The sequence below is a fragment of the Serinus canaria genome, chromosome 4 (genome assembly GCF_022539315.1).
Source record: "Serinus canaria isolate serCan28SL12 chromosome 4, serCan2020, whole genome shotgun sequence".
In the NCBI taxonomy this organism is placed as follows: Eukaryota; Metazoa; Chordata; class Aves; order Passeriformes; family Fringillidae; genus Serinus; species Serinus canaria.
The window spans coordinates 14,988,271-15,260,585 of record NC_066317.1 but is presented as its reverse complement, the minus strand read 5'-3'; the positions used below and the strand labels follow the sequence as shown (position 1 = coordinate 15,260,585).

The window sequence follows — 272,315 nt, the reverse complement described above, 5'->3', positions numbered from 1 at the left end:
CATGTCTAGGGAGGAGGGAATCAACCATCAGTCATCAGCTGAAAAGCCACAGAACAAGATGTTTACTCCCATTTTCGTTTCTTTGGTTACTGGTTTATTTTTTTTTTTTAGTATGAAAGTGACTACTTTTGTAACAACAATGTTTGCTTAATAAACCAATTTGCTTTTTTGCTGCACATTTTTCTCTAATAAAGACATTTATATTCTTGAATTTTTATTTCCTCTTCTAAACACTGATATTCCCCTTTAAACTTGTGGTTATATACCAAGATATTTACCTTCAGCTGTTCTGCAGACATTTGATATTTAGCAGAACAGCTTGTTTCAGCTAGAACAAATAAGGGTTATCCATTTCACCTGGGTTTGTGTTGTTACAATCTATCATTCTTCACCTGTATCAAAGTGCTCCTCCAAATCATTTGCACCTGGCAGCTATTTTTTCCATATATCAGTTGTGTGAAATACAGGTTGAAGCCCATGACTGAAGCTACAAGACAGTGGCTTATGCCACATTTCACAATAATATTTCAGATATTGCCCTGGATAAAGACAATACTCACACTGAAGTTACTCCTAAAAGGGAAAAAAAAGTATTTTTTCATATGTTGTCTAATCTTGTGAGGCAGATGCCTGTATCTTTAACTTTCCAAAACACAGGAGCCCCTAATGGGACCCCCAGCCTTTCCAAAACCCAGGCTGCACAAACCCTTCTGGGTTAACAGGAATTGACAGTAATTCTGGCAGCCAACACTGCCCTCCAGTGTGGGTTGTGTTAACTTCCTTCTGCAACGCCTTCCTTCTTCAGGGTTAACAAATGGATTCAGTGATTACTGAATGTGCCATCCCATGACTTCATTTAACTTTATCTTAAGATAAATATTGATTTTATTTTACTAAAATTATTTTAAAAGCTATTATTTATCAGCTGCTGCTCTCCTTTCTATATACTACTGCAAAAATTAAAAGGAATGTGTAAATACATTATTATTGGATCTACAGTTTGTTTTGTTGTATTTAGTATTTTTTCAAAAGTCCTACACACCCATTGGATCACCTTCACAGATGATGTGTAACACGTTGTAGATTGCTTTCTGCAGTTATAACACACATAATGGAAGTCAATATTATTTCACTATTCTCCCTGCAGATTTCTGATAGTTTTATATATATACATATATAAAAATAGGATCTACATTTCAAATCAAAAATTCCCTCCAACACCCTCAAAGCAAAAGGAACTGTTAATCTCTACAACTCATCTCATAGGCAACACACTGCTTTTATTACGCAAACACCTCAATCTCATTTAGAAACAACTGGTGTTAGAGGCATGGCTGATTTTAATTTATCACTGAATTATCTTTTTTGTATCATTCATCTGAATTTCAATCCCAAATTGCATTAAAAGAGAACTTCAGTGCGGACACAGGGGATGCTCAATACTCCCAAACACCAAGTTGCAGAAAGGTTTATTTAACCCCATATTCTCTGTATGTTTATTAAAATATTGAACAGCCACTGGAGTTTGCACTTCAGAGGAAAAAGAAGGGGTGGGGGGGCTGGGGGACGTATCTGTGTGTCGGTCTGTGTTTTGCACTGTAGTGAATAATTTCTGGTCCAAAATGTGTGTGTGTACAATTCCTACTCAAAACTGTCCACCTCATGGACTGATTTTTGCAGAATTTGGGCAAACACTTCACTACACTGTTCTGTGAACATGGGATGTTTTTTAATGTAAAGAAGCATCTATTATCCTAAATTAAGATACATCCCAGAATTATTCAAAGAAATGATTAGGTCAAGGTCAAGGTGCTGTAATTCTTTACCAAACATAGTAGAGAAGGTGGCTGGACCTTCATTCACCAACATTCCCATCTAGAGGACAGGCACGTAGGCTGAGATTGCACTTTTGATTGTCCTGAGAACAATGAATGATCCCCTTGCTTCCAAGCACTACAGCAGGCTGGTTTGTGATGCTGTACTTGCCCCTACAAGCAACCATGGTCTCAAACAGCCTCCTGTGCTGCATGAAGTGGTGCAAACCCCTCAGTGCTAGTGCCCACTGCCACGCTGAGCTTCCCGGTCTGTATCTCATCTGATCTGTGAGTAAATAAATTCTGATGGAAATGCGGCTCGGCTTGGCTTCTCCCCAAACCCCTGCTGGCACCAGCAGTTGTTCCCAGTCTTTCTCTTGCAGCAATAGGGGAGGTTTTGTGCCAGGCAACTGCGACTGCCAGTGTCAAGGGTCGGCTCCACAGCCTCTTGTCTTTGTCACCAGCTCCCACAGCTGGCTGGCATCCATTTATTCTATTCCCTGGGTTTACAATCAGCTTGAGACTTTTTGCTGCACAAATGCTGCTTCCCCCTGTGACCCCAGCAACCTTGACTCAAAATGATCTGTGCTGTTAAAACCTGAGGTAGCTTGGCTGTGCCCTGGGCATTGATTCGGTTTCTGTCCCCTTGCACCACCCTTGTGTAGAGACACAGAGCTGTCAGATGCCATCAAGGGGCAGGACACATGTCACATTTTCAATTCTGCACCGACACAGCCCCAGAACTGATCCCTCGGCTACCCCCGGCTTCCAGCTGGACCTGGAGCTGCTGATCCCAACCTCCTGAGACTGTGCCTCAGCTGGTTCTCAACCCCCTTTCTCAGTCTGTATTTCATCAGCTCATCCATGAGGATGGTTTGGGAGACAGAGGCAAGAACCCTGCTCAGGTTAAGGTAAACAACGTCCACTGCTCTGCTCTCCTCCACCAAGCCAGACATGACAGTGGAAAAGGCTGGTGGGTTGGTGAAGGTTGGCTTATCATAAATCATTGCTGGCTGCCAGTCCTCAGGAATCTACCCCATCACCATGACCACTCAAAGATCACTGAGCAATGGCCCCTAGCCACCCTTCACACAATATTAGGAGCCTTCCTCTTCTGGATTTATTAGCTGTGGGCTCCTCATTCCTCATTTTTAAGGAAGCTATAATGGCAGTGTAGAAAGCAATCCCCATTTTTAATTTTTCACCAATAAACCTTTTCACTAGAGCACCAACAGAATAAATTCTAAATTACAGATTACTAGTCCCAAGGTGGCAATGACAAGCCAGGAAAGAGGCAATCACATTTCTATCACTCCATCTGGGAGAGGCAAAAGCTGAGTGTCTGCTTCAACAAAAACCATGACACACAAACATGTTGCCATTGTTTTCCATTCACCCTAAGAAAAAGACCTGAAGGAAAAAATGCTGGTTTTGTTCTTCACCATTCTCCAGAGACATTTTCTGACTTGAAATCTGAGACCAGTTCTCTGATCAGTGTCTTCCAACGTCATCTCACTGCTCCAAGTCATTCCAGTGGACAGCTAGAAACTTCTGGAAAAATGAACATTCAGCGATGTTCAGGAGTGAGGGTAAAAGTACAGGACAACCTTGTAAGAATTTAGTAAAATGGGAGTTATACTATTATATAGTTTTGTATCTCTTGCACAAATGAGCCAAAAAAAAAAAAAAATTCATAAGACTTCTGACCCTCTGTTTTTCCTTAGGAAATTCTAAATCTCCAAGCTGATAAATCACTTTTCCCTTCAGTTCTTTTTAAATAAAAATGCTGAAGTCCTATTACACTTTTCAGGCTACATTAAAAAAAAGCCTGGGAGAGCAACAACCCTTCAGTGAGCCTCTGGGGAGGCAGTTTATGGCAAAAGTAGGAGAAACATTGTACTACAGATCCAGTTGGAGAGCCCTGAAGTGGGCTGTTCTCTTTGAAATATTTTTTTCTTTCCTCCCACTCCCACTTTAGTCCATTTTTGCATAATCTCTTTTATTTTGTTCCAAATCTCTTTTATTTTGTTCAAGTGAAGCAGCAGCAAGAAATTCCCCCCTCTCTCTTTTTTTTTTTTTTTAATTGAGAAGAACTGCTGGTACTCAGCCTCTGGTGGGAAAAAGCATGGGCCGAGGCAGAATCCTGGCTCCCTTCTCCCACATTATTCACTCTGCTGCAGTTAGAAGCCAATGCACACTAATTGCTGTGATCCCCCTATTTGGCTTTTAACTTAAATAGCCATCTGTAGGAGAATCTCAGCTGCTTTCAGCAGCCAGAAGCACTTGAAAACAGCAGCCCCTAACATTGTTTAATTTTTACTTTGAGGTCATGAAAAAGACCACTAACTGTTTCAATGAAACTCCATAGGATGGGCTTTGGCTGGATGATTTGTTTCTGCTTTAGGATTTAATTTGAACAATATGGACTTCTCCCCATTAGCATAAAATAAATCAGCACTTTGCACTAGTTTCCCACGCATCACTTTCCACAGGCTGCCAGCATTAGGGATCATGTGGACAGATGACAAGCACTCAAACTGCTTACATCTATTACAGTCCACTGGTCACATCAGCTCCTGGTTTTGATCATTCTTTACCTTGTACATCACTGTTACTTGCTTCCCACAGTCACCAGGTTTAATATACATATGCCTTGTAATTCAACCACACAGCATATTTAGACAGTCATAAATTCAAATCAGGTAGCAAGGTTTTGAATAATAGAAGACATTTTTTTCTCAGTAAGGCAGTTATTTGAAATACACCACAGCTAGAGTTGTAGAATTTCAAGGAGATCAAGTATCAGAACTCATATTTTCCTTCCCCAGCTTTCCATATTCGTGTTAGCACATAAAATGCTGCTTTATATAGAAATGATTTTGTTCCACGAGTCTAACTGAGATAACTTTGAGATTTACTGAGCTCGAGTCCAGGTATGGCACTTCATCTTCAAAATCACATGGGATGAAACAAATGATCCAAGTTAATGAGGGGAAGCCATTGAGCTTCATTAGCTGGAAAGAACAGGGTATTTTTCCATGAAAGATTTGCAGGCTTCTCCTTCCCCATTCCACCACTCCTGCCTTGCTGCTCTGTGCCGTAGGGGACATCACCACACTGCTGCCCCATCCGAAGCTGATGGGCAGCCAGAGCTGCCCCATCCCTTTTCCTGGCAGCCCTCCAGGCTCTGTGGTGCCCTCACTCCTTCCCCACAGCCATGCCCTGCTGTGAGCTTTCCGTGTTTGCCCACACAGCAGCCCCTCGCCCTCAGCAGGACCAGCAGCCTCCAGTTCTACACCAAAAAAGACAGCAGAGAAAAGGGATTCCTGCTGAAGCAGCAGGGATGGACCCAATACCATCCCTGCAGCCAGGGCCACACTGGCCTGGTGCATTTCCTCCTGCCCTAAGCAAAGCTAAGTGGGCACACTTGGGTGTTAGTTGTTGCAACCATGAGTTCTGAGGACCAAGAATCTACTTAAAATTAACCCAATTTGCTGGATTTTTTTGTGAGGCAGGTATGTCCTAAACTATGGACGAGTTAGGACATTGGATACAAAGCTTTGGGGAGATTTACAAGGAAAATACAAAGGAAGTTAAAACTAATCAGAAACTAGGGCACAGGCAGGAAAAGCATAGGATTCCTGGCTCTGGGTCCAGCAGACAGGGCTGGTGATCTGGGTGTGTCTGTTGTGGAGAGTTTCTACAAACAGTTTTGCAAAATACAGCAGAAGTCCCAAATATTTATAAAACATTTAGAAACATTCAGCTTTTTGCACCAAATGAAAATATGTATCCTATCCAGGGTCAGGGGTTTTACCTACACATTTCTATGATCATCTCTTCAGATCCAGCTATCTCCAGTCCAAATTAACCTGTAGTGCTTCTTGTCCAGACCAGTCTGTATATTGTTAACTCAGATGCCAGTTTTAACTGTGAAAGAAAAATTGGACTTGCTGAGGAAAGAAGTCAAATATGTATCTAAATACCATGACAAAACAAACTGCAGACACTTCTCTGAAAACCATGTCAGACCAGAGATGCACATTTTTTGCTAAACACTTCATGTTTCAATTGGCAACTCTAAGCTAAATTGCTCTGCCTCACCCCAAAACAACACATATACAGAAGCATCAAAATTTTGTGCAGAAACCCTTTTTGAAAATGAGGGGATTTTTTTCTTAAGACTCTACACCAACAGACTAAACATTTCTAGATTTTTTTTATATATACGAAAGTCAGATGTTGTCCACCTGTTAATCACTGAGGTCAGATAGAAAAAAACCCAAATTGCTCCAAGCTCCCATCTGAATTTTTGGTGTATGTATAAAAACTTCATTTTGTACAACTGTTAGAGCAGTTCAGATTGACCCAAACATTAAAAGGAGTGGCTTCATATTTTGTATTAACAAAAGATCATTTTCTCTGTTTTGCTGGACAACCCCAGCACAGCTGCAAGCAGCCTCCTTGGATGCAAAGTCTTCCCTTCTTGCATTCACCTCAGATTCCAGTGCTACAACAGCTCAAAGATGGGCTTTTAACTTTGGTAGGAGTTCAATAAGCATGTGCATTTGTTTGTATTTGCTGAGTAGATTACAGCTGGGGAAAAAAAATAAAAAGGGTAATTTTTTTGTTTTATGGGAGGAAATGAAAAAGACCAGTGCCATAGACAAGGATTTCATTAAGATGAAGAAATTCCAGTTCTCCAAAGGGATAAAAGCTTTGCTTGAAGATCTTTCATGAAACAATTTGTGTGGTCTTTATCATTTCAAAGTCTTAAAGTGTGATAGCTGCAGAATTGCATAATTTTCTGAACTTGTCTTGGAATTTAAGCTTTTCTTTAGCCTGTTTAAGCCCTGAATTCCATTCCAACCAAGTAAAGACAATTTTTGATCTAAAAGCTGTTGCACCAGTCTGTAATCTTCCAATGAAATCTATCAAAACTCCAACAATAGGCCTAAAAGGAGACACTAAAACTTGACAACCAAAAAAATGAGCTGCAATTATGTATTATTGTCTCATCCTCACTGCATCTTCTAAAGCAGACATCCTCCAGAGCACATATAGAGCATGGTTTTGCATGTTAGCAAGTACTTCCATTGCCCTAATGTATGACCAAAAAGTCTCACAGTGATGGTAAAATGCTGGAAGCAGCAGAAGAAAGCAAGACATTTTTCACATCAGAAAGTGAAATAACCTCAATTAATAAAATGTAATTAAGAATCGGTTAAGATGGAGCAAACACAACTTATTCAGATATTATTTTCCATGATTTTAAAACTTCTATTTATGTAGTTGGTTTACTCTTCTTATCCACTAACCTCTTCCAGACCAGAAGTGGGAATGATCAGTTAATAATGAAAGCTGGTCTAACATTGTCAAAGGCTATGGACTGGTATAGAAGAACAGGAGATGCTGTCTCAGAGCACACAAAGGGGGTTATTTTTGAGGGAAAGGGTCTTATAAATAAACCCAGTATTATCTACTTTTTATTAAAGTTTTTCACTTGTATGTGCAAGCACCCCTAAAGGGAGTCAGGGTCCTTAGCAGGAGGCCTTCAGTTCTTTTGGGAATAAGAGAAACTTCATCTGCAGGCATTAGTGGGCAAACACTCAAATGGAGGACAATTATGAAAAAACTGCTTTACTCACCACACCTTCTAAAACCAAGAGGGGAAACAATTCCAGTAGCTGACTGGAACAACAGTGGAAACACTGAGAGAACTTATTTCGTTTTACTGTAGCAGAAACTGGCATCTGACTACAAGCCCAGGAAGAAGCCCCCCTACAATAGAGTCCCATTTTTTGTTCCCACCCCATTAATTAGATATCACAGATGAGGTAGAGTAGACACAAGAGCTTCTTATTCTAGAGTTACAGGAGGGTTGGGGCAAGAGGAAGACTGTTTTTTCCCCTGAAAAAACAAGGGATAATTTTGATGTTTATTTCTTTTTATAAAGAGATAGTTTATGTATCCCACTCCAAGAAAAAAGATATACTCCTTAATCTCTGAAAACCTCTGAAAATTTTCACAGAAGTTCACACCAGGCTGATGGGAAGAATTATTAAAAACAAAGAAAGATTGTTTTGCCCAAACATCTTGTCATTCTCACCACTGCCATCACACACCCTATAAATAACTGTATTTCATACATGGGAGTATAAAATTAGATTTCCCTGAAATTTCTAGCTGTCCATTGGTTCCGCTGTGGTTTTCTGAAGGGAGATGCTCATTTTCCTGACTGTCATCTAAAAAGACCATGGTGCTTTAATTGCTGCTGGAAATGCACTGTCATAGTATTCAAGCCCATTTTTCTTTGGGTGCTTCTGGTAAGGAATTCTCAGCAGGTGAAATGCAAATCTCTATTAAAAGGTAATTTTCCAATTTTTAGAGAATTTATCAGTCCTTTGAAGCCCCCATGCATATTGGAATTGTTGTGGACACTGTTTCCCAAAATTTGAGCACGTTCCAGAGTTCAACTTTTTTCATTGGTAGTGATTTTTGTTAGGTTACCATAGAAATGAGTGATGAAACAGAAGCTGTCTCCTGGTGAATAAAACCCACAAAAAACCAACAGCAACCAAAACCTCCCCCATTAACCCCCCAAATACAAAGTTTCAGCAAGAATTCTCCTGTAGAGGAGAAACAAAGGATTATTACCAACCTTTCCCTTAGGGCTATAGTGTGTATAATTAACTGGAATTGCACTTGGTTATTGAAAGCCATATTTGTGTTCACACAACCAGACAGCAGGGCTGGTGTGTAGGAATTAACATAGGAAGAGCTTTTATCACTAGGAAAAAAATAACTCATATTTAGAACCATCTAGTCCTTCAGACAAAACTCTTTCCTTGTTTACCCATGACATAACATCCAGAGACTGCGAGATGTCCTCTCCTATCTTGTGAAGAAACACAGTTTTACTGAGCTGATTTCAGTCTGAACTGGAAATACCAGTTCATTTGGACTTCTCTGTTAACTAAAAGGTCTTCAAGTAAAAAAAATAATTGGTAGGTATCTTCTAACCAAGCTGGTATCAAAACACTAAAATATAATTAAAGCCTGTGCTCAACAGCTGTGTTTGCAAAGCTGCTGAAGGTACAAAATACTGGGTTTTTTTAGAGAAGAATGTTTACATCATCAATGTTTAGGTCAAAACACTCTGAGTTCCTTGAGGATTACCTCAAGGGGTTTTTTTTCCCATTATAAGGACAGTCCTTGGTTACAGCACTCAGCTCACACATAAGCTCTTACTCTGAAACATGCTAGTCCTCACATTTTGATGCCTCAATCAATACTTGTGACTTTGGTTTGTAGCCACCTTTGGTTTCACAAGGCTAAACACTGAGTTTCTTGATTTCACTCTCTAAATCTCAGCATTTACTTTCCACTTCCTTTTATCCAATGCCTTCAGTCTTCCAAGCCACCACCTCCAATTGTCTTCCCTCACTTCAGAGACTTCATCATTGTTGGTTGCTTATTATCTTGGCTGCTTTCAGCCCTCAAACCTCAATTCCCCATCTGTTCTTCAAAGTCATTGGTCTTTCAATACTTTTTTTGCTATTTTAGCTTTTATAATCTTCTGGACTTCTCAGACATATTACTTCAATTTATGTAAACTATTTCTATCCCTGGTCTCTGTCCTTGCTTCATTCTTGTCCCCTGGGTATCTGACATTGTCACTAAAGCCTAACTCTTGCTTAATCTCTCCATTTCATTTATTCTTCACATGCTCCCAGCTCTCATTCCAAATTGAAAATACAGCTTTTTGCTTCAGTATTTCAGAACTGCACTTCTTTATTTCTTACATCTTTGCAAAGGGGGCATCTGTATCTGTATTATTTATATGCAGAAGACATTTTGGTCATGCACGTTGTGTGACTACATAAAAACTGCATTGTTCTGTGCCTCTGCACCACCTCTGAGGGTTCCAGGATTCTGTGTGGTGAAAAAGCTCAAGGGAATTTTTTAGAAGATCGTATTTTCCACTGACAGCTTGTTCTGAGCTGAAGTGAGTGCACACAACAGTGACATTTTTAGCTGTGAATCCAAATGAATTTTTTTTGTAGTAAAAGCCAACCTAACCCTAGTATTCAAAGGGCTGCTGCTATATCCACTTTCTTTGGTTAATAATCAGCCCAGCCACATCTACCTCTAACCTGCCATTCAGCTCCAGACTTGTGGTTTCTTTGAATTTGGCATAACCTACATGGCTGCAAAACGCTGAGCAGCAGCCTCCACTAGTCTGGAGTTGTGATTAAAACCTACCTAATATATCCTACAGACAGGAAGCTGAGGATTCTGTGAAAAGCAGATACGTTCTCAGAGAGACAGATCCTGCCACCAGACAGTGCCTTGGAGGAGCCTGGACTGCTTCTTAATGTTCTCCTCCCATTTGCTCCAGTAGTAGAGAATGAAGTGCCTTAGTAGGGGAAGATACAAAGTGTATTCCTTGATGAATAAGGATGAACTCCCTCATGTGAGTTTCATTTTTCTTTGTTGACTGGTTTTGCCCAGAATGGAGTAATAAACAGAACTCATTAACTGTAATGCTAATGAAGTCCATGGAGGTTGGGATCAGACATTATCTGTTCAGTTATCAGAATCCCTGAGTCCAATGCAAATATTTTGCAGAAGAACAGAGACAGGGATTACAATATTGACATTGAGCTCATGACTTCCTTCCAAGACCTTCTTGCTAGGCTCCACTCATGTTTCCATCTCACCTCCTGCACTCTCAGTGTATGGCCTACTCTGGCCATGAAAAGAGAGCTGCAACACAAGACAGGATTTTTGTGCATGTCACAACCCTGCTCACAAGGGAAGAGCAGACAGCTCAGCATGGCTCACAAGCTGCAGGTTTGCCATGAATTCATCATCAGAGAGAAACTGGTGGCTTTAGCTGGCATTGGTATGGAAACAACCTGAGGAGCAGAACCAGTAAGCCATAAAAAGGTGCCAAACCCTCTATCGGTGCTCTCAATAACTTTCACCTGAAGTTAAATTTTCAGTTATTTTCCCCACTAACAGACAACCCAATTTTGGTCACAGTCATATTTGTAATGACCACATGCACACCTACTTCATTTTCTCAGTTGGCTTCCTAGCAAATACCTGCACAGTGGGAGAAAAAAAACATGGCCTTTATTGCCACTAACCAAAATGCTCGTTAGTAAAATATGTGAAATAACATCCAGTTTTCCAAAGACACTGTCATTCCTGTGAACATTTCTAGAATCAGTCTGATTTTCCTGATAAATAAGTAGCCTGTGACCAAGGAGTCAGATTTCTCTTTTGCTTGTTTAGTATAAAATGTGTAGAACAAAGTCTCTTCATCTCAGTTCCCCAGCACAAGCTGATCAGGAGCTTTCTGCAAAGAAAGAATCCATTTAGGATTTCTAGGGGAAACTAGCTGTGATGGCTCATATCAAATACAGCAGACACAAATACTCTACAGAGTCCTGTTTTACTGCAGCTGGTGGCCATCTTCTCTTTTATGTCATGGCAACACCTCCCTCAGTCTTTGTCTTTTTCCTATTTGTTGCTTTTTGCCCATACTGAGTGTTCCTGAAAACACATGTCTGAAAGCAAACCCTTAACATTTTCAGTCGCTACAAATCCCAGAAATGGACTCAGCTTCTTAAACAAAAATATTACAAATATGTTTGAAACAGGAATTTGAGGGGTTTAATAAAATATAAAAGTAGCAGGTATTTTACCTTACCTTGTGAAAGGTAGCTTCCCCTGTCCTCCCCCCAGCTCCAGACCCTTCCTGATGGTATAAAAAAATGCAAATCCCGAATGGACTATATCTTTAATCTTCTTCAAAAACCTTAAACGTGCTATGTCCTAATTTTAGTTGTGTATGTTCCCTGTTTTCCTTTCAGTCCTCTTCCTAAATTAAAGCTGGGCATTAAGATATCAGATCAGATAGACATTAGGAAAAGGTTTTCCACTCACAGGGTGGCTGGACACTGGAACAGGCTCACCAGGGAAGCACCAAGGCTGACAGAGCTCAAGAAGCATTTGGACAGTGCTCTCAGGCAGAGGGTGTGACTCCTGGGGATGGTGCTGTGCAGGGCCAGGATTTGGACTCAATAATCCTGATGAATCCCTTCTAACTCAGCACATTCCATGATTCTGTAACATCTTCCCTCTAATGCCGAATCTATGCACTTTCAAGAAGTTGATACTTCCTTTTTTTGATCTATTTTTTTTTGCAATGTCATTACTTTAATGGGAATCTTTCTGATGATTACAGAGTATTTTTCTATCATCAGTGCCTATCACTAGTCTTGGAATTCAATATATACTTAGGAAAGAAATTCCATCCTCCTGAGTCACTAGAATGTCTCAAGATGCTAAGATTCAAAATGCAGAGGTGATAAATAAATTCTTCTAATTGCAGTAAAATCAGAATTTAGGATTTGTTAATCATCCTCACCTTAATCCCATTAAAAAATGCACTTATTTAATGCTAAGATTATAGAACTGGATCAAAGCTTGTTCTGGGGTGACAATGGGGCACAGACAGAGTGCCTAGGTGTAATGAGGCTGAGGGAGGAACAACGATGTCCCTATTCATATACCCAGACCCTGCAGCATCCGAGCCATCTGCTGCTGAAACTGCAGATCTGGACTGAAGAATGCCAGATTATTTCCCTCTCCTGTTATTCAGACAGCACTTCTCTTCTGACCCAACTTGCAGGCACTAGGTCTGTGCTCATTTGTTCTGTTAGAATCCAAGAGCAACTTTTTACTCTCCAAAGGCACTTTGCAAACTCAGAATAGCATGCACTGGTGGAATTATAGCCTGTAAAAGAATATGCCAAACTGGATGAAACTGTAAAAGGAATTCCTCTGTTAACACAAAAGGGATCTGAATCTAGAGTTTTAGTTATAAAGAAGTGGCATGGTAGAAGAGAAGAACAGCACAATATCTGTAGCACAGAGCAAGTGAAGTGAAGCCCAGTAAATTGCTCCTGTGCGTGGTTTTGACGACTCCTGTCAATTACTGGTGTGAGAAAATTGTGCACAGTTTGGCTCACAATTACAACAAAAAATAATTTGGTTTAGAGGTGAACAGCAATACTTTTGAAACCTCCTGAATGGTCTGGGCTTGAGCCCCAAGAAGCACAAAGCATCATGGCTAACTTCTCAAAATGTCACAAAGTTGCTTTACAACAAGTCCCGGACATCAGCATTGCAGAACATTACAAAAACCTGTGCTGGATGAAGAAGGGCTCCTTGTGCAAAGATCAGATTTTTACCAACTATTAAAGCTGATGGAATAAACAATGTAAAAATGGTTTTATTTCCCCCTAGAAAACAACAGCCTCCTTAGTAGTTACTGAAAGCCTGTTACAATCCTCACAGGCTAAACAGGTTGGATTCCTCTGAATATTTTTACTCTCTAATAACAGCAGTGATTCTTCTGCCTTCTGTGGAGAAGAGAGGGAGCTGGCCTTTGCTTTGTTTCAGAGTTGATTTTGCTGTCTTTAATAATGAAGAAACAAAATGTTTGCACAAGGTGGGACTGGACTGTGAACAACCCAGCCTAGTGAAAGTTGTCCTTACCCATGGCAAGGGGTTTGAAATAGATGATCTTCAAGGTTCCTTCCATCTAAAATTTAACCTCTTGATTCTACATACTCAAGAACTATGTTAACCAGAGTATGTGAAACACTATTTTTTCTACATGGCTTATACATCTTTATGTTTACCTGTCCGGTCTGACTATTAAATTTTCAGAATTTTTGCTGGAGGTTGCTACGAAGTATAAGAGTTGGCCTGATAAATTTTAAGTAAACAGTCCTCCAGAAATTTATCCTTCATTTTTGTTTAAAAGGAGGCATGTATACCTGAAATATGCACAAAATTGTTCCATTAAAAACAGCCCAGGCATTCCACTTATTAAGGCTACACTACAGCTACACAAAATGATCTCTCACTAACTGCAGGAAAAAGTTCTCCTTGTCTGGTATAGTTTAGATGGCACAAACATGGCAAAAGAAATTCTGCTGCTTCTTGTTCAAAACATCCTTTTTGTGCAAAATGAACAAACCCCAAAGAAACAAAGTTAGGGCCAGCGTGAAGTGAAAAAGAGGGTGTTGCCAGGGAGGGGCACAGGAGAACCTATCTCTGCAGGGGCATTTCACACAGGCTTTATCACTGGCACACATTAGAATACACCCCATTCCCGCTCTTTAGGTGGGCTGGAGTCCCCAAATCAGACAGCACAGATGTCCTACTCTGTCACACGTCCATACTGGGCTTGGGCACACACAGGAGGAAACAGAAAGCCATGGTCAATTATTTGAATACTATTAAAACATGACCCTAAAGTGGTGTCTGACAGCAAGACTTGGTGCTTTGAAATCAGCTGGTTGGAAACTCCCTGCCAATGGACTGATGTCTTTCTATCAAAAGTGCTGTCAACAAAAAGCATCCAGTTTGTGTCCAGCACCATTGCTTCCAACCATTCAGCCTGGCTCAAGGCTCACTAGCAGGAAGGCTTGTGAGACAGAAAGGCATTGCATGTGTTGGTCTCTGCGCCTATTGGGTGCTCTGCTTCTTGGCAAGGACTGCTGAAGAGCAGAGCACTCCTACAGAGTTTTGGCAATATCCTGCAAGGTGCTTGCACATTCTTGTTTGAGGTGGTGTGAAATGACCTGGCAGGAATGGCTGCACCTACTCTCTGTCCAAATAAAGACACATATTGTTAATAACACCCTCTCACATATTTCCCCCTTACAATATTCTATCTGGTTTATTTTTTAAGTTAAACCTCTCTAGGCAGGAAAACATGCCAACTGCTGCTGGGTTTGTTTCTAGCATATACAGATGAGGAATGGAAAACAATTGAATACAAATAAAATTTTAAAGGCCTGAAGGATGGCTTTGCATAAGAAAGGTTTTAAGGGTTAAAGATGTCTAAGTTTTTACAGCCTGGCTTTAATAATATTGAAATCTTTTCTCGTGTTTCTTCTTCTGTTTATGAGACAGAGGTTAATGCAGCTTGTGGTGAACCTTTCAATTTATGTTCATCCTTATGGAAAGCAAGAGTAAATCTTTTGCTGTGACCAAGATGGCTAATGTGTATAAATCCAGGGATGTACATAACTAATACCAGTGACTATGTAAAATACTGACCATGTTTTTTAGCCAGACACATCCTTTTTCCTTCAAAATCGTGTTTCACACCACAAGTGCAGACACCAACTTCTAAAACTTTTGTAGAAACTGTAAAAATTGCCATTATTACCCCAGAAGTACACTAAGCTTTCCATTTTTAACCTCCAGTTATTAAAAGCAGATGTGCTTTCACATTTTTAAAGTGCTAAACATGAAATCAATGGAGAATAAGTTACACTGTTAATTTGGAAGACAAAACAGGTGTGCTAGAGGTTCTGTAATATGAATGACAGGGAAAAGGGAAAGAACTGTCCACTGGTCTCATAGTAAAAAGATGAAAAGGGCAATGAACAATTCTAGAAGATTTTTTAAAGGGAGAGAGAAGAGATCTTGACCTGTGGAACTAATGTTTTCAGCACATTGTACTGGTCAAGCCTGCTTAGAAAGTAAATTTGAAAAGGTTTGAATGCAAAGTGAGGAAGATCACCCACATCTGCCCTACGCTTATTTTTTTGCCAAGCCACCTGTTCCTCGTGCTGCTGGCTGCAGTGCACAGGGCTTCACAGCTTTTTGCAAGTTATCCACAAATGAAGCAAGCTGCTGTACAAGCTAGCTGTGGTAGTTGTTGGGAACTGGAAATTCAGAGCTTGAAGGGACCTGCAGAGACTATTCAATGCAACCTTCTTCCCACTGGGCTGGTAATAAGGGTAATTTGGGTAATCTGTTTTTAAAAGTAATCCCCAGTTGGCAAGGCTCCAACACCACTTTGAGCAGATTGCTTTTCTCTTCTTGAACTCAAAAAGACACATCTCTAAATTATATAAAACTCATTTCCTTCAAATCCAGGAAATGCCTACCCATCTTTCCTATATTAGAAAAGAAGTGTGAATAAACTAAAAATGTGCTTACCTTTCAATTGAGTGCAAGGACAGTCAAATCACAGGTGCTGCTGCTCTGACTTCCACATCCACAGCTTCTGATCATGAGGGCTTTCCTGATTTCCACAGAGCTCTCCCTTTTCATTTATTTCCTGTCTCATTTCCATTTTGCAATGCCATCTCTCTCAATGGGAAATGGCATTGCAAAACTTGAGAGAACATGTGTCTCTCAAGTTTTGCAATGCCATCTGCAATTTCCCAGAAAGCTGGGACTGCCCTCTCCTCCACGGCTCCATCATTCCCAGGAGCTGCTCCCCTGCTTGGCAGGCAGGGAACTGCAGGGAACTGGAGAGCTGTGGGCCAAAAACTCCCCATTTGTGAGCACCTGTGTCAGCCCAGGTGCTGCTCAGGCTTTGTTGACACAACTCATTTCAAACCCACAGGTAGTTTATCTCCTAAGTACTCAGCATCCACTCCTCTGGCACTGGCCACCCAAGGTAGAGGAAAATTTTTTCAGCAATCATAAACCTCTTCAACAGTGCAATAACCAACATGAACACCAAATAACAAATATTAAATATTATTTCTAGCACACTAGTTCTGTAAAAGCTCAGAAAAAAATTACAACCACTCTAAAAGGGTTTTCAAAAGCAAAGTTATTCACAAAGAGGCTTGGAAACATCAATTAAAAAGCACTGTAAACATTGTTTATATGAATTATTCCTCAAAATATTTGTTATTCTTATTTCCTCTGTATTTAACTAATGCTGTTTGTTGCCCAGGGCACTCTTGATCTAATATCTAAAAAAGCATCTAAGCACTTACAAAATTTCTATTAAATGAAATAAAACCAGAAGATGCATATTAAAAAAATACACCATACAAGCAGATTTAGCCAAACTCTCCCACCCTAAATAATATTGCAACATATAAAATTAATACAATTAACACATTCTTAAACTCAGATAAATGAAGAGAAATGAAAAAGATATTGTCATCTATGGAGCTGATGGAAAAACGGATGAGCTTCCAAATACTCTTGATTATTATTAAATGGATTTTGAATTTAGGAATCAGTTAAGCCCAAAAACCTGAATTTTATTGGATGTTACTGTCACACTTCCACTACTTCTTCCACTGAGTAGCATAATGAGCAAGCAAAGGTTTGCAGTGGTCATCTTTGAATAATCCCTGACCAGGAGTGGGTGGGTGTATCAACTGTGTAATTTAAAATGAACTGTAAATGATAACAATATCTAGACTAGCAAATGAAACAATACCTAGGAAACTCCCAGCCACTGGAACAGCACTGTTTATGCTGGTAAATTAGTTGTGGCCCAGGCCAGATTTTGGAAGCTAAAACTTTCCAGGAGCCATTTCCAATAGGAAATTCACAGGTATACAAGCACAAACAGTGGCCATTCCAGCTAATCTCAACAGTGATCATGTTCCTGTGCAGGTTTAATTTATTAGAAAATAGTTTAAGTGTGGCATTTTCCCTAACAAGGACATTTACAACTTCAAGAATGTAACTTTTTTGCAGATACAGTTCCTTGAGAGTGCTGTTCAACTATCTACAATGGAGAGGGCTTTTCTTTCCTCCCAGAGGGTGATGCAGCAGCTCCCCTGCTGTCACTGCACTGCTCTCTGAAAAGGCCACTCCTGCTGGTTCTCAGGCCCCGAAAGGCTCCGGAGGGACACTCCAGCCTCACCGTAGGGGATGGGATTGAGCTCAATTGAACCTTCCTGGGAGAGAAACACAAATGCATCATCATCACTGAGCTGCACAGATGGAAAACCAGTAATGTCAATATAACACTAGTCCTCCTCAGGTTTTTCCTTATTATTAAATTGTTTGAGTAACAGACTATTTTTGCATATCTGTTTCTATAGTGTAAGTGCATTTATTCTTAAGTTACCTAGTATTTTAATTTTTATCAATACTAACTCATCACAGATAAGACTGGCTGTGATAAGTTATTATAGCATAAATGATAATAAGTAATTATAGGATCTAAAATAACTCAGATAAACCTCACTTGAATACTTCAATTATCATTGCTGATGCAGGACTTTAGATGAAAAAAACCTGCAGACCAGAAACCATTCCTACAAAAATGGGAGCAGGTCCTACCCAGGAAGGGAGGTCAGCTGAGGTAAATTAAATTTTGATTATAAGCTGCCTAATTTTAAGAATGCCATCCAGTGGTAACAAAAACCCCCTCCCAGTGGAAAAACAACTGCAATGCAAATGAACATCAGAAACCTGAATGACAAGTGGAAAGCTGAAATTTCATGTTCCATAATATATACATATTATACACACAGTGACAAATACCCAAAGAAAAAAATTGGACTTACCTGTGATTTTTTCCATGCATACCAAAAAATAGCAACTATAAGAATACAAAGCAACACAAGGGCAATGCTGACTCCTGCCACTAGAAGAGAGAAAAGAAAGGTAACCATGACTCTAGGCCACTAAGACAAGGAAAAAATAAATACCTACATTTGTAGTGGGTAATTATGCAGCATAAAATAGTTATATGTGGCACTAAAATATAGGTCTTCGTTTTTCCTACAAACAAAAATCTCATTCAGGTCTGGGTTTGTACAGAAATAAGTCAATCATGTCAGAGGTCATTACAGTATTTTTTTTTTTTTTGGCAGTGCAAATATGTGCTATAATTAATCTCCAATTTTTTTTGTTGTGAGCAACAGTTACTGCTGATCAAAAATTAATAATTGTGTTAAGGATTTTATTAAAAGAAAAAGGCCCAAAGTAATAGTAATAGGAAATCAAATTACTCTGGTTTAGTCTGGTTGAATGATACTGTCATTACTCAAATCAGCAGAGAAATACCATGACTTGCCATCAAGGGTGTCTTAAATATTATTATATGAAAACAGAGTTTTTCAGGCTAATGACAAGTTCATACATAGCTTTTGTATTCTATAATCAACTGCAGTAAAAGAAGTTAAAAATACAAAACTTAAGTAAAGAAAAAAAGATTTAAGCAAAAGTACAATATGTTGAAATTGTGAACTTACCTACTAGAGTTGGCAGACTTCTTCCTGCTAAAAGGAAAATAATAAAAAATTAGAAATTTGAGAAAACTGCACAGCCATGCGTAATGAAGGCAAAGCTGGCTTTCCTACCTCAATATAAGAAGCAGAGAGACTACAGGAGGAGGAAATAGGGAGGGCAGGTGAAATCCCTGGCACTTCAGCTACTAACACTACCCCAGCAGCTGCTGTGGAAACCACCACCAGCAGCAGCCAAAGCCCCACAAAGGCAGGATTTGAGAAAGCATTATTGTTCTGAGCCTGCAGCTAGGAAGTGTCATGCAGCCTGTAGCTGTGGTGTCAAGAGCACAAGTGGGCTTGAGAAAGCAGTGACTCCAGAAAGCCCAGAGGGAGCAGCATGGCATCTGAGACACACCCAGAAGCTGGTGCTGCACAGAGAGGTGTCACAGAAAAAAATCGAGACACTTCACAGGTCTGGGGGACCTTTTCTGCTGTTTTAGTCCTCATTAGTGCTCTTTTCTTGGCACAGAATAGCTAGACACTGATCATGGAAAATGTGTGACATTTTATATTAAATGATATATTTCCTGCCCCTTGACAGACAATTATTTAGGCTGTGTAATCTGAAATGTCTGAAATATTCTTTGTGCTTCAGCTTCCACCTCTGTAGAAACAGGTGGAAACCTGTTTAAATCAATCACAGGGTTGTATTGCTGCTAAATTGGTTTGTGCTCACAATTCTTCTAAGGACAGTCATTGGCTGGAAAACAACAGCACAAAAATGGAACAGTGTATTCCCAAGACTCAGATTCTTCCTGAGGGAAGAACTGACTCAGGATTTGAAGGAAGCAACAACTTAAAAAACAGACCTGGAACAGGATCACTCCCCTGTGAGTGTGCTGTAGGTCTTGGTGGAGCAAGTTCCTTAGGAGGTAAAGTATCCACTGTTGTGTCTTCCTCCTGAGCGTTACAAAGATATCCTAAAATGAAAACATTTCAATAAATTATTGATGAAGTATGCCATACCCTTTATTAATAAGGTTGTTTGATGATTTCAGTTATAAGATTCAAATGCTCTTGACATTTGAGAGACTAACTTGTCTAACTTGGACAACCTTGCTTGCTGTTTTACATTTGGGATGTTTCCCTCCACCCCTTCATTTTGTGTGAACATTTCAGTTGAAATTGTTAAGATATTTCTCAAAAAAAGTTTGGAAAAACTCCCCTCACTGCCATTTACTCAGCCTAAAAAAAAAACAAACCAAAAAACAACAAAACACAGATATTCTTTTCAGCTATTATTTCCTTGCTCTGGAGTAAGAAAATGAAAGCCACAAGGGAACAGTAGCAGAGCCTTTATTAGTTTTGGGAACTCTGTGAAAATTACAAAACCCATTTTCATTTGCTTTGATGGGGGTTGATAGGATACAGCAGCTCAGCTCACCTGGGATGTTTATTGATATATTCATCCTTGTTCTCACTTTTCCTCTTTCCCTACATGGTTCTCAAATGGGAAGCAAGCACATTGTTGGAGATGACGACATTCATTTGCTTGCATTAATTAACATATAAAATTAACATCCCTTTTTTTCATGTTACTCTCCCCTTCAGTTGCAAATTAATGAAAAAGAATTGGGGAGGGATGAAAGACACTTTTCCTGAATTTTTTGTTAGTGACAGGAAGAGGAAAACTATACCTTTTTATAAGTTATTGGAGCATTAAGGAGATGCTTTCCACAGGCACAGTTGTGATATAAAAAACAAACCAAAACAAACCTCTCCTATTGAAGCCCAAATTCCAGGAGATTCCACATGGACTCTGAAACATCACAGGGGGGCAAATCTCTGCCCTGTGAGATTGTTGGGCATACAAGTTTAAAAAAACCAGCACCATCAAACATCTTATTTAATTCTGGTCTCTCCTGAGATTTGCTATCTACAAAGCCCTTCCTAGAATGATAGCATCCCCTCCAGGCATAACATCCATCCACAGCTTCTCTGGAAGAGAGCAAACCTGTGCACCCAACAGTACCAATTGGCAGATTCTGCCTCTCTGAGAAGGAGCAGCACCTGATAGCAATGCACTGAAATTACTCCAGGGTTAGGAGAGAAACTTGCTTTGAACTTTGAAGCTTTCCCAGGACTCTGTCAAGCAGGGCACAGCTCAGCAGAGAGGGGTGATGTATGTATTTCCATGGACTGCTTAGAAGAGGGAGGGCAGAAATTCTCAGCCAGACTTGTTTCAGAACACGTGTCCCCTCATGATAAGAAGGTTCATTAGCCAACCCCCTCCACCACTTTCTACATTCTTAATTTCTCCCTCTATTGCTGCCTTTAGAGGTGTAAAGAAGAAAATGCTTTATGTCTTCACACCAGACTGAGTCTCTTCTTTTTCTTTTTCACAAGGAAACAGTGTTCTGGTGGAAATTTATAAAACTGATACAATTAGTCACAAATTCTTACAAACAAACATAAACCCCTTTCATTACTGTCCAGTATTATACTCAAATGATGTAAGGTCTCTCTAATACAACATTCAGTCACAAATTCTGAGTATCAAACATAAATATTTTCATTAGCCAGAACTGATACAAGGGGTCCTGAGTAGTGCAAATGGTGCAGATGGGAAGTTCATGAAACTTGCAGAGGGAGATCCCAGCCATTACTTCTACTCAGTAAATTCACAAAGTCTTTGTGGGGCAGGTGGGAAAGCCTGGTGCTTATTGTTAAAAGGCCTGAAATAAATAATTTTTTTTTGTTTCCTTGCATCATCTGAGTTCCTTGAGATACTGCCACTGTACCTGTAACCTGTAGTGCAGAAAGTTAAAAGGGATGAGCTGTAGGTGTTGTCATTTCTCTAGTTTTATTGTTGATTGTTAGAATATTGATCATAACTGATATTAACATTTATTTTTGTCATTCATTAATGAGTCTAAGATGACTAATGTTGCAACAAGTCTTACCTTTTATGCTGGCACATGTCTTTTTCTGTACCTGTAGAGGATTTCTTTAAAATACAACCTAAATTATTCTCAAGGTTTTATTATTAGGAGTGCCACAGATATTTGCATGGTAAAATAATTTTGTGCTTTTTAAGCATTAGCTTACTGATTAAGCTTAATTTACTGATAGAGATATAACTAAAGGAATCATTCATGTGGTGGAATATAATAATACAAAGACAAAACACTTTCAATGATTGTACTTATAGATCTAGCCACATGAATTAATATTTAGAATGTACTCAGGAATATTTTCAAAAAGTAATTGCAAGTATTGAAGAGGAAGTATTTGCTGAGGAAAAAAGCATAAAGAAATGTTCACTCACCTGCAAACAACAGAATGAACACAGGTATTGTCTTAAACATCTTCATTTTTTCTTTTTGTGTCTGCAAGAGGGCAAAAGCACCAGGGAAAAATCCCTGGGTCACTGTCCCCACAGCAAAGAAGTGCCACCAAAAGCCACAGACCTCAAAAGCCTGCCCCTGCTGTGCTTATCATTCTGCTGTGTTGCTTATTGGCTGAATCAGACTGGCTCCTGAAACAGCTGTTGCAAGGGCTGGGATGCCAAATGGGCTCTGTGACTCCAGCAGTTTTGGATCTGCTGAAAAGAATTTTCAGACTTCACCAAGTGTGCAGCGAGCACAGAAATTACAAGACCAACAGGTGGGCAAGTCCTATTCGTATGTACGACAAATTCTGAACTGCTCATTTCCTAAAACACTCCAGTTTTGATGAGGATATTCTTGTATGTCACACCTGCAAAGAGACTGTGTAAATCTCAAAGCTCTTGGTAAGTATGGAAAATGCATCCAGATGGAAAAGCCTGGACACATGGAAGTGAAATGCCCGTTGACCGCAAAAGCCACACATTTTCTTTGGCACTGATCACAGATCATGATATATTCACAAATATTTAGTGCACCATAAAATTAAGTGTTCAAAGCAAAAGCAGTGCCAGCCTGTGAAGTGTAATGACTATTCACATACCTAGATATTTAGGATAGTTTAAAGAAACTGTATTATGCCTTCTATAGCTGCTTCCCAAGTCCATCTTAAAACTGATGGTCAGTGCTCCAGATGGGTTGACAGAAGTATGAACTTCATCAGAAGGTATACCATAGAATATACTGAGTTATCTACAGATAATTTGAATTTAAAAGATATGAAGTTGTCAAGAAAAAGAATATGCTCGGCAAACTATCACCCTGCTGTCAAAATTTCACCCTCTTTCTCTGCTGAGATGATTTCTTTTGAGATATTCAGCAGTACAACAGGGAGTACTTGTGTCCTCCTGGACCCACAAACAAGATACCAGCTGGACTTTCAGGAGTGACAAGCAAGTGGGAATAACAAGCATTTGGACAAATATCTCCACTCCACAGGACAGCATAGTGCTTGCAGCCATGTGTCTGCAAGCTTTTTTAACAGCTTTTTTTCAGTGCACACCCTTATCTTTTATTCAGAACATTTATCAGGCTACAGCAGACTTTTTTTCACTGCAGAAATGCTGGTACAATGTTTTCTGCCTTCCAAGTCCATTGCTAACCAGCATAAGAAACCACTTGAATTATGCATCCTTTTTCTTTCAAAGGCTTTCTACCAAAGACTGCTTGTGTAACAGACATTTTCATCTCAGACTTTATTTGAAGACTATCTCCAGTAACAATTATGTTTTTTCTCTGCCTTCTCACAAACATTTTCACTGGAGTAAGAAATTAATATCATGAATCTCCTGTGTACACAGAAAAATTATTCATGCAAGAGACAAGTATGAAGAACCCATATTCTCAATGGAATACTCTGGAATTCCCTGCCCTGGTTGCCATATTCTGCATTTCTGAAATCTGCTGTCATTGTCATTGCTAGCAAGAATGCCAGAGTGAATTCAGTCTTCTAATTTTACAAAGTGCCACAGCAGCAATAGGTGCACAGTACAACAAACAACAGTGGTTTATAAAAAAAAAAAGTGGAAGTTGAAGAGAAAATTTAGAAAGACACCTTAAAGAGGTTTGCTGAAACTGCAAAATTCAGAAGAATTTTGTCAGCCTGATTCTCCCCAGGGAAATTGCCCAAATATCTGGAATGCCTTGAGAATCTCTCTCAACTCTGTATTCTCTATTCTTGTCCTCACACATCCAAACAGAGGCACCTCAGGTTTCCTGCAGTGACAGCAAATATACTAAAAACACTTGATAAGTTTTTTCACACCCTCTGAAATTTGTTGCTCCTTTTCCACTGCTGGCATCTGGGAATGTTGGGTGTTCCCTTCCTTTTAGGAGTGGGATGTGATGGTCACACACACTAATTTTCATGTCTACACTGTTGTATGTGGTCGGGAGCTGTGGTATGAACCGAGAACTATGACTGATTGATTAATGATTAATAATGATCATTACATTAAAACTCTATTATGTTTCATTATCTCCTTGCAAGACAGATTCTATTTACTTATGAAATAGTAAGTGACATATCTCCTAAGCCAAAGGTTTCTGTAACAAGATATTTACTCTAAGGGCACTCAGAATCATTGCTCCTGCAGATTCACTGCAGTCTACCATTTGTTTTTTGGTCCTCACACATATATAAATGCACACCCACACTTACAGCTCTTTTTCTAGGCAAGGAAGTGCTGCAGGAATATCCCTGCTGAATTTTCCTTGGAAAAGCAGGGCTTATCCCCCTGAGGAACTGCCAGGATCCCTCTCTGGCAGGTTTTCCCAGCCCTAGTTGCCTTTTGTGCACGGCTCTTGTTACACAAAGCCATCACCCACAACTGAGATAACTGAACAGGGCAGATTTCATGAATCTCTTTGGTTAATGAGCAACATGGTTCTAACATGTGGAAGAAATTTTGTCTAGTCTGATCTGCAGCCACTCACTGGTAGGTTCTCTCTCCGAAATTTTTGCAGTGCCTAGCAGATATAGGAAATGGAGGTAAGTAGTTCATTCCTGCTTGCCTTGGCAGAACTACTGACACCACACAAGAAGTTTCAGAATTGTGGACAGCAAGAAATCACTGCTGTCTTCCACCTCATATCTGGAGAATTTCAAAATTAATCTTATTATTTTTGCCTTTTGAATGAAAAGTAACACGTTGGCCTTTTATGTTAACTCATTGTCACAGCAGTGTGTATGGGATGTTGTTTAATTTGAAGAAACTGTCCTCTTTGTACTGGGAACTGAAGATATGCATAACACAAAACTCCTGTCTCAAGCAGCTTTAGCTTCATTTAGGTCTCCCCTGCTTTTCCTACTTGCCAAAACTATGGATTACCCCTAATGCCTACAGGAGCAAGGGAGATTGAGCTGCACATTGACTTGAATTATCTCAAAGTTACTGCACAAAATGATCCCATGTATTGAGGAAGGACCTTTCACAGGCCTTGTGAAAATCTTACCCCCAAACCAGGTGAAAATTTGACCCCTGTAGCAACAGCTCTCATTTTTGTGCTTCCATGTTTGTGCTACAGTGGCAAAGTCCTTCCTTCACAGACTGCAGGTAATAGTTTGCCTTCAGCACCACATACAAGTTGCTGAAGTGAGAGACTGTCAGCAATTTATTTTTTCCCATATGAGCATTTCACTCAAGAACTATAAAATGCTTCATCCTCTCTACATTTTGTAACAGAGAATAACATTGTGCCCCCTGTGTTTTAGTTCCCTTGATCTATTGACCACACATTTTAAGGACAGGCTGACAGCTAGCATGTCAGTTATTTTCAGATATCTGTCTCTGTCAAATTCAGAAATCCCAAGAAAATAAACGAAGCGCAGGATTATAAATACATGTGAAATCAGAGCTGTCATCACTCTCAAGGATTTTCCATTGTGCCTGCTCCACTGTTTTTAAGCTAAGATTTCCCAGATGTTTAGTAGAAATGTTTAGAGAGTAAAGCATTTCATTTTTCTGATCGGTGCAACATTCTTAAATTTAACCTATTCACAATTGGAGGGTTGTGCCCTTTTTTTTCCCCTCCAATTGTATCAGTGGAATAGAATAATAAAACCAAAGTTTAGCAAGTCTACACAGTTCCTGATGGCCTGAAAGTTGTTGTTTCAAATTATTGGGTACCCTTATTATTCAGATGAATAAAACAGAACAGAGACCCTCTGAAAGGACACTGCTCATGTGTGCTCACCCCAGTCAGAAGCCACCACTGGGTCTGTATTGGTCTGAGCCATAGAGGAGGAGAGCAGGAACTATACTCTGATTTAAACTACAAATTTTAGTTATGATTGAAAATTTAAAGCAGGATATTTTATCTGAAATGTTTATCTTACCTTGCTAATTGATATAACTGAATACCTCCAGCTTTCTGGTAAAGTAGGAGGATAGTTATACATTTTAATGGAAGTAAATATAGTTTGAACATACTTAGAAACAGTTTTTATGCTAGTTGAAAATATTGACTGACCCATTTTCTATGCCACCTGAGGCTGTTCTTCTTTACTTGCTTTCTTCTTTTGTCAAACTGCACTTGAAAGAAAATTAGATTCCAGCTGAAAACATATAAAGGTTCTAGAACTAGTAGATCTGACACTCATAATGAGTCATCTTATGATTTTTACACTTTCTGGTTTAGACTATGGATGATTCAGCCACGAAAACAATTTTAAAGGCAGGAAATACCTCCTCTGAATCTTCTGAGCAGGCTGCTGTTGTCAGACAGGTACTCAGAGCCTCTAGGTGCTTGAACAGTGATGCCTCCAGCAGAGCAGTGCTTTGGCTTTCTTTTGAACACCAGCAGTACACTTTTACTACCTGAGTACTAATGCTGCTTGCATTCCTCAGGCAGTGCTTGCAGCACTTTGGATCACTAACACCTCACAGATCCTGGCCAGAGGACTGCTGCTGGACAGCCAATGTGATAACAGGGGAAAATTGTTTACCTTTAAAGTATTCTGCTCATGTTTGAATTAAGAAGTCAACTGTTTCCCACGCCTTTATTAAAATACAATAAAGATACAATTAGATACAATTAAAATACAATAAAAGTCTCCCCATTCTGAAGCCTTGCTGTACTTTGTATGCAGTCAGCTACTGCAATTTACTGTCCTGTTAAGTTCTCACAGAAGCTGCAGAAATCTTACAAGGTTGTAGCTAGGTGGCTTGTGCTCACTGCCCACAGCCATCAAATGACATCAGGAATGAAGTCATGTAATCAGCTTTGCCACCCAACACACAGATTTTGATTGCACTCACATCTCTCCATGTGTAAGAGGATTTGTCATGGTTTATATTACAGGGAAGACCAGCTTCTGTACACACCTCCTCTCCTTCCCATTCCCACACTCCCTTCTGTCTCTTACACATCCATACACATGCTTTTACTCAAGAGATGTTCAGTAACTACAAGGCTGAATTCTTCCACCCTAGGCCATTAGCCCTCTCAGGACAGACCCAACAAACAACTGAAACAGCAAAGGGATTTAGGCATTTGATCTCTGGAGGAAACATCAGAACTCTGCAGAAGATATCCATGCAGTGATGAGTGAGGGGAAGGCAGGTCAGAGTGGCAACCTGCAGAGCCTGCAGGCTGAGCTGGGTGCTACCACATCACAGTAAAGGTTTGTTCTGCAACAGCAACAGCACTACAATGCTGAGCTCCCTGTGACACAGACTCCTGGCACAGAGATGCAGGATACTGCCTTCATTCATCCAGGACTTTCGATTTAGAAACCATTGCAGCATCCTTCTGTTTTACAACATAGTCAGAGAAGAAGGCAACTGCCCATCTCTCCCATCTCTCCTGGAAGAGATTACATTTCAGAGCACTCAGAGATACAATTCCTTCATCAATATGATGAATATTGAGGAATATAAAAGCCCAGGGATTCCTTTGTGTGGGATCCCTCCTCGGAGGTGCCAGCTTAAGCTGTTATTTTGTTGTTGCACCATGATTAAATTGTTTTAAGGATCCAGATGTCTGAGACTCTGCTATGGGAAACCTGGGGGGTGGTGAGGGAGCCTGTCTGTGAGTCTGGGGAATGTAGCTACGAATAGGCCTTGGTCCAAGCTAAGACTGGGCAAGTGTGACTGCCAGAGTGGCTCAAGTTCACATTCCCAATGTCCTTTACCATGAACTGGGAGACTACTGGGAGTCTTTAAAAACTCAATTACAGCACAGCAAAATACTTAGGAGTGGTGGGTAGTATGTGAGAGCAAAACTCCTCAGGGGAAGTTGAAGTTGGACATTGGAAAAGGTTTTTCCCACCGAGGGTGGTTGGGCACTGGAACAGGCTCCCCAGGCAGGTGGTCACAGCCCCAAGCCTGGCAGAGTTCAAGAAGCATTTGGACAATGCTCTCAGGCACATGGTGTGACTCTTGGGTGTTCTGTGCAGGGCCAGGAGTTGGCCTTGATGGTCCCTTCCAACTCAGCATGTTCTGTGGTTCTGTGATTCCTACTATTGGTATGGGGACAGTCTTGGAAGGAGAGATCTGAAATTCCAGCCTTGCTGTAAGCACGACTGCTGTGTTTTATCTTGTTTCTATTAAAATATATATCTTCAAAGTGTTAATGCATGCATTCAGTAATTAGCTTCTTCATCCACAATTTTCTAGCACTTCTCTCTAGCATGCTTCTCTCAGAGCACAGTTTAATCTACTCCTGTTAACACTGTTAGACATGAGCTATCTGCTATTTGCACATCACTGAGTTAACATTAGCCAAAGTTTCTCATTACCTAAAGTCTGAGTCACAGGCAGAGATGGACTTCATGGAAGTCAAATCTACCAAAGCACTCTGCCCAAGAAACATGGAATGCCTGGACCTTTGTAACTGCCCATCACTTCCACAGCTGACAAGAGAGCAGTGAAATTCAGAGCTGCTTTTCTTTTCAATCTCCATTCAACATTACTGTCGTGAAGGAAATACCCAAGATACATTTTCCTAAATGTATGCCTTCCCATAGAAAACAGCCTGGTCTCATGTCAGAGTGTGCTACATTAAAAGAAATACCATAAAAACTAAAAAATCAAGATCTGAACCATTGTGGTCTTTGAATGGGTACCTAGGCATCCCATTTTCTCAGCTAAATTCCAGTTAGTTAATAATGTTACCTATTTAGGCCTTCTGCTTGAAGGCCCTCTGCTCAGTAGTATATGCTGGCTGAGGCACAACATTTCCGATGTAGGTTCGGTTTCTTTTCACAGACTGAAGAAAAGAAAAATGCCTGAAACAAATGGTCCAAATGTAAATAATCTTGCACAACATCCATTTTTACAAATACAAAGCTTTCTAGTCTTATAATTAGCATAAATATTTTGCTTCCCCTAATACGCCAAGTTTATATATTATTATTTCGCACTTAAAATACTGTGAACTGAAAGCCCAGATCAGAATTTTTAACACTGAAAAAAAGGTCACTGCTTTATTGCCCACTCTCCTAAGGCAGTGCTCTGGAGAAACTTTAAATACCTGTTCTTGTCCTTGGGCACTAGAGGTCACCAGTGGAACAGACACGAGGAAAGGGATTGGTTTTAATAGTCCCCAGTAGTACTGAGGCCTCAATCCCTCTCCTGAGACTTTCATTTAAGTTGTTACTGGAAATCCTTTGGCAAGTAGAATTTTGGAAGAGTAAGATAAAACTATTTCTTTCAAGCAAGTTATGTCTCAGATGTATAGCTGTGTATCTATTTGAAAGGGATGGGTGTTTCTTGAAAATATGATTTATTCATCCCTCTGATACTTGAGAGTTCCTTGGCTGATACCTGCTGTATTTGAGCTCTGAGTAATGTTGTTGAGACAGAACCACAGAACACCCAGCAGAAACACATGTTGTTTCAAACGAAACAGCATGGCCCATTTCAAGGAAGAAACAGTGCTCCTTTACTGGTTCCATGTGTGGTGTGTGAGGGGTGCACTGAAGCAGAACGTTCAAGAACATCAGTTGCATTTTTTGACCAAGACACCACACCATCTTTTAATACATTCAGGGCTTTTCATTTCTATGAGTGACACTTATGGCCAAAAAACCCCCAAAGTCCTCTTTGCATATGAAGAGGGTTGGAAATGCTTAGAAATCCATGCTTGAGCACAGCCATTCCTTTAGAGAAAATGCATCCAGATTTTAACCTCTAAAAGACAAAAATTTGCTTAAAATGTTTCTATCAGATCAGTAGCTAAATTTAACAACCAAGTTTATAAACTTATCAGTTATTTATATAATGCACAATACTAATATAATCCTAAATAAGAAGCAGGTTTTTTTAGCAATGATTCATTTAATAAAAGTGTTGGATTGGTACAGTGCAATAAACATATAAAGTGTAATAAACATACTGCTGCAGTTATGGAAACTGATTATAATCAAACAATTCTGCCAACAGAAAGACTTCTTGGTTCGTTGAAAGTTATTACCGTGTCAAATATCAACTCAAGGATTGTTTTGTCAAAAGATTTCATAAGATTTTGGATATTAAACCTATCACAGATTGAAATTTTGGTGAAAAGTCTATCAGAACTCTATAAATCCTAAAACCTAAAGTAAGTAGCAGTAACACACAGGCTTTTTGCACACTTGCTTTCTTCACCCAAGTTTCATTTGACTTTGAATTCCATTGACTTTGAGGTGCAGCACATAAAGAAGTCTTGAACCATGCAAAGTTAAAAATTATGCAGGCAGGAGGAATCTTAGCCTTGAAAGAAATAAAAACAACTAGACACTACATGCTACACATTTGCACTACTTTGTTTAAAACAGCATATTGATGTACTTAAAACACTTCAGATCTGTGTGTTATTTATGATGCTGTAAACATACAGAAAAACATGAAAGTAACATTTTCCACTGCATCCAAGGAGAGAAATTTAAAATTACAGCTATTGGTTTACGATCTGTTTGAAAGGTGCAGTTAAATGCAGTGTTATAAACTTTGGCCTACAATACCCCACGTGTAGCAACTCCTAGATAGTGCTAAAGAGAAGAAAAATCAAACTAGATGGAGACTTCTGGCTACATTCTGATTTTTCTACATTCCTCTGGAAGGAATGTGAGAGCATATGTGAATCTAGCCCACATCTTATAGATTCTTGTATGAGCAAGACACAAACCCAGAAAACTGCAATATATAAGTTAATGCACTACTTATGATCAAAGGTAAGCAGGGAAGACAGCTCAGCTCAGCAGGGAGGAGTATCAAGGGGTTTTGTGAAGCTTTGTGAGTCAGGCATCAGATCTGGGACACAGAACTTGGTGGAGGGTCTTTTCTTGTGAGCCCCTGCAGCTTCTGCTCATGAGCTTTTCCCCCTTCTCTCCTTCCCCCCCTTCTCTCAGGAGCCCACAGCAAATGTGAGCTGAGTGTCAGCAGAGCATAACATGGCACACCTACAGTACTGCCATGGCTGTGCCCAGCCAAGGGTATCCCTTACAACAACACACACTGGAAGAACAAAGCACCAGCAATAGCTGGGAACTGGGGTTGCATGGGGAATTCACCCACGGGCAATTTATTTTGGCTTCTTTTGGGCACCCCATTCGTGTAGCACAGCATCAATACATGTCAGATATGGTCTTTACTGCCCACGGGATTTACCCAGTAACTCTGAACTGGACTTACCTAAATGACAGTTATTTTTTTTACTTAGTGCACTCATGAAAAGGCTGGTACCAGTGAAGAACTTTAGATGCTGGATTTTGAGATACAGCTCTGCAGAGATGTAGCTTTCACCTGGCTCAGTTCTCTGTTGCCTGTACCCTGTATTTGGGGAAGTGTGTGTTCTACAGAACAAATGCTAAAATGCTATAGACAATGGAATGAGACAGCAAACCCAGGAAGGGACAGGTGGGACCAAGCCTTCTGGCAAAAATCTGAACTAGCTTGACTGAAAAGTCAATCACTGAACTGCAGCATGTATTTTATGAATATGCACATAAAAGACAGAAGTTGGCATGCAAGTGGACCTTCAATTTCCCCTTTAATGTAAAACATCCAGAGGTGTTGATATTCAGGTATGCTGCTAAGCTCATCTCATGCCTTTGTGGATGTGGGTAAGGGTAGTAGCATGTGAGACTGGCTGTGTAGCTGGGTTTGAAGAATCAAGGAATTTTTCTTGCTGATCTCAGGGAAGCTTCTGACATTTTTACTGTAATAATTTATTACAGTTTTCATATTTGGTGGATATATGTAGGTCCTGGAAAAGCTCTCCTGTATTTACATAAATCTACTATAAACAAGTCTCATCTACCTTCATCCACCCATCATAGAGTTCTGTAACTAGAGGAAAAAATATTTCAACTGGCAAATATAATATTTTATCCCTCTGGTCCCTTCCCATTTTCTTTCATCATCTTCCAAAATTATGTTTCTATTTCAATTATTCAGTTGTTTTGTTGTTTTGCACTTTATTTTCCCCCCCCCTAAAAATGTCTTCTTGGTGAGAAAGCTCTGCTCAGCTGGAAAACAGCATTCCCATCAATAGAATACACATTCAGGTTGGTGAACCCAACAGATAGGCTAAGCACATCAGTTTTCTGATTCTTTTCTCTAAGCAGCTGAAACTCTCATTGGTTTGACAGGATCCATGTGTTTCTCAAGTCCTTACAGCCTTGCTCTACCTGCCTTGGGGTGACCTTGCAGGACAAGGTAGTTGACTTGGGCATTTGGGGCTCTCTCTATAGCTGCGAGCGGCTTCCCTCACCCAGGCCCAGGTCTGTGCCCAAAGAGAAGAGGCTGCACCCATTGCCACACTGGCTCAGAAGAACCTGGCTGCTCGTGTTTCTCAAGAGCTCTGGCTTGCTGCATAACTCAGGCTCAATCCTGGCACAAATAAATTGCTTAATCTTGAGATCTGAGCACGCAGCGGTGTCAGCGAGGTGGCACAGGCGGTTTAGAATTCCCTGCGTGCTTTGTTCTTGAACCTCAGCGTGCAATTCCAAAGCTGTCAGGGTTTTCCACCAGGCCTGTGCCATACCAGGAATGAAGTTAACCATCACGGTTACCTTTGCTGTCAGAGCCCCTGCAGTCCAGGCAGGAATGCAAGCACAGGCTGGTAGCCAGCTACCCTGGGACTGTGGAGCTGCTGGACTTCAACAGAAATCAACTTGTAACACACAGACTATGTTGGTGGGGGAAGGGACAGCACTCTATCCATGGCCACCCACTGCCTAGGAAAAGTCTGGCAACAGGGGTGTTATTCTTGTTCCATTGGCAATCGTGGGACTTTTGCTAGACTTGATTCTAAATGAATGCATTTTTCTGACCCAGAGTCCTTTTATGTGGTTCGGTATGGAAAAGTGCCATGGTATTTGTCACAAAAAGTCCTCGCTGGCTAATCTGTTTTTAGGATTGTTGATGGTTTATAAATTAGAATTATTAGTCAAACATTGCTCTGTGTGTGCAGACTCCTACAGACTGGACTATAGGGCCAGCATGGAACCACCTTTCTAACTATGGCAAGTTGTTTTGACAGAAGGGAGAAGCAGTCAGAGCAAAACCAGAAGGGTATGTAAGCAATTTACCCCTGACATGCACTCTAACATATCTTAGTCATTGTGTTGCCCACAGAACATTTACAAATCTGCAATAAAAGTGAATTTCTTACATCTCAAGGCTTTGGCAAGTTCCATTTAAATGTATCGTATCCCTGTGGCAAATGTCTCGTGTTTTCTCTCTGTGTTAAATACAATAGGGACACATTAGCAAATTAAAGATTAAAGAGGAAAAATAAGGTGAATGTGCTGGTTCTCTTTAATTAAAGCACAAGCCCTTCAGTAGTGCTGCAGCCTGCCCTTCCCAGGCATTCAGGATGCCCACCCTAGGGGTGAGTTGAAAGCAGCATTTAGAGGTGGAGAGCCGTTCACGTGTGCATGGTCATAAATCCCAAGTCAGGAAAGTTCTGTTATTGACAATAGGCTGAAATGATCAGAAAATAAAAGCTGGCAGGCACTTATGAACATCCATGTGTGGCTGTGCTAACCTGACTCAGATGTCGCAGATTCCCTCACTCCCTTTGTATTTCAAATTCCTTGTACATCAAATTAGCATGAGTAAAATGACATAAAAATATATATAGTGCTAAATTCTATGACAGGTGTAGATCTGGGTCTTGAACTGCAGAACATTCAAAACAGCAAAAATGGCTCAAATATTTTCAATATTGATAATTTTTTTGTCATTCCACACCTGGTAAGTTTCAGAGCCCCTATGCCCACTCTCTGAATGCACTTTCTTACATAAGAATGTTTCTGGGGATATGCAGAATGGATGAATAATGTAAACCCGATATGGATTAAGTTTTTAAAAAACTGGGAATTTTTAGCCAGTGTTCCTCTCTACCTCCAAAATTCAAAGTTTGAAACACAGAATGGGCAATGCCATCTAATGTGAAAGAAAAAGACCTTGTTAGCTGCTCTTGATGCCCTGAAATTAGGCTACTTTCAGTTGAATGATGTTTCAACTGGAACACATATCTTTTGTACTAGTGCCATGTGAAAATCTGTCCCTGTAGTTTTGGTAACTATATTTTGAATCAGACTGCTTCTGATAATTTTTTTTTCTTGTCTTTTTTCTTTTTTTGTCTTATCCACATAAACAGAAATTCACAGCTTTGGGAGAATGATTTCCTTGACCCATATTTTTTATTGTGACAGAATCCAAATTCTGTACGTTCTGCTCTTTTCCTAGGAATGCTAATTACAAAATTAATACAATGTGCAAAACAATGGACAAATCTAAAAATCAAATGGGGGGGAGAAACTAAAACCAAACTCCTGTTTACACTAGCCCTGAGTGTAACACCACAGAGAACTACACTTGCCATCCCCCAAACTAAATTTCATTTAAGAACCAACTAAATATATTTGCTTTGATATGTCTTTCAGCCAAAGGACTTCACTTCTCTTTTACATGGCAACCTGAAATATGCTGTTTGTTTTGTGTTTGGCAAAAGATATTAGAAAGATTAGAAATGTTTATGCTATTCACAGTCACATTAGAATGAGAGTGTGTGACAGCGGCTAAATGCCTGGGATTTATGCAAAAGTTCTCCATTTAGCTTTCTATATACATATGTAGGTGTGTGTGTATTTAAATTAAAAAAAAAAGTGTACAAGGTCAGCTTACAACCCTTCTGGAGCATTTGCTACAGCAGCTGATAGAAACAAGGCTACAAGGCAACTTGAACAAGTGGTAAATCTTTAGCGGCAACTTTTCCTTGCCAAAATTTGTTGGGCAAGTTCTCCCGTAGAGTAGGGTGCTAAAGCAATGACTTGAACCTTCTCCTTGTTGTATAACCAGAACCCAACACCACTTTTAATTCTTTGCACCTCTCAGGAGAGAAAGGATGGTCAGAACTGTGTTACCTCTCTAAAAGATGCACATATGTCTGAGTGGAGATCTGCCTTCCTTGGATTTCTGGGCAATGGCATTGTGAAAAGGAAGCACAGTCTCTTCCTACTTATACTTGATGTTTTTTCATCTAGCACTATCAAAAGGCAAGTTTTAACACAAAGGCAAGTTTTAACTAAGAGAATTAATTTCATGTGATGGCAGACAGTGGAGATGCATTCAGCTTCTCAAACACAACCCCCGCCCCCAGAAGTATGATCTGCAACAGAGCCACTTCATATCTTCTAATTAACATTCTTGTTTCTTTGCTTTCAAACATTGTTAAGGACACATCTGTTCAGACTAGAATAAAACCTATCAACAGGGAACAAACGTGTGCAGTTGAGCCTGTGCTCTACATGTGCAGAGTAAGACAATATGCATAGAGTACAAACTTGCCACACATTCTACTATGCAAGTGAACATGTTTTAGCCTTGTCTGCAGCTACAACTTAACTGAGGCTAAGCAGCCACTCATTTGCATCTTTCAGAGGTACACATTCTAAATAACGTGCGATTTCCAAAGTGTTAACAATGTGCAAATGAAAGACATTTGCAGTCACAAAGCATTATTTTGTATTTTTCTAAAAAAAGTGATCAAAAAAAGAGAAAAACCTAAATTGCTGAAAAATGCAAACTCATGGACTTCAGAGTTTGGACCATATGACACACTTAGAGCCTATAAAAACTTAGAGCCTATAAAGTGATCAGGGCTGAACTTCAGCTGTTCATTTGGTTGAAATATTTCCCTGCTTTGTTTGGTCTTTGTTGGTTTTTTTTTTTGTTATTTTCACAGTTTTGTTCAGCTCAGTCAGTCAGCCCAAGTTAAGATTGTTTCTCTGCAGTATGGATTCAGCTGAAGTGTCAAAGGTAGTGGTGATTAATGCATCCACATTTTTCCAAGTCTGGCAAAGCCTGTGTGATCCTTATTTTCTTTCTTTCTGTCAACCTCTCTCCTCTCTTCATTTAGAACATGCTCTAACTCACAAGTTAGATCCTTAAAAAGGAAATTCCATGACTGGACAGAGGCATGCAGGGTCTAAAATACAAAAATTCCTAAATTTGACATTCGCTGCAGTTGTTTACAAGCCACTGCCTCACTCTTGGTTTAATACTGTTTACAAGAAAAGGAAAGGAATGGTCAGCATATGTTATGGAAAGAATGAGTGACCCTGGTGGAATGGGTACCAGAGATCCTGTACATTGCTCACTGGTAAGACATCTGTTTTCAACTATGGGGCTTTTATTCGAGAACTGATGAATAAAGGCTCCTGATGTCTAAGTACCACTGCTAACTCTGGTGACAGAATTTCTCTGCATGTCACCTCTTAACACCCTGCACTCATGATGCTGCCCAAGGCAGCCTGTTTGCAAACCTCACCGCGCATTCAGGATATGCAAATGCTTGGTTGACTTCTAACTTGGAGTTGCCACTACCATATTTCAATCATCCATGGCTAAGGCATCATTTAAACGCTGAAGTTAGAGTGAGACATACAAATAGCATTATACCTCTGAAAGAAATTAGCCTGTAGAAGTATCTTCTCCATATTACTAAAGCTTTCCTTCAGAAATACTTAAAAGTCTGAAATTAACCAGCATATTGCTGCTGAACTGAAAATATCGTCATCACAACACAGAAAAATCCGTTAAATACCAGTGGAAAGGACATTCAGATAGATGAAATGCAGACAAATGCAAATAAGTTCCAAGAGCCAGATTTTTAAGACGGTAATTCACTGTAATTGGGAGGGAGGAGATGTTTATGGTCATCTTATCCTAAACGCCACCACATATACAATATTCCCACTGACTTTAATAGTTATAGGAGGTGCAGATTTATGGTTGGGTATAAGGATGCTTCAGTCTTCACCTCTTCACCTCTTATTAGCACTTGTCTTCTGCTTCCTTGCCACAGTTTAAGCAGTCCCAGATGCTGTGCAGTTCCAAAGCTCCCCTCTAGCTCCCATAAAACCAGAAAAATAGGATCTTGTGGAGCACACTGTGAGTGGTAGACATGGGGCAGGAGGGCAAAGGGGACGGATTCTCTGTAGAATATTGATGAGCAAAGGGTGGTTTCAACTCACTGCTAGTTAGAGTTAAACTCAATGTTGCCCTGAATATTACACACATTTTCCAGCTTAATGCTTTTACTAGTATAAGTACGTTCAGCAAATCTCAATCCATTTTACTTAATTTCTTTGTAGGAAAACTTAGCAGTGAGGGGTTAATGCATGGTAATCAGAAATGTTAAAAAACCAAATCTATACAAATTTAAAGCAAGTATACATTTTCACTGCCTTCGTGAATGAATCTGCTTAGGCATTTCAAAATTACAGTAATTTTGCCAGTGATAATTTCAGTGATAGGATGAATGAAACTATGAAATCTTTATTTAGAATAAAAGAATTGAGGCTAATGCTGTTTTATTTGAATAAGAATGTATGGAACTGACTTTATCCTAACACTGCTATTTAAAAATATCACTTACATTGCCTTAAATCTGGAAGAGGTTCCTACAAAACGTCTTAGGCTGTAGGATAATGTGGAGAAATGGATATAATTATCTCTAGAGAGGAATATGTTCTTTTCAGCTTATGAATGAATTTTCACTTACCATTTTCTAGCTGTAATTAAGAAAGATGGTTTAGTCACTTTGGCTCTTCCTACCTCTGCCAGAAGGTCAAGATTCATATATTGATACACAACTGCCTCTCCAGTATTCTTTCTCTTAGTAGCCAAATGCCTCTCCCTTTTCTGGCAACTGCACTCAGACCTCGTTATTGTGTACTCAGAGATTGCGCCTGTAATATTGCCATTAAAGTGGCATGCAGGGGGCAATTTAGCAATGATACACACATGCACCAAATGCCACCAGCATTCAGTTTTGAAACTCCCTCAGTTTTTTTCTAAGTCGTTCCCTACATCAATAAATAAAACCCACAACAAGAAGAAGAAATACCTTCTTGCTATTAGACTGCCAGAGATCCCAAAATCTAGTTGATATCTGGTTCCAATTTGTCTTTGTGGAAGGGAAGCCAAAGCCTTGCTTTTCCTCCTCCCTTTAGAATGAAGCCAAAATGTAGCCTAACCTGGGTGCACCCACCCACACTCATCCGTGTGTGCATTCTGGTCATGGCTTGAGTTAATAAATTTGATTAGCTCGTACAGTTCTCCAAGCCAGCAGCCCACAAGGCAGGTTCAACCAATACCTTTGCTCCACTCACTGCTCTCAGCAGACCACCAAGGCTCTAGTTTGTATTTTTAAACCTGGGTTAAATTGTGGCATAACCACAAACCATTGTATGCGATTAACAGTGGGGTTCCAATGACTGACTGACAAACAAAATCTTAGCACACTGAGCCTGCTTCTCCCAGTAGTAAACACATGTTATTAATGAAATGATTCTAACAGGCTACACAATTGGAAGCTTTTTTCTTGATTGACAGAATATGCTTTTCTCAACAGGCAAAATAAAGAGGGCACGAAGAGTACACTTGTATTTTTTATTTTGTGAAGTAAAGACATAAAACTATTGCAATAGTCTCTCCTTTCAGTCATAGCCCAATGGGACGTTTCTCTGGCCAGCCACTGAGTGATGCATTACCTTGATACCAAGCTCTGTTTCTATGAACAGAAGGGACTGAAATTTTTAAAAGTGCTGTCCTCCAACTCTTATGGCTCCCTTTGCACTATGGACCCACACCTCTGTCATCACTGACAGCTGAACAGGAGAACAGACGATCAGGGGACAAAAGGAACATGTCAACATGCATGTGGCATGAGATCATGACACCACCCCTCAAAGCCTCAGACTGGTACAGTTTAATCACCAGCTGCTAAAAATAAGGCTCGCTAAGCTAGACTGGGTATTAAGCAGCAGGGTGGAACAGATGGGCTTGCTCATTCCTAGGCACTAGAAGCTCATCCTCTCCAGAAGAAACAGCAAAGGCCAAAAAACAGGATGGGAAGCATTACACAATTTCACTGCGCCTTTTTTGTTTCCACAAGGAGCGGATGAAACACACATCCAACCCATCTTTAATGAAACAATTCATACCAAGATTGTCATCACAACTGTCAAGGCCCCTAAATTGGACCTACAATATTCAGGCATGGGATTTAGTTACACATTCAGTAGCTGTGTTCTTCAGGCAATGAAGCAGCCCTCCCTACTTCTGTCTCTCCCTGGACAGTTCATATATGCTGCTATGGTGTCATTTGCCAGGCTCAAAGGTAGAAAGAGGAAGCAGGGGGCTCTGTCAGTGATGCTGCCAAAATAGAAAAATGCAAGTGTTTAGCCTCACTCTGATGAAATGGCCCCCAGTTATGGGTAGTTCACCCACCTGGATTGTCATTACAGCAAACAATGCCATTATAGCCTGTAAACAGTAACACACTCAAGTTACTCTCATGGTAAACTTGCTCTTGTACACAAAAAAGTTTGGAATATTTGTCTTACACTGCCCATCATGGCAGTCTGCACACCAAAACTGCTATCATTACACCACATGCTTGGACTTGAGTGCTGCAGAGAGAGGATGAGATGAAATATTTGACTTTCAGGGAAGGTTCTTACTAGGGAGCAGAAAAGCAGTATTTTATACAGAGCACACGACTACCATTACTTTCTCATGACTTTTTTTCATATCAAACACACTAAAAGGAAAGATTAATATTAATATTGCTATTTTGAGGTTATTCCAAGAAATTGTTGCATCACCTACATGTGCATAGCAATTTTGTTGGAGTAAACAGTCAATGTCTATGGAATTCACTGTTTCATTTCAAAGAAACAAGCTGCGAATGCTGAAAGGAGATTTCTTCCATGCAAAAGGTCAGAGTTCATGTTACGGCAATCTGTCACAGTTGAGTCAGTGATATTTCCATGCTGCCCTGTCCCCCCTGTATGTGGAATACAGCATGCTGAAATGGGTTTGCTTGGTCACTTTTTAAAATTTATTATTGACCTCCCTCTGGGAGACAGATCTCACATCTCAGAAGTTTGCAGCTTTCTTGGGCAGAAGAGTAAATTTATGGGTGGGAGAGAACAGAAAGCTAGAAAAGGAAGGACTGGAGGGAATGAAACAGTGCTGGTGCAGTCAGGCAGGATTATGTGTCAGGCTGTAATGCTGCCTTCTAAAGGCCCATGAGGGATGGTGTGGGTTTCCTCCAAACAACTAATGCAGATTTTCCTGGATGTCTCTTGCAGTCTGATATCCTACTGCATGTGTGTGCACCCACTCTTGCCCTTTTCTATTCATGGGGGAATAAAATGCTGCTTCCTCTGCAGAAGTGACCCAAACTAGAAAGCCAGTTGTTACTGCTCCTTTTTGTGGCTAGGTAATAGCCATAGGCTTAAACTAGACATTCTTTTTAGATGCTGCTCCTGAGGATCATTCTTCCCAGGAAGATAATTTCTTTTTTTCTTCAAATAGAACTTCAAGGAAAGAGCTCAACTTCTTTTGCCTGCTTAGTTAGTGCTGCATTATCTTCTGGTTCCCTTATTAACAAAAGAGTGGCAAGCAAGACTCCCCCCACCTTCCACAGAGAAGAGGAGAAATGGCAAAAACAATAGAAAATAATTCACCTATAAATTGCTTTAAACGCTAGACTTAAGCAAGGATTTCATTCAAGGCACTTTTGAATCACTCACAGCATGCAATATTTCAAAATAAGGTGACGCCCTCTCATTAAGCCTTAAAAATTATTAGGTAACCCTAAACTTGTTGAAAATAGTTTCATTGGGATCAGTGACTTAAACGAACAGGTATAAGTGCTGATATTAATTTGCATTATTATACAAAAAGAATCATGCTAAAGGTAATCTGACATACTGCTAACCAGGGATTTCTGCTTCTCAAGAACCAAGGAGTGGGAGAATATGAAGTCTGGCTTTTATTGCTCCAGCTTGGCTGGCTGTGATGAGGGCTTGGTTCTCCTGCCATAAAGCACAGGCACATCCTGTTGTCAATTAGACTCACCGGTATTCCAGGGCAGCAGCATTGGGCCCCTGGGATGTTGTAGAGTTTGCTTTGCTATGTAAACACCATGAAGTAATCCAGGCAGTGAAGGACACAGATGAGCAGGCAATTTGCAGCATGCTAAGCAAAAGAATAAAAGGTCTGTGAGTGAAAGTCAGAGAATAAATAGTAACAACATCCCTGGGATATAATATCCACCTGTCTGGAGTCATTAAAAATATATACAAAAGAAAGTTAAGGGACTTATTAAAATAAAATACATCTGTGCTTTGCTTCTGTGGGTAAACCGAGAGAAGGACATACTGTAGGGGAAAAATTTCATTTTAGTTATTCACTTTGATTTTAGCACATAACAAATACAGCTTCCAGGTGGAATTTTTCTCATATAGCACCTATGCTGGGACCTTTCAAGTGAGCTTTGAATCAAGTTTTCAAACCAAATATTCATTCTGTACCTGTTTATTTATCTCCTTTGGGAAAGTAAAATGTGAAAAAGTGTCCTTAGACACATTTTAATTGGAGCAACTTAGGGCCCCTTTGTTTGAAAAGGCAGTTCCACATTGTCCTTGAAAAATCTGTTTATTTAATACCAGCATAAACTTGCACAAAAATGGGACTGCACCAGATTTAAGCATGTGCTCCCAAGTCTTTTTTCCTCTCCTTTTGGACACAAAGAAATGAGATATTCAGGATGTTTAAAATATATCAGACTTCATTGATCAAAGAAAATACATAAATCCATGTTTATTAACAATGTTTGTGTTTAAATAAAGCTAACCACAGCACACCAACATAAAAATATTCGCCTGAGTCCCTTGGTGCTCTTTGTTTATGGCATTCAGCATAGAGAGCTCCTTCCCACCCTCCCATTTATAAATAGAGCTTCACTGATGGTAGTCTTCTATTATCAGTTTTACAACAGCATGTCATTCTGTCTTTGAAATTTCTAGATAACACTGTGGAAAAATTGCATGGTTTACTGTTTTGAACATGGGCTTGAGAACCAGCATTCCTGGTTTCTATTCCTCTCTCTGTCAGCACTTGGCTGTGTGACTGTGGCCAAGTTACTCATCTTTTCTCCTCTTTGTTCTGCTACATCTGTCATTTTCCAGATCCTTCATCCATCCTAATTTTGAATAGGTGCAAGCAGTTTTCTGGAGTTTTGTCTTGCAACTTACAACAGAATAGAAACTACTGAAGGGCAAGGGAATAGAAACTACTGAAGGCCAGGGTTAGAAAAGACAATCTCTGTCCCAAAGGATTTTGCTTGTAGTGAAAAGGCCAGAGATTTCACAGGAAATAAAACCCAGGCAGCAATGTGATCAGCCTGTGCACTGTTCAGAATACCCAGGAAGGAGCAGCTGAGCACTCATGGGAAAAAACTGTGGGAAGAGAGGATGTGGAGATGCATGGCAAAGAAATAATTTCAGAAGAAAAAAAAGAGAGGAAAATGTCAAAACCAAAAAAGGTAAAGTAAAATTATCTGTTCAAAAGCTCAAGCACATCTTCCATACCAGACCGTGTTGACTGACCAGCCACAACTGGATAATCCTGGGCAGCTGGTTATTGACTTCCCTGGCTATGGCAGGAAGCATCACAGCAGGAGCCAGCAGGGCCAGCCTGGACATCCCTCTCACAGACAGCATTAAAATTGCTTGTTAGGAATTATCATCAGTGTTTAAGTTTTCTCTCTCCCTCCTCATTCCCTCCTACCAGAATGAAAATGTCAGCTCCTCATTTGAGAGGGCCAAGGCACAGAGCAGGCACCTTTCAAGGGCTTTTTGTTGTCTTTTAGTAGGCAAACTTCTGAGGCCTCAATAAGCAATAACATTGGAAAAGAACTAAAATCTCCTCTTTTGCTATAAACATCCCACATTTCTTATAGAAATAAGAGTATAGGCTGCTAGAAAAGACTGAAAGGCAGATCACTGTTCTAGAGACAGTGAGTTAATGGGGAGGTAGAGCACACACAGATTCAAACTTAACATTTTATTTTAGTTCACACAATGACAAAATAAAAATAGATTGGTTTATGACAGTGTGAGCAATGGATCTGCCAAGCTGAATTTAAACTTAGCTCCAAAGCAGAATTATATCCCATCAAGTGCATGACATGCAATATTTCATTTGCTGGCTCACTACTACACTGTCTGTGAGAAAACATAGAAAACATAAAACCAGTATCATTGCAGCCTCTATTATTCATATTTTCTGAAACTGTGTGGTATTAATCAGAAAGGAAGGCAGAATTTTTATATGAAATATTTTTTCTATTTTGAGTCTAATTAAAACAAGCTGAGCACAAAAATTGTAAGAACTGATCATGATCACTAATTGTTAACTACGAAATGGGAAATATACTTACCCAGAAGATTTCCATTGATTCACTTATAACATTACTTCTTTTTTTTTTCCTCTGAATGAATTATGGAAAGCAGATTTTTTTTTTCCCAAATAATTAATCTTCTATTCATAAAATCAAAAAAAATCAGATTTTTTTTTTTATAATCTCCATTTACTATTTGCACTGGAAAATAAGTTTCAGAACATGACAGTTATTTTATAGTTAGATAAATTACTGCATTGCTTCAAAGCTAGCCAGAACCCCACCTTCCTGTGCTGGCACTAGACAGCCCTTGGGATTTTCAAAAGAGAAGTCATGGCAGCAAAGATGTCGTGAATTCCGTATTTTTCCCAAATGTATGCATAAATTTATATGCCTCAGCTGGCAAATTCTGATAAGGTAATTTTTCATATTGTTCAACTCTTTAAATGGGTGATTTAAATCATACAATCACAGAATCATAGAAAGGCTTGGGTTTAAAGAAAATTTAAAGATCCTACAGTTTCAGCCTCCCTGCCGTGGGAAGGGATACCTTTCACTAGACCAGGATGCTCAGAGCCCCATCCAACCTGGCTTTGAGCACTTCCAGTGATGGGACACCCACAGCTTCTCTGAAAGAACCATCCTGATCCATAAGGTATATTGGAACAGAAAATAAGCATAACATTCCCAGTTCTGAAGATGGCCAGTGTCAGGTCTGCAGTGATTATGTAGTTTACTGTATTACAGCAACGTGCAAAATTGAAAGTTTTCATCAAGCAACATATTTCTGAGGTATAAAATGGCAAACCCCATTTGCTGAGCAAGACCCATGTTTGTGAAACTTGAGCCAAGTAAAAGCAAAGAAGCAGAGCAACACAGCACCTGAGAAATTTTTTCAATAATTCTTTTTTTCTATGAGCACAGGAAATCTAAGCTGATGGCAAGTCTATTGGCCAGTTCATTTTAGATCTCCAGTAAACAACAGTAGTCATAAGCAGGGGATGATGGATTTCTTTGGAAACACATTATAACTATTTAATTTCTTTAAAATTGGCTTTGGGTGCAAAATTCTTGACAAACCAGAGATTTTCTTGGTGGTAGAGACAGAGAAGTGGTGTTTACCCAGTCTTTTGCTGCTGCTCTCCTATACCCCTTCACATCTCTAACTCTTCCTAAATAAGCACCCCAGCTCCCTGCTGAGGACATTTCACATGACAGGCTCCCCACTGAATAACATCCCAGCCCTTCTTTCAGCTCTTTCTCAGATGACCCAGTGATTAGGACAGAGAGGACAGCAAAGAAGAAACAATCCAGGAATATCTGGGGGAGGACATGAGAATGAGAGAAAAAACGTCAGCCACTGCATTCCCTGTGCCATCTGGCAAAACTCCTCTGGGGAGTCCCTAACTGGGACTTGGTGAAGACCTATTTGCAGATGAGTTCTGGGAAATAACAGCTTTTCCTTAATTTCCTTTCAGTGTTGAGTTTCTTCATTCCCTCCTAGGCTGGATTTTAGCCCACCAGACAAAACAGTTCCGCCAGAACTCTCTGTGTCTGTGTCTCTGTGTTCCTCTCAGGCTCAGGGGATGCAGCTACAGGCTGTCTGTCTGTCATTTCCAACCTACTCCAGAGGAATCCAACTGTACAGAGATGCTTGGGTAGCTTTGCCTTCTCCAGAGCATTTCTCCAAGAATTAAAGCCTTAGGGGACTTCTGTTCATTTTCACAGGAAACAAATATTTCTAGATTTTCATTGTTGCCTTCCTCCTTCATTTATATGATATTATCATACTTGGACATTAATGTATACTTGATTTGCTGTGCATATGGATCAAGGACTCCTCAAAATATGATACACTAGATGAGGCATTTGTTTCAGACAAAATCTGCAGCAATTAAGACTTAAAGACTGACAGCAAAGCCATTGAATTTAGAACAATGACCACAGAGGAAGATAAAACCAAAGGTGTTGAAAGACTATTATTTTCCTCCTGAATCTATCAAACTAGTAAGCATTTTTCTTCTCAAAAGAGAACACAGAAAACTGAAGGATGCTGATACTAAGTTGTTTGAAGCCTTAAAGACAAAAAAAAATATCACTTGTCCAAATTTTTTATCTCTGAAAAACCTTGCAGAAACCATTTCTCATCATTTGCCACTTCAAGACGATTCTAAAAAGGTTACAAGCTGTCACAGATACTGTAATGCTTTTGACCAAAATAAAGACAGAAAACCAGATATGTCTCCTGTAGCAATGTGCCCAAAACCTGAAAATAATTGTGGATCCTCAGTGGCCCACCCACAGACTCGAAAGTGGAGCAAGTAAAAATATTTTTTCCTAGACTACAGCAACTTTTGCACATCTTTGATGAAATAAAGATCAGTGTTGCATCCTGCTAATGTAATAAAGTCTGTTCACTATAACAAAATTCCCTGAAGAGTTCACTGAGTACCAGACTGGACCTAGGGTGATTCTGTTGCTGGATGCCCAATGGTCAACTATGATCTTAGAAAACTACCCCAATTTGTGCCTCATAGGAGGAGTTTACAAAAGTACCATCCTGCCTTTTCAGAGTATTTAGTGACCTACACATGAAAATGTATTCTTCTTTCCATGTATTTCACAGTACATACATTTTATACCACAAATTCTAGAATTTGGTAATTTTTGTACACTAATAAAAATCTGCATTTTTTTTTTCTCTGCCAATATTCAAACCTGACAATTACTACACAAACATTTTTGTTGTTCCACTGCCTTTCTCTCTACGAATAGAATCACAAGAAGTACATGTGAATAAGACCACTGAATAAAATGCCAGTATTTCCCACTAAATTAATGTGTTCCTAGTATCTCTTGGGGATAAAAGTTTTTTTCCTAAAATTTATTTTGGACACCAATGTTTTAAAAATACTCACTGGAAGCACATTAAACTAAAGCTTAGTTATTCCAACAAGTAAAAAATTTAAGGAATGTCTTTTTACCCTACCAGTTTTTAAAACAGAAAGTCTTTTCCTATGCAAAACATCAAGAACCAGAGTTGTGACCAATTTTTTGAAGAGCTATTTATGAAGAGACATTTTGTTGTTTGGAATCCTGTGTTCAATAACAAGGATTATATACTTGTAGAACTGAGGATCAAGACAATGAACTGACAGTAGTAAAACTTCATCTCTTCATGCAGTTAAAATTGCATCAAGTATCTCTTCCCTTTGTTGCTCACTTTTAAATACCAAGGAGTGGTTTTTGGCACTTCTTCTGAAGGGAAGAGGTTGCTCTAGTCTCCAAATTTTTTCTTCACTGGGGCATTGCCAGTTGTGCTCATTGTGCTACATGGTGTAATAGAGAAAACAGTCAGTCCAGCCTGCTAAACTCATTTTCACTTTTCAGTGAAATAAGTTTTAACCAAATTTTTAAAAGGTGAAAAGCCAGTGCATTAACACAGTAATAGAAACTGAGAGGTTTGAAGTCTAGAAGTTAAAGTCTTCCATTGTAAACCCAAGTAATATATTACATGCCATACAGATTAATATCCTCCATAAGACACATTTGTTCCAGAGACGGTTACCCTCCATGGAATGTAATTCTCAAATCTCTGTGGGGAAAGGTTCTTTTTGCAGAAGAAGAAAATATTTCCTCATGAGAGAATTTACTGGAAATACTGTAAATTCATGCCACATAAAGATGACTGGTAACTCCTTCAGCATCTTCAGGAAGAACAAAACTCAAAGCCAAAGAGGTGTCAAATTACTTCAAGGCTTTCCTTTGCCTAACCTGCATGAGAACCTGAAGTTTTATCATAAAGGGAGAAAACTGGAAACTGACTGACTGGTCTGCAGTTGCTGAGAAAAGGCATCAACATCTGTTTCTGGTCTTTTGCTGAAGAATACCTCCAGCTGATCATTTGGATTGGTTTGTTTCCATAGGCCCATTTCTTCCAAGTTCGGATTAAAACAAACCTCTCCTGTGGGCCTGATGGTTTGTGTTCTGAATTCCTGGTTCATGTGGCAGAGATTCTCTGTATTATATTGCTAACATATTATCCCTCTTGAAGAGTACGAAGCCAGCTATGCCTTGGCATGTTTCTGTAGGCTTCCTTGTCTAGTTTTAAAAGATCAAGTGAAAGCATGGAAATGGGATCCTGATAAATTCCCCACAGTCAAGGAAAGTTATGTGCGTGGGCATGTATTTCTGTATCTGTAAAATGACATTTGTCACAAATGACAGTTATAGCATTCTAGAAGGAAATCTTCAGTAGTTCTTTACTAGCAAATTCTGCTCCTAGATATAACAGATAACACAGAGTTCACTTTACTGCTCTGCCTTAAGCATGATTTCAAGGTTTGGCTTTGATTCTTATGTGCCTGCATGTAACAAGAATTATGTTCAAGTCCCATTTCAATGAATAGGAATGAAAAACCACTTGTATTTTTCAGCCTTATCCGCTTTCACACAGGTTTTCTGAAACTTTCCTGAAAGCCTGAATAGAGGAATAGAAGAGTTCTGGGCCCCTTACTTCAAGAAAAACGTTGAGGTGCTGGAGCGAGTCCACAGAAGGGCAATGGAGCTGGTGAGAGGTCTAGAGACAAGGTCATATTAGGAGCGGCTGAGGTAGCTGGGGCTGTTTAGTCTAGAGAAAAGGAGGCTCAGGAGAGCCATTATCATTCCCTAAAACTACCTGAAAGCAGGTAGTGGCTAAGTGGAGAACAGGCTTTTTTAAGGCAACCAGCATCAGGACAAGTGGAGATGGCCTGAAGCTGAGCCAAGATAGGTTCAGGTTGGACATCAGAAAGAATTTTTTTCACTGAAAGGATGGTTAAGCATTGGCTGCCCAGGGAGGTGGTGGAGTCACCACCTGGATATGTTCAACAAATGACTGGACATGGCACTTATTGTTGTGGTTTAGTTGCTGTGGTAGTCTTTAGGGGAAGGTTGGACTTGAATTTGGAGGTCTTTTCCAACTTAAATCATTCCATGATTCTGTGAAAATGACAGTTTAAAAAGTCCTCAAGGAAGATTTCAATCTCTTGCCCAAAAGTAAAATGAAACCATAAAACATGAATCTCAGTCTGAGATTTACATTCTGCAGATTCTTCCCATGGGACAAAGTACTTTCTTAAGAGCAGAAAAATGTAAAGTCACAAGACGTTTATTTGGGGAGACAAAATTACAAATATAGTGACATTCTAAAGTTGTGATTTGTTGTGAAACGTTTTACTTGAGCACTGTTAATATATGAAAAGTAAGTTCTCAATTTCTTTACATCTCAGAGAAAATAATAACACAAGAACAAACAAGAAATTACCAAGTCTAGCTTAAGAGAAATATATTATGGTTACCATCATCCATAAACAGGAGCAATTCTATCAAAGGTGCTCTCCCTGACCACCCATATAATTTTTCAGGACATGAATTATACACTCAAGAAGCCAGTCAGGGAAAAAGCAGTATTTTAACATAGTTAAACTTGTTAATATAGGATGAATGAAACTACTACTTCTTCCTCATTTTTATCTCCAGAGTGAGGATATTTACATATTTACAGTGGGATTTTTACAGTTTCATCGTCTTATTTCCCATGAAAGAAGAGCAAGCATTTTCTTTATTTTCATTACAGCATCAAACCCCCAGAGCACCAATGGAGGGCACAAACATTGCACACAGTGCCTTCTGCTCAGACTGGCCGGGCTCTGTGCCTGCTGTGGAAGGGCACAGTGACAGCTGAGGGAGTGCCACTGCAGCCTGCAAGAGTTAGAAAAGGCTGCTATGGACCACCATGTTCCCACCTGGTCTTGCATGTTTTGGAGAACTGTTTTTAAGCAGATTTCAAAAGCCCTGGTTTTCAGTATCTATAGCATTAGGGAATGCAACCAAATTCTGAGTGCTGTGAGCAATAGAGGTACAATAAACCACAAAAATATATTAAAAATACTTTCAATTTCTTACTTAATTTCAGCTATACACAATCTTTCCAGTACTAGTTGAAGAAGACTCAAAGCTTTAGTCTGATTTCCAGTCAAGTTACAAATACAGACTTCTCTGTATATAATGACCACAGTTTTATTTCTGTTGAGTAAAACAGTTTTGTCTGGAATCTAATCTTAATTTCATTGCACCAAATATAAAAAACAGTTACAACTTACTGAGGGGTGGTCCCTTCCTTTGCCAGGGAGCAGAACAAGTACAAGGACTTCATTTGATTAGTTTAAAAAATGCTTACAGACATTCCCAAAGACTCAGTGAAATCTGCTCTGAGAACATTTTCTGATATGCAGAAAAACCTCCAAGAGTGGCATGTTCTTGTAACTAAAGTTATTTACAGTGGGAAACAAAATCTGGGCAATCTGAGGGGTGACACAGTTACCCAAGGTTCTGCATTTGGAAGTCAAAACGGAAGAGAGTGTGTCAACAGACATTTACAAACAGGCAAAATAACTATCCAGATAAAAACCAGCACTGTTTTAGGGCAGGGGGAAAAGTCTTACAAAAGATTTGAGATTATCTGAGTGAGCTGTTCTCCTGAAATTATTGGTGAAATGTTAAAAACTGAAACATAACCTTCAAAAAGCTCTTTGTAAGGCTCTTCATATTTCACTGAAAACCCCATTTTTACTTTAGAAAATAGTAATTCTCAAAAAATTAACTTATTCTTAAATATTATAAGAATTCTGAGGCCTTTGCTCTCACTTAAAGAAACATTAGCACCTAGCTAAACTACCTACCTTACAGATGCTACATATGGAAATCTAAATGAAATTAGTGTATTGTGCAGTTTTTAACAAAACCTGTTTTAAAATGCTTTGATAAAAGATAATTTCTTTCTTTTAATGATTGTAAATTACTTTGTCATCCAAATTTTTATACATAGTCCAACATCTTCCTTCAAGAAAATTTTATTTTGCTGGCAATTTTCATTTTATGAGTATACTTTTTAAAATAAGACACAAGCTACCTTTCAGTGTGAGCACTTGAAACACAAAAATGATTTGAAACTGAGTAAAATGAAAATATGCTACAAATATGTTAGATCACTCAAGAGCTACAATTAGAAATCTTCAAGAGCTACAATTAGAAATCTTCATTTTTGACTCCATATAGCTCTCTGACAAATTATGATCCTTCAGCTGCTAGAAACTGAGGAACCAAAGTTTCCACTGAGTTTTCTATTATACCTATGATTGGTGTTTTCTTTAGGGTTGCCAGAATTTCTCATGAAAGTAGCTGAAATTTCCAGATGTTTGTTCAATAAAGAGTGCTTGTTCTGCTCCCCCATATCAAATCTTCCCTAAATATCACCACTTTCTTTTCACAAATATTATCAAACATCACACCTGTCAATATTCTATCTTCACATTTCACTTTCACATTGTTGAGTTAATTTAGCAAAACCCATGAAGTAATTCAGACACGGCAAGTTCTGCTCAGATTGTGTGATTTGGGTAATTTTGCCATTCCTGAACTAATGACAGCTTCTTTCAGCACTGCTCATGAAACAACCAAATACATCTATTTGGTCTTGTCATCTGACTTTTAACATTATTGGGGAATTGAGTCTTGCTTCAAAGTTTTGATCATTAAGAATCCCCCAACTTGCATCACCATTCCAGTAAATTTTTGAGTCTCTGCTGGCTTGCTTTTGAGCAAATTACCTCCAAAAAGAAACAGTGCAAATCCTACTATTTGGACAAAAAATACCTTCTAGTTGATCAGGCAAAAATCTTCATCTATTGAACAAGTAAAGTATATCAATATCTGATATAATAAATATCTGAATATACAAAACAATATATTTATTTATATATCTGTCAAACCCCACAATATCACAATGCTAGGCAATTTATTTTTTACACTGAATGACATAGCGCGTGGAGTACTTGGGTGGAAAATAATAAAAATTCAAAATGTCATTAAATATTTATTAGAACATTAGGAAAAAAATTCATTCCAGCAGTAATGGTAAAATTCAAATTGCTTCACTGTTGCTGATCATCACCAACATAGCAGTAATAATTTCAAGGCAAAACTGAGAGAAAGTCTGGGCTGCTGAATCTGAGAGTATTGAAAGACAGACAGCAGATGAGTGGGACTTAGACTGTCACATGTGAGACAGTTCAAGAATCCCTCCTAAGCCTGGGGAGAAAAATCAGTACTATTAAGGCATGAGACATCGCATTCCAAGGCTACACAGGCTTGATGAATCAGGGTTACAAAATGCCCTATTTTTTTTTTTTTAACTGATTTTAGGAAGTTTAATGACTAGTTCTTATAGTGGTCTTATACTGCTGATGTCCTGTTAACCAAGGTGAATCCTACACAGGATACCTGAGCTGGAGCTACAGGGGGACAGAAAGGACCATGATGATTTAAGCCTCTAGCACTTGGCAAAGAAGTAGGAACAGAGCCTCGATCTGAGAAGTTTTGTGAACATGCTTGAATTTCTTAGTGCTTAAATGAACCAAACCACAGAAATCTGAGGCTTGCCCTTCATGAGCTGGCAGATTACTATTTTTGGCACTCGGTTTTTGTGATGATGTCAGAATGATTATTTTATTGTAATCAAAATTTGAATGTATATGACATTTTGTTTATGCCAGTCCTCTTTTTGTTCTCCATGTGTATAAACAGATATACCAGCACTAAACAACTACAATTTTGTGTCCCAGACACAGATGTGGAGCAATATGGAGGCTTTCAAAAAGTTGAGGGTTGCCAAAAATAATGTTCCACCTATCATCTCGCACACCAGTGTTTCAGACTGTGTGCCGTATACACAGCAACTTTCTACTTGTGTAGTAGAAGAAAAATCAGGATTTTGCAGAATTTGACTGCTCAAGAAAGATGGCACACCTACAGGTTCTACAGTGAATATGTACCTAATTGTATTTTAAGGGTTTCAGACCAATTCCAAACATCTGCATTTTATCAGAATTTCAGGGCCATTATTTGAACAAAGCTGCCCATACTGTAGGACCAAACTGCATCTGAATGTGTTTAGCGCTGCTACAGTACCTGCTCTTTGCAACAAAGCACTTATTGCCGGTGGTTTCCCACAAGCACACAGGCTATTTAAAGCTACTTATTTCATAAACAGCTTTTAAAAAACCCAAACAAACAACCTAGAGCTCGCAGACTAAGAAGAAAGCACTCAGTGAAATTCCCTCCATCAACCAGCACGGCAGCTTCCCTCGCCATCGGTTCTTTGGGGTGTCTCTAAGGACAGCTGAGCCCGTGCTGCAGCCAGAGGTGTGCCAGCTGTGCCTTAGGCACTGCTGAGCTGGAGCCCCACCTTGTGAGCAGCCAGGATTGCAGCACAGGACTCCTCTGTAACCCCGTGGGGCTCTGGGTCTGACTCTTTCTGCCGCCGGCACACTTCTGGTTGCTCTGCAGACATAAGTCACCCTGCTCGATTTTGTGTATCTGCGGCTGAGTCAAACTTTCCTCGTGCTACCAAGCCCCACACTGGCAAACTTTCCTTCTGTGTACAGTGAGTCAATATACTCTGACTCTGTTTTCAAGATTCTAGAAAGACAAGGCTGGAAAAGCAGTATAAATCATTCCATGTTGGAAATAATTACTTACATTTGAATTCTGTAATCCTTATTTGAACAAAACTCACATAGACCTTAGTGGGAGTTCAGCTCAGTTAATGACTGAAGTACTTGGCCCTTAATTCCTTTTTCTGCCCTGCTATCAGATGTATTATTATTATGAGAAACATCTGTAATAATACTTTACACTTCCATAGCCTCTGACATCTGGAGGCTTCAACAAACTCTCTCTGAAATTACTATTAGCTATTCTTATGTTACTAAAGATGTCAAGTAATTTGCCCAAGCCAGAGATATTATGTTTATGCTTTATGCAGCTCTTTAAAAATTAAATGAGGTTGCACTGATAAATACCATCCATTATACAGCCGATGTATTTATTAACTAAGTGGAGAGAAAGATAACTGAAAAAATGACTGATGCTAAAGATTAAAAGAACCATAGATGCCTAATATCAAATAATGTCAAATTCAGCTCTCTGTACTTGAAAATTTTTGGTTTGCTTTTCAGGCTCTAGAGATCATTTAACACACATGAGGCCAGAAGTCTAAGTGGGACAATAATGTGGTTTCTGTTGATGCTTCCTAGCTTGTCTGTCTGTGTTTATCTGAGGGCTGCAGCTAACTGATCACATACTGTATCTGTTCCACTGTGGCAAACCAGCACCATTTGCTTTGTTTTTCTACCTCAAGGTACTTTAAAATGTTATTCCAAATATCAAGCAGGCAGTTATTTTAAGGGATCTCAGACCTGATCATGTTCTATTACACAAAATGTGGCAGAAGGTAAGCACTCAAAAATGCACCTGAAATGAGGTGTGATGTGCATGTTGTCCTTTGAAAAGAAAACACAACAAATCTTTATATACTGTAAAGAAAGAAATTACAGTCTCATCTCATATGAGAGCAAAAAAACCCCATAAAACAGAAGAGATGTAATGTCACGAAGAAAGTGTCTGCCAAACTGATCATAAACAGCAACATGCTCATGACAATGAAAGGGAAGGGTCTATTTTCAGTTCACAGCTAGTTACAATTCATCCCTCATTGTAAGGCACTCAGTTATCAAGATCCAAGGATAATAGTTCATTGTTCTGTTAGCTCTTTCAGACACTCAGAACCACACAATTGTACTTCTCCTCTAAGTATCCCTGTCACCATAAAAATATAGAATGCTTTACAGCTATGTATGTCAGCTGTTATATCCCCTTGTACCTTCTTTATGTGGGCTCTCAGGATGATAAGGCAGTACAGTATCTTACTTTCTGGACACTTCAAGCTGTAAGTTTTCCTTTATCAGATGAAGAAATACTGAATAGACACTGAGATAGTTCCTATGCTGAAGCATAAATAGGCACAGAGCCAAAATTATTACTTCTGCTTTAAAATATCACATATGATTTATCTTTATTAACTTCATCACATAACAATCTACAGAGACAGAAAGAGATTCTCTTTCAGTCCTAAAAATCTGCTAGGATGTAGTGCCCTGCTGAAACATTTGCATGGCTTAGAAATATAAAATGCACAGTTCACAATGCTAAGTTTTCACATGCATGTTCTTTTAAGGGTAGAGGGCTGACTGAAAGCATTGCCTTAGAGGAGGGGGAGTGAAAGAAAGTGAGACCAAGTGTTCTGCCTAGCTGCCTACAACTTTTGGCAGCGGATCAGACAAACAAGTTCAGCAGAAAGTCGATGTAATTTTATTGGACCACACTGTCTCAAGCAATTAGAAAAATATTTGTAAAACATCAGATGAGAAGGGGAAATGTGGAGCCCAATAATGCAAAACAATGTTTATAGGACAGAAATTGTGAAACTGGAAGAATAAACATAATTACTCTATCAGCACCTCCAGTTCTGAAGATTACTTAGCTTAAAAGCAAAATGTTTTCTCGTTTCATTTAGAAGAATTCATAGTTTAAAAAGCTTTACAAATGCATATGTATATTTAAAAAATTGTATATATGGATTTTTACTGTGGAGTCGTCACTGCTCATCAACAGAAAATTACATGCTACATAAATGCACTTTAGGTTCTGACATTCACATGCATATTTGGGCAAGGAATTCAAATCCATGGTTGAGCAAGAAGGATCATTTTTAGAATCACAGATTCTTTTTAGAAGAACAACAGATCATCCAATGCATGTGTAAGCTGCTCAGATAAATTAATACTGTGTGAGGCAAAATCTTTCTTGGTAATTATTATTTCCCTCCCTTTAAAAACTCTGCTGAGAAAAACAGTTTTGACAACTTGCACAGCGCAAGCTTAGACACACACAACAGTATAGATGACCATATGCATTTCTTTTTAAGTTGCTGGCAAGTTCAGAAATCTGTCTGCATCTTAAATTGGGATATTTGGTCTTTTCTACCAAGTAGAAATATTTCATTTTCTGCCCCAATTAACATCATAAGACTTGTCACATTAACTGTTCTGTTAAAACTCTAACTACTTAGGCATTAGCGCATGGAGAAGATTTATCTGTTAATTCTAGGATAACACAGTACTGTCTGACTACAGGCAGCTATCTGAGTAATAGGATTGGACAAAATTCAAGTATTGCTATGTCCATTAGAGGTTCTATCAAGATTAATGATGATTGTTAATCAATCAGAAGGTTCTGAGCTCCCTGGAATACAGGTGTATTTGGCATATCAATCCAAAACTATCTTCAGCCTGCTGTCTGTGTTAACCCTTTCTACAAAAAGTCAAACAATTCAAGCTGTTGAAAGGATTGTTTTTACCTGAGTCTCAATGAAAACCACAGCATGACAAACTAGAGAGAAATTTAGGTCAGAGAAGGGCATTCTGAACAAAGACTGGTGATGCTGAGTGACAGAGGCAGGACTTCCACAAACCCAGGTGGCTTCAAGCTAACAACATGGCAGCCCAGGCTCAGGAAGAATGCTGCTCTTCCCATACTGGGGAGAACTTTTAGGGTAGCAAACCCAAGGATCCAGGAGTTGGAACTGCTAAAAGTTTCAATAGTTTATAGACTACTACAGTTACTCAGCTGCAACCTCAGCAAAAGCAGGAACAGGCCTTTATAACACCAACCATCAAGTTTACCTTCCAGGCTCCATTCCAGTGCCAACATATTCAAATAAAATCCAGAGAGAACAGCTTGTGTTGCCCAAACAGCCTTCTTGTACAGAGCTGTACAGCAGTGATTTCTGGGCAGCCGTGCAAATTATCTACAGTATAACAGACTTTTCCCACAAGCACACTCACAATGAAAACAAGCTGCGAATTTCAGGATAAACCTAAGTCTAGAGAAAGCAGCTCTGTTTGAAGTTGTGTTTACAGTGAAACTTTGGCAGTCCAAAAAAACAGCTAAGCTCCGATTTCTGTACATCTATATACTCTGCAATATATCTTGTGTGGACTAGAAATGAATCCTTTGCATTCCGGACCCATCAAAGGACGACTGCTGAAGAAGACTAAAACTTCTGTGAGTGATTGCTGGCCATGTGTGAGTGTGTCTGTGTGTGTGACAGAGCCGTAGCCAGACAGGCCATTAAATGTCCCAGCAGAGCTGTTGCTTACACACATACTGTCAACATTGGAAAAGAATCTGCGCAGGAAAATATGGGGAAAATACGTTTTTCGATGCATGTTACGTAGTCAGCTGAGCTAAGGCACAGCAACTGCACATGAGTTAGCTGATATCCTGTGTTCAACTAGCAGCACAGAAAAAAACATGAAGGCAAAAATGGGCAGAGAAAAGGAACTAGGCAGATAAATAAGAGCATGCAAAATAGCAGAGAAGTTGAATGAATAGATTACATATGAGGTTTACATGATTTTAAGAAAGAAGAGTTTAAAGAAGCATGTCATATAAGCAAATTTCATTCTGAGAGAAGTACTTCAGCAGATCAATTTTCTACTGAATGTCTTCATTGACCACACAAGATTTTTTTTTTCAAGGATTAATGTTGAGCAAATACAGGGTAAAGAAACCCTTTGCAAGAAGTATTTACAAACAGACATTTGAATAAAACCACAAAGTGCTTTAGGTGGTATTTGGTTTACCTCACCATTCACACTCTAAATAATGAAAATTACTTGCATTTGCAGAGAGAAGAAAATTTCTCCATTAATATTTTTGAGACTATTACATAGAATTAAACACACAATAATACTTTTAAAGTTTGTGACTGGAAGTTACAGTTATATAATGGGTAAGATGCAATAACTATGTTTATAAAGCATGTCAGAAAAGACTGCAAGTTTGTGAATATTGATGACTTTTTCACCTTCCACACTTGCAGGCTTACTACCTGTCGGGAGAGCACTGTAGCCTCATTGCAGCATTCAAAGAACAATAATGGGTATCCAGTGCTTTATTGGCTTGGCAAGGTCTTCCTCATTCCCAAAATCAAGGTCAAAGGCATTAACAGAGCTATTGAAACACATCTGACAAGGCATCCTATGGCTATGGGATGCTGAACCTTGAACTGTGTGGTCCTTATATATACCTTTTCTATGCAGACATATTTTAAAATTAAGGATTCACAGATCTGGCATTTTTAACATTTCCTACACTGATTCTCCCATCCCAAGTTTAAAGAAAAAGAGGTTGCTGGAGTTTTTCAAGATGTCCTCCTCCTTAAAAAGCAACATTGGTTTATTAGAAATAACTACATTCTCAGGGAATTCAAGAAAGGGAAGGATTAGGCAAGTCCTTGGATAATTAATATATCAAAAGTTATATTCAATCTTACCTTTTTTAAAGAACAGTATAAACTCATGTACTTCATGAAATATGCTAACACATAAATATTTGAGGGTAGAAAGTTGCTTCTCAAACACATTAGATCTACTCATGTGCAATTCTTTGCTGTGTCCTGAATCAAATACTTGCCACATATACTTCACCAATGCTTGGTATTTGCAAGGAAAACTCCAGTAGAGGTGCAAAGCTGGGAGCCCTGTGAATCAGATGACTGAGCAGTAAGTATTAGAACCTCATACCAAAATGAATTCAAGGAGATCACCTCTCTGAAAAATGTAGGTTAAGCTCAGAAAATGTGTTCTTCAACATGGCAATGAACTGCAAGACAATATGGAAATAGTCCAAATTTTGAGTAACCTTTTCCCACTGTCACATTACTGTTTTCTACTCATGGTAAAAAAAGTGAGAACTAACAGAAATAATACTTTGATTGGGATGCTCTCCAAATTATTAAAAAATTAGGGCATTACACATGGAGTTCTAACAGAGTCTTTGATTCAATTGTTTCGGTTGTCTTTAAACACAAATCAGAACTTTTCAACAGTTTTCCCTGTATCTCAAAAGATACCCTGCACACCTACCCCAAGGCAGAGCACAAAAAGGGATGATATAAGGTGATCTTCCTCCTGATATGGTCCCTTAATGTGACAGAATATGCACCATGGCATGACTGCAAACATCCTGAACTACAAGCTACGCAAGCACGAGATGAAAATACCATTTCTGAAAACATTTCAAACAAATCCAGGGCACATTTGTGAGAAATGTATTATAGCCTGTACTTTTTTCCCCCTTTCCCATTTAATTGCCTTTGCAAAAGCATAAACTACAATTGGCAATAGATGAAAAGTAGGAATCTACAATACAGTAAAAAAACTGAACTAGGAAAATGCCATTTCAAAGGAAACAAGTCAAAATTACTGTAAAGTCTTGTAGGTTAACTTCACCTAGAATAAGTTACTAACCCTGAATGCCAGTTCATTCTAGTTGTTTAGGTATGAGGCAGTGAAACAACCCATGAACAAGAAAAATACACACAGTGGTTCTGCAGTGTGCACTACATAATCTGAAGCAGTAGGCAGCAATAGCAGCTTTATCTTCCAAGTTCCCACAGTCATTCCTTTAAGACGGTAGGATAGGAAAGAAAACGTACAGATCATACTTTCACATTGAGAAAAGTAAATGGAGGAGGTTGTTAGTTGGCCACATACAGACACATTAGCTTAAACTTCTCACAGAAAAAAAGAAAACTGGACAAAGCTATCTTTGTCTTGCTTCCTTGGATCAGTTGACAATCATGGTCCATCACAGTCAGCTTACACTCAGGTATAATAAACAGCACTGAGGAGGTATTATTCTAATGTGAGAGATGCAATTTGCTGCTGGTGACAGGTTCAAACCATGCCTGTAAACCCATCATATAACACATCCTCTTTTAGTCCTACTTAGATTTAAAATAATAATACTGAAGGATAGGTTTTGGCTTTGTACTCCCTGCAGGCACTTCAAAAGGACATACAGGGAAATAGGATGAATTTGATTGACTCATCCAGGGCTTTCTGGGTGTACCCTAAAAACCAACTTAAAGAAAAGCATGCCCTTGCTCCCATCATATAATGGTCCTTCATTACATTAGTGCATGTGTGGACATGCATGGCTGTGTAGGAGACAGGGAAAAAGACACAGGAGGAGGAAACTTCTCACCCCATTAGGCACTGAGTGCTTCCAGAAGCTCTGCAAACCGTAACAGCAATTTCCCTCCCTGCCCTGCCCTCAGGGTTCATCTAGTCCTTGCACCATTGTAAAAGCAGGAAAGCTGTAGAATCACACAACCCTTAGCATCTTCTTGTTGACATCTTGGGTTAAATAGACCTCTGGAGTGCTCCCATACAAGCATTTCTACATTTTGATTTTATGTCCTTCTCTTTCCCTTTCTGGAGGAAAAAACCCTGCTGCATCAAGTGAAGAAATTCCCACTTTGATGTATTCTCTTACAGTAAAGAACATAGCATTAGGAATTAACTGTCCCAAAACAATAAACTTAAAAGATTTAATGACTCTGAATAGTAATTTATCTCATGTAAGTATGAGGAAACTAGTTTAATTCCAAATATTTGCCCCAAAACCAAAACAAGCAAAGTCTTTGTAAAAATTTAGTTGGTTTATTCCATAATTATTTTTCATTTTCTTAACCCTTGCAAAGACCGGACCAGATCTGAAAGGCCAGAACTTTTGCAAGATTGCCTTCTCAGATGCTCTAGTCCACCACCTTAGATTCTGAATGTCAGGGCAGTTTAGATAAATGTTCCTGATTTTAGGCACCTATCCAAGACCGTTGTTTGTGTTGTTGGGATGTAAGAAGTTAATTGGAGGGACACACTTTTCCTTAGTGGTAGAAGCAATTGATTGATTACATTATGTGCAATCTCTTATTCATGGAAACAGCAGAACACAGCATACTACAGGCTTGAGATAAAGCGTGTTTGTGTGTGTGTGGCTGAGGGGAAGGGGCACAGCAGGGGAGTAAAATACTAAGAATATCGGTGCACCAGATGAGATGTCAGTGGAATAGAAAGTCATCACAGGATAATGGTCTCCTGCTGCTAAATGAAGGCCAAGGCAAAACAGATGTTGACTCAGAGCAAAGAAGTTTATTTTTAAAGCACAAGACACTGATCCCGTCCTAGCAGTTACTCATCTAAACTGCCGGTAAAGTATCACTCATTTCACTTGACAGAGGTATTGAAGAAAAGCATTACTTATTCCATGATATTAGTAACTTCTTATATTTTTTACTTTAAAAAAACCCCCAACAAACTCCCCCCCCCATGCCCTAGATTTACTGATGTGTTTCACCAAGCAGAAAATAAACTACTAGTGAAAGTATAACCTTACTGGAAAGTTGCACTGATCCTTCATGATTCTGCAACTTTCTGATTAAGGCTGGTTTATCAAGAGGCTTCACGCCATTAAAAACTGAGTTACCCATCAGTGCAACTGGCCAGCTGCAGTTACCCCTTCTGTAAAAATCAATCAGTTGTCCTAATGTGCAGGAAGGAAAGAAGAATGTTTGAGTAAGGAACCCAATTTTTTGTTAAAGCAGACACTTCTATTTTTAAAGCTGGGACAAGACTAACAGTTCTAGATAGAAATCTTGGTTCCACTTAAATCAGTGGCAGTATACCCACTGATCCACAGGGAGTAATGATTTCATCATGTGTTAGTCTGAAAAATGGATGTAGATGAAAAATGTCCAGTGTTAGAAATTCCTCTGTTGGTTGCCCAGTGATACACTTAAACTTTGCTGTTGGAAAATCATCTCTGTGAAGGATAGAATATCTTCTCTCACTTGTTTATGGTCTTTGGAAAATCCTTTGATCCCCAATTCCTCCTCTGTACATTATATGATCTCCTTTTTTTGTTACAGGATCTTCAGGGTAAGGACTGTTCCGAAGAGAAAATGCATGGGGAGATGGAAAAAATCTCAGGCACTGATCTCAGCTACTGTCACTGAAACTGCTGTGCTGGAAGATAATAAAACCAGATCTGAAACCTCATCAAGTATGCTTCTCTGTTCACCAGCATTATGTTGATCACAGACAAATTAAAGGCCTTGAGAGTCGCATCCAAAATACTTCACAGATCTGGGTAGGACTATTTGAAGAGTTATTTCAAGTTAAGACTTTTCATCAAAACTACATTTGGAAGAAGACAACTCCTTAACCCAGAGGACAAGAAACTTTCCCAGCAAGTCGTGAATAGCTATGTGTCAGAGAATTTTAAACTGGAAAAAACCATCACAACTGCAACTTAGTGTCTTCTTCTTCTGGAAGCCATTAGTAAATCCTTCTTTGGAGTCTCTGTTTTAAAGAAACATGGGCATTTATGGCCAGAGGACTCCTTAAAAACCAACAGAAAGCAGGCTCTCAAGTCTTTCTGTTGCACTAAAGAACCAAGGTTACACACATTTGGTTTTTTTTAAGTCACTCAGGTGCTTCAGAATTTTTTAACTGTTCATCTCTCAATGACCTCTTGAGTATACTAGACAGCATTCCTAAATAATTAGTGCATCTGTTAAACTCCTCTAATCACTGCAATAAAAGTATCAGGAAAATCCATTTAATTTGGATTTCCAAAATCATTTAATGGTTTTCTTGATGCATATTGATCATGTCTTTACTAAATTAAACACACTGTACTGAAGTGAGAAGCTCAGCTATAATTATCACAGATTTTCTAGCATATTCCCATTGGTCAAAGGATTGTAGTTCAAATATAGACATAGAATATATGCTCTTACAAAAATCTCAGCTGCAAAAATCAGTATTACATATAATTAATAATACAGACAAATATGTCAGTACTAGCTGAAGACACCCATAAGGTGCAATGTAAATTGCAGCTCTAAGAAAAACAGAAGTCACCATTTCTCACAAAATAGTAACGATATCAGAGACCACAGCCTGTTTTTAAATACTAATCTGTACATTCTGGTAATCAAAAGATGACTAAAACTAGATTTTATTAAAATGTCCTAGCTAATGAATGTCTCATTCTAGACAGCGCTTTCACATGTTTGAATTCAGATTTGCCCAGATGCAAATTGGGGATAATGATACTTTCCCTGCTCTTTGTAGCTTGTCTATATAAATTGATAACTCTTTTGAGCAGGAACAATCTCACTGGGCAGTTTATACCACACAGCAGGAATGAAAAAGTACTTTAAAATGCAATTGACTTTTTCAAAGACATTAAATTAAGTAATGGTTAACACGAATGAAGAATTTTAAATTAATTTTGTAACTGGTAATAGACTTCAGATGATATTTAAAACATATTACTTAAATGCTACTTAATTTAGTTTCTAATTAAACACCATTTTCTAATGTAGTCAACTTTCAGAACATAGGTAAAAGGTGGAACATCCTTTTTAGAAGTGGTTCCAAATCCCCTTTGCTCTCTCTACTTCTGTCATACTTCCCTGCCCTTATGGATTTTTGGCACTGTGCCAAAGAAGAACAAATCCATAATCCACTATTCCTGTCCTCCCCAGTTATTCTATATGTCATTGTGCAGGTAACCACTGCAGATGTTTAAGAATTAATGACTGGAAAAAGCAGGAGTGACAAAGTGATTTTGGGGTTAGAAGTGACTCCTAGAATTAGATGTCACTATCTGAGCTACACAACAGAGCTAACTGGTTAGGCCATAACTCATCCTGTGCATAATATTACAAGTAAAACATGAGACAAGATGACAGTCAGTGAGTTCACATGTTGAGTATGGCGGATTGCAGGCAAGACCTTCTTTGACCAGACACAGAAGGGATGGGGGGATGTGTGCAGGAGCAGGAAAGCCACAAGAGTGAGCACACACAGAGCCTCATTCAGGTGAATCTGAGAGCTTGGTGGAAAGCCTGGTGCACATGGATTTCACCATCTGGAAATGAAGCTGCTATGTGTTTACTAGAGCTCTCACAAAGAAGATTGATCATTTCCAGATTTCCCATTTTGTTGGGATGGACTAACATCTGGAGAAAAGAAATGCTGTGTTTGCTGTTGCAGAAATTTCTACTATTTGTAGGCATTTATTGAAGCCTGCAAAGTCCTGGGATAGTGATTCCAACTGCTGACCAAATCCTTACACTTCCTAGACAGTGGAATTAAGCTCAGAAGATTTTGCCTGTTCTTGGTAAAATATTTACTGCTGCTATTTAGAAAGACAGGATGTAGCTCACTCAGAGTAGTTTCTGTTCGACTTGACTGTCTCCCTTATAAAATTTCCCACCTTTGCTTTCACCAAAACAGGTTTCTGACAATAGCAATGATCTTACAAGATTTTTTATTGAGCAAGAATACTACTGCCATCAGTCTGCCAGGTATTGCTGTTATCTCTTCTGAGTAATTGTCCAGAGTTCTGTATAACAACTATCCCTGAAATACAAATATTTAAAGAATTGAGTACATGCTGAATATCACTGATACCATGGATTAATGATTCATGTTTCAAAGTCTTCCTGGACAGAAGAGCAGGAGCTAATAAAAATTACAGAGTTGCATTTTTATTTAATCATTGACCAGTTTATTTATTTTGTAGAATATCTTACTTATATACCAATCTCTCTGAGTATGAATCACAAAAAGGCACTTTTATGACAGTCTCCCTTTGATAAATTTTTCTAGTATGTCCTGAAATACTTCCTAGCACACAAATGAGAATCTGTGATGGTTTTGGACAAATGTTATGACTCACTTTATTGCCTTTCAAATAGTTATGATTTTTTTTTAATAGATGGAAGAAATTTCCTATGAGAAAACATGGGCCTTAAAGTTAGTATATTGATCAAAATAATCTACAGCTACTTTGAAAAGAAAATGGAACATTACTTCTGAAAAAGAGAGAGCTTTTTATTTTCAGTCTGATTAGAAATTGCTCTGTAGAACTCAGGGGAAAAGAAATAGCTTTTATAAGCTCTAAATTACAGTTTGTTTGTACTCAGAAAAGTGATTTAGTACAGGTTTAACTTTAGGCACATGGTTGAATTCCATTGATTCCTATGGAAGTAAAGCAGATGTGCTTGGAGCTGGTCATATGCTTAAATAGTGCTATATTATGGCCTTTCAATATACCAAATGGTAATTAATCCTCATTGCACTTCTCAAAAAATATCTCACTATTAAATGCAACCGGAGGGACTGGAGATTGCCTAATAACTTCTGTATTTAATTTGTGCTACAAAATGTAGATGCAGACTTCCTAAGCTGTCTCATTTTTCTAGCACGGCGGAATTTCAGATAGGAAAGAGGTGCTAAAGGTTAAAAAAAAAAAAAAAAAGTTTCTTGACAGTAGGAGAACTTCAGCGAATGCTTCTATGTTTTTGTGTGCAGCCCATATTTCAATTATTGTTGGTGATACACTGAGAAAGAAAATAAATACATGCAATACATAGGCAGAGTGTATTCTTAGTGGTTGAAACATGAGTGAGGAAGAATGACAGTGAAGAGAAGAAAATTTGATAACACACTATAAAAACTAAAGCCTCACCACTGTGGAAATGTCTAAAGCAACCAGACTCTGGAAAGGAAAACCTTTCAAACCTTTTAAACCAAGTAATTATGAATAACAGCTTGTGAAGGATTTAAATGAATCTTGCCATTACTCCACAATATAGGAGAGTAGGAGGGCACTTCCATCATGTCACCCTGCCAAACAGTCCATATTTTTTAACATCAGAAAAGGCCTGAGTAAAAAGGAGGCTCTTTATATTTTAGGTAGCTTGTGGTAAGCATGGTTAAAAGGTCCAAACCAAAGACAACTAGGCTTTCACCAATCCCACAACAAGTTTTCAGGGTTGACTTCAATAACAAATATACATATGCCTGCAACTAGATATTTCAGTTAGTTGACTTAATCAAGAACAGATTAAGCTTTATAATTCTAGTACAAGACATATCCAGACTTAAACCAATTCCATAAGAACATTTTCTACAACGCTTTTATAACATACCATTTCATTACTAGCCCTACATAACTTACCTCCATCTAATCCTTCCTTTACATCAGAGTTTTGTCAGTCATCGATATTGCATCAGTACATCATCAATAGATAACAGCCTTTCATCATTCATCAATACCAGAGGGGACATATATTCATACAGGGAAGATTCTGCCTGAAATTGCTGGGACATCTGACTTTCCTCTCTCTCCCCACTTATTTTAAGAATAGATTTGAAAAAAAAATTAATGTAGAACATTTTAAAATTAATAATACGGTTCCATTAAAAGTTTTGTTTCCATTCCCTCCCCCCTAAAGAGCATTAACAAACATGAGGTTTCTGAAGAAAATTCCAGCATCCAGACTTGTTTACTTTGAAAAGCAAGAATCTGATGTGGAACAAAGCATTCATTAGAAACAGGACATCATGGGGAGCTGGACTGTTTTCACCTCACACTCTAGAAGTTTCTTTAAAGATGTGCTGCCTAAAATTATTTTTTTGCACACTGATGCTGTCCTACACCCTTTTGACAAAACACCCTCCATGGTATTTGCCTTTAACAGGTAGCACATGGGGGGAAAATAAAGTTTTAAAAAATAGCCTTTCCTATGAGTCTCCAGTGCCAATATTGGAAAATGTGACTATAGACAAGAAATGTGTTGTCTTCTTTTTATGTCGTGGTGTAAACTGGGGTAAAAGATTTCCCAGTGCCAGCGGGCTGGCTCATTGGAATAAACACAGTGGTCAGTGGCTTGAACCTCCTGTGGCCAAGTGTGTCATTAAAACCTGGTGGTCCCTGTGTAAGGTGAAACCACGGCCATATAAACACACACGCCATTTCCCACACATCCCAAGGAATGCTAGAACATCCTACTTCCCTACGGAGTGATGCTGTTTTGTGGGCAGTGGAACCTGGGAAGCAAACGTAAAGGCTGCCTTTTGCTCCCCTTTAAAATTCAATCACTCCCCAGGAATACTTCTGTGGTAGTGCAAATAACCAAATAAAGCATCAAAGATTACCTCCCCAACAAAAATGACTGATCAAACTGAACCATACTGAATATGAAATTTCTCTCCAAAGTGTCTTTCTGGATAAACACTTTTCCATCAAAGAAACAGAACGTTCAATATAAGACTGGTACCATTAACCCACAGAAACTCTTTATGCTCCTAATGTTAGTTGTTACTTGGGATCAAGGCCAGAATACTCACATCGTCAGAGGATCAAGGTTTAATCTAAGAATATTGCACATTTTCATAAAACACTTTCTTAAACACAGAAATAGAAATGTACTGTGCAACAAAAGAGAAAGCTGATGCAGCACTAAGTAACCATTTCCAAAGGAATCCTCAGCTGAAATTTTAAACTGGCTAGCTGCATGGCTTTCACTGTCTTCAACTCTAAGATGTCACTCAACAGGCATTATCAAATCAAGTATCATAATCAAGAACCTTTATGTGGGTAGGGGCACAGCTGAAGTCTAGAAAAAGGAGTTCAGTCTTTGCCAGAAATGGACAGAATGATAAAGAAGGCAAGAAATAATCAAGAAAAGGAAACTAAGCGGCAAGAAACTACAAAGAGAAAGAGTATCATGGAAATAAAGACAGACCTACATTGCCAGAGCTGTAGAAAGAGAGTTCAGCACACACTTTATCAGTTCTTGGTACACACAGACCTGATCCCAACTGATCCAGGGAAATCTATTTTCAGATTTAGCGTGAAAAAAGGTTGGGCAACATCCCCAATGGTGGCAACTTTCAGGTGACTTCCCTAGTGCTTTTGAGGGCTGCCCTGGCTGGCAACCAGTTTTGCTCAGAAGAGCCTTAAACTCCATTATGAATTTTGCCACACAGTACCTCAGACTTGATCTGATATGCTGCCTGCAGGATTATCCAGGCAGCAGCTATGCAGCTTATTAAGGATAATCATTCTGTACATGGACACTTTAGAGACATTAATTGCAGCAAAATTGTGCCTTCCTTTGACTCTCCAGCAAGCCCAAAAGTGGCAGAGTTATCCAAAATGTATTTATGTGCTGATATATTTTAAGAATACTAATTATTTATTTTAGAATAGCTCTTTGTTCTAATTTTCCTAATTTGGAATGGTCTTTTTTCAGTGCTTTAAAGCCAAATGCTGTCGTAAGGCCCAAAATAATGTCGATTATGTATTTTAATATTTTAGAAGCTGCAGTGAATGCAAAGGCCACACTTAGGTTTTGATTAGCTCCATTCCATGCTATATGTCAGAACAAAAACTCTTGCAAACATTGGCCTTATTGTATTGTAGGACCTATGCATAATTATTTCAAAACACACAGAAAGTGGCATACAGCAAAGCAACGAATAAAATATGAAAGAAAAAAAAATCAAGAAAAGTTTTAGATACAAGAAACAAAGCACTTTCTGTAAGACTAGCTTCCTTTAAATCCAACATATTTATAAGGGTACCCTGCTTTAAAAAAAAAAAAAAGAAAAAAGAAAAAAAAAGAAGCTGTATATAAACTAGATAGCATACATAGCTGCTCTGTTTAGAAAACAGCAAAGTACCATGTAAAAAAGTCTCTGTTTAGTCAGCCCACCCACTATGAAAGAGAAAAAAAAGAAAAAAAAAGCTGACATTTAGAAAACAGGATATACTGAACAGTTTTCACAATTGTGCCCAGCAAATCTCATAGAGCTTTTTGTGTAAATTCTACAGCACAGACCCAATCCTGCAAGTTACCACGTATTAGGAAATGAAAGCTATCAAGGATAAAAGTTAAAACAGAGTTAGAAGCCCAACCTTCCTTTACAGCATGGCATTTAAAGAAAACACTAGTTAGCAGGGAAATTGGAAATCAAACAGTAAGTGTGAGGAAAATATCTAAACAGCCCCACCTTTTGGAAAATTGATCTTTTCAGTCCTACTATAGATATGACAAAATATTGTTCCTGAAAGAACAAATGAGAGCTGAAAAGCCTCCTGCAAGTCCCCCAAAAAGTGCATATAAACATGAGAAGAAAACACAAATAAATACTGTTAGATAAAATTTTCAGAGCATGGATTTGCCTATGTGTTTGGAAAAAATGCTAAACACAATGAGATCCAGATGCTAATTGGAGCCACCAAGCTTCATGCAAAGCAAATAATGCACAGAATAATCATGCAGGTCATTCTGGAAAGCCTTCTCACTGCCTGGTGCAGGGGAAACCCCTGTGTGACACTGCTTGGGGCAGTCTGGGTGTGCTCTGGCTGTGATGACAGCTGTCAAACGCAGCAGTGAATTATGTGTGTTTTGGTGTGGCAGTGTGAAATCTCATGAGTGCAGGTACAGGTGGGTGACATTCAACCTCTGAAACCACATCAATACAGCTTCAGTCCTTCAGGTTTCAGACTTTCAGCAGTCATGAAGCCTTTATTTACCCACACACAAACACACATGCAGAGGTGTGTGTGCATATATATATATGCATGCATTTATGGTTGAAAATATTGCAGTAGGGGGCACATTTATTGTGGGAAAACAGTATGATAAGGAAAAGTCATTCTTTACTGTGTCCTTTGTTCCTGAGGACCAAGCCTACCTTTGTCTCTGCTTCTGGCTTGCCTGCCTCCCTCCCTGAAACCCAGCAGGTCTTTTCCATCTCCCTCAGACCTATGGATGATAAAAAGCATAGGCAACAGATAAGGAACAACTTTAAACACTGCAGAAACATAAACAGAACTTTAACTGCAAGCTGAGTGATTTTTTTTTGAAGAGCACACAGCCCAACAGAGCTATCCTATACTAAAAATTCCAACACAGAATTCCTGCAAAAAGCAAAATCCATTGCCAAGGAGTCTTCCCTTGAGTATTCACTGAACCTTACTAACTAGGCAGCGGTTGAAGGGGATTCCATTGGGGCACTCACAAAATCAGCCCTTGTACAGATTTGTGTCAGCACGGCATCTCAGGAACAGAGTAGTCTCAGAAACAGCAGCACACTGTCAGCCCCATGGCAGGCCAGGCAATTCAGTTCCTGACAGGTTAAAAAAGTGCTCATTGTCTGAGCAGCAAGTCAATGCAAGCCAGGAAAAACTTTCAGAGATTAGACCAGTGGCTAAACTTCAAGGAACAGAGGAAGTTATGCTGAGGAATCCACTGCTTTTTTTCTACTTTTCTCCTTCCTGCCAGGGAAAAGAAGGTTGGAGCTGCAGTGCAGGCTGGCAAGAGAAGCAAGAAAATGAGGGAAGCTTTCCTTTAGCTCCTTCTCATTCAACATTACAGTACATTCTCTCACCCAGTTTCCCTGAATACTGCTGAAAGATAAGGAATTACTCTAAACCCAAATGTTTTCTCAGAGGTAAAGTGTTTAACTCTTTCAAAACCAGTAACTGCAGGATTATCCCTAAGGATAAGTCATGAGGGATACTTTCAATAAGAATGTGTTTGCTAAACTTTAAATCACCCTATTTTGGGGTATCCTAATTTCAAAATATAGTCTTGATAAAGATTAAAGGACTACATCCACAATTTTTATTAGTGTTTCTCCAAACTTAAAAACATTTCATGTTTCTCTTGTTCAGTGGATGAACACTTAGTTCCTGTATGTGCCACCCAGACAGTGAGATGTATTACAAGTGACTGAGTTCTATTAAAGGCCTTAAGCTGTAAAATGCTGCTTAATTATATAAACATTACAGATGCATAGGCTATTGACTACACAACAAAATATCACAGAACTTTTTAAAACAGTTAAAAACTGGAATTCATTAAATGTAGGGTTCAAACGAGTCTGACCATCACTTTTTGCATCCACTTGTGTTGGGGGTTAGGCTTCTTTCCTTGTGTTCCTTTTTACTTATAGATTTTTTTTTCCATAAGTTGCTAGGAGACATTAACAACTAGACACTTAAGAAAAAAAAAAAAGAAGTAATCAAGCTCAGGGAGGAGGGCATTTGGTCGCACTTCTCTTTTCTGAGGGTTTTTCTCTGAGGGGCAGGGATATTGCAAGAGCTGACTCTCGCTCTCTCTCGTCTTAGGAAGATGGCTGGAGCTGCTGCCTGGGAAAAGGAATTCGCTGCTTCTCCTGCCTTGGGCTGAGCCTCTGCTTGCGAGAGCAGCCACTGAACTGGGACCTTTATTAACACACACCTCACCAAAAGAGGGGCCTGTCTCCATCTGCTCGGGTGCCTGGGATCCTGAGCTGGCCTCTCCCTGCCCTTCTGGGAGCCGGGCTCCTCTGGCCCACCCTCGCTGCTTCTCCGGCACTGCTCCGAGTTCTCGCTGTGCTGTACTCGTGCCCTCCCACCCTGCCGAGACATCCTGCCGGCCCAGCTTGCTGCTTTCCAAGAGGCATGCTAAGGGCACCAGAGCCAGCTGCACCAGGGTTTGTGGAGCAAAGCCTCCCTGCCCTCCCTGCCCTCCCTCCCCGTATGGGCCCAGCCGCCATCACTGTGCGCTCCCTGAGCTCCCAGCACAGCGCCCCTGCAGGTCTGGGGGAGTCACTGCACCTGCCCTGCCCCGCCGGGAGCCAGCAGCGCCCCTGCTGGCCGTGCCCAGAACTGCACCTGAGGGAAAGCGACGCAGCGCAGAGAGGGGCTGGGGCTGGGTGATGTTTGGTGTTAGTGCTCTGTTGTTGTTTGTTTGCTTTATCACTAGTAAAGAACTGTTATTCCTATCCTCATATCTTTGCCTGAGAGCCCCTTAATTCAAAATTATAACAATTCGGAGAGAGGGGAGTTCACATTTTCCATTCCTCCTGCCTTCCTTAGTGGACACCTGTCTTTCAAACCAAGCCGGCTTGACCTACAAGAAGCAATGATTCTTCCATTAAAAATTGTTATTGAAAATCTTCAGAACTTTCACTACTGAATTTAAGTTTCTTCAGCTGAATTTTTATCATACTTGAGGACATGCACATTTGGATTTGGTCAAAATGTGGCAGAACTGATTGCAAACAAAACTAATCCAAGTGCCATTGAATACAGGAAGAGAAGATAAGCAGATAAATATATCCTTGGTTTTTTTCCAGGAGTCCCAAAGACTGCACACTTGAGGAAAACTTTGGTTGCTTTGCAGCTATTGGACAACCCCAGGTATGGAAAAGTGTTAAATTCATGTCTGCATCATTCACATGTTTTTTAGGCTCATGAAGAGTTCCTTGGCAATACCAGAAGGGAAAGATAAGTTCTGTTCTTTGCCTATAACATATTTAGGAACACTATAGAAATGGTTAAAGAATTACATGTTTCTCTCATGTACTCTTCCAAATTTATGGCAGTTCCCTGCCTCTCTCTAAGCTCCACTGGGGTACTGCTATCTGCTGCCATATGTGTGCCAAATGGAAAGGAATATGCAACTGAATTAAATGGCCCAGTAATTGGAGTCTGGCAATTGGACTGATCAGAGTGGGGGACAGCAAGGGATATATGTCAGAAACCCTACATTAACCTAAAACAGTGGCTCCAAAATGCCTTGCATACAACCAGGTAAAGGTGCAATACCATTATCAAAGAAAAGTGAAGGAGAATCTGTGCACTCTGAAACCTGAGTCTCAGTAAATGTAAGGACTATCATTCTGTCTCTTTGTTAAATGTAGTCTTAAAAATATTTACTAAATGGCTAACCACAAGACTAAACAAAAGCATTACCACCATTGTAAATCAAGATCAAGGCAGTTTCATGCCAGGCAGGGAGGCAGCTGATAATTTAAGAAGAGTGCTACAGATATTATGAGAGGTGAGAGATGATGACGATCCCAGAGCTGCTTTTTCTTGAGATGCTGAAAATGTATTTAATAGGGTAGGATCAAATGCTGATATCTACAATACACCTCTTGCAAGTTTTGTTTTGGATTAAAACTCAGAAACCTAATTAAAACAATTTACTTTCACCCATTAGCCTTAATCCTTATGAATGGCTTACTGTCTTCTCTGGTTATTTTACCAAGAGGCACTTGAAAATGATGTCCTCCCTCTTCTGTCCTACTTTGCACTTGACCTTGAACCTTTGGCCATCTCCTGCATTCTTTTTCTGAAAAGTATTTGGCATCCAGAAACTACTGGTATGTGTAGGTGACATCCAGACAGTTGCTAAACAGCATTTTCAAAGATTAACAAAGATTTTCAATGCACTGGTGTACCAGAAGCATAAGATCTAAAATTTTGTCTGTTGCATAATTTCCATCGAGATCAACTAATGTTATGAACTTTGCTTGTTTAGGGATTTTTTTTTTTTAAAGCAATAGATTACCATTTTAAAAACATGGATTACTTCTCTAAGAAAGTATCAGGCCTATTGTAATTTAATAGTTCAAAGAAACAAAGCTCTGCCAACTGCAGAATGAAGTTCCTAATTCTAAGCATTTACCTGTTAATCTTTAATAATTTTTCCAAAGTGTAAAATATTACAAGCAAATTTGGAGCTCAAACAAAAGAGAAGAATATAGTGAATGATAAAAGTATAGAATAAAATGTTTCAAAACTGAGATAATCTGAACTGTAGCCTTTCAAAAAGACTGTTAGCATTAGGAAGCTTATAAAGAGACTAAGTTCCTCTCCACTGACAAGCAATACAGAGTCTACCCAGTTGCTCTAAAGAAACAAAATATACTGAGAGAAGAAATTTGTACCCCTGGCAGCTATATGAACTGTTCTTTAACTGACTTACCAAACTTCCTACTCTACCGTAGAAGAAAACACCCATCTTTAAAGAGGCTTCCAACTAAATCTGTGGTAGCACAGACATGAAAAAGAGAAAGAGGAGTCAGGTTGTCTGATTTAACTCAATCCAGCATGACCCACGGATTCCTTAAGGGAGGATTATAAGTCTTCCTCCACTGCAAATTCCACTCATTGTAAAGAGTAAAAAAATTCTAAAGAATGAAAAAATTAAAGGCTTTATCATGCCAATGCAATGCTATTTCAAAAGACAATCTTCTATTCGTCACAAATCTCACCATATATTAGTGGAAGGGATTTCCTGGCAATGTAATTTCACCTGCTTACAGCAGAAAATACAGTTTGCATTATGAAAAAGAAACTTTCCAGTGTTGCTTTTTTGGAGTTTTTTTTAGCAGCAACATTCATGTTGTTTTTTGTCAAAGCTCCTGGCCAGATTTCAAAGTCTACAAAGCGAGTACCCACTAAATCTCAGCTAGGAACAAGCAAAAGATACAGCTGACTGGGCTTTATGACTCACTTGACAGATCTTTGTGTGTCAGCTGTGAGCAGCTTTGGAAAGATCAGTAATCCATGTACAGTAAGCAGCATTTCCAGCTTTTCAGAAAAACAAGACTCACTCTTTGGTAAAACTGAGAAAACCAGATGTTGTTGAAAGAAATGTCCTTGAAAAATCTAAAAACACAGAGAAAGCTAAATAAAAAACTAACCAAAAATATGGCTGCTTCATACCTTCTTCATTATGAAGAGCTTTTATACCTTTTCACCATCCTGGAAAGACCAGATTTGCCAGATGTGCTTTTGCCCTTCCAAGCTCTTACTGCTCCTCAGCCCATCAACCATCAGCTTGGTAGGACACACATTGTTCACTTGCATTTCTTTCTGCCATTTCTCAGTTTTTAAACCTCTTTATAAAACCCTACCCTGTTTAACTTATTTTTCTCTCTGTGCTAGAAAAAACACCCAGCTAAAAAAAAATACAAGTAAGTCTCCAGTTAAAAGCCACAGAATTCCTGAGGTTGGAAGGGATCTCCGGAGGACTTCCTGCTCAAGCAGGATCACCTAGAGCAGGTTGCCCAGGACCATGTCTAGTTGGGTTTTTAAGTATATTCCAGGGCAGAGACTCCATAACCTCACTGGGCAATCTGCATCAGTGCTTGAGCATCCCACAGTAAAAACAAAAACCAAAAACACAAACACAAAAACATCCAACTGTCCCAACCCTGAACAATTAAATCCCTCAAACTGAAAAAAAAACCAAAAAAGCCCCACATCACTATTTCAAAAGCAGAAGATATATTATAATATTTCTTCCACTCAAAAAGGAAAAGAAAAAAAATTAAAAACTCTGAGTGACTAAGCCTATGTAAATATGAGTACGTAGGTGCCTGCAAATATGTTAGTTTCTCTATGTTTATTTAAGTATTTTAATAGGAAATGGTCCATTCAGATAGAGTAATTTATCCCCAGTGCTGTCCTAGGGCAGAACAAAAACAAGACAAGAATATGTATCAGTACACATTTCAACATAGAAAGCAGACTAAAGAACAGCTGCACACCGTATTTTCTTAAAAACAGAAACTAAATTCTGCCCAGCTGAAATATAATATATTTAGTCTAATAATTTACTCTATCCGATATATGAATTTATATTACCATACACAATAATTTTCAAGTATTTTTGTTAGGATTGGGAACAGAGATTATTTGATAACACTTCAGATGCAATGCATACAGTATCGTATGTAGAAACTGAATTGATACATTGCATTTTGAACAAAAGGATGAGCAGAACCACAATTTATGCTTGACACATTTTACTGAAGCATAGGAAAAGAAAAAAGAAAAATCAGTGAAATCCTGCTCTTAAAAAACATGCCATTGTTTTCTTCAGTTTTTAGACAGAGTGAGAAAAAATTGATGGAGAACTGTCTGGGCTGACAGTTCTCCATCAATGCTGTAAACCCAAGGTTCATATTTCCTGAGCAGAACATCAAATTCTCCCTTAAAATCTTTACTGCTTTGGTAGTTGTCTTCCTCCACCTTGCTGAAGGCCTTGAAATACGTGACTTTCCTGTCCTTTGAACAGGTTTTCATTTAGAAGATCTGAGAAAGATCACATTTTCTCAGTAGTGTCAATTCAGGGAGCTTGGCTGGAGGCTTTTCAGAAGTGAAAAGAAGGCACCCAATTCCCACTGATTTTCTGTGACTCATATTCTTAGGAAAACCTCACTTCTTCCCTGTACTTTCTTGCAATGACAATCTTATATACTCTGATTCTCTTTACCTATTGCTGCAGATAGTCCTCATTGTTTGAACACCCACACTGATCTTCTGTGACTATTTGTGTCCAAAGGTTATAATAAATTTCACCTGTTCAAATCCAATTCTGTAGCATTTGTTGTTGCCAAAAAGTTCAAATCTCTTTTCAGCCAGTAATAATATTGGTGTCAGCTGCCAGGTCCTTTCCTTTGTGGACTTTTGCCCATTTAAACTAATGGTGTCTTATTTGTTTTATGATTGTTTTTTTTTCTAGTAGCTGCCCTTCTGTGAAGCCTTCTCTTGGCTATGTAAGTCACACACCAATCTGGAGGACACCTGCTTTTTAGTACTTACTGCCAGACCTATTTGAAAAGTCAAATCTCCACTAAGCACATCAAACACTCCGGTCTCACTAGATCAGAAACACTGTGAGTTGTTTAAGAATGTGGCTTGACATTATACATAATCTGGTCTAGCTGCAGGTGGCTGCCAAAAGGGGAAATCCTGCTCCCCCTACCCCCAACCCGTGAGCTGAATGCTCTCTGCCTCTCTCCAGTTCCACGTGGAAGCAAAGATCCCGAGGTGCCTGGCTGAATCAGTTCAGTGAGCTGCTCTGATGGAAAAATCCTCTCTTCCCCCACCAAGAAATGAGTGATGCTGGATGAGCTGACACCCTGGCAGCAGCACAATCTGCTAGACCTGATGGAAGGGAGAATAAACTCCTAGGCAGGAGTGAAAGATACAGGAGCACCTTCTGGCAAAGAAAGAGGGCATTGATTAGGAAGATTCATGCAAGAGACAAGGTTCTGAGCTTCAAAACCCCATCCCAACTGAGGTATTCTTAGGCAGAGTAAGGGCTAAGTAGCTTCAAGATGAATTCTCAGAACACTTTTTCACAAGACTATTTGTAACTTCTTTTCACAGAGTTTTATGTGTTGCAGAATAGTCTTAAAAGGACAGATAGGAGAAATGAAGTGATCATCCTGTTCTGAGACTGGAATACATTTGGCAAATTGCCATGGGGGGATAAATGTCTATGTACAAAACCTAAGATGAAGGCAGGTAACAGAAAATATACTAAAAAGGCAAATCAAAAAAGAAGAAGTGAGTTATGTGAGGAAATTATAGTGTCAGGGTCTGCATCTAGCATTTCCCAATGAAAACAACTGATTCTAGATTTGGAAGAACTAATTCTAAATTACATGAAAAATCCAGACTGGCTTTCATAGTGACTTTCATCTAAAGATCTGAATTTGTCTGGGAAGTGGGAAGTACTTAGGCTGCACAGATCACTTGTCTGTTTAGGGAATATTCATACACACATTCCAATGAGAAGAAATTAAACACCAACCAGAACATGACACTATCAGGAATATTCTATGAGAGAATCAAAAATCAAACCCAAATCACTTGTCTCCTGAAGATCTACATAAATTCAAGCAATTATAGGATAGAAAATAATGTCCACATGAGTAAATTTGTCAGCATATTGATTGGTGAAGGGAAAAACTCCCAATTGTTTAGAGGGTATTCTCCAAAACAATGACATGACTGACTTCTATGTTACATGTTATTAGTTCTAGCTTGGCCCAAGAAGATGCATATAATAATCTATGCTACAGCAAACTTGTTCACCAAAATACTGTATGATATTAGTAAAGCAGCTCCATGGAGAAGGAAAGCAAGCCTCAAGGATGAAGAAACAGGCTGAGCCTGGCTATTATTGTGATAACCATAATAGCCACTCTAAAACTGTATCAGAAATTCCAGCAAGCAAATGCATCTTAGCTTAGCTTTCAGTGACATGGAAGTCAATGTTCCCATAAACTAAATTATCACAATCATTCAGATCTTACAACCAGCTACCAGAGAATCATGAGAAAACTCTGCCCTTTGACTCAAGAGCAAAACCAAGCTCAATGGGAAATGATGCTGATAGAGTGGGAACCAAAGAGGAACAAACTGAGGAAGCACATTATGCTTTTCTCTACTCTAAGTGATGGTTCCAACACAGCCTTGACAAAACTGAAAAATGGCTGACAAGATTTGAAGTATAATGCACATCCCAAATGAGGAGAGATGCAACCCCCAAGCGGCATCTGGTAGTAATACTGTATTGCAGCAAATAGAATAACAGTAATAATAATTTACATTGCTATATACTCCCCTTCAAGGCATCTGAAGCTAGCTACTGTCAGAGAACAGATGTAGGACTAAATGGCACATGGCCAACACAGATGATTCCTGACTGCTACATTTACATGAGGGGAAAGAAAAAAAAGCCCAACAAACCAACAACAACAAAAACCAAAACAAAACAAAAAGAGGAAGAAATAATGAGAAATGCCTTTTAACTGTAATATTTATGTGAGTACAGACAGACCCCAGTAATCTATACTAGGACCTCTTTCGCAAAAGCCTGAATTGCACAGAACAGTGAAGTTGAGCTTGCAGATCACCTACAACTTCTCTGAGTTGGTCTTTAGCTTGACTTAGGTGAGAATATCCCAAGAGCTACTCTAGCTTTTACCAGCTGTCAATCACTTCAGAAATCACTGGCAAGAATTTCAGAATTCAAATAACTTCTCCATGCCCTTCATGCTTCAGTCACAGAAGGCAGGTGCAGTCATGATAATCTGGAAAATACTTTCCTCAGAAAAAAATGCTCCCAAGGAAGGGTCTAAAGCTACTGAATGTGCAACCACTTTATGTCACTGAAGCAGTTCTTAGTGACACAAGACATTATGTGACTTTCCAGGGAAAAAGAAACCTACTGAAGAGAAAACTGTTGCTTTCAGTCAAAAAAGCTCAGTCAAGTTTACAACTTGCAATGTAGAACTCCTGGAGTACTAACACAATCCTCATAAGTCAAAAAAAAAGAAGAGGCTGTCTTCACAGGAGAGAGAAAAACATCCCAAGTCTGTACCATTTGATTTATACTTGCAAAGGAAAGTTGAGCCAGTTATATGTGTAAACAGGGGTTGAGCTGATGTGTTGCTTTTCTCCTCTTCCATTCTGGGAAATGACTGTGGGTGATCTCTCTTCTTTCTTTACCTCCCACTGTCTCTTCCTCCTCCACCAGAAAAAGAAATTAAAGGGGGAAAAAAAAAAAAGAGAAAAAAAATCTGTTTGCCAGTAGCCAGTGTGAATACCAGCTGAAACACCTGCACGCCAGACACATCCAGCTGTCCCTCTCTCCTGCCTCTTGCTGACAAGGCATCTGTGCTGCACACCACACACACCAGTTTGCTTGCTGTAGGTAAGGAGACTTTTAGGATTATTATTCCCACTGCTCTTGTCCAGTTCTCCTTACCATCCCGCACAGCCTGCAGAGAGGAACTTCTCCACAATGTACGGCCCCGCAAGAATGCTCGGTACAACCCAAATCAATGGCTTTTCACCTTCTCTTATGGCACAACCACCACATCATTCCAGTCTTGGGTTACAGGGCAGCAGGAAGGCAGAGCCCTCCTCTAGGCAGGAAATCCAAACGTTTATAAGGTTAAAACCAGGCCTAATCCTCTCCTGCAGAACCCCCTCACTCCTTTTTCTGTGGAGCACTGCTGTGCTTAGATAACAGCATCACTGCTCATTTCTTCACATTTTTTTCCTCCTGATTGTGCAAGAATCAGGACTAAACTAAGCACAGCAGGAAGTCTTCCACCTTGAGAATTCAACCCTTATTTCAGACATCCCAGAAAACTCGGCAGGAAGGATAAACTTCCAACCAGAATCAAGCAAAAATTTCAAACCTCTGTGCCTGAAGATTATGAAACAGAACTTTATGAGTAACTTCTTTCAGTTCTTGTCTAAAGGGGAAAAAAGATTTTTAAAAGCTGTTTCAGTTTAACAAATTATTTTCAGGGTTTTTATCTGACAAGATTCAATTTTGGAATTCATTAAAACAAAAGAACTGCTATACACAGGAAAGATTGTTTCAAAATGCAGAACCAAAATATATTCTTTTAAAAATGCAAAATTAACATATCTAGCCTTTTTCATTTAAGTATTTTTCACCAAGTCACCACATTTTCCTATGTATATAATCTTTCAAGTGATGCCCATGCTTTACTTTCTCCAAACAGAAATGTTGCATGACATTTTTTCCCCAATAATATTTATAAGTAAAAATGGCCTGAATTTTAAAACTGCAAAACACTTGCAGTACTCCTTCACTTAAGTGACTTCTGTTTTGTGTATTCTCAGCATTTATGCAAACTGATGCCTGTGTGCTGAAATACAATTTAGGATCTTAATATTTGTCATCTAAATTTTAAAATTTTTGTTACAAGTCAAAAATCTACAAGACTGCAAGACAATATGCAAAGGCATGCATATAAAGGTTTTTTATTTACATAAAATCTGTTAAATTTTAATTTTTCCCATTTTCCAAAACTTAGTGACATAAAATGTTAACTTTTACCCTGTCAGATATTTGATACTAAAAAATATAATACATTTTATACTTGACTTTTAAATTTTCTTTCTCTACATTTTTCAATAACTTCACTGAATGCTAGCAACAAATCTTGCTTTTCCTTCTGCTGAAGTTATTGTAGCTGGAGCTGACCAGAATCAAACTGTGGAAGGACAGAATGAATCTGGAACATCAGGTCCTAGCCCTCTATTTTTTTCCCTCATTCTCTTGAATACTTAGCTGTTAAGAGGTGTGTTCACCATTTTCAGATAACAAAGAATGTTCACATTTTTCAGAAAACAAACAGACAAAACCACTAGCAAAGTGTTTGTGATTAATTTTTAATGCTCCACTGGGTTTCATACATGGCATGAAGAAGGATGCTAGTGCTGGGAAAGCAGAATTTCTAGATGCTTTTTAAAGATGACAAAGCACTTTACAATTTTTTCTCTCAACACAGGTAGTGGTGGTGGGTTTGTTTTTTAATACATCCACGTGAAGACAGTTAGCAGTCAGTAGGAAAACGGATACAGAGCATTTTAACCTGCCCTTAAAAGTCAACAAAATCAAGTAAACCTAGTGGCAGTGTTGCCATAATAAAACAGAAGATTTCAGTTTCTTCCCAGTGGAATTTGTGGTTCTGCAGTTCTCTTGAGCAAAGACAAGGGCAGACTCCTAATTTAGCCCACAGTTTCATACTTTTAATCGGAGATAGTACTGTAACTGGTCTCAAGTAATGATGCTCAAATGTTGTCCAAACCTGTTTTCCTCTACAATTCTAAGCAATACATGAAGAAAAATATTGTTAGAAAGTCACGTTAACATGAAGAAAAGTAGGAGATGGGAAAATGTAAACAATAAGCCCCGTAATACTCCCGCACAAACCAGTACATTTTGAATTGCTCTTTGGTAACTGATGAAAAAAAGTGCTACGAGGCAAATCCTTCACTGGGTCACTCACTGGGGAGACTGGTAAAAATAAATTGCACAGCTCTAATTTTCCTAGCAGCTTCCATGCTATTCTTTGAAACTGAGTAAGAAACCCTTGGCCTAATCCCAAGAGCCAATCTATAGTAAATAGTGCACACTTAATGCCTAAGTTCCTTTTTAGCACCATTCAGACAGTGACTTCAGCCACACAGCTTAGTCATAGCAGACATTTTTGTGGTGAAAGCATTAAACCCACATGCAGCTCTCTTTCTGTGGCCACTGGGGGTCATGCTCCTTTCCCATTAGCTGAATAAATCATAAAGTCTGCACAGACCACACAAGAAGCAAGGCTAGCAAGCCACAGGCAGTGCCTACAGCCTGCTATTTCTTTTCAGAATTAAAAAAAAGGGGGGAAGAAAAGAAAAACAGGAGAGAAACACAGCAAAACAGCCTAGCTTTAAGAAATTATTTGCTTTTTTTTTTTTAAATTTGATCTCTTTGAAGTCCGCAGAGATTTGTTTGTTTGTTCGTCTTTTAACCCAAGCAGCTACAGCAAAGAAGAAAAGCAGAGAAAAATAAAAAGACTGGCATGCAATTCCTTTATCCTATGCTGCAACAGCAGAAGGTAAAAAATCCTGCTGGTCTGTTAAATAATAGAGGCTGTCATACAATATAGAACCTCATCAGATACCCAGAGAAATGAAAATAGATGTTGATAAATAATATAGGTATATAGGCCTGAACAAGGAATCAGAATAGTGCACAATACTTTTCACATCAAATGATTTATTCTGCCAATGAAAACAACAGTAACTGAGCAAGGTCTGGAAGTCTAGAGGTTGGTTCAAGTTCCCATCAATCAGAAAACAAGATAAGAAGGAATTTTAAACATAGCCATTAGCATGCAACTAATGAACATGGAGAAGATATGCACAGCTCATTATGCGAAGGAGTGTTTCTTTAAAATGTACCAAACCCCGAAATACTTTAAAAAGTGCACTGAACTTTAGCAGGACTTTACATAAGAGCTTGATTGGCAACTTGAACATGCCCTGCTTCTCAAAGCCCCCCGGTGGGGCGGGCAGGGGGAGCGGCTGGGAGAGCAGCTTTTCAAACCAGGTCCTGTTCCATGATCCCGTCTAGATCACTTGGACATGCAGTGTTTAGAAAATAACATTTACATGCTTCACTGTCTACATGCTGAAGAACTCTGCTGAGCAGGGAGGACAGCTGAATCAGGGATTGCTGGGTCTATTTACACACTGTCAGCTGAACCTTTGTTCCCTATCCTATTTTGGGTTGGCATTTTTGGTGCAATCTAGGGTATTTTTAAGCACAGTAAAAAACCAAAAAAACACCAATGAAGAAAAATGAAAAAACAAACCTAAAAAGCTGAAGGACAACAGAACAAAAAAAAAAAAAAAAAAAAAAAAAAAAAAAGAAAAAGAAACAAAAGCAAGTAAGCTCGGGTCAGATAGGCTTAGAGCAGAGTTTAACAAGCTCTTTCAATCAGCTCTACCAGTAATCCTATATCCTTACCTGCAATATAACTTACTCTTTAGCTATTATAGTCCTCCTGAGCAAAGACAGATAATCATGTTGAATTGTGACAAATTATACGGTGGTTTTAAGATGTGAGCAAGCACTCACAGGGGAGTAGGGCAAGACCACTTAAATCCATTTCATTTGTGACTTAATATTGTGGGTTAAAACTTATGTGACCTTTGCCAAAGACATCTCATATATGTGCAGGAGAAAAATCAAATCCCAAGTCTCAAAAGATTCCTAGCAATAAGATATACAGTTTCTGACAGGTCACCCAAGGCACAGCCTCAATTTTATCATGGAATTTTTACTGATGGATTAAGTACCACTTTAACCAGAATAACAATAAATAAAAAAATCCCTCAGTGGAAAAATGTAGAACTGTGTAAAATTCAGGATTTCACTCATTCCAGTGGAACAGCCGGTGTTTAACATCTTTATACATGTGTTTTCCCCACCAGCAAAAGACATTCTTAGAGCTCATACAGAGTATTCTCTCTGAAACTGGAGTGCTCAAAAGATCTCTAATACTTGAAACTTCAAACTGATGAAGTTACCAAGAGAAGCTGCATGAAGCACAGCTCCTTTTTTGGCTTTTATAAGCCAATTTTTTACCTTTTCCTTAGGCAGAATTTGTGTTGATCTCACTGGGAGATTTGCTCAAGTGAGGAGAGCAATCTTAGACTCCACTAGCAGCAAGAACCAAGGATACCACTTCAATGATTTCAAAATTAAAACCATGTAAACCATATACTTGCTTTGTCCAAATGTGTATGAACATTAGCAACACAGAACATTTCAGAGGCCTGCTTCATACAAGGACAGCTACAGATTCAAACGTGGCTGCTTTCAAAGCACCCTCACTCACAATGAACAAACACAATGCAAACATTGTGAGGCCAAATTCTCTCTCCAGAATCTGGCATGGGTATATGCTCTCCAGAATCTGGCATGAGCCCAGGGTAGGGTAATGCAATATGTGTAAGGGAAGGGAAGAAAGGCTTTCTCAAGGCAAGGAGAAGAGAGACTTAAAGGTTCAGGTGAGGGACAAAAGGCCAATCTTCCCCTCTCATGTCCCACTCTGCCTGCTGTCCAAATCAAAGCTCAAAGCTTTCAATTGAGTTTAACTCCGCCACTCCCAGAACACAGAAATGTTCATGTATTTTTGCCCTTCTGAAGAAAAAAAGGAGATAGGGAAATAGTTTAATCCTTAAATAATATGTGCTATCAGCAACATAGCACCAGGCCTCTGCCTCAGGTGTATGGATGAGAAAATGATACAGGGTTACAATACTCAACAACCAGAAAAAGCACATTGATTTCCATTGCATATCATTATTTCTACCTTTGCAAATGAACCTAACATTGAGGATGTTTAAATGAAAGACTAGTATGTGGCAACTTATTCTGCACTGGTGTCTTCTACCAATTAGTACCAGCAACAGTAAAACCCAAATCACAGAAATCTTAAGAGTCAGAAGCTTTCCTGAGCAAATACAGGCATCTTCCACCTTCACTAGGCAAATTCCAGGAACAGCATAAGAGCATAAGTCACATCTTTATCAATACAATTGATAAAAAAATGCAAGCACCTCCCATGCCAGTAAAGGCTTAGAGAGAGCTGGGGCTGCACTGCTTGGAGAAGGGAAGGCTCTGAGGGTGTGGGGATGTGATTTATCAAGGTATATATAAATACCTACTGGGAGGGTGCACAGAAGATGAATCTAGGTTCTTGATATTGGTGTCCAGTGAAAGGGCAATGCAAGAAGTTCCCTCTGAACCTCAGATTTAACTGTGAGGGTGATTGAGCACAGGCACAGGCTGTGGAGTCTCTTCCTTGGAGATGTTCAGATGTCTGGAAAGGGTCCTGCTTACCTGGCTCCAGTTGCCCCTGCTTGAGCCCTGGCTTGGAACAGGTGCCCACCAGAGGCCCCTTCCAGCCTCAGCCATTCTGTGATTATATTGACTTAGAAACCTCTGAATCTTTCAAATTTCAAGGTTGAATCTGTGGCCCTTTCAGGCCACAGATTAAAAACAAAACCATAGTATTACTGATTGTACTGAAGAGTATGAAAGAGTGCACTTGTTGCATCACTTGGCTAAGTCAGTCATTAAAGGTTCATGTTTTCTGTGTTTCTAAAGAAGAGATTGTATTTATTACAACAGACTGTGAAAAACAGTTTACACTGCAATAACACTTCAATATAAGAAAAATGTTGCTCACTCTATAACTCTGTACTTAGTGTGACTAGATGTACACTAAATTTCAAGTACTCTGGACTACTACATCATCACTATTTCCAACATGCACAACCACATATGTAAAATATAGCTCCTCTTTCCAGAAAAGCTCTTCCAAAAACCCAAGGGTAAAGCTAGGTGATCATGATGTGATAGTACCAGCCACTCCTGTTTTAAAGAGACCTTGTGATATCCAAGGAATATCTCTTGCTAACCAGCTTCTCTGCTGTGCCTAACTGAGTAGTAGTTTTGGCACCTTCTTCTGCAGCTTCACTGCTCCTTAGAATTCCAACAACAAGATTTTCTTTCATCTTACTTTTGCTGATTTCAGGATTTTGCTAACTGGTGAATTGATAAATTTAGGAAAACTGTTAGAAGTAGTCTACTCACAATACTATAGGTTTGCTCACAAGTTAAGGTGTACTCCTTCATTATTGCTATATTATAACTATTTAGAACTCGTGGGCAATATCCACAGAGCACATACACAGTGCTCCTACTGATTTAACAAGAAATTACTGAGGACATAATGAGCACTTAAAACTGTGAGGTGACATTTGCCTACATCCCATCAGTTTAGATTAAACCTTAAAATTTATTATCACAATGAGTAATTACTTTTTAGTCTTGAATCCAAACACTACTGTGGCTATTCAAAGAGACTCATACTTTGGTATGCAACAGTTTGTTAAAAGAAAACTAAATTTGGCTATGTTAGATAGTTTTCAAAAGGTTTGTTTCAAAAGAAAGTTTTAAGTTCCTTAAAAATGTTCTTTCAAAAATGCACTACAATTGGATTCATTCTGTTTTTAAGAACACTGCTGTAGACCAGATTCAGACACTGTTGTTCCAAAGTAAAAAGTATTTATACAAATATTCCTAACTTGGAAAATGCTTATACTAGAACTGCTTATTGAAAGGACAATAGACTGTTCTTTTTAAATGCCAAAATTAAAATACTGTATCAGTTAATCAAATATTTTGCCAGGGGAAAAAATACATGAAATAAGCCATAACCCTGAAATGATAAGAATTTCTATTGGTGTAAAACACACTTACCTAACTTTTTATTTAACTGTGGGGGTAGTTCCACAAACTTAAGAGAAAGTTTCTGCTCTTACTATGAATTGTTGCTGCTGCAACCCCTCTCCCATTTAAAATCACTTTACTTAGAATGATGCACATTTTGAGCATTGGAATATATTTGTAAAACTGGTAGTTGCGGTAACAAGATGAGGTTTACATGTCTGTCCACATCAGCACCATGTACTCAAGATGGATTTCAGCTGCCAAAAAGGTCAATCCAAACTGCTTGCACAAACCTGTCTTTATGCTCCTGTTTATTATGCTCCCATGTAGTCGATGTCTCGTGCACTAAAACAGTGCAGCCATATGTCAACATCTCTCTGGTGGTTCCCAATGTTCTAAACAAGAGCAAGGGTGCACTGAACCTCCCATGTAAACTTTATACAACAGATTCAGCAGAACTGTAATTATTTACAAAATGATGGCATGAGAAATCTCTGGATTTATATCTCACTTTAAAGTAACAGGGATTGTGTCCACAGAATTCTTGAGTTCATGGTAGGTTTCTAATTTACTTTCTCATTTTTGGTATGATAAGATAGAAGTCAGCAATCTTTAAAAATCAATGTCCCTAATTTTTAAAGTCATTAATATCTTTTTAACAAAGCACTTCTCTCTCTCTGGTTTTCCTCTATTTTTTTTTCTTTTCATAAAGACACTATGTTTCATTACAGATGAACCTGTATGTTGAGTTATTGGCAGTACACAACACTTGTGTCTTGGATTCCAGTTATTCCCTGGATACAAAGGAGCAAGTAGACAAGGAAAGCACAGAATTTCCTCAGCTGCAGAGGATAACTGCAAAACATCATTTTCATTCCACTGAACTCCACTTTTGAGCTTCTCTCAAAGCCTGACATATTTGTCACCATGTCAGGTCCTCAGCTGACAGACAAATGACTGTGTTTTTTCCATTGTTCTTTGCAGACAAATGGAACAGGACAGCAGAGTCAGGCCTACCTGAAACTAAGTGCACTCAGGGATTCTGACTCCAACTGATACCAGCTCTACAGAACTATCCCTCACCAGTCCTCCCTTAAATTTGTGTCCCTCTCTCAGTTTTCTTCCTGCTTACTTTTACAGTCTCCTTTTAAACACTTTTTCTCTCCCCTCAAATGGTACAAGTACAATGAATCAAGCTGCTTTTGTAAGATCAGACTAAGTGACTAAGTAAATATGACACCTTGGATTTTAACTTAGCAGCCACAATGTTTATGAACATTTGCATTGACTGCTTTTCAGTTGCTTTGACATTTTCATATGCAATTAATATATACTAAGGTATTCCTACATAGTGCCTATTGAATTACCTTTGTTCCACGTAAAAAAGCATTCCATTGTTTTTGTTGCAAAGCTAATATATAATGAAATAATAATGATTATTTGTAATACAGTGTTGCTTGTCTTAGGATCTCCAATGATTGAATATAATGCAGTATTTATTATTTCTAGTTCAGGACAAGCAAACAGTGTTAAATGGCTTCTCCAGAATCCATGGCTTTTGGTCCTCTGCTCCAGCCACTCTTACTACAGTTTGTTATTTCTCTATGCTGGTGGGCCTCTTGCCTAAGTTTAAGGCAGTCAAATAATGTAATTAAACAATTAAGATGATTGTCCTTAAATGATCAATTAAGACAGTGTTCTAAACATGCTTCCTCATTTGGAATTTAGCCTACTTTCCATCTCCCTCTGTGTATCAGAGACAAGGCAGCCAGGCTAAATTCAGAAATCACTGCACTTCTTATGTTATGTGGTTTGTCCTAATCTTACAAGAGTGCTATGTGGTGAGTGCTCCTCTTTAAGGGAAAACTTACATCTACACAGCCAGTCAATGCAGCCAGCAGCTGCATGGATTTAACATGAAGAAAAGACAACTTTACTTCTTGCTGTACCACATATATATGTTGCATTCTTCAATATCTGGCAGATACAATAAGTGAGTTCTAGAGTTGCAATGAATGCCCATGCTAAACATCTGAAGTTTGCTGAAGTAGCCTTCACACACTTGCTTAGAACATTTTTTGTTAATTATACTGGAACTGGAGCAGTAAAAACCAAAGCCAATGATAGCATGCTTACCACACCTCTATTTAAATAATTAGCAGCAGAACTGAGCTGATAGAAAGAGAGAAGCTGCAGGGATTTTGTCATATATAAATAAAACTGGCATGCCTAAAACATGCTTCATCTCTAAATGTAGATATTGTAATTTCATTTAAAAGGAATAATATTTAAATAAAAGATTACCCACTTGAACAAGTTTTCTCTCAAAGCCTCTCTCTCTTTTAACGGAGTTTTATGTCACTCTGTTTAGATCCTTTGCAGAACTGGTGTCTTTCTTTACTACTTTCAATCTGTATCATAAACATTCAGTGTTATTACAGACATCATGGTATCAAACTCCAGATAGTCTGATGTTTTAGGGGAAAAAATTAGACTATTTAAAGTGATTATAATTTTCCACTTGATAGTTTAACATTCTACAATCATTACTGAGTCTGCAGGCACTGTTAACCTGTTCTGCTGAGACAAACATGTCTTTTCTAATGTTTACTGAGATATTGTAAATTACTTAACGTACAGCAGAGTACGTTTTTCTCAGTTAATCTAGATCTGATCCCTGAGGGGCTATTTATTACATATGTATACAACCTGTCTGTAGAAGTGAAGTTAATGTAATATGACACAAGTAGCACACACTGTTTAAATGTGTTCCAGAAAGTTAGCAAATTTAGTTAAAAGAATACTTACATGCTCTTCTGCCTGGAAAACAATGAGGAAAAGGGTTCTAAATATTAAACACTGCTGTTCACTGTAGGTGGCCAATTAATACACTGTATCCAAGCTGGAACAAATCCTTCAAATATATACATAAAGCATATAATCTCTTATCTGCTTAGGCATGATCAAATTTTTAACAAATCCTAGTAACTTCAAACACAGCTTTAATGGGATGTAGTACTAAAACATGCAAAGTAAAGAACAGAGTTTTTAAGAACATAATCTGTTTTAGAATGTTTCAAGAGAACTGCTTTGAAATGCAATTATAAACTTAACCCATGAGTAAATGTGTGCCATCTTGCAGAATTAAGTTACATGAATTAATATATATAGAAAGAGATACCCTCTTGTTCCTAACATCTATCACAAATTGAAAATGAGGGTTTACATCTCAAGACACAGAAGTATCTTGAGATGGTTCTAAAGAGTAGCTATGTTTAACACAGGAGCAAATTTATGGTTACAAGCTTGGTCCCTGTAAAATTTTTATTTGATGATGAGAGAGAAAGTTTACTTGAGAGAGAATCCTAGGAGAATTGTACAACTATTCTATGCCCTGATAAATAGTTTGAATATATTTTAAGAGCATCTATCTGACTTTTGCATCTTTATCTCATTAACCTAAAATTAACACAATGTATCTTTTTCTCAGGGTGACAAAAGCTCAGAGTGGGAGTTGCTGGTCCCCTGACTGTCTCAGCTTTCCCTTACATGTACAGCGAAAACACTTCTTTATTCCAAAGGCTGTGCTTCTAGTTTCCTTCTTGTATGCAGAAAATGAGTTTTTCACATTGGTTTGGTCACTTTTTGTTCTGGTTTACAGTTCACTTGTCTGCATAACTGAAAAATGAGACATATTTTGAAAACAGCAATATGGGTTTAGAATTGGTTCAATTACCTTGAAGACAAAGTGCAAACTGATCAGGTCATAGAATCTAGAATCATTTAAGTTAGAAAAGACCTTTAAGATGGTCAGTATGTTCTGTACAGAGAGGAACAACTCAGCCTAACTGCTTCTCATTCTGAGACAAAAATTTGCACCTGATATTTTAAATTTCCCTTCTTTTCCCAAAATATGCGGGGATTCCTGATCAAGAAAAGAAATACACTGTATGCTTGTGAGGCAGGTCATGTACTCTAATGCAGTAAGAAAACCTTTAGACTATTTACAGACCACCCTGTGAAAGATCATCAGTGAACTCTGTGAAGATGCCCTTTACAGTGCTTTGATGTTAAAATGAAAACCAAAAGCAGTGGATTTTTGCCATATATGGTAACTGCACAAGGTGTGATTTTGATCTTTATTCAGTGAACAGTCACAGCCGGACTTGAAAAAAGGTGCAGAAATACAACTGAAAATTCAGTAGAATTCAGACAATCATGAAAAGGCTATTCAGCTCACAAATTCATATATATTCAGCTCTCCCAAGTATCATCAAACTCTAAAAGCACCTCAATTTTCATTTTTAAGAGTCCTGAGTGCCTTCATTACTGCTTTCATGCCTGCCTCTAAAACACATCAGTTACCACAGAGCAGAGCAGCTCATCAGACCTTAATTTCTGCCTAACCATGAGATCCTGACGATCTCTGACCAGTTTGTAGACATTTGAGATCAGCTTCAAAAACCAATATAATAGTAATGACAGCTTCTGTTTTTTTAAGATATGGTGAAGGGTTAGATTACCACTACTTTTTATTTCTGTCTAGCACTTGCAGAATCCACTAACCTCTGCCTAAAAAGATTCAAATCCTTGGCAAAGCAAGTCATCACTGCAGGATGGAAAAGAAATGGATGTGTATGTATGAAGAGCAGCTAGAATCATTGTGCTGAAGCTGTTTTGGGAAAATCAAGGTTCGAAAGTTTCTGTTCTATGTCTAGAACAAAACAAGAAAAGGTGTGGGACTGGAATTTTGTCTCATGCTTCAAGAACGGTATTAATAATTTGTAGAGGAAAGTCAGTTTACAGTTGATTCTAGCCCTGGTAAACTTGTGGGTCTCTTGCTGCTAGAAGGAAGGCTTCATCGCCAAGTCTGACAACACTGTCCATACTTGCTCCAAGGAATTCATCTGTAGTGATCAAGACTCAAGGGAAGAATTAGTGTCCCTTTATCCCTTTGAGACAATTATGTCTTCTACTAATCACAGCAGAGGAAAAGTTTGACTCCCCTATAATGGAAGAAGGACTATGTACTTTCCAAGCTCAGTATGTGAGCACTACTAATAGACAGCTTAATTATTTTGGAGGTTGCCATGGCCACTGGAAGATTTTTTTAAAAAAACAAAAACAAAAGAACCCCCAACAAAACCAAGAAAACCACAACAAAACAAACATCAAAGAAACCTACTGAAACTTCTGTTATTCTTGAAGTTATGCTATGAGAGGGACTTCTGCTGCTCCAACAGAAACAAGTGCTCACCTCTCAAACATCTCATGGCAGGAATTCAGCATGCACCTCTGTCTTCACTCCCCTCCACTGAGTAACTTGATGCTCAGTGACTCTGATGCCTTCCAAGGCCTTTCTCTTTCTATAAAAATTAGTGTTTCAAGCCTACTGTGCCACAAGCACAACATGAGAATGGCAGGATGGAGTAGTGAGCTCCAGCCCTTGGTGTGGATTGACATTGCTTGTACCTTTGTATCTGTGTGTTTTCAGAAACATAGAATAACCTGTTTAGATTTGCAAGGGCCAAGCTAGCATTTACTACACATTCCCCAGTTTTAGCAAGACTTGAAGGTCTTTCCCAATAAATAGCATCCTGAGTAGGAGAGGAACAAGAACTTAATTTGAAGCTAGTTTCCTCTTCAAATTAATAAATAAGTGTTTTCATTTTTTAATTAAGTTTGCTAGAAAGATGATACTATTTTCCCACTTTCACTATACAACATGCTGATTTGAACTATATTTATTACAAATGTGATTTATGTGGCTTTCTACATCTTCAACCACTCTTGTTCTGAAGGAAATAATGGGGATGTCAAGTATCCAAACAGAAGTAATTCCTTTTGTAGTCAGTATAAAGCAGGGAAAACAAAGAACTCAGCCGTAATCTGTACTAGTTTGGAAAATTTGAGACTAAAGATTCCAAAACAGGATCTTGATTCAAATCCCAATGAGTTTAACTGAAAGACCCTCCACACCAAACAGGGCAAATTCCATCAGTTTTCAACCAAGCCCTAGTACCTTTATAGTGATTTGAATGTTCTCTTCCATGTTAACAGGAGATGACAAATATATTCAGGTACAACATTCTATTTATTTGAACATTTATTCCTGGTCCCAGTAAAGTCACTGTAAATTCTACTAACCTGAAGAATGTATTTATGTGAAAACCTTTCTCCATAGCTTCAGCACTATAATCATTGGAGTTTATGAGTTAACATTTTCTTAGCACTGTTTGACTAAGGACTAAATCTTTGTATCAATGAAATATACAACAGAGGTCATTTTATCAAAATATTCCTAAATTATAGGCCTGGTTTTCTTTGAAGAATTCAAAATAAAATATAAGTATTTATATGGGGTTTTTTTAGACATGGAGACACTAAAGAATAGGGAAAAAGAAATTTTCTCAGTATTGCACAACAACCTAGGAGCAGGTTAATAGGGCACAACAAACCATTGCAATCATCCTGTCGGATCTCATGAATAGCATCGGTCAAGGACTCTCCAGAGTTTAAATAAATAAATCTGGTTTAAAATAGAGCATATCTTCTAGAAATAAATGGATGGAAGTAAGAAATAAAGTGCAATTCAAAGATGTTCAGTGACTGCCCTGTTCTTGCACTGCTCCAAAGGTTACTTACCTTCTCTCCTCAAAATAGCACTTTCGTTGAAGTCAAAATTCTTGTAGCTAAGCTATCAATTGTGCTGACTCCTAACTTTGCCTGCTAGAATGAAGAGCTCTTTATTGTAAGTTTTTTGTTCCACATATACATACTTATATGGATGAAAATGCAAGAATAGGATATCACTTTTCTGCTTGATTGGCAGTAAGCCAGTCACTATAGTCCCCCAGGACACTCTCCCACAACTACTGCTAAGTATAATTTTACATTCACTTTTGAAAATAAGGCATAATTCCTATTACTCTGACACAAAATGAGTGACATACAGAAAGCACAACATATCTTTACAACAAATTACTTTAAATTGTATTGTAGTTACAAGGGAATTTAGAAAAAAAGGCATCTTGCCTCAAATTCTTTGTGGAGCTTTATCTTCATCAATTTGTTTTCCTCATATTTAGTCAAACTCTTATGATTCATCTACATAGAGATTTTTATTTGTAAATTACCTCTTTGTTTTTTGAAGTATATGGACAACATACATTTGTCTTTTAAGAAAACAAGAAAAAAATCTTTCAGTATTCAGTTGTATATAGCATATCCCCACAAAATCTCAAGGGGTATACAAAACTCTGGCCTGTACAGGTTACTGTATGGCATGAAACTAAGTTGCATCACTGAAACTTCTATTCCAGCCTCTTTCCTCCTATTAGACTTGGCTAGAGGTAGACTGTTAAGATAAATTTCTCTTTGAAGGACAGACAACTCTTTTTTTTTTTTTTTATTTTTAATTTTCTGAAGTGCTCTCCAGCTCAGGAAAAAAAACCAGAAGAAACAACAAACATCCAAGAATTTAGCTTACAATTTACTTCAAGCAATCTAATACAAACATTTTCTGAATAATAATTTTTTGTATAATGTCACATTTACAACTACTTTTGCTTATAAAGGTATAGAAGGTCCATTGCATCCAAAACTAGGAAAAGAAAGGTTTAAATATAACAAGATCAGTGCCTAAGTCTGGTTGGTGCTCTGCCAGCACTTACTCTAGATTCTTAACACAACGCAGACTATTTAAAGATACTTATTTAAAGTACACACTCATCTTACTTAAATCACATTACAATTAGACATAAGTTGCCTTCTATACTGAGAAAAAGATTAATAAAGATGACAAAAAGATAATGCTTCTCTAGTTTGCCTCTGTAGGCCTAGATGATACCAAGATGCTTTATAAAGAACCAAGCACTACAGCTAAATAATAACTGGTGAGGTATTCATTTGATCAAAATCTGCATGCACTAAATGAAACTTCACCCTTCAGAACAAATACCTAGGTCCTTACTGGTTTGTTTTTCTTCATTTTCAATTTCTAAGAGTAATAAAGATCTTGGGGTAGGGCACTTCCTTTGGATTAATGACTGGCTGGGGTTAATGGCCAGGATGTTCCTTGGGCCATCAACTTCCTTCAGACGGTCATTAATCCCCAGGAAATGCTCTGTGCCTCAATCATTATTGCTTAATTTCAGTGCAAACAAACTACTGTGGCAGACAGCGAGCTGTATGCTATCCCTTAAACACAAGCAACACAGATTCACTTCATTTTATCAATTGTTTACTGTATGGGCTATTCTCTGTAGCAGGAGGAAATCACAGATCTTTTAACTGTTCTATGAAATCTGTTGGTTGCCCTCATGATCATTTGATAGACTGGACTATTTCTGCATGAGTTATTCTGTTTGTCACTTAGATTGTCGTTGCTATTAACTATCAGCTGGAAGGCCATTGTTCACTTTATTTCCTGGCAAAATTCATATAAATGCCCTAAATATTACTTGCAAAACATATTTTCCACTGACAGTGTTACCTACCCACGTATGCACATCATCTTAAGTATGAGGTTATTAAATTTCACAGGATACCTCATTTGACACATCTTGACATTTAGTGTACAATTTTAGGCGTGCCACAGAGTTATTAAATTATCAACAGTAAAATATAACATGGACTTTCTCCAGGCTTGTGCTATACAAATATTTACTAGAGCACAGAACTTTGTTATATTTCTCTAGTCTACTTGATAATCCCCTGATTAGACATCCACATGCTTGGTGGAGCCAAAGAAAAACTGTAAATGGTCAAAGGAGATGCAGCATATTTGTTTTTAAAGGCTAGCTTTACTATAGTTTGACTTTAGAAAACTATTTAATCAAACTGGCCAACTTCATTGATTTCTCAGCTTTGGGACTAAAACAAAAGGATTCAAAGAAGCTATTAGTGGTAACTGAAAGCCACCTTTACTAAGGCTTTAAGAGCTGAAAACTTTCGGAATTTGGGTATTGCTAACTAATTGGGGCACTTATCCTCTGCCTTTCATGTGAAAAACTTCAAAATACAGACAATGGTGCTTATGGTCAAAAAGATTTATTCTTTTCCAAATTTTTACTCTTAATTCAAATTCCAGTATAACAATGACATTATGCTAAAATAAGTGGAATGACATTAGTAGAATAAATAGAATTTAAATTTCAAGGACCTGGTCTATTCTTCACAGTTAAATGCATTTACCATGCATTAAATTTCTCTGTGGTATGAAAAGTGTCCACTACATCTTTCCTGTAGTTATTCACAGCCTTACATTGTTCTGCTACAAACTTCAGTGATTTTTTTCTCTGGATCCAAGAGAGGATTTAGCTGTGAAGACAGCAATAGAGATGGTTGGGCTATAAAAATTATTATTTATTTTAAATCATCACTATCTTGACTGGGAAGAGCTTGTACTACAAAACCTGAACAGATATCTAGGCTGCATTTCCAAACACGTTCACCCACCTCACATAAGCAAGCTGAGTTCCAGGAAAAGATGCAGGAAGCTGAATTAGTACATTCTATCACTTCTGCTCTGATAAAAAAGTTCAAGCCCTAGTTCAAACCCTAATGGTTTGCAGCATGTCCATGAAAAGCCTGGGCTGAAGTGCTGCTAACAAACTTGAGTGTGAGGCAGGGAGGCCTCTTGCAGAATCTGTTTTGACGCTGCCTTGACCATTTCCCCTGACAAGGTTGGCTTTTATATGGGCCTGCAGTTTAGGAGGTTGTTCCAGGCAATTCTGTTATTTCACATGTTAATACATATAGGAGAAAAATATCCCCACAAAGGGTTGCCTTTTTTGTCTAGACTACAATGTAGTAACAGGAACCCACACTTCTAAATAAAAATAGTTTGATATGTACTGTATTGAAGAAGGTCATCAGTCACAAAGGTATGATAGAGCTCAAAGCAATGAGCTTTGGTAAGTACACCAAAAAACTTTCCATTTTATTTGGAAAATAAAAGAAAGAAGTACACAACAGGCTGGAAAAAAAAAACACCAACTATATTTCAATCTAAATATGGCATTTTAATCTAAAAAATATGAATAATTGGTTGAGTGAAGTCACCCAGGTCATTCTACGCATACAGATGTCAGGGATTGAAAAACACTATTGCACTTTGATTCTCTGAACAAGAATTTCCAGTCTTTTCCCGCATGGTTTTGCTTTCAAGTATAAGCAGACCATGTTCATTAAAAACAGATGCTACTGTCTCTGTGCTCCATTTCAGTTATCAATATCATGTTTGAAAGATTCAAAACATTTTAATAAAATTTTAACTGTGTTTGTGATCACATCAGGCAAGGCTGGGTTAAGATGCCAAATTCCATAGGCTTTCTTGCAAAGAGAAAAGAAAAAACTAAATAATTCAAACTATACTCTCCCTTCTTCTTTAATACAGTTTTAAAATTACTTGTGCATTCCAGAACAAAAAACCAAACAAATAAAAATATCATCAAACCCAAAGTAAAGCTAAAATCCTAGGTAATAAGAAAACATATGTCATCTGATGGCATGCCCTGCAGACTTTCTGTCAGCTGGATGGGGAACCACCCATGCTTTTCCCCTGTTCTCTTCTATTTTGGAGGCTTTAGAGGAGGAAAACACAGAACACATCTACTTAGACTTTGCTTTTTCTTCACTGGTAAATGTTATTCTAAGGGGATCTATTCTCAGCTTCCTGCATGTTGCCCCAATAGCTAAAATGGAGGTGGTCCAGAAAAATCACATCTTCACAGTATGAATGCTCAGTCTGCAGCTCAAGCTCGTTTTCTTATTGTGAGATCTACTGGGCTCCAGGGCTTATGTCAAGGGTCAGAAAGCACTGCTCTAATTTGGGTTATTATCATTATGGGAGCTTTTAATGGATTAGTGTTGTACGTTTCCCTTGTTTGGGCAGATACACAGAGTATGGTTCTTGGCTGTGCTCTGAGCTTCTTCATTTCCATCTCTGCCTTTCTCAGATTTCTCAGCATTTACCAGGTAACAACTACAGTATTATTCTCAAGAACTTCATTGCTGGCAGTTGTTAGATACGGCTCCATAGCCTGTGCAGACCCCACTACCTTTTGATTTATGGATTTTTCTTCTCTTTGTTGCTGTTTCTCTACCAAGAACATTTTCTTCCTTCTGTGTTACATATTCCTATAACAAGAACAGCTCCTCCATTTTTTTTCACATACGGTTTTTCTTTTCATTATGAAATATCTGTATTTCCAAGAAGCTACGGTCCTCCATCAGAACCTTCTTCCAGATCCAGAATCACTGTATCTGTCCTACCTCATTGTGAACATTTGTTTCCATTACAGAACAGCTTCAGAGGAAGAGAGTCTTGGTACAAGTGATAACAGCTGAGTCTTGACACCAGTAAATTAAGCAGTAAAAATACTTGTTTAACCCAGGACAGAATTTAATTCCAGAACTGGAATAAGAGAATGGCATCAAGGTGAGAATGGCATCAAGGCAAATTTATGTGGGAAGACTTGCAAATATGTCCTAAAAGTTCTAATTTTTCCTATGGAATGTCTATTTCACTTCCCACTCCTACAATAATACACGATGGATCTTCCAGTAAGGTTATGAGTAGCTGTATATTCCAATAACAGGCGATTCGTTGTTCTTTTTATTTTCTTTGTCTATTTTTAAAACAAAGCAATTTCACTGAGACAAGGATAAATAGGTAGTGATGCAAGGTAGTGATGTAACTTTACAGATCTTTTCTATGAGAAAGGTGTAATTGCCTTAAAATTACCTCATTTCAAAAAAGTACATTATTTTGAAAGCATAAGTTAGGAAACCTCCCTTGGAGAGGTCCGAAGATGCTTTATATATTCATATGTTTCATATTTCAATACATTTAAATGTATATACATCAAAATGAAAGAGAATACAATGCATCTCTCAAACAAGTAGTACATTCTGCAGGTGTCATTTTAGACAATTAATTTTGAAATCATCAAAAAAGAACTGTGAAAAATATAACTTTGATAGATTCCAAAACTTCATTCATGAGCACTGTTAACTCTCAGATTTCTAATTCACAACTCACAATTCTGCTTAGTAATGCAGTTCTACCCATGGATCACTTCTACCTACCAAACCACAGCTTAATGTCATAAAAACAGCAGCATTCTGTCTGCAAAGCTGCAAATTGCAGGTCCCACTGTGATTGTGAAGCAGATGAAACGCCTGGTGTGACTGCAAACAGGTAAAGAAGTACTGTGTAATACTACCTCTATGTTTTGTTCTGATCCACACTAAAAAATGACTGGCAACCTTGAGTAGGAGGACTCTGAGATATTGTACATTTTCGTTTTCCCAGACATTACATCCTTTTTCCAGCTGAAAGTTTTGCCTGGGCACACAAAGTGGGCTCTGATGATTTGTCAGTGTTTTACAGACAGCCAGAAGAGGAAGGAAGCCTTATCTGTGGACTTGATCTGCATCTCTACAAACTCTCTGGTATCTACACATGCAGCTGATCCAATACAAATGGGCTTCGTTGGGCTTTCCACATATTCACTACTCAATACCTGTGCAAAGATTTCCCTTCAGAAAGAGTCAGAAGTATTCATAATATTGGAAATCTTGTTTAGTAAAACCCCAATGATTCTGAGAGAAGTGATCCCTGAGTGGGAATTTTAACCTTGGTTAACTATATTGTTCTTTTTTTTCTACGAGAGGTTTCCATTCTCTCACAGGGTAAAGAGAAAGAAATACTATTAAACCTACTTCATTCAAATGGAGCAAATAAGAAAGAGGCATAGATGTTCCCCTTTGGATAAAGGCTTTCCATAGCTAATGGCTGCCAGTGAAATCTATTTGTCCATCCTGAACAGCAAGGATCACTGGATACTTCATAACCACAGAATGGAGATCAGTATTTTCTAGCATCAAAACGACATCATAAATCCTCATTTATCCAGGGGGTTCTGATGGCTAGGCATGACTTTCTGAGGGATTTTCTTTGGATGAAAGGAAGAATTCTGAAAATAGAAGGCATTCTGTCTCACATGTCATGCCTGCAGGGTGTGGCCGCTCTTACTTGGAAAGCTTCACCTCCTAGATTAACTGAGATATTTATGTAGCACAGAAGATAGTTGTCTAAATAAGAGAGAGGAAGGAAAATGACGTTGTAGGGCCACCATGATGGTTAAAAGAGTGGCTAAATTCAAACAAACTATCATACAAATTTTCCTGTTTATCATGTAAAACCTGAGGTAGTCACATTCTGTCTGCCCAGAGAGCCTCATTTTAAGGGCTTCCTTTCTGCTGGTTTTTGGTGGGTTTAGAACTTTACCTACAATGTCCTCAGGCAACCTGCGCTGCTGTTTGCATCTCCTCAGATCACATGCTATATGTATTTGAGACACAAGGAATGCCAAAAGATTCCTGCAAAGGAATATTTTCTGTAACAAGCACCCCAGGTCCTACTCTCTGTATCCTTCTATTTATCCTTCTATGGCATGATGTTGTCTTTGAGGAAGGGTCTTGAAACTGGGCATAATAGATCATACCTGACACTTGTGGATCACAACACATTAGTTACTACAGTGTTGAGATAAGGCACGAAATGATGACACAGACACTGCTGCTCTCGAGGGGAACAAAAAAGAGAGGACCTTTATTTTCTGACTCTAACATTTATAGTTTTCCAAAGGTGACAGTGACAGATTGGAGGGTGACAGTGCCACCTCTCCAATGCCACTGGACAGACCAAGGGTCCATCAATTCTCTCCACCTCCATGAAAGAATGCAAAACATAGGTTATTTACAGAATTGTGTGTGAGAAAGTTTGTTGAAAGAATATAAACATCAGAAGGCTTTACAAAGTTTTACAAAATCAGGGCGACACTACAGTGCACAAAGGAAGCTGTCAGTTATGCTGGCCTTGAAATCCTTGTGCAGAAAAAAAAACCCCAACGGTTAAATTGCCTGTACTGACAATTAAGGAGTCAAATGGAACTTTAAAAGCTCAAGGAATTTACATTTCTGGGTTTACTTCATGTCTAAGGGCCAACTCACTATATGTAGTAGGATGAATTACTGAAAGCAGAAGTAAAATATGCAATGTCCCCAGCAATTCTTTCATTTCCTCCTACTGTCACCATTGGCATTTATAAGTAAAAGCTCAACTATCAAACTATAAAATGGCTAAAACTGCTAGACAGCAACAGATTAGTAAAAAATTAAGTGATGAGGCTGGGATTTCTTGACACTCCATTTAAAGCCTTTCCTTGTCACACGTCATGAAGCATCTGCTACACTGCATGGTGCTAAGTGGAGGCTAATGACCCTTTAGGTCCCCTGGCAAGTTCTCCTTGACAACAAAGTGTAAATGGCTCTTTAATACAGCCAACCCCTATTGAAATGAACCTTCCAAAGCCAACAAAGAGTTCTGGGGTCTTCTTTAGCATGGCATCTCATGTCTTTGAGGCTGCAGTGAATGTCCTAAGTTAGTAGAAAAGTGGTTTAGGTAAGCTTTACAGGTGAGCAGTAACTCAAGTTCCATGGTTTGCTGTAAGACTGCTTGTGGGGGCAGCACATCTTGAATAATGTACACAGGAAGGTGAATCAAAAGGAGAAATTTTTTCCAAATAAAAAAGCAGAGAAGGTATACCTAAAAAAAAATCTGAATGCTATGAAAGAAAGTAAAAGCTACCCTCTTTTGATTTGTACTAAGAGAAATCAAATGCCAAAAGAAACCTAGAAAATAACAGAGATACAAAACCTAGAATTTACATAGATGCTTTTGAATTTTCTGAAATATAAATCTTAGGACACTGAGATGATTTTTTAGGGATCAAAAAGAAAATAAATAACTTTACCTAGTCATTGAATGGAAAAATTAGCAGCAGGGCTTCTGACTTCTTTTTAGATCTCCCATTATCCGGCTATTTACTTCAGTTTAGTTATTTCTTAAATGAGAATACAAAAATTAAATGATAAAGGAATTTTTACAGCTTCTCCTTTGTATAATAATTTAAAGATGAAACCCTCTAATTTATAGACTATTAATGCAGCAGGTAATTTTCTTTGTTGAACAGTTTATAGAGGTATCACATTGTCCATGGTCCCCAGTAAAAGCGAGACTGACAAACTGGGTGAGTCTAGAGGAGGACCACTAAACTGATCTGGAGCACATGACACAACAGAGAGGCTGAGATTTGAATCTGTGAAGCCAGGTCTTAGGGTTTCTCTTGTTCAGCTATCTAAGAGCCAGCCAGGGTATTTGCAGAAATGTAGAGTAAAATTTAAAAAGTGAAATCTTAGTCACATACAAATCAAAAAACATTAAAAAGAAGACAAGTATGCAGGGAACAAGTTGCTTAGAGAGGCTGTGGAATGTCCATTCTTGGAAGTATTCAAAGTTTTACTAGGCAAGGCATGGAGCAAGCAGACACAACATGGAGGCTGACCCTGCTTAGAGCAGGAGACGGGACCAGACAACATTCAGAACTAAACATGCATCAAAATTTAATATCAATGTACATGTATATCTATATTAAATTTTGATGCATGTTTCAATGAAATTTTATTGGCCAAAAAAACCCTCAAACCATGAAACAAACCTCACTTTAAGTGATTCAGCGTAATACACATCACTGTTACAATCAGTGATGAAACTCTTACAGTGTCATTAACAACCATGAAAGACAAGCCAGCAATTATTACCTTTCCTCTTTCCTAAGACCTTAAAGTGGTTTTTAAGGTATTATAGTTACTACCATATATGGTTAAATTATAAGCAGACATGGCCTTAAATTAGATCTTCAGAGACCCCTCTGAACCTGTGAAAAAGCAGGATCCAGAGTGAAACTTTGCAACCCTAAGCTTTTAAGACTCTGAATTTAGGAGGAGCTTATTCTGCCAATGTCCTAAAAGAAATGGTTTGCCCAGCAGGAAGCACAGGAGAACGAGATCTTGGCTCTGTTAAAATGACAGGAATTTTTTTGCAGTGAAACTAAAATTTCCTCAGTTTGTGTATTTCATAGTTTCAAAGTTTATTCACTTCATTCCATCATCTTTTTGATGCAAATAAGCAAGGCACACAGCAGCTATCTATGGAAAATGTCCCATGGTCTCTTTAAGAACTTTCAAAAAAGATTCTGCCTTAAATCTCTGGGTACATTCATAAAATAGGTTTATAAAGATATACACAGTCACAAGTTATTTTAGTCTTTACAAGAGCATATGAGTTTAAAGAACATGAGTCATAAAGACAAAACTTCAATTGGATAGAAGAATCCAATTTAGGAATCCCATTAGCTTGCATGTGACTTTATTTGACTTTGAAATAAGTATTTCCAGCAGAAAAATAGTAAACATTAATAGAAAAGTGTTCTCTTCTCCATGTTAAAGGAACGTAATCATCAGTGGAATGCTAAGGATTCCTTAAAGTAAAAAGAATTGCATCTCACTGTTCAACCAAACTGTGATGTGTAGGCATCACTTCTGGAAGGTGTTTATATCAAGCAGACAGAGGAGAATAAATACAAAGAAAAAGTTGGGGCATTAATTGATAAATTTCTATTTCTTCAACAAAAAACTGATGCCAAGCAGGATATTGCACAGAACTATAAATTAAACATCTGATGTTGTAATGGTTTGTTATAATGGTTTATTCTCTAAAAGACAAAACAAAATGAAGTAAGAGTATCTTACTCCTGAGCAAATTTGTATTCTCTTTCTGGCATTCATACAACTACTGGAAAACATAGCTATGCACCTATTTGGTGTCACTGTCACCACATACATGTACACATACAGATTTTTTGGCTCAAATTTAATGTGGAATTAGTATGTGGAATTATGTGGATAGTATTCACTATCATATGTAGTGTACAAGGCAGTGTTAGGTTTTTTATATCTGAAAGAAACCTCTTCACTTTATAAAATTGATATTAACACTACTTGGGTTTTTTTCCTGGGCAAGATAGGTGGAACCTAATCTCTTTTTAAAAGTAATATAAATACTTTAGATATATTGCTTTATTACAGCCTACAACCTGATTTCCTTGGTTTCTACATCCTTGATTAGAACACAGCTGAAAATGTCTTGAAAGTGGCAGGTTTCTGCACCTGTTCCTAAAATTGGTTTCAATGAGTTCATACTTTTGAATCTGCCAACAACAGACAGAATTGAAAAAGATCCAATTTTGTGTTCCTAAAAGATGAGACATAAGGAAATAGCCCTAAATTTGTTACTCTAGCACTATAAATTACACTCATAATTTATATGGAAGATACTTTCTCTAAAATTAAAGACCAGCAAAAATCCCAGAAAAATGGATTAGAAGGTCATTAACACACTATCAAAAAGATGGAATGCATGTTGAATGTTTGTGCTTTCTCACTGGTTTGAATCAAATAACTCCATGCCAGCATTCCCTTTGGTTCCCAGCTGACACACAGAAAACAGCCAGTCTCATCAAAATGGCAGGGCAGCCTGGGGAAGATTCAGCCTAGGAGGTGACAAACCCCTCTGAATTAGAATCAGCAGTCAGCCTTCCAAATGATTGCTGATGACACTCTGGTGTAACATGTTACCTTTCCCCAGTGGCAGTCAGGGGTGGTATCATATTCCTGAAGCCAGAATCTTACTGCTATTTTGCACAGCAACACCAGAATGGACCCTGAAATCTAAAAAGAGGCACTCTGTGACAGTGGGAAGTCTCACTGTCTTCAGCATTATTTGAGTTAACCAGAAGAACAAAACACAGATGTAGAGACACATGTAGGCAGAGATGCAGACAGAGTGGTACCCATTGTGATACATGGCTTGGCAGTGGTGACTCCTGCTGCTGTGAATCTTTTTCCTTCCCATAAGAGCTGCTGAATCAATATTAGCTCATTAGCTAAAAAACATCCACAAACCTGCATTAAGGGTGTGTGTAGTGTGTGTTATGTGTGGGTGTGTGTAGTTATTTCTTAACTGTAGGAATTATCAGTAGAGTCCCTTTTAAGTAAACAACTCCACACTCACACAGGAATGTGCAATCCGGCATTACAGAATTTTTTTTTTTTAATGGCAAAAATAGAAATGGCCTGTTTCTTTAAATCCATAGGTTCTCTCATACCTTATCTGCAACTTTCTAAGTATATTTTACATAGTTACCTTGGACTGCTCCCTTTGGAAGTGAGAGGAACTAAGGTGTTCACACCAAAAGGAATTCAGCACTACTGCGGCCTTTGCTGAGTATTTTACTGCATAGTTTAACAAAAGCTTCAACACCTTTTACATCAGGTTACTATGTTCAGGACACAATATAGGGAGATGGACCACACTCCTAAAGGCAAAATAAAGATATTTAGTGATGAGATTGATGTAACAGCTCTGTGTGGCATGTTTGCTAAGGAACCACATCCCTTTGCTTTCTAATTCTTTGGTATTTTTTTAAGCTTTCATTGCTCAAAATTTTACAATTGGGATATTTTCTTGAGCTCTTTGGTATCTTTTATTGAGACATGGAGAAAAACTTAGCCAGCTCACTCACTAACAGCAGCAGAAGGTACACAGACCCAAAGAGACCCAAAGTTTATCTCTGTGTTGCACAACACAAATCAGAACTTAGCTTCAACATGGCATAAGACTAAAGGCGAGTTAGCTGAGTTTTCAGCTGCTGGTTCTTTCTGGTCTCTCTTGGAATACTGCATGGAAAACACCTACAACATTTTTAACTTGCCATGGTATCAGCAATTTTCATGGGTTTTAACGCTAAAGACTTCAATGGAGACCCTTATGGTGGCTTTGAACAGTAATAAATCCTGGTGAAATATCTCCCACCCCTGCAGACTACCTTAATCTCTTTCAGGCATGTAGTGAATAACCTCCAGGAAGATCAGCACTCTGCTGGGATACCAGGAAGAGGGGAGAAAACCTGTAGAAGACAGTCCAGCTGAAAGATAAAATTCACCAACTTTCTTTGAAAATTATCTTTATATACAAATCAAATAAAAATATTTTAAACACTGGCTTGTCCTATGCAAAACAAATGTCCACTATCTGTGCCAAAGAATGAAAAGGTTGCAATCAAGAATTATCCCACATTTGAACGGGATGCTCCAACTGAAGGAGAAAATCACAATTTCTTCTAATTGGGAGAAAGAGGGAAAAAGCTTCTTTTACCAGGTAATAAAAGAATCATCAATCAGCTTTTCATTATTTTAATGCTACTAAACAACTAATATTCTTTGAACACTTTCAAATTATTGCTTCCCACAAAAGCCTCAACTCTTTTTTTAAATTAGTACAGTAGCAAAGCTGACTCACTTCTTGTTGGAAACTACTTCTCTAGCAGAAACCTCAAACTTAAAATTTAGATACAAAGGGCATTAAATTAGAAACTTATTTCTTGTATACAGTGGAGAGATCCTGTAGTAATTTATAAAATATGCAGTGCCGGCAACTAGACTGAAGTGGCTCTTCACTGCCTACTGTTCATCTTGTCCCTTTTGCCTCTCATGAATAAATACTTCAATAAATTAGAAGATAGGATGATGAAGCTCAGCTTTAAAATAAAAAAGCTTTCTAGCAATGAAGTTGCCAGGCATTTGCACATCATTGTCAGAGAATAGCAGCAGAACTATTAGGGAAGCAGTGCTGTAAGGAATGTGCAGGATTATCAGTGGCAGTATTCAATTGCATAAATTCCACAGCATTCTCTTTTTGAAGAGATACTCACACCACAGTACTTTTTAGAATTATATTTAGAAGATATCAGGCAATAATGATTGAATAATATCCTAATGCCCATGCTCCATCATCCCAGAACTCTCACTGTGATTTTTAGTTCATAAGCTTTCTATGGAAAGCTTGCAGGTGAACTAACCTGGACTTTATCAATCAAAGATAAAGATTTCATGCTGGCAATTAATGCCTGAATTGTAAAAAAATCTTTCAAATTGCCCTCTTACAGAAATTCCACAAACCGTGGAAGCCATCGGGTGTGTTTTGCTGCTGTTTAGTATATCATGTAAGGCTATTGCAGCTCTCCATTACTGGAGACTAACAAGTTTGTTTGGATAAAAGAAAAATGCTAAAAAACTAGCATTACCTGGACTGGGGCTTCAAAATATCTGCAATGCTAATTATTCTTTCATCTCAAAGCTGAGTGAAAACCAGGTTTTATTTCCAAACTTTCAAAGAGTTGGGTTAGCTGAAACCAACAAGCAAAAAATCACACTTCTCCACACTTTCTGATCTCAGTTGGAAGTGGAAGTATCAAATATCTGCAAAAGAGACTATCTCAGTGATATTTCTGACATGTATGAAGGCAGAATACTCATGAAACACTCTGATGCAAGAATTACAGAGCAAAAGGTTAGGAGTTCAACTAAGCAAACTTTTTTTTCCCCTTTGGAACTTTGGAATTACTAGAACATCCAAAACTTTTCTGTTGTTCTGTGAGCATTTTTCTCTGTACTTAAGAGTAATATAGCAATCAACAATAAAAATGGGAGTTAAAAATGGCACATGGATGCAACAGGACTGACTTATTGGCTGCAAATCCCTGGTGTTCTATAGCAAATATAAATATAATACCAATAATTAATACCTATTTGATATATAAGGAGCATTCTGGTTAGCAACTTAGCTTCTTCATTAAATCAATTTAGGAAATATGCAATTTAACCACAGTTAGTGCCTACAACTTGTAATGCATTGCTGCAAGTTTCTCATCATTGCCTACTACCATTTACATTTAAAAATTAAAAAAAAAATGTGATGAACGTTGTACTAGGTCAGACCTATGGTCCATCTTAGCCTGGGATCCTGAAAAATAGCAACAGGAGATGCTGACTGGGGAGAATACACAAGCCTGATCTTTATCCAGAGTCATCCCTGTTCTCCAACAATCAACATTTCCAGATTAGGGATGTTAAAGAGTACCTCTATCTATTTTGTTTAGTGTCTGTTTATGGACTGGATGTTCATTAATTCTTTTAAAACCTTTTGAACCCATTTATACTGTCTCCACAGTCTTCTGTCAAAGTGCACACAAAAATTAGCTATCTGCCTTGTAGAAAGGAATTATCCATTTTAAATGGATCTCCAGTTAGTTCCAACAACTGCCTTCCAATTGTTGAAGTACCACGTTAGGAGCTAATTAACATTTTGCATTCATTTTGCCTACCACCTTCATGTCTTTGCAAACTTTGATCATAATTCTTTCCAGCTATCTCTGTTTTGAACATAGTATTTCAGCTGCTCTTCATAAAGCAGATGTTTCATCCTCATTACCTTTTAAGTTGCCCTCCTTTGAACCTTTTTCACCTCCACTCTCTGCTTTTGAAACACAAAAGTCAGAAGTACACACAGTACTCAGCACGTGAGCACATCAGCATTTTTACAGTTAGGCTCTGTCCTGTTCTCAGTACCATTCCTGATAATGCCAGCAATTTGGCTTTTTTTGGCTGCTACTGCACACTGTGAGGGTGATTTCAGGGAACTCTCAGTTATGACCACGGATTCTCTTCCTTTAGATGCAATTGCCAGTTCTGATGAAGCTTCATGAAAGCATTACTGAATGCTTACCATATTGCATTTTAAATGACACAGTTACTCAGGACTCAGCTCTGCCTAGGATCCATGAACACACACTTCTCTAAGAAATCCTACGCCAACCTTCTTAGCGGGTTGCATATTTCAAGAATGATCTCTGTGGAGACTTGCAAAGAACAATGCTGCAAGGCAAACATTTTTAGAACAATACTCAGCATCTGTTCCCTTCTGTGCCCCCTTTCTGAGACAGGTAGGCCACAGACAGCTGCTTCTGTTTGCTTTCTCATTTTCATGGGCTACTTGAGACAGAGATAGGAGCAGAGCCCGACAGAGAGCATAAGTGATTTGTGCCAAATGGAGTGTTTTGCACCAAAGGGAAATGTGGGATCAGGAGTATAACAAGTCCAAAAGGGTAAGCAAAGAGTTTGTGGCTGAAAGCAGCACGATGTGTCAGCGAGAGAGAACAGCAGCCTTGCTGGCACTGCTGCTGGCCAAAGCCTTAATCTGTAAATCACTGCACAGCCAACACGTCAAAAAAGCTTGGCCACCCTGGTGTACAGGCATCAGGCAGAAAAACAACCTACTGTGCAAACCTCCAGCAACAAGCCAGGCCAGTGTGCAAAACACTGGCAATCCTAGGAAGAGGAAAAGCAAAATGGCCAAAGTCCAATTGCTTTTAATCAAGAGGCCACAAGTGAAAAGATCCTGTCCTACAATCTTAAAAGAGAAAAAAGCCTTAAGAATATAGTCTGCAAATTTCCTCATCTCCATTTGGGAAAGCGCTCTAGAATTTTTGGCACTAAGATGAGAAGTCAGTAGCAATTTAACTAAAATGTCAAATGTTACTGCCAAGTGTTGGTAGCTGTTTCAAGATATAAATCCAGGTTGCCCTGAAAGCCTAAACTGCTACCTTCTTCCCCACTATCAACACTAGTATTTTATGAGAATCATTTAATCATGCCAGAGAGGTTCAGATTTTTAAACAAAACTAGAGATCTACACATTTTAAAGTCTCCTCCACTCCTGTGTGTGTAGTCAGGCCAAGTTATATTCTGTGACTCATCACATCTAGAATTGGCACACAAGGTAGGGTGCAACCTCCTAAGAGGACGAGTGAGTTCCATGGGGAAGAACTCAGCACACCTCCATAGGACAAATGCCCTAAAGAATCACACAAAGAGATAAACATTACATAGTACCAGTCAAGACTTTTTTTTTCCTATTCTCCTTTCTCCTCTCCTTATATAAATTTTGGTTTTCTAATTGAGAATGCCCATGCACTTAAACAACAGTTTCTCATGGAAACATATTGAGCTTTCACCAGGAAGTTAAATCCTGGGCAGGCAGAATTTCCCAGCAAAATCTAAGGTCGGAAACTTCAAATTTGCACTAAGACAGAATATGGAACACACAAATTCAAACCACTGATTTAATTTGAAGTGAGAACATACAACTTCCTCGTTGGAGGAAAGGCTGGGGAAGGCACTGATCTCTTCTCTGTGGTGACCAGTGACAGGACCTCAAAGAATGGTCTGGAGTTGTGTCAGGGGAGATTGAGGTAGGATAGCAGAAAAGGCTGGTTGGCTACTGGAACAGGCTCCCCAAGGAAGTGGTCACAGCACAAGCCTGACAGAGTTCAAGAAGTGTTTGGAAAATGCTCTCAGGCACAGGGTGTGATTCCTGGGGTGTCCTGTGCAGGGCCAGGAGTTGGACTGGATGATTCTTGTGGTTCCCTTCCAACTTAGAATATTCTGTGATTCCTGATAACTTAGACTTTCCAGAAGAACATCCTAACTAGTCGGACATCAAATCAGTTCCTCCCAACAAAATTAGTATATGTTGGGAAAAACCTCCAGCTTATTAGGACACAGAAAAAAACTCCAACAAACTATGGTCTAGTAGCATGAAAGCTGGTTTTGGTGGAAAATACACCAAAGTTATACTCATGTTTTCATTGAGAAAATGACTCAAACTTCCTGTCAGAGGTCTACTCAAGAACTGGTTTGATACACATCACTCTCCTGTCCTCATTCAAAAATACATACTGAAAGCTTCTGTTTACGTTATTTACTATGAAAATACTTTAAACTACTAATAACAACATTTTTGGATAATTCTAATATTGGGTTGCCAACCTGTTTACCAGCAGTAGTAAATCCTATGCCTACCAAAGAAAACAATCTTTACTGCAGGTTTGCAATAAAGGAAACAGAAACAGTGGGGAAATACTGACATGAAACACCAACCAATTGCCAATGTGTTTCTCATTGGTGGTTTTTCTGGAAATTGAATTTGGCTCTGGCAGTTTCTTCTCTCATATCTACTTGTTAATCTTTATTAATGTACCTCCAGTAACCTCAAGAGACAATTACTTTGAGAAAGCCAGAAAGATGGCCTTGTATTACATGATTTGCAAACAAATAATTTACATCTCCTACTGTGACTTAGGCACAGTTATTTTTTGTTGCCAGGCATGTATTGGTTTAATTTGTGCCATTTAAAGAAGTTAATGCAAACCTTCAAGAATCAGGCAAAAAAGATTAAACCTTTATTACTGGGTTATAGTAGTGCTGACTTGATAACTGTTCTTAAAATAACCCTTGTCTGCTTATGAAATTATTTATAAAATTATAGTACTTCTTTGAGATTCTGGATATTTACAAGTAAATCCCTTAATTGGCTGCGGAAGCAAAAGTTCTAAAATTTAACCTTGTAAGAAACAAAGTAATCCTATAGCTTGAGATTGAATAATAGAAACCTGCATTAGATGCTCCATTTTTACAAAGCTTCAATGTAAATGTATGGATAAAAGAATTATATTTCAGCACCACCAGCCTCCAAATTTGTCCTTGTTACAGGTTTTTATTATGTTCCCTCTCATGGGTGAACTCTGTTTTCTCTTTTAACAGATGACTGCCCAGGGAAATGGCAAGGACAAATCTAGCTCCACTCTTCACAGCAGATAAGGAAAAGGTAAACACCATTACACCACCATAACGGGCATCCAGTGCTAATCTGTAAATGAGATGAGAACCTAAGACAAACACTAAAAGCCAGATGGTCAAGCTGCAATATTTTAATAGTCAGATTTCAGGCTTTCTAAAATGTATGTGTCATCAAGGTCAGAGCAAGCACACACCTGCCTCACAGTGCCAGCATCCCAATACTTTTGGAACTTGGTTCAAAAAATCCTGAACAGTTCTGTTATTCAAAGCTAGCAGGCATGAATAATACTGAGTGAATGTAATTGTTAGCACTGACCTTTTTTCCATGCCAGCTGACCAAGATTTATTAAGGTAGGTTCATGCTGGCATAAAAATGCTCTAAAAATATCAAATAAATAATATTTTTTTAAAAATTTGTAACACCCCAACATTTTGGCTAACATGCAAATGCACATAAATGAGACCCTGTTTTCTCTCTGAGGATATATTACTTAATTGAAAACTGTAGCAGAAATGCCATGAGGATATGTCATTTTGTCAATTTCAATATTAAGAAAGCGATATTTTAAATTAAGGAGCTGAGTTTTCAAATAATTTATCACATAATGCTTTTATAAACACAAACTTTGAAAAGGCCTTCTCACTGACAACTCTAATCCATTGTAGTAAAGCACAGAACTGAAAATGTATAAGTGGTACTTCATTATTTTCTTCAAATTTGGAAAAAAGACATTGAAAAATTCAGATTTCCTCTGGTATAATCTCCTCTTTCTTAGTCACCTCTAAAGAAATCTTAAATTAAAACACTACCAGGCAGAAATTACCACTGCCAATTATTTATCAGGGCATGGATTGAATCGTAAGTTTTAAGCAAGACAATACCAACATAAGGTATCAATTCTGCAAAACTTCTATTTGAATAATATTAAAGAGAACTATGAATTTTAAAAAATAGGAAATTTGTTGTGCATCCAAAGTCTACACTTTGGTCTAAATGGAGTCATTAATGGGTCTTTTTGGTTACAAATCTATTTCTTTTAGTAGTTGCATCAGAATTTAGCCTCATTTTTACTATGTTGGACCAAGAGTTTAATAAATAAAGCCTACCACTAGGCTTTATTTGTCTATACTATCAGCTGCATCCAAATGGAGCCCTGCTCCAGGGCAGGATTTAGCATCTGTCTCTAACACCTTTGTGCCTGTGTACGTCTACCGTTTCCCAAAGGAATTTAATGATCTTAATGATATTAATGAAAGGGACTCCACTACATTGTAATAAAGGCTCTAATAGACCTCTGGGGCCTCCTGCAGACAGCACAATGGGGCATATAAAAGATGACCTTGTAATGAGAATTTGGGCCTCTTCCTCCTTAGCCAGAATGCTACACACAGCAATATTAGTGGGCAGCAACTTGCACATTTGGACCCAATATGCACATCCTCCTTCTGGAAACTGTCACACATCCCTGGCTAAACAACAAGAACTGTCATGGGCTCTTCCTACAAAGTGGTCATACGGCTTTTGGATTGTTACATGAAAAATGGGAAACAGTCTGTGTTTCTCCCAAAAGAGTTTTGGAATAAACTAAACCCCCTGGTATTGCTTCCTGCCTGTTTTCAGTAATTTCCTTCTCTCTCTCCCTCAGTCATTCACCCTTGACATTCTTTCCTTGCCTTCCAGCTGCCATAAGCAGTTGTCATTTTTTCTCTAGTTTTCCCTGAAAAAGACTGTTGCTTTCACCAAAACTTAAGAATGCAACTGCCAGACCAACCTGTTTCTTCAGAACTGGAAATCTTGTTTAATAATCTTCGGAAAATAAGGCAAGGCAGTGACTGATGAAAATCAGCTGTTGGTTATTCCCATTCTGCTGCTAAGACCAGAGTTTGGGCTAGTAATCAATTTGTACATTTCTCCCCATTTAGAAGTGATTCAGAGTATGGTCCAGCAGAAATCATTGTGGATGTTTGTAGTTCAGACTAAATGACAGACATAATTTTTTATTGGTGATCTTCTTCCATACTTAACACTTCTCTTCCCTCCACAGAGACTACTTCAAAATGAATTATTCAGCCTCCTTAACCACAAACTTAGGATTCACATGCCTTCCACCATTTCTTGTGGTTTGATGTGTTGTGGGGATTTTTCCTGAACTTTCAAGTTAAAAATTTCTCATGAATACTTACTGCCTGCAAAGGCAAAACTCATATGCTATCTTACAAAAAGGTTATTGACTGCACTGTGAATATTATAAGCTTACCTTAGAATAAGTGTGAGAACAGACAACACTCTAAAAATGGCAGTAGAGGACACATTGCATAATTTAGACATAAATCCAAATATAGCACCAATGGTCAACTTTGTAAAATGTTCTATTCAGAAGAGCCATGTGAACTTTCATAGTGTAAGAAGCTGTTCTTAGCACATAATTATTATAAAATACACAATCTTTGAAAATAAAGTTTTTATCAAAATGAATGTCTTGCTGGCTCTCAAGTCAGCCAGCTGACTGAAAAAATGTATCTTTTAAGGACTACATTATTTGTATGGAAGCTTAGCTAAGAGACCGCAACTAATTTCTATCCTGCTTTAATAAAGGTTCAACAAAAGAAGTGCTTAGTTCCCACACTGTTTCTACAGTGAATATAGTCCAAACATTTCCCTTCCTGGGCCCTGTCTTTTTTAGCAAACACACAGCAGTGTCTACAAAGCATAAATCAAAGTGTAAGCTCTCTTCTGAGTTTCCCTGCTTGATGTGTTCATTGCTAAACCAACCACTTTTATCCTTCCTCCTCTCATTTAGGGTTTTGCCTACCTACCTTGACAAGATATTAACACAGAAGTTCTTTTATCCCCTCTATTAAAACAGTAGTCCTGGTTGGTCTAGTGGAGCTTGCAAAACCACTTTCATCTCTGTGTAGGCTCCTAAGAACACTTAGTATTCCTCAAATAATAATCTCTTTGTATTATTAAGCCCATTTGATTGATTGCCCGGTGTTGATACTCAGTATTTTATGGTATATTGTGTGGCCTGTCACAAAATCTGTTACTTGTCAGCAAGTAGGCCACCAGCAGCAGCATGCCAAATGCTGTGGAATGACAAACATAATTACGCATGGTGTTCTGAAATGCATCTCACAGTTCCAATGTGGAGCAGGATTACCCGTTTATTCAGTACGCTGAGAAAAGCACAGCAACAGAAATGCAGGGAAGGAATCTGGGAAGATCTTCAACTCAGAACGTCAAAGGGAAGCCTATTACAGTTTATATATAATACTTACAATCACACTAAGATAAGCCAAGAACCAGCTGGCACCCACGTGGTAAGGCATTTAATATTAAAGCACTGCACAGCTACCCACTGCCACACCAACATGCAGAAGAAACTGCAGAGAGCAAGGGGAAAGGAGAAGGGTGTATGAATAGTGGATGGAAAGCACATTGCTTTCAGCTAGTTGAAAGATGAAGCACATTAAAGAAACAAATTGTGTGGGCAGACAAAGACATGATGAAGGAGAAGGAATATCAAAAGCACAAAAGGAGGAGCAATAAGAGGTCATAAAACCAAGTGAGTCAGATGCAGAGGTTCAAGCTATTGGGGAAACCCAGAGGAGCGACTGGAATGTGCTTAATATATTCCATGTGAATATATGTCTGCCAGCTCCCTTTCACCATCCTCTGTTTCCCACAGCCCACCACACTTCTCCTGTGGAAGAACCTGCTTCCAAAGGCCTCAGATGGAGGACTTCCCACACACCCTATGTGGCTCTTCCAACATACCCTATGCATAACTCTCTTCACATATCTAGGGCCTCTTTACAGAATCTGGGATGAAGAAACAAAAATATTTAAAAAGAGGGAAAGTTGAACATATGTTTCAGTGAAGTCCAATAACTCCTGTAAACAAGTACTGTGTGTACTATTTCAAAACTATTGTCCTATGAAAACCCTTAAATTAGAAATATCTGGAACGCAACAGTAATGGGATCTGTTCCCTCTGGCCTGTATAATCCTTCCTAGCTTACACCACCCACTCAATTTAATGTTGCTCTGTCATAAAATTGGCAAAAGTATATGCAGAGGTCAAGATAATATATTGCTAGAAGATTGTCTGAATCACATTTCTTATTCAAGAGTCTAATTTCCTAATAAATATCCTAGTGATCTGTGGTTTTGACTCTTGTATGTGGTTCTATGAATACTAAAAAGAAATTGTCAAAGGCACAGTGAAGACTGGGTGGGCAATAATGAGTGATAATAGATCTAATGGCAATCAGGAATTAGCTGGAACACTCTCTTCATTCCTGGGTTTTGCTCATATTTGAGGTTTTAGAAGTGTAGATATTTTCAGTATGTACATTGCTCTGGGTTGTTGGTAGGGGTACATTAAAAGGCTTTTGGGTTTTTTCTGATGACCACCAACCACTGCTGTTCCCAGTGTTTTGCTGGCTGAGAGATGTGGTCCCAAAGGAGGAAGCATACATTGCTCAAATCCAGTACCTAAATTTCAGTCCTTCTAGGTAACTTTAACCTCTTTTTTACTCTCTTTGAGTTGTTTCATTGGATCTAACTCAGTTTTCACAACTCCTGTTGTGAATGCTTGGTGGCAGTCGGTACTACTTTATTTGAATGAAAGGAACCTGTTTGGACAACCACAATGCCATCACAATGAAGAAATAACCTGTCATGATACACCATGGCTTTTCAACTACATGACCAGGGACAGCATGCAGCCAGTACAGAGTCAGCATTTAATATTGGTATACTTAGAGAGGAAAAGGAAGAGAACACAATAGTGTGGCTTGAAAGCCAAAAACCCAATCAATCTCTTGATGATGGATAATTTAGCCCCTTGTTTCCAACTAAACTTATGAAAAATTACTGTGGTCAATCTTATGGGTTTTTTCCCCATACAGAAACAGTACATGACAGTATATGACCCATTATTTCTGGTAAACAGTGCCTTATTGACATGTTATTTCACTTCCATTGCTCTTTCAATCACAGCTAGCATGCCTTCCTTCTTAAATGCTGTTTTTGACCAGATCCTCCTTCAAAATTATGTAGAAAAAAAAATCAGAGTTCTTGTCCAAGGCAGTCACTACTGCAGATTGAGTGCTAAAGATTGTATTCAGTGATGGCATGAAATAATTGTTTTAGATTGCTGAGGCATAGATCCAGACATCTCCCCTTTTTCCTAGTCGTTTGATACAGAGCTGAGGACTGCAAAATACTTTCATCAAAACTCAATAAACACGTAAATTCAATTACACAAGTAGATTTAAAGCAGAAGATTGGAGGAAATCAGCACGTTCTTAAGAAAAAGCAAGGAAGACTGTAATGTGAATATTTTTCGTGTTATGTCACAGGTCTTGCCTCACAACCCTACTGAAATTAGTTGCAATGAACTGCACAAACATCTAAAGAAAAGCAGGGCCTTCTGATCTCTTTAATCAGATCCACTTCTGAAAACTGATGGGTTTCACAAATGTGACCATAAACTTAAAATAGATTACTGTGTCTGTCATGCTCCCTGCAATTGCTGCAACCAAGGACAGCAGTCTGTGCAAGGACAGATGCAGTACTTTGAAGAGAGCATCCTGGCAGGCTTCCAGCTTCAGCTGCCTTTCCCTCTCTGCTGAAAATCTCACCACTGCATTGTATCTCTTGGTTATCTGCTTTTTTGGCAACCTAGACCCACATATTTGTCGTAAAACTGCTGTCACATTACTGATTTTAAATTGCTAGGTCAGCTTTGAGAGATTATTTGCAGCTCCGCAGCAAATAATCTTACAAAGTACAAGTGAGATGCGAGATACGTTGTCCCAGAACCTGAAGAATTGTAAGCACAAGGCAAATAAAAATAGACTTCCTCATGACAGGAGTTTTCTTTGCAAAATTGCATTACACTGCAGTACTGCAGAGACAACAGTGACAGTGGCTCCATTTCAGTTATCCCTAAAATTGGGGTATAAGGGTAAGCAATGTGTACAAGCTGTATGCTTTAAACAGCTGTATTGAAACAGGCTGTTTCACAGTACAAATACCTCAACACCAGACTACATCTAAACTATCCAAATTCCAAATCTAAGTACATCAGCATTGCCTTAGAAGCATGTTCTCTTAAGGAAGCAAACATAGGCTTGACTTTAGTGGCATCACTGGAGCTACTCAACACCCCTAAGTTGGTGCCTCACTAAATGGCCTGGGCCAGTGCTGAAGAGAGAACCTTGGGTATTTACACAGGAAATATTAAAGCAGGAGTTAGTAGTAGTTTTAATTCTGAACTTTGATCTCTTTGGTTGAAATCCACTGTTGAAATCCACGCAGTCCAGTGCTTGATGTATGAAATTCTAGAAATAAAAGTATTATGGTATTTGCAAGTCATGTGTTTCTTTCCTGTTTCATTCACTGAATCTCTGTTTTATATTTAATTTAAAATATCTCAGGTAAAGAATATGTCTAGCAGTTTGAAAAAAATTAGCATCCTACACACAGAAGGAGAAGCCCATGCTATTATTCTTTTAAATAATAATTTGAAATTTTATTACTTTTCTAAGTGTTCAGTGATACAAAACACACAGTTCTTAGTGTGAATTTTGCTAAGCTCAAGAACTAAAAAAATAAACTGAGAAGTACTTCAAAATTTAGTTAAAAAGAAATCATTACTGATGAAACAGTAAAGTCTAAATCCTATAAAAAAGGCAAAATTTCCATTAAATTCAGTAGTGATGTAAAAGTCAAACAATTGGGCTTTACTGATACCTTAAAAACTAATATTTTTAAGTATACTTTCCTAGAGAAATACTATAGGGTAGTGCAGCAATCCAGAAACTTCTGATTTCTGACAGTACTTTTGCTTTATCTCTCAATTGGCCCGCATATAGAATTGCATCAATACTACACCTCTGTTCTGTAAATGTTTTAGAGCCCTTTTTATAAAGAACTGCTTTATAGCAACAGACTATTACCTTAGAGCTGACAATTGCTAAAGCCCATTAAAGTGTCTCACACCATGCCTGTCATATCCTACTGTCCTTTTTTCCCCTAAAACAATTACTTTTGATATGCTCAATGTACATCTAAATAGCTTCTTGGAGCATGGCCCAAAATTAATAAACCTGAACTCCATCCAGGCAAAACTTCAGAACCAGAACCCTTCAAGTTGCTCCCTGCTGCTTCTTCATGAGAAGCTAGGTGCTGCTCTTTTTTCTGCACAGATTTGTTTCATAAAGAAAAAATGGGCATTGAAACACTTCTGTCTCACATGCTCCTGTTATTTGTAGAAAGTCGGCAAAGGGTAAGAGGTGCTGGAACAGCAAATATGGCCCTTGTAAATCGAATGCAGTATATTAATTTCTGATTTGAAACCCAGTAGTGGATTGCTTTTTCTTTAATTCAATAGATGCATGAGCATTTGAGTAAAAGTATCCCCCAATACAAGATAAACTTGCATAATCCAGAGGCATGACATAATATACATCATGGCTGAAGAATGGCATTCTGCTTTTCTATTTCATACTTAAACTCAGTAGTAGAACCACAGGCAAAAAGGCAATCACTGTATTCAGCAGCCGGGATTTTGGCAGGACTGTATAATTTTGTTCTGTATCTCTCTTCTGAGATGCAAAAACAGGAATGAAATGAGAAAAAACTGAAGGCTAGTATGATGTCCATGACTTCCTACAGGATGAAAAGACACTGCAAAGGCTAGGAAAGGTACATGGCCACATGGGCAAAGACTGCAGATCCAAAAATATAAAGATGGAAATTTGAAAAAAAAAAAAAAAAAAAAAAGAGAACCCTTATTTTTCTATCAAAAGAGAAACAAATGTTGTTTGGACAAATATTCATTCTCCAATTAAGTCAGGTGGTAAAAAATTAAATTTTAACCCTGATTCAGCAAAATTGTTAACTTTGAATGCCTGTACAAATTATTCATCAACATTTACTAAATATGTAATTAACTGAATATATTGCTAGAATTAAACCTCACACATATTAATGGGGGACACTGCAAATCTCAGAAAAGAGATTTGGCAACATACCAATATGCAAAAATAAAAACAAAAATCCCATTACTGATTATGTCACAAATGGAAAATTTTTCCTAGCAATGACACCTTAATTAGTACCACTGTCAGCTGCAAAAGGTCATCTATTTTCATCTGCAATAGCAGCATTGTACAAATTATGGTTGGCAGACTGGTATCTCCTTAATCAAAATAAAACATAAAGTGATCCTTAGTGGACCAACTGCAGCTGTCCAATCATAATAAACAAAATTCCTTAGTTGATTTCTTTTTCTCAATCTATGTTTTCTTCACCTTTTCAAGAAATTAAATGGGTATAACAGAGATGAAGGAAAAGACATTTCAGGCTGGTTTGTGTATGTCTTGGATTATCTCAGATACACAGCTAAATCTTGGTGTTAGCCTGAAAATTGTGCAGTGTCAATTTCAAAATAAATAATGGTAATGGTATTTTCAGGACCAGCTATTTTTTTTTTTCTTTCATGTTCATTGCCAAAGCATTTAGAGGACCCTGCTGTACTTGTAAGGTGGAGAAAATATTTACCTCTACACATCTTTTATTTCTAGAGAACCTATTGCATGTTGCTTGAGAGCACTGAATGCAAAAATTAACATAATTCACCTTGATGCTGCTAGGATGTGAAAAAGAGCATTAAGCAAGGCGCTTAAAATAATGGCATTACTAACTAACTACTGAGTTTGATATGTTTACAGTACTTTGCCCTAGGGAATGCTGTAGAAAGAGCATATAAAGCATTTGTTTTTTTCCAATCCAAATTTGCTTGCACTAAAACCCAAAAGCCTTAGTAACACAGTAGCAGTTTACTGAGATCTCAGACTCAGACAGTATTTACTAAATACCACATACACATTTAGTACCAAGCATACGTAGTACAAGAAAATACAAAAAATACTGCCTCTAAGGTGTGAGGTCTGGTCTACTGTAATCCAATAACTGGTAATAACAAGCCTTTGACAGCCATTACAAATGTGTTATTGCATTATGAACAGCATTTATCTCACCAAACTCTAGTAACTGCATCTGGTCTAAATGTAAAAGCAAAGCTCCATTCCTAGCAGACTCAGAGAGACAGGCACTTACACACTATGATTTATCCTCCCACAGTTTGAGATCCTAGATAAGACTATGATTAAACTTAACACACAGGCAAAATTTTGATTCAATCTGGCCCCAACTTATGCAGAATTAAATCAGTGTAATTGAGAATAGAAAGAATGCCTATGGAATATTTGCTGGGTTTAAGAGTTTTGCAGTTATCCTGTACCTTCTTTGAAGACAGAGTCTCCAGCCACAGTTTGTCGCTTTAGAGTTTCATAAAGTTTTGGTTATTATTCATAGCTAAGAAGTAATGACTAACTTAATGTCATAGCAGATCTCCTTTTAAAACTCTCAGGCAGAGAAATGTTTTATTGAAGGTCTCACTTCAATCCTCCTTCTCAGAAGCTGCTGGCTTCTAAGAACTTTGATCTTTTCCTCAGCATCACCTTCTCAGTAGTCCTGCGTCTAGCATCCTTAATTGGTCAGTCTCAAATGTTCTTAAAGTCCTTTCCTGAAGCCTCCAATACAGATCAATAAAATGTCCCTTTGAGTAGCAACTGTGAGCAGCCATTCCTCAACCAAATAGTGAGTCAGACAAATATTCATTCCACAGTGATTCCTAGCAACCAGCAGGGCCTTTACAGAATTTTTGGAAGATAAATACCAACAACAAGCTTCATTTTCCACAACCTATATAAAACATATCACTAATTCATCATTTTACCAAACAGTTTTCTCACCTTCTCACCTTGCTTTCTAACGTACTTTGCTTCAATTCCAGATACTCTGCAATTGGCCCAGGAGCTGCATGTCAGTAACAGTTTGATAAAGATCAGCCAGAACTCAGAAAAAAAGGATGATAGAGTAAAATGAACCTGAAGTGATGATGTAGCAGACCTAAATTCCAATCCTAGCTTCACACCCGATTTGCTAGATGGTCCTTGTTTCTTGGCTTCCTCTTTCACAACTTGTTTGGAGTTCTGTACCATGCTTTAAACAAAGAACATCAGTTTAACTGTCTTTGCAGCTTTCCTACTGTGCCCAAGACTGCATCCTAAGTCACACAGTGTAAACAAGCCACAGAAATGAGTGTTACAAGCTACAAAGCGAGGCAGCAGTCACTAGAAGAGATTGGTACTGTCACAATTGATCTATTGCCTGAAGGCAAGGAAATTTCCCAAAGGGAAGCTGCTAGAGGAAGAACCATCAAGGTGAGGTCATTCCATAGGACTGATTAAGCCAGTGGAAAGAGTCCAGCACTCAATGTATTTCTCCATATATTCATCAAATTCCACAAACACAGACTTTGCAGGGTTAGGTAATGTCTGTTCAAGCCAATGATTCTCAGTCATTTCAGATGTGCAACATACTTCAAATAAGCTTAAAATGCTAAGGCATCGTTATGCTAATTTAATGGTCTTCTAGCAGAAAGAATCTCATGTAAAAACAAATTAGTCTTCTCTAGTTTTCATAAAGACTGTAGAAAAAGCTAAAAAACCACACATGAAGTTAATGGCTTTACCTCTGATGATCTTCTGCATCTAAAAGGCCCTTTTCATAGTAGTGGCTCAAAAAGTATACCCAAAAAATCCACAATTTCTTCTGCATGAAGATCTCCCAGAAGCTTCTGCTATTTGTTTTGCAGCATTTTAGTAATTTATTTTCTTGATTATTTTTTCTCATTAAAATCTGTATTGACATTAGAAGTGTGAAGATAAATATTTTAACCTGTTTTCACAGACAACACTTTATTATTATTTATTTTTTCTTTTAAGTACCCACCTTTAAAGAAGATTTAATTAAACAAAGTCAAAAGATAGATAATGATCGGCTGATGAAAGTATATGAAGAAAAACAAAGAATTTTAAATTTCAATTGATGTTGTCCTCATGAAGGACAAAATATTGCCGATACAATCCCTTTGGTGGTTTTAGAAAGGCTGAATCTTAGGAGGCCTTTTACAGTATTGTTTAATTCCATAGTGATAAAATAAGCATTTTTAGAAAAATATAAGAGAAATTTTAGGGGAAAAAAAGAGATAAATTCAACCATTACCTCTACATCCTGCTCCTATAAATGTTTATAGTTTTAATATATTTTGATCTACAAAAATTTTCTTTATACCAACCACAATAAGAGTATTTGTGAGAGAACTTCATTGGCCTCAAAGAAGCTGATGTCAGGGTGGAGGTGATGCTAGATGTTTGGGAGGGAAAAACAAGATTCCATTGCACTTGAGCATGACCTAGTGGCTAGTTCATTGAGTGGCATTTATGGTAGAAACAGAAAAGACTACTTGTCTGCTCAGGGCAATTAATGTGCGTGCAGCAGCTCATTGAGGACTGGATAAAGGGAAAAAAGAGTGGCCAGGAATGAGGCATGTAGATGAAAGACTCACAGTCCCACACAAATTGGCCAGTTGGAACTCATGTGCCTGGTACTTGGACCAACCAAATGCACTCTATTTTGTGACTAAACAAAATGCTCAAGCAGATTTGCATGGAGGATCAAAATCTGTAAACTTTCTCATTCTTTCCAAAGTATTTAGTATAAAGCTTATTTAAACTATATAAAGGCTTAATGGGCTAAAAAAATAGACTTAGTAGCTCACAGTTAATATCACCATTAAATCAGAGGTTGGCATTTTTATTATTCTGTATTTAAATGGGGATTCCAGTTAGACAGCAAGTAAAAAAATCTGCTAGTAAAATAAATGGTAGGAGAGTACATAATCTATATTGTTTACATGTTCAAATCATATCTACAGTATGTCCAGGAAGACTGTATACTTATTCTTTAGACTTATTAAATAGTTTCCTCAAAGTCAGCCAAATTTTTATTTACCTTGAGGACCCTGGCTAAACTATGTGGTAAATGAAGCAACTGACATCTGTGTCTATTCAAGAGTTAGTGATGCTACTTACATTATAAAAATTTGTTGTGATTGTCTTCAATTTGAAAAACATTAGTTTGCCTTAACCATGAAATATCCCACTGTAATATACTCTACATATTCAAGGCAATAAAATACAAAGAGCTTTGACCTGTACTAGTCAAACTAAAATGGTAAACTGAAATATGTATTATGTTTTCATTATTAATTTTTAGCTAAATCCCTTGAAATGTAAAACAAATTTATGTTACTGAAGCTGAAACAACTTTAATACTGCTGTGTCAACAGAATCTGAATGCTTGTTGATGATGACTGACAGATAAAGATAAATATATATAAAATGTTGTAACCCCTCATCCTCTTTATCCAGGTCCTATGTCATCAAACAAGCTTTTGCACCTCTCCATGTTAGTGGTCAAAACACTTAAGGCTTCCAATCATAAAAAAAATTACTTACATGTGCATTACATTGACTACTTAATTGCCCTTGCTACTCCCTGATGGTCATTCAACCACAAAACATTCATCTTGCTATCCAGATCTGATCCATACTAAAGATGAAAGTCTTGGCTCTGATCTACACTTTCATTCATTCTGCTGTCTTCTCCCCTAATAAATCAAGAGGATTAAACAAAAAAGGTATAAATTTAACAGTTCAGTCACACTTGTCTATGTTTCAGCAAGATACAGTTCACCCTCATGATGACCCTTAGTTTAAAAACTTAGAAGCAAAGGGAGTAGGTATGTAATTATGGTTGTAAATCATTAAAGCCAGGACCTATTACTTAGACTGTGAGATCAGATTTTAGTCTCAAAATTTTCTCTCAGGCTGCCAAAAACCACTTCACATAAAAGCAGAAAATATACCATTTTAGTGATTGGTATATTCCTTTCTGAGCAAACACATGTCTCTTTAAGAAGAACAGAACACATTGGGAGTGAGTAAATATATTCCAAAAAGAATTAAAATAAGATTGTCTTTGGTCCTGATTCCTGAATGGGACATATTGAAAAGTCCAGGGGAAAAAAGTCATGGACTATGTCATCTCCTGTTTAACTAATGAAAAATTATTCTTAGTTGAGATAATTCTTCATAACGCCACCCTACAGAGTTCATGAGTCAAATTTATATGCAGCCTTCTTGGATGAGCAAACTGCACAAGGCTACTTACTGTACACAGGCTGCAAATAACGTCAACCAAGGGAAAGACAAGCCTACTGCACAAAGCCACATAGGAAAGAGGAGAAACCTCCACAACAGGAAGTTGTGGAGCTGCCTGTGGGGTGGAAAGCACATGGAACTAAGCTCCCTGCCACCCACACACTCCAATTTTACTGGAACCAGGTACAGTATCTTGTATGATTTCCTTCTGTGTCAGTGCTTCAGTAACTTTCCTGCACAGGCCTGCATGCATAAAGAACCTACTCTGTTAATTTGCTTAGGGGAGGAAGAGAAAGAGAGGAATGTTTTGTGGTAAGGAATAATGCCTTCCTTTCCCCTACCTCCCTCCCTCTTTCCCCAGCTATCATTTTGTTTTAGTTGGATTTGTTATAATGAAATGGCCAATATTCTCCTGCACAGAACATCCACAACTATGTAATTGTCAGGCCTCTTCAGGTTTCGTATGAACAGAATTAGGCAGAACCAGTAAATCCCATCTCAGAAAAGCAACCCCTGGATAGCTGTAGTGACAGACCAGTATTTTCATAATTCAAATGACATCTAGTCATTACATAACAGTTTCTAAGGGGGGAGACACCTACACCTGTGTTACTTTCATATTTTTGCCCAGCACCTCCAGATTTTTAAAGCACACATTCACTTGGTCTTCAATCCCACGTGTAATTTGCAGCTGGTGGCAGGAATTAAAGCCCACACTGTGCTTTTGCTTATGCTGGACCGCCCACATCTGCAGCAAGGCCCAGCCTTTCAACACCTTTTCCACACTTCTTACCAGAAGACAGACAAGTTCTTCTGCAGTAGAACTAAATAACTGCAAAAGAACCCCAGCATATCCTCACAAAATTGAAGAGTTGTGTGGACTACACAAATAAGAAAAGCACATCAGGCCTTGCTGACTTGTTCTGTAGAACCCTCACCACTGATACTTAAGCAAGTGCTTAGCTAGGCAACTGTGGATGGCTTTTTGCTGTAAAAGGACAGTAGTCAAGGAAAGAGGATGAGAAGAAAGCAACCACAAATGAGCAAAGAACTCTGATTCATGAATGAGAAAACACTGATCTTGGCAGTTTTACAAAAGTAATATTTTCACTAGAATGAACTGTTCTCAAACAGTTTCTCCAACATGCTAAATACAAACAAGTTCTACTTCAGTATTAGGCACGCATGTCTTCTCTTTCCACCTCTTTTTTTTCAGTTCCAAACCCAAATTTTTTGTGGCCAAATTTTCTCAAAAAAAAAAAAAAAAAAAAAAAAAAAAAAAAGAAATCCCTTTCTCTGTTTACATTTTAGCTGTGTTTCTCTCTCATGGTATACCACAGCAGTGATGCAGTAGGAGATCTCATTCCAGAACAATATTTCCCTTTCTCAACCCTTCTCTTTTAATAGTCCCCTGCCATAGGGAGGGGACTACCATCATTTAGGAAGTTTCTATGGCAGTAGCACTCGGTTTTGGAAATGAATGAGATTTTCTTTGTCTCTTAAAGATATTAGCAAGTCAAATACTAATGCTTTGACATACTCATAGTAACCAATAACATCTTATGGATTAGTTAAACCACAAGTGAAACATTAACTGCCTGCAGGAGGAAATGTGGCAATTGTTAAACAATAGCTGGCTTCAAAAACACTTAAAAGTTTAGACAAGCAGCAAAGAACAAACTGAAGGGAAATCTGAAAGGAGATGCAGACAGGCAAATCAAACCTGGAGCTTGGTCACTATTAACCCCCCTGCTTGGTCACTATTAACCCCCCCTGCTTTTGTAGGTACAAGTTAATAACTGCATATGATGAACATCACCAGTTTGCAGGTCTGATGAACTCCAAATCAGCAGTTTTCTAAAGAGATGCAGTTCCACACCTTTTCATGGGAAAACTGAATATGGCCTTCTAATTTCAAAAGCACTGCATTAGGGGAACTTACTTTGGTGTTGACTCAGATGAGACACCTGAAATTGGAACTTCTGTATGTGAGGGTAGCCCAGCGAGATAGATTTGGTTTTTGAAAACTAGGTACTATTTCTTTATTGCCTTGGGAAGACAGTGGCATTAGCAGCAAAGAGCTTCCTGTTGGATATCATGAGTGTGGATTCTTGTTATGTCTTGGGGTAGGGGCAGGACTTCCTCATCTGCTTTGGCTACATCTAGAAACTGAACTGGAATTCCCTGAGTCTGGAACAGGGTTCAAATCCTTACTCTGTAGGAAGCTTCCCAATGTTGAAAAAACAGTTTAAATCCTGTCCCTGAAAAGATTCTAATTATCAGCATCATGACATTGAAAACTTGCACTCTTCTGAGATCACACAGAATCATCTGAATTAGCTTCCTGACTTCTGAGAGATTTCTGAGCTTCTCAGACATTCCATAACGAATTCTTTCAGAAAATGAATTTGATAATGTCTTAAAAAGTATGACAATAGACTATCCCCCATAACATTAAACTGACTGCCAGAAGCCTTTTTTCAGTGGATATAACTCCTATTTATTACTTGAAAAAGGTAGAAACTAGAGAAAAGTCTTAAAACAACCATTGTAAGAAGACAATATTTCTAGAAATACTTTAGCATGGTGTTCTGAACTCTTGGTTTTCATTGTAACTTCAGTGCGGCTCTCTCCCTACCTTTCTCCATATCGATATTAAATTTGAAATTACAAAAAAACTTGGTGTGTGATGGTGATGTTTTAGCAAGAAAAGGACATGTTTCAGATGTGGACAGTTGACAGATATAAGCTCCAATCAGGTAAATTATTTGGATCAAGAAAATTTACTTCAAAATACTCTGTGAACTATCAGCAAGAATGTTTTAAGAGGTTTGAAGAAAACAAATTCAGAAATAAATGGCCATTAGAAAATCAGACGAAAATGGGACTAATGAGGCTACCACAAATATACAATTTGAGAGGGCTTGTTTGGGATTTTTTTGTATTTATCTGAATACTGTCAGGAAGTAAAATGTGGAAGTTTTTGTGACAGTGACTTCAGGACTGTGAGATTAACTGCAAGGAGTAAAATGCCAGAGAAAGAAAGGAATACACAGTATGAAAATAAGAATTTAGATAAAGATACCTGCTTGTTTGTCAGAGAATTTAGATTGTTTCTATCACCACATGATTCCCAGTTGTGGTAATCTCAGAGGTAAAAATTCTGGCCAAGTAAATCTTGCCTCTGAGACAGCACTACACCCCCTCCACCCCCCCCCAAACTAACTACCAGTTGAGATGATGAGCTCTTTACATGGACTAAAGAGGAAATTACTGCATGTCCTAAGGAAAATCACTATTGTCAGATCCACAAAGTACGGGTTCTGAGAATTTTGGCTGTAGTCTCCCAAAGTTTTACAACAGCAATCTGCCACATAGTTTCCTGGCTAGGTAATAGCAAAACAAGTTGTAATACTTCACATGGCAGCAACGTAGCATTTTGCATTGCTGTACAATAAACATGGGATGGAAAGTATGTCCTAAGTTCAGAAAGGAGTTTTGTCTAGCTTCTATAGTAGGTTTAAAACAGCAAACTCACTGGAAATCTCTGAAGAGTTGCAGTCAGCATCACTATGTACAAGAAGAGCATGTAAATTTAATTAAGTGGAAAAATCCACACAAAAAGCTGCAGATTCAAGAAGATACCTTATTTGTCATGCAAAGCTAATTGATCACTTTCTGACATTTCATATGCAAATTCGCTGATATTTTAAGTCCACTCAAACAGCATCTCAAATTACATTTGTCTATGTATGAAGTAAAATACACTGCACAATGTATTTGTAGCAACAAGAGTGAGCAGGTAACACTGTAAGACTGTAAGGAAATAAATGCTTCACTGGGTGAGAGAAAGGTCCACCCAGCCCACTGTTCTGTTTTCAACAGTGACTGTAACTGATGGGATTTGGGGAGAGTAGTCAAGCCTAGCCCTTGTTTACAGGTACCTACTTTTAAGACTTTGTTTTAATGACACTGCCAATATGGCAAGATGTTGCTACCCATGCTAATTTATTAGCTATCACAAGGTTTGTAAGAAACCCTACACCATTATAAAAAACAGACTCTTTTGTAATTCAAAGCAATAGGAATTCTTTAGGTATTTCCATTGAAAATAAGTGTGAGCAAAAATTAGCCTTATAAAAAATACTCCCAAAATTGAACTAATAACGCGTATTTGAAAAGCACATATGTTAAACTGCCACAAATAGTTTGATAAATTCTGAGTCACATAGATATATTCAATTTATGAATGAATAAATAAAAATGCTGATTTAGAGTGATATTTGAACACCGTTCATCAGCATTTTAGATCCTGCTTCCATTTTACAAGGGCTGCTAAAATACAATGGAATTTCAGATGCTCTCCACATTGACTTAACTCATCTGTTATGGAAATCAATTGGGAATTCTTCTGAATGTCCCATTTATGAGAGAACAATTTCACCAGCCCATCCTTGTCTCCAAAAGCCAGAGTTCCAGTGCAGTAGCTTGTTGTCGTGATTTAAATATTTCCATAAAACCATATGTCATATTTTTCTGACAGTAGAATATGTAGTGCAAATTGAAAACATGTTATAAACAGACTGAATTACTGTATAATTAGGATTTCTAAGAAGGCAGATTGCAGGCTAGTCAGCATTTTAAAGATGCAGAAATAATAAATAATGGGATTGTTCATGTAATCGCTTCCCAATAAATACAAGTCTGCTAATGGAGATCCAACTGCCATGGAACCAATGTTCAATGACTTTTAAAAATCAATATTTCTTCATCTGTAATTTCATTTACTTTATTAAAAAAATGGAATATGAAAATAGCCTATCGAGGGGAAGTTCTAAAATAGAATGAAATGAACAGAAGCTGTGAAGCTTCCAGTGCTCAGAGTCACAAGTGCAGGTGGCTAGGCATGGAGATACAGAACATTTTAAATCTAATTCTCTTCTAGTCTCTTCTATCCTACCTCAGTAAAATATAGTTGCATTCTTCCTGGTTTGATCATGCAAGTCTAAACTCAGGGAGCCCAGCTGAATTAGAAGCCTGGAGCTGAAGCAGACTATATGCTACATGGTGCAAGGCACAGAAATGCTTCTGGCTTCCTCACCATTTCTTGAGTTGCACTCTTCCCCTGAGAACCTTTGTCTACCTCAATGGCAGTTTTTTACTCACCTGAACTGTGGCAACATGATATTTTAATATTTGATTGATCTGACTAATCTCACTGCCTTGCTTTTGGCAATGAAGTAGGCTCATCCTTAAGAAGCCAGTAACAAAAAGCTGGAAAATTCCTCTGAGATCTTTGAGTCCAAATGGTAAATCCATTGAATTAAGTTTTATTTCTAAGTCTACATTTTAATAAAATAAAGTTCCAGTGGGACTCTAGGAATGGCAAGTAAACTGACTTCCAGTTTTAAGTTGGCTAAGGAGCAGAGCTCATCATCATACCTTTGCTGGGTTTACCTGGACAACAGCTACCAGTCAGCGCAGTGCAAATAGACAGGAACTTAACTTACTGCTGACATAAACTACCATATAATGTTTCATCACCAGAATAAAAAAGTGACATGTGCAGGGTACTCCAGGGATGAGCTGACTGCAAATTCTGAAAACTAATGACTTGCCTGAAAATGCTCCTGTAATTTCAGTGAACATAAACATTGTAACAATTTTTAAATCACTACAGTGTAACTATAACTCTTTTTTTCCCAAACATAACTTTATACATAATAATAAATAATTACCAGTTCTCATGCTCTTACACATTAAAAACAGACAGGAGTTATGGTTGGTATTTCATTTTAACTCACGGGGTTGATGTTCTCGTAAGTAATTTGAACATATTACTATGTGTATCACTTTGCTTTTCAAGAAAGAAAGCAAAAACATGGTTAAGAGCTTGATCCCGCCATTTTATTAAGACCATGAAATATCATAAAAATTATGACTGCAAGCTGTTGTTAACAGTAGGTTGTAAAATGCCTGTTCTCTCAGCATACTCTTCAACACACATCTCAGGAGATGCACTGTTCTCACAATCACCTTTCTCTAGCAGTACAACCTCCTTACATTACATCTCCCTCCAGAGCAATGTCTGATGGAGTGCAGTTGTGATTTCTTTCTATGGGGTGATTTGCAATTAGACAGTCCATACTTGAATGGGAAGCCACTAGAGTAAACAGGAGGGTTTGCTTGAAAAGGCTCCTGTACTGAAAGTAATAATCAGAGAATTCAAGGGTGTTTTAGGATTCAAACTCCTAAACCAGGCCATATCTGTCTCTGCGTGACATTTTAAAGCTGGCCACTACTGTCTATCTGTCTCTGACAAGGCAGCAACTTGTCACTTTGTAGGCCTAGAACCTCAACAGTTATCACTCTTCACACCCAGGACCATTACCACACTGACCAGGACTGTATCTGTTCCAGCAGCCCTCTCCTTGGACCATTCTTGCCATGTCTGACACTTCAAGAGGAATTTCATCAAAAAAATGTTTATAATGCAGTTATAATGCAGATGTGTACGTGACAACACATAAATACAATTGTCTTTGTTTCTTCCAACTGTATTTCTTCTTACTTCTTGAGCTACCAAATCCTTTTAATAGTTAATAGGAGTAATCATGTACAGAATCTGTTTTCTCCTTGGTGACCATGTGGGAGACAGATCAAAAATGCAAGCAAAACTTGCACTTTGCAAGCAAGCAAATGTGCAGGTGCATATTGCCACTGAAACCAGCGTCATGCAAAATATGACAAAGCACATAGTGGAAAAACACAGCATCCAGCCAGAGCCAAGAACCACTGAAAGTACTCTGAAATACCTACCTTAAGTACTTCTACATGGATCATCCATTTAAATATTTCACACAGGTTCTTAGAAAGGCTTTGGTGGACTATCAAAGGAAAATTTTTCTTACTGCGAATTGTCAAACAACAGGTAAGAATGCTGTTGTGAACTGTGATACACTTTTGAAAGATGAGCAAGGGAAGGAAGAAGAAACTACAGTAAGTCCACGCTGCAAGCTGAAAGCAGCCTGGGTACATTATGTTCTCTTGCTACTGAGCAACAAAGAACAAGAATTTCTGCATCTTCTGGACATTTCTGAGGATCAAAACAAGATCCAAACACCTGAACTGAGTGCTTTTCCTCATTTTCATGCATTCTTTCAAGTTTCCTGCTACATTTCTGTTTTGTGAGCAGTAAAGATAGGGGAAAACACTGTTTCATCTCCTTGGCATGACAAAATACCAACACAAAATGCATACATGATCAGTAAAAGATAATTAGATCTACCAAATTGTGTTGACACAAGGAAACAAAATATAAAGTTCCATTTAAAAAATACTTTCCTCTTAACATTCAATGCTTTCACAATTTGCTTCTTTTTTATGGAAGATCAGTATGTAGCAGCAACGAAAAAAACCTTTTTTCACACTGATAAACTGATTGGAACAACTTATTACCAACATCTCCATGACATTTAGTCAGAGTGATGTCATACTTTTAATATTTTTCCAAACCCCAATTATTGGTTATAAAGGTATACACATCACACTCTGTATCAAGTGATTAACATCCCACTCTGTATCCAGTGATAATCTAAAGACTGCCTGACAGTGATTGGCTCAGATTTCACAACTCTTATGAACAGAGACCAGTAAACATACTGAGATAATTTTTTTCCCTACAAGATAATTATTCATAGAGGCTCTCCTTTATCAACGCAAGGAAACAGGTGAAGAGAGTCATGCTTGTTGGTAAATATTAATGGGTTTAAGTTACTAACAGTATTTGTCTCTCCAGAAGTGTTTTGTTATGAAAAAAACTACTGAAGTTTGGTGTGGAGAAACCCTGCACCTTCTAGTACCACATTCCCTGGCAATTTTTCAGAACTATTTTAAAGTAACTTTCTGTCTCCTCAAAGAATCAGTTGTCAATGATGAATTAATTCAATACCCCAAATTAAATATTTTTAATATGAAATTCATTTAATCTCTAATTTGCATATTTTGTTATGTCTTTTTAGCTGCCAAATTTACAACAAAGTGACAAATAAAGCCTCCTAAGGGATTTATTTCAATTAAGCTTGGCTTCAGGGTGGTCCTCATTTCAGTCAAAACTAGAAAAGTGATGCATGATTTCCAATGCAAAAGTCACACCAAGTTGCAAAAAAATAATTCATTCTAACATTTTACAGAGTTTCACTGATGTGCTTTCATGGTATGTTCCATATTTTATTAATTGTTTATGTATTTTAGTTCTGTATTTCCAACAGCCTATAAAAAAAAAATCTTTGACCATGGCTGTAAGAAATGGTACAGCTGACGTATCTTTTAATTTATTTTCTGAAATAGATTCTTCCACTGATACCTCTTATGACCAAATATTGTGTTTTTTAAAACCCCAATTCTTACAGAATAGTATAAAACACTGAAATCATTAATGCATTTTATACAATGATAATAAACCACCAACACCTTTACCAGCTAAGTAACACCAGACAAAGAATAAGGAATCAAACTAGAAAAGTTAAGAATACAGAAAATATGGTTTAGTTTTTAAATGCAAATGAAAATCACAAGACTTCTCCTGCTTGCCTTACAATTAAGTCCATTTCATTAAAATGTTTTTGAGCAAACATGATGGATTTCGCATGAGCTGTCATGTTTCTAAACACCTTATTTCCTTCAAATTTGCCACAGAGGCAAATATCAAAAGTTACCCTCTCCCCATTTCCCTCCATTACAATACTTACACATTTGTTGAATCTTTCCTTCTCACCAGAAAACATCAATACAATAAAAATTACATTTGACTGGCCTCTCCTTTCACAACTGCACTACAAATATATTGGTAACAGTCAAGACATACTAATACTTTTCTACTATTACTTCTTATGTCAAGTAAACATATTTAACAATCTCAGCCACTACTTTACAAATGAGTGTCACTTGTCACCTGAAAACATTTGGTGCAGTAAATCCATCTTAAAATATAAACTTTCCTTTTCTTAGGGACTAGTCAAGTAACTTTTCCAAAATGAAGACCAGTAATTGGTCACTGGATTTCTTCCATGTTTTATTATGTATTTTTACTTAAACTGTATTATTACAGTATTATTATTATCCGGTACATATAGGATGTGTTGCTGAAGTCTACCCTTCATCTACTCGGGTAGGCCTCCATACATATTTTATTTCAATATTTGAAGGGTGTAAACTTCTATTTGAGCTCAGAGGTTGTACATGCTTTTGGGCCAACTTGCCTAATGTAAATTACAGTCTTTGAGCACCTTCAGAACACCACTCCTACCTCCCTCCCAGACAGCTCCAAAATTCCAGTAGTTATGAAGAGGATAAGACAGTGCCATACAAAGTTATAATTCACACAAAGAGCCATTCCTGTGGGTATATATCACTGGTTAATAGAATAACATAGAAAAGACTCAGCAGAGTTGCAAAATTGTGTTCAAAGACATACACAGGCATATATTGTGTATGTACATACTTATTTTGGACATAAATTATATTTGCTTTTTGGCAGTAGGGTCTCTGGCTATTCATTTATATTTATATCTTTGTCTTTAATATTCTGCTTTGTTTGGACAATTGTATTGTATTTGGACAACTGCATCGTAGAAGGCTTGACAACATAATCAAAGTTAAGGTGATTAAAATCTTCTCTCTCTTTTTATTTTTTTCCTTTTTTCAGTGCTTCTAGATTAAACCTGTTGAAGTTAGCACCATGTTGCACACTGGAAACACCTGGGTACAAATGTTCCTATTTGGACTAAAGACTAAAACTGTATGATCACAGGAAAATTATGGTGCCTAAGGTCCTCATTCACAGAAAGAACAGATTTTAATTCCAACCTGTCACCCACAAAAGCATATGCTGCATTTCAAAAAACCATTTGTTTTGTATTTAAATGCCAATGTTTCAGAAACCCAAGTTTTCAGGGACATGACTAAAACAAAATTACAGCATTTACTGATGTCAAAAACATGGTACTGTCAATTTATATCTTGCCACAGTTTGTAGAGCAATAAGTCCATTTGTTCATAATGGAGCCAAATAAACATTTATCTTAATTTTTGTCCATAGAAATGGTGTCTCAAACTATATTAAATAGTTTGGTAGGTCACATAATACTTTTTCTGAAAGCAGATATTAAAAGTTTTAGCACTCATACTAAAATAGCATTCCTGGTGAAAGGAAGGAAACAGAAATTTTAAGGCCCTTTCTCTTACAGCAATTTACTTAAAAAACATAACATGAAGAGTAAATTATAAAAATCCTAGATGTTGCAGTACTATTGCCTTAGCAAGTGTCTTACTGAAAATAATCAAGCCTAGTCATGAATAGATGTTGTATTGAGAAACAGGCTTCAAGACGTATTATTACTTAAACTGTATTATTACTGTTTAACATTACTATACCTCGAGCTCCTGAAAATTGGAGATAAACTGTTCCATCATCTACACCAGTAATTAGTAATTGCATGACTTCATAAGCAATAATTTCCATCAGTTTAATTTCAGTCAAAAGACACAAGAATTATTTTTCCAGACAAAAATTAAAACAGTACCATTGTATCCTATGACATAAACAGAGAAGCTCCAGGCAAATGCCAAAGAATGGAAGACATTAAATTCGTGTCTCAAAACTAATTCTGAAAAAAGTAAGCCCTTTACACTTCTTAGCTTCTATCTTGGAGTATAGCTTAAAGGGACTGAAATCAATTTTCCAAGTTGAACTGGGAGAACAATCATGCCTAAGAAACAACTTAAAATATTTTTCACACCTTACATCTAAATAAATCAAATGAGAAGTTCAATACATCAGGCAGTAAAAAACCCAAATGTACTACAAATTGATGCAATGGAAGAGAGCAACATTCTTTTCGTACTTTCAGTGAGCATGCCACAAACATTGGTCAAGCACACTACCTTCACTCTACAAGGGCTTCTGTTCCAACTTTTAACAGGAATGAGGCAGCCATGAACAGCTGAAGCGAGCCTCCTTCAGCTCCTACTAGTATTACTGCACTGTGTGTGCTGAGGTATTACAGCTGGCAGTTATAAGGTTACCTCACCCAGCCCTTGTCCATTCAGAAGTGCTTCGTGCCTTTCACTTATCCTCTGTCATAAGTAGGTTGAAGCAATAGGATTTCTCCTAATTAGTAAGGAAATTTATTCTATGGGCTCCTTGAAAGCATTTTCTTTTTCCCTTGATTCGTTCATCTTTCATGTATTCTACTTGTGAGCAGAGCTGTGAGCACTCTCTCTTCTCCCTAGCCTATCTTTACATCTGTACAATGTACAGTTCCTGTGTACATCCCTGTACACCACCCTTTGGTTCCTCTGTTCATTCCCTCTGGTAATTCGGTATGGACTGCATGGATTAGATAGTGAGCTCTGAGAGGAGACAACCAGATCTCCGGTGTACATGGCATCATTCTTCTTAGGAGGTTTCTTGAAATAGACTTCTAATAAACTCCTATGAACATCCTCCACACAAAGCACAGATAGGCAGACCAAAATTAAGGTCTATAAAGGAATCTGTTGAATAGCAATGACAGCAAATTGAGGTTAGCCACTTCATAGCCAAAAAAGCAACTTCTCTGATTATTCCAGGTCACAAATATCATGTAGGAGAACCAAATATTTAGGGCCAGACGGTCCAGTTAATTCCACACTTCATGGCAATCATTAGTAAGGCTAAGGATTTCAGAGAGTGTCACAGGAACTTACACTACTTGGCCAGACACCACAGGACACAATACTGGAGAGGAATAAATAGCAGAGCCTGATTGGAATGAGGTAACTGCCTTTGAACCAGATCTTTGCAGCTCTGTGTAAAGCCCACTGTGATGACCAGACTTCAGAAATTAAACTTTTCATCCCACAGAACTGAAGCCCACCTAAGAAAACTACTGAGGACATAGAACTGAGTGTTTCACAGGCTTTATATGCCTTCTCTCAGGTAAAACAACACACATGTAGGTAGCCACAAAGTTTGGCCTGTGTGATGTAATCCAAAGATATTTAAGTTAACAAATCATGACAGCTTCCTCAGCATGACCATTGACTCTTCCCATTCTTCTCCAGAAAACAGGTGTTTAGCAATTTACCATAAGTCACAGGATGACAGAATGGTTTAGGCTGGAAGGGACATAATCACAGAATCAATTGGGTTGGAAAAGATGTCTGAGAGCATCAGGCCCATCAAGTGCTGTGAACAATAGCACTTGGTGGATGATATTTTCTGGCTCTGATAAGCCACAGAAGTTATTGTCTAGTAAAATGTGCCTTAGAAATAATACTGCTATGCATAACATACTTTTGCTACCTGAGAGCAGATGAATAGAGTAGCAGACTAGACAGAAATGGCTGCTGCCTGGAGAGCAGGCTAAAAGACGTCATCAGCTATTAGAGAACTGTGCTTGTCTCAAGCATATCTCAAGGCTGGGCTGGAACAGATTCTACAGATCCCAGAAACTAGACCCAGGTATGCAAAATAGAGGTTGGTATTACAGATGATAATTATATTCATGCTGTATGTCCACTGGTGGAGGCACAGCTGGGATTAATGGGGTTTTCTAATATTTACTCAAGTCCTGCTGCTTGTCAATACCATCCTCAAAAAGTTGCCTTTCCTCAAAATTCTTGTGTGGTCAGTTTTCAGTTTTTCAAATCCCCAAGGCACTTGATTTGTTCCTCTTATTATTTGTTAGCCTTTTAAAATCTCCAAGTATCCTACAGGCCATGGATTGGTCAATGGACTATTAGGCTGTGAAGTTAAAGAATCCAGTGGACCAAGGACAACACTCATCAAAGACTTGGATGGAGGTGGCCAAAGGCATCACAGAACTGAGGGTGGGCCTGTTCCACAACTAAGCCCTACATAGCCTCAGTCTGCTCAGTAATTCTTTTCAATTCATGCATCCCCCATGGGGTAAGAAAGCTGGAGTAGGTGGCCTGCTGGTCCTCTGCCAAGCTTGTTTCCCCAGCTCCTACAAATGCCCAGACTTAACTAAGGGAAAACATACTGGCCAACTTACCAAGACCTCTTTCCCCTGCACAGTTCACCCACTGACCCTTCCTGTCCTACACCTCTAACATCAGTTTACTGCTCTTGTGCACAGTCTCACAGCCAAGTCTCACTACCCCACTCACCCCTTGCACCATCCCCTGTGCGTCCCTGATAAATCTGGAGCTGTTTCCCAGTGTATCCCATCTCTCCTAACACATGCCTTCTGTGCCTCTGCTCTGTCTGCTGACCCAAAGGCCTGGATGAGCATGAGGGAATAATGGCTTTTATACTATAAAGTGGGCAAGCCTTGTTCCAGTTTCAGAGCCATGGTTCTGATCTTCCTGGGTGGGCTAGTCATGACCCTGTCTTGACAAGAATTAAGGACTTTCCACATGGGTTGGGCAATATTTAGGCACACGGCATGAGGGAAATGAATCAAAACAGGGATGGGTGGAGGACAGAAGGCTAAGTTGGCAGGGGAGTCAAATGAATGTGAGAAAAGCAACTCAGAAGGCAAGAGTACTTTTTAAATCTAATTCTGCAAGGCTATCTGAATTAGATGAATACTGCATCCTTGGGAAATGGGATTAAGGTCAAGAGGAGGAAAAAAGGCAGATGACTTGGACAGCAGGACTTAACTACTAACCTTCACCTAACTAGCTAAACAGAGAATCCTAATATTAATTTCAAAAATCTTTTCCAGGAAAACAAATCACTCAGCTATACTGAAAATATACTGAAAATACAATATTGAAAAAAATATGTACCTTATCTTTTAAAACACTGTGGTAACCTTGTCTGTTTAGTGCCCTCTCAAATGTTCCTGGCAATTTGATGGTTAGAAGCAGGCTGCAATTTTCTGGGATAAATAAATACTATAATCTACTTACATCCATGAAGCTATATTCAATGAAGAAATTAACTATCTGTGATATCATCTAGATTGCATTTGTCTCAACAAGTACTTCTATTATGCCCAGGGAACTAATTTTAAAACAAGGATCTATGAAAAATAAAACCAAGCATTTACATCAGAAACCAGAATTTAAGAGGATTACAGCATGTATTTGACCAGGACACAGTAGTAATCCCATATAACTTTTACGATAGTTAGTAACCAAATGAAAGAAACTTTAAAATATTTTTTTCAAACACCAAGCCACACTACATTCCAAATTCATGAAATATTTTGCTAATACATTAAGTTTCAAGTAACTATATTTAACCATTTCACTGGTTTATGGGAAGATTTCTTCCCTTGGTGAATTTGTCACTACTATTTTTTTTCAGCCATTCAATCTGACTCATGTTCAAACATAAAATGACCCATCTTATATTAAAAACATGATAGTTTTTCTATGGAATCATAAGGGAACTGGAGTAGGCCCACAGAGAAAAAATACTCCCTCCTCACTCCATGATACAGCGCATTAAGTTCAAAACAGAAGTTTTGAAGTTTTCTACAACACTTACACTGATTATGCTGTACCCATTTACAGCTTGTTAGTTCATTTTTTATTTCTCCATCCTCTGTAGACCATGCTGTTGATCACAATTCAGGCACAGTTTCACAGCTAGTTTCTTTCACAATCCATGGCCATGTTGCCACCAAAAGGGAAAGTTCTCCCTATTTCATTAAGCCCTTGGCCCCTCATTTGTGCCAGTACTGGATCAGATGGATTGACTCTATTCAGCTGAAAACTATAAAAATTAATTAATTAGTTTTCAGGCAGATCAGCTTTTTGATCCAACCAATTACCCAGCAGCCTGAATGTTGGTGCCAGCAGACGAAAGGCATTATAACCCATGGCCTGGAGTGGAGAAGTGGTGGGACAGTAGCAGAATAGATTTAAACTGGTTTACACCAACTGTGAAACTGCAGCCCGAAAATCACACGGAACTTTGCTGAACATACTGATCACCATCTTCAACAGCACAGCACTTTGAATACTAAATGGTCAAGTAAACAGTTGTTGATGTGACATGGTTAATATGTACAAACGAGAATTAACATATCACCTCATCAAGCACTGAATCACCTGTTGATTAAAATGCATACATTTTACATTTGCCTTCATGAAAAAGGGAATTTTTAGGTAAGTTTTTGCCCCTCATCTATTCTTTTCTGCTTCATAAATCTTAACATTTATAACTAGTTATTAAACCTAACCTAACAAAAATACCTGCATTGCCATTTCATCACACAATGAAAATCTTAAATAAATTTTAACCACATTTTATGTCAGGTCCCTTAAAAATGATTGTTACTGTTCCTATACACATACTAGTCATATATTTTTAAAATAAATTTGAGATATTTATTTTGATCTGTCCAGCAATAATTAATATATGAATGTAAAAGTTTCATCTACATCCTTACTGTTCATAAGCTTTATTTGTTCCTGTAGTTTTTAGCCCCACTGAAGGTCCTAACAGATAAACCTAAATGGGTGTTGCATATGCGAAACAACAAAGACGTATCAGGTAATGTAATCAGGTCATGTCCTAGGCAACTGCCTAGGACTCATAGCAGTAATTTTCTAGAAATGTATTATGCCTATCTGTTGAAGCCATTTTATTTCTAAAAGAAAAAAAATAAGCACAAACTCTTTTCTTTTCTGCCTTCTTCTTAACTATACTACTATAACTTACCACTATAACTGTACTTTTCAGCATGGATTCCACCAGTTTGAGTCAGTCAATAATATTATGTTACCCTTGCAAAATGCTGTTGCAGAGCTCTGCTGAAAAATCAGTGTAAGTTTTTTCAAGGAATCATAAAGACTATTGTCAAATTTTATATACTTCTAGGGAGAAGTTTGTCCCAGTACACTGATGAGATTTAGAAATTGCCAGCTTCCTTCCCTCAAATATCACATTCCTAGCCATTCCAGCAAAAACTTCATCTTGCTTATTTCTCCCATGGACTCTCTAGACTACACTACCTAAAAAGAATTAAAATCACAGAACTACTTTACTATAACTGATATCCTTGTACTTTACCTAATTTATAAACAGCCCCCCGCACTGTTATCAACATACTGCAATAAGGAATTTTAAAATATTCCATGCAAAAAAAAAAAATCCCAAAAAACTGCCGTAAAAGAGTCAGAAATGTCAGGTTTTCTGGCTGTAGTTTTTCCATTTCACCTTTAAATGCCAGAAGTCATTTGTCACTTCTGTTGGATTACCTCACAGATGTTCAAAGTCCGCCAAGTGCTTTTCACTATTATTTCCATCAACCTTTCAGTGTGATGACTAATCTGCTGCAGAACTATGTGATGTAACACAATGGTTAAAATTAGTACAGAATAGCTTTGCTTTCTTTTATTGCCAGTCATTTCCGGAGTTCTTCATGCCCTCATGTAACTTTCTGTCCTTATAAAATGAAAATTAAAGCAGCTTTCTGTCCTTCAGTAACACACATCAGTCGGTTGCTCACACTATATCATATATATACATATAAATGCATATGTATAATTATACACAACAAAAATCGATATATTGAGACTATGACTTTAAGCACTGAAAATTTAGGAAACACTGGAATTAGAGTTGTTGGTACAATCCCACTTAAAAAGCTAAAAGTGACAGGAGCCTTACAAAAATCTCAGGAAAAAAATGAATAATTCTATGTTTGAACAAGTATTTGAAATGTCTGTAACAAGTAGGGCTTAGAGCCATGCATGATAAGGGCAAAACAATATATTTAATAGCTGCTCATTAAGTGCATCCTGCATGAGGTAGGAATTCTGTGGAAAAATAGTGTAATCTCATAATTAAATGTAAACACATAAGGAACCAAGTTTATTCCATCAAAACCTCCCAGGCTTTTTCTCATTCCACATCCCTTATTGAAGCTCTGTTATGCCCACTGTCCATGCCTCTCTTGTTGTTGTACTAATTCCTTCCGTTTATTTATATATGTTTGTCTTTTCCCAGCCTGCATTCCACCAAGGCAACTTCTCTGTGTTTCCATGGGGGTTCAAAACAGCAAAAAGGAAAAAGATAAAACAAACTTGTTTGTTCCAATGACTAGACTGAGATCCAATCCAGTTTCAAACAGTGCAGGAATACACATGTACAAAGCAGGAGTTCAGTTCAAGGTTATTATACCTAAAGAAGAACACAGCTGAAAATTTGATTTTGTCACAGGTGGAACTCTGGAACTCCAGTAATATGCAATCCCATGAGCCTGCCGACAGCAACAAAGTCATATTTTAGGATGTGTTTGTCTGCTCCAAACACTGTTTAACAAAAAGTTGGAGGTCATGTAATTAAACATGGCGCATACACAAAAGCTCAAATCCAGCTGCAGTCATGGTAATACATTAAGTCCTATGATTTGACTTTGGGATTTGAGAACTCTAACATTGTTCTTTTAATACAAGTTGTGTGAGTATATATGCCTGTGTTTGTACACAATATCTTTCACAATAAAATCAAATTTGATCAATAGTCTTGATCTAGAGGAGGTGTGATTCATTTCTCACACTGCTTTATACTACTTTGATTTCAGTGTAGTTATTTCTGTTGCATATTAATCCATCAGTAAATTATTGGTTCTTTTCATACACATGAGCACCCCCACACATAAATCAAGTTTTGTACATGCAGTCATATAGGTACAGGTACCTGCACACTCAAACATTAAAACAAAGAGAGTGTACAAAGCATTTTATGTCTAATACATTTTGTGTATGGCCATGTCTGACTTCATTTGTTTTCAGGAAGATTATCTTTCTAAGATCCTAGTCAAGCTTGCTGCCAGAAAAATTTAGTTTAGCACTAAACCGAAAGCTAAACTAAGGCAATAAACTAAACTTACCCCTTACTCCCGGAGGGGGTCCAACAAGAAAAGAACATAAAAGCTGCTTGTTCAGCTGTGGCACTCCTCTTTTAAAGCTATTGTATGACTGCCTCTATTTCAGTGACACATGCTGCCTGTCAGAAGGTGATAGTCTCTGTCATATTTATTAAAAGGCATTTTGGAACTAGGCAATCCTAAGTAACTAACTAAAGACTGTGACATAAATCATGTATGGCATTATAAGACACAAAAAAATGGTTCTCAAAGTAGTTAGCAATGACTGACCTCACTATAAGATATTTTTAACAACAGAAATGATCAGAAAAATATTGTCTTACAGGGCAGAAGCTTCAAAACTTTTGAATGTCGATAGCCATCACTCTCAGCAGTTGAATTTGATTTTGTCTCTCTGGTATCTGCAAAGGTATAGAATTCTGCAAGCTAGAAGCTTTCTGATAGCTATGCCTTTTCAGGGGCTCATGAGAATAGTTTTATTCAGCAGTTTCTGCATCTCATTAACTCTGTTTTATAAAGAGTTCCTGATTTCTGATCAAAATGCCCAATAAAATATACTTTTTTTTATCAGTACTTATTTACTAAAGCTTTTCAGAATGTAATCTTCTAATGCATCATTTTTTCCACGGCAAAAGCATAACATTTAAGGGTGGTATGCCACTGCTAATTTACATTACAGAAAGGACTGTACAAAAGACTGAAGTGCAGAGATGTCCAAACTCACTTTAAGCCACCTACAAAAAGACATCCTGCTGCATGGCCATGGCCAAACATATCAGCTTATTTAGTCTGGAAAACATGCATGTTTCCCCAGAAAGTTCTCTGCCAGTGGTAAAACTTGCTTATTTATACAGGTATTTGGGTACTTTTACATTGTGCTAGATGTGCAAGTCTAATTTACATATCTCTGGTCCTGCCTGCATTTAACAAGACTTCTTGACTTGGCAACACTTGCCATTTTGCTGCTAATATAAATTTGAAAAGTGTATTTATTTTGGAGACAGCTAGTATGAAATTCGGATGTCACCCTACCATGTAATCCTGATCACATACACAATTAAGGTTTATAAACACACTATGCATTAGTTTTCCATTATTATACCTAACACCAGTGCACTGTTGGGTTATTTCAATAAAATTGGGGCAGGTATCACAATACTTTTTCTTTGGACACTAAAATACAAGGAAATACAAAACTCAAGGAATAAAATGCAAACCAAATATTTTAGGAGGCTAAATATTAAATTTGATTGTGTCTATAAGAAAGGTGAACAATTACTTTGTAAAGAAAGGAAAAGTTGGGTTTGGCTGCGTAAGAAAATGGCAGGAAAATAAGAGACCCTGTAGAAGTTACTGCAGACCTTGACATGAATATGAACCACCAGAATCAAATAGCTGTGAGAGCAGTGCTGCTTATTTCTCTGTGCAAAGAGATAGACATAACGTTCAACACATATTTGGGTACAGAGATACCAGGACTTCAAATTACACAGAGAGAAAACAGATGGGTCTAAGGAAAAGAGATGAAAGCCTAATGTACTGGCTGCACTACCTAACAGTTTTCATGTTAAATTCCATTTCTTATTCCTAAGGACTCCATTATCATTAAACTAAATAGCTCAATTTCTTTAAAGGAATGAGAAGGACCATCCTATCAATAACCTATTTTGTGGGTAAGAACTTGAAGTTTCAAACCTGAACAAGAAATTACTTTGAATGATTGCTGCTGACAATTGTTTCACTTCACATTATTTCTTGACATTGTATCTGGGTGGTAAACAGATCCTTTCCTCTTAAATTTTGAAATCTCAAAAATATTTCTTCCCCACATTAGAGTTAACCCCAGACGTTTCAAAGTTTCTCCACATAAAAGCAGAGAAGACAGAGTCCAGAACAGCCAAAAGGCATCAATTGTCAGTGTCCTTAATTTAATGTCAGAGCAGGAACTTAAAACTGAGCTTTCTGCAACCCAATCCCAGTGCTCTGTTTATTTTTCATATTTTTCATTCATTCTTTTTTTCTTCATCATTCCTAGTAAAAGTGATCATGAAGTAGCATTTCCACAGGAAAGAAATATTAACCCTCCTTAACAGCTTTTGTAAAAACAGAGAAGAAAAACAGCCAGGCATTTTGCTAGTTCTCAGTGCAACACGCAAAACCAGGTATGTGAAAGAACATAATACTTTGCTTGATGAAAATATATTTGTTTACATCAAGCTGAGAATATTAATCTAGTCAGTTCTAAGGTGTCAGGATGCAAACCATTATGTTGAATAAGATTTTAAAATCAATCAACATACTATTAACAACTATTCCAAATATTCCAGATTAAATTGGAAGTGAAGAGATCAGGCTAACATTATTAGCCAAAGAATTTTCACCACTCATATGAATTTGAATTATTTAAGCCAGTTTCAACATTTGAAGAACTTTCCTACTCTCAAGGGAGATATTAAATGTATATGTCAGTAATTCACAGATTGCTGCTGCTGCGAGTCACCAGAATCTGGCTTTAATTCCTCACAGTTAAAATCTCTCTTCAAATTAAGAGTGTTTAATTCACTAAAAATATATCAAAATCAAACAGAAACTAAATGAACTTACTAATGATAGACAATTTTAAATTATACCTTTCCTTTAGGACCTGAGGAAGGGAGGTAATTCATGCCTGATTATATGAATTACCTGGAGAGTGAGCTGTGATCTAATTTACATGGTAGTAATGAGCACATAGCTTTCTAATTACTTCCTGAAACATTTGCACACCAAGCTGACGGGACCTGGAGTCCAGGGGGCAAAGAATATGACACTGTAGGGAAAAGGAACAGTCCGAGCCAAAGGAGGTTACAATAAACATTTGGATACAATTTGCATGGGTGTGAGGAAAAAACCTGGGTCATGGTGTGGCGAAAAGTTCAGTAGTTTTTGTTTTCCACCCTTCATACATTTTAGAGCTACTGTAGTGCAGCATTGTTCTCAGAAGAAACAGAGGGTGAGGTAGTGGTCTTGACAATTCAGCCTGCCTTAGGCAGGGCTCTTGTTTGTTGTCTCTTCTTGAATGACAGTGTGGTTTCAGAATGGCCAGCAGAAGATGTTAGGCTGTTAATTTGTCCCTTTATTCCCACCAGCCATTAATCAGATAGACAGGGGCTTGCTCTTCTGTTCCCTCTGAAATTCTCCTATACCATTCTTCAATAAACCTGGCTATCAAAGGTAGCTTTCAGAGCAGTCCCCAGCCATGGAAGGGATTAACAAATCATTCAAGTGCTACCTGGCTACTTGAAGAAAGAGGAGCTCAAGATACATTCAAGATCTAACACATTCTCCGCAGATACTGAAGCTGACCACACTATGAATTGCCAAAGGGGTTTCAAGGAATGCAAAGTGGTCCCATTGCAATGCAAGAATTCATTTACAGTTGCATTTAATGAATAGCAGGGTAAGCCATTCCTTTTTGATTTCTTTCCTAAAATGAGATCACGTGTCAGCTAGGCTTTAGCTTGTCTGACAACCTTTATTTCACGCAGACTGTCAGATATATATGTGTTTAAAACTTTTAGTGAAAACTCTAGCTCCCCCAAAAGGGGTGGGTTTTTTTCTAGGAAGTCCTGTTCCACAGGTGAATCTGGAATTTTCTGTCATGTCATGCAAATAATGCTGTCTCTATGAGTCTTCTAAATCTGTGTGTGGTTGCACACTTCAATTTAATAGATTTAACCTCATTTCTTTAAAAGAACCAGTAAAGTAGCTTCATTATACACTTCTGCCTGTGTTAAAAAATTCTTACAGCTGTTTCACTGAGAGGGTCTTCAATCTTCCTTCTTAGAAGAAAGGACTTAAAATTTGGCAGGATCCTTTTCACTGTCACTATGCAGTCTCACCCTGTGCAGACATGCTCTAAACTTCTGAGAAAAATCAGAGTTTGCACGTGCTTGATGAAAGCTTGCTAGAGGGTATCAAGCAACATTCTTTACAGAGCCTGTTTTCACATTTTGTCTTCCAGACTGAACAGAGCTTTTCCTTGCAATAGCTCCTCATGGCTGCCAGAAACAATTATGGCACTGGGCACTGGAACAGAAAAGAGGCAAACAGTCTTCCTGTGTTCTCAATGTTCTTCTTGTTATACACACAGCTCAGAAAAAGAATCACTTGGGTTGGAAGACGCAGCGCTCATAAAAAAAGTGACTAAAAGTGTATGGGAAAACTTGAAAGGAGAAAAGCAGAAGGGGCAAACTGCTGGGAAAATATGAAAAATATTAATTAGTGCCACTAATTCCAACTTAGTACTACTAAGTACAACTACTTCCCACATGAACCTGGAACAGGACACATAGTTCTCAGTTTTTAAGATTCCTCTGCTGTAGGTATCCTGTTGGGAAAGTCACTGGTGAACTGCATGAGTCTTCTCCACACTGTGGTCAGCCCACAAAGGAGATGACAGCTTACGGCTGCTGCCAGATATTTCATTTGAAGACACACAAAAGCCTCTGCTACAGGTCAATAAAATCTCTATTTAATACCAAGACAGCAGCCTGTGTACCTCCACCTAAGAACAATTCTATTTTTCAGGAAGGTCTTATTTCCTTTCCTACATTCTACCTTGTCAGATAGGGTGGGACTTCAAAACCTAGATAAAATATGACACATGCTTCAAAGTCTTACTCAAAGTTTGAAACAGGTCAGCATTAACTTCACTAACTTCACCTGTGCAATCTTTAATTGCTTCCTGGGCACATAAAGAATCTTTCTTTTTTTTTCTCCATTAATGTATTTGGGATCCCTGCTTCATCCAATAGTCAGGAAGTATAGTGTTTAGGGAACAATCAAGGCCTAGGCTTTGAATAAGGATATTGTCATTAGACTTCTGCCTCATTTCCTCCAAAATGCAGACAGTACCCTGAAATGAAGCAAAATCAAAGATTAGTTTTCTCATCTGAATGTGAATTTAGAAGTCTCTGTTGAGCTGAATAAGAGAAGATCCTGAGGGAAGGAATAGCACTCTAGCCCTTGGGGATACTCTACTCCTGAGGGGAGCAGCCTACGTCAGGAGAAAGGTGAGGGAAGAGAAAGCAAAATCTGACTCATGCAATGGAAGACTGCTCTATTGGAACTGTTTTGCCTCTGAAGTCTGCCAGAAGACCTGAATTCTTACAACAGTGATGTAAGTCAAGATCTCTGCTTTTCACACTTCAAGCTCTATAAGCACCTCAAAACCGTATGAGAAATCAGACCTAAAGCCTCCTGCATTCTGAGGAACAGGCATTCATGACAAAAAAGGATTCACTCTCAGTCTTTCAAGTACACAGCTATTTCTGTGGGGGGCATAGAAAAGAGCTCATTTCACAAAATATATTATTTTTTGCTTGCAGAAAACTCATTTAATATAGCAGCAATTACATACAAAATCCCACATGGAAATTAGTAACTCAAAGCAGGGTTTGGCTAGAGGTCACAAACAAAGCAAAAGGAGAAAACATTGATTATGCAACCACAAAGCTATGCTGTGTTGTCAGCTCAACTGAGGTATATTTAACTGGAGCAACACAGCTCCATATACGGATAGACATGCTTGCCTGAGTGACAGACACTGTGCCCTCTGGGACAAAACACCCTATTGCCCAACAGGATTCCTGAATTAATTAAAATAAACTTATTGCCCAGAATTTGCTTGATATTCCTGTAAATAACAGGTGCATGCTAGGAACTAGGATGTAGGGCTACAGGACTGAAATACCCCCAGCTTTCATGTCAGTTCAGTGGTAGCCAGGAGTAGAGTCTCTGCTTTACTAAAGCATGTTTCATTGGGAAGCAGATGAATCCTTAAGTCTTTGCCCTCCATTAAAATCTGTTGCACCAGAACATAAAACTAAAACATGTTTTACTTACACCTTGAATAACTTGGGAGATACAGAATGGATTTTAACTCTGTCTCTTTTGGACAGCTGCAATTACATGTCATTTCCTCACAGAACTTAACTTGAAAAGCACAACCAGCAACTGATTTAGTAACCTATGTGACTCAGACAGGAGAAAATGTTGCAAAGAGTCCTGAATTCCCAGAATATTAAACTCATGAAAGACTGTCTTCATGTCTGAGGATCAGAATCTTAAGGTCCAGTCTGTGTAAATGTTGCTTACATGGCTCTTGGCTCCACAGAGGGACCACAGCCGTTGTATACTATGGAGCCACTCAACATAATCTGAAGAGAACATTTCCTTCAGTGTAGCTGCAAAATACCATAAATAGGCATTCCCTCTGCTTCCTTACAAAGAACAAAATCTCAGACTTGGCTCAGTAAGACATCTGCTTCACTTGGGGGAGAGAATCCCCTTCATTTCTTTCCTACAACTACGACTATGCAATAGAATCAATACTTCGAACAAAAGGGATGAGTCTACATTATGCTCACTTTCTCTGACTTCATTATCTGCAAAAAAAGATTACAACACTGTGCTGGAGTTGTAATTTCACTCCCTATATGCCCTCAAGGTGAAGTTAATTCACAGCAAGTAAGGGGACAGAATAACATGGAAATCAAAGGGCTGTTATAACCACTCTCAGTTCTACTTGCCCCAAACACTTCACAGCTTAGAAGCTAAGCAAAGGTTTTTTTTCTTTTCTATTAAATGGCTAATGACTTGTACAGATTAAACTGTCATGCAAATTGTTTAGGTATATGCATTATAGTAATTAGGGATATACATACATGGTTCCCTCTGATACTGAGACAATTGATGCCTACCACTATTGGTAAGACTGGAGATTGAGTGCCCACAGCTTTTCAAAGTAGAGTGTTGTCTGTCCTTTCTCCCTCATTGCCTCTAAATTTCTATAAAATTAGCAATTCACATGTCAAAACAACACTCCTGTAATGAACCTGTAACATGCAATCTAGTCCCAGATAAAATGCTTCTTTGGTTTTGAATAAAGAAAACATTTTCATCTATTTTATTTTTTCTCTTCCTTCAGACAAAAGTTGAAAACAACTGGCGGATAAAATATTTCTTGCTCTTTGTTCTTTATATGCAAATACCATGGACACAGTGAAGATACTAAACAGTACTGGTGCCAGTAGAGACTCTTGAGGGACACCACTCATTACTGGTTTCCATTTGGACACTGAGCCATTGACTGACTCTTATCTGCCTAATAGTCCTTCCATCAAATTAATGTCTTTCACTGTTTAGAGGTAAGAATGTTGCAGCAGTGCAGAGAGATGACATCAATAACTCTTCCCTTGTTCATTGATGTTAATCCACCCTTGAAGGCCACAGGCTCAGTTGAGCACAATTGGCCTTTGGTGAATATTTGCCCTTGGCGAAGCCATGCTAGCCACCCCTAATCTAACTTCTGTAAAATGTTGCACACCTTGTTGGTGTTTTAATTAAGGATCTGCCTCTGTCATTTTAATTTAACAAAACCTGTCAGATGTGTGATACCATTTTGTAACACAAGACTTCCAGGAAATGTGATTTTCAAGCAAAAAAAAAAAAGGTCCAGCAACAAAGGTTATGCTATCTGATTGTTCACTGAGAATAATGTGAGATACTACAGAGGATTCCTTGGTTTTCAGCAAGCATCAGACTATTATAATACACAGCACCCAATCATAATCTTTGGGAGACAATGAGGGGTGACCAGAATTTTGGATTTGCTGATAAAGCTACTAAAATATTTTTCTATTTTGGAAATTGAGTCCTTGCACATATTGCAATTGAGAAGCTTGAGATTCTTTTACAGGACTGTGACTCCAGCAATGCCTGTGACTGACTATATTCTGCCTGTGGTTGTGATTTCATTAAATCGGGGTAACAACTCTGAGAATAAATTTTTGTTAGAAAACATGAATACAAATAGAAAAATCTAGGCCCAACCTTTGTATCACAGTAAGATGCAAAAATTTTGACAAACCACTGTTCAATGGGTAACTATGACCTAAATTCCTCTAGTTGAATACTTTCTGCAAGCCAAACAAGGAAGAATTTACCAGTATGAAATATACCCCTTTTCAAACCCATTGGCTTCCCAGGACTTCATTGTCTTATCCATAAAGCTTTGCAACCTCTTGAAATTGCTTTAATTAATAGTGTGTGTCTGGTACCCAGTAAATTGGTTCTGCTGCCGTTTCCACTGCTCCTGTTTTTTCCATTGTGGTAACAGTTCTGTACTACTTTTTCTGGTTTTCAACCAGCTCCAAAGACTTGTTGCAAGTCTTTATTGCCTCTGATTCACCATCTTTTCATACATCATGTGTAGTTTCCACATCTGATTTATGTACTTATTCCTTTCACCAGCCTCTTTTAGCCTCCAGTGCCTTATTCTCTCCATTAATACTTCTAAAGACATGAACCCTGCAACTATTTACCAGATATACTTAATAACTATAACTATGTTTTGCCTCACTTAAACTTTGTATCTTTTCAAGTATGCCATCACGTAGTCCTTCTACAATATGGCTGACTGGAATCATAAAGTAAAATTCAGTTTCACTTACGAATAGTTACCTGTAAGAAATCAGTGGGTTTGTTGCTGTTCCTGTTAGATACTTCAATTCTGTTATTTACTCCTGAACAAAACTTTTCTCTGGAAGCTGGCATATGTCTAAATTACTTCAGCTGTTGTCTTCCCTTCCACTTTTCTGTTATCATCAGTCATCTCCCAAATATATGACAATATTAGGGAAGGCAAAGGAAGGGTGTAGGACAGTGCAGTAAAGTGAACAGAGCAGAAACAGAAGATAATTATCAGACTGAAGAATACGGGAAGAAAATTAAGGAAGGGGTAAACACCAAAGGAAGACGGGCAAATCACTGTGAAAAAGAGAGCTGAGCGTTAAAGGACAAAAGAAGGCAAAGGAAAGAAAGACTAGGGGAAAACACCATAGCCATAGATAGCACAAAGATTAGACAATAAGAAAGAACAGGAAAAGAAGTGACAGAAAACAAAGGAGATTAATCAAGACCAAAAAAAAAAAAAAACCAAAAAAAAAACCCATAAAAACCCCAAACACCCTGGGGAGATGATGTGTATCAGAAATAAGGGGTGTTTTTAACCAAAATTGGAGATGCCTGGTATAATGGGGAACACTATAGCCCAGAGTAGGCCAATAAACAGAATAAATATTTTAAATAAATGAGCACAGAGTGACTAGGGCAGTCACGCTGCTGTACACTCTAAACTGGAAAGAGGTAAGTTATGAACATGAATCTGGTGTTTCTCTACAATTGAAAAGGAAAGCAGAAAGCTGAAAGGGATAAGTATAAAACACAGACTGAATATTAGGGAGGGGTTTTTTGCTATATGCTCTTGATACCTCTATGTGCTACAGTATATTGAATGAGAATAATAAAACCACAGAGCTCTGCTGTCATCATACAATGATACATGGTAACTGTAAATGTACATGTTACATTGGGGTATATTGCTTCTGATTGCTTATTTCAGACTTCTGCCAAGCTGTAGTCTGCCCCATTCTTGCTCAGTATTATAAATATTTTTAAAGGAAATGGAATACACATCAAAAGATGTGATATAACTGTTTTATGAGGCACTGGTTAGGCCTCATGTTTATTTGGGCTCATTTTGCTGCAAAAAGGCAATTATTCTACAATATAATCGAGTACATGGGATCAGTTCAGCTTTTGAGATAATTTCTTATGAGAAATTTCATGTTGGCAGATGCACTGATTTCAAGTGAGGCACCCATCTGCATCTGAAAGCACAGGATTCTCCAACGAAAAGAAACCTGCAAAGTAACTAAATGAAACCCTCTGAAATTATATTGTCAATTTGACAAAATGTACTTGGTTCTTAGAGTGCTTTCAATGCACAGTGCTTGCTTATTACCATCATGCTCATCTTGCCTAAGGAAAAAAGACAGAGTGACTTGACAGAGGACACTTGGCAGATGCAAAGCCTGAAATAATCCCATGAATTGGTAACATCAGCTTTGTTAAAGCTGATATTAAAATTCTAACTATCTCCTACTGTCCTGGGGCTTAAGCACAGTTTTCCTGTCCATTTGTCTATTAATTTATCAATCTAACCAGGAAAAATGACAATGGCCTAGTTCTTTTAGGGACAGGTGGCAGCTCCCACTTGTAGCATCCTTTTTGAAGATTGCTGAAAGGACAAGTAGCTCCCTAGACAAGTAGCTGTGCCAGGGAAAAGGAATGTCTAGTGCCAATCTTCTTTTCCGGGTGGACACGGCACAACAGTTGGGCTTCAAGCACAGTTATGTATCTGAGCAAGAGATAACGTGCTTGTGAGGGCAGTGCATGCCCTTACAGGCATTTCCTAGCTCCTCCTTGGCAAATGCAGCAGGCCAGATGGAACTGTTCCTTGGGCTGCCAGTTGGACCACCCTGGTTTGTACCAAACAGGATTTTAAAAAACCAAAGGGGATGGAAAAAGTCTGAAAATTAGCAACTAAAAATAAACAGGAAATGAAGGCAGAACTGTTTCACATGAAGTGCCATAAGTAAATGAAACAGAATTGTCCAGTTGGAATTAACAAAATTATGAATTTAAGTCAAAACACTGTCAATAGTGAAAATAATGCCAAGGCAGAAGGGAAAGGAAGAGCTGAATTTAAACAAAAAAGCCAAACAAACACAGTTACAACAATGCTATCAGGAGAACCACACCTGGATATCTTCAATGTCAGGTAAAGGAATGTGTGAGAAGTATGGTATTTTGAAGGTCTGAAACATGTTAACTTCAGCAAGTTTCCTGTATATCATTTGGAATTCCCTATTTGTCACAGCATAGTCTGTTGCTTGAATTTTTTTTCCTTTAAGTAATAGCTCTGAAAAATTAAGGTTCAGGCCAAGTACATAACAGAAGCTTGTGTTCTATAATTTGTAAGGATGAGCAATTAGATAGGAGAAAGTCACTGCATAATAACAACAAGAATACTTCACTATTTACTCAGGATCAGTTAAGATTTAATGCAGATTTTTTTCCAGATGAATGTTAAGACACTGTCAGTCTGTGAGGACACATCATTTTCAAAAGACATAATTTAATGGAAATATAATGCCAAAGAGAAATAGCACCACCTACAATTTGATAATACTGTTTAAAGCTCAACAAATCAGAAGAATCTCTCAAAAATGCAAGGTACAATCTCTGTTTCTGAGATAAAAATTAGATGATCTACACACGACCTTTTCCTCCTGTTGGTTCTGGCACTGCAAGGAAGAAAATTGCTTTCTGACTGTTCTATTTAACAGTCACACCAAGAAAAAGTAACACAGAAAGCAAAGCATAAACAGATATTATTTACACAATGGATCATCTATGCCAATATTGAGATACTGAGTAAAATACTTCAATATGCAAATCCTTTTGGTATTTCAATCATCTGAGACCTTGAGGCACTAAAGGCTGTGTTTTATAATTTTGGAGTTTTATACAAATGCAGGAACTGGAGCACTTTAATCATCTAAACAGCTCCCCAAGAAATTTAAACACAGTGAAGCACAATCAAGCCTTATCAGATAGGTTATTAAGTAGGACTTGCTGGGATACTTGAACTGTTAGCTAAAACAACACAAGCAGCCTGTGCCTGTGTTTGTGCAGCAGGCCAGGAGCCCTGAAAAGCCTTGCTCTTCGGCAAGGTGAATTCCACTGAGAAACACTTGGTTCTGCGGGGTAGGTGGGGAGCTGGGGAGGGAAACAACAACAACAGAGCAACAGCAAAAAAGAGACACTCCTTTCTGCAGGACATAGGGAATGCAAAGTATCCAGGACAACAAACTGAAGAAGAATCACTCCAGAGTTCTTTGGATTTGGTGGACTCTCCCTGCAGTTAAGGCAGAGACACAGTCAGAATCTCAGGTGTTTCCACACCATCTCTGTCACCACTTTTCAGGGTGGCTGTCTCTGAAGTGTCACCAAAGAAAGGACCTCTCAGTGGTAATGCCTGTCTACCAAATGTCCAAAGTTAACAGCTGAAACAGCACAAGGTTTCATTTTTTTTTTTTTTTAAAGTCCCATGGCTACAAGTGTAATCTTTTTCTGGTTCACTCTGCCTTATGAGCACCAACAGTATTTCTATATTTGGAATTTAAAGTAATGTGGAGAAGACTAGTTCAGTACAACAGAGGCAGGCTGACAAAGAGGACATCATAAGACTATTAAGGAGGGTGGAAGGAAATTGCATCCTGCTTTAGTTGGCAGGCCACCTTCCTTTCTTTTGCTACCAAAGTGCCACTACACTTTAATATCCCAAAATGACAATGTACAAGATGGAGCACAAAGCATTAAGCTGCCGTTTTCTGGGTATGGTTTTTTTGCCTCTCAAAGAAAATAACATAGAAGGATCTTTACTGAAAGACCCTGGGGCAGATTTGTAGCTAGAAATGATTCAAACTGAAATCAACAGAGACATGATAGTTTCAAACAGTCGATGGGCCTCCTCTTCTCCTTTTCAACTGGGACTTGAATGTGTCCATAAAAGGATCATAGGAAGTCCCAGCACAGAATTTCCATGCCTTAAACATCAAGTACAAAAATCTCTGCTACAGGTTTTAACAAAGCCTTTTTCTTCTTTAATTCTTATAGCACGCACACTTCAAAAGCAAAGAATTTTGGAAATTTTCACTAATTTAGGAATTTTTCAGTCTCATAGAGAGAAAAGACTTATGTTTTCCTTTCACAAAGTTACAATTTACATTAAGACCCAAACAACTAATTAGTAAATGAATCAACCTATTAATTTAACCTTTTCTTTTCTAAAAAAATAAGATTAAATCTTTACTAATTTACTTAGAACAATTCATAAGACAAAATCAGGAAATCACCATTTAGAATATTATCTATAGCTCAGAGTTCACACCAGAGTTCAACAACTCTCAATTACTGCCCAGAGATGTTTAATTTAATAACAGAAGGAAGCATGCATTTTCTCCATATACAACAGTACCCTAATAAATGTTCCTTCTACAATATCCATATTTCCTTAGTTTACTTAAAATTTACTCTAATGTTATTCAATAGACTACTGTAATATGAATTAAATGACAAAATCAAATGCAGATTGACACTGTGTGGGGCAACATACAAATATATTTAAAATACAAATGGAAATTAACTTCCAACAGGCTTAAAACAAAAGACTAGAGTTATATTGAACTAACTTATATAATGAAGATTTTTAAAATCATTGTATTCAGCTTTCTCTTTCATGTCTTATTCCAGTACCATGACTGTAGAAAGTAAATTTCCAAAAGCAGGTGATTCAGACACTGTTTTACCCACGACACCATGTGAACATAAAATTAATTTTGATGCACATTGTACCAAAATGTCAATATAGATCCTGCAAACAGTGTTCTGTAGCAATACTCATATTTTTCAGTGTCAGCTAAAGTGTTCAATGAAAACTAATTACCCATTCTCAGTATGAAGCACTGATGGAGTTGGCGATGGAATCACACTTGGGTTGCAGCACTCCTCACCATCTCAGCCAAAAGCCACACAGCCAAGGGTGTTGGCTACCTGTAAAGCAGTGATTTCATCATTTCCAATTGCCTCCCTTCTACAGACATGTAAACAAATCAGAGCATCAACCAATATAGCTCTTTGGAAACTTGCATTTCCACAAACAAAGCAAATTCAAGAAATTTCATCTCCACACTATTTTACATTTTATTTTGAAAATGTAAAACTGTAACTATGAAAGAGAATGTATCTTTATCATTCATTTGAACAAGAATATTTGAGTATTCGTGTGCTTCTGACATATAATGATACAACAGATCCTCAGTTCTTTTCTATCAGGACAGTAATAAATATTCCACAATGTTTATAAATTGTGACTCACAAAGCATCAAACCTGTATGACAAAGCACAAAATCTCAATTTTTGTTGCTTTATGTCAAAACAGCTTCTCAGAGCCCTTGATACCAATGAAAAAATGCATGCTTATTACATGCAGTAATTTAATAACACAAACTGCAGTGTTCCTTTCTATTTTGTGGGTTGCCATACACAAAGACTGTATCTTACATGCCAAATGAAGCAATGAAACATTATTCTCATTTAAACACTACAGAAAGTTACAGCACAGCCTGGCTAAATAATTTTCTGGGAAGAGTTTAGGTTTGGGAGTAGAAGAAAAATTCCTATTATAAACAAGTACTTAGCACTTAAGAAGTGCTTTGCATTTCCACAAGGCTCCTCAAACAAGTACATAAGGATTGTGAGCATTGTACAAGTAAGGTCATTGAAATGGGCATCTTTCTGTAAGAAAGATTTGAAAAGAACTGTTTCTAAAGTAAGAATCAGAATACACTGCAATGGTTTCTGTTTCAGAGCTAACCAAAACCCATGGCTTCCCCATGCCTCAAAAGTAAAGTGGTACACGAAATAATTTTATTGTCCTACGAATGCATGACTTAAAATATTCCACATTAGTGTAACATTAATGAGTAGAAAAAGAAACCTAAATATGCAAGTAAACAAATACTGCATCGATAGCTAGCTGACATCTTTGCACTCACAAGAAAAAAGTATCAGCCAAAGTTCAAGTCCAGAGGAGAAGGATCTCCACAGTGAGGGGAGGATCAAGACAGAACAAGGGGTAATGACTTTAAACTGACAGAGGACAGGTTTGGGTTGGATATTAGGAAGAAATTCTTTACTGTGAGGGTGGTGAGGCACTGGAACAGGTTGCCCAGAGAGGCTGTGATTGCCCCATCCCTGGAAGTGTTCAAAGCCAGGTTGGATGGGGCTCTGAGCAACCTGGTCTAGTGAAAGGTATCCCTGCCCATGGCAGGGGGTTTAAACTGCATGATCTTCAAGGACCCTCCCAACCCAAACCATTCCATGATTCTATGATATGAAATTCAGGAGAACCTGTTGAATGGGCTCTGGGTCAAGCCACAGTGGAGAGGATAATGCATATGTGAAGGAACCTTGATTTCATTACTCACTTTTCCTTCTCTATTTTATCACTAATTGTTGTTCTTTCATTTTTTCTTCAGTATTTTTCAGTTATGGTCTCATTTTATTATAATATAATATATAATATATTCATAAATCTTAACATACTTCAAATAAAATACAGTTACCTAGTTCTACCTATCAGTGAGTGAATTGATGTCTGCATTGAGAAAGGATGTAAAAAAATCATAATTAACTCATGTTACACCTTTTCAGAATTCTCTCATGCTGCTGGATGGATCCCAAGATACAGTGTGGAATCCTATTCCAGAAATTTCTAAAATAAGGATCAGTAAGAAAGAAGCACAGGACTGCATCCCCATCAAGTTGTTTTTCCAGAGTTGTCCTGTTTATGTCCTTCATGACTCCCTCCCTGTAGGAAAGCAGAAAGATAAACAACTCACAATTACTATGTTACCTTCTTAAAATTACATTTTAGCATCTTGTTCAAATCAGTATTTAAAACTCTGTCTCGTATCCAAAAATACTGGAAAATTTAGAATTATTACCTGGCCAGCCAGCTCTGTCAAAACAATTTGATTGTGCAGACTTACAGACTAGTTCACTGATTTCTTGGTACAAGCGCACTCTCAGGGAACATGCAGCTGTCACTTAGAAGTGTTTCCCAAAGTTCTGTCTATACAGATTACCTCCTCCTGAGACAAGCAAGTGCCCCTGGTGTTAAAGTTCAAACCCTCTGGAAAGCCATGCTTGGTGGAGCAATACACAAACCTCCCAGAAGAACTGAACATTTGCTGTGAGGTTCTACTAAAAAAAACCAGAGGTCCAACGAGAACAACCCACACAGTCCCTCTGCTCCTTCAAGCTGCCAGAGGCACAGGATTCAAATGTCCTCAGAGCCTTCCTTCCTTACATACATTCAGAGAAGTTTATCATAAACACTTCCACAGAAGTACATCTCAGACTCTGTATTAGAAAAAAAATAACTGCTGGAACAAAGAATTCCCTCGTGAACACCCAGCTGACCCCTGAGTTTCCAAAAAATGTTGAGTAGCAATAGAAACTCATCTGACTCCCGCTGATACTTGACTGATTTGCTAGCAAGATTCAACAACCTGTCCATGACATAGACATTGTCCTGCAAACAATGAATTTCCATATTAAAAATCACTAAGTATCATTAGTCCACTGGATGGGTCTCAAAAAATTGATCCCTCATGAAAGTCAATACTACATCTGAGTGGTGACCTATGCCTATTAATCTTGTCCCAAACACAGAAAATAGTCTGTAATCTTGTATAGTCCCAGGAATGCTATGATTCTGTTTTACAATTTAGGCTTAATTCTAAAAAAATTATATTGGGAGTAGGAAAAGTTAAAAAGCTGAAATAGTGATGACTTTAAATCATGGTTTTGCCCAAATTAAAACCAAATCTCTGTCGTAAGGGTTAAGTGCAGTCTGTTTACCTCATTCAGACAACATCTAGTCTGCAGTGACCATTCCTTGGGAAATTAGGGATTCCCTCACATCTGTAACAAATTACATGGAGCAGTACAGCTCATCCTTAAAGTTCATTTGATAGTGATTGTAATACATGCCTTAAGGTTAGGATGGAGTGCTTAACTCAATCACTTGATTATATGCAGAATTTCAAATGCTGCAGAAGCCAGGCTGCATATGGAAGTTCCAGGATTGAGGACAATTCACCTGGAAATCAAGGCTGTTATTGTTCATATCCTACCACAGGCAGACCACATTCATAGGGAGAACACTACTATTTAATGGAGAAAGAAACATGCAATAGACTAGAAGGAGTTTTCTATTAGAGCTGTCCAGGAACAGATGGTTCCAGCATCTGCTATTGTCTCTCCTTATCCTGGGTAATTTATTTATTTTTTAAAATGTGGTTCGGCCTTAAGTTCAGTCAAAGTTCATCTGGCATCCACATCAGTTTACATCTTTATCCAAAGATCTTCTTTGTTCATGCATCTTACAGTCAAATGAAAGAAATTACTCACACATTGCCACCTGGGTGTGAACCCACCACCTACTTAGATTTATTTCTCACCAAAGTTAATGGACGCTTTACCTCAAGGTTTGAAGAATTTACACAGTCCAATCTGTCTTTGAAGACCACATTCCTGGCAGAAGAGTATCAGGCAGCAGAACCAGGGAGTCCCAAAGCCTGATGGTTTAACAGTACTCAGTGCAGCTGAAGCAGCTTTATGACCACACCCTAAGCTACTGCCCAAACGAGTGCAGGCATTCCCTTTCAATTAAAGGAAACCTGAGCATGGTTTTCTTGGTTAAAAGTTCACTACTGTACATAATCTAAGATCCACAGGCTTGAAATTTCCTGTACATCATGGTGGGGGGGCAAGCACGCCAAACTGAGTGACTTCAGTGATAGATTCCCAAAGAATACCCTCCATCAGAATAAGCTTTTTACAAAATCACCTGCTTTCACCAGCTTTTTCTTTACATGACTGGGACTCAGGCTACAGCTTTAATCCTCTCCAGACTCATCTGGTCAGGATTCAGGCTGGTAACACAATGTTCCTAATGCCCCTTCACGGAAACAAGACTGAAAAAGTAAAGAAAAGAGAGGATAAAATTTAAAACCACAGGTCAGTGGAGGCTGGACAGGCACCTGGAAATGCTGGCCTGATGTTTGTATGACACTGCACAGAAGTGCACACCAGCCTGCAGAGTCAAGTGTGATGCCAGAAATGTGAGGCAGCATTTGGCACCACTCGGACTCACTTAACACAGCAGAATGACTGATTTGGGGCAGGCTGTTAGCACGGGGCTGAGCAGGAATGCCAGGTACACACCCCGTGTGCCAGAGCCCTGGGTAGCTGTGAGAACAATGCACCAAAGAGCATTTGTAAGAGAGGCAAACTCCTTACTTTCCAAAAGATAAATGATGGTACTGAACTAGAGACATCTTTCTGAAAGCTGCATCACACATATGAATTGGACACATGCAGTTCCAGAAAAATACATGGCAATGGTTGCTGACTCCACTGTTATTTTCCATCTGTGTGAGAAAAGTTTTTTTTATTGTTTGTAAAGTAGCCTCAATTTAATGTAGCATATATGCCTGATATGCAGCAATACTCTACATGGTGCCTTATCATGTATTATACAAAAGCTACAACAAAGAACTTCCCCAAGCTTCCACATCAAATAGGAAGCTCACAATAGGAATTGACTCACACTGATCTGTGGAACTAAGGTAAATGCACATGCGCTGCATCAACACAGGGAAAACCTGTGGAATCCTGTCTGACATCCCAGTCATCGGGCAGCTCACAGCAGAGCCTCCTGACAGTTTACTTTTAACACTGCCAGGGAAAAATTCCATCCCCGCACTCAGCAGGCTACAAAGAATACTAGGCTCAAATATTTAAGTCCATTATGTAGTTCTGGCATGCACAATATCACTTATTCAGAAAGACCTTTATTACTTTGGTAAGTATTACAAGTATTTCAGAGTTCCCCTGTTGACATCTTATGCAAATTGTTCCTAAAGCAAGTTATGGATACTTCAAACACTGGAGCAAGGCACAACATACACGTGGCTTGTAAACTGCAGTACGGAGTGGGATTACCACAGTCCCTGGCAGGAAAGAAAGATTTTTCCCACAGCAGCTTCCTTTGTCTCTTTGTAACACACATAAATAGAGACCCGCTGTTGAGGTGAATTACAGCAGGTAGTGAAAGTATGCAGGCTATAGGCAAGAGGGCCTCTTGAGTCTTCATTCCCTCACAAAATGCTTTGCTTTATCTGCCTCCTAGTTAGACCAGCCCTCATTGCAAAACTGAACACACGTAATTGAAGGTTTGTGTTAGCAGCTGCCGTGATGTGCTAAAACAATCTGCAGGTCTTAATCCCTGATGAGCCAATCAAGTGGAGTTAACATCAGTCCAATACTGCTTTTGTACACAGATGGGAATCAGGGTTTTTTGAAGTCTTGTGTAGAGAGGAGACCCATTAGTTTACAGACTCAAATGATCCAGGTGGCTTCAGCCGGGTTAGAAGATTTGTAAGAGCCATGGGGAAATCTGTGGTAAAGGCATACCCTAAAAACCTTTCTGTGACTGTCTGGGCACCTATTTTCCCATAAAAAATATCCTAACAAGCCCTGTTCATTCATGCTGTACCAGCTTTCACACCTTGTATTTGTGGTATGCAAAGACAAGCGACATGTTATTCTCAACCTCATGAAATTATGTGGGCTATAGTATAGGGTGGGGAGAGCCAACCAGAAATGTTTTGACCAACTGAAAAAATTCTGTTACATCACAAACAGAAATATACGCAAAAATATAAAGGTTTTATAAACTTCTGAATAACCACAAGACACTTTAATGAAACCATTCCAGCAGTTTTCCTTCTTCATTACCAGAGGAGCTGCTACAGTGACTGGATTTGTGGAGTTCACAGCTGTGGGGAACTCCTGCCATTAAGACTGTTCCAGAGTCAGAGTTTCCTGATATTTCAGTTCTCTGCCCTGAAGCCACAGGAACCCCAGCCCCAGTGATTCAGCCCAGAGCCAGAAAAAACTCTCAACTTTACTTCTAATAGGACTCTCAGGACAGTTGGGCTTTCACCCAAAAAAAGCCAGAAGCACAGGAGCCCAGACTGCCAAACCTTGAAACTCCTGCCCAAGTCCTCATTCCAAATTTCCAGATTCCTCTGTCTCTGTCCATCTAGCTGACAGAAAACAGGGAGATGGGAACTTGAAGTTTCAGGAGCTGCAGCTGAGGCAGGAGCCTCAGAGCTTGGGCTCTCAAGCTTGTTGTTTTTCAAATTAATTTAAACAAACTATGTGACCTTTAGAAAGATTTTTCTGCTTTCCTCTCTTAATGAAACATACAAAATTTCAAATTAAAGGTGCTTTTTTTTTTTTTAAATAATTGAATCTGGAAATGGAACTCTAGTTTTGAACACCTCCAGCACTGAATCCATGGCTGAGTATTTCTTACTGGTCTATGACACAGAGTAATCCCAATAAAACCACAGAATTTTAGAATATTTTAAGTTAGAAGGGATGCATAAGGATCACCAAGCCCAACTCCCTGCTCTTCAGAGAACTACCTAGACTGAAAAGGAATCACTGGCTTCACAAGACATCCTACAGTATATACAAGGACTTAGTGAAAAGTGTAATGGTAAAGAGATATGGAGAGATTTCACCCTCAAGTAAGTGGTTCTGAAAAAAAAAAGAAAAAAAATATTTTTTTCTTTTTACAAAATAAATGTCTTTCAGAAGTTCAACTCAAATTCCAGTTAAAACAAGAGCAGAGTCACTCTCCCAAGAACTGAAGTCCACCTGCTTTATCTAGATACTGGTGATGCTCCCCCAGTAGGAACTGGAATACCATAATTTCTCAGAATATTGTAATTTCATAATTTCCAAGCCTGCTCCAACACTGCAATATTCATCCTCATGGCATGCCAGGTATTTGCCACCTATGCAAAAGGTTGGAATTTAGGTCTGATGAAGACACATCTCACATTACATGGGCTTAGCTTTTCACAAGTGAGGTGACCACATGGAAAGTTTCCCTGTGAATCACAAGAGTGTGTAAATCTGTGCCCTAAAACAACATCTGTTGGCAGTTTATGAATAATTTGATGTTACTGTTTGCTTCTATCAAACCCAGTGCCCAGGTTCTGCACCTACCTGTAAATTCCTGTGATAACTGTATTTCCCAAAAGGGACTCTACCTGCTACATGTAACTATGCATTTCCTCTTTTGTTCAAACTGCTGGGGAGTCCCTAGACCTAGAATCATAGAATCATTAAGGCTGGAAAAGGCCTCCAAGATCACCAAGTCCAGCCTTTGACTGAGCATCATCACGTCAACTTGGACTAAATGCCACGTCCAGTTGTTTCTTGAACACTCCACAGACAGCGACTTCACCCCTCCCTGGACAGTCTGTCCCAATACTTTAATCATCCTTCCACTGAAAAAATTCTTCCTGATGTCCAGCAGGTCCTCGAACCTGAAAGCAAGTTTCTTGATGCAGCTTAATTCCCTTGCAAAATATGTATTACATAAAATCATTTGAGAAACAGTAAGTTCAAGTGCATACCACAATCAGCCTCACACTCTTGACACATTCAATCCACATGATACAGGTGCCCAAGGACATAATTAGATACATAATAACATCTATTAATTAAAGTACTGGTGTAACTCAGCACAGCCTATCTCCCAGGCAAATCTAGAAGAAAATCTAGCTACATTCAAACAGTGTGGCAGAAATAGCTTTCCTTTTTAAAACTTTCTAACCCTTTCACACATAATTGCACTGTAATGTAAAGATACTTTCTTATATCCTATAAAGATTCTCACTTATATCCTACAAAGATTCTCATCACATCTTAAGAAATAAAAGAATTTATTTATCTCACTTATGGCTTAATTATTTCTTGTAATGGACCTCTTGTGACAGAAAAAAAACGTGATGGCCTTAAAAAAATTGACGTGTTTATTATCCATATTTACTATGTGTATGTTTTTACTTTGCTAGTATTCCCTTATCTCTGTTTATTAGGGGCTGGAAGTCACCTGAAGTTAACACTCTGAACTGGCATATACTAATACTGATCTTAACTCTGCATTATTAAAATTAAAATAAAATTCTGTATCAACCAAGAAAAATACTTCATTAGAAAAGAAGCCAACTTGTCCTTTTAAAGAGTGGAAAGGAACATTAGATTAAATCAGGTCTTCTTGCACAAAACCCCAAGAATCAGCAATTTCTATTCAGAGGTTTTAAAGAACATTCAACCTTCTTCAAGGTTGCTTGCACATTTTTACATCACCCCATCACTACAGAGCTTGAAGTTTTGAGCACTTCATATTATACAAGGTCAAAAATACATTTCATAGAATCTCTGGGAAATGTATCCATCATAGATCCAAGTAAAATTTCTGTGCAGAAACAGCTCTTCACAAACTTTCACTTCTTTCTTAGCTTGGCAGCTTGATCTAAAGCTCATTTTGGGAAATCCTTCTCTAATTAATATACCTCAAACTAACCTCCTCTGAGAACAGATATTTATGCCTGCGCAGGGGAAGAGACACACAGACCTCTGCTCTGTCCTTAGGCCACTACAGTTCTGCCAGTGAACCCCCTTGTGAGAGATCTGCTTGGGAATAAAAGTGACTTTATTATGATACTGTTATTCTGCTGTAGACCAGAATCACTTTCATTTCATTATAATCTACCCAGTACCCCTGAGCAATGCAAAAGGCACAGCTGCTGTCGTAGAACTGCACTGCTATAGTTCTGCCGTGTCAGGCTGCTTATGGGACAAGTTTGTGTATTGCAAAGCAGAACTCTTCTCTAAAACTACAAAGGCAAGGATATCGTATCTCAGGAGTACACCCTTATTTCACTCCCAACATGAGTGACAAAGCCCATGCTGCACCACAGGCCTTCCCTACTCATGAGGATGTGGCTCAAGCCTCGTTGGGAAAACCTTCAGTCAAATGAGAGCCAGTGGCAAGACAAGGGGTAGTCGTGAGTTGCCTTCAAAGATGCACTTGAAGGGAGAGGAAAGAGTCTTTCTGTCTACTGAGTAATTTATCTGATGTGCTATTTATCCATGCCAAACTCCTATTTAGTTCAGTGCGGCTGTTTAAGAACTCAAGTGTAAATATGAAGAGACCCACTTTTTTTTGGTGAAAAACCAAGGGCCTAGTCAGTATAAAGACACCAGTGCTCATGAGGAACTAATGCATTCCCTTTCTCCCTCCTAAGGGGATTCTTTGGGTACATGCCAATTTTTTCTCAGTTTCTGGGATGAGCAGCCAGTCCCTGGTAAACGCACCTCTGATTTTGGTTATGCAGCTGCCCTTTGCCTCCAAGTCAGTGGCTGTAGCTGCACCTCAGCCACCTCTGAGGGCTTACCCTGGGCTGGGGTTCTCTGGGCTTCTGTCTTTTCCCTCCATTCCACCCCTGCTGGCCCTCCCTTTCTGAATTGCAAAGCAATTGAAATTGAAAACTGAGATTGACTTAGAAATTGAATCCTGGCCTCACAGGTGCTGTCTTGGCACCAGGCGCCAGGTACTTGGATCTTCCCGCTCTTCCACACACAGGTCTCCCGTTCTCGGCACACCGGGACTACGCTCACCCCTCCATGCGCCATTCCCTCACAGCTTTAGAGATGGCCGCCATCCCCAACAGGTTGAACTTGGGCACCGCGCCCACACACTGAGGGTCTGACAGCTCGCGGCACCTTTGAGGCAGTCAGGGCACCGAAGCCCCGCTGCAAGAAGCCACCGGGAGCTGAGGGCAGCTCCCGCCGACGACGCCCGCCCCGCGCTCGGCCCCGCGCCTCTGGAACCTTCTGGGGCGCTGGGGACGAGCTGTGGGGTCAATGGGCGGGCGCGGGCGAGCCGACCCCGAGGGAGCCCTGCTTCGGGCGCCTCGGCCGTCGGGAGCGCAGGACCCACCTACGGCGCTCGCCTTCCGCCGGGCACCGCCGCGATCCCACCCGTTCCCGCCGAGAGAGGGGAGCGGGAAGCTGCCCGCCCCCTGTCTCTCTCCCTCCCTCTCTCCGCCGGCCCTCCGAGAGGCCCGGCTCCCTCTCCCCCGGGGCGAAGGGGGCAGCCAGACCCCCTGGCGGGGGGATCTCCTCGGGGCGGGGCCCGCCGCCGCTCCCTCCCGCCGGGCGCGGCCCCCGCGCCGCTCCCGCTCCCGGCGGGCCCCCACGAGCGGCACGCGCGGCCGGTGGATGCCGCCGGGTGACGTGCAGGGCGCGCGGTGGCAGCACCTCCCCGCGCGCCGCTTAAAAAGAAGAAGAAAAGAGGGAGCGAAACATGAGAGCCCGGACGAGCCGCAGCCGCCGCCGGCAGCAGCAGCAGCAGCAGCGGAGGGGGCATCGCCCGGCCCGGCCGCCGCCGCAGTCCCGCCGCGGGGACACCCTTCCTATGGGACGACAAGTGAAGGGCTGCTGCCGCCGCCCGCTGCCCGGCCCGCCCCGAGCCTCGGCGCTTCGGCGCGGCAGCTGCTAAAACCTGTGCCGCTCGCACAACTTCGCCGGCTTCGAGCATCCTCCCGCCGGGGCTCGGGGGCTCGGTCCCCCCCCGTTCCTGCCTCTTCGCGTCCACCTTTCTGGAAGAAGCGGGGGTGGCCGAGGTGCTGTTCCTCCGTCGGCTCTCTAACCGCTGCTGTTATTATTCTCCTCCAGACTTTCCCCTTCTGGGGGAGGGAGGTGGTTTCCTGATCTGAAGTGCAAAGAAAAGTCAGTGGGATTCCCCTCCTTCCTTCTCCCCCACCCACCCCCCCACCCCCGGTTTGGGTGCATTCACACGCTCCCTCAGGCATGATGCTCAAGATGCTGCCGTTTAAGCTGCTGCTGGTGGCCGTGGTTCTGTGCTTCTTCGAGGGGGATGCCAAGTTTGGGGAGAGCGGCGCCCGGAGGAGAAGGTGCCTCAACGGGACTCCGCCGCGGCGGCTGAAGAAGCGGGACCGGCGGGTGCTGTCCCCGGAGGCCCCGGGCGGCGGGGAGGCGATGTGCCGCGGCCTCTACCCCCGCCTGTCCTGCTGCTCCCGCTCCGAGGCGCAGGGTCTGCCGCACGCCGAAGCCAAGGTAGGCGCCACCTGGGGCTGCGCCGGGCTTTGGGGGAGGTTTTTGGTGTTCTGGGCTTTTTTTTTTATTATTTTGCGCCGAGCCACGCACCGGCCGCGAACCTGCCGCGTTCCCACGCGGGTGGTGGGGGCGATGCCGCGGCGGGGGGCGGCCGCTCCCGCCCGGGGGCCGAGGGCGCGGCGGGAGCGGGACCCGGCTGTGGGTCTGACGCTGACTCGGGAGGCGCGGGCAGCCGGCTCAGGTCCTCGCCCGGAGGGGACACGGGCGCCCCGCGGGGGGAGCGTTGTGCCGGCTCTACCGCCGGCTTCGCCTCCGAGTTACTTTCAGTCCGCAGCGCCCGAGTTTCCGGCGGCGGCCCCGGCGCCGGTGCCGTCCCCGTGCAGCGGGGCCGGGCCGCCCGCAGGTACCGGCGCTGCCCGGGCGCGGCTGCGGAGAAGGGCGGAGGAGCCAGGCGGGCGCCCGGCAGCGGCGGTGGCAGCGGAGGGGCTATGCGTTCGCCCGGCGGTGCCATCCGGGCTGGGTTTTTTCTGGTGTGAACGATCGTGTCCGGTTTGCTCCACATGCTTACTTCGAGGGGGGGGGGGGGGGTCGGATAGTGGCTTGATGCCTGTGTACTAACATTCCGGGAACTCCGGCCGCCTCGGGGCCCGTGTGCTACTCACGGTTCCGTGTGTCAGCGCCGAAAGCCCCCCGAAGTGTCCGCTGTGGAGTCCCGGTCTCCCGGCTCTAGCTCAGGGCTAGTGTCTCACCAGGTGCCGTGAGATACTCTGCCTTTCCACATTACCTGGCAGCCTCCCTGACCAATTTCAAGCCGCTGTCATGTGAAGGGAAGCACCTCCTCTGCTCACCGATTTTTTAAAATTGTCAAGTTCTCTGCATCCTTTAGCAAGTTAAATTCTGCTTATCAGCCTGTTGCTTAGATTTTCAAACGCGTGTGTACCTAACCAGGCAGGACTGCGTTTGATAAGCTGTGCTGGCCAGTGCTGCATCCGGGAGTATGCACGGGGAGGGAAGTTTTTGAATAATGTCATTAAGAATGACATTATTCACATGAAATAAACAATCAGGTGCCTTTAAAAAAAATCATTATTACTTTTCCTTTTCTTTCCTTTTTTTTTTTTAGGATTTTTTTTAACATTTTATCCTCCTTTAGGTTTAATTAAGAATTCCTCAGTTACAACTCTCTAGTTGTCAAGGTCTGAGAGACTCTTGGAAAACTTGTGTTTCAGTCTTGCTGGCCCAAGCATAATAAAAAAAAAATACCCAGCCTGAATCGAATTTTTATGCTCAGTTCACGGTAGATTTCACTCCATTCTCATGTAAACAGCTTCTACGAATCAACATATGTGTCTGGGTGGTATCTCTCACTTTGTTTTGTAACAAAAAGCCATATTGCATCATTTAATTTGCTCAAGTCATGCAAATAGGAAAAAATCAATAGGACAAAAAGGGGTCGACTTATCCTCCTCCCCACTAAACTGCTGCCCACACACAGAGTCCTGTTGCTTATGGCAAAAGAATAACAACAACACCATTGTGTTTGTTAGTTGGTTCACTAATGGGTGAAACTGGAGAACATCATTCTCCTTCAGTCCCCAGCTCTGTCCAAATGTTCATGCCTTTTGAGGGAGCATTTGTCCTACCCCCTCTATTCCCAGATGATTGAGAACTGTCTTACTGCAGGTTTTCAGCTGCAGATCTCTCTTTATTCATACCATATGCAGCAGCAGTTTGAGATTCAAGGCAGATATATTTCTTCATGTTGTCTAGAGACAGTGCCATTAGGCTCCTGTGTGATGATTGAATTAAACTATAACCACACACAGATAACCTGGAAGATATAGCTGGAAAAAAAAAAAGGACAAAAAGAAGGGGAAAAAAAAAAAGGGAAAAATAATAAGGACTGGAAAATATGTCCTTAATTCACCCTGTTTGCAATGTCTCAGTGGCATATATACTACTGAGATTATTCAGTGCTTGGAGATCCTTGTGGTAATTGGTTGAATGCAATAAACTGGAAGTTCAATTTTGGTTAGTCTTCCATCCCCAGGCAGTTGAAGTGTTTATTCTCTTCTTACTGTTACTTTAAAAGATCTTTTAATTCCTTTTCAATGTTTTTTTTTTTTTCTTGCTGACGGTACTAAAAACCTGATGTAAATGTGAGGAGGTGACCACAGTACCTATTCCTGAGCTATTGAACCCATTTCGTATTTTCTTTAAAATATAAATTACATTTATAAAGCAATGTTATTGTACAGGGTTGTAAAATCAGGCTTTTTTCACTGAAGATTAATTTCAATGAAACTCACAAATCTGCTTTATCATATCTGATAAAGATATGTGATTAAAAATATGTCGAAATATATGTAATTCATAGTTGGCAGAATGGGGTGGTCATTCTGTAGAAGACTTGGCAAAGTGTTATGGTATACATTTGATTGTAACTTTTCTAAAAGCACATTTTTTAAAACTGTGTTCTACTATAGTTCCAGCTTTTTAAAACTCCATCATCTACCCACATGATGGAGAGGCCATGCCATTAACAGAAATCTGAGCACTGCCATCTTTAAAAAAAAAGAAAAATTAATTGACCATGCTTAGTAGACATTCTAGTAAGAGCCTCTTGGTAAGATGCTGGGTCTGTGAGAAATTTTGACCAAATTATTGATCTGTGTTTATAAATTAAAACACCACCTGCAGTTTTGGGAACAATAATGGAGCTCCCGTAAAGAGCAGATACAACACTGCACTGGCTCAAGTGAAATATTTGCATCCTGTTGTTGACATTTAACTCTTTTATTTTTCTGGCAGTATCCCCTTGTTTATGAAGGGCTGCTACATCCCAGCCAAACATTGTAATATCAATTTTTCTAAAAGTTTGCTTACAGCCTGACAGGCAAAGAAGTCCTCTCTACCTTGGATGGTTTCACAGCCAAGGCTGTCAAGGAATGGGTGAAAAGTAATTGTTTTCAAGTGTGCCCTTTTACAATCATTTGTTTGCTCTGGCTCTTTCATGAACAAAGGCTATTGTTGAACACATCCAACTAAACAAATAACTCATCTTGGGGTCCCTTTAACAGCTGCCTTAGTACAATGATCTATTTAAATATTACCCTAAAATTGAAACTGAACTCTTTAATGACATAATCCAGCACTATAATACAGAAGAGGCATATGTTCAACTCAACAGCTGAACAATCTCGTCAGCACATGATTTTTAGACATAAATGCTTGTATATCAAATATGGCTTAATGCAATGACTTATTTCACTGGTTTCTTCTGTTAGCATCAAAATTCTTACTGCCTTTCTCTAACTAGATATGACAGAGTCCACAAAACAGATGACAATATTAGTCGTAAAGAATTTCTGTGTCTTGTGTCATCTTCTGTTCCTTCTTCTTTGCAGACTTTCTTCTGTTGATAAACCAATTTAGTATGCTGTGCTTTCCTGTGCATTCCAGAATTTATCTTACCTTTAGTCTACCCGTTCTACTTTCATGTGGCTAGAGATTAAAGGATGATTTTACAGATGTTGTAAATTAGTCAGCAGCAGGCATAATCATTATTAGGCATGTTGCAATAAATGTTTGGAAGTTTTACATATTTTCCAGAGTGCAGTTAGTTTAAACCACTGCAGTTTGATGGTTTCACATACGACTTTAAAAATTGAAGCAGGAAATTAGTTTACATTTCTTCAAAAGACCAAAGCCATTGTCAACTTTAAGGTCATTTTCAAAGTAGACATCCAACTAAAAAAGCTTCATTTAAATAAGTATTTCAGAATCTGCTTAGAACTGGTTTAGTATACTCCAGGATAAATACATTATCGATTTACTGAAATTCAGAATAGAGACTTGTCCTATCTCCAAGCCAGTACAGAGTTACACATCAGACCTCACACAGAGCAAATGTTACCACCCTATTTTGCTTGAGCATTCTAAAAGTTAAGTAACATTGTACTTGATTTTCAGATAATTGATTGACTCTCATTCCTTAATCTTCCGATTAGCTATTATATGACCAAGATTCATTCCAGAAATGACATGAGGGGGTGAATTCCTGTGGTTAATTCCTGGATAGCAGCTGCTCAGGGGGATTAGGATCCTTTTGTCTTAACTTTGAGGACTGAAATGTTGGCAAGCTTTTATCACCAGGCAACGTCAATTACGTTTTCCACAAGAAACAGTAAATTAGCTTTGCCATCCTGTAATTTATCCCCCCCTCTCCCCGTTCACAATGTGTTCTGGAGCCTTCCAGTAGAAGTACAGTTTTCTATCTGCATCTCTGTGGAGTTAATTCAATAAACACACTGAATATTTACCTAGTAATACCTTGTGTTTACTTGTACTTCTAAACATACCATCACAGTGTTACCACAAGAAAGTCTGAGATGAACTCCCTGATGAAAACTTCTGAGACTTCTGCAAACCAGGTGGTACTACTGCATGTAGGCAAGTACTTTGAAGGGTCTGTACTCACAGTCCTTTGATGCAAGCACCAAAATGGGTCATTTCATCCTTACTTCAAGAGACAAGTGACATGATGTTCTTAAAAAGTTCTTAGCATTTATGGATAGTGGTTTTGCTCATCCCCTGTTGGCTTCAGACTTTGTCCTGTTTGGCAGCCAATGACCTGATTGAATTATACAGGTCCTTCCCTGAGTCAGAATCACAGCATCCCTTAGGAAAGTTCAGCTAGTGCAGAACATTGTCTCAGAAGCACAGATTGCTGCAAGGATGTCAAGTCTCTACTACCTGAACTGCAATCTTCAGCAGTATTCAAGTTGAAGGTTTTAGTTATGTATTTTGGTTATAGCTTATAGTAGTTATCATTATATTTTTACTTCTTGTCGTCAAGATTTGCCGTATCTCAGAACAACATTTGAAATTCAAGAAAGAAGACTGAGATTAAGAATTCTACTGCTATGGCCCAAATGGGCAATCTAGCAAAAGGAATCTAAACTTTTTCAGGAGAGAAGAACCCATGGCCATGGAAGAAATTCCCAAAAGAATTCAGGACTAACGCAAACCTTTTGCCATACATGCAACATGCATGGGGCATTTCTGTCTGATTGATTACTGTCTTAAAGCTCCAAAAAGAAAAAAAAGACAAACCCTTTACAAAATATGTGGAATAATTAGATTCTCAAGAAAGGTTTGAAGAGAGATAATAAACTATATGTGGCAGATGTTAATCACATTACTCGTCTGCAGGTGCAGTGAACCTGATTATAGTTTGACAGCAGATAGTCTGAAGAACAGAACATTTAATGCATTTAGTGATCCTGGCAAACCTGGAGGAATCATTTTTTAAGCCAATGGCAGCACATCCAGAATAAGGGTAGAAGCCAAATGGTGTTCTTCTAATCAGTGGTCCAACTTACGACACTAAACTTTAGTGCACATTTCAGATGGTCTTTTGACATAGTCTTGCTGTACTATATGCATGGTAAGACTAAATTTTCCTGGATAGAGATTGCCTTCTAAATTAAGGTTGTTATAAATGGGATATTGTTTAAATGTATGGGCCAAATATTGTGTAATATTTTGAATACATACCTGTTTTAAACAATTGAAAATGCATTTCTCTCAAGCATTTGCGGTCTATGTAATTATGCCCTGTAAATAAAAAGCTGAGTTCAGACCTGTGTTATCAAAGTACAGCATTCTAGAAGAGAGCTGACCTGTGAGACAGCAAACTAAAGCATATCCAGAGTGTTCCTGCACTAAATAACTTATCTATCAAAAGCAACTTAGATAATTCCCTTTAATGTTACATGGCAAGGGAATGACATTGGAAAGTCCTTCTGTAAATCAGCCCAGAGATACAAACTATAGACAAACTAGCAATATTTTTAAATGTGTGGTTTGTAAATATTTACAAATTTCATACAATACATGTATTTACAACATTAATATTTTTTAACAAAAGTGTCTTGCAGTCTCTGTTTATAACTGTGTTATATAAATAGCAGAAAGAACCTGAGCTTTGTTTTTGCACTGGAATGGATTCAGGCCCTCTCACCGTAGAGAACACATTTCCCACTGCCCACCATTGGGATGAATGACCAAAAAACAATCCGTGCAGTTAATGACAGATTAATAAAATACACACATTCAAAAGCTAATAAAGACAACTATGCTGCTTTCCATTATTTTTCACAATTCGATGACATTGCACTACTTAGGCTCCCGTGTTTACTTAAACACATCATCAGTTGTGGTTTCGTGCCTCTTTAAGTGCTATGCATCCATAATATATGCTTTTTTACAGGACAAAGTTACAGTTTCCATATTGACACAAACAAGACATTACAAATTCTACTTTTGTACTTAAAATAGGAAAGTATCTGAAAACATACGGGGTTTCCCACCTCCAAATAGTGTGCATAAGAGAGAGAAAAAGCAGAGCAGCATTTAAAGCATGAAAAATCCATGGCACCTGCTGAATTCCACAGCAGTCATTTCAGCAGCCAGGCTTTGTGTTGTTCAAGATACACCTATTTTACAAATACCTAGACATGGTTTTCCTGATGTGCTCTGATGCAAGAATTTTAATTTTTAGTCTCTAAACACTTGAGTAGGCCAATCCTTAGAAGTTAGGATTCTAGGTATTTCTTGTCAGAGAAGTGGGTAGGCCTGCTGGTGTAACTCCCTCTTATATAAATGATTCCTCTAGTTCAGAGATTGCCTGTGTGGTGGTGGGCATGGGTTCTTAAAATAACATGAGTACTGTTATTCTTATCTGAGAAGCAAACTCAGATTGGAAATCTTATAGAAGATTTTGTAAGAATCCTCTATAAGAAATCAGAGAAATTAAAATCTCTCTGTCCTAATGGCATATTGCACATTTCATAGTAATAACTTTTGCACCTCCAGAACGGTGACATGAAACTCGATGCATTGAAAGTAACTGTACTGCTTCCATTAGCTTTATTTATGGCATTAGGCCATGCAATCTTTCTTTGTGTAGGATGGGGACACAGGTCACAGGTTTACTTGTCTCTGGTTTGTGGCTTGCAGGTCCTTTCTGTTACCAACAACACAGAATGTGCGAAGCTACTGGAGGAAATCAAGTGTGCACACTGCTCACCTCACGCTCAGAACCTATTCCACTCACCTGAGAAAGGGGAAACTCCTGAAAAAGAACTAATGCTTCCCTACCTGTGCAAAGACTATTGTAAAGAGTTCTATTACACCTGCAGAGGTCACATACCAGGTAAAACTCCTAACAAAATATGGGGCTAAAGGATGTCCTGATATGTTGATATTGCCTGAGCATTTAAAGATCCAGCTTTTAACCAGGAAAAATCCGCACTGATATCCAGGGGAATTTGCCCAAGCAGGGACAGAATGTCTTCCCAGCACATCTTGTGTAGGGAGGTAAATACTTTGAGGGCTTTCTTGGCACCCTCCTGTTAAACTCACCATGAAACACACATGGTTGCATTGTTGTCAAAGCCACCTGAAACTGTTACCTTTGCTGAAATATTACTGTGTTCATTTTAATCATGCAAACAAGCAGCTGGCCATCCAGAAGGCTATTCTAAATGATAGATTGCTTTAAAATGCAAGAAATAAAAGGTCCTGGCTGTTTGCTGTAGCCTCTAAAAGCTGATGAGTAAAGTGTTTTTTCTGGTTTTGTTACCCTAGAAACTGATGTTTTTTCCACAGGGTTTAAAGCCCATTGAAATCCAAGGGCCCTATTTGATAGACTTCTGTGATCTTTGAATCACTTCCAGAGTGCTGTTAACAAGCAAATTCTTGACTTACCTAACACTTCCTCACTGTAGTCAGTGGAGTTAGCTGGACATAACCAAAAGCAGAGTTTGCTCTGTGTTGTCTGAGGCAGTCACCAAATGTGTGCTATCACTTGTGACTATATCAACAAAATAACCGCAGAGGATGGCTCTTTTAGAAACACTGTCTTAAGACACTATTATGTTAAATAACATCTTTGGTATTCCCAATAGTAAATTATTTATATGTTTAAGACTGTCATTTCTAAACTATGCCTTTTTCCCTGTCCAAACACTACTTATAAACAATGCCACACAGGAGAAAATAATTAAATAGGTTAAGATTTTTTTTTCTTTAAACCAGCAACACAGACTGGAAAAAAGGACTTCATAATGAGATGAAAAATGAATTTGTGAACAGTCACTTTTAACATATGAACACAGCTTTGTAATATAATATAAACATATTTGAGTAAAGGGGATAGTTTAAGTGGATGGGATTTGGAGGACGGTTTTTTAATTGCATGTTTACAGTGTGTACTTGTTTTCTCTGAAACCCCAGAAGTGCAGGGATTTTTTTTTTCAGTGTTCTTTTATTGACTTGAGAAAACATTTTGAATTGACTTACTTTTTCCCTTTACTGTGGTTTAACATGTATTTCAACCCATTCAAATATGAAAATATTATTATTGTCTTTATAAACTAAGAGATGTTTCTAAGGCTTTCTTAAACCAGCTGTTTCTTGCTCTTTATCACATTCCCCAAAGCAAAGCAGAATTGATCGTAGTTGCCAAGACTGCCTGCTGAACAGCGATAACAGATTAGATATTCTAAATGTTCGGCCCATATAAGAAGTCAGCACAGAGACATTTTTGACATGAGTTTGTAGCTAGCACAAATGATTTTCATATTCTGCACAACGAGACCCTCAGAGTTGTTTTGTGACATTCTGTGTTTATGAGGAAACAATTTATTTAATTGAAAAAAGTGAAAGAAGGAAAAGAGGGAAAGAGGGAGGAGGTGGAGGCAGGGAGGGAGAATGAGAAAGGGCTGAGCAGCACAGGAGCTACAGCCACAGGAACCTCGCTCCTCAGATCAACATATGTGGTGACGAATGACAAATTTATTTTTCTACAAAGTTTGTGTATATGTAAAACTGCTGAAGTGCATCAAGATGTCAAGTGCTTTTTGTGACCACCCAGGTTGCCTTGAAAGATAACCAGATGAAAGCATAACTTTAGCACTGGGCAGAGCGCTGTGCTTTGCAGCAAAAGAGCTTACATACTTTAGCATCAGTTAAAATAGGATTTTTCCTACATCAATCAGATGCTAATAATTGTTCTAAATACTTGTCCTGAAAGTAGATTGTACTAACAAAAACTTGTTGCATGCTTACATCCACCAACAGGATTAATTTGGTGAGTTGACTGGTACTCATGGTTGTTGATACCTATTCTAGCATTTTCCAAGGGTGTTGGAAAATTCAGGTCCCTCTTTTTGAGAAGATGGCCTACAGGATTTTAATATCTTTTCATAGTCTTGTACATTCTGAAACATAAGTAATTAAAATTACTTATTTGGGGGTTCTGTTTTCCTTGTGAGACTTGTATATCTGTAATAATATTTATTGCTAAAGAAAGAAAAAAAATAGAAAATGTGGAAGCTATGTTTTCAGCTTAGCCTGGAGAATTTTACAAAGAGTTGAAAATTAACAGGCCCCCAAACCCAAGGTCTCTGGCAATGATTCACTGTGCATTTGTTAAAATGTCGAATAATTACTCTTCCTCCATTAGGGAGTGCTAATTGTTTCTGAACACCAATACAACAGAGTTTAAGGAAATTGCTAACTACAAAAATAATTTTATCCCTTAAGTCCTGTGCAAATGAGAAATATTATTAACATTTTAAGACAGCAAGCATCTTTTCTGGGATTGAAATGTTAGCAATACATATTAACCAAGAAGGCTGAGAAATTATGCATCAGTTTTTTTCATGACTTAGCTTCAAAAATTCATTTATGTTCTGTCTCCTGCAAAGATGAAAACTCTAGCAGATCCCTGGATAACTCTTTTAAAGACAGCAGTTTGCCCACCAGTTATGACTGTATCAGAACTTCCACTGACTTCATAAGGAATATTGAGAGAAAAAGTGGACCTTATTCTTTATTCAAGCAGAATAATATCAGAAGCTGTTAGGATGATATAGATGAGCAGGAGGGTGTAACGTTTCACAAAGACTTTGAGATTAGAGCTTCTCTGCTTCATTCCAGATAACTGTTCAGAGTATTTCTCATCTAATCTTTACTTCAAGTCTCAGTTTAAGGGATTATTGATGGAGACACTGGAGCTAAGTGATTTAATGAAGTGTCTTCAGTCAATATGAATTTTAAGCTTTCCCTTTCCATAAGGGAAGACTGTGTAATATTTATTACTAATACAGATAGTAAAGAAAGCCATAGCTGATTCTGCCTTTAGACATAATCAGAAACTTGATCCATGCCATTGGAAATGGCATAGTCTAAGGAACAAACCTGTGCCACAGCCATGGTGCCATCCAAGGACATGGGAGAGATTTTGAGCTACCTGGCCTCCATTATTTTAATTTGAAGAAATGGGTTCCAGATGATTGTGGGTGAATTCAGATTCAGGCCCAGATCTGAATCTAGACATTACCAGAACAGATGTCCGATAGGATTTTTCAAGTACCAAACAGGGTGTTCCAAAATGTTGGAATTCTAACTCAAAACATTGGAATTCTAAGAAATTCTACAACAGAGCACTTCCAGAAGTTCTAACATAGTCAACCTGCAGAAAAATAGTAGTGGGTGGTAAATTTGCTACTGGTAACAAGAGCATGAAGGGGATCAACCCTGGCCCTGCCTGTGTACAGGAACCTGCAGTGTCTGAGCAGGAGAAGAGGGTCACCAGCCACTCGATAACCAGTTGGAAATGATGTGAGCTACCAGTGGACTTAGTACATTTTTAAACAATCTGTCTGAAATCATGTCTTTGGTTTGGTTTTTACTGGCAGTTGAGAAGAGAGGAGAATGTGGGGTTTTTGTGAACAAATTCACATCTAGCTGTCAAAGGTGCAAATCAGAAAAAACAACCCCAAAAGGTAAAGGCTGCTTTTACACAATGTTGAACTGTATGCTCAAGGTCACAGCAGAAATCAAGCAGGTGAGCCTGATTTCCAGATGCCCCCAAAGGCAGTGCAGGTTTAATCTGATGAGTGGATGATACTCGGTCCTGTGAGCAATGCCTTAGACTTGCTGTGAAGACTGAGACGTGGGCTACCATGGCACTGGAATTGTGTGTCAAAGAGAAGAGGAAAGGGAATGGGTAATCAGGGAATCCAGCAAAGTGGAATTTGGTGAAGATAGGACAGGAAGGGAGATACAGTGTGAGGAACAACTGGCTGCAAATACAAGTGGAGAGAGGAGGTGGGGATCAGCTGGGAGCAGTTTTCCTTTGAAAAGGCTTTTAATCTTGCAATTTATTCCCACAGTGTTTTATAAAGGCGAACACAGAAAGCCTTCACTGTAGCTGCCTTAACTGAAAAGCCTGTCGTTGGATTCTTGTTTGCAAGACAGAGTTTAGCATAGAAATGCAAGCCTGTGCAAAATCTGACACTTAAACATGATGTTTAATCATCCTTTGTGATTTCAATTTTCTTTGTTAACACAGGCACCGCTCTGTCAACGCGTACACAGCTGGTAGGAAATTTGTAATAATATGTATGAGTCTTTTAAAATAAATTAGTTAGTAAAGAAATTCACACAGGACCAAGGGTTGCAGTCCCTATTACTTTTTTTTTCCTTTTCTCCAAACAATTCTAGTGCTTAGGGGCACTTGTCAGGGACCATTCTTCTGGACACTGTACAAACTCTGAACAAAATGGCAAACTGTACACTAAAGACCTTACAATCTAAGCATGAGAAAGAAGATAATAAATGGCTACAAGCAGATAGGAGTGCAGAAGCAAATGTTTCTCTAAATGTCCTCAGTGAAGCTGTTAGTATGTTAAATGGAGCATATATAAGACATGGAGTGGTTTTTTCCCTAAATTACTATGTTTTTTATAGAACAAAATAGCAAGATTCGACCCTTAATGCACAGGTGAAACTGTATTTACAGAGGTTACATTCCTTCCAGTAATGCACCATTTTTCATAGTTTAATTCTAGCCCCACTTTTTTACAAGTGTTTCTAATGAAAATGGTCCATAAGCCTTATCCTTTTTTAGAATCTGCTGATGGGTTTGCTAAACAGCAAAAGGCAACTGCAGTGCACCATGCAGTTTAGTGCATGATAAAATATTTCATGAGGCAAAGGGATCAGTCTTACATAGAAGAAAAGGCATTGCGCTGGTCAAGTGAGTTTGCATCTGATAGTTATTTGAAATGGACATGTTCTGAGTGAACAGCATGATCACAACCTGCTCTGGGTTTCCCTGACTAAAGATAACACTCAAGCCAAGAGAAGTTTATCTTTAGTGATTAGTAAATTGTATACTTGGAAAATTCTAGAAATTCTTAGTAATCGTACACCTCTAATTTGCCATTGCATTTTTTCAAATGACCCACTGCGCCTAGAAAAATAAATTATTAAAGACAAACCCCTGTATTCTTAAGTCAAACAATTCAACTGCAAAATTTTAGATTACCTTTGATTTTGGCATTATATTTACAAGTCTTGGAATACTACTGTATGATTATATCAGAATTCCTTTTCAGCTGTACCACTTGAAACTACATCTCCCATTTTCTCCAAGTAACTACTATAAATTAAAAGCAGCTCTTCAGAGATGAAATTTACTGAAGCTCCAAATCATGGTAATTAAACTTTTACACCACAACGCACTACCATGTGTTTCCAGATATTATTTTATAGAAATCAAAGACAGGCTTTGTCCTGTCATTTTTTCCAATATTTTTTAAGGAAGATATATATGAAAAGAAGTATAGTTGGGTGGGAAAGGCTTTTCACTCCACAAGAACTCTGGGATCCAAAAATTTTTCCTATTCCACATAAGGAAGAAATTGAACTCTTTCGAAATTTTCCATGAAGAAAGCCACAGAGAGACCACCCCGGGATAGCTAATAAAGTCGTTGTTAGGACATTTACTTGGGAAATGGGAGACTTAGGGTCAAACTCTTGCCTGACAGACGAGGGGCATTGACCTGAATATTCCTATTCCTAATGAAACACCCTAATTACAAGACTTTGGAGTATAGTGATTCAAGGTTTGCTGTCTGGTTCTGTCTTTTTCATTTAGACCAGAAGTTTGAGCTTGGACCAGAAACATCATGTTAAGTAAAATTTTGTCAAAACTGATAATGTTTCTGCAAAAGCTTTGCTTGTAAGAAATTGGCATTTTCCAACGAAACACAGCTGTCCCTGATCAGTTCTTATTGTACGTTGTAAGCCAGAGGTTTTATGGCCAAGATCTATGGATTACTGCATTATTCACAAGTGGTAAAGCCATGTATAAATTAGGCCTCTAATTCCAATTAAGTGCTAATTCTGTGTACCCTGTGAGTTATGTCCTGGACTATAGTACATCCTAAGACAGTTGCCAGTAATGCAAACAGGAACGAAGGTAACTTAAGACATATTATCTCAACAATGTTCTGGTGAAATAGTACATGTATAACTCAGCCAGACTCTGTCTTCTTAGATTTAATACTCCTGATTAAAACCTGGATTAAAATGACTAGAAATAGGTTTGTGAATAAAAATAGATTTTTTTTTAACGTCCTTTAACATAATGCAAGAAAGTAATAGCGATAGTGGAAGGGTTTTTTTTCAAAGGCTCCCATTTTATCAACTTTTGTGTTTCTTTGGGTCTTCAAAGTCCTTCCCATTTTAACCTAAAACCTAAGGACCACCTTTCATCCAGTGCAGCATGAGACATATCCCCTTTTCAGGGCTCGGGGCTGAGGAAGTAGACTTCACCATGGGACACTGCTCAGCTACTTTAATGCTGGAGAGACCAGCTGGATGTCAACGTGGAGCAGTTTTCAGCACTACTTCCCACTTCTCACCTCTCCAACCAATGTCCTTTGCTGGCAGCATTCCACAAAACTTTTACTACATGTCTTTACCAGAGTCTTCACTGAGATTTTGACTAGAACTAATCACTTATTTTAAAAAAGTTAAACAGAAGCTGCTCAGGCTATTTCACAGCAGATACTACACTTGATTGATAGGGTTAAAATTAGGGAGAAATTTGTCACAGCCTCAACTCTGAACTTTGTCTCTTAATTTTTTAGTGAGTGAACTATTGTGTCATTTTGAATGAAACTTAAGCACACTGAAAAAGAGGTTTAATACAAATACAGATGAATAAACTGTAAAAGGCAATGCTCAGTTTGTGTTTATACATTTGTGTTTACTCAGAGCAGACTCTCTTTTTGCAGATAGGCCTTTGTTTAAAATGTCTTTTTCCACTATAATCTATTTAAAGAAGAGTTTGATGACACAAAACTGCAGACATGACAACTCACTAAATATTTGTATGCTCTTTTGTATTTTTAAGGTTTCCTCCAAACTACAGCTGATGAGTTTTGCTATTACTATGCAAGAAAAGATGGTGGTATGTGCTTTCCAGATTTTCCAAGAAAACAAGTGCGAGGGCCAGCTTCTAACTCCCTGGACCACATGGAAGAATATGACAAAGAGGAAGAGATCAGCAGGTTCATAAAGATAAATGCTGTTTAATCTGAAAAAAAAACCCTAGCAAAGCCTGTGGTTTTCACAGTGAAACAGCTCCGTGTGTGCTTATGCTGAGCAGCTGTGTTTTCCAGATGTGACTTTCTTTTGCTGCTGCTAGTGTACGTCAAAAGAGAAAGTTACTTGAGCTTCAGCACTTCAGTACCATTTGATATTTGCCTTGCTGAAAAGCTGTTAGAATCCTGCTCTGATCCACCCTGTGGATCTTGTTTATTGTCCAGCCCATGGATCATTCACAGTTCTGGGAAGTAATCTGTACCTAAATTTAATATTACTAAAAAATGACAATAAGTTTATTAGTAAATTTATGTCATGATCTTCAATTTATTTTATTTGTAGAAGGGTTTTTTTGTGAAAATAATTAAATTAGATTATTCCACCATAAGTCATTATTTTAAAATGGAAATTAGAATCTAAATTTTATCCAAGTGATGAAATTTACTGTGTTTATTTGACAGTAGAAATTCTGTATTTCTAAATTATTCTCTTATTTCGCCAACTTTTATCCCTCCCATTGCTTTACATTTTGGATCTAAGTTTATTTAATGTTCTCTTTTTTGTATGCAGACCAAATTTTCCTCAAGTGAAGTTAAAGATGATTTTCTGTATTATGTGCTTGCATACATTCAAGGGAATAATTTATACACATTAATATATTAAAAATGTTTTCTTATAAACCTGTTTTTAATATTATTGCACAAAAATAATTTTCTCTTTTTGGGACACTGTTGTGTCATGGTTATGAGAAAGAAGAAATGTCTCACTATTTCTTTAAATTTCTTTAGAAAACACAAGCACAACTGCTTCTGTATTCAGGAGGTTGTGAGTGGACTAAGGCAGCCTGTTGGAGCAGTACATTGTGGGGATGGATCCCATCGCCTCTTTATTCTTGAGAAAGAAGGATACGTGAAGATTTTCACTCCCGAAGGAGACATACTCAAGGAACCTTTTTTGGATATACACAAGCTTGTTCAGAGTGGAATAAAGGTTGGATTTTATACTTACCTCTACCTTTTTATATTTTAGCATGTATATGGGAAAAATGGGAAGAACATTTTTTAGGTATTAACTAAATTTAAATAACAAAAAAGAGTAACTACAAGAGACACCACAGTTCTTTCTGGCAAAGAAGTGAAAACTCATCGTGGGAAGGGAAAACAGCATCTTGTAACTCTTATCAAACTATTTTCTTTCCCTTCATTTTTTCCTCACTTTAAATTCAAATGAAAATATTCAGCACCAGCATTTCACAGCAATATCTTTGTATTTCCGTCCTTTGGGCTCATTTCCATCCCACTGAACTCAGATGAGTTTTGCTGTGGTGCCAGTGGGAGCAAGTTTGGCTTAGGGCCTTCCCTGCCCTCCAGGTGCTCGGTGATGCCCGGGGAGCTGGACACAGGAGGGGGCCTGGGAATGCTTAGGGATGCCCTGGAAGGAGTAGAGGGGCTCATCCCCTCTTGGCTCAACCCCAAATGTAGCCCAAGCTTCCCTGGGTCAGAGGCTGGTCTAAAACTCTGTGTGTTGGAGGGGCATGTAAAAGTGACTGACCCTCTAAATTCAGACATGAGGGTTGGTGGGATGAACAGCTTCCTGCCTGTCCACTGGGAACACTTTTGTGGTTGGGGCAGTGAGTGGGGAATGGGCACTGATGGGAATATGTTGGAAGGTGGAGGTGAGAAATTACATCTAGTTATGGGGTAAGTACCAGTGGAAAACTTAAATCTGTTGGAAGATATTTTACTTCTGGAATGCTGTCAAGTGTTGTTCCATGTTGATTTCTTGTCACAAGAAATCCTTTACCATTCAGAGTGGTAATGCAAGTAAAATCCAGCTACATAAAAGAAGTTTTACGTTGTAATCTCTGCCTAGAACAGTCAGGACTATGTATCAAAAAGCCTTCATGGATGAAAGTTATATTGACACACTCTTGACAGAGGGATCTTAAAGGATAATTGTAACAAAGTAGATGGATTTGAAATGCATAGCGCATGTTAACTGATAATTTTGTTTCAGCTGTAAGGGCAAGAGGCCAGTTAGGACTGACTTTTTCTGAGAGAAAATCTCGGAAGTTTTTAGTGTGTATTGAAAAAGAGAGCAATGAAACATATTGCACCTTTTTCAGGAAAAAACCTACTTTATATGATTATGTATTTTGCTGAATGCTTCCCTTTTTGCCCCTGAAGATAACCATTATGTTCAATAGGGACTTATCAGGGGTGTTTTTGAACAGCCATCTAAGGCTGTTTCATATTTCTTAACCAAAAGCTCTGATCACTTGTACTTGTGGAAAATTGACAGTGAAATTTCCACAGAACTGTTATTGGTCCCAAAGAAACCTTTCTTAAGGAAACTTTTACAGCTGCAACTCAGAGACAAGGCTAAATGGAAAACTGATTTTTCATGCTTCTGAACAGGCACTAACCTGCTTGATATGACTCCCAACAGGTACCCTCAGGATCAGATACAACTTTCAGTGTTTTTAAATCCGTGACCTGATCTTTTAAAAAAATCATCATGTAATGCTCTACACTGGATCTGTTTCAACTATAACATTTTGTGTAAATAATTTGATGTTTCTAAGCTAGAAAGTCTAATTCAATTCCCTCAGATAACAGCCCAGTGACTGAGGATAATTGTGTTGCAGTGTTTAATGCAGGCTGGCAAGAATGGAGGCTTTATGTACTTTGCAGGGAAGGAGAAAGGGCATGTGCCTAGGAGCAGGACTCCAGCTCTTAAACAGAAAGAGTAAAGAATTTGTGGAATGAGTACATTACATAAAATAATAAATAAATCAAAAACCCCAAACCCCATTTAACCTAAATTATAGTTTTAAAACAAGAGATTTAAAACATTTTTAAGTTTATCCTCTGCAGTCTAATTCCTATAATCATTGTCCATGGTTCCTTTCCCACAAGGATGGGAGATCACTGTGGCAATGGCAGCATTGTCACTACTTGATAGAGTATTTGTTTTTACTTACCTGTTACACACTTCAATACTAGAAATCAGTAAAGGAGAATACTCTGTGGACAGATGATTTTCCAGAAGGCAGTGCAGAACAGTCAGCAGTTACAAAAACCTCAACAAACCACTGTGTAAAACACTGCATCCACTTGCACAGTGCAAACATCATGGAATGTGTCCTCTGTGCTCACTTAGGAACCGTATATAGTGCCAGAATTTGGATGTACACACTTTGAAGGAAACAAAAACTGCTCATCTGTTTTTCAGCCTCAGAGCAATAATATCAAGAAAAGGTAAATAATTTTTTCCCCTTAAAAGAAGTGTAAAAATTTTCTCTCTTACACTCAAGTGTCTGAAAACAGCCACTTCTGCTATTTTCTTTCTGTACCTGAAACACAAACAAATACTTAACTCCAGTGACAGTAAAAACAGAAAAAAAACTTTTTCAGACTCTTAGAGACATATGTCGTACCCAGTAAATAATTAGAATAATGATAATGACAACACCAATAATGCAGCTGTGGTTGAATCAAAGGTAATATAAATTGATGCCTCTGAAAAGAATTTTGGACAGCTATCCCATTAATATAGTTATAATACCAATAGATGGAATAATATAGTGGTGGTTGATTTTGTCTTCTTTTTTAATGTCAAGAGGAAATTTAGCAGTGATAAAATCATTATAGTGTCATAAATTAGCAATTCTGTTCCAAAGAATCAACTTAAAACTATCCTGAAGCTGATATAACTAAGAAACTGAAGTGATATTTTTCCTTCATAAAAATAATCCTGGAGGTTAGTTTTGATCTCACTAACATATTTCACTCATTACAGCACTGGCAGTCAGATAAGAAGGAAGATAATGTACAAAAACAGAGGAAGAGAAGAGATTCCATTGTACAACAATAAGTCATGTTTCCCTCCTAAAAAGATGCCATTTTGTTTCTCTGATGGATCTACTGGTCTCTCTGTTGGTGAAATTCATTTGAAGCCCCTAACATTGCTCTGAGCAACTTTGTAGGGCTTCTTCATGGGCTCTGCTGCCCTAAGCCCATCAGTAGGATTGTCTGGGCTTGCTTCTTGTCCATCACTCCTGGGAAGGTCTGTGGATATAAATAGAAAGTAAATGAGACCAGTGGTACAACTCTTTGCCTAAGTTTTATTGGTCCATTGGCTTTTAATGTTCATTGAAATCACTGAGGTTCTCTGCTAGAAAATTGTTGCTGCAGTACAATTACTGACAGTTACATTATTTAATTTTAAGGAGTTCAAGTTAAAAAGGAGCAGCGATAATTTTATCTGCTGCCAGTATCTCAGAAGGAATTAGCACAAGTGTGGGGAAGTACTTCATAACAGAGATAGATTCCATGAATGGGTGATAGTGATTTGTGCTTCTTGGTGGTCCTACTCAAGAGAACATTAGATGCAGGATTCCTGAAGATTTAAAAAAAAAATTTAAAAAGCTTAAGAACCAATTTTTCTTTGCACGTCTCCTAATTTCTAAAACTCTTTGGCAGCACTGTTAGCAGAAATGCTTTTTTGATCTTCTGTTTTTTAACTTAGTCGTTGGAAGCCATGAATGGATATTAATCAAGAATTTGCTAATTCAACATCTGTGGCCTTCTCCAATGCATTTAATGCCACCCTGGCTACATAAGTATTGTAGTGTGTGGACACTTGGCCAACCCCCTCCTGTCACCTCCTCCCCTGCATCAGGAATGTGGTGACAAAAAAAATCCATGTACCTCGGTCTTGCCTCAAAGCTGAGCAAGGACATGAGTGAGACATGGACCTGTAACTCAAATCCAGGCCATGCACCTGGCTCAACTATTTAGGAATATCTAGCCCAGAGTAGTGGAGAAAGTACCAATTCCATCTCCTAATATATTAACGTACCCATTAATACTGAGAACTGCCCTGAGTGTATACAGAAGAAAAGAATGAACCTTTTACCAAAAAAACCCTCATAATACACCCAAACTAAAAGTCTGCTTTCCCTGTTTTAATGATTTACTGCTCCATTGTGTTGTGGTGAAGAGAGCTGTTAGTTGCAGAGCAACATTTTACAGTTCTTCCTTCAAAGTTATGTAGCAAAGACAAATTTTTAATGAAAATATTAGAACCCATTTTTTCTTTGTCTGATTTTCACTGTTGTTATTTTATTTCTGTTTTAAACTCTTGCCAAGTAGAAAAGAGGCAGAAAGTTGAAATGAGAAGTTATTGAACTAATAATGGTAACACTTTAAGTGGCATTTAAGGAGACCTTAATCAATTATCTAGAAAATTTGGACCTGATGCTTCTGAATCTCTTGTCAAAATTTAGGCAAAAAAATTAAAAGCTCCAAAAGTATCATAGAAATCTGATTTTATCTCATAATGCTCTCAGCAGGGGAAAAAAAAGTGTCAAAGCATTCCAAACAATTGGATTTAATGATTTCCTGAAATGTAACAATGCTGAATATGCTGTTATTACAAGATCAGTCCAGTCACCTGCTACTCAAGATTGTAACTAACTTATAGAAAAATGGTCAATGCTGTAGCAATTCTCCAACTTTTCATACTCCTGTGACTGTATTTTATCTTATTAACTGTATTATTTCCTAAGATTTGCAAACCTTTAGTCTAGCAGCAATCACCATGAAATGTAGCACAACCTATTACATCAATTTTCACTTACTTTCTTCTCTTCTGAGCCCAAAAACCTATATTGGTCTAAAATATATTGTTCAGAAGGGAAGGCATCAAGGTACGGTTTGGCAACTGCAAAAAAGTTAGGAACTTACCACTTCTCTTGGGAATTAAATGCTATAATCACCTTTCAGGATACTTTCTGAAAAGCTAAGTAGCTCTAGCTGCAGCTATTCGTCCTTAAATCATTTTTGTGGTCCTTCCCTATAATCATTCAACTTCCCCAAATCCTTTTAAAACTAAGGACCTGAGAACTGTACAAAGTAGCCAAGTTTACATCTTACTGCTGCCAATGGTAAAATCAAGTCCCTGTAGTTAGAAGGTCGTTTTCTACTTATAAATCCAGTGACTGAACAAGCTCTTTAGGTACAGAATTGCAGCAGGGCTTCGTGTTCAGTTGCTTGTCATCTCTGATCCTTAGGTTATTTTCAGTTTATTGGGGATTTTTTTGTTTTGTTTTCTTTTCTTTTTGATTGTGACTAAGCTCTGGTGCAGCTCTGGTGGGTATCTGCTGGCTACAGGGTCATAAATTGCTCAGCCAGCAAGAACGCTGCACTCTGCTGCACTTTGCCTCACACAGTGCTGAGAGCAGAAACCCCTGCAATATGGGTGTCCTTAAATTTGCCATTGTGGAGTTACCACTTGCAATTGCGTAGAGATTCAGTTATTTACTTTTTTTTAGCTAGTAATAAAATATTTCTTATGTATCTCATGGGAATAACATGATAAGGGGCAAAGTCTCTGAGGAAGGAAAGGGCATGGCAGGGGAAGGAAGGGAAAAGGGACAGAAAATCTCAGTTAAGTGGTATCAGAGATCATTGTTGAGAACATATGAGTTAAACTTGACCTCTGTCACCTTCTTGTCTGATCTAAGACTATGGTTTTCCTTGTTAGAAACACTTAAATAGAAACTTCCCCTAAATATTAAGCCATAGTCACCTTCTTAGTTCATCTTGCTTTCAAATATCAGTAAGACTATTTTATGTGAGGTTTTTTTAATTCCCAAAGTTTTTAAAATGCTGTCTTCCTATTTAATTCCTTACTAATATTTTAACAGTCAGTTCTCTTTGCAGGGAAAAAAACTCCATAGAAATATCTGACAATTATTTTAAGTACGCTCAGCAAATTTTCCAGTAATAGCCTTTAGATGAGTTATAAGTTAGATATATCTCTTACTGTGTTTTGGTAGTTTTTAAATCAGAACACATGTGCTTTCAGCCCTGCAGAATCTTACTGAGTGATCCAGTGATTCAGGTAGGAATTTTCTGTGATGCCATGAAGACTGCTGTGGAACACAGCAATTCATATGTTCAGTATAAGAGTATGGGAGTGGACTGTCAGGCATTAAACATGTTAACTGTGCTGCTCTGAGCCAATTATTCCAGAGTTTTCTCAGGATTAAAGAAGCATCTGGTAGCCACAGGCATCTTTTTTCTGGAATGCATGATTAGTAGTGGAACATCTACTGTGCCTTCATGTTTGTGTCAAGATATTGGAACAGACTGCCCAGGGAAGTGGTGGAACCATCAGCCTGGAGGTGTTCAAAAGGCAGGTGGATGTGGCACTCGGGGATGTGGTTTAGTGGTGAACATGGTGCTACTGGGTTAATGGTTGCACTTAATGATCGTAGAGGTCTTTGCCAAAGTTAATGATTCCATAATTCTGTAACATTGAATCACATGAATATGTATTACTCAGGTCATTCAACACATAATCAAATATTTTTTTCTTTAAATTGCCACACCTCCAGCACTGTAAAAGCCTGCTCCAAGAATCTTATAAGAGGTTGTGCTATCTTTGCAGTGAGGAGTGGCTATAAAATCTGCAGAAAGCCAGGGATAAAATCTATTTAAAACTTTGGGAATCAGTTTGTTTGTGTTATTTGCTGAATTGCTCAGTTCTGTCACTGATAAAACTTCTTACATATTCATCTTGACTGGATGTTTGTTCTTGCATCTTGCTGATGCACAGACAGATCTAAGTTAACACATACACTGTCCATTGATATCCACAGGATTTATTTTACTGACAGAATAATTCACATAATTCAGGCTAGTCCTTCCATCCATGTCCAGCAATTTCAATTTATTTTCCTCTGAACACTTACGTGGATGAGGCTGAAATCAATGAACCTTTCTTGAACTTTTTGCCCTGATATCACAACAAGCTGTGCTCTCCTCCACAAAGCACTATCTTGTACTATCCACAAAGGTTATTTGCTCTCTGCTCCCTTGAAAGCCAAATTTACAGTGGCTACTAAATTCATGACCAGTTAGTCCCAAAAGGGATTGTTTTGATGTATGGAGAGAAAGGGGTGCAATGGAAGGTTGTACTTCTCTCCAGGCTGCACTGGAAGGACAACTGAGAGGTCCTGTCTGAATTTCTTCCTTCTTCAACTCAATGGGCCTGCAATTCTTCAGAGTTATTCAGAAACAGATTGTGAAAACTCTGGAAAGTTAATCCTCATTGTCCTACCAGACCAAGCTCTCATCTCTATGAAGAATAGAGATAGTCCTCTAAAATAACAACGTTGAGGCACAGAACATAAGTATGACATATATTTTATGATGAAGAAGAACCAAGATTTCATTTTCATTCCATTCTACAATTAATTGCACCAGTGCTGACAGCAATCTCTATTTGCTGTCCTGCTCCTGTACTTCTGAGAATAATGAAATGGTAAATCCTTGTAAGACATGTGCATAGGCCCAGGCAGGGGGGCAAGGTGAATGAAATTTTTGACATACAACAGTGATACCTGTGGGGTATTTTTGGGTGTCCTGGAACTCCTCTTTCCATGTATGAAAAGGGGAACTCTAGCATGTCTTTGGTGAGAAACTGAAACACTACATTGCCTCTGTTGTTGCAAAAATGACAGATCTTGGATTTCTCCTGGAGACTGCAGAGGGAAGTGATGAGAGGGAAGTGATGAAGACCGTTTTTCAGCACAGGACTTGCAGGTGAAGTGAGGTCAGATCACAGGACATGGGGGTTTCTCATTCATCTGAGAGGTGAAAAGAACAGCAGTCAGACCTGTGGCACAACAGACATAATTTTTGAGGCTGCACCTCACCTGTGACCTGCCTACTAGGCACCACTTTACAACAATTAATTGCTTTTAAATGTCTTGACATAATTTGAGCAGAAAACTCATGAAGAAATAATGGTTAAGGTGTGCAAGTGGCCAAATGTGAAAAAATCAGGACATTTTAAAGATAAACAATGTAGAATATCATTGGTTATAGTGACCTTAAACAGTAACAAAACAGACACAACAGTCTGCATGAGAATTCAGCCTTCTTCATGAAGAGGAAGATTTTTTTCCTTAATCAGTGATAAGTACTTTGTAATTTTCAAGAGGGTGAGGTTGCCATTGTGAGGGCTTAATATACTTTAACTGTGTTCAGAAACTGTAAAATACTGCATTTTAACCAAAGATTGTATAATGACTGTGAAATGTGCCTGGATTTCTCATTAACCATTTGCAGATTTTGGTTCTAATCCTAATAGGGACACAACAGACCTTTGAAAGAGGTTTTGTCTTAGCACCATATAGCTTTGTTAAAAATGAAGTTTTTTACCATCTAAAAAGCTTGTGCCAAAAGCTCTTTGAGACATCTATTTTTGTGTGAGAGACTGCACCAGATAACCATACTTGAACTAGCAATTGTGGAACAGTGCAGCAGCTCTCAGGTTGTAAGCTGACCAGATGAAGAATTGCCAGTTTATTTTGAGGAAATTTGAATCAACAAAACATAATAGTTTCTGTTGATTTTGGGTAGCGTGTCTCAGATTTGAGGAGCTGAGAGGGGAAAGAAGATAATACTTTATCATTTTACATGCACATGTGTAGATTTTAATGTTCTGTGTTTCCTTGAGAGGAATCCCATGGTGCCAATTAACCTAACTTATTCCAAAACAATTCTCTGTTTGGAAAGAATAATTTTCATTGTGGGTGTTCCATGAAATTGTATGCCTCATACCCTGTTATTACTGAGATGTGTGCAGTGCAATTGAGAATGCCAGTTTCTTTTCCATGCTCTGTATAGATTATAGCTGTATCCCACACACAGTGCTAGATAATCCCTACTTTAATTTTGTTATGTGTACAAATCCTTTTTGAACATTTAGTGGTTTAAAAAATGTTAAAATCCATCATCTTCTGAAACTACATTTGTTAAAACCAAAAGCTGAATTTAGAAGTGATCAAAACCAATGAATAACATGGCAATTATCTAATTAAAAGGAAATTATTGCTTTTGCTGAAATATAACAGGCAGATCATGATAGCCAACACAAAATGGCAAAGAAGGAATAAAGTTACGCAGAAAATTCCATGGTTTTTAGCCAACACAGTTTCAACCACATGTTTTTCTTTAATGGGAGGAGGTTTAACAGTCCACTTAGGCTCCAGGATTCATGATCCCTTTAAACTTTTGGACACCCCAAAAACTGTAGTAAGGTCCTTAGAATCCTTCAGGGAATCCATGACACACTGGAGTTCTCAAAACCAGTCTGTGTCCTTGGGACTTCTCTGTGCTTTCCTGTCCATCAGAGCTAGGATTTCCTTTTGTTACATCCCTTGTATTGTGCCACATGGAAAAGAGTCCTGTGTTTGTCTTAAAAGAGGTGAAAAATTGAATAACACATTTACTTTCATAGTTAATACAGCCCAACTGCTATTCCTATATATATTTCCCCCAGATGCCACAGAACAATTTTCTTTTATATCCTCTTACACACATTTTCTCACAAGCTCTTAAGTCTTATTCCTTAGACAGGATCAGCAAGTTGGGTTGAGGGAGGAACACTTCCTCCAAGGAGCACTGGTATATTATCATGTTTTCCACCCATTTTATCCCCTCTGCAGTAAAAGTTGGACAAATGATCTGCCCCTAATTAATGGTTTATATATAATTTTAGCTTTAAAAAGCAGTCAGAACTAATTTTTCCCATTACCAAAAACATAAAAAGCTCCAAAAGATGAAACCACTTAGTAGCTGACACTTATTTTTCTTCATTGTCAGTGTCTGCCTACATTCTCATATTGCTGGAATTTTTAAAGAAATTATTCCATAAATCTCAATAAAGTAATATTCTCTCTTAGATTTAATTTGGAAAATGGAATATACAATCTGTGGGAGAGAGGTCTGCAAAATACTTTCAACCATTTGTTTTTAATTTACAGCAGATACTTTTAAAAACCTTGATCTATCTTCACTGGCTTTGGACTGCAATCCCTACAGCTGAATTGCAACAACTTTAATTTATGTAATAATCATTACTTTTATGCTAACTGAATGCCTTGAAAATGAATAAAAGAGGGAGTAAATCACCCAAAAACTTTTATATTTTGGCATTCTTAAAAATTTAAAGAATTTTTAAGAATCTCCCTCAGCTGGATTCTCAATCACTGTAACAGCCGAGAAACAACACACAAGTGGTAGTAGATACATGGATCTGAGTGAGCTGCAGTGTTTGAGGTTTATTTAATATCAAACCACAGAAGAAAAGCACTTACTTGAGTTCTTCCTTGAAGAAAATACATACCATAACAAATTGGATGTTTAATTGTTAGTAATGAATGTAAAATGGTATTGTACACCTCACAGAGGCTTATTGAAGACGTGCCCAAGCACCACTGACTCTCTTTATCAAGTAGCACACCATGTTTAGGGCTGTTAAAACCCTGAGCACTTCAAAGACCTCATCGAATCAAAAGAATCTCAGATCAGAAGAGAGGTGGTGTGAAACTTCCATTGCTGCTGTTTTCCTTCCCCATAAGGGCCTTGCAAGATATGGCAGGACAATATTATCAGGACAGGATTGCTCCAGTGACTTTTTGGGGGAAGGAGCAAGAAGTCACAGTGCTCTCATGTAACAAGCAGGTGCGTGCCTGTGTAAATTAGCCAGAAGATCAAATAATCTTTAACAAGCCGCCTACAAGGTCACTCCAGTTTGCCCCTGCCAAACCCAGGGTAGTTCCAAACATCTTGTCCAAAGTCTGAAGCAGCAGACAAATCCAAAAGCAGGAAATATTAGGGAACTGCCTCACAGAAACCAGCTCCTGTGGGGTTTTACCCCTCTCCTAGTTCTCCCTCAGTGGGAAAAACCAAAACGATTTCACAGACAGGATATTTCACAGACAGGCCATATTTCTGCAAAGGCCTGTGGGGCTGGGAGGACCGCAGGTACAATTGGACCAAACCCTTTATTTACAAATGTTTAGTAAAGAAATGTGTAGTGGATTACTTAATTTGAAAGTAATGTCATCCTTGAAGCAGAAGCATTGAAAACTGTGGTTTTTCTGTAGTTTAGTGAGTCAGCATTTTGTAACTTGCAATGTTTAACACTTCTTGTAGAGATACATTCTCCCTACAAATTATATTGTCCATTAAAAATTTCTGCTTTTAAAATAGTTTATTAAACTTTTATGGTACAAATAAAAAACCAAAAGGAACATAGTTCTATATAATCCATATAATTCTCTGTTTTGTATAAAATGCATATACATTTCATCAATGTGTATATATATTTTATTTTACCGTCTGCATAAATATTTCAACTTCCAGGAGTAAGTATCCTCAGGAAATAAAGGTAGCAAATGACTAAGGGAAGTGAACTTAATTTGCTCCTTACTAACCTAGTAACTTCTGAAATCACTTTATATGAATGGTCAAAAGAAAAACCCCAAAAACATGCATGAAAGAAAATTACTTTCAATCTGAGCGGAACTAAAATTATTTCTAATAAGGCCTGATAATTCTTTTCTTCAATAAAACAAAAATGTACCTTCAACAACCCATGAATAATTTAGGTGAACTGAAACATCATGAACTACAATCCTTGGTACTGAATTTTATTTATTTGATTTCCTTAAGTGTTTTAGTTCATCAAGGTAGAAATTACAGATAATTTCATAAAAGTGAAGAGAATGTCTTACGTGTTAGATTCTAAATATGCAGCAAAGGGGAGGTTTTTGGGGAAAAAGAAGGGCTTCAGAACTGAAGCATTGGGTTTTAAAACAGTGTCTGCAATGTGCTGACTTGGTTATCAAACGTGTATGGCCACTGAGCAGTAAGCAGTGATAAAGCAGAAAGTGCAAAGGCTATTGCTGTGCTATAGTATCACTCTGTCTGGAGTATTCAGAGGAGCTCCCAAGGCTGGACTGCACAAAACTTGCACTTCTTCCATTATGTTTCCTTGTTTTCTGTGTGAATTCTGCCCATTTACAAGAAGGTAGAATAGTGTTTTCTTAATGCAGTCCTCAAGCACACAATTCTTCATTTGATCAAAAACTAGTGGAATTAGGATTTGTGTTCAACTGATTAAAGGTCTGGGTCCATGATACTTGTTTCAGTTCTAACTGTTTGAAACTTTATCGTCTTAATTTTGAGACTGAACATACACTGTGTTGTTCTAATTGCACTGGCTTTTTGCAAAGAACTTTGTACTGTATTCAGCCAAGTTACAGGGTTTCCAAGATCATGGTCTTGGCTCAGGATAAATGGAGCCAATGAGCTAAACAAATTCCTGCTTTCTTGGTTCTTATAGTACGAGAAAAATGGAAAGAGCAGGATACTTTTACTGCTTTGTACAAGTGAAACAATCCTGGAAACTGCAAAAATGTAAGTTAGCTGTGTTTATGTCAGAAAGACACACTATTTTAGAAGTTATTTTTAGCTTTCTTTCTAAGAGTGAGCCACAAATTATAACATTAATGAAGCAAACCTTTCTTGGAAAATTTAAGAGAAGTTAGATTTAAGATAACCAGTTTAGGATTTAAAATAATAAAGAAATTGAGTCTAGTACCAAATATTGTGTTCTCATAACATGTAATAGTAATAGCTCTGTGTTGCACAAGGATACACATGTCTGTATTTGTTTCAACTTCTGTTATTAAGAATGCTTTTCTAATGAGATAGATTTTAAAACTGGGGTTGAAATAAATGAGTAATGGAAAAAAAAAAGAGAAGGGACTTGTAATCAGGAAAACAGTGTACATTCTTTCAAAGTCATGTTTATAAGTTCAGAGAAGCAGTGGATCTAGTTCAAAGACAAACCATATTTCAATCTGCTTTTCAGAACTACTATATAGTTCACTACTAAAGGTTGTTTTCAGCTGAATCTTAGCACAACAATAACTGATTGCTTGAGATGTATTACTGGGCATCATCATGGGCTTTCAATTGTAAGTTATCACAGCTTCTGTGGAATACTGAGAGGGCAAATCTAGTCTTCATGCAGATCTTGAGCAAAATATATGAGTTGCTTCAGGAAGTTAACGTGGTTGAGCCACTAAATAAAAGCGACCATAATATAATTAGGCTCAACATCCTCCCGTGGGAACCTACCATAAGGTAATAATATTAAAGTACTTTTCAAAAAGGAAGATTTTTATATTGAGGAAGTTCGAAATAGCCTGAAGGGGAAAGTTAGGAAATTAAAATCCATAGAAGCAACATGGAGGTTCTTTAAAAGTACCTTCTTAGACTCAGGGAAAATATGCATATACTGGAACAATCAGGAATCAAGAAGGTGAGAAATATCACGAGGTACAAGGGAATGTTCAGGCCCCCAAAAAATAATAATCCTATAATAAAATGGAAATCCAACTTGAGTGGCACTAATAGAGCAGAATATAAATTCAGAACACCAGAGTAAGGGTTATATCCTGCCATTGTTTCACTGACAGAGTAAGTAGGAGTTTCCCATAAATATTCTTGGTAGAACAACATTCTGAGGTTTGAGAGGAAATTTAAAGGACAAATAGGGAAAATACAGAGAATTTTTAAAGACATCATAATAGAAGAACTTCCTCAGGCTAAGTGATGATCTTTGGCAGAGGCTGGTTAGGGGGCACAATGGAGTACAAAAGGAAAAGATACAACTTGATTTATTTCCATAAGAGAAACTGAGAAAAGTCCTATAGTTGGTGTTTAACATCTGCTGCTTCTCCACCTGTAGGATGAGAAGGGAAAAAAAAAATAGGGAGAAGAGAAATCATGGAAAGCATCAGCATAAATTACCCCAAAAATAAGTGCTCGAAAGCAGCTGAAAATTAGAGTAGCTAAGGTAATGAAGCTGTGCTATTTGTTCTTACAAAATTTCATCTTTGAGTCTGGCTTTTAAAGGGCTCTGAAGGTCATCCTGCAAATAACAGAGAAGGGAGAACAAAAAATCCTAGATGAAAAATTAGGAAAATTGTGAAATTAGGCCCAAAAAAGCATCTAGTTTAAATGTTGATTTCTTGCCACAAACAGAATGCTGTCAAAGAATCTGTAAGATAAAGAAGAGAAAGTAATTTATATTTCTAGAAGTTTTTATTTGGTGTTTCTGAAGAAAGTGGTATGAGGGATTGCTGCTCTTGCAATAAAAGCATGAGCTGTTGTGGTTCTGGCAACTGCACTCAGGCAAGAACTGCACTATACCAATGCCTCTGGACATATCTCCAGTACACTTCCAAATTAGGGGTGAAAAACAAATAGAAGAAATAAATAATCCATATCTTTAAAATAATTTTAAAATGTGTAATCTTGTATTGCTTCCAGAAAATCAGCTGTTACTTTGAAAAGTTCATAACTAAGTGTCTGAATTTGGTGGTGATACAAGATTGAGTGTGTTGGAAGGAAGTCTAGAGAAATTTTCTTAAATAGAAGTAATGAAATGGCACAGTAATTCAATATAACATAAAGAATCTTTCAACACACAAAGAGCTCTCTGACCTTATTCTGTTCTATCCTGGAAAAAAAATATAAGAAGTGTCAGCGACAACTCCAAAAATCTTACCAGCTATAAAAAGTAGGTATTGAGCAGTATCTAAAAGAGATATTTGGGTAATGAACACTGTCACTATTTAACTCAGCAGCATCCTCAGCAGTACAGCAAGATACAGTTAAACAAAATAGTATTGAAAAGGGTTTTGACGTCATCTAAAAATATTTTTAATTTGGAAAAAACAAGATCTAGCAGAAATAGGTGCAATAATACATTTCAGAGAAGGCAATATTGCCTGTTCTGTTTTTTCTTTGACTAAAAAGTTTAGCAAATTGAATTGTCACACTTGAAAGGAATGACATTTGAGCAACGTAATCACTTGTCTGTAACATGCTGCTGCTTTGATGGTTTCGATTCATCACCAATTAATGAAGTATTTGCCTGTAGCTTTTCTGCTGCTATAATTTATTATCCAATTGTTTACAAAAAATACAGCAGCCATTTAGCTTTCCTGATAGGGAACTGGGCCATCTGTCAATAAAACTGGGTGCAGGTAGGTCCTGTGTCTGCTGGTGTGGTAGCCTAGAGAACAATCACCTTTAATCTTTGCTTCAGATTCCTTGTCCAGATATAACATAGTGCTAGTGTTTGTTTTCTGCGTGGGACGGAACCAAGCATCTCAAAATTAGCTTCTGTGTGAAACTTGAGGTATGCTGCAAAGCTTGGTGACTTGATAACTCATTTAGGCTACCAGACTCACATGTACAGGCTGGTTTGTGTCAGGGCTGGATGCAATAGAAAACATTTCCAACAGTAACTAGGAATTGTCAAGATATGCTTCTGGGAAAGCTTATAAAATTATAAAATATTGGACACAATATATAATAATACAATTAAATTCAGAGAGGCAGCTTCAAAGGCACATATTAAGTCAATGGTCCTTGTTCACAGAGACCTGCTGTGCTACTGCATGAAATTAAATATTGTTTGGTAAAAGGCACTCATTGTTCTATAGAGATCAAGAACATTATCCAGGATATGCAAATTAAAGATTGTAGTCCCTGTCATTAATCAAGTGCAGAATTCCTCTCCTGATCCTTACGAAGGTTGTTTGGAATCCTTCTCAGGTTAAGACTAGAAATTCTAGTAAAAACAGAAAAAGGAAAGGAGAAAAAAATCCCTAACAACATAACAAGTAGCTTGATAGGTTGAAACTTTAGATGTCTGAACTGTTCTGGTTTTTTTTTTCTCTGTTAGGCTTTTCCAATGATACCTGCCACAGGAATGTTTTGCCAAAAACCCTAGACTAGCATAAGAGTCACAAAGTCTTGCTAAGGACGATTACATTGGGGATGTCATTCTCTAATGTCATTGCCACACTTAACTACCCCACTTGCAGAACAAGGTCCCAAAGCCTTCTATTCCCTGGGCTGAACAAGCCCCACTCTGGTGGCCTCTCTGCAGAGGGCAAGTGTTCCAGTCCCCAGCCCCACTTCACAGGACTCACTGAGGTGTAGTGACACCACTCTGGTGCTGAGGGGCTGTAGAACTCAGAACTACGGATGCAGTGTTCTCTCTGCAGCCTCCTGAGTGCAGGGAGAAGGGAGGATGAGGGGTTTCTCTGCTGCCTGTGCTCTTGTTAAGCAGCCCAGCCTGCTGCTGGTTTTCTCTGCTGCCAGGGCTCTCTGCTGGCTCATGTTCAATTCGCTGTCTGCCGAGACCCCACACTCCCTTTCAGCAGAGCTGTCCCCAGCCAGTCAGTTCCCTGCCTGCATTGTTGCAAATGTAATGGGATTTGGAAAAGAAAAAGTCTGCAGGAATCTCTAGCTCTGATTCATTCCTTCTGGCTGGGCTATCCAGTCAGAGGTAGTTCTTCCCCAGCAAAACAAACATCAAGGTTTCTGTTTAAAAACTAGAATCCAGAGATAGCCTCCCTGAGATATCCTTCTTATCCTCCACTCTCTCTTCCCACCATAAACCCCATCAAGCTGCTTTAAACACTGTAAAGTTTAGAACTTCATATCAGGCTGGCTCCTCTCTGCCTTAAGAATTACTTTAATTCCTCAAACAGCAGTATTCAAATGAAATTTGCCAAGTGCATGGATGTGCATCAGAGTTGTTCAGAAATAACAGATGCTGTGATGTTGCTGACTTAATGGCTGTGAACTGCAGATGTGCACAGAAGGGTGTGAAAGAAGCCTCGCCACTCACACTATTTCCACTGAAGACTGTCCTTTAAGAGGTTGATTTTCAGAACTCTTAATCACTGCTGTAACCAGATACTTAGACTTGAATATTTATTATATATGTAAGGCATTAAATACTTATTGTGATTTATAGCTTGGGTTAGGATGTTATTTTCAAATAAGCCATGTAAAGTACCTTCAGTCCTGTCCGTTCACACACACATGAGGCAGACTCGAAAATCATGAAATTGGCTTAAAAGCCACGTGCTTAAAAAGTTCATTTGAAAACAGGCGGAGTGGAAATTCACTGCCTCCTTACTTTTTAGTTTGATTTGTGTTCTCAGACTTCTTCCTGCAATCAAGAAGTCTGAAGGTTCCAAATTAAAAAGCTGAAAACCTACTTGCAGTGCTTTATTCTACTAATTTCAGCTTTCAATACACCTCTTATACTTCGCAAGGCTTGTAATTTAATTGCAAGCGTTGGCTACACGGCATGCTAAGATGTGTGCACACAGCTATGTAGCTGAAAATTCCACAACATAATGAAATATTAGCTGTAATTAACAAGAGACTGGATTGCTGAGGTTCTGTGGCATGCCTGCAAATGTTTGAGCCCGCATTCCTTCCATACAGTCAGCTCTGACGAGGCTCATAAGTCCCTCATGCAGGGAGACTGTGGGAAGAGCCCATATGGGCAGGGAGCAGGGGAACCTGCTGGTGTTCTGGAGAATATCTGTTCTGCTTCAATCTTCAGAGCAGAAAGGGCAATTTTCATATTACATTTATTACATTTGGTGTGTCCCTGGGAGATTTTCCTCTATCAGTTCCAAGAACAATTGCAAGGAAATAATTCTGAGTTTATGAATTTGTAGAGGAAGTGAATTTACCACTTTTAAATATGTTTAAGCAGTTACATTTTTATTCCTCAGATATAGCAAACTGTGTATAGCCTGTCATTTTTTCAGAAGTTACCATTCTTTTTCCCCTAAGGGAATATGGTTTCTGTAGCTTTAGTGAGGCTCTACTAATTATTACATACCTCATATTTCTAAAGAAGAAGTTATGTTTATGTTAGCTATTTTTCTTTCAGGAATTGTTCCATTCATTACCTAAGTATAGATTGCAAATGTGTGAATTTTCTATTCCTTTTTGGGGGGAAGGGAGGGCAATAGAAAATGTTGACATTAATGAAGGAATAATATATCAGTGTATTACAGTATTCTGACAACTCTAGTAATTTTTTCTACTTTGAATTTGAATAACTGTCACATTTAGCTAATGTCCATTCAAATGCAAAAGTGTAAATAATGACATAATTTAAAACAGATGCCCAAGTCTTCCAACAACAACAACAAAATCAGGAATAATGAATAATATTTACTTAAATTTCAAGTTTATATTAAGTAATGCACTGGACTATTTGAAAAAGCTGTCAGGGGTCCTTGGATTAAATGGGTCCACATCATTTGTGTACTGCATATCTTTGAAAGCTGACTTGAAAGATATAATCCCAGTCGATAATTCCATTACAAATTAACTCAACTGGCAGATATTTGTCTAAGGACAAGGATGCTGATGAGCCAGTCATGCTGAAGCAAAAAATGAGTCCATGACTCCTCTAAAACTTTAAGTTTGATTCCAAGAAGCCTTGGCAGACCAACTGTGATAAATGTGTATTTGTCACATGGAAGGGAAATTTTTTTCCTACATAAAACAATTATGATGATGGTTATTGCTTTTAGGAGAGAGCAACACCAAAGAGCATCATTCCTTTCTTCATGTGAGCCCGCAGACTCAGGACTGAAACTTTGGTTCTTACAGACAATCACATTTTTGACAAATTGCTACTGCTGTACTCCTATGATTCCTGGCCTGTTTGGGGTTTGGTTTTGTTTTGTTTCAAACAAGTTACAAAGATGGCTTAACTTCAGAGAGATTTTCTTAATGAAATCCATTCCACCCGAAGGTGTTCTCTCTAACAAATGGGAAACATCACTAAATTTAACCTAAAGTCTGAGCATATGGAAAGCTACATAGATGATGTCAGACATTACAAATATTATTTGTACTTGCTAGTTTACTTCAAGGGAAATTATGAGAATGACATCATAATGATGACTGACTAATTTTTATTAGTGTTTTCTTTCTGAAACTCTACACTTAGAGTTATAAAGAAAAACAGCTTTTAAAATGCCATATCTGTTATTCTTTTCTAACACTTTGTGATTTTCTTATTTATAAAAGATATTCTTATTTTAAAATACCATAGATACTATCGGCTCTTATTCTACTCCTTTGACATGTAAAATATTTTTTTGTCAAAAAGAAAAAAAAATATTATTTAATGCTCATAAAAGATAGGAAATGATCACATCTTCTTTTAAATTAATTGCCGCTTGGGTTGGCCTACGAACCTATAAACTCTGCTGGAAGACTTGTAGCTAATTTCTTTACAACAGTTTCTTACTCTGGGAATGAATTATGCTGATGAAGGGGTGATGATCAGCTTAGGAATAGCGATATGTTCCTGCAGTCAGCAAAGACAAATCACAGGGTGCCACAACTTTGGAAACTTCCAAAATCCACAGACCCTGTAGAGCTGTATTTTACAGCAAGAACCCCGGTAATGCAGGGTTGCATAAGCACTTTCTGCAAAGGTCTGTTGGGTGATTTTGCTGAGGACCTCTTACAGGATCAGCTTCTGCTCTGCAGTGCTGCTCAAGCACTCTGTTATCTTCAGAGCCGGAGAGAGCAGCAGCCAAGGACACCAATAAAACAGTGTCTCTCACGGCAAGGCAAGAAACATTCTTCAGGCCCAGACAAAGGGCATCCCTACAGGAATACTGTGAGAGTCATCAAGGGATGAGATACCATGATTCAAGTCAGTAGGGACTCCACAGCTAAAACCTGGTGGGTGGCACAGCAAGCTGGAGAATTCCCCTCCCTATTTTTAGGAATTTAGTAACACCAGACTGCATTCTTGGGCTCTTTACTGAGGACAAGATTAGACCACAACACCACAAATCTCCATGACTATATTAGTATCTTTCTCCAAATGCTCTTGCCCCATTCAGCACTGTGTTTATGGTTGACCTCAAAGGCAATGGTCTTATAAATGTGTTTATGGTTCAGCATGTTCATAGATGTTATACATATTACGACCTTTGTTTATCTGTGAAGACTTGTTTTCATGAGAAATTAATATTTATGGTATCACAGTGCTTACACACTACAGGGTACTTTAAATTATGTGCCCCAATGGAGCCATCATATTCATGAATTAATTTAATATGCAAAATTCAAGGATGAATTTAGCATCAATAAGCCCTGCCAGATCTGCATATTTGGCTCTGACTTCTGGCATAAAGCGATGCATTGTCAGTCTCAACTCCCACATGGATATATTTACATTAGGTGTGCAAAGGCAAGGTTCACAATGTGACTCCCATGGCTGAGTTAAAGTCCCACGGGTAAAGCTTTTGAGAAATTGCCCCCTCTCAGTCTTTTTCACCCTCTTGCCTTGGCAATGCTGAGGGAGTGTCTAACTGCTCTTATTTCATTCCAGTGCCAAGCAAATAAAGTTCAGCAAATAACTAAGGCTTGGTTCCATCATACAGCATTACAAATTTTTATTTCCAGAAAATCCAGCAACATCTTCCATAAAAGATGTGTATGTGAGCTCAGAGATATCCCAAAACAAGAGGTGTAGGTTGTATAAATGGCATCATTCAGCTCAGCACAAAAGGAAAGTTAGTTCTGAGACTGATTTGCAGAGCAATTCTAAAGAGAGCTTCATCACCATGTAACGGGCCTATGCTGCAAGGAATGCTCCCCTAACCAGCCCCATTTGCAAATGATTTTCAAGATAAAAAGGAGCAAATGATCTCTAATAGATAATAAACAGCTAATCATTACATCACACATACCACATCAGTTAATACAGATACATTTATTAAACCTCTTTTATATATGACTTAACGTTAAAGCATTCTATTTTATCAAGGGATTCAAAGGGATTAGAGTTTAATTTGTTATTTTAGTATACTATACCTTTAAATTGTTGACATATAAGTTGTATAAATAGAAACACCATAAATCTCTTAAAAAATGTACCATAAATTTTTTATGTATGACCTTTAAGTAACAGCAGTCTGTTGCATAACTCTGCAGGGGAAGTCACATGGTGGAAACCTCATATTTCCTTAAATTTATGGTTGTTTCTTGGTGGTCTAAAAGACTTCTTTCTTTTTTTTTTTCTAAAGTTGTAATCTTAGTAAATTGTTTAATGTTTGGTCTAATGCAGGTCAGTGTAAGTTCTTATTTAGATTTATAATAGGAAATATATAATGTCAGATACCAATGAAGCCTGGCTAATAAAGTCAAGGATACCAGTATTATGTTTCATTATAATGATGTGAAGATAATCCTTTAGCTGCATAACCACCATGTTAGCTACAGACCATAAAATAATCTTTATGAAATCTTAGGGTAAGATTAATTAAGAGAAAATTCTCCACTTTTTTCCAGTAATTTTTTTCCTCCTCAATCAGAAGCATTTTTGATTGATAAATCGTCTCCTCAACATTGTATCAGATCTCATTTACTGACACCAAAAATCAAGTAAATGCTGAAGTGGAGAGAATTGGCTGCCTCCTGTTACCCTTTTTTGCACTAGAAAAAAAAAAACATCACTGGAGTTTGGGCATGTGTCTAAATACTTGCTGAATTAGGGCCTTATGAAACAAAATTGTATATTAAGGTAATGATCATTGCCATTACTTAGAGGAAATTTTACTCTTTCCAGCTCCAAAAGAGTTTGGTTTACACTCAAAGCAGTGTTATCAGCATCAATAGAAAAGGTTTGCCTCAAGTTAAAACATGCAAGGGAATATAAGCTGCGTGAACAAGAAGAAATTATTAGTGGTTTTCCACCTCCACTGAAATCCTCAGAATCCAAAACAGGAATTTACACCACTTGGCAGAATAAAAATTAAACCCCACTCAGAAATGTCAATATTTAAAATACGTAGTACAACCATAATTTAATGAGTTCTTTAAAAATACACAGGGTACATACATGAAGTGCAGTTTTCAAAACCCTTTTTCCCCAACTGTGGAATTGCATGTTGCAGGCATAACAACATTAGTTTATTCTTTACTATAAAAAAAATCCTTCTAGGTAGTTCAAAGGCCATTTATTTAAGCCTTAAGATATGCAAATCAAGCATGTTTGCACTGTTTATACCCACTCATGTCCCACTTTTGGGGCTAAAATCCAATGACATTCGATGAGAATTTAACCTACAAGGCGAAGGAAAAGTGTATTTGTCTAAATGCTGGATGCAAGTGTACGTAGTGAATATGTGCATAACACATCAGCATAAACAGCTTGGGAAATCCAAGCCCTGCACAGTCATAAATCCTCCCCTGAGAGGCAGATGTGCAAGGCAGATGTGCATGTTCCACAGGAGATGCAAGTGAAAGCAGTGCTTTGTGTGTCCAGCCTGGCAAAGGATGAGGGCAGGTTTAGATTGGATATGAGGAAGGAATTCTTGACTGTGAGGGTGAAGAGACACTGGCACAGGTTGCCCTTCAATCAAAGGTACCCAGTGGTGTGCCTTCAGTGTCTTAGTAACGTTTGGTTCAAGTGACTTTGGTCATCCTGTCAAAAGGTCTCAGGTGCTATGCAAGTTCAAAAAAGAGAATTGAAAATAAAATAATGAAAATTCTTTTTTCCCTGATTTGCATTCAGACTTCTGGATAAGCACTAAAATAATTAATACATGTTAAATAAATATTTCCAGGAGTGTTTAAGAGTGAGAAATCAGATATGTTAAAAATCTGCTGAAAACCAAATTAGGGACAAGATACAACAACAGCCATTTTACTGCCATGGTATGAGCATTTTTCAGTTAAGGAACAGGTAATTTGTAAAATGAGTGTCTTTGGGCCTGGAACAGGGTTAATCCAGAATCTTGACAGACATGAAAGCCTAGCAAACCTTTTATTTTCTCAATAATTTTCTTCAAAAAGAGCATTTAGAGCCAGAACTTAGAGGAAGGATGATAGTACTCAAGGCTAGTCTGGAGCAGAAGGCAAATGTGAACCAAAAAGAGAGTCTGGAACTTTTTCCTATCCATGCAAGGCATTCATTATCCTCACAAATAACAGAAAAATCAGCACTGCTGGGGCTTTCACAAGTAGATGAGGGTGTCAAGGGAGAGGCAAAAATCCATCCCGCAGGCAGCGAGTCTTAGGAACCTCAGAATGCTGGCAATGGCTTCGTTAGAAACCAGAGAGCCTTCCCATGCCAAGAACAGACACTAAAATCTCAGACAGTTAATGCCAGAACAGGATAGAGAGGAGTGAGAATATTCTGAGATTTTGAAAACATACTCTCACCAAGTGTGGACTGAAAGGTTCTCAGAAAGGGCCAAATGAAATATTTCATTTCAGTGTTGACATTCTTTTAACTAAAACTAATTTCCAAACTGAAAACAACTCACTGAAATAATCAAAATTCCCACTTTTACACGTATTAGAACTGGATGTTCCAAGAATTCCAGAACTATTTCACTTTTTGCCCCCCCAAATACAACATGTGTGACAAGCAAACCTCCCTTTCCATGAGGGAAAGCAGGGGCTTGGACAAATCAGCATTTTCCACCGCTGTCTTTACTGAGAGAGCTTCCAGCCCTTTTGTACTGAAGACATTTTTCATAGTAATTTACTGGTTGTCTTAGGACAAATGAGTTCTGAAGTTCTGTGTCTGCATCAGCTATTGACACACACACAAGCATATTCCTCCAATTATTCCATATGCATGCAGTGCCTCACCCTATTTCATTTTTAAAACTGAGCATGCTTAACACATTCCTTCTTTGCAATGTCCAAAACTATCTTTGCATTCTCAACAAGAAACATATTTCTCATTCACACATCTTGGGCCAAACCCAGATGGTATTAGTTTCCTACAAGGGTATTTCCTGTATGTCTGAATTGTCAACACGGCTGTGGATTGCCATCATTCTCCTCTTATATACAGATCCTAGTCATGGAGAGCAAACCGTATATCCTCCACCGCCCTGGTTTTTCCACTTGGCACATTTCATAAAAATATTCACGTCTCTCTTCAAAATATTAATATTTTTTTCTCACTATTTTAGTTGAGAGGTAAAGACAAGACCTATGTGAGGGATCCACAAAAAAATGCTTGATTATTTTAGCTTCTTCTGGTGTTCGCAAAACGTCTGTGGAAAAAATCTGGATATCTCTGGATTTATTTACTCCATGTTTTCAGGTAGCTGGCAAAATACATATATTTCTTAAGACTTACTGAAAGAACTAAAATAATTTGATTGCTTAAGGCAGTATTTAAAGCCAAACTTAACTGGAGCAGTGTGGGTAGGTTGCTCACTGGCCTTTCTGCCCTTGGGCTGCTCACATCCTGGGGCACTGGGAGGTTGATGGGACTGGCAAAGAACTGGGAAGAAAAATCCTTTGGCAGTATCAGAGAATGCAAACGCATTTTTCTTCCCAGCTGCCATTCAGTACCTTTTCAGAAATGTGAGGGTTCAATGCTTAAATGTGTTTCTGACCCAGGAACAAACATGATCTACGTGCATGATTTTTGTTGAAAAAATGCAGTCATAGCCTTTTTTGGATTATTTCTGGATTCATTTGTACCAGGATCCCAAAAAGTTCAGTTCTTATATTTCAAGGAGTTTGATTTTAGATAACAAATACAGTTCCAATGCTCACACTCACACGTGGAAGCTTAAAATTCAGTACCAGATACTGGACATCTAAAGGGGTTTTCTGTTTACATTTGTGCCAGTAAAACAAGACTTTTTGGAATGGCTGAATGGCACAATTTCAATACTGGAGAAAGAAGATATAGCAGAGTGGCCTAGCCTTCATCCAGTAATGCTGCCGTATATCTATGGGTAAAATCTTGAAGAACATTTATTGAGCTTCTAAATACAAAGTCTGATTTTGCCTATTATGTTTAGCTTAATAATTACTGAGTAAACCAGCAACACATGCAACCAGCATTTGCTTTGAAGGTATGACATGTTGTTATCAAAACTATGCTAAATGCTGATGCTAAATAAAGGCTGAAATATGCCTCTCCATGCATCCACATTTCAGAGTCCAAAAGTTCTTTGGATATTAGAGAGCAGAATAGCATTTGCTTTATCTCTAGGATTTGCACACGCACTTTTTGGCAAGTGAAAAATAGTGACATGTTCCCATCTTTCAGGCCTGCAGGCAAAGCCTTACATTCTACATGGGGTCTCTGCCCCCAGGAGAGAATCTCAGACAAGATCATAGGTGCTATATAAGCCCAAATTGCAGTGAACCTTTTTTTATCCTTCCTGTCTCTCTCCTGTGTTCTTTATGCTACCTGTACTTCTATCCTTCAGATTGTCTCCCACTCCCCTACTAAAATCCATTCAGATAATGTTATTTTCCAGTTTCTTACAATAAGAAGAAAAGGAGATTTGAAATATCTTGCAGAAATCACTTTAAAGCCTTTCCTAAGTACCTTCAGAGCCTTAGTGACTAAACCCAGAAATTTGCTTAAGAAATAACCTTCAATGGAGAAGATTACCTTGATATTTACAGCAAAAATGAGCATCATTTTGATAAGCCAAGGAACTCACTCTTTTCTCACAGCAATGACAGAGCTCACTCATAAAGGCCACAGTTTAATCCAAGATATGTTGATTATCATGGTAATATTTGGCAAAGAAATACAAATAGTGTGGACTGAATGAAGTGCCTCTAGCCCAAGGTATCCTGATGAAGGGGTGGTTTTTAAAATTCTTTTTACCATTTCTTTTGCAAGATGCAGACTGCTAGCAACTTGCTGAGCAAGTTTTAATATCCATTAGCATGCAGACAAGAGTAAGGATATGGAGACCAATCTAAGAGGAAATCTAAAGCTTTTTTTCTTCAAGCTGGCTGTGGTTTTCTGTGTTCTCTCCCAGCCCCACAATATTTAAGTACATAGCTCATGTGAATGTACCGTTCCTTTTGCAACCAGAAAAAGCAAATACCTGCTCTAATAGGTGACAGTTCAGCACTGGGAGCCAAAGGAGAAAGGCAGTATTGTTTGTAAGAGTAATGTCATCATGGCATATTCCCATTTGCATCCCTCTTTTTTGAAAGTAGTTATTTTTAATGCCTACAATTAGACAGATCAACATTTCTGGTTTTAATTTAATGCAGAGAGTATGATAATTACTGTTATTCTGTTCTGAATTATATCCCTTAATTTCCATATAAAGTGGTCACGGTAAAACAGCATGAATTTGTTTTCGATTATCAGAGTACAGAATTTGTTGTAGGTTCGTTCATTTTACATAAATACTGTCAAATTTGCTCTGTGTCACTATACATCCTTTTTTTTTTTTTTTCAGCAGAAAAGTCTTATAGCTCATTTAAAGTGCTGTAGACTTTTTTGTGGACATTTATTAAAATTAGCAGCTGAAGAAGATCCTTGCATGGTAGTAGGATTTTTATTTTTCCATAACATATTTTTATCCATAGGAAGGACAAAAATGACAGCAGTGGTTGATATGGCTGAAATGTCATGCCATAAAAAAAGCAACTTATGTATTGAATTGTAATTCTTAGAGTATTTTGACAACTCTCTGCCAGTAATCTGTATTTTAAACAAAATGAAAAATTGTATTGAAGGTGCTACTGAAAAATAAAGATAAATTTTATATATATAGTGAGGGAAGGAGAGCATGAAGAAACCAGAACAGATGGCTGAAAGAATCATAGTCAAATTAGAGCACTGGTAGAAGAGCAAGTCACTAAGATGATTAATTTGTATTGTTTGTGTGTTTACAGAAAAATAAAGTCAGCATCAAAATAGGGTGTAAGTTTTAAAAGTCATTCTTGATTGGAAGGGGCAAAGCCCCAGTTTTGGTGACTGGGAAAAAGGATTATTGGTGTCTTGTCATCATGTCATGTATTTGTGAATGTCAATGGAACGTAGTCTGTTCTCCGTGGGGCATCATCTGAGCCAATTTTATTGGACTGACTACTGAAAGAAAGTTGTAAAATTTGCCTTTATCACAGAAGTGGTGTGGAAAGGTGGGTAAAGCTTCAGAGCAACAGAAAGGAAGAGGAAAAAATACAAAGGTCATCAAGTCTATTCTCCCCTATTAATGAAGGATTTTCATGGTCAATAAATTTCTGAACACTTACTGCATTCTCATTCACTGGAAGGAAGCTTTCTCTGCTTTCCTGGAAGGCCAGTTCTGCAGCACAATAGACCTCAAACCAATGCAGCAGAAAACCTGTCAGTGAAAGACAGTCTGCTGTGGAAGAATGCTGGAGAGGAAAAGTGTAGGAGAGCAGATATGCCAAATAAATAAATAAAAGAGCAGAAAGTGGAGGCATGCCAGGGAACTGAGAAGGAGCATACTTATTTTTTACCTTCCCATAGTGGCCTCCGCTGGTGAACCACTCACTGAGTTGCTGGTGGAATGTAAAGCTTCCTTGAAAATAAATCCAGCTGGGGACAGAGGTAGAATCACCACCTGTGTTCCCAGAGGATAAATGCTGCTTACAGCTCAAGAGGCCTCTGTGGTGCAGGAAAGTGTGTAATTCACACCTTCCTGAGCCAGCTTTACTGAATGCAATAATCATCTGGTCTTTATTTGAATCTCCCTCTTCCGGGACTGATTTCCACTGTCTTCTGTTATTCCAATTCTCCTAAAGCAGTGCAGTACATAAAGTTTCTCAGTCCAGATGCAGACCTCACATGGGCTCATGGCCACCTCCTTGCAAGCACACTCGCAGCCCTGTGTCACTCTGCCCAAAACCTCTCAATTATTGGCTGGCTCTGGGCAATCTCAAAGCTTTCAGCTGCTCCCAACCAATAACTGGGAGAGTTGGGAAAGCAGGATTCCTGTTGTACCAGCAGAGTGTGAAGGAGGCAAGCTGTGGGTTTGTGTTGGGTTGGCATCTGCATTTATAAGTTTCGTGTACTTTCTTTAGGAGGACGGGAAGAAAGAATTGTATTATCAGGGGACGAGGATTGTCATTTGGATTAAACTAAAGACTTGCCCAGCAGAACAGCAAAATCTGGAGTTGAGGAATTAAAAAAATAAGTACAGAGGACTAGGACTAGAAGTGAAAGGTCCTGCATTTAGTGACTGGTATCTTCAAAGGACTGTGAAGGTAAGGAAAAGAAAAAAATTATCTCCCCATGTCAAAATTTTGTCTTTGCTGCAACAGAAGTAAGAAGAAAAAAAAGAATTAGGCTTTAAGTTCTAGTGCTATCAAACATCAGAACAGAAAACTTTGTGATGGATGCACTTTGGCCATTTTCAGCTAAATCCTGCCCTTCACCTAACTGAATAAAAAGCATCTCTAACCTCAGTAGGTTTTGTGCTTAAGTTCCAAGCCAGAGTACAGTCCTTTAAGTATTTCTCATGTATAAATTTAATTGTAACATGTTCCTGTACCTAAAGTTATTTTAAAGTCAAGTATTAAAATAGTGCATTTGTTGAAATCAGTACAAAAAATGAAAATTATTTTTGAAAAATCCTTAGATAATTGCAAAGCCCTTTATAAACAAGGAAAAAAGTGAAGCTCTGCAACACAAGAGGAAAAAGGAAATGCTTTGGAGATAGGGTCTAGTATGTATTCCATACTGAGCCATGACATCAGTGTAATTATCTTCCCCTAAGGTAAATGTCTTATGTTACAAATCCTTCCCTTGCCAGAGGCCTCAGGCCCCACAGATAGCAAAGCACTGGAGTCCTCAACACCCAAGAGGTCTCACAGGAGCTCTGCTCCTACAGCCCAGACATCTTCTACTCCTTTTATTCAGTGTTTGCTGTATTTCCACCAGGCAGGGGCAATTCCCTCTTGTGGAGCTCAGAGTAGGTGGTGCAGCTTGAAGGACAGGGTGTACCCCTGCAGCAGACCTCGGCAGGCTTCTGCTTCTGCTGGAGTCACGTTTCTGTCCTGTGCTGGGGCCACATTTCCAAAACATGGCAATTAAGCAAACACTTCCCACTGAGAAGAATACCTGACACTGATCTTCCTTCAGCCCTCCTGCATCTTGTTCTGAAGAGTTCAGATGGTGCTGCCTGATAAGAGGTTTTACCCTTCACCCATGTTTTTTTACAAATAAAACTCCTTAAGATCAAACACTTGGTAAGGCATATTGGTTATGCTATTTATTACATAGGAAATAAACTAAATTAAAGGTGACTATATTACTTCAACAACTTACCCAACATTTCTGCTACAAAAATAGATGAAAAAAAAGAGATAAAGATCTTAGAGTTAAAATATTGGGTGTTGAATTTGCATATTTTAAGCACAACCCCTTTTTAAAAAGGTTGTTACTCCATTCCAACATGAGAGTGAGTTTGTCCAGACAAAAAGTCAAGTTTAAATACCATTATATACCATATATATATATACCCATAATATTTGTACTGTTAAGTATAAATACCATTATTTTATAAGTATTATATAAAGAGTGCCTTCCAAAATCAGTTTTAAAGGAAAACTTGGACTATGCTACCTACATTGTTTACTATTAAGCCACACAGAGTAATGGAAATAAATGGTCATGTCTGGTTTTGCTTACTAGCATTAATTACTACTAAGGATACGTAATTAAGGGTCATACTTACAATGTGATCTATTTTAAATTAAATAATTTAAAATACCAGTTAAAGCATTCCTGTGTATTTCTCTGTATTTACTATATGGAATAATACATATATTGACATAATTAAATGGCAGCATGTCTTAAAAATAAGTGCAGCATATGTTTCTGAATTACAGAAAAAGTATAATGTCTTAATAATATAATAAAACTTCTGTCTATAATGCCAGAGGTATACCAGAGTACATTTGAAAGCACACAAATTGGAAGCAGAGCCTAACTAAGGAGTGGTTACATGAAAATAGCACCATTCTATAAAAATCCAGTATTCACATGCTTCACATCCTGTATTCACAGGCAAGTTACTTTTCTTTGAGTTAGGTCAAAATACAAAGTGGATAATTTTGTGCACTTGTTTAACATTTTTACAAGTGTAAATATATTTTAGCAGAAATTACAATGCAAAAAGAAGTATCAAAAATATCCTTCAGCTGGGAACACATACTGCTGTAATATACTTTCAGCACTGACATAAGGTAGCTAAACAGACCTTTAAAAATGAAAAATATAGAAACACTTTGTTTTAATGTTTACTTGGCTTTGTACTGACTTTGTACTGACTCTGATTAAATTATTTCCATGGCTGTGGTCTTAAAACTAGACCTAATTGGGGTTTAAAGGTCCAAGGTCCCTGGCCCAAGGAAATCAGGTTTGGAAAAAAGTGTAGTATTGGTACAGAAGGTGTCACAGCCACGAACAGGAGAGGGGAGCCTTCAAGCTACAGAGCAGTGCAGGCAGACATCGAAAGCAGGAGCTGCCAGATTTAGTTACGACACAAATTTCACATTGGCCCCAGTCCACAGTATGTTTAAGTAATTAATACTCATTTCAGCCAACCATCATTCTTTGTCTTCAACAGACATCCCAATGGAATACAAAGATTTGTCTCATTCTTCTTGCCCTTCCTTATACAACTGACAAACATTAATGGTTATTCCATCAAGTAGTGCAGTGCAGAATCTCATACAAGCTGATTTGTCATCTACAGTTTGTTGGTGCTCGTTCCATCTAAAGGGAAACTTTCAAAGAAAAGGATGTCAATAACCTTTTGAGCTGCCAAGAAAAAGATACAGCTATTTGACACATGGTATACACAAGAAAGACTGTAAAGCCTGGGATGCTGGTTTCACATCAAAAGTCCATTGATAAAAAAATGAAAGAGAGAATATTCTATAGAGAAGGTCTGAGATTTTGTACATAATTATTCGGTTTGATAGTACTAAAATTACTACTCCAAGGGGTTTTGCTGGGTACCTCTCCATTTACCATACAGTATATGACACAACACTACAGAAAACTATATACCTTCTGGCAAATAGAGGGTATTTTAAAAGCTATGGAAGTTGTGGCAGGGATTTGGTTGGGAAGAACAGGTTTTCCAGTTAGTGATAAAGTTGAAAATACACAAAAGGAATCGATTTCCAAAACCAGGAAAACTAAATGTGGAAAAACTCATCTGGATTTCTGGTTGAACATGAGCCAACTAATGTCTTGATGCTGCACTGATTTCAGTATCTTGGAGGGATATTCACAAAGTTTTTATTAAGTAGTAAATAGATCTTTTAGAACAAAATGTGTCCAACTGACTTTGAAAAACAGCAGTGTGACTTTTCAAGAAGCAATAGAAACAATCTGTAAAGTGATACACTGCTATCTAACAATCATGCAAGACAGCAATAAGAAAAAGTCAAGGCCTGATCCTACGAATGCAACTTGCCGTAGTTACTACCTTGCAGGTCCAGTGTTTCATTCATTTTTCAAATTCTTGCTTCATGTGTACTTCATTAAAAGCTCTTAATTTAATTTTCACCTGTTTACGCTTTCAACAACTTCGCTTTCACACTGAGACGGCTGCCATGGCATCAAGCACTAAATAAAATCTTCAGCTCAGTAACAAAAAGATCTTTTCTTACTAATACTTTCAATAACTCACCTTGCATGGCAGGCCTAGTGTGACTCACTGACATTCCTGGGCCCTCAAATGAGTTGAACTCATCTCTCAGGAGAAGAAATAGGACTGTCTTTGTCTGGGCACAACAGATAGAATCATTCCTCAGGAATCTTTGAAATATGCCTTCCTGTTCCCAAAGCAACTGATTTGCCTCCCTTTGCTTCAGAGTTTATCAGAGCAACTTGGTCAAAGCTCTTAGAAACTCAAACAATAATATCTACAATCAGTTCAGACTCAGCTGCAGAATTATTTTTGGCTCATAAAGGAGAAAAGGCTGGATTGGCAGTCCCTTCATCCATGATGACTGCAACTGATTTGGCAGCTCTAACTAGACTTTCTCTGATAACCCCCTGAAACTAAATTTTTCTAGCAAACAAAATAGCAAATTTTCTCTGCCTCTAAATTAGCAGGATACAGATTTCATTGTACAAATCTGTTTGTATGGAAATCTCTTGACCTATTTACATCTCCATTTCTGACTCAGGTTTCTCTTTGGTGGTTGTGATTAAAAAGGAAGTACGGCAATCATGTTGAATTACAATAAATTAAAGCTGTGCACTTTCCCAATTAGGCCCTTTGTGGGATGACTTTCAACAGGAAGACAGGCCCATCCATCACTCTGAAGTGCAAATATATTTTAAAGCTTCATTCTCTCTTATAATTTCAAATTTCATAATTACTTATCTTGGGTGTGGTTAGAGTTGCAAAATGTTGTCTCCTTATGGGTGCAGAGCTGGAGCACTTGAATCTACAACAGAATCACTGGTTCTAGTTTTGAAGGGCTGGCAAGTCCTGAGTCAAACCCCAAAACATCTATCACCTTGTGAATAATCACGTATATTAAGTGAATTTGAATTGTTAACTATGTGCTGTGTTTATTTTGGTGCCTCAGCTTCGCTCCCTGTATTGCCTCAAAAGCAACAAATGAATCTGAGTTTTATTCTTCATTTATACAAATACAGTTTTAGGCATAGTAATAGTACATACATTTTTAGAAGCTCTTTAGTAGCCAAAAAGAAAATAGCCTTCTATTTAAGTTGACAGGGTATTTGCATTGTCACAGTACATTACATGGATTGGATGCTTAACATATAACTGTACTAATCTTCATGGCAAACATAATAACAAAAGCAAGTTGTTCTGAGATTTTTCTATTTCTATTTAAAAAAAAAAAAAACAAAAAAAAAAACAAAACCCCTTTCCAGTGAGGGACCACATGTAAAACTATGGTTTCTCTGCACGCAGACCAAGGCTGCTTATTACCTACAGTACACCAGCTATGATGAACAGACCACCATAGTTGTGACAACTGATGTTGCTGCCTCCAGGGTAAAACAAAGGTTTACATATTACACAAGCAATTTAACTGTTTTCTAAACATATTGCCAAGACAGTGGGAGTTGGCAGCCAGAACTGTGTTTTAGGTTTTGGATACTTGGATTAGAAGTGACTGCTGATTATAGACCTTTTTATTCGTCTTCTACGAATTACAAGCAACCTAGTAACCCAGCAAAGAATCCCTCACAGCACTTAAACTTGTCTTCATGGCTTCCCAAAGATTACAAACACAAATCACTCCACAAAAGTGGCGTAACAGACTTGTGCATAGATAACTACATAAGGCAATTGTCTTGTTCTAACTCTTAAAGACTTCCCCAAAGTGAAATGTTTTATAATCCTTTTTGTGCAGTAGTCAGGAAAGAAATAAAAGAGTTTGGGCAAAGATTATCCACAAGAAAGAAACTTTTTTTTTTTTTTTTTTGGGTTCCAGCTGAAACACAATGAAGAACATAATTAACTTCACAATTCTTTGTGTTTTTCATTTGACTGCAGGGAGGAGATGAAAGAGGACTGTTAAGCCTTGCATTCCACCCCAATTACAAGAAAAATGGAAAGCTGTATGTGTCTTATACCACCAACCAAGAACGGTGGGCTATTGGACCTCATGACCACATCCTTAGGGTCGTAGAGTACACAGTATCCAGGTATCAGTAGAAGTCTAAAATTAACAAACTCTATTTCTCAGCAACCTCTGCACTTTAGTATTTCTGATTTCTAAAACAAATATGAGGATTACAATGTATAAACTTGGGCACCTGCAGAAAAACTATTGTGGATTTTATTTCGAATTGTAATTTTGGAATGACAGTAAGTGCATAGGTTTTTTCTTTTTAAGACTTTTTTTCAGTTATTCTGTCATTTTAAAATTATGAATACTTCCTACTTATTGTATATAGGCAGCAAAGTAATTGTTTGTGAATGCTAGAAAATTGAAATTTCTCGGAAATAACTGTCAGGCATTTTTCCACCAAGTTACAACATCCACATCTCAAAGCATAATTTGAATGAATCAAGTATATTTTCAGAAAGAGGAACAAAGATAGTGAACTGTGGAAACTGTTCATATCTTTAACTTGCAGGAAAAATCCACACCAAGTTGACATGAGGACAGCAAGAGTGTTTTTAGAAGTAGCAGAACTACACCGAAAACATCTAGGAGGACAGCTGCTGTTTGGCCCAGATGGTTTCCTATACATTTTTCTTGGAGATGGCATGATCACTCTAGATGACATGGAGGAGATGGATGGTTTAAGGTACAAAAACTACCAGTGGATAGACTTCTATTATTGTGCTCAAAGGCCTCTTTGGCTCAGGAGAATTGCAGGTGCTCCTGTGGTTTTTAAAATATTTTTAAAGCATAAGGGTATACTCAAAACCCAGACCAGAGGGTAATTGTAGTACCTGGTTTTAAATTAATGGAATGGAATTAATTTCAACATCACATTGTTTCATGTTTATGGTAAGAGTGTGCTCTTCTACTTCTCCTTTCCTCCATCCCAATCACAAATGTAAGTTAAAACATTTTAGTTTCTCCTGTTTCATGTAACAAGAAAGTTCTGAATACTTACAAAAAAGTAAGCTCCATTCAAACAATACAATTTTTTTCTCACTTGTTTTCTATATAATTAATCTTTGGGTTGTATTGTGACTAGAAATCATTGAATTCAAGAGTAGGACCCAAACTGTGAGCAAAATGCACTTTGTAATTACAAAGTAATTACATTATATCCATAGATCCTCTAGATGACACACAGTATAAAAGAGTTAGTAGCCTTGTATTTGAGGCCCTAAAAAATTGTGATGTTTGGAAAGTTGTTCTTATGATCAAGTTGCTTCCCAACAACATGATCAGAGGCATTTTAGTCTGCACATAACAAGGCAAACTATTTGCCAAAGTGAATCTCTGAAAGGCTCTGCTACACTTCTTTGGACTTGCATCCACCATGATATCCATCTCTACATGATTAATCAGTAAAGTGGGTCATTTATTTTGCTGGTTCACTCTAGTATTATATGGATTAAATTTATCAGTGAAACACCTTTAAAAACCCAATAATTTTACCCTCCAACTCTCTCAGTGATTTTACAGGTTCTGTATTGCGCCTCGATGTCAATACGGACCTGTGCAATGTCCCTTATTCCATCCCACGGAGCAACCCGCACTTCAACAGCACCAACCAACCTCCTGAGATTTTTGCACATGGACTCCACAATCCAGGCCGGTAAGTAAGTTTCAACTAAACTGAAATTGCTCTGGAGCAGGCACTGTTTTCAACCTGGCTTGCTTTTATACAGACAGGCAGCAATATTTCAGTAATAAAAGCACTCATGAACTTTTTGAATCTTCCACTCCTCCACCTCCACACATATGTCACAGTTAGAAACAAATGTACATTGGCAAAGGGGAAAGAGAAGAGCATGCACAACTACTACAAGACCAAAATGACAGAAACAAAGTACAGAATTTTTAGCTTTAGTTGGTAATAAAATTACTACCTTTGTGAAAGAAAAGAGCTTAAAGCAGAAAGCTGGTAAAGTACAGCTGAAATGGAAATCTTGACTGGGAAAAAAAAGGCACGTGGAAAACAAATGAGAACATCTGGTGATATCTAAACAATAGCATGGAGGAGAACAATGCTTTAACTAAACAACACATAATTCAGCAAATTAGGTGGGTGGTAGTACTGAAGTAACATTTAAGGTCTTGGTTTGAAAAAAATCAGAAAGTCAAGTTGTTCAGATAAGGACTTGAATCTTGGACTTTTTAATGGTCCAAAATTCCTACACCATATAAGTTCATTTAGCTTAAGGCACTATTCTTTTCAGGTGCCATATTGCAGACCACATTATATCACTAGGTAAAAATAGTTTTATTTCACGTTACATAGAAATGTGTAGGAATGAGAAAGTTGTATTATCTCCTCTATATAAATCCAATGCATTTCTCAGATATTTTGGCTCAGCATGAAATAGGTCCCTCAAATGAAACAATAGGCACCACAAAGAAACAATAATGCTTTAAAATGTAATGCTTCATATTGATAGTTACATGATATGAACTCACCTCTCTCATGGATTTTCTCTTTTTTTGTTGTTTTAAAGGTGTGCTGTGGACCGGCACCCAACAGATGTAAACATCAATTTAACTATACTTTGTTCAGATTCAAATGGAAAGAACAGATCTTCAGCAAGGATCATACAAATAATAAAGGGCAAAGACTATGGTAAGTTCTATCCAGCATAAAGCTGCTGGCAACAGTCAGGTTCTATTTCTATGGAATAATAAACAGCAGAAGAGAATATAGGAAACTTACAACATAGATAGGATAGACAACTTATCTGAGATAGAAGTGAAATTTCTGTCTTTTCAAAAGAAATCTTCGATGTAGAAGCGGATAAAAGATGCCGGCCAAAACCAAATTGAAATGACTCAACTTTGTTCTTGTTGGTGTAGAATATCATGTAAATAAGATTTAACAAATTTGACAGTTGCTAGTCTGTCAAAGATGTCACTGTTGCTGCATATTTTGGCTCATAAAGAGAATATTTTGGAATATCAGGAAATGATGAAAACGCATTCTTAGTTTTCTTAGTATTCTTAGTCTTTCACAAATAACCTTTTGAGAGAGAGAATGGAAACCTCATGTAATGTGCCTCTTATAATGGAAAAAGTGAGATAGACAACAGCAGACCACAACCAAACAGGGAAATGACTGAGCTCTGTTTAAATGTTACTAAAAATAAAAAGCTTAGAAAAAGGCACTATGCTGCTACTTCATAATGAATTACTAGTTTAGATTAGATTACAAAAAGATAAATACACTCCATTAGGGACTTTCAAATATTAAAGTGCTTCATGCTATCTCTGAATCAATATTATTACCAGTCACAATTTCAGTTTGATGTTTAACTCTGATGCTCACCAAGGTCCTTTGCAAGTTCAGGCAAGCCAGGTGACACTTCCTCTGAGCTATCACCTGCCTGGACTGCCCATTTAGCAGCTTGTAAATTCCTGATGGTAACACGTGATAAATGCCAACGGTGTGTAAAGGCATTGAGAACTGGCCTGTCTGTGGAGTGTAGCATTTCCCTTCCTAATCACATCCTTAGGTTCTCCCACCTGTACTTCCCTTAAAAGCAAAGCAGCTGTGCTGGCTGGCACAACAGTACACAATGGCATAATGCAATTGTACTACTTCGGTTATTGCATGGATTTTCTCTGTCCATTTTATAAAAGCCAAACCAAAGAATAATATTTGGTTAACCACTGCTCCAATGGAATTTTGACTGCATCCTTATTGCAGAGTAAACTAAGCAATATCGTGTCTATCCCAAGCAGCTTGCCAATATTAATACTGAGCTGTGGGTCAAGGGCTTCAATAAAAAGAGTTCATCATCGTTGTCTCCCCCATAAAATTTCAGCTCTAACTCATATAGAGCAATCTGGGAAATGCATTTATCAAAGACTTGCCCTCTGACAAAAAAAAAATCCTATTAAAAATGGTTTACTGGCTGTGGCTTTTTTAAAATTATGCAGCTAGCATGTCAAATGGAGACTACTTGTACCCTTAGTGGTATTTGGTTGCATGAATAGGAACATATACACTGGAGATTCCTTGAAGAATTGTTTGATAGGACTAAACTCTGTGGTTTTATGAAATAAAAAAGGGGGAAAAAAGTATAGGAATTGCAACTACTATAGCAGCATAAAATAAATTACCATGAGAAGATACAGCCAGTAATAGTAGTGTTTTATGGGATATAACACACATACCATGTTTAAAACTGTGACTTGGAAAGTTTCTCAAACTATTGAAAGGATTTCAAAACTAATTCTACTGAAAAATCACTGGAATTTCTGCACTGGACTCTACAGTGAATGGGGGTTATTTTGTCCCTGAAGTTCAGGAGATCCAGTCTGCAGACTGATTGACATGTAGAAATAAATAGCAGTAATCACACTGGTTTCAATGGAAGTCCAGCCTAATCTTTATGAAGTTTTATTCTCCCAGCTTGTGCACATGGAAGAAAGCAGTTATAGCCTCACCTTTTGAAATCTCTAATGGATTGTTTCACACACAGACTTTGTTGTAATTTTCTGTTTGTTTTTTTTTTTAAACAACTAATTTCTGGCAACGCATCTTGAATTCTGAGGAATCTTCAAATGGAATTAATCTCTTTAATTGAAGCAGGAACATTTTCCTAAATGTGCATCAATATGCAAATGCATATGATCTAATGCTATGCTAGTTCCTTTTCAGAGAGTGAACCCTCCCTTCTAGAATTCAAACCCTTCAGCAGTGGCTCCCTGGTTGGTGGATTTGTGTATCGAGGCTGCCAGTCGGAGAGGCTCTATGGAAGTTACGTGTTTGGAGACCGCAATGGGTACGTGTTGTACAGCTCACTCCAAACAAAAATGCATGGCAAGTGGATTTAGTCACTCAGCTGCCTGTGTAAAGCCACACCAACAGTCTTGTATATTGTGTCACTTGGCCAGTTTAGCAGAGTGGTAATGCAGATTAGATTCTAGATCTGGGAATAAAATAGCACAGCTTTCTAATGAATGGTGACATACAGAACATACCTAATCCTTGGAAGTCGTAAAACAAGGAACTGCACAGATGTATCTATGAAGCGACTTGCAGCAAGTGTTTACTTATTTATCTGGACAATGAAAATCCTCTGTTCAAAATGTAATATAACTCTTTTTTTTTTTATGTGTTTGTGAATGTAGAAATTTTTTAACACTGCAACAGAGTCCTGCAACCAAACAATGGCAAGAGAAACCCCTCTGTCTTGGCAACACTGGTTCATGTAGAGGTTTCTTTTCAGGCCCTGTCTTGGGATTTGGAGAAGATGAACTAGGTAAATACTAAAAGAATTTTGTCTTAAATTATAAGGCTTATCAGTAATTTCTGCAGCAGTATTCATAATTATAGTCAATGTTTAAAAAGAACGCTATCTGTCCTTTGCCAAAGCTGCTCTCACTGCTCTCAGCTACACCTCAGCAGCCTTGTAGGAAGAACTGAGAAGAGAATGCGTTGCTGGAAGGGGCAAAAATCCTTATTTTGCCTCACATGCTGTGAACTTGGCACTCACTATGACACAATGTATAAAATACTTGCTTTTATTTCCAGCATTACGGAATTAAAGGGCAAAGATATTGCATGAGCAGACTGACCCCTCTTCTCCCTTCCTCACCAATTTTAATTTTTTTAATCAATTCTCTACTTTATGAAAAAAAGAACTCATGATAGAATGTTTTTCACATTTTAGCATCAATTTGGGGAAAGTGCTTGTATAAATTTTCAAATAGCAATTGATTCTTTTGTCTATTTCAGTGTGTCTTCTGAAGTTTTTAAAATCTCATTTGGCAAATACAACCAGATCACAAAAGTCATGTATTTAACATCTTAGGAAAGGAGTAGTAATTTATTGCACTGTTTTCCCTAACAGGTGAGATTTACATATTATCAAGCAGTAAAAGTATGACACAGCCTCACAGTGGAAAACTCTACAAGATCGTTGACCCAAAAAGGTTAGTATTGCACTTCCTTTTGGGATCAGCCTTTCTCTCAATAGGTTAAAAACCAGAAGGTAACTGCAGTTCTGTTCATGTGGCTGAATTATGCAATACTGTTGTTCAATAAAAAGGAAAATTTCCTATGCAGGGGGCTCCCTAAAAGCAAATGTTCCAGCAGCAGCTAGCAGAAGAGATTCATTGTCTCATAGGAAGCGAATGTCAGAACAGCAGAGGGGTAACCAGCACTAACTTCTGGGAATTTTTACACTTTGACATTGTGCTGAAAGCTGCCCACTTTCCCACCTAGATGTATATTCTTAATATGTTTTCATAGAGAAGTAGACCTACTCAGTATGGAACCATATAGACTGGTAGAAGATCCTTCCGGATAGTTCTGAAGCCAAATTATTTTTAAATACCACAGAAAGTTATGCAGCATCAGTGGAAGGAGATGCTGGAATTGTCCCCAGTACTCCTGCTTCCTCACCTGCCACTGTGCTGTGACAGGGCACAACAGGAGCTGCCTCCAAAGATCAGCACTGTGTGACAAAACCTGTGCTATGTACTAGGAAGCAAGTACAGAAAATAACCAGTGAATCCTAGCCAGGGTCAGTTTGGCCATAAGCTCTAAGGGCCTTGTTCAGTCTTTCCCAAATATCTCTTCTGTTGTACAGGAGATACCACCAATGGACAATAACAGAGAGGCCTCAGTTCTCATTAGGTGTGAGTTGTCACTGCTTACTAATATTGAACATACCCCTTCCATACCCCTTCTATTGCATATCTCTCCCTTGGCAGGCTTGGAGCACCAAGGAGAGAAATCCTCTGTCCTTGGACTCTGTGCCAGAAATACAGGGAATTCTTTAACTATTCTTAAAGAACTGCTTCCAAAGGGCTTATAAATCCCACTCAAGTGATTTATAAGACATAGAATTAATAGGATTGTTCTAATTATTTTGACTAATTTACCAGTTGTAAAATGAGGCTAAATGAAAATTATCAAGCCAAAGCTCCTCAAGGCATGATCTTTGCAGAGCAGCTGGATGTATGAAAAGATTAAGGAATCTGGAAGGACTGCAAAAAGCCAGTTCCCAACATGACCCAGGGGCCCCAGCAGCAATAAGAGCTGATGACTAGCAGATAGATACTCACTTTAGCTGGGGGAATACCATGTTCTTCATGATGGATCTTGCTGCTCCATCAGACCAAGTTCTGATGTGTAAAAGTTGCGCATCCATCCTGTAAAAGTATCAGAAATCAACACAAAAGGAGGCAGCCATCAGAAGTGAAGTTTGTTGTATAATACTTTCACCCCATCATACCCTACAAAAGCAGCTGCCTATTTGTTCAGCATCTACTTCAGCATGTTCTTCCATGGGTATCAGTCAGACTTCCATTTTTGGCTTTGCTATTAAGGGAGGAATTTATTTTCTTGTCAGACTTAAATTCTAAACATTGTTGGTGGGGTAACAAGGGAATACAGCAAGAAAATCATGGCACTGGTTGCACACTGTACTGTAAGTTAGAGTTTCAGGGGTAGTGGACTTCAAGTGTTTTATAATTGTACTACCCCAACAACAAATAATTTGGAAGCAGATGTTACTGCAGGTTGGTGCAGTCTGTCAGTCAAGGTTATTATGTATGTTTTATTTATGCTTTCTGGTATTGAAAACATTTTTTTAGAACAAAACTTGCCATTCTTCCTGGGATTGTTTAGTCTGTTGGTGTATGGTTTTAAGTGAATTTTACACCCTAAATCCACTATTAGTATCTAATTACATGGGGCTGCCTTTTTTGACCTCAGCTTTTTGTTCCTGTTACCTCTTCCAGTAGGGTGGTCTTCAGCTGACATACCTGAAAGGTCAGACCTCCCATTGCTGCACTCATGGTTGGCTGTTTTCATGCATGGAAAAGGGTCAAGACTGTGTTTGGTTACTGGTGAAAGTAACCAGAAAACTATAAAATACTTTTGTAAATTGGCACATAGTTGAAATTAAACAGACTGTGGCACAGGGATACAGTTTTTGGTAACACTTCTCAGAAGCACAGGATAATTTTCATTCAGGCAAAGTTTTGAGTTTTGCTGTCTTTCAGTCTCACACCACTGCAGCTTTTAAGGGAAGGATAATGAGTGACTTCCACAATGGAGCATTGCAATTGTACTTACCATTCCATGCTGATTTCATACCAACCATGTAAACAACTTAAAAATTCCATGGCTTTGGCAAATGTTCGTGTAAAGTTTTAGTAACAAAATATTGTTATTGACAAGATAATATTCTTTTCCATATTAATATTTTGTTGCTTCTCCTTGTATGCACCATGCCAGTACAACAAATATTCACATAAACCCTACCACACTAAGCTTTGTAGAACATAAAGTAAGGATGCTACAGATGAACTATGAGTAGCAGGTAAAAATAAAATAATGAAACTATTGATTTGTCATGTCTTAGAAATTCATTACTGCCTAAAAAACCCCTGTGAGAGGTGGTCCCTGGCAGACCTGTTAATTACAAAGAGAATCTTCCATGCCTGGGGCAGTGTAGAAGAACAAAATTATCCTGCCTTACAGTAGCCCCTTGCTAGAAATTAACAGTTCCATGCAAACCCAACCTTCTTCTCCTAGTGGTCATATGTAAGCTGCTGCAAGCTTACAAAATTATTAAAATTGTTTATTTAAAAAAATAAACATTACATGAAGGTGCAGAGTTTTATTTCTTTTGATCTTTTTAGAATCATAGAAACGTTAAGGTTGGAAAAGACCTCCAAGATCAGCAAGTCCACCCTTTTACAGATCACAACCTTGTCAACTAAACCAGAGCACTGAGTGCCATGTTTCTTGGACACCTCCAGGGATAGTGATTCCACCACTTCCCTGGGCAGTCCATTCCAACACTTAAAAACCCTTTCAGGGAAAAAATACTTCCTGATGTCCAACCTGAACTTCCCCTGGCACAGCTTGAGGCCATGTCCTTTTGTCTCATAGAAAACTACTGCATAATCAAACAAAACCATGACTCCTATTTTTCTTCTCTCAAATGTAGCTTTAGACAGAAATCTATTACTTGGACATAGAAAAAAATCAAATTAGGTGGGCAGGTTAACATTAGGAGATCAGATGATGAGGGTAATCCAGAGAACTCTGCATTAGTCTTCAACACTCAGCAGTGGGAAAGTCCCATCCTACAACAATCCTTCAAGTGTAATAGAAATGAAGTGCTCAGTTGAGGTGATATATGACAGATTGGTGAACATGATCAACAAAGAGGTTCTGAATCCCACAATTATCAAAGCCATTTGAAATACAGAATTCCAGGTACCACAGTAAAACTTTTGTTCAGTTCTTCCAAATATTTCATATCAATAACTAAATAAACCCCCACTGAAAGCACTGAGTGAAGTAATCCTTCTCTTTGTAAAAAGGTTATTATAATGATACATTAGTGCCTGAGAGCTCACAGACAATGAAGTGGTTAAATAAAAGCCCTAAGCATGTGAAGTGCTGCAAAATATAGGTATACTACATATTAGCAACAATCCCATAGAGAAATGGGTACAGCCAATAGCATATTTAGCTTTAAGGATGGAGGAGATGTGGGAAACAATAAAAATTACAGGCACATAAAACCAACATTGGGCACGTTAGTTAAACTGTCAGTTGAAAGACATTCTGAAGTTAAAACTGTCTCTGAAAAGTATTTCCACTGTTTTTCAATTATCAAAAAAACCTATTACTACTGCTTTCCAGGGATTGGAACTCGTGATGAAATACAGGGAGAAAGACTCAGTTCTTTTGAACTGAAAGGTAGGGTTAGTCAGATATCCTGAAGGTCAATGCAAATACTAGCATTTTATCAGTTGTTTTTGTGACCAAACACCAAACCCTCTTTATTTTCTAGTTTTCTACTTTCTGTTTTATAACTTTTCTATCATGTTTTCTGTTTCTAAAAATACATACTAATATCAATCACAAAAGTGTTGATGAAGTGAAAAGAAAAATCAACTAAGTAAACAGTGATGGAGAAAATGTAGAGAGGTCAAAAGATTCCAGTTAGTCAATAACAGAGAAAATAGGAGACAAACCCATTAGAAAAGAAAAAGCAATCATTTTTCTAGCATGATGAGAGGAGAAAATCAACTGTGAAAATGAATATTTAAATAAGTAAGATTTGTTGATAGGTCCATACACTCTGTAATTTAAACATTATTAGTAGACCAAGTAGTAAGAAAATAAACTTTGTATGGTGGAGGAATAGCCATAAAGAGGCTCTTTAAGTTTTCTTTTAGAGAACTTATAATATGATCACTTTAATTTCTAAGGAAATTACAGATAAAAGGAAAGATATCCAGAGAAGAGTCTGGAAGTGACAGACAATGCAAAAGTTTTCCTTTTAAAAGATGTTCTGTGAAGTTTTAAGTGTGAAACTTTAAGAGTTTGCCACCATCCATACAGTGATTCCAAAGAGGATGAGTAACTGTTTTGACCAGGATGGCTCTCTGAAAACAGCAGGTGATTTTTATGAAGGAGGGCATAGCCTGAGCAAGTGTTCCTGCACACAGAAGAAGATTTCCTCTTCCTCTCCTCGTAACACCTTATAGATCTGGATTTCAATGTGTTTCATATCAACAGCCGGAATAGCTGCTTCCCGTCGGACTGAAACTTGAACTTGATTCAAACCATCTCACTCCTCTTTCATGCCCCTCCAGAGTATATAATTCCACTTATCATCCTTTCCATCATCACCTTCCGGGATTTCCGCTGTCGGAGAGCATTTCCAAACAGGCTGATTTCAGACACCAAGGGACAGTATCTAGGTCATACCTCATTTTGACGCTGTTCAGGCTCTTTAGAAAACCATTAGTGATTTGATTTTTTAACGTGAGTCAGGACTGTTTGGTGGCATGACAGAAGAAAAGCATTTATGAAAGTGAAGCTCTGTTTGAGCCTTCAATTCCTGTGGAAATGAAAACACACAGTTTCAGACTCATCTGCATCAAGATACCCAGTTCTGATGGTTATAGATAAACTCCAAAGCTCCTACTGGAAGCTCTCTGTAGAAGGAGCCAATTTTGTTGGTGAATGGCCTCACCAACCCAGGTGGGCCATATGATTTCTTTCTGTTCAGAAAGTTACTATCCCTTAAGTCATCTGAGGGAATGGAAAGCCAGAATTAATGTCTAATTATGTTTAGTTTAGCCAGAGCATGCAAAATTCTTATCTCATTTACCTACCCACATGCAGTAACTATTCCCACAAGAGACACTAAAGAGAAAGTAGAGCTTTTCACAAATGCCAGTTTAGAGAGTTTCACTTTACAGAAGTACTTCACAAAAACTCCTTTGTAACCACGATGGAAAAACCTAAGGATTTTTTTCAATCACATCACAGCTCACTGACTGTAAAAGTTTTTGTTTTGGTTTTATATTTTTTCCCCTTTTCTTAAAGTCTTTCTAGCTTTGGCTATTAAGGAGTTCTCACTTTTTATCACTTTATAAGGAAAAAAACAGCTCAGTTTATCTTTTGCTTATTTTCTGGAGCCTGCAGGAAGCCTCTGCCATCCTAAAGAAAGTCACACATAATAGAGCAGCTTTAGCCCAGTAAGCCAGTCGTTCCCAATTCATCAGTCAAAGTGTTATGCAAGTGGCCCCCTAAATTGATAAATTCCCACAGTGCCTGTTGACCCAGCTGCCAAGTGCTCATGCAGCAGGTGTTGTTTTCATGACCACCCTGACAGTAATACAAACTGTTTAGCAGTTGCATTGACCTCTTAGCTATTAACATTGATACAGGCTTCGCTAGGGACTAGTTTTCAAACATGACAGAATTTCTTAAGACTAGAGGTCATGAACAAGTATACCATATAAGAATAAATATAAGAATGCTGCTGAGTTTAAATCTTAAAAGCCATGAGTTTTTCCACATCATTCCCTTGTAGTAAATCTGGAGTCAAGTAACGAGCTTTTGGCATCTCTCCCAGGACTAAAGGTATACTTTTTAATTTTAGAAGCTGTACCTGAAGAGATGCTATATTTATTCTATGACAAGCAGTAAATTTAGGTTATGACAAGGAGTGAAACAATTTTTTTTTCTTGACATTTTCCCTTATAAAGGAAAAAACCTCAACAACTGATGCACAAATGTTGGTGATATACTTAAGTATCATTCTAATACCTAAACTTATGTGCAGGTAATTGAATTATAACATTCCATCTATTTTATATCAAGATTTCTGCAGCAGTGTCTCCTGTTTGAAATCTGAACGTCCAGGAATTTTGTCTGCCTTTTTTTTTTTCCTTCACTTTAGTAGGGAAGTAGAGATTTGTGATATTGTGTCAAAAGCCTGGTGGAGGAATTGTTTTCTGTTCAGTACCTTTATTTTACTGCAGAGTTTGGCCCTCCATTTGCATTGATTTATGCACATTTGAGTAACAGCACATACAGCAACTAACTCACTCTGTGTGTTCAGTGGAGCTGCGAAAGGAGATGCGCTAAAGAAAGCATGAAGTCCTTAGCTATGCCAGAATGAGTTTTAATCTATTAAAGCGTGTTGGACTTTTATATGCCTCTAAACAGTAGAGGCAGCTTTCTTCTACTAGCTATGGTAAGGCAGCAAAAATTATTTTACACATTGCACAGTCAAGAATTCCCGGCTCACTGCACACGTCAGCAAAGGGATTCAGCAAGGCCCCAGCCCCCAGTACAATTTTTCCTCCATGTCCCATACATTTAGAGTTGTTATACAGTTTCATGAAAGCCTGTTTTAACAAGCAAGATATACTGTACTGTACTGTATATATGAACAGCTCTTTAAGATAACTAGAATTGTACAGACCATATAAATAGTCATTATCAGCTACATATTTGGCTGACTTTCTGCGGACCAAATAGTGCTTACTGTAAGAGTAATCAAGCTGTACCCTTTAGAGTTTTATAGATTGAGGGATACAAGGAAAAAAATTCTCTCCAGCCTGGAGTGTGGCTCCATCTATTCCCCTCCATTTTCCACGTCAGGAGACACAGTGAAGCACTGGTTATATAAACAAAATCATGGTCCTGTCTAAGTGCAGGAGAGATCAAGTCCCAACAGTCAGTTTCAGGACTTGCGTTATCTTTGTGAGACTCACTTCAACTTGTGCTCAGCCTGAACATTTCCAGCCCTTCCAAGCCCTAAGAATGCAAAGTGTGAGCGCTGTGGGGCAGAGGCTTTCTCTTGACACGCGTTGGTCCCAGAGCAGTGCTCGAATCCTGAGAAAGAAGTGTGGCTTTTCCCAGCGCACAGCTCAGGGAAACCAGCGATTCTCGCACGCGAGGATTCCGCTGCAGCTGCATTTGTATTCCTCTTCTCCTAAGGCACCTTGCCAACCAGAATTTTTTCCATCTTTGTTTCTACTCCACCCCACCATTAATAAATATTATCCACGGCTGATGAGTGCAAGTTCTTGATTGATGGTAGAATAAAAGGCAAGGTTATATTCACAAGTACCAAGAGTGGTAGAAAACTTTAAATCATAAAAGTGACCAGCCATGCTCAGCTGGATACAAAGAAGGGTGACTTCTGCCTTCCTAATTGCATTCGAAAAGAACCATGCATTATAGCACTATCATAAACAAATACTTCACATCTATTATTAAAATAAATCATTACCTTCCCAAATAAAATACCTTTGTGACTTAAGAGTTCATTCTTTGCTAAAGATATGCCACTGGAGCTCTTTTCCAAGAGATGCTCCAGGACCCTGAGGTTATGTTTCCTGCTAAACTCTGTACTATAATTCTGCTTTAGCAAGAGAAAGAAAAGCCTCCCATTTAAAGTAACTTGAAATAAATGAGCTTTAAGGAGTGACAGGTAAAGAATGTTGCATCCTGTGCAGTTGTCTATACAGAAATAATTTCAAATGTAGATTTTTCTTCCAGATGTAGGAATTAGAAGATAGATCTTTTTACCTTAAATCTGAACAAGTCTCCACTGAAAATCATATTATTTTCTAGAACCATTCCCAAAACAGCATTGTATGTGAACATTGCTTATAATTTTTTAAGCATAGGAGCTTTCTTAACCAGAACATATGTAATACACTCATTGCTCATTACAGAACTGGAATTCCTTACAGGTCAAAAAATAATGCATTCTATTTAAAAGACAGCTGTGGAAATATGTAAACAGTAAAACTGAAAGGGTTTCAAATATGCTGCACCAAAGGTGTCAAAACATGTTTCAAAGCCCTTAAATAATACAGGTCCTTCAGTCTGATTCTCAGAAATGCTTTGGAAATCAGGACTTGGTGCTGTGCTAAAGAAGCACCTACACATTCTTTCTGTCCTTAACATCTTTGGGGAACCAGTACTTGTGTGTGGATGTTTAAATAATCATGGAAGTAATTAAGACTGAGCAGAGAAAGTGCTATGCTGAAACAAACCAGTGGGCCTGTACTCTATTACTCTGTTTCAAGAAAAAATGCAAGAAATCCTGTAGTGAACCATTAACAAGATGCATGTCAAAATGGGAGGGGGAAATGTGAGCCCAGTCAGCTGGTGAGGGACTTAGGTATGAAGGCTTATTTTTTAAAAAATTAGTTTTAGCCTACCTAATATTACTCTGAATGGCACCATTGCGCACAGAAATATCTATTTAAAATCCTAGTGGAACATGGGCTTCAGATATCTTCTGATATCTTAGTAGTCACAAGTTCAGCTAGTTAATTTTATTTTCTTTAGCTTAATTTTTTTCCTTGATGTTTCTTCTGATGTTGAAATGGGAGATAAACAAGAATGCCAATTTTTTTCCCACTTTTTCTTCAGTCACCATTTTCTACACCTCCATCATACCCATTCTTTCTCAGACCCCAAAAGCTATCCTTTCCTCTGCACAGGACTATCAGTCTAGGAATTTAATATGTGACAGAGTAATCAGTGCACATGCTGCTATTCCAGCTATTTGCACATAATTGGGATGTTAATGATGTCAGTATAATGAACAATTCCTATTCTATTCTATTCTATCCTATTCTATTCATCTCATCGAATTTTGTTTTGGTTTGTTTGGATTCTAGCTGGACACTTAGCCAAGGTTTGTCTAAGCTCTTCACTAAATTCGAATCTTTTTCCTGCTCATTTCAAGCTTGGTATGTATGGCAGTAGTTAAGATGATTTCCTAGGGAATGAGTAATTTTGTATTTGTCGCTAATTACCTTAATTTTCCATGATGCTCCTATTCAATTACTTGATTAGATCACTTGGGACATTCTTTTCCAAACTTGTACCTGTGCAACCAAACCTACAGCAGAGACAAAACATGGTACCTCTACTGGGAACCTGTAGCCTTTGGATGGTCCTATCATCCTAACCAAAACACCCAGTATCAGAAATATTTTAAATCATCTGAACTAGAATTTCCTTTGTGCATACATTCCACAGAATCACCTGATGGGTGAGTTTGGAAGGCACCTCTGGAGGGCACCTGGTCCAACCCCCCTGCTCAAACAGGGACACCCACAGCCAATTTCCCACACAATTTCTGAGTATCTCCAGTGATGGAGACTCCACAACTCTCTGGGCAACCTGTGCTAGTGCTTGGTGTCTCTCGGAGTGAAAAAGTCTTTTCTGATGTTCAGATGCTGAAATAATCATCCAAATATCATTCTATGGAAATATGGAAATAAAAAGCTGAATTCGCAGACAGAGGAAATACTTCTGAAAAATTATTACACATCACAATGCCATGAAACTTGTTCAGTTTACTCTTCCCCCTTTCTTAGGGGAAATCTAGATCAGATAGAAATGAAAAGAACCCACCATCGCTGCCTGCGACAAGCTGGCAGCTTTATGAAGATAAACCTTCAGCAAGCTGGTTTTGGCAGGTTCATGCTTCAAGAATTCTCAAGGAATATTGCTTAATCTTGTGGAAGATCTCTGAAGGCAGTTACATAAAACAATAGCAAATTGTACTGTATTTTCCTGTAACATAACATTTTCCTTCTTCTTCTAAGGGAAAAAAGAAATCTCATTATTTTTCCCACTGATAATACTACAGCAGAGAATCAGGCCTTTAATTTAAAAATCAAAATTTTTCTTCTTGATCCCAACTTTTAACTCTGTTTGGTTTGTATGTTTTTTTTCAGGCCTTTAGTCCCTGAAGAATGCAAAAGAACAGCTCAGCCTGCACAGATACTGACATCTGAATGCTCAAGGCACTGTCGGAATGGGCACTGCACTCCCACAGGAAAATGCTGCTGTAATCAAGGCTGGGAAGGAGAGTTCTGCAGAACTGGTTTGTATACAGATTCACAGCAACAAGTGAAAAAAGCAGTGACATGTCATAATTGGCATTTAATTATTTGCACAGAGAAATTTTCAGTATATGTTGAGCAATATATTGGCCTTCAGTTGTAAGACAACCTTAGAAAATACTGTTTTCATGAGCTGCAGGAGAACAATAAGTCTTTAGATAAATGCAACTGCTAAAACATCTAATGCATTGGGAGCCAGTGCAGAATGCAATTGATAGCATAAACATGACAACAGTATTCTTGTTTTTTCCAACAAGATTTTCAAATGAAAGGAGATGCAGTCACTACATGTCCTGTGTTTGGACATTCACCTTCCACTTCCAGTATTATCACTGTCAGTGTCAAAGAGAGGTGACTTGTCAGGAAAGATGGTAAAGAAGAACTGCAGGTCTCCATTGCATCTTTTGCACTTCTCTAATTTAATGCATATTTTTTAGTTTTGGTTCATTCCTGCTCTTGGTCCTACCAAATAAAATGGCTCCAGTTTGTTGAAGAGAATTCTCTGTACAACGTATCACAAACCAGCAAATAATCAACGTTATTGTGATCCATAATTCCAGTGCTTTCATCAGGTCCTATCTTGTTGCTTTAGCTTTTAAAAGTCACTTGGAAAAGTGACTGTGAGTGACCTGAGATGATGGGTGTGCCAGCCAAGGCATGAGGTGAATGAGCCTAGAGTGTCACAACGGTGCCATCACTGTCTCAGAGGCTGTTGTTCTGTCTGAGCTGTGTCATTTTGGCCAGTGCAGCTGTTCCAGAGCCAGCCTGGGTACCAGGAGATGTTATTACAAAGATTTTATTCCTCAGCATCAGCAGAGTCCCCTAGCAGGGTGTATTGGGTCAGCAAGTTTCACCAGATGAGAGATTAATACAAAGAGATGTAAATATTGTGGCAGTAGAACTCAAAGAGATAGCAAGGATTAAAGGAAGACAAGGATCCCACAATGGATCATGGATAATTCAGGTTGGAAGGGCACTTAGGAGAGCCCTGGTGATGCAGGGTCAGCTATGAAGTCCTTATAGGCTGGAATGTAAATTTCAGCAACCTCCAGGTTTTTAGTGATGAGCAGAAGTGACTTTGGAATTAAATTAAATACCACTAATAAAGTATCTTACTGGCAAAGATTCATGAGCTGACCATCTGCAACCCAGCAATGAAGGCAGGTTAGAGAAATGGATGAGCTAATCTGGCCAAATACCCCAACTTCAATTGTTCTCACTTTCCAGGGCTGTCCTGCTTTTAGAGAATGAGGCCCATTCTACAGCCTTGGTCCAAGTAGAACTTAAAAGTAAAAAATGCCTCCACCATGAACATAAATGGGTCTTGAATAACCTGTTTGGTTTTAAAAATCACAGCTTTATGATAGATGATTTGTTGGACATGATGATCAAGAAAATATGTAGACTAAGGATCTTCCTTCCCTGTATCCCACACGACAATTAATAGGGATGGTCTAAGTTGAACCTCAAGCTACTATTCTAGTTTAAATAAAAAAATTTACCTTACAAGGTGCGAGTTTCCTTTTCATGTAGTTAAGAAACTCTTGGATAGAATCAAGAACCTGCATTTCTATAGTGTAGTATAAATATCCATAAATCCATATCAAAGTTCATATGGCAATAGATAACATTAAGCAGCATAACACCTGCAGAGAAAGAAAGATATGTTATATACATTATATATATCACAGTTCTGTGACTACCCCAGAAGAAAATACTTCCACAACTAAAGTTATGGATTATTAATTTTGCTAACACTGGCTACAATTTAAAATAGGAGCTATATTTGAAAGATTGAAGCAAGCTGATTAACCTAGAATTCCATAGATAAATCATCAGGCATCTGCTAAAGAGAGGGGAAAACTTTGAAACTTATATAACTGATAAAAATAGTTGAAAAAAACACCCTGGCTCTTTTTTCTCCAACTGGAATTCAATTTTAGTGCCAGCATTAAGTGATTCAAGAGCCAAAGGAGTGCACTGGGGACACTGCTCAGGTGTAGTGTGCTTTGCTAAGGCACGTGTGTAGAGCAGAACTCTTGAGTATACAAAGGAGTTTGCCTGAGATTGCTAAATGAAACCTAAATATGGGAATTGGACATTTAATTAAAAATCTGTTGTTTGAGTTTATCAGTCTTTCCCAGGTAACATTCTCACAGACATACAAAATTACTTCCTCCCCCTAATATTCTAAAACTTTAGAAAATATGCTTTCAACACTCCTAATATTTCATCCTTTCTATGCTGTTTTTAATTTATATGCTTTACCACTAGAAGGTTAGAAAAGCTCTAAATGAGCGTGTAGTGTATCTTTTTTTTGTTTGTGATGATCTAAACAAATTAGAAAATTGCTGTTTTTTTCACCCACAGCAAAATGTGACCCAGCCTGTCGACATGGAGGTGTCTGTGTAAGGCCCAATAAATGCTTATGTAAAAAAGGCTATCTCGGCCCCCAGTGTGAGCAAGTGGACAGAAACATCCGAAGAGTGACAAGGGCAGGTATTCTGGATCAGATCCTAGACATGACATCCTATTTGCTGGATCTAACCAGCTACATTGTATAGTTTCTGGGACTATTTGGAAACTCCACTTTCAACGGGCATTTGTTTTGAATCCTGTCGTTCTTAAAAGACTGTTATCCTGCAGCCAACACCGGTGATTTGATTTACTTTATTAATTTAAGTGTAATATCCACCAATGTGCAGAAAAATCCCCCGTATGTGTGGAAATATTCCTGCACGTCTCCACAGGCATCCCGATATCCAATATGTGCACACATACACACGCAGCCGCTACCACAAATACGGTTTTGCAGAGAGTGGAATCTTTTTTAATATTTATTTCTTCATGAGAAATAGTTTACGAAGCAATTCCACTGTAAAACACATTTTCGTCAAAGGACTTTCCTGATGTCTTAATGGATTCTTTGACATCCCAGAAATCTCATTCCTGTACCTATCTGATTATAGCAGTGAGAAAGCAGTTTCCAAACATCGCTGGATAAACTGCTGGACTTAATAAAATCCAGTTGTAACAGTTTCTAAGGTAAACTGAACTCCATCATGAGACAATATTTCAGAACTGCTTAATGCATTCCTATCTAGGCAATTCATTGTAAGACTGTAACCTTCACTTTCATCAATGTAACTCTATTACAGAATGTTATTTCTTTATCTAGCATAGATGCAAAAATCTGGTTATCGCAGCTTAATATCAAGATTGTTTCAAGTGTTTAATAATTAAATTATATTCGCATATTTCAAAACCAGTCATCCTAGAAGGTCTGCTTTTTATCATATATTTTATTTAACGATGGGCACTGGGTTCATGTTACATATTTATATTATTTTATTTTATTTTTATAATATAGACATCACCTAGATGAGACAGCTTTACCATGTCCTGTAAAATACTAAAGTTACATTTTTCACCAAGGTAATTGGAAAGACTGGGAAAGAGAGAGCAAACACACACACATTTCAATGTGTTGTGGCTCTAATCTAGAAATGTACCCTTGTGTCAACCTGTGTTCATTTCCACCAGATGGGGAAAAAAAAGCAAATGCCCACCAACCATAATAAAATAGAATATGTTTTTCAAGTGTCCATAAGGTGATTTTCACTGTGGCAGGACAGAGGTGATACACAGGCAGACTCTGCCCATGCCACACTGAAAGGGGCGTCCCGGGGCGAGAGCTCGCATGAGCACAGGCTGCCTGTGCACGGTGTCACTTCGACAAAACCTACAGCAGCTCTTGCCTAATGTGGTTCTAAGTGATCCTTGGAGAGCCAACAGAAAATCAAGTCTTTGTAAATGCATCAATAAATGTGGTGTACGTGCTGTAGTCAGGTTTTGTAAAGTATTAATTAATTAGATGTATCTGCAGAACTGGCGCTCTCTTATCCCCAGCTCTACTGGCAATTTCTTTGTTCACTGCTTACCAACTATCAGGTTTCCTTTGCACTACCTGCAAACTACCTACTGCAGCTTTTACAAAATCTTGCCTAAGAAATGAAAGCAGAGCAGCCCCAGTGTGCACATCCTGTGGCCCTTAGAAGCAGCAGCTGCTCATGCATCAAAGATTGACAACACTTTAGCCAAACAGATCTAAAAGACTTTCCCCATGTTACATTCCAGTAGTAAAATCATCTCTCCAGGGCATCAGCATGCAACAAATTTTCCTTTATAGAAATTTGTCAGTGTTCATTTGGTGAGTATTACATCTGAAATTACAGCATAACCGATACTTGCATTTCTGTGTCTCACACATTCCAGCTCTGAGGAACAGACAATTACATTTGCCTTCCATATATGTTTGCCTGGGTTTCAAGTGACCTCATGCCAAATGGAAATTGGTTGAGAAATCTTGGTTAAGTGCTCAGAGAACAATGGTCTGCATTAAAAAGTGCATGCATAATTTTGCACAATGTAGATTCAACTGACAGTCCATTGAAAGACATCTTGGGATTAAATGAGCATGAAGACCAAATTGCCCTCTCACCCCAGAAAAGGGTGGTCCCTTATAGTCACACGAACACTTCATTGGCTAAGCAGTGTGACCAATCGTAAAATGAACCCTGTGGTAGCATCTGTAGGTTAATAGCAGCTCTTTGTCTCCGCTGCTTTCTGCCTTTAGTCTTTTCCCTGAATTCCATCACAAAAAGTTCTACAATTAAAAAATGTCTTGACAACCATTTTTGTAAATTGACCTTAGCATCTAATCTTTCCTTATTCAACATGGGTGACAAAAATGTGAACTTCTCATGAATGAGCCAGCTGTCTAAATCTGTCACATAGCACGGTTTTATTACACTCTTCGTAGTCAGCAAGGCAAGAAAGTCGCTGAAGGATTTTAGCAATGTTTAAATATCTGACAGAGATAACATCTTTAACACTTTCTTCAATGAAATATATTTTAAAATAAACCCAACTTTAACTCTACTGTGACATGTTGTTTTCAACAACCAGCTGGGGAGATGTGATAGCTCTTTTCTCACTGCTTAGTGCCTTAAAAAATACCACAGATGGCACCTAAATTGGAGGTTCACAATAATATATACATGCCACAGTCATGCAAAGAACAGAAAACAATGGTCTTGGAGTTTTGATCTTAATAATAATGAAAATTTAGTTTACTAGTGAAATCCAAAAATAAAAATCCAGTAAGAAGTAAGAATTAAATCCAGGCCTCATTCAACAGCAAAAACTCACATCAACCGTGCTGCACCCAGAAAACCGCTTTCAAATTTAAGCAAAATTTACGCAAAATTCTTTAGTTTGTTTTATTAAAAAAAAAAAAATCTGCTCTGAGTAATTCCATAAAAACTTCAAAATTAGGAATTAACCTAGGTGAAGGTTTAAAGGAAAGGGGAGATATTTTGTGAAACTGTCTTGATTCATTTTTAAATAATCTTTTATATTGTGTGAAAGCAGGCATCTGCATTAAGCCCACATGTTCATAGGAAGTCCCAGTGGAAAAGTATTCTCATAAAAAAAAAAAAAACAGAAAGAAAAAAAAATCCTAGCTGCTTATTTATCAAAAGAAATTATACTATTAAAAAGAGTGAGCAAACCCCAGGCCTAGCCACCCAAGATGCTGATATAAAAAGGGCAACTGCAGTAATTGCCCTGAGAATTGGCATACAAAAAAAAAAAAAAAAAAAAAAAAGGTCTGTAGAAAGCCTGTTGCCAGTTAGGTCATTCTGCAGCCATTCTCACACAGCCTCCAAGAGTGTCCCAGAATAAAACTGAGCTTATAAATGAAACTAGATAAATGAGGCAATTAGATAAGGGCCTCCAGAAGGGATTTTATGTATGTGTTCAAGTTGTCCCTGTCTCAGTGTCTCTCTCTCCTAATCTTTTATTCCATTCATTTCTTCCTTTATTCGGAGATACTGCCTCTCTGTTCCCAACACATTGCACATCTCAAGCATTCTTTCAGCCTTTCTGCTGCTGAAGGAGAACAAACCTACCTGTTGCAAGAAACATGACTCTGCCTGATCCCTGCTAGTGTTAAACCACTGCTTTATTATTTTAGGACAGAAAACTCTCCTTTTACATGCTGCTGATCAGAAAGAAGGCATATTACTGGAATATAAGGAAAAACATATTTACTCCATAGATAAATGGGAAGACAAAAAGATGTTATGCAAAAGCAGCTCCAAATCATTTCACTCCATTTCAGAAAAAACAGTAAACTCATTTTTCTACTGAGCCCCATAAGAAATACTAACTCAAAGCCTCCCCCTCTGGGAATAAATTTCTTCTGTTAACAGACAGGGACTCAGATCCAAACCCTTTTTACCTTTAAATCCTCACACATTATTCTATTTCATGCAAATGAATTGTAAGTTAGGTATAAATAAGAATATAAATTCTGTATGAAGTGACAAGACACCTCTGTTTATCTCCTTCTTTCACTCACTGGTCCACAATTTTTTTTGCAGCTTCTTCCTTTCTAGACCCACAGCAAACATCAGCAATCCCTGGTTGCAGCAGGTGCTTATTAATTTTGAAAGTCCCTGACAGATGTGCATCAACATCTTCCCAGCAGGCTGAGGCTTTTATCTTTTGGTCATTCCACAGAATGTTGCTATTTTATAGTGACTTCTAGCACTGTGTCTTAGCTGGGCACTTGCAGTCCAGGAGTACCAGCCTTACATAGAACAAACACAAACAGACTGGAGCTGGAGGAAGGCAGAAATCACTTCAGTCACTGTGCTTATCACAAATTTACCCACTGCAATCCAGTGATCAGATGCCTTAACTGAAAACCAGAATGATATCCCCAGCATGATGAAATGTAGCTTTTAAGTACACATTTTCTCTAATTTGGCTTGAGAAACAAGGACCTTTTCCTGTAAAATTATGCAAAATGGAGATGCTGAAAATATCAACAAGTAATTCCACAGGTGTAAAGTTGCACTATGGTGAAAATGAGTTTTCATACATCTAATTCTAATTGCATCCATGAAAAAGGCATTTATAAGATGAGATTGCATCCATGAAATAGGCATTTATAAGATTAGTTCTACATGGAAAAAAACAAGTCCAAGGACAGCCTGTTCTGCTACTTTCTCCTTAATCATGTAAATTCTTAAAAGATACTAATGCATTTTAATTTACTATCCTTTAGATTGTATAAAGTGATCTGTGTATCACTTTAATTAGGAATTTTGCCATTTTGATCTTCTGTTTAATTTAAAAGGTGTCCTTTCTCTTGGAAAAAAACAGAAAGAAGCCAAGTGGTAAATAAAAACTAATTCTTTTCATTTTGCAATATTAAAAAAAGTGAAATGCAACATACTCATAAAAAATACAGCCAACCTTTTAAATTTAATTCAAATTTGCAGAAAATTTGTGCCAAATAATCTGGGTTCTGGCTACAAAACCCTGATAAATAAAGATTTCCCTAAGTAGTTTCAGGACAAAATGTTTCAGAAACACTGAAAAAAAAAATTAAGGCTGTTTTACTGAAAAGTTTGTTGTTTTCAACAACAGAATAATTCAGTGAAATAAGGCACGTACCTTTTGGGATATAGGTGTGAAACAGCAGAAGCCACCTGAAAGCTTAGTACAGGATTACTTTAATCTTTGAGGGCGTGACTGCAAGCCCATTGATGTCAACTGATAATCTCCTATTGACTTCATTAGTTATAGGATTAAGTCCTTAAAAGATATCCACTTAGCTGGCAGAAGATCTTAACTTCAGACATCAGTGCTCACATGACCTCTCCATGTCTGCATCTGCAGCATTAGACCAATGTTTTGTGGAATAAGAGTGCAGCCCCAGCCCTGCAGAAAGCCCTACAGAGCTTTCCAGTCCTGGGTTTCATTATAGGTGTTAGCAGCATTTACTTAAAATCTGGATTTTTAAATGTCCAGCCATCAGCTGATGTGGAAGCTGAGAGTCTCCTGCTTCTCTGAGCTCTCAGTACTGAGAAAGCATCATCTAGTGATCATTCTATGCTACAGACATTCACAAACATTTAATATTCTGTCCTATATGCAAATAATTTGTGTCTTTGCCTATTCTCTACTGCACACAGACAGGCTTCCATAAATGAAATTGTCAGACATTCTTGCACAGACAGCAAGCTGCATTACTGGAGAAGAGATTTACTTCCACTGTAAAACACAACTTTCCATCTATTACACACTACCAAGAGGGTCTGATGTATCATATAGTAAAGGTTCTCCTATGGTCTACGAGATTTTCTTATTTATTTTCATTGTGTGATGAAGTAAAAAATATTTTAAGTGAAAAACTGCTTAAATTCCCAGGAAATTTCAGAAAGGCAACATCAGCTAAAGCAGGTGAATATACACAATGGCTGTGCTCACAGTATTCTTGGACAGAAGGCAGAGAGAGTTGGCTGCTTTGGAGACAGGGTTGGGGTTTTTTTATGTAGGATACATTTTACAGTAGGACAAAAGGGTGTTTTGCATCACAAAGCAGTAACAAACAAGCCCATTTTCTGAATTTTCCTAGGAGGAGCTGCTAAAAAGAAAATGTTCTAGGCAGTCAAAACTGGTGTGCAGAATGACCTTAATTCATATCAAGACATACTGAGACCAGAAACCACCTGGTATTGTCTCCAGATGCAGCTTGTAGTGGTCTCCATTAGTACCAGGAGCAGTAACCCTACCCTGTGAATTATCCAGAAATGCTATTAGCTGTCCCCCACAAAATATACTGCAGAATTAAAACTTCAATTCCCTTTTGAGAACAATTAGATTGTAATGGGAGCCAAGCAGAAAAGGAAATAACAAACTTCTGTCACTTGAGAACATTACTGTAGTGGCATTCCCCTGTTCAGCTAGCTTTATTTCATAGTAGCTGTCAGGTACTGTATGTACATTTGAAATGTGGAAAAATAGCTTAGAAAATATCACTCCAAGTAGGTTTAAGCATCTTCTGTAAACTGAATTATACTACTAAGCAAATACAGGCACCGATCTAGCTGGGAGCACACAAGTAATTTTAAGCATATGAACCTCACTGAAGTCATGTGCTTAACATTATTAATATAATTGTTTTCTTGGTTTGAGACCTTACAAGTCTTTGCAAGTCTACCTACACAGTCTCTTTATGCATTATGTGCATTTCTTTTTAGGGAGACAGCAGGACTGAAGTTCCCAACAAGAAAATTCAGTTGCTGTCTGTTACAAATTCTGTATAACCTGAAATAATTGCATCTTTGTGCCTCCACTTCCCATCCAAAAATTAGTGAAATCAATCCTTGTAAAAGCGCTTTGAGCTCTTCAAATGAAAAGTGCTATAAAAACTACAAATTATTATTATATTATTGAACACCATGTATGTATACACACTATTATGTAATATATAATATATGTATAATGCATATAAATTCTAACAAATGTATTTGTGTAATATCTGAGAAATGGAGCAGTTGTATCTGGAAGTGATAAATACATAGAGTTGGATTTATTGTTAATCTGTGGATTTAATGATTTTTTTAGACAAAAGGATGTTTAAGTGTATAATTGCTTTTCTTAATTTAATATATTTATGTAAATGCATGCCTGAAGTTCTGATTAGATAGTTATTCTGTGTCCCTTAAGCTAATAAAATATATTAAACTTTATCTTACTGTATAAGGTACACCTGCTGCTTTAATTATTTTTTTATTTTAATATTTTTATGACTAAATGCATAATTTAAGGTTCATGAAATTTTAATTTTAATCAACTCTTTGATCTTTGCAGTAAAAGAGAAACGCCAGCCTTTTATATATTCTTTGAAATGTACACTAGTTTTATTTATATAAATTCTAAGATGCTTTCATAAAATTTGACTGAACACTGCTATTATTTTTGGAATGGGAAGTTTGGAATGGTGTTTCCTGGACAGAAAATGAAGACACCCATGTTGAAAAGATACCTGTTGCATGGCAAGCACTATGTGAGTAGACATGCAGCTGGAGCAAGGGGACAGGCTTTGGAAGTACAGATACCTTGGAGAATTACTTCAGCAACAGAGGGAGAAACACTGGGGTCATGTTTTTGTTCTTTATTTAGCATCTTCAGAGGAGCATCAAATCAACATGTGTTAAATTCAGAGGTACCATTTCCAGTGGTTTAAATGAGTGCCATAAAACATGGATGCAGTGTGGAATTCTTTCCTTTCTCCCCATCCTAAGTAACAGGTTCTGTTCCATTGAACTCAACACCTGAGCACACACATGGGAGCAGGGCCAGCTCCACAGATCAACCCTGTGGTTTATGATACAAGAGAACAGTTAATCATCACAGCACTTCCATGCAAATTACACTTGCATCTGGGACAGCAAAAACCACTTGGGACAGGGAGCTCTAAAGAGCCAAGGACTTCTTCACACACCAAGTTTGCTTTGGTAATGTGAAATGCTGTTGAATTAGTCTTGCACATTTAACTTACCTAAAGCCTTTAGCCTGTCCTGTGTTTATTTCTTAAACTAAAGAATGAAGCATTACCAACTCCTCGATATTGATGCTATCTCTGCGTTTCAGATTGGAGCCAAAATAACCTTGAAATTTTCGTGAAATTGTTTTTCCATTTTTCAGCTAGCTATACCATTAGTGATACGGGCTGGTGGCCAGCCAGAGAACTAGGATCCAAGGAAAATTTGAACTTCACCCAAATTTGAGGATGTTTGGAAACTGTATTTTATTTCAGCTTTTCTATGAATAAATACAGCAGTTGCAGCAATGTCCTTTTAAACATACTTTCTTGAAAGTTTTCTTCATTTGAAGAAGTGCTCAGAACAAGAAAACAGCTAAAAGATGGCAAATAAATAATGAAGAAATCCCTGAGGATTGTTTTGATTTTTTAGTGGGACCGATATATTCATGTAGATAGTAAAAAGAATTCTGTGAGTTTTGTACATAATTACAATGAATACAGTGCAGCGTGTACTTCTGGTGACATCATGAGTCACTGAGTTTATTCTTGTAATTTATTAAGACACCATGAAAACCCACTGACATATTTATAATCCTTGGAATTAACAGCTACCTTTCATTCCTTTTACAACACATAAGACATGAATTTTACTTAGAGAATTATACACACTCAGCTCTGTACATCAGGACTGTAATTCTACCTAGAGCTTCTGATGGTATCCTACACCTGAAAGGCCAAACTCTGAATCTGCTTTTGGATCTACCGAAGGTATCCTTGGCCTCTTGAACAAGGCTTGTGTGGTTTCCCAAAAGCCATTAGAACTTTCAAAAGGGATTCAAAGCTTAAATGCACAATTCAGGAGCATTTTATGTTAGTAATGCAGTTACTACTAATATATTTGAGTAAGTATTTAATCACTTTATTCCCAAAATATATACTTTGAACAATCTTCTTTTTATTGCCTTCTTTTCATTTCCACATACAGCTCTGTTCCTTAAGTCCTTGGTTCTTTATTTGTTTTCCTATAGATATGTTGCTTCTCCCTTCTATTGCACTAAATTCAGTACATATTTACAAGTGTTTCAAGGGACTGATCATGGCACAAGTGCTTTTTTTCTGTTTTACTTTAATGAAAACACTAAGTAATAGATCAGCCCCTGGTTTAACTGTAAATTAAAAATGCACCACAAGTAAGTAGGGTAGAATCTTTAGGATGCCAAGAATCATTTCGGTCTATGTGGTTGGATTTATTTATTTTGGGGGAAGGGTTGGTTTGAGTCATGTTTGATGACATGTCTACAGATGACATATGTCTCTGGCAGAACTGGGCAAAGAGGGACATAGCTTTGGTTTGGAAAACCTCACTCAACAGTGGCTTCCTTGTTTGCTTGTTTTGGGGTGGTTTCTGGGGTTTTTTTAAGTTCTTTTTTTTTTTGTTTATTTTTTTTTTCTTTCAGAGCTAGGAGTACTCCTGGATTTTGCATGAATTCCAAAATTTTGGGCCTAAATAGTTGAATGAATGGCTCTAACACTGGTTCAGCATTCAATATTCAAAATCCAGATATTGACAATGTTTCAGTCATCTTCCACTCTTGCTTCTCTTCCATTAGCACAAATTCACTGATATCAGCATTGTCAGGAGGCGAATCAGGCTCAGCAGTGGCTTTTCCTTTTCACTCATTTTATATCACTTTAAATACAGTCAACTCAGAAGTCTCTGTCACATTGTCCCACAATGAAACTGGTGTCATTATCCTAGCACTGTTTGCTCCAGTTGTGTACACTGGAGCCACCATCTGCACGTTTAACCTTCCACCGTGCACATTTGATTGCTCAGAGATGGGCTGAGGGAGGTGAATGTCCTTCACTACAACAAGAGGTGTGTTCTCCTTATAAGAAAATTGGGATTCTGTGATATATATGCAAGCTATTTCCACTTCAGGGAAGGGGAACATACACGTGAAGCAAATGGCTGCCTTTGGTTCAGGAGATTTATAAAGAAGAGATCCAAACTGCACAAACCCTCCTGCAGTGGAATTCATGCTCTCCTGGTTGGATGAATAGAACAGGTGCAGACACAGCTTTCAGGCCTTTAAACTACACCAGCCCAAATAAATTACAGCCACAGAGCATGTTTAGCAATTTCAGGCAAACATTAGAAATGCAATGCCCATGGTGCAGATAAAGTGCTTATGAAAAAGGTGGACCTAACATCTGTACTGGCACAGAACGCCTATTCTAAAGTAATAGCTGCAAAATGCCTCCTATAAAGCATAAGACTGTTAGTACAGCTGCAGCTTTTAATAGCTATTGAATTTCTTGATCAGGGAAGCAGGTCCAGAGCAAGGGAAATGGACAAGTGAAACTATAAACTGCTATTTTACACCTATGAATGTAATATCAAATAAATGTGGCCGAACCCACTTTTATTTTTTTAAGAAATTCATCCCCAGAGAGCCTTGTGCTAGATCTTAGCTAGCAAGCCATCAGAAGGCACTTATGTCAGCCTAACCCTGAGGTTTCCAAGATGTATAGCTGTGCAGCCTACACACACACATATATATGCCTCTTGCTTATTATATCTGTAACACAAACCTGCAGCCACACACACATGTTAATACCTCATGCATCATTTCTGCACTTACTCAGAGCTATTTGGTTCTAGATAGATGCAAACAAGCAGTGAAAAGGTAAAACAATAGGCAGCTTTTAACATGGTTCTGCAAGAAAAATTTGCAGCGAAGTGACTGAGTTGCACAGACTTCAGTATGGGCAACAGGATGCAACCAGTAAACTCATTACCATGTTAGTCTTATTAAAATTATTCCAAAAAATACAGCTGTCTGGCATTTTTTCAGGTTTCTTATTTAAATACCTTAGTAGTAAGATGAATTCATGTCTAGGAGGCCCTTGTAAATTACTAGAATAATTTTTACTTTGCATTTGTAATTACAGCTTTTTGTTTCTGATGGAACTTCTCGGGAATTATCAGATTTTAGGTATACAGACAAACTGTATTTTAATTTTTTTTAAGCCTATTGTCTTGCAAATTCTTCACATCTTCTATTAGCCTGGAAATGAAATCCCTCACATAATACTCAGGCAGCAGTAGTTGCTGAAACTGCAGATTCACCCGAAATTACCCCAGATGGAACATTCTGAATATGCACAGAGTATTCTGACTTGGACCCACAAGGGTCATCAAGTCTAACTCTTCAGGAAAAGGTCCATATGGGATTGAACCTACAGCCTTGGTGTTGATGTCTCCTAAACACAGATTAGACAAAACACAGATTAGGATTGGTTTGGTTGTTTTGATATGTTTAGGACCACTTTTTCCCCCAAAAGACAGCAGTTTTCAAGCTACATGCTATTAACGTCTACCCAAAGTGTGGCCCAAGCCTTCACCCTTCTGGGTAAACCCTTCTGAGTCCCAAAGAACTTCATCTACCCAATTTCCAGCACTCCTGGCACCTGAACTCACTTTCTTTTACTACAGCTAAATTTTTTTTCTGGCTAGCATATATGCTCAGAAGTACCTGAACAATATGGAGATAGATAATTATCTCCTTCTAAAAGCATTGCAGGATAAGACATACAACTGCCAAAGCTTGCTTGAGACCTTGGAGAATCCTGAAAAGTTAGTCATAGCCAGCACCTCAATTAACTTCATGGGTGGTGGTGCCAGTTTAATGATAAGAACACCACTAGGATTCACAAAGAGGTGCATCTAACTGCTGGTTCCTTCCCAAGAAATTGTTTTGACTGTAGTCTTTCTGGTAGAGTGAAGCCAGAAGTGATAAAAAGCAGTGGATCAAAAGAAGAGAGGGAAGAGCAGAGTCAGAATCTTCTGGCCTAGAAAGCTTATTTGAAAGTGTGAATTAGCCCACTAAATGAGTCCTGCTAAGCAATTTAGATATTCACTCTCTAGGAAGCATGACCAAGTGCCCCAGTGCCTCCTTCCAGGTGGGTCAAACTCCCTTTTCTGCCTCTATGCTTTGTGTTCCCAAGTGTTCTGTTTGCAGCAGGCAGCACTGACAATGCTGCCTCTTCCACACTTATTCACTTAGCCCTCACTGGGGCAGAGCATCTCTGAAATCTCCAAAAAGTTTTGTAAAAGAATAAAGAGACAAAGCCCAAAGTGTTTGTTTATATGGAATAATCAGGGATTTTTAAAATTATTACTATTTCACAAATTATAAAAGCCCCATTTCACAGCACAGGCAGAGCATCTCCTTCACTCTGGTAAGAGCCCACGTGCAGTGCTGGATCCAGCTCTGGGGATCCCAGCACAGGAAAGACACAGAGCAGGTCCAGAGGAGGGACACAAACATGATTGGAGGGAGGATTTTCCTAAGAGAAGACGATGAGAGAGCTGGGGTTGCTCAGGCTGGAAGAGGAAAGACTCTGGTAAGACCCTACTGGAGTCTTTGAGTTGTTGAAGGGGACTTGTAAGAAAGATGGGAACAAACTCTTGAGCAGGGCTGTTGTGACAGGACAAGGGGCACTGGTTTCAAACTGAAGGATGATTTAGATGAGATATGAGGAAGAAGTTTTTTTACAAAGAGGGTGGTAAAACACTGGCACAGGTTGCCTGGAGAAGTTGTGAATGCTTTGTCCCTGGAAATATTCAAGGCTGGGCAGGGCTCTGAGCAGCCTGATGACGTTGAAGACATCCCTGCTTATTGCAGAGTGGTTGGACTAATTGGCCTTTAAAGGTCTCTCCTAACCCAGACTATTCTGTGACTCTGTGATTTACAGAGTAGAGAAGACTAAACAGAAAAAGCACAAAGCCATCACACACACCGCTAAGAAAACAGCGCCAACATAAAAATTACCACCTGAGAGCTACAAATTTTTGGTTTTCAAAATCCACCTGCCAGAGGAAAATCACAGAGCAGATCCAGATCTGTGGATGTCCACAGGAGCTCTGCCTGTCCTTTCAGAGGTGCCAGCACACCAACCCATGAGATTAAAATCTGATGAAGCTGAACAGAGACTTCGGGAAGACAAGTTCAGACAGCAATGGGCTTCAGTGGAGCACATGACAATCTGTGAGTTTTCAGTCCCCTGACAAATAAATACTCCAAGAAAAAGTTTAAAACAAAAGATTTTTCCAGATTATAGCAATGAGACACTAAAACCCCATAGGATTATATTAATCCTTTCATGCATCTTCTGAATAAGTAACGAGTAACACTGAATCATTTCCTATATTATAAAAGGAAATTAAAGTGAAGACAAGTCTCTGCTGAAGTCTTGAGTGACTACTGAGTTGAACAGAGGTCTGGGACACAGCTTTGAGTCAGCTGGAGTATGAGCAGGAGCCCAGTGGTGGCATCAGGAAGTCTGGGGCAGCAAAGAGACATTCCAGGTAAGGCTGTGAAGCTCTACAGGACTGTTTGAACTGCAACCTGTATCCTAAAGTGCTTACAGACACCTCATTCAGAAATGTGTTCTGGCTGCTGCAATCCCTGATGACTGCAGCACAGGCACAGCAGAGGGCTCATCTTCAGTATCCTTACTCAGTTAAGCAGAACGTTCCAGAGATCAGAAAATGATCACTCAAATTAATAGGGATGAATTAATAATTCATATTAACCTTTTTATAAAGAGTAAAGAGAAGCAAATGAGATTCTGTCCTCTGACTGTTTTGAAAGCTGCCTGCTCAGAAAGAGCTTTCTTTCAATTATCTGTAATGGGATTATTAGCCCATTTTCCTCAGTAATAGATATCTTACCAGAAATAGATAATGCTGATAAACTTTCCACAGCAGCTGTAAGAGACAAGCAATTTTAAACAAACTAATATTCTCTGCGTTGCAAATATTTAGATTAACATAATCAGATCAGCACTCCTATAAAATGACAGCTCACTACAGGATAATGTATGAAGTAAATAAACTGGATTTTGCCCATGTAAAATATTTTTACTGATTTCAATTAATTGTAAAATTCTCCTGCATTTTCTGCCTCTGTTCCATACTATTATAAAATAGCTGCTACATTGCATTTCAACCATACAGATATGTTAGCTATTACCTCCTGCTTTTTATGTGGTCACAAAAACATAAGGTTTGGCCTTCTTTCTGCTGCTTCTTGGGGACCAAATACTTCAAGTATTATTTTGGCTACAGCACAGTTTTGCACACACAGAGTGTAAGCTGCTTAGCACAAAAGAGAAATGGGATCCGCTGGCCCAAATCCTGCCACCAAGTGAAAAGAAATGAAGTTTAATCCCAAAAATCAACCATGTGCTGTATCAGATGTGCACACTTATGCACACCAGTGTATTTAACTCTTAAAATGTTGCATGCACAAAAATGATACTTATTGTAAACTAGAGAATCCTTAATCATCAGCTATATGAGTACAAAATACACATTTATTAATATATATTAAAGTGATGCCTCAGAAATGTAGATGGCTTGACATATTAAGTCTAAGAATACATCTGGAGGGGGTAATCCCACCTATCAAAAACTAAATATGTGTGAAAACATCTGTGAGTTGCTATTCAAACTGAAAAATTACAAGACACATTGCAGAAGATGCTACCTGCAACGTCCCATCCTCAACATCAACCAGCCATTACATCCCAGATAAGAAATGAAAAAACATGGACCAGGGGGTTTCACATCCTAAAAAAAAAGATTAAGGCTCAAACTAAGTTTTCAATTTGCTTCTATCAAGGACTGACTGTAAGAATTTCCAAGCAATATACAGGGGAATACTTGGATAACAGGAATGAGATAAAACTCCAAGAAAAGGAATTAGAACCTGATTTTTTAAATCCTTTGCACAGAAAAATGATGTCTGAACAACCAAGAATGTCTGGCTTTTATTTTCTGATCCTGCAAATTGCCCTACTTGCCAGTTTTACAAGTATAAGCCATTGGAATGAACACAGAGCATCATGGATTTTTAAATTTCACATATATAATATTTTCAGAATCATATCTTGACAATAAAAAGATTCTTTTCATTCCTGCCTTCCTATGATATGACATGACAACCTCTCCAATGTTCAGGATGCAAGAGTATCCTGAGTTATTCAGCAGAAATGTGTTTACATTTTTTTAGGCGTATCAGTCACTTGCAGTAGTTTTTTCTTTCTGTCTTTTGATTAGTACATATCCTAATGCCTCAGCAGCCCAAACATGAATGTGAATAGATAAGCTAAAACCTGGGAATTTCAAGAGCAGTGAAGTGCATGCTTTCACCTCTCCCCCTTTTAAAAGTGTCAAATGCTTCCTGACACGCTTGGGTCCTTGGAAATGGAACATATTTTCTCATTACATTAATTAATGGGTCTGCTTGGGTGGTATAATTCAGTATAAATTTCTTTTAGTATTCTGTCATACCTAAAAAGGATCTTATTTTTGTGATGTCTTTAAATTTTTATGACTTCTACTCTGTTTAGTCTGTGTGTAATCCTTCTTTTGAAACCTAATGTCCTAGAAAATCTGCAGGTTTCTCTCAAAACTGGCACACTGTAGTTTACAGTCATTTCTTTTTCTTGCCTTCTTAGAACTCCCTGCAAGTCCTTAAGGTGTAGTTCACAGCTCAGGGAATTTATGATTCCATCTTCCACGTGAGCCCGAGCCCTGCGATGTATTAAACCTGACAAGATGCCGCTCATTAATCTCTGAAATACAGCCAGGTGTGATGTAATGAGGGGAGGGTTCCTGCTCAGAGAAGCCCAGCACAGCTCCCAGCTCAGCTTGGTGGTAGCTTCCTTTACCTCATCTGGGAGAAGAGCTGCCTGGGTGGGGACTCTTCTGGAAGCGTAATTCCAGAAAAATGTGGTTTGGGGAAAATGAGACAAGGTAATCTCTTGCCGTGCCAGTGCTTCTCAAACAGCTCAGCTTCTGCTTTCCTTTCATTTCCAGGTTAGAACACTAACTTGGTCATGCTGTCATGAACCACAACTTCCGAAGGAAATGGTTTGATGGGCTGGAGGTACATTTTTATGTATGAAAAAATAAGGAGCATTTCAAATACTGGAGTCTCAGCTAGTGGAGAAAGCAACGGCAGGCTCGGAACACAGAGCAGCAAGTGCTACAATTTACACACACATTCTATCTTAATCAAAACAAGGCTTTAATTTGGTTGTGACAATTTACCCTTTTTTTTAAAAAATTAATAATTGCATCATTTCAACACAAAAAAGGGTAAAATCAAACCAGAGAAAATATAAGGAAAAGCTCAACATTTCCACATCACTAATTCCAATCTCAAAATAAATTGATAAATGTTATCATCCAATTTTACTCCATTAACAGCATATAGGGAACATATATTGAGTAAAAGTAAGACTTTGAAACTCATCCCTGTCATGGCAAGAGAAGAGACTTCTCAATTTTTTTCATATTCCTGAGTTGAAAAACAAACAGATGTGGGTTTTTAATATGGAAAGAAAATGTGACAATGGGTTTCTATACAGTCCATGACTTAGCATTTTGCATCCATGAAACTTTGAAGTCCACATTCTAAAACAAGTTAGGCCATTAAGCAGATTTGCTCTTTGCAAATCATAACCAAGTTGGTTATTGCAGCAGTGCAATCTGGTCGATTTTCAGAGTTTACTTGATTTGATTAATTTTTTCCAGCTACAAAGATAAATTCTGAGAAGAAAGATAATCCCTACTATATCTACCCAGGAAACAAAAGACAGATCTTCTCAGAAGCATAAGAATTTGGGCAACCTTTGCACTACCTTTTGAAACTTCTAGGAAAGAATGCAGAGCAAGACTAGCCCTGCATTTTCTTCTGACCACGGAAAAGATATGAGAAGAAGGCTCCTTTTTCGACTTGTCTCTCCAAGTTGTCTTTTTTTTTTGTAATTGTTGTTATTATTACTGTATTCAATTCTTTCCTCTCTATTTCAGAAGAGATTCTTCCTAGCTCTTCCTGACCTCCTCATCCATGGACAAAGTGAAAAACACAGAACAGAATAGTAAAAAAGATTGTAGAACTGGAAACAGATAGACTGGATAGCCGGGATTGCTATCCTAACATGCACAGCCCAAGTCACTGAGCACTGTCTTTAGAAGAAAAATTACATCAGTAAAGAGACAGGAATACAGTGGGATTTGTCTGCAGAAAAATATTAGACCTAAAATTTTAAATGTCTAAAGGATTTACTGTATTTATGCTCATGACATTCAACTATTTTTGGCAAATATTCTGGCAATTTACATTCAGAACTGATTAAGCAGATACTCATGAGCATTTCCAGAAAGTGAATCATGTATTTAACAAGAAACCAGATTTTTAGAATTGCATTCATCCGTTAGATTGGAAAATTCTCTTTTGGCTATGTTATCTATCAAGCTAAGTTTGAATACGACATCAAATAAGTACAGCTGATTAGTTGGTTGATTATCACAGAATCCCAGAACAGCTTGTGTTGGAAGAGACCTTAAAAATCATCCAGTTCCAACCCGCATGCCATGGGCAGGGACACCTTCCACTAGACCAAGGTGCTCAGAGCCCCATCCAACCTGGCCTTGAACACTCCAAGGATGGGGCAGCCACAGCTTCTCTGGGCAACCTGTGCCAGTGCCTCACCACACTCACAGCAAATAATTTCTTCCTATTATCTAATCTAAACCTGCCCCATTTCAGTTTGAAGCCATTCCTCCTCTCCCTGCCATTCCATGCCCTTTTGAAAAGTCCTTCTCCAGCTCTCTTGCAGCCTCCTTTAGGTGTTGGAAGCTGCTCTCAGGCCCCTCCAGAGCCTTCTCTTCTCCAGGGTGAATAGCTCTTACCATTAATTTAACTATATATCTCTTATTTAACTACATTAATTGAATTAAACATATAAAAATATTTAATGACTCACTCCAACCACTCGAGAATATCTTAAATCTTCAGAATTACTTTGAACTCACTCACAAAGAGAGAAAGGGTGATGCACACCAAATTAAATATCCCACAAGAAGAATTAATTTAGCAACGGTCAAGGTATGTTGCAACTTCCTCAGTTAAGATTGCATTCCTGCCCTGAGTTAACATTACATCAATTCTGGATCAATTCCTGCCTTGTAAGCTAATTTGACACGAGAGTTCTTGTTTTTGCTAGACGTGTGCCATCAATGCTTTATCCCGATCAGTCTCAGCCCTTCCAGACTGTTCTCTATTGCAGGAAAGGCATTTGGCAAAGCAAGAAATGTTTCTTGTTAAATAAATATTTAAGAAAGCAATAATTGTGAAAAAAAGTACTCCAAACCTCACACAATATTCACCTTACTTGGATGCCTTTTTCCCCCCAGCAATATCCAGATTTATCACATTTCAAAATTCAGATTCTCTTGATGCCTGGCTAACAATCTTCACTAAACTGCTGAACCCTGTAGGCCTCTTTCTGTACTAAAGCTACATTTTTTGAAAAATTCATTAGACCCAAGCATGATGGTACATCTGTGGTCAATCATTTCAGCTAAAGGTGGACCCAAACCCACTAGTGAATTAGTTACTTAATCCCAGGCTCTGTAAAAACTTGGATCCATCATGATATGTTCTACCAGTTGTATGTTCTACAACTGGTAGAACATATCAAGAATAAACACACTTCAGGAAAACATTAAAGCAAAAATTTTGTCCACAAGAATGACAATTACAGGAACTGGCTGCAGCCTTAGCCTTGCAAATCAGGAACCATTGATGGTTTCAAGCTGAAAGAGAGAGCAGGTTTAGATTGGATATTAGGAAAACATTTTTGACTGTGAGGGTGGTGAGGCACTGGATCAGATTGCCCAGAGAAGCTGTGGCTGCCCTATCCCTGGAAGTGTTCAAGGCCAAGTTGGATGGGGCTCTGAGCAACCTGGTCTAGTGAAAGGTGTCCCTGCCCATGGCAGGGGGTTGGAACCAGATGATCTTTAAGGTCCTTTCCAATCCAAAACATTCTATGGTTGATTCTGTATTCTATTCCATTCCAAATGATACCGAAGGATTTTGAAGACTTAGATTCCTTTTAATGTTTTTACAAATTAAAATTTATATGCTTTTTGAGGCACTTATCAAATTACTCACATAAGAAATAATGCAAGAGCTACTCTGAGCCAGGTTTTCCTTTCAAAAGTTCACTGATACATGGAGAATGAAATCTACAGCTGGAATTTTGTCTTTCCACAGTCTTTATGCTTTCCCTGCAGCAAAATAACATTCTGACAACAGTGTATCAAAATCATCTTAAAATAAATAACTAGGCAATAACTCAGAATACAACCAATTCTTGTAACAATTCAGGTTACTAGGCAGGAAAGGGATTCACACTTGATGATCTTGGAGACTGTCAGAAATACCCTTCATCACTTAAAAATGCAACTGTTATTCCAGATTCTAGAAGCAAAAAGATAAAACCTCTGTGAATTCCAGGTCTCTTGCAAGAGTAAGTGACAAGAGTTCTCAAAATCCTTCCAATGCTACAGTGTTTCCAGTATCATTGGCCAACAAAGCTAAATCTCAGCTGCAGAAGGAAATTAAGCTTTAACTAATTACCTTTCAATAGCTACTAGAGCTGTTGTACAGATGCTCTATTCAGATAAATTAATAGCAAGTCAACACTGCCTTTCCGCACATGGAATCTGCTGTTATTACCAGAAATAAACAATATTCCCTAAGAGTATTGACATCAAAATTATTCTGTCTCTCTTCTTTTTCTTCTTGGTATTTGGCTAAAAGTTCTGGGCCAAATTTTATGTTCTAAAATTAAATATTGATACTCAAAATGTTTATCTTTATGTCACCTTCTACCCAAAGTTTTGGATAACTTCAAAAGGGCCACTAATTCTCTAAATGTATAATGAATATTAGCTATATCTTACAGCAAAGAAAGCAAAAATAAAGCTGGCACAATGAATCTGAATCTGATTTTTAATGCTGACTACCCTAAGGTCTGGAAACAAACATTTCTGTTACTGGAAGACTATGAATAAAGATTCTGAATAACACCCACTAGGTTTGAAAAATATACACTTATATAGTGCTCAACAGATGTGGAAAAAACATGATTGGTATTATCCAACAGCTACTTTTTTTCTCTGCATTGTCTCAATCATTACTCTGTCCTCAGTTCTGTATGAACATCCACCACTCACAGACATATTTTGTAGAACAACCTCTCTTTACCTGAAAATAAACCCTGCTCCTTGCAGAAGCCTGTCCCGTTCCACTCTGCAGATTCCCCAGAGCACAAATGCATGACTTACAGAAAAAAATTTGAGATATTTATTCATTTGTGCTGGCATACCTGACCATACTTCTCAGTAAGTTTAATACAAAACCCCAGGTGAAGCAGAAGGCTTTTCTAAACATCTGTGGGAGTCTGTCATACCCATGCCCGCAAACTATTTGCCCGTTGAGATATCCAAAAGCTGTCATGGTCTTTAAAAAGTCAGCCTCTCCTGAAACAGAATCCTTCTCTAAACAGAGTGGGAGGTTAACTGATTTCATTCTATCTGCTTCTATTCTTTGATTTTATCTTTTAATATTAATATCCTTGAGACCACCCATCAGCTAACCTGCTTAACAAAACTTACTGCCCAGTTATCTGATCAACAATTGCAGTGAGGCAGAACTCCCTAAAAAGATGCATAAGGTAATTATTTAATTACATTCTTATATCGTGGATCATTCAATTTATTTTTTTATCTAAATATTCAAAACAATGTAGTGGATATAGGTTGATATTTAAGATGGTGGGACACTTTAGCACTGGGATTTGATTCAACAAAACACTTATAGCCAAGTAGTTCTACTCAGATTAGTTTGTAAGTAGTAAGCCCCAAATTTCTTACCTTTAGAACTTAGTAAAAAAAAAAAAAAACACTTTAAATTTTGAAAACTTAACTTGATGTGATATAAAAATAATTCCTGTGCAATATACAAGATTTACTGAATGACCTAAAGTTAAAGGAGAATGAGAGGACTGTTTGTGGTGGACTTGGTAGTGTTGATGTTTGAGCTTGATGATCTTAAGGATCCTTTCCAATCTAAACGGTTCCATGATTATATTTTTTAAAACTCTAAGGGGAAAACAAACCAAGAACCATTGCTTTATCTCTTTATCCTATATTGCATATGCCATTTGTTTCAAACAGATTCTAAATGAAGGAAAGCTAAAATGGAGCATTGCTAGAGTTCTATGAAGCCTCAGAATATTGTAAAGAAAAGGAGGTTTGCATTACAGATATTAAAACAGCTGACTTTTCCATTTGGAGAGCATATTACAGTCCAAAGCATAGGAACACATTCTGAATGCATGGCTGCTTTGGAAGTGCACCTCGGTTGCAGGGAAGGAAATATGGGATTAATAATGTTTGCTCCCAGAGCAGGATTTACGACTTGTAAAAGCACAGAACACATGCTATGTATTGATTAAAGAAAAAAAGGTCCATCCAGTTTCATTGATGTGTTGTCAACACCATGTCACCAAGTCCCGAAAACGTGCCACCTAGTGGAGCCTGTGCCCACGTCCTGCAATCCAGGAGCAGCCAGATCTGCTCCGGCGCCTCTTGCTACCTTGCCTGGGAGAACTGTTCCGTTCTTTCCGTTCCTCTCACTGCAAACCAGCCACCCTCCTCTGCCTTCCCGGCAAAACTTCCTCTGCTTACAATTATACCAGAAGATTTCTAGGATATCTACTCCTCATGACTGAAAACTCCTAAATAAACCCTGGACCAATACCAAAATTAGCGGAGCACAGAAAATGTGCAAAGAGGAAAAATCAAACGCAGCACTTCCTCTGCTGTCTGCCTAAGAGTGGAACTTGCATGAGACATTATTTCAGTATAAGAAATTTTTTTCAGTATAAGATATTCCTGATTCTTTTCCCCTAACCAGAAGTAAAGGATTGAGATGATGAGGAAAGAGCTTTTCACTGCTAAACAGGAAGACAGACACACACATAACTCACATGCCTTGGGAAACAGCTGGGAAAATTTATCTGGAGACTGAAGAAGGCAGATGAGACCAAATAACATCCATCTTCAGCTACCTAGAAGAGAGTAACTTCTGAGTGTAAATTCTACATTAATATGCAATTTTCCACAGGATGACCATACTTTCCAAAGATCCCAAGCACTTCTGATGGCAATACTATAATTGCTCCTATAAATTTATAGCACAAACCCAATCACCTTTACCTTTCACCAAAAATGAATTGGTTTTTTTTCCTGAATTTGAATACACAAATATGTAGATTATTTCAACCTTCTGTTATAATTAAAGGGTGGAATTATTTTTTTTATTAACCATAATTGTATTAGTTATAGGAATAGTCCATGACAGAAGGCACTATGCCAGGACCCTAGCTTGTAGATTGGAAAGGTAAAATGCTTACACCTTAGACAGGTGCAAAGATTAATAAATTATTCTATAATATCATGGAAACAAAAATTACATTACTTCAAAAATATGCAAGTTAGGAGTTGTATACAACATTCAGTTAAATCTATGAAGTTCTCAGTGCCGAATCTCTCATGGAAAAATAATACTAGATGTGTTCATAGATCCTAAAATACTCTGAAAGTTGTTTAGTGCCCTTACCTCTTTTCTAATTGCAGGAAAACATGAGGGTACTAAAATAACTGACAGTGAGGTGTCATTTCACTGTACATTTGTCTTTTGCATGAAATTTTCTGAGTTTAGGGATCTTTGCTTCATCTAGTGGAAGGTACAGTAGGCAATAAACGTAAGAAATTTCAACAGAAGTAGAAAAATGTCCAGAGAAATATGAAATACACAGTGAGTGTAATGCACCAATGTGCATTTCTAACAAGACCAGACCCATACAGACCTTAGAAGAATCACCTATAGACCATTTTCCCTCTCCTCTTCAAAATTAGTTGTAAGTAAATACAACAGTGAAGAAGCAAAGGAACATAACCCACCCCCCAGACAGCTCTGCATGGAACCACTGGGACTCTAGTCCAACACACGACAAGCACAATTGTGTATTTCTGAAAAATGTGTAAGTATAGGCATTGCTTTACCAGTCAGGAGTTTATGGCAGTGCACAGGTTTCTAACACAGATCCAGCCAGTGCTCTGTTAAACTCTCTGTTTGTGCTTGGAGAAGGAGCAGTCCAGAGAAAACAGACTGGGTTCGGTGATAACAGGGGAATGCAGGCATTTCAGAAAACATCCACGTGTTAAGATCACACAGATGGATATTAAGCATCTGCTCAGGAAAATGAACATCAGCTAGATTTTTATCATGTTGCCCTCTATACTATGGTAAGGCCCAAATGCTCCACTCGAGTTGCAGCTGCTTTATTTGAGCAAACAAAAAGCCAACCAAAGGTAAATTCTTGCCATGGATCCAGTCTGAAAGACTCAGTTGGACCAGAAGCTACAGAATGCTTTCGCACTGAAATAAGAAGAAAACCTCTGGAAAAGAAGTTTGGTTTTCTTAGGTGAGACACAAAGACACACATCCTCAGTCCAAGATACAGCATGTTCTGGGGAACAAAAATAGGCTATATTTGTCATTTCTTGTAAAAAATAAGTTCAGGTCGTTATTTTTTTTCCCCTCCTGTCCCCAAAGCCTCTGTGTTTCTGCTGCCAGGACCCTAGCTTGTAGATTGTAAAGGTAAAATGCTTCCATCTTAGGCATGTGCAAAGATTAATAAGTTATTCTACAATATCATGGCAGCTGCAAATTACCCATCTAGTCCAGTGAAGATTAATTTCCTTTGCTCCCACATTGTCAAATGGTGATTTCCTCTTCTTGTAAGAATATTTGGTGTTCTGGTCAAAGTATAAGCAGAGCCATAGTATTTCAGACTTTTGTGCAACTCAATTTTCTCTCATGAGAAATTACAGATTCCTCAAGTTTGTGTCAGCTGGGGAAAAAAAAATCTAATCTAAAATGAAGAGCCTATTTTAACGAGAAAGAATAAGCAAATTAGTCATCACACCTCTAATGGTTTCCCCACAGACATATTCCCTGTGTTGTCCAGCACTGTCCATGCCCACAGCCAGCCTGTGCTGTGACACAGAGTTCCAGTGCGGCGAGCCTGGACCAGAGCATCCATCAGGAATTAACAAGGGATGAGAAAAGCAACTGGTAACAGTTAAAGCAAGTGTTCACAGGCTGTTTTGAATGGGTTGCTCTGCATTCTTTTGCAATGAACAGGGAAAGCTGTGATTGGCTCCATATGACTGGCAAAGGTGATGATAACATGACTTATGAGCAACCTGCCACGAAAAGTATTTATCTTGCAACATATGAGGTGTGCAGGAGGAAAGATGCTCCTCTAGAGGCACATCACACAGTAGTTAAACACACAATTTAGTGAGGTGATTTTATAATCACCTCAATACTCATGTAAGCAAAGAACTTTTGCAGCCACAAGACAATCACAGGTATCAGAGCTGTGAAGAAAGTAGTGGATTTTACTCTATCCCTGCTTTTAGAAACAAATCCCTATTAAATAATCTCACACCTTGTAACCAGCACAACATGCCAGACTAGTGACACAGGTATCCTACTTAAAGTGACAGAACTTTCCAAGTCAAAAGGAACAATCATGTTTGCTTCCTGCTGTGTGACACATTACCACAAAAGTCTCTTCTTGGCTTCTTCTGTTCTTTTCCAATCTACTGCAGTCTGGATTCTCTCTTAGTCATTGCAGTTTTGGTTGTTTCCTCTTTCAAGTTAGGTTTCCAGATGTTGCTTACCCAATTTTTCCCTGCCACACAGCATCCTTTGCCTGAACTTCTCCACCATTCCCATCTGTGTTTCCCCCCACTATTCAACTCACAATCTAAGTCAAGATTTTGAAACATGTTGTAAATTACATTAATTGGCAGTCCTTTCCTGCAGCTGTGTGCATTTCTTAAGACCACAAACTTACAGGGCTTGGGGGGGTGGTTCTTTTTTACCTTTTTTGGACACATTTTATACTAAAACAAATTGCACCTGGTTCCAGCACCATCTGAATAATCATGCTGGTACCTTTCAGGGGGTCCTAGCAGGGACAGGTTTATAATTATTTTGTTCAGTATTCAAATGGGAGAGAGTTGTATCAGAAACTTATAAGGAAAACTGGAATATGCAGAACAGACTTGAATACTTCATGTTATCTTAGGTAGCTCATCTATTTTTTCCTATGTGCTAAGTGCACAAATGCTTTAATGAATAAAGAGCTTAAAAAATATGAGTTATGAGGTTCCCTGGTAAAAAAGTGAGGCTGCATGAGTATGGCAAAGAGTTTTATTAGCCCTGCTAATAATGAAAGTTTCTATTTTTATTTAGAATAATTTTAACTCACATAGCTTAGAAAATAATTATTTAGAAAATAATTTAGGTTACCTTAAAATTACAGTATTAATTTCCACAGTTCATTTTATAATATGGCCTCATAAATTAAAAACAAAATCCTGAAATTGCTCAAAGAAAATATGAATAAAACCTACAAGTCAGACCACAGCTCTGTAGTATGCCAAAATAAAACCCTGAATCTGTCCAATATCTTTGAGTCCTAGCAAAATCATTCCAGAAAAGGTACTGTTTCTTTGCATATGCACTAGAAAATCAGCAAAGAAAAAGTAACTAGGAAGAGAAAATTAGAGGGAAACACATTTGAGTTCAGATATTATTGTGACTTTTCCACTTAAAACTAGGAAAAAAATCTCCTAGCTTTGTTGCAAAATGAAAAAGTGCTATCTATAAATGTGATTTATAGATATATCTGCATCAGAAAGCTCAAAGCCACTGTGGCAGAATACCTGTAACCAGTAAGGTTGTCTGCAGAAGACACATTTACTCTGACCTTCAACACCTCTTCCCCAGTAGAGTTGACCAGCCTCAAATCTTGATTGCAAATCCAAGACACACAGGAGTCACACAGGGAAACTAAAATTGCCTCCATCAGACATATCTGAGCCCCAGCAGTGATGTGTCCTCCCCTGTTCAGTGATGCAAATGAAGCCCTGCTCATTCCCAGCTCTGTGTCCCTGTCCCTGCTGCCCTTTCCCTATACTCTGTAGTACTTTGGCTTTCTCCTGTACTCTCCTTTCCCCTCTTTCCTTCATCACTTTCTTCTCACCCAAATAATACAAATGACAATTGAGCTCAAACAAATGCTGTTCCTTCAAGAAGAGCACTAATGGTGGTCTCCATGCAGTTGCCAAACTCCCCAAAGATTGGAGGAACAAGGTACCCCTCAAATCTCTCTCCTTCTGTCAAACAGATTTTAAACTAGTCAGTGTTTTAAAAAAATATCACTTGTCAAATTGTGAATAGAGTGAAAAATGTAGTAAGTAATGCCTGTCTTCATGTATAGAAAAATAAATTTCAAATACTTTCTGGCTGCGTTTCAATTTCTGTTGGCTGTACTGGACATTGGAGGGTGAAGAGGTTGACAAACAGCTTTCTTTTCATGTCTAGTAGAAGAATGATGCCACTTACTCCAATACTACAGTTCTTTGAGCTGTGAGACTATTGGCAACTTTTGAATGGCAGCATACTGACCAATTTACAGATGAATACTAAAATTCCTGCAAAATAAAATAAGTTAATCTTATTTGTTTTCACCTGTTTTAACAACAGATTTTGTTCACATTTCCTCCAAGAATGTACATTATTATATTAGGCCTACAAATACACTATCAAAACAAGTACACATGTCACTGATTTAAATTTTCCTACACATTTTTTCTGTATCTTGCTGTGCTGCCAGGTTTCTAACACGGAGTTTCTGAAAACAAGGAGCTTGCTCCGGGTTTAAATTGATGAATATTTGAGTGCAGTGAAGTTCCACAGCATTAGACCAGCAGGTCTGGTGATGCTGTGCACAAAATAATGTTCTCCAAAAGTAACTCTGTTACAATTAAATTAACATGTAATAATACAGAAATTACATGCATTTTTTAGGATTATATACAAAACCCTGACAAGCCAAATTTATCTGAGGTTTGTCAGTGCCCCAAAATGGCTTTACAGTGATTCACCAGCCTGCTGGCCAATCTATAATGAATTAAGAGAGCTTCAGCTGTACCCAGGGTTCAAAACCACTTGGGTTCAATTATCATCCAATCAACTAATAAAAAATATAAATATTTTTATTTTTAAAAACAAACTTGCACTATCGATTGGGCTGTGTGGTCTAAATCAGCTATGGAATTTGGACAAACAAATAAGAACCATTTTACATAGCCAGCCGCACATCAAAAGTAATTTTGCAACACAAAAATTTTCTGGCCAGACCTGCCTTTCAGACAGTTATAGATCCCAGTGGAGGCATGGGAAGACCAGAGTTCAAATTCAGTTTACTATGGCAGTTCTCCCAGCTCTGAATCTCAGCCATGTGACTGGCAATGCTTACTGTCACCACAGGGGAGTCTTAAAAGGGAAAAGTGGTAGCTCTGACATTCAAAGAAAAAAGCAAATACTACCACACAAAACTCGTGTAAGAGTAGAATGTTTCTCAGTAGAATTTCAAGCTGTTTCTCAGCATTGTGCTGGTATCTCATTGTTGCTTGAGAATGACTGCAGACATAGAATAAATACTATTAACCCAGAAAAGTGCATTTGCCACCTTATCTGCCTCACTGAGCACACCCTGAATAAAGTAGATACACCACAAGGAGAAGGTAGGAGACACAATAACTGCATCTACATCAGCAAGCAGTGTTACTAAAGTCACTGCCCTACTGACAGAGCAGGAATTACACAAGGCAGCCTGGAGAACCTGACATCCTTGTACAAATATGTTTCTTGAGACTTTCAGAATTGGTTTAGCTTGGGGTTGTGGATGGAACAGCAGTAGAGTACGGAGCGTGCACTCCTGGAGTAGAAGTTTCTCTTGGAAGGAATCCAGTTTTTGTCCTCTGGAACTTCACTGTGACACAAACCAAAAATGCAGCAAGTGGAGACTACAGTGAGGTTTGTTTCAAAAGCACATGCATGATCTGTAATAAACATGTACCTGAGGCTTAAAAGCATGGAAAAGTGTTCCAGGGGAAACAAAACAGTATCTATTATGATCATCTTAAAATAAAAAATATTTATCATCACAGCAACATATCCAGGCAATGGATTTAATACTTCTGTGCCTATCTTAATGCAAATGCAAAATTTGGAATGAATATATGGCACTTAAAATTTTTTTTGCAAACTTTTCAAGTCCCTTCTTCCCAAATCCATTATACCTGTCTACCAATCACTATTCTTTTGTATTTTTCACATTAATGGGAGTTGGAAGGGACCTCTGGAGATCCTCCCGTCCAACCCCCTGCCAAGGCAGAGGCACCTGGAGCAGGTGACACAGGAACCCATCCAGGTAGGTTTGGAACGACTCCAGAGAAAGAGACTCCACAATCTCTCTGGGCAGCTGTTCCAGTGGCCTGCCACAGTCAAGGTAATGAAGTTCTTCCTCAGGTTTAGGTGGAACTTGTGTTTTGGTTTGTGATCATTGCTCCTTGTCCTGTCTCTGGGCAGCACTGAAAAGTGTCTGGCACCATCCTCTTGGCACCTGCCTTTGAGATATTGATGAGCATGGTGAGATCCCCTTCAGTCTTCTCCAGACCAAACAGGCCCAGCTCCCACAGTCTCTCCTTGTGAGAGAGAAGCTCCAGCTCCCATCATCATCTTTGTGGCCCTTCACTGGACCCTCTGCAGGAGCCCCTTGCCTTTCTTGTGCTGAGGAGCAGAGAAACAGCACTCCAGGTGTGACTGCACTAGGGCTGAGGAGAGGGGCAGGATCACCTCCCCCAGCCTGCTGGCCATGCTCTTCCTGATGCTCCCCAGGATAGCCTTGTCCCTCCTGGCTGCAAGGACACACTGCCAGCTCGTGGTGAGCTTGTCATCCATCAGGAATCCCAGATCCTTTCCTGCAGGAATGCTCACTTCTTCTTTTCTTCTTCTTCTGTTAGTTTCTTTCAGTGAATTATTTATACTGAGTTCAGCACCATGAACTTAAACATACAAACTACATGTTTTTATCAATATAACTTGAGTACTGTTAATCAATCTGGAGACAAATAAGAAAAGGGAGCCCAGGCATTGTAACTTACCACTACAAAACATTTCTTATATCCCTATACACCCAGAAGCAACTGTAACACAGAGGCTGAGAATTTTAAGGGACCAGGCACAGACATAGCATCTCTTCATAACTGAGAAGTATCACAGATGAGGAGTGACAGTAAATCTAAATTCAGGATGCTGACATTATTCAAACTGTGCTAGTTGTTTGTGACATCAACTAGTCTATATAAATAGAGTACCCAAATCTGGCCAGTGCACAATAATAGCCAAGATGTGTGTAAATGCTATTATCATAGAAGCTTGTTGAGAAATCAAAATACAGCATAATAATGCAAACACATAGTGCAGTTTGTGAGGAAAACCTATGCACTTGTGTAGTTGATTTATATTTCAATATTTGAGGGAGCTAAGTATCCAGCTTTCTATGCCAAAAGTACATCACATATGAACAGATTGTCAAGATACTTATTTTGGGGAGCAGTTTTGGGGAACAGTCACCACTACTAATGAGTACTGAAACAAACAACCTCTCTTCAGATGTCTTGGTTTTACTTATTTATACAACTGGAAGTAATGACCTCTTCTCAGTTTTAGCATAATGGTGATTAAGCATTTAATCCAAACCTCTGGCAAGCTAATAAGCATTGCTAATCACAGACTGGAGGAACTGAGGAACAGGCTGACCCTGCAAAAAGAAACATTGTGTTTTACCTCTTCTGTCACTTCTGAAAATCTGTAAACTCATAAATGCAAAGTCATAAACTATAATAGGAGATTACTGTTAGTGAACAAGAAAGAGCCTTTCCATCCAACAAATTATTGAGATTTTTGCAGGTCTTTTCATTGCCAGTTTTTCTCTGAATAATTTAAAAACAAATGGAAACAATGTTGTCATATAGCTGCCAATTTGTACAGCATACACACAGATTTGAAAAACTTTCCCTGCAACTATCTTCAGCTTTGTAATTTTTCAATAATTCAGCATCATTCTCCACCAACAATAAAAATGTCACTGACACATCTCTTTGCAAAATGTATCTCACAACTCTGTATTATAGAGTCAGTGACAGCTATGACAATATGGCTTTGGCATGGTTTTGCTATCAAAAGTGCACAGTGGAAAAAAATGGTTCAAGAATATCAAACAATGCAGGAATTTTTCACCTTTAGATCATGTGTGACTTCCAGCCAGGCCATCCCTAGCTGGTGTGACAGTGACTCCCATAGAACAGATTGGTGTTTTAACAGTAACTCTCAGATAATCAGACATATCAGTAGAATTACTGCAATAGTTGCCAGCTTCTGAGAAGAAGCCAATCAAGAGTTCAAAAACCACATGGGCATTAAAAACCTACCAGACATTTGTATTTTTTTCAAATTACTTTCATAATTTATTTTAAATCTTCCTGCTGACAGCACTACAGCTTAAGGATAAGAACATTCAAACTAGTTTCAACAAGCTACCTCCAGGAGGAGAAACAATTCTGTGGTGGTATCAGCGAGCATGGTATTTGGTTAATTATCCTGCCAAAAAGCCAAGTGATTAGCTTAGCTAAGTGCCAAATGTAGGGAACATTGTACAAACACTGCTACGTGTGCTGAGTCTGTGCCGTACGGTCACCAGATTGCAGGGCTGAACTGGGTTTGGGTGGCAAGGCTTTGGTACAGGGGGAGCTTCTGTGAGGAGCTGCTGTGTGATGAAGCTGGCACCAGCCTGGCTTTGGGATGAACCAGCTACTGGCCAAGGCTGCCATGGTGGTAATGCCTCTGGGAGAATGTATTTAAGAAGGGGAAAGAGCCATTGAGCAGAAGCAAATGCAGCCAGAGAAGAGAGGAGTGAGAATAAGTGAGAGGAGCAGCCCTGCTGACAGCCAGGCCAGTGCAGAAGGAGGGGCAGGAGGTGCTCCAGGTGCCAGAGCTGAGGTTGCCCTGCAGCCCGTGGCACAGCCCATGGTGAGGCAGCTGTGCCCCCGCAGCCATGGAGGTCCACAGCCATGGACTGATCCACCCACAACCCATGGAGAAACCCAACTGGAGCAGGTGGGTGCCTGAAGGAAGATGTGACCCTGTGTGAAGGCTACACTGGAGCAGGCTCCTGGCGGGACCAGTGCAGAGAGGAGGCCATGCTGGAGTAGGTTGGCTGGCAGGTCCCTCCTTGGGGACCCACACTGGAGCAGTTATTGAAGAACTGCAGCTTGTAGGAAGGATTCAAGCTGGAAAACTCCCCTGTGGGAGGGACCCCACACTGAAGCAGACTGGATGGAGTTCATCCCTGAACAGGAAGGAGTGGCAGAGACAATGTTCTATGAACAGTCTGCAATGCCCCTGTCCTGTCCCTCTACGCTGCTGGATGGAGGGGAAGTTGAGAATCAGGAATAAAGCTAAGCCCAAGACAGAAGGATGTTGGGTTGAAGGTGTTTCTAGGATTTTATTTTATTTATCCTACTCTGATTTTCTTGGCAATAAATTGAATTAATTAACCCAGGCCTTGTCTGCTTTGTCTGTGACAGTAGTGGGTTGAGTGACCTCTCCCTGTCCTGAGCCCCACTCACCAACCTTTTGCTATATTTTCTGTCCCCTGTCCTGCTGATGGAGTGGCTTTGGTGGGCATCTGGCATCCAGCCAGGGTCAACCCACCACAAGAGCCTAAATTCATATGCCAAATGGTGGAAAAGCTGGTCTACACAAGATATGTGCACAGAACAAAATAATGAAATGAAGGACATAATTCAATTGTTGAATCAAACCTGTACTCATACACTTGTTGTCTTCCACAGGGTTATATAATTTAGTCCCAAATCACGTCGGGGTGACCAATTGTTGTCTTAGTTACCACGAGTTCTAATACCTTTATAGAGCAAAGATCTCATATTCCCAGAGCTCCATACCTCCTCAATGTTTCTGGCAAGCAGCTCCTCTAAGCACTGATTGTTCCTGGTCCTTGCAGTAGCCATCTAACTCCAGATCCCACCAATCCACTCTTTTACACCACTTGTTCTTTTTGGCTACAGGTGTGGCCTGTTAAGATCAGGCCTGCTTCTAATCTTTAGTGATTGGTCCAGCTGCAACTCCCTGGGGGATAAGATTACCTTCTATACCACCTTCATTTACCCATACTGTAACCCCCTATAATACTTTTTAAAACCATTTAGGAGATATATTGCTGATACATAGCTTATAGCTAAAATCGTAATTAAGTAATTGCTCTCCCTGCATTATTGTCACTTATTTTTAAAACAGCTGATTGGAAAAGTTCTGAAAAATATTACAAACATATCAAATGGTTTCTTTGCATGTTTTTCATCTAAATGAAATTTTCAACATACAAAAATTGCAAAAGTTAGAAGGCAATAGGTTCACTTGAAGGCTTCTTCAAGTGCTTCCTAGCTCCAGCTACTTGGGTTCCATGTAGTACAAATTTTTATCTCTGACAAGATTGTATTTCAATGATAAAGCCTGGCAATTGCCCAAGAAAAAACTATAAAGATAAGAATATATGTCACAAGATTGTAGCCGTCAGAAGGAATGGGACTATTTTCTACCATAAGCAGACAACTACCAATCTGATTGCAAAATAAAGTATTTCTGTTATTTTGAACAAATCAAAAATGGCCCACTGCAACTGATTTTTTTAAAACTTTCTTGTTAGGGTATTTTCTGTAAAGAAAAAAAAATAAGTATAGAGAAAAAACAATTTTCATTCACAAGATATAAAGAGTATCTCATTCTCCACATTATTTTAAATTCTGTTTTTAGTGGGCAAAAAATTAGTTTATATAGAGCGTACTTAATATTCTTTTAGATTAGGAAAGTCCCTCCTTGGAATAAGGTCTTCCTAGTACAACTGCAACAGTCAAACTGAGCCTCCATGGGAGCAATCAGGCTCACCAAGTTATTAATAAAGGCAGGAAAGACAAACTTGTTAAAAGGTTAACAAAGTTATGAGGATGAGAACATATTCTGATTCATTCCCCTGGCTGCACCACAGCCAAAGGCACTGCTGTCCTCATGGGGAGAGTCAAAAGACACCAGGCTTATAAAAACCCAGAGGGCTAAAAGTGGATAACAACCAAAAGTAATGGCTTGAAGCCATCAGTACATTTCTTTCATTTAAAAAAAGGACTTCAATATGTGCTTGAAACGCTTTGTTTTAATTTGTTAGCTGTTCTGCAAAGGTCTCTTGATAATAGAGAATTTTTCCACAATAAATGTTGGCCAGAACAAGTTTACTCTAGAGTTTTACTCTATCATTGAGCATTTACAAAATAAAATAAATTTAAATAAGTCAGGTTGGCCAAATGCAAACCACAAATCAAAAAAACCACCAAGTAGGGCCATCCTCCCTGCCAAAGCTTAATGTGACCTAATGGGAGAGCTGTAAGAGGTTAGAGTTGGTTTTTTATGTAGCTTCATGTAATATTTGGCAAACCAAACGGGCTGGGTCAGGACTCCTGATCCTTAAGCAAACATTTGATGTAATTTTTTTTCACTTTTTCACTATAATAATACTCTGCATTCTGCCCTCCTATGACCTCAGCCCCTTTTCCCCAGGGTGGGTCGGATTTAGAACCTCCTTCTTCACTTACGAGTGCCATTTGAATCAGTCCCTTCCAGATGTGCTTCACCTCCGCCCACAGCAGGCCCTGCAGGTCCAGCAAAGTGCAGAGAGGGAAAGGAGCACAGGGAGAAGGAGCTGTGCCCTGGCAGCACATCAGTTGGCTCCCAGCTTCTGCCTGAGTTTATTATTCATAGCACTGGTGGGAGGGCAGGGGGCAGGGTGACTCACACAACATCTTGTCTAAATTGAAAACCAACACCAACCCACACCCCTGCAGCCGAGCTGTGGTGGGTCACTGTGGTCAGCTCTGCTTCCAGGGGGTGTCTGGGCCCCAGGGATTTTCTGCTCCAGGCTGAGCAGGTCACTCAATATCACTGAAATGGGAGAGGACAGCAAGTTTCTCTTTCCCTCCAACCCCTTCAGAGAAGTGACCTCCACTGGCTATTCTTTCTGAGAGAAGTTACTTAATGCTTGGGACAAAAGTCAGTGTGAAGGTATTCAAAATATTTTATAACTTGCAGGAAATATATAGGGGACAGTATAAACACCCACCCCAGCACTCCAACTTAGTGCTACCCTAAAAATGTATAAAATTAAATAACCATCTTAACCAGAGTCCATCCAAGTAGAAAAAGGAACGTTATTTAGCCTGAACTCCACAGTATTTCAAATGCAAGTGGACAAGAAAATTATGGTCCTAACTACAGATTGAAAGAGTAATGTAGTATGGCAGAAGTAAAGAGCTGTGTTCTGTCAGGTACTGCTGTTGAGAAAACAATAGTTCAGCTGGGTAGGATTCAATAGCAAAGTATTTGCCTAGCAAAGAAAGAGTTAACGTGTGTTCCAATGATATTTTAAACCAAAAATTCCAGTGTTTCTGCCACCATGAGAGAACTTAACTACCTCAGGATATGTGTGTATCTTCAACAGTGATTATATGACTTCTCTCACTTGCACTGCTGTCCAGGCTTTCACTGTTTAGCAATTCTCTATCGTCTCACCTTCTGCTTGCCCCTTTGTGCAATTTTTGATGACCAAGTGCCTAATCCTGTTGTCAACACACCTGCCCCGAAGAGAGTAAGGGCAAAGCAAAAAACTACAAAACCCCAGCACCTGGAATAGGTGCTCCCAATGAACAGGGAGCTGCGATGGGGATCCATCAGCACCAGCCCAGGGCTGCTAGGGACCTGCTCACTTGAGGAGTGATAGGAAGCTCCTGGGATGCTCGAGGTTGTTTCAGCCACCTGGAGCAAAGCAAAGGCAGTGGGGACAATAGGGAATGTCCTGCCTGTGTGCTGCTGCAACCTCGACGTCCCAAGAGCTCCTTCCCGCCTGGGATCCAACAGGGAGGAGATGCCCCATGTTTCCTGCTCAAGAGGGCCACAGTGGCCCCAAGTGGTAAGGAAGGAAAACTTCAAGCAGGAACCTGCAGGTCTTCCCGCGGCGGAGCCAAGCCCAGAATTGAAGGAATGTGTGACAAAGCTGCCAAAAGTGTGACACTTGGCAGCTCTCCCAGCTGCCTTCTACTACTTCCCTTCTAGCCCCCAAAGTATCTGTGATGTGAGTAAGGGGCACTCTTAAGTAGCTGTTGGCCCTTTCCCACTGCAACTGCTTGGAAGGACTCTTGGCTTCTTCAGGCGTCACTGGGTTAAGGTGGAGAATGTGGCCCTGGGCCCTCTGCCCATTCCTATTCAGATGGTGGAAAGCAGCACAGGAGATGGCTGGCTCCTCCTGAATTGAGGAAAGCTTCTAGCAAAATTAGGCTCCTTTCTCCTCAAAGCTACACAGAAGAAAATAAGGCAACAGCCAAAAATCTCTGCCCTCACTTTCTTTGAACCCCAATGTCAATTGGAGTTAACTCCCACTGAGCTATATTCCAGCTAAGGAGGGGAATATCTCACTCTGTTCACATCTGTTCCACGAGCCAGTGTCCCCCCTGAGGTACAGACTGTGCCTTCACAATCTTTTTTCAGTACCTTCAATCCTGGCACCTTGGAAGTGAGAAATGTTGGCTTTAGCCCTTTTCCTTGTAGATAGGACACTTGCATTTCAATGAAGTCACAAAAGCCATAAGCATAGAAAAATCTCTCCCATTTCACCCTTGCTTATAAACTCTTTTCCTCTGGCTAAAATTAAATTAAAATTATTTCTTCTCAGTTTATATTGATATTTCTAACATTTCATCTCCAGAGGGGGTAAAAACCCATCAAATTACCAAAGTGTTCCATATTAGGTTACGCTCTCCATTGAACTGAATGTCTCATTCACTCCTTTCCATCTTTTTTTATTGTGTCATCTTTTACCCCAGAAGTTGAGCTTTGTACAATTATGCAGGTATTCAACCAACACAGCTAGCTACATACCAAGTGAAAAGGACTATTTGCACACACACAAAACAACTCACAAAGGAGCCGAATAAAAATGGAAATATATTACACCTATATATTAGGTGTAATATTAGGTTATCACAAGGATAATTTAATTATTCAAATTATAATTTCAGCTGGCACAGATATATACACACAATATTTATAAAGTGTTTGAAATGTGTGAGCAATGCTTTCATATCTTGCAGATAATTTGGAGGGCACAGGCAGGCAAATAATTATGCAATTATCCAGAGGAAAAAGCAGCACTGCTTTGTTTCAAGTGAACTCTTGCAGTTCTTTGGAACATTCCATCCTGCTACCCATCTGACATTACTGAGTTGAATTTGAGTATCTGACATACAAAGTAGACACCATAGCTGGCTATTTTATCATTTTTTACAGCGCAGAAGATACAGCCTGAGGTAGGGACTTAGGTTCTTAGCCCTCCTGAGTCATTGGCTAATTGTGTGAAATCAGCAAAGTCTATTAATCTCTGTAGTAATCCCTGCAGGTAAAAAACTACCTTTTGTGATCTCTGAATGATATATAAGATATTGCCATTGCTTAGGTGACATGAGGAATTTAAAAATAAGTTTTAAAACTGACAGGGCTAAGTCAGGAAAACAACTTTTATATTTCCAAACTATAGACAGGTATTAATATAGAAGATATAGATGAGATATATTGAGGCCCAAATCCCTTCTCTAATTATCCCTCAGGAAGCTGGAGGCCAAAGTAAGACCATTTGTTTTTTATGACCAATGTCTTTGACAACTGGACACTTCAAATTTAAATGCACTTCAATACGGAATTTTGAATTGCATCTTGTCAGTGTGCTTTTAGTAGAAGTTGTCTTACAGGGAACCATGAAGAATTTAGTTTAGTATGGTACACCTTTCCTTTTCTAGAATTCTGGGGTTCCATTTGGGCCTAAATGCCAGAAACCAAATGTTCCTTTTCCTACTGACATTCCCAAAGAAGTAACCATTAAAAAAAAAAAAAAGTAATGAATTTTTATATTCCTCCAATTTCTGTAAATGCTGCCACTTTCCATCTTCCTAAATTGCAAGACTTCACTCAGAAGTTAAGACTGCTCTTTTTTAAGATCCTATCTCCATGTTTATCTCCCTCTCAGCAGCACAAGTTCATTAGGAGCATAACTCCACTCAAACACTCAAGCTCTATTTTCTCATCTGCTTCTGCATCTCAGGAGCCATTTCCTTCTGAGAGGAATTTCAAAATGGAAATTTTTTTTCAGTCAAGATCTGATGACTGAACCCTCCATACAGTGTTCAGAGCATGGTGGGAAATTGCCTTGCTGGAACTGAAAATTGGAAACTGTAAAGAGGGAATAATTTTCTTTATGTGTGCATCTCTTCCCTTAGTTCTCTTTGAGTTACTTAACTTAAAATTGCCATCTGTTTACACAGTAAGATTATTTTTAAGTATAGGGTTGAGGTTTTTTCTTTCACAAATTTAATTTCCTCCATTTTAAAATACTAGAATTTTTTTTGAAGGAATGGGCCACTTAAGCACTGCCTTAACATACAGGGAAGACTCCACTGGCCTGTACTCATGTCTCTCATGAGTTTGTGTTTGATATTCAGTGGCCTCCAATAGAAACTTTATTGTATGGGTGAAAAGTAGCACATCAGCACACAGCAGAGATGCTGCCCAAGAATTCAGTTTGCTTTAGAGCCCTAAAAAACGCCACAGTGATTTTCAAGAAGTTGCTACTTTCACCACAAATCAAGGAGGTAACCCCAAAAGAGTATGGAAGCACTGGTCATCATCCCATAGCCTGCTGTGGGAGATAGGGACAGAGAACAGTAATTCTTAACAAGTGTACAGAACTTCCAAATCTGCTTAAACACAGGGATTTTGTAGAACAGGATTAGTGAACTAAACCTGCTGTTCTACACATCCAAACAAAAGTAGTTCAGTGACACAGTGGTACCATAATTGCATCAGGGGGCCTGTCAGAAAATTATTGAATAGCTGAAGCATTAGGTATTTTAAAATTTATTATATTTTGTGACCAAACTGGCAACTGCAGAGGGGTTGGGACTATATTACAGTGCAATAAAAACCTCATAAAACATTTAAACAAACTCACACATCTGCAGAGAGATGGGAGGTATTATGTAATGCAAGTCATTGCTAAAGTCACCTCTCACCCTATGAGCTGCTGCAGGAGCAATGTTCAGTATAAAGTACCTCTGTGGTTTCTCACTCTGTCTCACTCTCTCCAACCCCCAAAACACACTCAAACACTCTTCTGCATGGATGTTATTTACAAAAACAACACGCTGGGTTTTTCAAAAACATTAAATTAAAAAAGAAAAAAGTTGAAAATAAAAACTGAAAAAATCTGGAATTATTTTAGTTTAAAACAAACAAGTGTAGAGGCAAAGGAGATCCAAATCTCAGTTCATCTTAATCCCTGTACTAAGGAGGTCTTGGATACAGGTCTTTCCTTTAACTCATATCTAACAGCCTCCAGAGGATTTCACTAGATTTAATGAAGAATATTCCATGGACAAATTCTTGACCTACTTCCTAGGCTGGCATTCCTATTGTGTTTGTTCTTAGAAAATTTAACAAGAGCTCTACAGCATTCCTTTTGCAGATTGCCAGAGAGCTTATGTCTCAATTATATGCAAATGCAGATGATAATGTGTGAGGTAGGATCCACAATTTCACTCAGGGGACTACCTCAAAACCAGTCCAACAATCAACAATACTCCATCCAAACCACAAAAGACAATGAGAGATGAGTGCTTGGAATGTTTTAAAAAATTATGGCCGCCAAATTGTTTGAAGGCAGTCAGGAATGTATACTGAGTTCTCATTAGAGTTCCTCCCTGGCTGCTCTCTTCACTGCAACATATTCAGATCAGCTCCCCAAAGACCCTTGATGAAATATTAAGTTACTGAGCTGGAAAAAACAAATATCTTCAAAGTTTCATTTCTTTCATTCTTGATTTTGTACTGACCTACTCTGAGACATGACACAACATGGGATAAGAACACTCTGCAATGCAAAACAGCATAACCACCACCTTTCCTACTATTGAAAATAGCATTCTTTTGCCAGCTGGAAGCTGAGCAGAAGCTTTGTAAAATGCTGAAATCCTTTGTAGCCTGGTGGTTTATGTGAACAGATATTATCTTAGAGTACTGAAAACTTCCATCCACTTTGTTGTTAACTTGTTTCTTTTCAGCTTTTATTTTCTAACTTTAAAAAAATCATATTTTCACGTATAAAGGTGCAGACCAACAGCATCTATAACCCAAACTGTTAGCAGTAAAACCACTCTAAGTGCATTATATGCTTTATGCATCTATAACCCAAACTGTTAGCAGTAAAACCACTCTAAGTAGCATTATATGCTTTATCTTCCTCTGGTAGCAGTGTGTCATTAGTAAGAATATTCCAACACAGGATAAAGAGAAAGGATGAATAAGTGAAAAAAATTCTATCCACAATGATGATTTCTAGGCTGCTAAATTGTTCCCAAAGAACAACTCAAACACAACAAACTCTCCCCAATTTTAAAAACATTTTTCAGATCTATCATGAGATAAAACATATTGCAAAAAAGGCTGCCAAATTCATCTAAACTCTAAATAACTTACCTACGTCTCTCCCATATATTATTTGAATAATATATCAAAGGGTAAATTTACACAGTGTCTCTTGTTTACCAACCTACCATAAAATCATGCTGTGATCATGGATTGGAGAAGTTTTGAACTTTTTAATATTTTGGGAGGGACCTTGAAAAGAGTTCCAGCTTTATCAGCTTATCTAGTGAAACC

At 38.4% G+C, this 272,315-nt stretch overlaps 1 protein-coding gene and 1 long non-coding RNA gene across 3 annotated transcripts; one reads left to right on the top strand and one right to left on the bottom strand.

Moving 5' to 3' along the window:
• Positions 1–28,912: 28,912 nt before the first annotated feature.
• On the bottom strand, positions 28,913–160,418 carry LOC127059515 (uncharacterized). Of its 2 annotated transcripts, XR_007777437.1 has the most exons (5): positions 158,162–160,418; positions 155,881–156,115; positions 154,190–154,292; positions 41,166–41,285; positions 28,913–29,026 (listed from the first exon to the last, which is right to left on the bottom strand). It is a non-coding gene; the product is annotated as an uncharacterized LOC127059515 (long non-coding RNA). The 2 variants fall into 2 exon arrangements; XR_007777436.1 differs by lacking the exons at positions 28,913–29,026; positions 41,166–41,285 and adding an exon at positions 151,753–152,599.
• Positions 160,419–164,685: 4,267 nt separating this feature from the next.
• Positions 164,686–239,770, top strand: HHIP (hedgehog interacting protein). Its single transcript, XM_009101343.4, has 13 exons — positions 164,686–165,321; positions 172,345–172,540; positions 179,600–179,756; positions 180,579–180,780; positions 213,842–213,993; positions 214,429–214,602; positions 215,428–215,571; positions 216,452–216,573; positions 218,611–218,734; positions 219,084–219,214; positions 219,806–219,887; positions 229,995–230,143; positions 232,533–239,770. Exons 1-13 carry the CDS (start codon positions 165,055–165,057, stop codon positions 232,724–232,726), a joined length of 2,094 nt encoding a protein of 697 aa, XP_009099591.3. The 5' UTR covers positions 164,686–165,054; the 3' UTR covers positions 232,727–239,770.
• Positions 239,771–272,315: the final 32,545 nt, after the last annotated feature.

Bases quoted from the DNA above. Each gene is read 5' to 3' on its own strand.
- HHIP (XM_009101343.4), top strand. From the start codon at position 165,055: ATGATGCTCAAGATGCTGCCGTTTAAGCTGCTGCTGGTGGCCGTGGTT. The intron at 213,994-214,428 runs GTATCAGTAGAA...TTTAACTTGCAG, and splicing joins GTAGAGTACACAGTATCCAG to GAAAAATCCACACCAAGTTG. The intron at 230,144-232,532 runs GTTTGTATACAG...TTTCACCCACAG, and splicing joins AGGAGAGTTCTGCAGAACTG to CAAAATGTGACCCAGCCTGT.